Source organism: Notothenia rossii, assembly GCF_949606895.1.
Source record: "Notothenia rossii genome assembly, chromosome: 6".
Taxonomy (NCBI): Eukaryota; Metazoa; Chordata; class Actinopteri; order Perciformes; family Nototheniidae; genus Notothenia; species Notothenia rossii.
This window is the reverse complement of record NC_136909.1, coordinates 52,593,719-52,882,076: the sequence shown is the minus strand read 5'-3', so window position 1 is coordinate 52,882,076 and position 288,358 is coordinate 52,593,719. Positions and strand designations below refer to the sequence as shown.

General features: G+C 41.4%; 6 protein-coding genes and 3 long non-coding RNA genes across 28 annotated transcripts in view; 6 read left to right on the top strand and 3 right to left on the bottom strand.

Annotated features, from left to right (window-relative positions):
• Nucleotides 1-28,671: 28,671 nt before the first annotated feature.
• On the top strand, nucleotides 28,672-31,526 carry LOC307043168 (E3 SUMO-protein ligase ZBED1-like; the record flags this gene model as incomplete). The annotated part of the gene is made up of 2 exons (XM_079687453.1): nucleotides 28,672-29,593; nucleotides 30,259-31,526. 2 exons carry the CDS (start codon nucleotides 28,672-28,674, stop codon nucleotides 31,041-31,043), a joined length of 1,707 nt encoding a protein of 568 aa, XP_079543579.1. The 3' UTR covers nucleotides 31,044-31,526.
• Nucleotides 31,527-83,872: 52,346 nt separating this feature from the next.
• LOC307042444 (uncharacterized protein) lies at nucleotides 83,873-91,554 on the top strand. 5 transcript variants are annotated; one of them, XR_013809118.1, is made up of 6 exons: nucleotides 83,873-85,062; nucleotides 87,480-87,645; nucleotides 88,929-89,200; nucleotides 90,851-90,918; nucleotides 91,050-91,092; nucleotides 91,477-91,554. XR_013809118.1 is itself a non-coding variant. In XM_079686316.1 (3 exons), exons 1-3 carry the CDS (start codon nucleotides 84,850-84,852, stop codon nucleotides 89,114-89,116), a joined length of 567 nt encoding a protein of 188 aa, XP_079542442.1. In that variant the 5' UTR covers nucleotides 83,873-84,849; the 3' UTR covers nucleotides 89,117-89,785. The 5 variants fall into 5 exon arrangements, 1 of the variants encoding a protein (XP_079542442.1); XR_013809119.1 differs by having other exon boundaries at nucleotides 90,259-90,918; XR_013809120.1 differs by lacking the exon at nucleotides 91,477-91,554 and adding an exon at nucleotides 90,259-90,321 and having other exon boundaries at nucleotides 90,851-91,184.
• Nucleotides 91,555-95,332: 3,778 nt separating this feature from the next.
• On the bottom strand, nucleotides 95,333-118,815 carry LOC307043622 (uncharacterized protein). 5 transcript variants are annotated; one of them, XM_079688186.1, is made up of 16 exons: nucleotides 103,102-118,815; nucleotides 102,645-102,771; nucleotides 101,867-102,074; nucleotides 101,505-101,674; nucleotides 101,316-101,414; nucleotides 100,658-100,836; nucleotides 100,479-100,572; nucleotides 98,812-99,159; nucleotides 98,553-98,670; nucleotides 98,385-98,476; nucleotides 98,156-98,273; nucleotides 97,706-97,822; nucleotides 97,397-97,588; nucleotides 97,003-97,151; nucleotides 96,533-96,732; nucleotides 95,333-96,364 (listed from the first exon to the last, which is right to left on the bottom strand). In XM_079688186.1, exons 5-13 carry the CDS (start codon nucleotides 101,316-101,318, stop codon nucleotides 97,566-97,568), a joined length of 1,092 nt encoding a protein of 363 aa, XP_079544312.1. In that variant the 5' UTR covers nucleotides 101,319-101,414; nucleotides 101,505-101,674; nucleotides 101,867-102,074; nucleotides 102,645-102,771; nucleotides 103,102-118,815; the 3' UTR covers nucleotides 95,333-96,364; nucleotides 96,533-96,732; nucleotides 97,003-97,151; nucleotides 97,397-97,565. The 5 variants fall into 5 exon arrangements, with proteins under 5 accessions (XP_079544312.1, XP_079544314.1, XP_079544310.1 ...); XM_079688188.1 differs by adding an exon at nucleotides 100,925-101,157 and having other exon boundaries at nucleotides 101,505-102,074; nucleotides 103,102-118,811; XM_079688184.1 differs by lacking the exons at nucleotides 101,316-101,414; nucleotides 101,505-101,674; nucleotides 101,867-102,074; nucleotides 102,645-102,771; nucleotides 103,102-118,815 and having other exon boundaries at nucleotides 100,479-100,799.
• Nucleotides 118,816-126,005: 7,190 nt separating this feature from the next.
• Nucleotides 126,006-161,063, bottom strand: LOC307043167 (ras-related protein ORAB-1-like). Of its 2 annotated transcripts, XM_079687451.1 has the most exons (6): nucleotides 160,725-161,060; nucleotides 142,625-142,697; nucleotides 134,965-135,060; nucleotides 133,891-133,986; nucleotides 127,596-127,727; nucleotides 126,006-126,839 (listed from the first exon to the last, which is right to left on the bottom strand). In XM_079687451.1, exons 1-6 carry the CDS (start codon nucleotides 160,736-160,738, stop codon nucleotides 126,639-126,641), a joined length of 612 nt encoding a protein of 203 aa, XP_079543577.1. In that variant the 5' UTR covers nucleotides 160,739-161,060; the 3' UTR covers nucleotides 126,006-126,638. The 2 variants fall into 2 exon arrangements, with proteins under 2 accessions (XP_079543577.1, XP_079543578.1); XM_079687452.1 differs by lacking the exon at nucleotides 134,965-135,060 and having other exon boundaries at nucleotides 160,725-161,063.
• A 13,406-nt stretch (nucleotides 161,064-174,469) lies between these two features.
• On the top strand, nucleotides 174,470-178,647 carry LOC307045453. Of its 2 annotated transcripts, XR_013809921.1 has the most exons (8): nucleotides 174,470-174,707; nucleotides 175,403-175,472; nucleotides 175,554-175,668; nucleotides 175,846-175,944; nucleotides 176,459-176,570; nucleotides 176,753-176,920; nucleotides 177,058-177,212; nucleotides 178,478-178,647. It is a non-coding gene; the product is annotated as an uncharacterized lncRNA (long non-coding RNA). The 2 variants fall into 2 exon arrangements; XR_013809922.1 differs by having other exon boundaries at nucleotides 175,403-175,668.
• Nucleotides 178,648-199,575: 20,928 nt separating this feature from the next.
• LOC307045362 lies at nucleotides 199,576-204,907 on the top strand. The gene is made up of 4 exons (XR_013809894.1): nucleotides 199,576-199,648; nucleotides 199,874-199,988; nucleotides 200,252-200,344; nucleotides 200,605-204,907. It is a non-coding gene; the product is annotated as an uncharacterized lncRNA (long non-coding RNA).
• A 6,578-nt stretch (nucleotides 204,908-211,485) lies between these two features.
• On the top strand, nucleotides 211,486-214,262 carry LOC307045360. Of its 5 annotated transcripts, none has more exons than XR_013809890.1 (5): nucleotides 211,487-211,865; nucleotides 212,258-212,318; nucleotides 212,419-212,759; nucleotides 212,818-213,010; nucleotides 213,190-214,262. It is a non-coding gene; the product is annotated as an uncharacterized lncRNA (long non-coding RNA). The 5 variants fall into 5 exon arrangements; XR_013809891.1 differs by having other exon boundaries at nucleotides 211,488-211,865; nucleotides 212,401-212,759; XR_013809889.1 differs by having other exon boundaries at nucleotides 211,486-211,865; nucleotides 212,258-212,782.
• A 1,499-nt stretch (nucleotides 214,263-215,761) lies between these two features.
• Nucleotides 215,762-234,867, bottom strand: cep68 (centrosomal protein 68). 4 transcript variants are annotated; one of them, XM_079688961.1, is made up of 8 exons: nucleotides 234,786-234,867; nucleotides 223,396-223,641; nucleotides 222,153-222,956; nucleotides 218,358-218,487; nucleotides 218,086-218,219; nucleotides 217,830-217,961; nucleotides 217,442-217,529; nucleotides 215,762-217,354 (listed from the first exon to the last, which is right to left on the bottom strand). In XM_079688961.1, exons 2-8 carry the CDS (start codon nucleotides 223,582-223,584, stop codon nucleotides 217,200-217,202), a joined length of 1,632 nt encoding a protein of 543 aa, XP_079545087.1. In that variant the 5' UTR covers nucleotides 223,585-223,641; nucleotides 234,786-234,867; the 3' UTR covers nucleotides 215,762-217,199. The 4 variants fall into 4 exon arrangements, 3 of the variants coding, with proteins under 3 accessions (XP_079545087.1, XP_079545088.1, XP_079545089.1); XM_079688962.1 differs by having other exon boundaries at nucleotides 223,396-223,634; nucleotides 234,786-234,854; XR_013809495.1 differs by having other exon boundaries at nucleotides 217,320-217,354; nucleotides 217,442-217,522.
• A 49,620-nt stretch (nucleotides 234,868-284,487) lies between these two features.
• Nucleotides 284,488-288,358, top strand: part of hells (helicase, lymphoid specific) — a 29,742-nt gene continuing 25,871 nt past the window's right edge. Inside the window, exons 1-11 of one of the 3 annotated variants that reach the window (XM_079689592.1) lie at nucleotides 284,488-284,557; nucleotides 285,073-285,170; nucleotides 285,595-285,713; nucleotides 285,861-285,983; nucleotides 286,075-286,107; nucleotides 286,205-286,232; nucleotides 286,806-286,864; nucleotides 286,955-286,996; nucleotides 287,133-287,360; nucleotides 287,794-287,976; nucleotides 288,125-288,268. In XM_079689592.1, coding sequence (XP_079545718.1) covers nucleotides 285,149-285,170; nucleotides 285,595-285,713; nucleotides 285,861-285,983; nucleotides 286,075-286,107; nucleotides 286,205-286,232; nucleotides 286,806-286,864; nucleotides 286,955-286,996; nucleotides 287,133-287,360; nucleotides 287,794-287,976; nucleotides 288,125-288,268 — 981 coding nt within the window. In that variant the 5' untranslated portion in view covers nucleotides 284,488-284,557; nucleotides 285,073-285,148. Of the gene's footprint in view, nucleotides 284,558-284,781; nucleotides 285,171-285,565; nucleotides 285,714-285,860; nucleotides 285,984-286,074; nucleotides 286,108-286,204; nucleotides 286,233-286,805; nucleotides 286,865-286,954; nucleotides 286,997-287,132; nucleotides 287,361-287,793; nucleotides 287,977-288,124; nucleotides 288,269-288,358 lie in introns of those variants that run through there. The other 2 variants (XM_079689591.1, XM_079689593.1) reach the window with 2 other exon arrangements.

The following is a 288,358-nucleotide window of genomic DNA, read 5'->3' as shown; positions in this document are numbered from 1 at the left end:
AAATGACATTCATTTTTTAAAATACGTTGTGTAGTAATATATATTTATTTATTGTTCTTCTTAAGAGAGCACCAGAATGTGTATTTGATGTTAGTATTTCAGAAAATATCCTGGGGGACAATCCCCCCAGACCCCCCTGCAGGGGTTGGGTTTTCAACTCTTTCACCTGTGGGGAAATTGCAGGATTGGCTCCAGGTTGCCCTTTTTATTTACTACAAGACAAATGTGCCTTTTTATTTCATACAGTTCAATTTGGATTGAGATAGGGAAATAATCTAAACCTCACGCGTGGCGTTTCACTGTCAAGGGAAGCGTGTATGTAATTACATTGCAAATACTGACTTGAGCCCCACCACTGTATGGGTTAGCCCTACCATAGATTACCCAACACAAATACTCTGGCGCCGCAACTGTTTGCGGTCTACTATGACAAAGAAGAGCCTATCAAGTTTGGCTGTACTCAGCATTGAATCAAAACGCACCATAGCTTTAAATCAGGGGTGGGGAACTTCCAGCCTCCGGGCCGTATACGGCCCGCGAGACCATTTGGTACGGCCCTCGAGGTAATTTATAAACACACGCAAAAAAGAAAAAAATTGAAGAAATATAGACCGCAAAAAAAGAAAAAAAGCGAGTGCCTGTTTTTCCTGGCCAAGATTAGGGTCCTTGAACACAACACGAGCCTGACGTGTCTGACAGGGGTGCAGTTTTGACAGAGAGCACCGGAACGCCAGAACGCCGCTCCGGCACTTGAGAAATTGCAGTACCCATAAGGAGCCGTACACAATACATGCCAGGGCCGTGGGAAGTAGGGGTGCTGAGGGTGCTGCAGCACCCCCTGGTGGAGGACAGGGGATCTGCACTTTCACAAGATTAAATACAAATATAATTTTAAAAAAATGAATTTTCAGCCTTGACGTAACAACATTCATAATTAAGTAAAGATAACACCCTTTTCACCCCGGTTACATTTTCCATTTGCCCCGTACGATGGGCGCTTTAAGTGATGAAAGTGGGGGATGATGGCTTATCAGGCGCCCGCAGCTCACAGCCAGCGAGAGAGAAAGAGAGAGAGACAGAGGGGGGGGGGGGGGGGGGGTGCACCTGTACCGGCGGGGAATGTTGTTAGCTTCTGCTGCGCTAACGGATATAAGAAGCTCTTTCTACAATAATGTGGAGGGAGAGTTCTGTCCTGTCAGACTGAGAGGCTCAGTGAGGTAAAGGACTGAGTGTTTAGATAGTTCACTTTAGTCTAAGTTATCTCAGTGGGTCTCAAACGTTTTGATCACAATTTATGTAAACAAATATTTCCAAGGCACTCCTTTATAATTATTAGGATAAAAAAAACAGGTTTGAAATCATTCCAATGTATACTATAGGACAGTAAACCAAAAATATCGTTTAAAACTGGAGAGATTTAAAAATATGCATAAATAAATAAATGTTAACTGATAAGATATAAGATATATATATTGGCTATGGTAGGTTATCGGTTATGTTCACATACTTATTTGATTATTAAAATGCAAACCGATCTTTTTCATATGGGTGTTTAGAGTTGTATCCCCTAGATCAGTCTCTAGTAATTGGGTGCTCAAAGTGCACCAGATTGAAGCATTTTACTTTAAAATGTTAAAAACAATCTTCCCGGGGGGGCACCCCCGGACCCCCCTAGAGGATGTGAAGTCCACCCCAAAATTAAAACATGTTCAATGTTCATGCAATACTAAATAGTATACATCTGAAGCCTTTTTATATAAGCTGTCCACCATGTCAATATGTTTCTCTGTTTGTAGTGTCTTTTGTAGAGGTTTTTCATTGCCAGCTAAAATCTTGCCTATAGGGCATCAAATTGGTCAAAACCGGCCCTGGTGTCATCCCCACAGCACCCCCCATTTGAAACGTGTTCCCACGGCTATGATACATGCCGCAGTTTTTGCGTGGCTGTGTCTTTAGTTGAAAGCCCAGTGGGCGATCTGTTCATCCGTCATACTGATCATACAGTCAATAACTTTGTTGTTATTAGCATCTGGTTAGCTGGCTATGCTAACGAATATAAGAAGCTTTTTCTCCAACCAGTGAGGTAAAGGCACATCTTTATCATCATCTTTATTTATTTTATCTTTATATATCTGTTGTTATTTAGTTTTACTTGCTTGTAAGCGCTTTGAGCACCAGGAAAAGCGCTTTATAAATGTAATTATTATTATTATTATTGATATGATCATTATAGTTATAAAAAAAATAAGAGAATAAAGTAAACAGGTATAAAATACTGTATGACAGTAAAACAAAGTTGTTATTAATAAAGAAGAATACAGTTTGAAAGGGGAGTGATTTGTAAAATATCCATAAAGAAAAATAAAATCTGCTTACAGTTCTGTTTCATATGGATGTTGAGAGATGTATCCATAGATCTCTTCATGTTGCTCTCAAAGTGCACCAGATTGATGCTTTTAACTTAAACATTTAAAAACAAATCTTCCCGGGGGAGCATGCCCCCCGGACCCCCCTAGAGGGTGTGAGGTACCCCCCCACTTAAATCGTGTCCACATGGATATGAAACTAAATACATTTGCACACATCTTGTGTCCATATCTTTCTGTTGTGGTGGTCATGCCACACCGTGCACGTGCATGCATGCGCGAGTCATGGTGAGATATCTGGATTAAGAGGTTGCTTTTTCTTTGCACAGCATGAAAGAAAGGCCCAATGAATGGGCTGTGTTTTTTTTTTTTTTTTAAGCAGAGGTCAATAATTTGTACGGCCCTCGGAGGATGTTGAAAAAATTGAAATGGCCCTTGAGAGGAAAAAGGTTCCCCACCCCTGCTTTAAATCTTAATAAGTTTGTGTGGCGTTTTGCTGATCAAGATGGTAATCGCCACATTCAGCTGTTAGAGGCATGCCAACTTGATGCTCTGCTCACGGATGAGTCGATGAGAATAATAAACTATGTAAGATGATGACCTTACATGTGTAAATATATGTTCCTTCTGTGTGGGGGTCTGCCCCCAAAAAACAGTTTCAAGTCCTGAGAAAGTCAATTAAGACGGTGTGTAAAACTTCACTGCCCAGCCAAAAAGTAACCACTTTGATTTAACTAGGGCAGTAGGTACGGGCATTCCACTGGATAATAACTGCAGCGATGTATGTTTTAGCTGAATACAGTTTTTTTTTTTAACCCTAACTGATGCAGTTAGTCATTTCTTTAATGTTTGTTCTTTCTGATGTAAAGTCAAGGTTGTAACTGTTTGCAATGAAGTTGTGGGGCGCTGAACTGTTCCTTTGATTCTTTTGAATTATGATAGTAATTACTGGTCTTTCAAATTTGAAGGAGGGTGAGCAAGCATCTTGAGGAACGTTCATCATTAACTCCTCCAAAAAAATATAGTTTATTTAATAATAACACTGAATATGTGAATCATAACAGTGATTGATAGCTGATAGGAATAATATGATTGTTAATATTATCATATTCATACAGACACACATCGATGAGACAGTTAATTAATGTATTTTTTGCAGCAGTCTGCATATTTGGTACCCCTGCTGGTCTAAGAGTTAAACCAACTCATTCAGTTAAAATTCATTAAATTGCGTGTGCCACCTTATATATTTATATTTAAGGCTTTACTGATGTGCTACAATAATCTCACCTAATGTTATTTTGTTAAAATATCAATATTGTGGATTTCCAAGTTAACATTGATTGATATGACTGCGATTAAATCAGAATATACTTCTGCCAGGGGATGCCACCCCTCAAATTCTCCTGCCACCCTCTTGCCACCCCATGAATATTTGTCTAGATCCGCCCCTGCCAGATACATATAGTTAGCTACATTGTAGCATGTTGTAAATAGTACCAATGCATTCCCCATCCTTGAAAATGTAGGATTAGGCACCAGAATCAAGATCCTAGGTGGTCTAGATCCTAAACTACTGGTAAAATAACAACCAATGGACAAATTTGCGATGGCCCTATAGCCAAAAATCTTCCTTAGGGCATGTTCTAACAGTGTGCCAAATTTCCTGCTTTTATCATCAAAAGCACAATACTTTCAGATATTTCACATATCGTAGGATATGAGACTGAGACTGGACCGCTGGTGAACAGCTGTTAGAACGGCCGTTCACATGTTCAGAGCAGAGCTCCATGTCAGAGCGGCAGAGCGTGATGTGAACTGAAAAGTTTTTCTGTGGCAATATTATTTAAGGAATCGTTGAGCTAGCTAATGTTAAATATGTTCGTTATTCTCGCGTCCAGGAGAGAAGCTTTAAAATGAGACTAAATGGAGTCTCTGAGAAGATTCAAATGGGATACTTTAATTAAAAAAGGCACGGTAGTGTTACAGACAGAATATTGTTCAGGCAGAAAACAGCTGTGATCTGGCTCTCATGAGCAAGAGAAGAGAGAGAATCCCTCGTCCGGTGTCGGTACCAGATGTGTTCGGGGTACCATATGTGTTCGGGGGCCGTCTCTTACCAATGACGTCACGCATTGTATGCATTGTGATTGGCTGTACGGTAATTTACCCAGGGGTGCTCGGGGGCAAATCACATCTACAGATCATGACGAACCGAATTGAATTATTCCTATGCTCCTAGCGTGTGAAAATGTTTGTGAAAAACATGTTAAAAAAACATGAAAACTGTTGGAGATTTGGAGGATGTTGAAAACCAACCTCGTCTCCGTGTGTCGTTTGATAAGCTGGGTGAATTCGGGAGAAGGAAGGGATTAAGAAACACCAGAATACAAGTTAAACAATAATCTTGCTTTAATGATATACAGTAACAACCCAAAATACACATACAAACACAAAGACAAAGGAAGTACTTCCTGCTCTTCCTCCAATCTCACGGATCTGGTCAGTTTGAAGAAAAGAAGAGGCTGGTCTAAAGAAAACATCGGCTTATATCCAAAACCCCCAGGAGGAGCTATGCGGCTGCCCCCCCCCCCCCCCCCCCCCCCCCGAGGGGTCCTCCACTTAGAAAAGACAGCCAATCAGCGCGAGCCAGAGGCGACCCTTACATTCGAGATAACAAACCCCTCCTTGCAAGTTTCACATACTTTTGGCATTTTATAAAGATAGTTTTAAGATATAGTTTTTTATAGTTGGATTATACAAATAACACATGTGAGTTACCTTAACCTCAAACAATAATAACAAGAGGAAAACATCAGCTCTGATCCCAAGCAGTAAAAAGTACCGCACACTCATTTAGCCTGCAGCTCTTCCAGACACTAGAGCTATTGTTCTTTAAGAATATTCCCTGCAGAATCTTTATTTCAAATAAAAGGTTTCACATTGCATATTTCCAGCTTCCTTTACACATACTGTTATTATTAATACAAAGTAATCAACCACACAAATCTATTTAAAACAAGTAGATTTCCCTGATCATTTGACATGCTGCTTCCATTTCCCATAGAGTAATAAAACATGTTTAAGCTAATTTCTCCACACTGTTTGTAGCCCTCCAGTACCCACATATAAAAGAATAAAAGCAGAGGAATCAAATAAAACACTAATACAGGAATAGTTGATAAATGATTATACAGGACATCTGATCACAGTAAGAAATACACACACATATTCTCTAGGAAGTGACCCTTGTTATAGGTCCGAATGTCCTGTCCCCTGAAAGTCATGAGTTTTGGTTGATTAACAGAAGTTTAATTGTTCTTGTGGCTTAATGGCTTCCCTGAACTTCCCTTCACCCCAAAGTCAGCTTGCTAGGAATGAATACATTTTATTGATAAGCTCAAAAGGACGTTTATCTTGGTTACTGCTGGGTGACCCAAGTCTCCAGGCCTGCAGGATGTGTAGGAGATAAACATTAATTCTACAAGACTTTAACTACATTATCTGAAAATGTATCTGGGACTTCCCCTGTTAATTGCAAGCACTATTGATAATTAACAGAGAGACCCTAGGGGCCTCTTCTTGGTATCTGCTAGGCAGAAGTCACTCAATGCAGAAATCACAAGTTTAACACATATTCTATATAAGGTGACATTAAAATGAATATACCAGATTGAACTTTCCTGCCATAACACGTTACTTTAATACTTCAAATAACTCAAATAATACTTCAATTCCCCCTTTTGGTCTCCCTTCACGAGACCAACACACATAAAACATTTGAAACAAAAGTACTGTCATTCTTTGATACTGTGTCTGTCCCCCTTCATTAAACCTTTGGGAACAGAAAACAACCTCCAATGACAGTTAAGAAAGACCAAACTATGTTAAAAAATTGTGTCCTTGTTTGCCGAATCATCATACTCGTCCTCTCCCTCCGCATATGCCAACAAGGGCATTTGGTACAGTGGGGGAGGAGCAGCTTTTCCTTCAATGGTGGAAATGATAAGTTTGACACACAAGGAGCGGATGCAAGGCACACAACAACAACCACATGTTATTAAAATGGCCATAAAAGTAGCTACAGAAATACAAAGAGACATTATTAAACCTTTCCATTGACCAAACATGTTAGCAAACCACTCCTCTAAGAAATTGTGTACCCCCGATTGTTCATGCATAGTTTTAGATAGGGTGCGAAGGCCTTCTAAAGCCCTTGTGACGGAACCGTCCGGAGCCGTGTTATTGGGAATAAATGTGCAGCACATCTCCCCAAACATTGCACAAACTCCACCCTTCTCTGCAAGAAGCATATCCAACGCCATCCTATTTTGCACAGCCATAAGGGACGTTGGACCCAATTGTTCAGCCAGGCCCTCTACCGCGTCCCTAGTGAGATTGGCCAATCGGAGTATGTTGTAATGTACATAGTTGATCCTTTCTACATTTTTGATAGGGGTCACAGGGAAGAAGGCAGAGATAATTGGCAAACTTTCAAACCCTGCAGCTATTTGATCAGCTAGTTTGTAGTCGTTAGGGACCCCTCGTGGGATTCCGATGGAATCGATGTAGGTGGGAGAGTCGACAGACAAATCGAAGGAGCCCGGGGCGTGGCGTTTGGACAGCGCGTGTCTCCTACGTCGAGTGATTAGGTTGGTATTAAGTGTGTCTTTAGGGTCCGTGAGCCCCAGTTTTTTGCCTAATAACATTAGGGGTGCCTGGAGGCGCACCATAGCACACAATCCTACAGATAGTTCGGGAATACGGGTGAACAGGCGGTGACCCCCACAATAATAGTAGAGCCCAGCTCTGGCCCAATGTCCTATATTAGTGCTAGACATGGTGAGGTTACACCAATCCGTAGAGACATTTCCTAGGTCAAAACGTGGGGACTTTTCAACCATGGAAAAACATGTGTACCCACCGGCGCCTATGTCAGGCGTAAATGGGCCTGTCCTAGTGTCATTATCAATTGGAGGGAAAAGTTTGGCTAGGGTGGTACAGTTAGGAGGGCTGGCCATCCTAGTCAGTTGTAACATACAGTTGTACCCCCAGGTATCTGTGGGAAACAGGGGCGCAGGGTCAGTGACTAATTGCGGGCGGGCCGTAGCACAGGCTAGGCAATCCCCTGCCATTTGTTCTTGGGCTGTTTGGGCAACCCATTTTAACCATAGGTTGTCATCTGTGTATCCTGTGGCCATTTGGATGACGTCTAGAGGTTGAAGTTGGCTATAATCCCCCGTGCATTTATCCGTACATGTAATTTTAGACAGGTATTTAATATTAGATGCTGCACGAGGAAGGTTTCGTTCCACCTTTGGTTTAACTTTAATTTCGAAGAGGCCTTGTGGCGAACCCCCCCCTGCATGTACCGCGAGGACATAAAGTCCAGCGTCGGAGAGCACTACATTTTTTTGCGTTATGCGTACTGGATTACAAAACCTGACAACGCATGGGACGTTTGGGTTTCTCCTAATCACTTTCATTCTATGTTTGAGGGATCTAACAATTTCCGCCGATCGGTAAGGTGGCATGTATCCCCAGTCATCAGGACCCGAATTTGCTAGGACACCGGACCAGGACTCGCAGGTGCACCCGTATGTGTATGTGACGGACACAGCAGGGTCGCCTTTGGTCCTGTATGTACTGCCTCTGTAAATGTAAGGAGCACCTTTAACCGTATCTGTGACGGTTTTGTTACATACCGCAGGGGCTAAGCAGACATATTTGGCTAGGTAGGAATAGGTACGGTCGAGGCTTCTGCAGGGGGCAATTTTGCACAGGTCGAGTTGTATTATTCCATCACTACCTGCATGGAGAGTGAAGGTTTGTCTAGGAGACATTGGGGTAACTACTGTCTCATAATGGCCCCGTTTGACTCTAGTTACGGATTCATTTGGCGGAGGAGTGGAGTCTGGGTGGTCAATGGAATCACATAAGATTAAAATAATGGTAACAATCACAGTAGAAACCAGGGCTAATCCTGCCAACCATTTCCAGTTACCATACATAGTTATACTGTGAGCTCCAACCCTTCTAGTGTCAGTATACGTCTATTCTAACCCCCAAGTTATTAAAAAATGCTGTGAACCACTGGGTCACTCAACCATGATTTTAAAGGTTACAATGTACATACAGCAGGGCGAACAAGTAGATTATTACTCCTAACACTAGTAGTGACCAACAAGTTATCAGGAAATTCAGGGCTCCTTCAGACATTTTCTATTCTTCTCTGAGAGGTTTTGGTCCCTGTGTCAGTATTACATGAGGTAAAAAGAAAGACAAATCCCTTAAATATAGATTTTTTAGAAAACAACTCCCTAAATTTGGGTTTATAAATGGGGTCTTCTTATAGGTTAATAAATGACTTTAACCTGTGGATTAAGATACCACTTCCCTCAAAAATGAGTTATTAAAATAACTTTACACTGTGGGTTAAGATACCACTTCCCTCAAAAAATGGGTTATTAAAAGAACTTTAAACTGTGGGTTAAGATACCACTTCCCTCAAAAAATGGGTTAGTAAATGAGGTGCTATGTGTAGCTTATAGCAACCTGATCAGAGGGGAGCAGGTTCCTCTGTCTTCCCGTGAAGTCCTGTGTCTTCGTGCTCCGGCCTGCTGATGGCGACTTCTGGGCTGTCGGTTGTAGGGATGTCCTTGTTGTCCTTCTCCTCCAGTCCGCTGATGCCTGCTTCCAAGTCGTCTGCTGTAGGGATGTCCGCAAGGTCCTTCTCCTCCAGTCCGCTGATGCCTGCTTCCAAGTCGTCTGCTGTAGGGATGTCCGCGTTGATGATAGCCAGGTCCGTCCGGATGTCGTCGAGGGTCCTTCCAGGTGATTTCCCCGCTGAACACTGGCTCCAGTGGTACCAGATGTCCCCCTTTCCTTCTAGGCGGACAGCATGGGATGTCCGCTGGGTCACTCTGTAGGGGCCGGTGAACCTGGGGTTGAGCCACTTGGGCCGGATGACCTTCAGCCAGACGAACTCCGCTGTGTTGGCCTCGTGTTTTTCGGGTCCCCCTTTGGCATCAGCAACCTGTGTGGAAAATCCTGACACCAATCCCTTAAGCTGCTGGAAATAAGGTTTCGGACTCAGGACCTCTACTTCCTTTCCTACACTCAAGGCTCCTGGGCCAGGAAACTGATGGCCATGTGTCAGCTCAAATGGGGAGAAGCCTGTCCCTTTGTTTATAGAGCTCCTAATTGACATGAGAGCCAGAGGCAAGGCCTCTAACCATTTCATGCCTGTCTCCTCACATGCTTTGCTGAGTTTCTGTTTGATGTTCTGGTTCATCCTTTCTACCTTTCCCTGAGATTGGGGGTGATAGACAGCTCCAAAACTGTGTCTTAGTCCTAAAGACTGTTCTACTGTGCGTAGGTCGTGGTTCTTGAAATGGCTGCCATTGTCTGACCTCACTTTCCTAGGAAACCCATGTAGTGGAATGTAATGAGTGACTAAGAACTTGATCACTGAGTCTGCATCTTCTCTCCTGCATGGCATAGCTTCTGGCCAACCTGTGTATGCATCGACTACAACTAGTAAGTATCTGAACCCTCTTACTTTGTCAATCATGTCAGTGTAGTCAATTATGATTTCTTCTCCTGCCATCTTAGGTAAAGGAAACTTTCCCTGGTGCGGTTTTACAGTGGCTCTGATGTTATGGGTTAAGCAAATTACACATTCCTCTAGGTAATTAGCTATCATGTCAGGTAGGTAGGGGTGCCACCAGTGAGTCAGGTGTCTGTTCATTTGAGTTTTGCCGCAATGTGTTGGGCCGTGTGCTTCTTTAAGCATTGATCTTATCCATCCTGGGGGTATCACTGGTCTCCCATCTGGGGAGTACCATATCCCGTCTTTGTTGGTAGCTCCTCTGTCTAACCATACTGTCTTGTCTTGAGGAGACCCTGTTGCTTGAGCTTCTTTAAGAGTATCATCTGTTACTGCGGGCAGTAAGTCAGCAGATTTTAAGACCAGCATTTGAAACTGGGGCATATACCCTGCTCTGGCTTTAGCTGCCTTGTCTGCTGCATTGTTACCCCAAGCCAAATAGTTGTCCACCGTGCTGTGACCTTTACATTTAAGTAAAGCTAGTTTGTTGGGTAACATTACTGCTTCTGCAAGCCTTTTGATCTGTTTCTCGTGTTTGATGGGAGTATTGGTGGATGTTACAAATCCTGCTCGCATCCATTGGCGCATCTCCACATGTATGACACCATGAACATATGCTGAATCTGTATAGATGTTTACATCTTTTCCCTTTGATAGCTCTAATGCTGCAATGACTCCCATTACTTCTGCCAACTGTGCTGAGACTTTCCCTGTTACTTCTCCTGTTGATCTTTCTTCAAACTTTCCCTCAGCTTTTTGACTCACGACTGCGTAGGCCGCTTGGAGCCCTTTGGTGGGGTGTCTAAAACAACAGCCGTCTGTGAACAGGTTTTCTGCATGTGGCATAGGCTCGTCTCTGAGATCTATTCTTAGCTTCACATCCTGGATGATTCTTTCCTCACACCTATGGGGTTCTCCGCTGCCAATGGTGTCTGCGCTGTTAACTCCTTCATGTGTGTAGGTGATGTGTGCTTGCGTCAGAGTTTTCTCTAACCTGGTCTGTCTTGTGGAAGTCATTGTGAATGCACTTGAGTTCACAAAAGAGACAATGCTATGTGTTGTCAGTACTGTCAAAGGGTGTCTCATCACAATGTGTGAAATTTTGTTTAAGATACGTGCTGTACCTGCTGCATGTCTTGTGCATGGAGGTTCCCTGTTCTCCACTCTGTCCAGTGTGACACTAATGTACATCAGTATTGACCTACATCCCCCCTTTTTCTGAAATAGAACACCATTTACTGTGTTCTCATTTTCAGAAACATCAAGGAAAAATGGCAATGCATAGGATGCAGAGGCGAGAGAGGTGACCTGGGACATGAATTGTTTGAGAGAAATGAACGCAGCTTCTGCAGCTTGTGTCCAGTCCAGTGTGACAGTGAGATTGCGCATGCCTTTCTCATTGATCAGTGTCCTCAGTACAGCTGTTCTTGGGTTATACTCTGGGATATAGTGTCTGCTGTAGCCTGTGAGACCCAGAAAAGATAACATGTCTTTGACTGTCCTGGGTTTTGGGTGATGCAATATAACCTCCTGATGTGTTGCTGACATGCCCGTACCTGCTGGAGAGATAACTCTGCCCAAAAATGTCACCTCTTTACGGGTGCATTGTAGCTTTTTCTTGGAGACCTTGAACCCTGTTGCATGGAGGCGAACCAGTAGGTTCCTGGTGGCCTCTAAACAAGAGGCTGCGGAGGGTGCTGCAATGAGAAGGTCATCTACATACTGGATCAACACCACCCCCTCTGGTAATGAAACGCCATCTAGCTGTTCCCTGAGTATTTTGTTAAATATTCCTGGAGACAGACTGAAGCCTTGGGGCAGTCTCGTGTACTGTAGTTTCTCCCCTCCCATTGTAAATGAAAAAATAGGCCTCATCTTCTCCGCCAGGGGTATGCAGAAGAAAGCGTTGGCCAGATCAATACAGGTGAACCAGGTATGTTCAGGTGTGATATTACAAATAGCCGTGTATGGGTTAGGCACTGGTACCAGAGCTGTAGTTGTAATAGGATTAATGGTCCTTAAATCATGAGCCATTCTGTACTCCCCGCTAGGTTTTGATACCGGGAGTATTGGAGTGTTCCACTCGCTTTGTGAGGGTTCCAACACCCCTGCTCTCTTCAGACCCTCAACTGCCTTGCTGATTCCCCCTTTGGCCTGTGGTTTAACAGGGTACTGTGGTTGATATACAGGCATAGTGCTACTCACTTCAAATGTTATTGGTGCAGCCTTTGAGCAGAAACCTACGTCATGAGAGTCAGATGCCCACAGGTCAGGTGGGAGGTCACGCAACATGTCTTCAGTAAATGAATGGTCAGTCTTTTCTCTACCGTGATGTCTCTCCACTTCGTGTCTCTCCATGAAGATGCATTCTTGTGTGCAGATTTTTAGAGCATAAGCCTTGTGTGAGGGAGAGTATGTGAGTGCTGCTATTTGTGTTGGTTCCCAATCCTCGACTTCTAGCAGTGTCTTTACCATAGGACCAAGTTCCCTGGCTTCATAGCCCCTCCTGATAGCTAATGAAATGTGTGGTGTGGCCTCAGCTGACATACGGTACCAATAGAGTTGCTCATCAGTGAGTTCAACAGATGCAGCCACCCCCGCTTGACCCATAAATAAATTGGTTGTGGCTACGTCCCAAATGGACATAGCCACCTCTGCGTCATACGCATATGCATAACTTTGGTCGTCCATTCTATCATAATTCAGCGTCAGATGGGGAGGATCTGGAGGGGAACCATAAGGCCTGAGGAGGTTAATCCACGGCTTCCATTGTTGAAAAATGGAAAATAGTCCTGGTGTGTTGTCTTGGGGCCGGTCGAGCAACCCCCAGTATATAGTGGCCTGCTGAGTTGCTTCTGCTGCAGTGGATTGGGCCAACATCATTTCAGAAGCTGACTTTATGGTTGACAGTGAACAATTGAGGCGAGTGCCATTTGGGAATGATATTATTAGTCCGTCGGGGGAACAGAGGATCGAGGCGTTAGCTTTGATAAGAACATCCCGCCCCATGAGGTTAGCCGGACTTTGGGGTGCCAAAATGTACTGATGAAGAAATAGCTGGCCCGCTATTCTGGTGGGTAATGGCGTAGTGAGCGGCACCTGCTCTATTGCTCCCGAAAACCCTATGACTGAGACCGTATTACTGGACTTGGATGTGTTAAAAACGGGGGAGTTGATAGTTGAATATCGAGCTCCTGAATCAACAAGGAACGGTAATTTCGCGTGTTTTACAGTCATGTCCATGTAAGGGTCCGCCAGGCCCGTACATTCAGGGTTCCCTGGGCGACCTCATTGTGGTGGGTAATAGTCTTGTTCGTACTGGACAAACTGGCCATAGGGAGCAGCCATCACATTTGGTGCAACGTGACCCTGGCCTTGGTGTTGGGCCTGTGGGGCTGCCTCATGGGGTTTCTGGACATACTGCATGTCTGCTCTGTTCCCTTGTCCATGCCCTCTCTGTCCCCCTTGTCCCCGCCCTTCCTGTGGAGGGGTTCCCGTCGGGCACATCTTGTACCAGTGGCCGGTCTGTCCACAGATGAAACACCCCCTCTGTTGATATTGGTACATTCCTGGAGCTGTTTGAAACCCTCCTCTACCCCTAGGCCTGCCTCTGAACCCGCCCCTCTGTTGCTGAAAACCATTATTGTAGCCGTATTGGGGCTGGTTATAGAATGGACCTTGGTTGGGAAAACCCCCATTTGGGTTTTGCGGCCCCGGTGCCTGGTCTGCCGGCGCCACAGGATGAACAATCAGCTGTTTGGCACTTTTCTTCTCATTTTGAACTGTTTTACGGGCTATTTCTAGCTGAGCACGGAGTAGTTGCACTCTTAACTCTTCTTCCTCAGTTTTATTCTTTGTAAGTTGTTTGTTAAATTTTCCTACATAATGGCCCAGATGACGCTCCCATGTCTGCGTGTTTAGTAGATCAACTTCTGGGTTGTCCTCCATAAGAGCTTTAATCTCGGCAGGTACTGCTGCTAATATGGCTTTACGGAACATCTGCATATGTTGGTCACTATTTTCTGGACTACAGTCAGTAGCTACTATGTATTGTTGGCGTGACCTGAGCAACATGGTTGCTGCGGCCTCCCCAGGTGTGAACGTGAAAGACAATGAGCCGTAACCTCCTCCCGTCTGTGGGAAATGTGCTCTCATTGCCAAGCTCAGCAAGCTGTGTATGTTGTTGGAAGAGATAGGCTGGTTATCGTTCATTGTTACTGTTCCTGATCTTTCCTCAACTCTCTTTACGTCATGGCTGGAAGTCTGTTGTGCTAATATCCTCCTGAAATCACCAAGGCAGATTGTTTGTCCTACTGACATATCAGCAAACTTTCTCATCCAATGTCTCCCTCCCTCAGTAGGTAGCGGCATTTTGTCAACCAGTGCATGCACATCTCCTAGTGAGAAAGGGTGGTAAGCGGTATTCCCATTGGGGAGTGCCACCAAAGGAGCCTGTAATACTGGAACCATAAAGGGAAGAGGTGTGTTGTCCTCTGAGGTGTGTTGGGATCTCAAAGTCATACGGGGAAGTGCAAGGACCTGTGTAGCAGTCAGTTCAGAGATTGTTCCTGTCATACTTATGTACTTAACCTTGCTCTTGCGCACCCTGCCGTTGACATCTCCCTGTTTTGCTCCAGAGGAACACTCACCCCTCTCATCCCCCGATGCCCCTCCCTTGCTGGTGTAGTAATGGCCTGTTTGTGCCTGCCGTTCTTGGAACGGCAGGTCCCTCAAACTGCCCTCGCCCTCGGAAGAACTTTCACTGTACCCTTCCCCACCTGCTTGTTGTTGGCTACCGCCCCCCTGCTCTTTATTCATGCTGTCCTGGAGTACTTGTTCTATTTCTTCCTTCTCTCTTCTCAATGATTCTTCCGCTTCCTGACAATGGACCCCCTCCCTATCCTGATGGTCCGCACCACCATAAGCTCTTTCCCTGTCCTCATATTTTTCTACAATGGCGATCAATTCTTCCGGTGTGGGGCTGCTCTCGCCCTTTTTAATGGAGGTCTTCCTTAAAGGAGTTAGCGAAACATCACCCACTATTTTAAAGTTACCCCCCCTTACACCTGCTTGTTCTTGGGCTGACTCAGAGCCCACTCTTTCCAGTGGCATTTGTAGACTATACCTGGGGGGTGCGTTCGGGACAGGGGAAGGGTAAGGAGGCGGTTGTGTAGATACACTGGATAAATCCGGATAAATCAGGGGGGATTGAATGGAGACATCCTGATCCCCTATATTTCCTGTCTGAGACCCCTCTCCTGAACTAGCCGTTCTTGCAGTGCACCCGTTATTTACAGCACTGCTGAGATTTCGTCTCCTCCTGTCTGAGGCCGAGGTGTCCTTTTGAGTCATATCCCTATAAAATGCGATACGTTCTGCAACATATTGATGTATGTCGTCATCTGTGGGTGGTGGTGTCAGCACGCATGCCTCCCTACTGTCCTGGGGGAACAGGAGAGTGCCAACGTCACTAGAGCGTTGAAACTCCCCCCCCTGTGTTTGGGCTGCTACCATGACTGGGGGATTGTTGACTGGGGGGCGAACCACAATCATCCCCTTCCTGACAAGTGCTGCGTTGTGGCAAATCCTCCTTAATTTATCAACCGCCTCTCTCTCTCCCTTTAGTTTCTGACGGGCAAAAAATCCGGGCTTCTGCTCGTTTAGGTTACCCAGTTCCTTTACCAGCTGTCGTTCATACTGATTCAGAGCTGAGCCTAAATTTCCTAGAGTGTCATCCCCTCCCACTCTATCTTCTTTTATCATTTTATCATGGAGGAACCTAAGGTCGGCACAAGCCGTCTTCTTGTCTCCCTGTTTTGTTCCACTTAGAATCAATCCCTCAATCTGTCCCCATTGTTCTCGGAAACTCCCGGGAATTGGGACGTCTAAATCACTTTTGTTGAACTGCCCTTCCATATTGACTTCGCGTGTATTTATCTGACTAGGTTAATATGTGTTCACTAGTAATTTGTGATATACAGGACAATGCTCGTCGTCACTCCTAATGTAGTTATTGTATTTATTTAGCTTCCCTGCCTTTGTCTAGACGTGTAAATAGTTGGAGTGTACAAACACCTGTATTTGAACTCCACCTTGAGGGATAAATGTAATAACAGAAAAGTACCAATAAAGCGCTTCTATAGGAGCAGCGGACTGGCTTATTGAAAGCCAGTTGAGTAGCACTCGAAATGTTTTGGCACCTATAAACCCTGATCGTAATTTAATGATCCTGTCTTCTTTGATTGTATGTTCCTGGTGAAACGCAGTTATTGTGAGTTGTTTTGGATTAAAGCGTCTTCCAGGTGTAATGCAATATTGCAAGAGATACTACAAAATACGTCCAGCAGATGGAGCCAACAAACTATACCATTAAGCAATACTCGAACCGCTAGTCTGTCCTTTCTGTGCCACACCCTGTTTGCCACCAGATGGCGGCACCCGACCAGGAATGAGCTCCACCTCACTGAGGGGAGAAATGATTTTGGAAGCAGCAGGCTCAAACTTTGCTTCTTTATCTGACCAGTAAATATTCACAGAAAAATTCCCCGTACAGTCTATTCAGCCTTTATTGTCCGATGTTTATTTCAACAAGTTTAGCAAGCCTCTCAGCGCGCTTCGACACCGTCTTTCAACGATGTGACGCTGACATGGAGTAGTCCCCAGGCTTCACAGAACTCTTTATCGTGACGTTTGGCTTCATAGATTCAACCCTCACAGAACAAAGGATTAATGAGGTCCGGTCACTCCAAAATTGGTTTTTGAAGGTTGCGTTACTCTCCTTTGGATCACTTATAACATAAATAACTAGTCCCCCGCCCCGTCGAGCTGTGGATTCGTTATTTTGAGTCAGTCTTATATGGAGACTTAATACAACCTACTGACTACTCTAGACAGTTTAACTGTGGGGACTCAATACCGCCACTTCCAAGCCCGGGACTTCAATACCCTTCTGGCCTGTCGGAACTTGATATCCGATTTTAACTGTGGGGACTCTTATACCTCCACTTCCAAGCCAGGGACTTTAATACCCTTCTGGCCTGTCGGAACTTGATATCCGATTTTAACAACTAAAACACGCATTTGCATTGTTACTATAAAAAACACTGTAAACTTCGTCTGACAACCCTAAAATTTGGAATATGGTCAAATCACAGGTTTCGAATTAAATCGTGTCTGCTCACCTGGTAGCCTATTGTACAGAGCTCTGTTTGTAGTTGTCAGAAGAGGCCGAGATGTTTAGCCCTGGACTATTCCGTCCGCTTGCTGCTGGTGGTCTCTTCCCCGAAAACACCCCACTCAGAAACGTCGGGTTCACCATTTGTTGGAGATTTGGAGGATGTTGAAAACCAACCTCGTCTCCGCGTGTCGTTTGATAAGCTGGGTGAATTCGGGAAAAGGAAGGGATTAAGAAACACCAGAATGCAAGTTAAACAATAATCTTGCTTTAATGATATACAGCAACAACCCAAAATACACATACAAACACAAAGACAAAGGAAGTACTTCCTGCTCTATCTCTGTCCTACCCTCCTGGTCAGCCTGAAGAAAAAGAAGAGGCTGGTCTAAAGAAAACATCGGCTTATATCCAAAACCCCAGGAGGAGCTATGCGGCTGCCCCCCCCCCCCCCCCCCCCCCGAGGGGTCCTCCACTTAGAAAAGACAGCCAATCAGCGCGAGCCAGAGGCGACCCTTACATTCGAGATAACAAACCCCTCCTTGCAAGTTTCACATACTTTTGGCATTTTATAAAGATAGTTTTAAGATATAGTTTTTTATAGTTGGATTATACAAATAACACATGTGAGTTACCTTAACCTCAAACAATAATAACAAGAGGAAAACATCAGCTCTGATCCCAAGCATTAAAAAGTACCGCACACTCATTTAGCCTGCAGCTCTTCCAGACACTAGAGCTATTGTTCTTTAAGAATATTCCCTGCAGAATCTTTATTTCAAATAAAAGGTTTCACATTGCATATTTCCAGCTTCCTTTACACATACTGTTATTATTAATACAAAGTAATCAACCACACACATCTATTTAAAACAAGTAGATTTCCCTGATCATTTGACATGCTGCTTCCATTTCCCATAGAGTAATAAAACATGTTTAAGCTAATTTCTCCACACTTTTTGTAGCCCTCCAGTACCCACATATGAAAGAATAAAAGCAGAGGAATCAAATAAAACACTAATGCAGGAATAGTTGATAAATGATTATACAGGACATCTGATCACAGTAAGAAATACACACACATATTCTCTAGGAAGTGACCCTTGTTATAGGTCCGAATGTCCTGTCCCCTGAAAGTCATGAGTTTTGGTTGATTAACAGAAGTTTAATTGTTCTTGTGGCTTAATGGCTTCCCTGAACTTCCCTTCACCCCAAAGTCAGCTTGCTAGGAATGAATACATTTTATTGATAAGCTCAAAAGGACGTTTATCTTGGTTACTGCTGGGTGACCCAAGTCTCCAGGCCTGCAGGATGTGTAGGAGATAAACATTAATTCTACAAGACTTTAACTACATTATCTGAAAATGTATCTGGGACTTCCCCTGTTAATTGCAAGCACTATTGATAATTAACAGAGAGACCCTAGGGGCCTCTTCTTGGTATCTGCTAGGCAGAAGTCACTCAATGCAGAAATCACAAGTTTAACACATATTCTATATAAGGTGACATTAAAATGAATATACCAGATTGAACTTTCCTGCCATAACACGTTACTTTAATACTTCAAATAACTCAAATAATACTTCAAAACGGAGCAATGGCTGTACGCCATTGGCTGTACGCCATTGGCTGTACGGCAACTCAAGAGGACCATCATACACGGTCAAATTCCGAACATTTAAACATAGCCTACACTTCATTCTTTACTTTGTCCGTTATTATATGTAGAAGATGAACTACCTCTCTGAAAGGTCCCAATGTGTTCATTTTGATGGGCTGTCTTCTGAGTGGTTAAACATCACTAAAGATTTTCTGACTTCTGACTGCTTTGGATATATAATTACACCACAATAAGGTTTTACTATCACAGTGCACTGAGATTTGTGACAAACTGTAAAGCACTTACGCATCACTGTACACTGTAAACGAAGGCGGTTTTGCCATCACTTACTGTACTGAGGCTCAGTCACTGGTACATTTTCATTTACAAAGCCATGTTGGATAAAGTACCATCTTATATCTGCTCCCTGATCTAAGTACTTATTGCCTGAGATCTCATGCTGTGGTTTTATTAAATGTGCCAAGTGCTAGGACTGTCTTAGGGAAGAAAGCTTTTAGATGTGCAGCTCCACTAACTTGGAACAGTCTGCAAAAAGAATGTAAAATTACCAAGCTGGTACCACTACATGTTTTTAAAGCTCGGTTGGATGCTCCACAGTCAGATGCTGTTGGTACCTGTACATGTGGATAGATATGTAAATTGTAATCCCTGTATTTTTTGCTGTCTGATGTCCTTTTGTTGTTCTGTTGTTTAAGTTTTTATGTCTTCATGTGGAACCTACTGCTGCAGGTCTCCCTTGAAAAATAGATCATTGATCTCAATGGGATTTTACCTGGATAAATAAAGGTTTTGAATTGAATGTCGAGCATTAACTGCAAGTCACTCAAATGCATAAACTGGAGAATAATTATGTTACAAGTGTTACAGAAAACATATCCAAGTGTAACAAACATCCAGTATTAACCTTACTGTTTTTTTACTAACAGTAACCAACTAATAATTTTCATGAAGTGCATATTTATTCCAAACTCACAATATATATATATATATATATATATATATATATATATATATATTATTTATATATATATATATATATTATATATATATATATGTAATAAAACATAATGCACAATGGTACACAGTATCCAAACTCTTTAGGCACTGGTCAGAGGCATTCATGTAAAGCAGATCACCAGAATCCAATACTGGTAAAAACGTTGCAGAGATCAAATGTTTCCTTGTCTGAAAGGAGAAACCTAATTTTAAAACAACATTTTCAGTGTGTGACTTGAAAGATAAGTTCTGATCAATAATAAAACCTAGATATGTGTATGTAGTGACCCTTTCAATGTCAATGTCAGTCCCTTGAACAGTACAAATGTTGGGGAGAAAAGAAGTTAACTTTTTGCGATTTGAGAATATCATGAGTTTGGAGTTGTCTGCATTTAATACTAACTTGAGTTGAGATAAATGGGATGGAATAACATCAAAGGCAGACTGGAGGAAATCAAGACTTGCTCTATAGAAGAGGATGAACAATAAATAACAGTATCATCTGCATAGAAATAGAAAGCAGCATTTGAAAGATTATTAGAGATTATTTACATACAGTATATGGTGAAATTATTGGTCCTAATATGGAACCTTGGCACACACCCTTTCAAATCAAATCAATCAAATCAAGTTTTATTTATATAGCACATTTATAAACGATTTTTGGTCGAGCCAAAGTGCTGTACAAATAATAAAAATACCCTACAGTAAAGACATTTTACAGCTAATACAACAGCAGTTTGTTCAGAATATCAGTATGAGAAGAAAACGACACCCTTTGTCCTTAGACCCTCACATCGTACAAGGAAAAACTTCAAGAGAAAACCCACAGTTTAAAGGGAAAAATGGGAGAAACCTCGGGGAGAGCAACAGAAGAGGGATCCCTCTCCCAGGACGGACAGACGTGCAATAGATGCCGTGTGTAAATCGAAGAGATAATACATTTGCAACATAGGTAGACCGTATGTTAGGAAATGCATGCTTCTATAATAATAGGATGAATCCACGAAGATGTCAACAATCCTGTGGGAGCCTTCAGGGAGGCAGCACGACGAGACCCAGGCAGGACCGCAGAGACAGGTTCAGCCACGACCCGAAGTCCACGACTTAATCCAGAACTCAGGATAGAGGATCCAGGATGCGGGACCACAGCAAGAGGATCAGCCTCGACTCAAGATCACATCAAGACACAAAAGAAGAACATTTTGGCTGGGTTAATCGGAACATGAGAATACACAGATTCAGACAGACAGAAGGAAGAACAAGCACTCCCTTTGGAGTGATTTTTTTTAAATATTGAAGTTAAATGCATCAATCTGGTGCACTTTGAGAGCAAAATGAAGAGATATATGGATACCTCTCAACATCCATATGAAACAACTGTAAACAGATTTACTTTGTCTTTATGGATTCGATTGTGGACTTGATTGTGATTGCTGCACATTATCCCTTACTTAATAAATACTTTTTTTGATAATCTATTATATAGAAAAGTATATCATATTGATACATAATATATAATTTATTGATATATATAATATAATCAAATATAACAATCAAAACGAAATAAGTAGTATTAAGTATTAGGGCTAAGAAAATATTGTACATGTGAAATAGTTGTATGTATTGATTTAAATTGACATGCATACGCTAAGAAAAATAGTCTGTTGTTACTGTTTGAACTAACGTACCAACGGCACTGAACCTATTACATATTACCTACCATATTACGTTATATACTTCTTACCTTCGATTTCTCTTGTTCTTCTCCTCATTTGTCTTTGTTTTTCTTCAAGTTTTATTGTATTTCTTCAAGTTTTTATCTTGTTGGTCGAATGCACTTAAGCGTCAGCTAAATACAATGTAATGTAATGATCAAAAAACCCCTCTATACTAGTCTAGACAGCGTGGGTAAATTACCGTATAGCCAATCACAATGCGTGACGTCATTACGTCGTGACGTCGTGACGTCACTGGTAAGAGACAAAAGACGGACCCCGAACACATATGGTAACCCGAACACATCTGGTACCGACACCGGTGCTGTTATATATCCTCTGCTGGCTCCTCCCCGCCAGCCGGCTCGCCTCGTCTCTAATGTCCGTTGTTGCATTTAAACAGAGGATTGGTATTTTTCACATTCAATATATGCTTAACACGCCTTTTCTCCTCATATTCTCTTTCATCACTTTTCATGTAACACATTCTAAACGCTGTAATCAATACTCTAAAATATACAGAAAATACTTCACGTCTGGTTTGGTTTCCGGTCATTCCGGATGTTCTCACATGCTACTCTCGTCTGTAAACAATAATGTATTCAAATAAACTGTACCTTCATTTAATATTCAGCATGGTAGTATCTCGACATCTATACTTGTAGTATTAAATCAGCAGGTTTCGGTTTGCACCACTCCATGTCATTTCGCTACTAAATTCACCTCTTTAGGAAATCGTATATTAGCCACATGCTAAATGCTAACCGGAGATGAAGGATTTTCAGAATAAAAGCTTAACTGGTTGTGCACGAGAATTTCAGGTTTTTTCAGTATAAATCAGCATTTTAACTGATGGCATGTTTAAACTAAATTATGCCATAAAACATTGATTTTAATTTCTAACAGTCTCTCCTTACACACCTAAAAGGTGTGTATAATACTGAAATCAATGAGTTCTTCATCTGAACTTCGCATAGTACATAACTCATATTACAAACATACAATCTAAATGGAATGGTTCAATAGGCTTAACTTTACAAAAATAGAAAATAAATTATTTGCCTGTGCTCAAACATAAAAGTGTTCCCTTGTGTATAACTTCTAGTGTTTACATTCAATATCATTCTTCAAAATAGCAGCAATGGCTTGTTATCAGAACATTTCTTCCTCCCTCCTTTCACAGAAACCGTTCTCATAACACACTCAGTGTTAAGGCACTTGTTTTTACAAAGTGAAAAGAAACAAACCATTTTAGAATAGCAATGATTTATACAACATGAAATCTACCATATTAGAATAGTATAAAATAATAAAGTCAAATGAAATGGACTATATTAGAATCGTGTAAAATTAATTGGAATAATAAAAATATACTATCTTGGAATAGTATGAAGTAAATTGAAATGGATTCACTCCATTTCAGCATTTTAATTTTGCTCACTTCTTCACATGATTTCATCATTTAAAGAATCACATCGGCTGGACATTCATTGATCAATCTCATCTCCGAACATCCATATCATTTAAACTAACTCATCATTGTCATCAACATCTGTATACGGGGTGGGTCGTCTTGTTCTGCTAGCATTTGTAACTGTCTCCTCATGAGAAATTTACCCTCCCTCCTTTCATACCATTTAAGGTATGAAAGTAATATGTTCTCTAGAAGGGGCCATCGTGATCAATCGGTACGTTCTACTCTGGGGTACGGCATTCTAGATAGTCATTTCTGGAAGAAGATTTTGGTCAGTTACAACAGTTGTAGAATTTCATCACTTAAATGTTCCTACTAAGTACCTTTGGGTGGTCTGTTCTAATGCAGTGATAAAGTCCCTGAAATGGTGTGAGAACCGGTGGAATATCAATAATGCATTATACTAATTTATTTTCAATTATGGTCTACTTAAATAGCTATGCTAACACCTTTAACAGTGTGTGGAACCTTGGGTGCCGAGCATGTGATAATTACTCCCTCCTTTAACAAGGACTTTAAAACAGAAGTTATTTCATTAATGGTTAGCAGTTCAATTCAGGAATTTACACTTATGGCAGATATGTTTCTCCTTTAAATAAAATCTCTAAATGTCAGGTCATCACTGATTGAATGGATGACCTTTAGGAGCTGGTGGCGCTTGTCTTTTAAAACTCATACTCTGGTGCCGTGCGCTCCCTCTGAAGCTGCAAGTAAGATTTAAAACATCTGCAGGGTGGGTCGAGCGACCCCTTCTCCGTGAATGATATTTGTTTTAAAATATGCACCATCACAATGAGTGATCCAAGTCCCCGCATGTATTACTCCCAATTATATTAGTTTCTTTTTTAACTAAAATGTGCAATCTCTCTTTGCCCAGTGTCTTTTTAAAACTCTACATCTTGGACGAAAAACAAATGTTATTTCCACCTTAATCTTCCCTCCTGAGGTAATAACCATGCTACAATGGAGAAATCAATACTCTAGATTGGAATACTATCTTTGGCTTGGTACTACAGATGGAGCACTTCATTTCAGACTCCAGCTTACAGCTTCCTGCCTACGACCTGCCAAAGACCAGGATAGAGGAATGTTAAGCCCTCCCACTATTTTCCAAGAGGGCGTTGCCAGATTTTCAATTTCAGGTTTTAACCAGGAGATGGCGCTTCATTCACAAATACAGAAAGGCAAGTTTCATGGACTTTCAGTTGTGTTTTGAAGAGCATTTGAAGACATCAATATTTTAGATCAACTAAAGTATATCTAATCTTGTAATTCAATAATATATAGTCTTTATATATTAAATAATCATAATTATAATGTAAATGTTTACATTACACTTCTTTATTTGTTATGCTCATACTTTTACCTTTACAATCGTTTGCTTTAATATGCAGTATATTTTTGTATATTTTTGTGTTTGCTTCCTCCTGCTCCCTTTCGGACACAAACTGTATGATTTATTATTATTATTAATATGAAGATATTATTAAGAAAAGATAAGATGTTACTTTATTGATTGAATATTTTAGTTTAGAATGTGCTGTCCCACTGTAATTCAGAAGGCTCACAGGTCACATTCCGACCATTATTTAAAATAATAGGTGCTTTCACACCGTCTACAGTTTGATTTGTATAGAGGGAGCTCTGTCAGTTTTCGAATTACCCATTTGCTTTCGGGGAGCCCTATTTTTCAGAGCACATCCTGCTACTAAATATGTCACACGCACGCTCTGTTGACTGGCGCAGCAGCGTGGATGCGATCAATTGCTATAAAAACACTCTTCTACTAATACAGACTGTGTCACTATGCCGGCGGATGTGGCCGTTGTTGAAGCCTCTTCAGGCTCCGCATCGGCAGGCCTCTCCCTTGGTGTGGAGCTGTCAAGCTCGAACCTAACGCCGCTTACAGCCGGCCAACTAAAAGTTGTTTTCCGTTCACGTTGTCATTTTTAGACTCCTTCGCTTCTTTGCTTGTGAATCCAAAAGCTGTGACGCTTGGCTGTTTTCGTTTTGTCATATTTTTTATTACAAAGCCAGAGTTAAAAAAATATCAATATGAACATTTCAAATACCGCGCCGGCATCAATGCCATAACCATAGCAACGTAAGTAAGAATGCAGCGCCACCACGTACAGATGGCAACACCCAGACATATTCACAAATATAAAACAAATATTCAGAAACTGTAATGAACAATAACTATTATTTATTTCAAGAACTGTTATTTACAGAAACTCAACATTTCTAATCTGTGTGACACAAATATGCACGATTGTTTTGGGCTCCCTCTATTTATCTCAAAGTCAGCCTTCAGGGGAGCTCCCTCCCTCTTCGGGGGAGCCAAGCTCCCCCTAGCTCCCCCCCATTTCGAACAGTGTCTGTGGCTGAATGGCCAGCGATTAGGTGCGGCGCATTTACCATAGGTGATCAGACCTAACTGCCTGCCGTCAGATTTCATTTAAAAAACAGATCTGATTTTAAGACTATTTCTGCGCTCATAAAGAATGATAAAAATAAGAATAATGCGTATTGAACTGGTTTAATTAATTAATGAGTTTATTTAACACTAGAACCGCCAATCGGGTCAATTTGTGTGATGTGTGTTGTGTGCAATGTAACTTTTTTTCAATAAAATATTAAAATCTCCCAGTCCGTGACTTTTCCTGAAAGTGTGTTATGTAGCACCCTATGTTGTTAAAAATTGCATTCTAATAGCGGGATTTGACGGGTTTAGGTAGGCCTCTACAAAAACCTCTGGCGGTTCTAGTGTTAAGGTAATTTGGTACAGTAGAAGCCCTTTTTTATCAGTAACGAATTTAGCAGTTGAACATAAAAGTCAACTAACTGAGGGTCACTTGCAATGACAGTGTTGTGTCTAACTGTAAGCTTGTCACTCAGAGTAACCTACCGTTAATTTAGCTGCTGGAGAAGAAAGATCAAGGGGGGAGGGGGGGAGAGAGCTGTGGTTGATGGGCCATTAGTTGTGTAAATACACAGCTGAGAGCTGCCGTTTCATTCAGACTGTTTAAAAAACGGTAACAACGGACTATTTGTCTTAGCGGAAGCATGTCAATTTAAATCAATACATACAACTATTTTTTAAATCAATAAAAACATTTTCTAAATCCATAAAAGCATTTAAATTAATATTGGGAGTCATGTCGTTACTTTGTTGAGAATGTGGCCGTGTAATAAGCGGGATAATTTGCAGCGACTTGTTCTTTATGGGGAAAATAACACCCGTCATGTGTGTGTAGAGGTGTGTGTGGTTAAAACACTTTCATGAAGTGAAGGAATTTCCTTCTATAAAACAGCTGTGGGCAGCAGTGAGTGTCACGGACATGAATTCATAGATCAAGGCAGACTGGTGCACACACTCTCCTGTCCTGCCAGGCGACACGCCCGTTCTAAGCCGTGTCCCTCACTCCTCACATCCCAAGCATCCCCAAAAAATGTATTATGTTGTTACATCTCAGATGTTATGTTTCTTTTGTGCTCTGTCTATGTTCAGTGATGCAAACTTGTGACCTTTCGGCGAAATTCGCCGTTTTGAATCCAAAATAAGTCGTTTGTGTGATTCATGTAGATCTGCAATAAAAATATTTTTGGGGTATGGGACCCGGAGTAATCTGCGGCCGTGAGCTGTTATGTGCCATCATGACACGCATGGTGTTCTTTTTTTATATATTATAATGAAGTACGAGCTGTGTGCTCGAGTCTTCCTGCCTGTCGGCTCTGCTCATGGATGTATAATAAGGCTCTGCTGCTCCGAGATGATGGTCTAGTTTCAGCAGCTACATTACCTACGGGTGCGTTCGTTAATATTAACTTTGCGTCCGGAGTCACTGTGGCACTGTTAAATATGTTCTTTATTCTCGCGTCCAGGAGAGAAGCTTTAAAATGAGACTAAATGGAGTCTCTGAAAAGATTCAAATGGGATACTTTAATCAAAAAAGGCGTGGTAGTGTTACAGACAGAATATTGTTCCGGCAGAAAACAGCTGTGCTCTGGTTCTCCTGAGCAAGAAGAAGACAGCGGATCTCTCCTCCGGCGCTGCTATATATATCCTCTGCTGGCTCCTCCCCGCCAGCCGGCTCACCTCGTCTCCAATGTCCGTTATTGCATTTAAACAGAGGATAGGTTCTTTTCACATTCAATATATGCTTAACACGCCGTTTCTCCTCATATTCTCTTTCATCACTTTTCATTTAACACATTCTAAACGCTGTAATCAATACTCTAAACAATACTTCTCGGCTCGTTTGGTTTCCGGTCATTCCGGATGTTGTCACATGCTACTCTCGTCTGTAAACAATAATGTATTCAAATAAACTGTACTTTCATTTAATATTCAACATGGTAGTATCTCGACATCTATCGTTGTAGTGTTAAATCAGTAGGCTTCGGTTTTCACCACTCCAAGTCATTTCGCTTCTCAATTCACCTCTTTAGGAAATCGTATATTAGCCACATGCTAAATGCTAACCGTAGATGAAGGACTTTCAGAATAAAAGCTTAACTGCTTTGTGCACAAGAATTTCTGTTTTTTCAGTATAAAAGAGCGTTTAAACTGACGGTATGTTTAAGCTACATTATAGCATCAAAACATTGATTTTAATTTCTAACAGTCCCTCCTTACACACCTAAAAGGTGTGTATAATACTGAAATCAATGAGTTCTTCATCTGAACTTCGCATAGTACATATCTCATATTACAAACATACAATCTAAATGGAATGGTTCAATAGGCTTAACTTTACAAAAATACAAAATAAATTCTTGTCTGTGTTCAAACATAAAAGTTTTCCCTTGTGCATAACTTCTAGTGTTTACATTCAATATCATTCTTCAAAATAGCAGCAATGGCTTGGTATCAGAACATTTCTTCCTCCCTCCTTTCACAGAAACCGTTCTCATACCACGCTCAGTGTTAAGGCACTTGTTTTTACAAAGTGAAAAGAAACAAACCATTTTAGAATAGCAATGATTTATACAACATGAAATCTACCATATTAGAATAGTATAAAATAATAAAGTCAAATAAAATGGACTATCTTAGAATAGTGTAAAATTAATTGGAATAATAAAAATATTAAAAATATACTATCTTGGAATAGTATGAAGTAAATTGAAATGGATTCACTCCATTTTAATTTTTCTCACTTCTTCACATGATTTCATCATTTAAAGAATCACATCGGCTGGACATTCATTGATCAATCTCATCTCCGAACATCCATATCATTTAAACTAACTCATCATTGTCATCCACATCTGTATACGGGGTGGGTCGTCTTGTTCTGCTAGCATTTGTAACCGTCTCCTCCTGAGAAATTTACCCTCCCTCCTTTCATACCATTTAAGGTATGAAAGTAATATGTTCTCTAGAAGGGGCCGTTGTGCGTTCTACTCTGGGGTACGGCATTCTAGACAGTCATTTCTGGGAGAAGATTTTGGTCAGTTACAACAGTTGTAGAGTTTCATCACTTAAAAGTTCCTACTCAGTACCTTTGGGTGGTCTGTTCTAGGGCTGGGCGATATATCGATATTTAAGATATATCGATATATTTAAAAATAAGATATGGAATTAGACCATATCGCATATATCGATATAGTTCAAATTTGCGCTGTAATACTTGCTTCAGGCAAGCCGTTCCGTTGATAGGAACTCTCTGCACTGCTTCCCGCGCCCCAGCTCCGCCCCTCCCCTTTCATGCACAGAGGGGGAGGGGGAGGGACACTCCGGCACTCTTTAACAAACATGGAGAAGGCAACAACGTCTGCAGAGCGTACGGAGGATAGCCCCTTGGTTGGTAAAAGAAAAAGCAGTGGCTCAATCATTTGGAGATGGTTCGGATACAAATTGTCAGACGAGCAACAAAACCAAGCTATATGTAGGGAGTGCCATAAGCACATTGCAGCCAGTGGTGGAAGCACTACGAATCTTTTTTATCACTTAAAAACGTGGCACAAAGTGCAATATGAAGAGTGTGTGAAACTGCGCGCTGCAGAAGCCACAGGCACAAGCCGTCCCCAACCCGATAAAGCTCCAGCCCCAAAACAAAGCTCACTGCAAGCTTCATTTTCCCGCTGTGTGCCGTATGAGAGGAAAAGCGACAAGTGGCGTTCAATAACAAAGGCGGTGTCCTTTCACATTGCCAAAGACATGGTCCCTGTTGCAACAGTGGAACAGGTCGGGTTCAAAGAGCTAATTAAAAAGCTGGACCCGCGATACGAGCTTCCCAGTCGCAACTATTTTGCACGAGAAGCACTGCCGCAAATGTATAATGAAGTCAGACAGAACGTTGAAGGCCGGCTCGCTAACGTCACCCATTTTGCGCTGACCAGCGATATGTGGTCAAGCAGGACGTGTGAGCCTTATATGAGCGTGACAGTTCACTTCATGCAAGACTGGGAGATGAAAACAGCTTGTCTCCAAACAAGTTATTTTCCCGACGATCACACCGGTGAGAATATAGCTGAGGCCCTGCAGGACTCAATCGCAAGCTGGAAACTTCAAGAAAAGCATCTGGTTGCTATAACAACCGACAACGGGAGCAACATCGTGAAAGCAGTTCAGCTGAACAAGTGGCTGAGGATGCAGTGCTTCGGTCACAGACTACACTTGGCTATCGGTGAGTGCAATGGAGTATATTTTCCCTTAAACAAAAAAATATTGAAATGTTAGTTTTTCCTCATTTTCCTTTGTGTGTCTGTCTGCAACTTTGTGTTTTATGCTGCTGTCTTGGTCAATGGCCAGGTCTCCGTTAAAAAAAATCATTCAGGCTAGGTTAAATAAATTAATAATAACTTAAAGTGCTAAAAGTAAGATCACTTACAATAGGCCTACAGGTAGATTTCAGAACCATATTTATTAGATTATTGGATAAGAATGAGGGATGCATTAATGTGTTTACCACTTTAATGTTACAGCTGGTAAAGGTGAGGTAATATGACTTTAAAATGCTGGTTAGCCTGTTGATATCATCAAGGTAATATTTAGCTATTATGATTTCTCTGGCCTGAAAGAGCACACTGCAAAGTGACTAAACGTAGGCCTAAACATTGTGGAGTTTTAGTGGAGTAGAAATATGAAGCAGCATTAAAATATAGCATAAATAACAACAACAAGAACAAAACATGAGTAAATGCACATGCAGTATAATCTAATTTATAAATTATACAAAAATAATAATACATACAAATCACTTACAGGATTAAAATTCAGAAAGTAACTGATTATAGGCTAATATTTGATATTTATGCCCATTTGATTAATAGTTCTTTATGATTTTGACAGGACATGGCTTGAATGACAAGCGCGTCACCCGGGCCATTTCTCTGTGCAAGAGAATTGTAAGCTGTTTTTCGTACAGCTGGAAGAAAAGGAGACAGCTTGCTGAAGTCCAGATTCAGCTGGGTCTGCCAAGTCACCAACTCATAACCGAGTCTGCCACACGCTGGGGATCAAAGCAGCAGATGATCCAGAGAGTCCTGGAGCAGGAGGGCGCACTGGCAAAAGTCCTGTCTGGTGACAACAAGACCAGGCATCTTATCCTTACCTGGCAGGACTTAGAGGTCCTAGAAGCAGTCCAAAAGGTCCTGAAACCTCTCCAGCACTTTACCGATGCTTTATCAGGTGAGGAATACGTCACTCTATCCTACGTGAAACCTGTGCTGCACCTTTTTAAAGAAAGTCTCCTGGCATGTGAAGAGGGTGACAGTGAGCTTTGCAAATCAATCAAGACCAGCATTGTTGAGTACCTCAACAGCAAGTATTCTGACCCAGCCACTACTGACCTATTGGAGATGGCTTCATTTGTGGATCCACGGTTCAGGGCCACCTACATCCCGAGTGAAAAAGTCGATGCATTGAAGCACAGAGCTGTCTTGGAGGTGGAGACACTACTGGCTGATCAGAGCAGCGGTCACCTGACGCCTGACCTACATGTGCCCACTGTGCCTGAGCCTGCAGATGGAGAAGCAGCAGGTGCACCAAAAGCTAAGAGGACACTGGCAAGCTTCTTCAAGCAGCGCACAGCCACCACCACTGCACCAACCAAGAGGGGCGCTATTGAAAATTAACTGTCAAGTTACTTGCAGTCAGCAAGTGTGGAGAGTGACACTGATCCACTCAAGTGGTGGAAGGAACATGCAGTTGTCTTTCCAGCTCTGAGCCACCTGGCTAAAAAGTATCTCTTGGTACCAGCTACCAGTTCACCCTCCGAAAGGGTTTTTAGCTGCAGTGGGAATATTGTGACCTCCCACAGAGCATCTCTGAAGCCGGATGCCGTGGACAGGCTAGTGTTTCTTGCACAAAACCTTTAGGCCTAAATGAAGGAGGACACGCTTGTCTTCTAATGTCTACCTCAAGACAGCACTACTGTTATCGAAGTCAAAAAAATAACATGTTTACTGAGTTTACAGTCTTTTTCTTGTGCAACTGGTTGAGAGAGTTCAGATAAGCTATTAAGTAAAAAAAAAAACAGGTAATCTCAAGCTGATGTTTAAACAAGTTTTTCTTAAACCGAGCACTTTATTTTGTTATCTCTTTATATATAAATGCTGCCCTCAGAAAAAGATTTACCTATTTTATTTTATAGGCTAATTTTATTTAAGATATTTTATTTATTTAAAAGTGCACCTTACGGAGCTTTGTTATACAGTGTTTATGTTTACATTTTATAGTGAGTTTTCAATAAAACTACTCGTATTTGGCTTTGACTTTGACTGAGCATTTCATTTCACAGCTCTCACTTTGCGGAAAAAATATCGGGATATATATCGTATATCGATATTCAACCTAAATATATCGGGATATGACTTTTGGTCCATATCGCCCAGCCCTAGTCTGTTCTAATGCAGTGATAAAGTCCCTGAAATGGTGTGAAAACCGGTGGAATATCAATAACTCATTATACCAATTTATTTTCAATTATGGTCTACTTAAATAACTATGCTAACCCCTTTTACAGTGTGTGGAACCTTGGGTGCCCGAGCATGTGATAATTACTCCCTCCTTTAACAAGGATTTTAAAAACAGAAGTCATTTCATTAATGGTTTGTAGTTTAATTCAGGAATTTACACCTATGGCAGATATGTTTCTCCTTTAAATAACATCTCTAAACGTCAGGTCATCTGGTGAATGGATGACCTTTAGGAGCTGGTGGCGCTTGTCTTTTAAAACTCATACTCTGGTGCAGTGCGCTCCCTCTGAAGCTGCAAGTAAGATTTAAAACATCTGCAGGGTGGGTTGAGCGACCCCTTCTCCCTAAACGATGTTTGTTGTAACAAATATGCACCATCACAGTGAGTGATCCAAGGCCCCGCATGTATTACTCCCAACTACATTAGTTTTTTTTTTTAAATTAAACTTTGCTTTCGCTCTTTGCCCAGTGTCATTTTAAAACTCAACATCTTGGACGAAAAACAAATGTTATTTCCACCTTAATCTTCCCTCCTGAGGTAATAACCATGCTACAATGGAGAAATCAATACTCTAGATTGGAATACCATCTTTGGCTTGGTACTAGCTCTACCTTTAACATTTTCCATACAAATAAAGATTTGTCTGCTTTTATAGAGTGGTTACTAAAACCATCCCTTTAAACTGTAGGTCTATACTGTAACAAGTTCAATCTTCCCCAAATTCACACATGAATAAAAAACTCTTAAAGAATAATTTGTTCATATGATGAAAAGATTGAATAATATGTTCTACCCTCAGTGTGTTTTTAGGGTTATTTAATAGTTTCCTCTTTTTTCTTTATAAATTCACCAATTGATTAATTCATGGCTAATAAACCTTTTTCTTTACGTATTTCTCGTTGGTGAATAAGTGTGTTTATGTGTAAACTCACTCACTCCCGTTTTCCTTCTCTCCCCCTCTGGTTGTCAAGCCACGACCCCCTCACATTCTGCCGGACCATGCCAACTCCTCCGTTCTTTCCTCTCCTCCGTCCACCTTCTCCTCAGTCCATCTGCTCTTGGATCCTTCCGCTGTAACTCTTTTCAGTGTCCCATCTGCTTTGCTTTTCATCTCCTCCTTTACAGTCTCTACTTTGTTGCATGGAGGGCGTATTCTGCTCTCATGTCCCACACTCTGCTCTTGTGCCCAAATCTTGTGGCTCAGCTTGGAACTTCATGTCCTGTGGGGGACCGATGAGAGTGTGCCTTTTTATGTCACCTGGTTTTGGTTCTTGGTGCCTCAGGTGGAGATAGTTCTGGATGCAGCGTTGGAGTTGTTGGTTCAGCTCTGGTTCTCTGTCTGTTCGATGGAGGAGGAGGAGTCTTCCGTGGTGAGGTCTTTTGTCTGCTTGGACGATGGGGTCGTAGCGTTCTGACAGGCGGAGAGAGAGAGAGAGAGAGATCTCGGGACGCATTATCTATAGTTAATTCTAACACACTGAGGTAAAATAAATCCAACCTTTTCCACTCTATTTTCCTAATCTTACTATCCATCTTAGTTGTTAAATGTCATCTAAACACAATTCATGTCTACTAATAATTTTACCATATCCCTAAACATTGCCTTCACCCACTGTAACATGTTTATTCCAATTAACTCTTTCAGGAAACCATTTTCTTCTATAAATTTAAATACCTAGATGTTTCAAGCACCACATATTTCACACACTATAAAAGAACGTCTCCATATTTTCTCCATCACTTTAAATCTCACTGTTATTTAGAACCGTAGTAACTTTTGTGACTGGACATATCTGCAATGTCGCCACTATCTGCTGGGGAATCTTGTTCATAGAGTTTGTACGTACAAAGCTGTACTTGTGGGTTAGTAGCCTGTGTCTAACAATCATTTTCAATAATTGTGCTCAGGTCACCGATCGGTTGTTCATAGCTTAACAGGGGGTGTTTCTGGTACAGACTAAAACATGGATCCAGTGTATTTAGAGATTCCCCTAATCTGTAAATCCCCATCACTTACATATCCCAATCACTTAAACCCATCTCATCATTTGATACAAGAACTGCATATAAGGGGGTGAATCATCTTGATTATAACCGCCTCTTGTTTGGGACCGAGTATTTCTAACTCCTCCTCTTGTTGCTCAGCTGATCTTTTGGCTCTGGGGATAAGTGAAAGTCTCTGAAACACAGCTGGAGTCTTGTTAGTGATGTGGGCATTCTATGAGTGAACTAATGGATCCATGTCTTACATAATATTGTACTCCCCTTCCAACCAGAAAGGTGCCAAGTGTAATGAGCACAATCAACAATGCTATTCTGACTCTTATCCCTAGGGGACCCCACAATTGGTTTGGCTTTGTTCTCATCATCTCTATTTTAAACCTGGTTGTGTCCGTTACAGAATTTAAATAATGAGTACAAAAATAACATAACAAATTGGACTCTTTTTACAGATGTAAAACAAAAAATAGGTATTCACATTAATGTACAATCTATAAAAATCTATAGACAATTTGTCTTTTGAGCTGTTTCTATCTTTATCTTATTTCTATTTATTGTTTTGTTCCAGCTCTGCCAAATCAGTCCTAACTCCCAATAATGTTCTGGAAGTTGCCAGTGAAGGGTGACAATGTGTGAGGTGGTGTCAATTTGCTCCTTTTTCTTTACCTTTAAACCGGAGCGCGTGTGAAGTTTGTTACAACCTTTCACGCTTCCGTCCACCGGGGATGAGCCCACTGTCTTTTGTGAACCTTCACCCTCACTCATTCACCTGGCCGAACAGGAGTCTCTTCTGGTGTCTCGTCTGGTATCTCTGTAGTTTTCCTAGCCTGCTGTGTAGACAAAACTTGCATAATATTACTCAGAGTTCTGACATATTCATCCACTTCTATTTGTCTAATATCTCAAACTGGACCACTCCCTCCTTGGAGAAGGCCCGAGCTTCGGCATACCTCTTGTTGACTACATGTTATTATTTATTAACTACAACGTCTCTGAAATCAACATATCTGTATAATCATGACACTCCCTCCTTTGAGCATAAAATGCTCAATTAATATTGCAATGATTACCCTATTCTGTACAGGACATGTAAAACTTATAACGTTGCATTAAATAAATATAACTTCTCCGTGTACCCACAAGGGGTACAAAAATATCGTATGATTTATGGTTTTCTGATGGTATAAATGCATATTCACTATAAAAAAAATCAGCAATTAGCACTTCTAATTGTTTACTTGTTTCAATAATGGCTTTTGTAATGGTATTATGCGTCATCGTTGCTGCGAAAAACAATACCTCTGGTGTCGCTAATGCGTCTCGATAACTCTAGGATTAGAGGATTGGTTGACACTGCTGAACTAACATATGATAAAATAATATTTCTCCAAACTGGAGGGAAAATATGAACTATTCTCTCAGAGAGTGACCTGCATGAAGGGCTGGTGCCCCTCACTCAAATGAGATATTGCCTTACGCACAACACCACAAATCAGTAAAGTTACTCAAGAATAAATAAATAAAGACTGATTCTTGAAACTGTTGTAAAAACCCTACAACTTCTTCATCCAAGCTCTCAATCAGTGTTATGTTATTTAATCTGCGGCTCATGCCTTAAAACAGACACTTCAGACCGATTATAAAATTGTGTTTATGAGAAAAATGTAATCTGACTCCATAAATCAAATAATTGTTTGATTAAAAACTGCACTTCTGGCTAACAATAAATGAAGTTCCCCTTTAAACACAGCCCCGGTCTTCTGACGGGGTCCATCTATGTACTGGCTGGAAAATGTTGGGCCAGTCTCCGTCGCTCCGTCACTGTTCTCCCGTTAACAGTCACTCTCTAGTTCAGCTGGGTTCTTGTTGACTTCTTCACTGGTTTGAGACAAGCGACCCTATCGGACACCTCCCTTTGTAGCCAGACTTCACCACAGCAGAATCGAGTTTCTGTTTTCAGGTCTGGACAGCTTCACGTCAGGTGTATCGCCGCCCCTTGCATATTTTGGGTGGAAGCCCGTCTTCTTGGCCTCACTAGTTGTGTGGACACAATAGTTTTCTGTGTGGGGGAACAACATCACTCGTAATGTATTTTCCTTCTCATAATTACAAAAATAGTCTACTAAATGTTCTACTCTGCTACTTCTAATCTGTGGATGCTCTTTGTAAATGCAATATTCTACTCACTATCTTTTAAATAACATTCAACCTCTCCCTCCTGTGGTGACATATGTGGCTCTATGTAGCTGGATTTCCAAATACTCGTTCTCCAGTGGAGTCCTCCCACACTCCTTCACATCTCTTCAGGAAGGCATACATGTCTTCCCCCGGTTCTTTTCTCAGGCTGTTGAGGGCATGTAAACTCTGTGTTGTTGGGTAGATGTGACGAATAGCAGCCCAATAATTCGACCTGATGTAGTTGAATGGAGTGTCATCTGGGTCATTTGTGCAATTGGCCTCGGAATCTATTGCTCTCACTTCAAGTCGTCTTTCAATCCGTCCGAGCAGGGCCCTCATGTCTCCCAAGCACAGGTGGTCCTGGGCTGTGTATCTCTTCAGATCATTCGCCCACTTCTGACCTCCTTTCGTGAGTGGAGGTAGCTTTGACACTAATGCTTCCATGTCCCTGTGAGTCCATGATTTGTATCGAAATCCTCCTCTTCCAGCCGCTATCAATGGCATGGAGGTATATGCACCGGTTCTTCGTTCTTCTTGTTCTCTCTGTTGTCTATCTGCAACAATGTCATTATGGGCTTCAACTGCCTTTCGTCTCTCTTCCATTCCTCTGTTGAGTTCCTTTTTCATTATTCTGCCGAGTTCTTCCACATGTAAGCTGTTTGTCAATCCTTGGCTGGCATCTTCCAGATGGAATACCAGACTTGCAACCATAGCTTTTCTTTTTTCAGCTCTGTTCATAGCAATGTTTACAGGTCCATACCAAGAGGGTTGTCCGGCTTTGATCCATGCGTTTTCCTGTTGTAGATATTCAGCATTCTCATGTTCAACTACAGCTTTTTCCGTTGGTCCAGGTTGATCATCTGCTGGAATCAATCCTCTCGTTTGCCACTGTTCTAACAGTTTCTCCATTTGGTTCCATGTCCTCTGTCTTTTACTTGAAACTGTTAAAGCATCGGATCTGATTTTTACCCTTTCCTTGATATCTGCAGTTGAGCCTGGCCCTGCGTCTAGTCTCAACTTAGTTTGTTTTGGTGACATGTTCTCTAATTATTTATGAACTTATCAAAGATGAAGCACTAATCTTCTGACTAGTACCTTCGTTGCTGTTCGTCCGAACTTTAATTTTTTTTTTTTTTTTTTTTTTTTTTTTTTTTTTGCTCAAAGTTTTATTATTTTTATAGATTTTTTTTTTTTTTTTTTTTAAGTTTAAGGTAAAATATTAATAAAGTTAATTAATATATAAAAAATATGCAAAATTAAAATATGAAATGTTAAAATAAAGTTGTACCGTGTATGGTTTTGACTTTGAAATATGAATTTGGTTCAAAATCACAATGTTATGGTGTTTCCGCTATTTGGGTAATAATTCTGTACTACCACCAGAGTGCGCTATTTTAAATTCCAGCTTAATCCACTAGGGAATAGCTGTTTCAAAACTGACTCGTTTTTAACAAAGGAGAAACTTAGTTTCCTCAAAAATATCTTTAAAATAGGAATTTACACTATGGTTAAACAACACAACACATAACCGCCAAAACACATTTGCAAAGAAGAATATTCACAATGTTATGGTGTTTCCGCTATTTGGGTAATAATTCTGTACTACCACCAGAGTGCGCTATTTTAAATTCCAGCTTAATCCACTAGGGAATAGCTGTTTCAAAACTGACTCGTTTTTAACAAAGGAGAAACTTAGTTTCCTCAAAAATATCTTTAAAATAGGAATTTACACTATGGTTAAACAACACAACACATAACCGCCAAAACACATTTGCAAAGAAGAATATTCACAAAACCGCCAATACACATTTACCAGCAGAAGTACTTCCAATAGTTCTAACTCTAACAAGAAGTATGATGTTCTTTAGAAGATGGAATGCCTAGCCTCAGTGTGTTAAAGCAAACAGAGTACTTCAATTAGCATTTCATGAAATGGTGACTGCCGTGTGGCTCACCGTGAACATGAGGTCAAGACAAAATGGCAACTGGTTTTCCAACCTTTGACCTGAAGAACAAAGGGATTTGAGAAAACACCTGGAGTTGAAATTGGTGAGGTGATATTTTGTCTAGTAAATTCTACACACAACACTGTAGTTTAAAATAACATTTCCATTTAGTTTACAATGATAAATGGGCCTCATACCCTTACGTCATAGCCCTCTACCCATGTACGTAAATGTTTTGACTTTAAGAGCCAGTATGGTCATCTCTTCTGTTTAAACACGCTATTTATGGGACAAATAGGACGCTAAGCAAACACAATTAGAAGAATATCGTCTAACGCACGAATGTCGCACTTCCTGCCGTAATCCACAACGCAATGTCTTGAAAAACAGAATGGTGTAACCACTGAGAGCTTCAAACTACTCAGGCCTTTTCCTTGAAATAGGACTTTTTTAAAACAGCCTCACGCTGTTGTTACACAAAACACTCACTCCAATAACCTTAGCTTCAAACTTTGGCTGTGTCTTTGCCTCAAGCAGTCCCGACTGCTTAATGGCCTAAAACCATTCACGTAAAACGTAAAACGCCACAAAAGACACATATAGTGATTGGCCTCTAGCCGACATGTACTAACAGACAAACGAATAGCATGCAGGGTTAAATAGAAAAAAAGAAATTGAACTCACCCTGCCTGCAACAAAGCAACGCCACGTGGTATGCTACCAATATTTATCAATTTAGGCTTGTTTTAACTTAAATTGCACAGCTATTTTCAGGATCTGCTGGCCGCCGTCAAACACACAGAACTAACATTGTCCTACATTAACTATTGAAGAATTCGATATAACAGGTTTCTCCATACCTAGTTGATTTGAGCTCTCTGTGTGCTGAACGGATGCCAGCGGGTCCAGCAAGCAGCCTGCTGTAGTCTCTCCCGGTTTTGCGAGATCCTGGCTAGCTCGCCAATTGTTAAATATGTTCTTTATTCTCGCGTCCAGGAGAGAAGCTTTAAAATGAGACTAAATGGAGTCTCTGAAAAGATTCAAATGGGATACTTTAATTAAAAAAGGCGCGGTAGTGTTACAGACAGAATATTGTTCCGGCAGAAAACAGCTTTGCTCTGGTTCTCCTGAGCAAGAAGAAGACAGCGGATCTCTCCTCCGGCGCTGCTATATATATCCTCTGCTGGCTCCTCCCCGCCAGCCGGCTCACCTCGTCTCCAATGTCCGTTATTGCATTTAAACAGAGGATAGGTTCTTTTCACATTCAATATATGCTTAACACGCCGTTTCTCCTCATATTCTCTTTCATCACTTTTCATTTAACACATTCTAAACGCTGTAATCAATACTCTAAACAATACTTCTCGGCTCGTTTGGTTTCCGGTCATTCCGGATGTTGTCACATGCTACTCTCGTCTGTAAACAATAATGTATTCAAATAAACTGTACTTTCATTTAATATTCAACATGGTAGTATCTCGACATCTATCGTTGTAGTGTTAAATCAGTAGGCTTCGGTTTTCACCACTCCAAGTCATTTCGCTTCTCAATTCACCTCTTTAGGAAATCGTATATTAGCCACATGCTAAATGCTAACCGTAGATGAAGGACTTTCAGAATAAAAGCTTAACTGCTTTGTGCACAAGAATTTCTGGTTTTTCAGTATAAAAGAGCGTTTAAACTGACGGTATGTTTAAGCTACATTATAGCATCAAAACATTGATTTTAATTTCTAACAGCACAGACTGGACCGCTGGTGAACAGCTGTTAGAACGGGCCGTTCAGGTGTTCAGAGCAGAGTTCCCTGTCGGAGCGGCAGAGCGTGATGTGAACTGAAAAGTTTTTCTGTGGCAATATTATTTAAGGAATCGTTGAGCTAGCTAGCTAGCATACATTGTCACTATCTGCTAACGTTAGCTTTAGCCTTCTATTTCTAATAGTTTTTTTCATAGGCTATAAACAGGGGTGGTATAAGTATATATATATTGTACTTGAGTAAAAGTAGAAGTACTCAGATCTTGTACTTGAGTAAAAGTAGAAGTACTCAGATCTTGTACTTGAGTAAAAGTAGAAGCACACAGATCTTGTACTTAAGTAAAAGTAGAAGTACTCAGGTCTTGTACTTGAGTAAAAGTAGAAGTACTCAGATCTTGTACTTGAGTAAAAGTAATAGTCCCAGAGTGTAGGAATACTCTGTTACAGTAAAAGTCCTGCATTCAAAATGTTCCTCAAGTAAAAGTAGAAAAGTATTATCATCAAAATATAGTGAAAGTAGTGACAGTAAAAGTAGTCATTGTGCAGATTGGTCCATTTCAGAATAATAGATATGATATGTTTTATTATGATTGATCATCAAAGTGTTCTCAAAGCTGGTAAAGGTGCAGCTAGTTTGAATGACTTTGTATACTGCAGGGTAGCTTGTGGATTTACTCCAGGTGGAACTAAAGTCGGAATTAACACTTGATTATATTTCACATCATTCATCCACATCTGTAAAGTAACTAAAGGTATTACATACATGGAGTGGAGGAAAAGTACAGCATGTACCTCTGAACTGTAGTGGAGTAGAAGAACAAAGTAGCAAAACATTGAAATACTTAAATAAAGTACAAGTATCTCAAAATTGTGCCCATGTATAGTACTTGTTGAGTTTATGAACTAAGTTACTTTACACCATGTGACTATAAAGATAAAAATACTTAAACCTTGCACAGAGGCATGAAAATACATTTTCAAAATGCTCAACAGTGCTGCCAAAATTATAAACTGACTGCTACACAATTTAAAATAAATGCTTTTATATATTTCTATTAGATGTGACTCTTTTGCATTTCTGTTATTATTAACAGTGCTGCTTTAGTTGTTCTGACTGCTAAAATCCTCTGTTATTCCGTGGGGTGGGGGAGCCGGGGGCTCGGATCCTTGTCACCTTTTTCATACCTGATGAGTTTGCATCCCTGTATGTTAAAAAGCCTCAGTCACCTTAATTCATGTAATAAAAACATCTCAGGTCAGTAACACTCAAAGCTAAATGTGCAATACCATGTTCAGCTATGTTACTATTTATAATGTTATTGTTGTTACATCAGAAGATGTACATATTGGAATGATTTCTTAATTTACAGTAGGCTATTTTTTACAATGTGTGTTGGAAGGATTTATTAAATTACAATGAATATTGTCATTGTTGAAGGCTTTTAGAGAAGGGTGAACTATAAGCCTGAATTACATAACATTTTATACCAAAAAACATAAAAGCCACAATAAATAAATCACAATTATTCTAGTTATTTTTACCTCCCGTATTGCTTTCAACCCACTAGCTTTTATGATGTTGTTGCGTCACTAAAGCTGTAAGCTTGTCACATAAAGTCTATGGTCACTCGGAGTAACCTACTGTTAATTTAGCTGCTGGAGAAGAAAGATCAGGGGGGGAGGGGGAGAGAGAGCTGTGGTTGATGGGCCATTAGTTGTGTAAATACACAGCTGAGAGCTGCCGTTTCATTCAGACTGTTTAAAAAACGGTAACACCGGACTATTTTCCTTAGCGGATGCATGTCAATTTAAATCAATACATACAACTATTTTTTAAATCAATAAAAACTTTTTCTAAATCCATAAAAGTATTTCAATTAATATTGGGAGTCATGTCGTTACTTTGTTGAGAATGTGGCGATGTAATAAGTGGGATAATTTGCAGCGACTTGTTCCTTATGGGGAAAATAGCACCCTTCATCCAGATGAGGATCCCTCCGCTACGCTTTGGGATCCTGAACGACCGACGAAGCTCCATTAAAATATACATATTTTTGGTGAATTACTGAGTTTAGGCACGTTAATAACGTTTTAATTAAGTTGAATACAGTATATTCATATGTGTCAGTGACTACATGTCAATTCGGCAAACATAAATGATCGTGGTGAAGATGATGATTAAATTAGGATTAAAAATCGAGAGCCGGGCTGCATTTCCTCCCGTTCGTTTTTTTCGAATAACAAAATTATTTTGTTAAATAACAACATGGTGATGTTTAGTAAATGATTACATGTCTCTTATTTAGCACAGAGTATGATATCCGTGACATATGGATCTTAACAAAGTTCCGCTGTACATCCAGCGTACTGTATCTGACTTTATTTCACATGAGCTCCAGTGTGGAACCCCACTGCACCCCCTGGTGGATCAATGATCCATTGCAGCTGGCTTCATTATAATTACATTTATCTATCACGGGGGCGGTCTCAAGTCAAGCTGGAGGTTTTCCCTTGAGCGAGGGCAGATCACGTACCAATCACGGCCCTCGCGTTTCAAACTGTCTGAAATGAATCGCTACATCTGTAGCTCTACCTTTAACATTTTCCATACAAATAAAGATTTGTCTGCTTTAATAGATTGGTTACTAAAACCATCGGTTTAAACTGTAGGTCTATACTGTAACAAATTAAATCTTCCCCAAATTCACACATGAATAAAAAACTCTTAAAGAATAATTTGTTCATATGATGAAAAGATTGAATAATATGTTCTACCGTCAGTGTGTTTTTAGGGTTATATAAATTTACCAATTGATTCATTCATGGCTAATAAATCTTTTTCTTTACGTATTTCTCGTTGGTGAATAAGTGTGTTTATGTGTAAACTCACTCACTCCCGTTTTCCTTCTCTCCCCCTCTGGTTGTCAAACCACGACCCCCTCACGTTCTGCCGGACCATGCCAACTCCTCCGTCCTGTCCTCTCCTCCGTCCACCTTCTCATTAGTCCATCCGCTCTTGGATCCTTCCGCTGTAACTCTTTTCAGTGTCCCATCTGCTTTGCATTTCATCTCCTCCTTTACAGTCTCTACTGGTTGCATGGAGGGCGTATTCCGCTCCCATTTCCCACACTCTGCTCTTGTGCCCAAATCTTGTGGCTCAGCTTGGAACTTCATGTCCTGTGGGGGACCGATGAGAGTGTGCCTTTTTATGTCACCTGTAGTTCTGGATGCCTCAGGTGGAGATGGTTCAGCTCTGCTTCTCTGTCTGTTCGATGGAGGAGGAGGAGTCTTCCGTGGTGAGGTCTTTTATCTGCTTGGACGATGGGGTTGTAGTGGTCTGACAGGCGGATAGATAGATAGAGAGAGAGAGAGATCTCGGGAGGCATTACGTATAGTTAAATTCTAACACACCGAGGTAAAATAAATCCAACCTTTTCCTCTCTATTTTCCTAATCTTACTATCCATCTTAGTTGTTAAATTCATGTCTACTAATAATTTTACCATATCCCTAAACATTGCTTTCACCCACTGTAACATGTTTACTCCAATTAACTCTTTCAGGAAACCATTTTCTTCTATACATTTAAATACCTACATGTTTCAAGCAGCACATATTTCACACACTATAAAAGAACGTCTCCATATTTTCTCCATCACTTTAATCCCACTGTTATTTAGAACCTTAGTAACTTTTGTGACTGGACATATCTGCAATGTCGCCACTATCTGCTGGGGAATCTTGTTCATAGAGTTTGTATATACAAAGCTGTACTTGTGGGTTAGTAGCCTGTGTCTAACAATCATTTTCAATAATTGTGCTCAGATAGGTCACCGGTCGGTTGTTCATAGCTTAACAGGGGGTGTTTCTGGTACAGACTAAAACATGGATCCAGTGTATTTAGAGATTCCCCTAATCTGTAAATCCCCATCACTTACATATCCCGATCACCTAAACATCTCATCATTTGATACAAGAACTACATATAGGGGGGGGTGAATAATCTTGATTATAACCGCCTCACCTTTGGGAACGAGTATTTCTAACTCCTCCTCTTGTTGCTCAGCTGATCTTTTGGCTCTGGGGATAAGTGAAAGTCTCTGAAACACAGCTGGAGTCTTGTTAGTGATGTGGGCATTATTTATGAGTGAACTAATGGTTCCATGTTTTACTTGATATTGTACTCCCCTTCCAACCAGAAAGGTGCCAAGTGCAATGAGCACAATCAACAATGCTATTCTGCCTCTTATCCCTAGGGGACCCCACAATCGGTTTGGCTTTGTTCTTGTCATCGTCTCTATTTTATCCCTGGTTGTGTCCGTTACAGAATTTAAATAATGAGTACAAAAATAACATATACAACAAATTTGACTCTTTTTCAGATGTAAAACAAAAAATAGGTTTTCACATTAATGTACAATCTATAAAAATCTATAGACAATTGGTCTTTTTAGCTGTTTCTATCTTTATCTTATTTCTATTTATTGTTTTGTTCCAGCTCTGCCAAATCAGTCCTAACTCCCAATAATGTTCTGGAAGTTGCCAGTGAAGGTTGACAATATGTGAGGTGGTGTCAATTTGCTCCTTTTTCTTTACCTTTAAACCGGAGCGTGTGTGAAGTTTGTTACAACTTTTCACGCTTCCGTCCACCAGGGATGAGCCCACTGTCTTTTGTGAACTTTCACCCTCACCCATTCACCTGGCCGAACGGGAGTCTCTTCTGGTGTCTCGTCTGGTATCTCTGTAGTTTTCCTAGCCTGCTGTGTAGACAAAACTTGCATAATATTACTCAGAGTTCTGACATATTCATCCACTTCTATTCGTCTAATATCTAAAACTGGACCACTCCCTCCTTGGAGAAGGCCCAAGCTTCGGCATACCTCTTGTTGTTATGAGACCTATTGTTGACTACATGTTATTATTTATTAACTACAACGTCACTGAAATCAACATATCTGTATAATCATGACACTCACTCCTTTGAGCATAAAATGCTCAATTAATATTGCAATGATTACCCTATTATGAACAGGACATGTAAAACCCATAACGTTGCATTAAATAAATATAACTTCTCCGTGTACCCACAAGGCGTACAAAAATATCGTATGATGTATGGCTTTCTGATGGCATAAATGCATATTCACAAAAAAATTACCATTAGCACTTCTAATAGTTTACTTGTTTCAAGAATGGCTTTTGTCATTGTATTATGCATTTGTTGCTACGAAAAACAATAGCCCTGATGTCGCTAATGCGTCTCAATAATTCTAGGATTAGAGGATTTGTTGACACTGTTGAACCAACATATGATAAAATAATATTTCTCCAAACTGGAGGGAAAATATGAACTATTCTCACAGAGGGTGACCTGCATGAAGGGCTGGTGCCCCTCACTCAAATGAGATATTGCCTTACGCACTACACTATAAATCAGTAAAGTTACTCAAGAATAAATAAATAAAGACTGATTCTTGAAACTGTTGTAAAAACCCAACAAGTTCTTCATCCAAGCTCTCAATCAGTGTTATGTTATTTAATCTGCAGCTCATGCCTTAAAACAGATACTTCAGACCGATTATAAAATTGTGTTTATGAGAAAAATGTAATCTGACTCCATAAATCAAATAATTATTATTTGATTAAAAGCTGCACTTCTGGCTAAGAATAAATGAAGTTCCCCTTTAAACCCATCCCCGGTTTTCTGACGGGGTCTATCTATGTACTGGCTGGAAAATGTTGGGCCAGTCTCTGTCGCTCCGTCACTGTTCTCCCGCTAACAGTCAATCTCTAGTTCAGCTGGGTTCTTGTTGACTTCTTCACTGGTTTGAGACAAGCGACCCTATTGGAACACCTCCCTTTGTAGCCAGACTCCACCACAGCAGAATCGAGTTTCTGTTTTCAGGTCTGGACAGCTCCACGTCAGGTGTATCGCCGCCCCTTGCATATTTTGGGTGGAAGCCCGTCTTCTTGACCTCACTAGCTGTGTGGACACAATAGTTTTCTGTGTGGGGGAACAACATCACTCATAATGTATTTTCCTTCTCATAATTACAAAAATAGTCTGCTAAATGTTCTACTATGTCTTAATCTTCTACTACTCTGTGGATGCTTTATGTGTAAATGCAATATTCTACTCACTATCTTTTAAATAACATTCAACCTCTCCCTCCTGTGGTGACATATGTGGCTCTATGTAGCTGGATTTCAAAATACTCTAGTGCTGAAGATGCATCACCTGATGGTCTGGTCCTCTAAGCTTCCTCATTGTTGTGGTTGATACCAGGCTGTCAGTGGCATTTGGTTCAAGTTTGGAAATCCTGTACGTCTTTGACATCTCCGGGACCCCCTGCCTCCGTCGTCATCATGGAAACTGCATGGTGGGCCGTTGTTTGGTGCATGTGGTGGGTATTTCATTTGTTGTTGTGGACAATCTCTAGCCCAATGGCCCAGCTGATTGCATATGTAGCATCCCTCAAACCGGAGAACTTTTCCTCTGCCTCCTCGGAAACCTCCTGGTTGTTGGTTCTCCATCTGATTCTCTGGCACTATCTGAGATTCAACTGTTTGAGATGTCTGCCCTGCCCTGGTTCTTCCTGAGCTTGAATTGTTGGAGGAATCTGCACTGCCTTCTCTGATGTAGCTGCCATTTGCCTTGCCGCTTTCTTGTTTTTATTAGCTTCGGTATCTTTCTCAGCTATTTGTATCTTCAAGAGTCTTAGTTGTAATGTTTTAATTTTTAGTCTTTTTCCCACTGGGTTGCTTGGTATTTCATATCGTGGTAAATGAGATGTTGTCTCCATTCTTCAATGGGTATAGCGTCTAATGCCACCACATCTCCCAGGCTTGCCTGCACTGATTGGGGAAGGGCGTTAATGACCGCGTTCTTCCACAGCATTACGACAGACGGTGAAACGTCATGTCGTTCTCCAGTGCAGTCTTCCCACACTCCTTCACATCTCTTCAGGAAGACATACATGTCTTCCCCCGGTTCTTTTCTCAGGCTGTTGAGGGCATGTAAACTCCGTGTTGTTGGGTAGATTTGACGAATGGCAGCCCAATACCTCGACCTGACTTTGTTGAAGGAAATGTAATCTGGAGAGTTGGTGCATTTGGCCTTGGAATCCACTGCTCTTGCCTCTAGTCTTCCTTCTATCCGTCCAAGCAGTGCCCTCATGTCTCCCAAGCACAGGTGGTCTTGGACTGTGTATTTCTCCAGATCATTCACCCACTTCTGACCTCCTTGTGTAAGTGGAGGTAGTTTTGCCACTAATGCTTCCATGTCTCTGTGAGTCCATGATTGGTATTTCAATCCTCCTTCTCCAGCCGCTATCACCGGTAGCATGAGTGTTGAGCAGTTCTTGAGTCTTCCAGCTTCAGTTACGGTTGTGGTGTCTGGAGAACCTTCGCCTTCTCTTCTCTTGAGTTGTGCTTCCATACTTTTGCTGAGTTCTTCCATCTTTCTGTTGAGCTCCTCTTCCATTCTTCTGCCTAGTTATTCCAATCTTCTGTTGAGCTCACCAGAAAGGAGTCTTACCTCATACTCCAAGTCTTTGGCACGTGTAGCTGTGGGGAGACCGTTCAACTCCAATACTCCTAAAACACCTAGAGTTGGAGCTTGTATTGGGGGTTGAAAGAAACTATATTCGTCTGTCATGTAGGGAGGAGGCGCATCTGTCAGGCTTGGAAGGAGCTTTGAAGGTTGGATTACTGGAGCTTCTTCTGTCTTTTCTTTCTTATCTTCCTTTGCTGTGAGCTCTGCTCTTTGAGCCACATACATGCTGTTCGTTGATTCTTGGCCGACATATTTTAGATGGAGTACCAGACTTGTAACTCTAGATTTTCTTTTTTCAGCTCTGTTCATAGCGCTTTTAGCAGGTCCATACCAAGGAGGGTTGTCCGGCTTTGATCCATGCGTGTTGCTGTTGCAAGTATTCTCCATTCTCATAGTCAACTACAGCTTTTCTATGGGCTTTCGTTGGTCCAGGCTGATCATCTGCTGGAAACAGTCCTCTCGTTTGCCACTGTTCCAATAGTTTCTCCATGTGGTTCCATGTCTTTTGTCTAAGATTTGGAACTGTTATAGCATCTGATCTGATTTTTATCCTTCCCTTGATATCTGCTGTTGAGCCTGGCTCTGCGTCTAGTCTCAACTTAGTTTGTTTTGGTGACATGTTCTCTAATTATTTATTAACTTATCAAAGATGAAGCACTCATCTTCTGACTAGCACCTTCGTTGCTGTTCGTCCGAACTTTAAATCTGTTTTTTATTTTTTTATTTTAGTTGCTCAAGGTTTTATTAAAAAAAGTGCTGATCGTTTCACCACAGAGGAAAAGCAATTCACAAATTGGAGTAGGCCTACCCATAAGGAGCTGTACAAATGCCGCAGTTTTTGCGTGGCTGTGTCTTTAGTTGAAAGCCCAGTGGTGATCTGCTCATCGAAATAATATGCTACAAAGGGGCAGACTGGCCATCTGTGTGTTGAACTTTCCTGTCGGCTCCCAGACCGTAGTCGAGGAGGGCAGCAGCAACAAGCTTCAGGTTCAATAACCCACTTTAGCTTAAATGACTGGAGAGAGGCGAGCTCTTCTTGGGAGGCCGTTGCATTTATTTAGCTGTTCTTCTGTTTCACAAAATACATCACAGACAGACCTCTGTTTTTCTGCTGCTTCGTTTCACTTCCAGAAACATACACACGTTCCCTCACTGTCGCTCTGCCATCCACACACATGCACAAGCCACACCCCTCTCTCTCTCTCTTAAAAGGGACAGCGATCTCATCTCACTCTGCATGACCCTTAAGTTATATCATAACATGTGTGTTCTGGAGAATCACAGAACGGACGATTGTCCTTATTATTATGCCGTTTAAACCAATTATTTAAATGTTATAAATGTTTAAGTTTCGTTGACAGGTCCACACACTGCTTCCCCGCAGCGAGGCTCCCCCCGCCCTCCGGCTGATAGTTCACGAGCGTCAAGCTCCTCAACCCCCCCCCCCCCGTTGATAATTCTCGATCGTCGGCACGCTGATAACAATTTTTTTTTTAAATGAAAAAAAGGTTGCCGACCCCTGGTATAGAGGGACCTCTGTGGCTGAATGGCCAGATTAGGTGTGGTGCATTTATCATAGGTGATCAGAGCTAACTGCCTGCAGATTTCATTTAAAAAACAGATCTGATTTGAAGACTACTTCAGCGCTCATAAAGAATGATAAGAATAAGAATAATGCGTATTGAACTGGTTTCATTAATTATTGAGTTTATTTAACACTAGAACCGCCAATCGGGTCAATTTGTGTGATGTGTGTTGTGTGTGTGCAATGTAACTTTTTTTCAATAAAATATTAAAATCTCCCAGTCCGTGACTTTTCCTGAAAGTGTGTTATGTAGCACCCTATGTTGCTAAAAATTGCATTCTAATAGCGGGATTTGACAGGTTTAGGTAGGCCTATACAAAAACCTCTGGCGTTTCTAGTGTTAAGGTATTTAGGTACAGTAGAAGCCCTTTTTTATCAGTAACGAATTTAGCAGTTGAACATAAAAGTAAACTAACTGAGGGTCACTTGCAATGACAGTGTTGTGTCTAACTGTAAGCTTGTCACTCAGAGTAACCTACAGTTAATTTAGCTGCTGGAGAAGTAAGATCAGGGGGGTAGGGGGGAGAGAGCTGTGGTTGATGGGCCATTAGTTGTGTAAATACACAGCTGAGAGCTGCCGTTTCATTCAGACTGTTTAAAAAACGGTAACGGACTATTTTTCTTAGCGGATGCATGTCAATTTCAATCAATATATAAAACTATTTTTTAAATCAATACAACTATTTTTTAAATCAATAAAAACATTTTCTAAATCCATAAAAGCATTTAAATTAATATTGGGAGTCATGTCGTTACTTTGTTGAGAATGTGGCCATGTAATAAGCGGGATAATTTGCAGCGACTTGTTCCTTATGGGGAAAATAACACCCGTCATGTGTGTGTAGAGGTGTGTGTGGTTAAAACACTTTCATGAAGTGAAGGAGGTTTTCCTTCTATAAAACAGCTGTGGGCAGCAGTGAGTGTCAGGGACATGAATTCATAGATCAAGGCAGACTGGTGCACACACTCTCCTGTCCTGCCAGGCGACACGCCCGTTCTAAGCCGTGTCCCTCACTCCTCACATCCCAAACTGCATCCCCACAAGTGTATTATGTTGTTACATCGTTTCAGATGTTATGTTTCTTTTGTGCTCTGTCTATGTTCAGTGATGCAAACTTGTCACCTTTCGGCGAAATTCGCCGTTTTGAATCCAAAATAGGTCGTTTGTGTGATTCATGTAGATCTGCAATAAAAATATTTTTGGTGTATGGGGGGGTCTGGGACCCGGAGTAATCTGCGGCCGTGAGCTGTTATGTGCCATCATGACACGCATGGTGTTCTTTTTTATATATATTATAATGAAGTGCGAGCTGTGTGCTCGAGTCTTCCTGCTTGTCGGCTCTGCTCCTCCGAGATGATGGTCTAGCTTCAGCAGCTACATTACCTACGGGTGCGTTCGTTAATATTAACTGTACGTCCGGAGTCACTGTGGCACAGACTGGACCGCTGGTGAACAGCTGTTAGAACGGGCCGTTCAGGTGTTCAGAGCAGAGCTCCCTGTTGGAGCGGCAGAGCGTGATGTGAACTGAAAAGTTTTAATGTGGCAATATCATTTAAGGAATCGTTGAGCTAGCTAGCTAGCATACATTGGCACTATCTGCTAACGTTAGCTTTAGCCTTCTATTTCTAATAGTTTTTTTCATAGGCTATAAACAGAGGTGGTGTAAGTATATATATATATTGTACTTGAGTAAAAGTAGAAGTACTCAGATCTTGTACTTGAGTAAAAGTAGAAGCACATAGATCTTGTACTTGAGTAAAAGTAGAAGCACTCAGTTCTTGTACTTGAGTAAAAGTAGAAACACAGATCTTGTACTTGAGTAAAAGTAGAAGTACTCAGATCTTGTAATAGAGTAAAAGTAAAAGTACTCAGATCTTGTAATAGAGTAAAAGTAAAAGTACTCAGATCTTGTACTTGAGTAAAAGTAGAAGTACCAGAGTGTAGGAATACTCTGTTACAGTAAAAGTCCTGCATTCAAAATGTTCCTCAAGTAAAAGTAGAAAAGTATTCTCATCAAAATATAGTGAAAGTAGCGACAGTAAAAGTAGTCATTGTGCAGATTGGTCCATTTCAGAATAATATATATGATATGTTTTATAATGATAGATCATGAAAGTGTTCTCAAAGCTGGTAAAGGTGCAGCTAGTTTGAATGACTTTGTATTCTGCAGGGTAGCTTGTGGATTTGCTCCAGGTGGAACTAAAGTCTGATTTAACACTTGATTATATTTCACATCATTCATCCACATCTGTAAAGTAACTAAAGGTATTAAATACATGTAGTGGAGTAGAAGTACACCATGTACCTCTGAACTGTAGTGGGGTAGAAGAACAATGTAGCAAAACATTGAAATACTTAAATAAAGTACAAGTATCTCAAAATTGTGCCCAAGTATAGTACTTGTTGAGTTTATGAACTTAGTTACTTAACACCATGTGGCTATAAAGATAGAAAGACTAAGCCTTGCATAGAGGCATGAAAATACATTTTCAAAATGCTCAACAGTGCTGCCAAAATTATAAACTGACTGCTGCACAATTTAAAATAAATGCTTTTATATATTTCTATTAGATGTGACTCTTTGGCGTTTCTGTTATTATTAACAGTGCTGCTTTAGTTGTTCTGCTAATATCCTCTGTTATTCCTCATTTTAAAGCAGATATTCTGTGGGTTGGGGGAGCCGGGGGCTCGGATCCTTGTCACCTTTTTCATACCTGATGAGTTTGCATCCCTGTATGTTAAAAAGCCTCAGTCACCTTAATTCATGTAATAAAAACATCTCAGGTCAGTAACACTCAAAGCTAAATGTGCAATACCATGTTCAGCTATGTTACTATTTATAATGTTATTGTTGTTACATCAGAAGATGTACATATTGGAATGATTTCTTAACTTACAGTAGGCTATTTTTTACAATGTGTGTTGGAAGGATTTATTAAATTACTATGAATATTGTCTTTGTTGAAGGCTTTTAGAGAAGGGTGAACTATAAGCCTGAATTACATAACATTTTATACCTAAAAACATAAAAGCCACAATAAATGAATCACAATTATTCTAGTTATTTTTACCTCCCGTATTGCTTTCAACCCACCAGCTTTTATGGTGTTGCTACGTCACTAACTGTAAGCTTGTCACATACAGTCTATGGTCACTCAGAGTAACCTACATTTAATTTAGCTGCTGGAGAAGAAAGATCAGGGGGGGAGGGGGGGGGGGGAGAGCTGTGGTTGATGGGCCATTAGTTGTGTAAATACACAGCTGAGAGCTGCCGTTTCATTCAGACTGTTTAAAAAATGGTAACAACAGACTATTTTTCTTAGCATGTCAATTTAAATGAATACATACAACTATTTTTTAAATCAATAAAAACATTTTCTAAATCCATAAAAGCATTTCAATTAATACTGGGAGTCATGTCGTTACTTTGTTGAGAATGTGGCCATGTAATAAGCGGGATATTTTGCGGCGACTTGTTCCTTATGGGGAAAATAGCACCCGTCATGCAGATCAGGATCCCTCCGCCACGCTTTGGGATCCTGATCTGCCGACGAGGCTCCATTAAAATAATTATTCTTTAGTGAATTACTGAGTTTAGGCACGTTAATAACGTTTTAATGAAGTTGAATACAGTATATTCATATGTGTCAGTGATTTCATGTCAATTCGGCGAACATAAACATAAATGATCGTGGTGAAGATGATGATTAAATTAGGATTACAAATCGAGAGCCGGGCTGCATTTCCTCCTGTTCATTTTTTTCGACTAAACAACATTATTTTGTTAAATAACAACATGGTGATGTTTTGTAAATGATTACATATCTCTTATTTAGCACAGAGTATGATATCCGTGACATATGGATCTTAACAAAGTTCCTCTCTACATCCAGCGTACTGTATCTGACTTTATTTCACATGAGCTCCAGTGTGGAACCCCACTGCACCCCCTGGTGGATCAATGATCCATTGCAGCTGGCTTCATTATAATTACATTTATCTATCACGGGGGCGGTCTCAAGTCAAGCTGGAGGTTTTCCCTTGAGCGAGGGCAGATCACGTACCAATCACGGCCCTCGCGTTTCAAACTGTCTGAAATGAATCGCTACATCTGTATGTAAAGTTTCTTCTCTTATAATTAGAAACCACTTGCAATTCTATCTTGGCGATCAAGCATGTGTTTATTTATAACACTTAAAATTATACTTCACAATGTTATGGTGTTTCTTGTATTTGTGTAATAATTCTGTACTAACACCAGAGTGCGCAATTTTAATTCCCAGCTTAATCCACTAGGGAATAGCTGTTGCAAAACTGATTTGTTTTTAACAAGGAGAAACTTATTTTCCTTAAAAATATCTTTAAAATAGGAAGAACATTACACTATGATTAAACAACACAGCACATAACCGCCAAAACACATTTGCAAACAAGAATATTCACAAAACCGCCAATACACACTTGCAAACAAGAATATCCCAAAACCAGCCAATACACTTTTACCAGCAGAAGTACTTCCAATAGTTCTAACTCTAACAAGAAGTATGATTTTCTTTACAAGATGGAATGCCTAGCCTCAGTGTGTTAAAGCAAACAGAGTACTTCAATTAGCATTTCATGAAATGGCAACTGCCGTGTGGTTCACTGTGAACATGAGATCAAGACAAGATGACAACTGGTTTTCCAACCTTTGACCTGAAGACCAAAGGGATTTGAAAAAAAACACCTTGTGTGGTTCTCACAGTGGAGTTGAAATAATGGCGGGGTGATATTTTCTCTAGTAAATTCAACACACAACACTGTAGTTTAAAATAACATTTCTATTTAGTTTACAATGATAAATGGGCCTCATACCCTTACGTCATAGCCCTCTACCCATGTATGTAAATGTTTTGACTTTAAGAGCCAGTATGGTCATCTCTTCTGTTTAAACACGCTATTATGGGACAAAATGGGACGCCATCCAAACACTATCAGAAGAATATCGTCTATCTAACGCACGAATGTCGCTTTTTCTCGTCGTAACCCACCACGCAATGGCTTTTTGAAAACAGAAAAAAGTAACCACTGAAAGCTTCAAACTCCTCAGGCCGTTTCCTTGAAAAAGGACTTTTTTAAAACAGCCTCACACTGTTGTTAACACAAAACACTCACTCCAATAACCTTAGCTTCCAACTTTGGCTGTGTCTTTGCCTCAAGCAGTCTCGACTGCTTAATGGCCTAAAACCATTCACGTTAACTTAAAACGCAACAAAAGACACCTATAGAAGTGATTGGCCTCTAGCCGACATGTAATAACAGACAAACGAATAGCATGCAGGGTTAAATAGAACAAAATAAATTGAACTCACCCTGCCTGTGACAAAGCAACGCCACGTGTGGTAGGATACCAATGTTTAACAATTTAGGCTTGTTTTAACTTAAATTTAGGCAGTCTTTGTCAGGAGTCCAACTTACCAGACAGACACACACTCTTATTGTTCACTATGTAATCTATTGAAGATTTTGAATAAACAGGTACTTCTTTACCTTTCTGTATGGGCCCGAGTGTATGTCTGCCAGCATTGTTCAAGCTCCTTTGAAAACTGCAGCTGCTCTCCTGGTGAAACGAGATCACGTCGGCCGGGTCTCCAATTGTTAAATATGTTCGTTATTCTCGCGTCCAGGAGACAAGCTTTAAAATGAGACAAAATGGAGTCTCTGAGAAGATTCAAATGGGATACTTTAATTAAAAAAGGCGCGGTAGTGTTACAGACAGAATATTGTTCAGGCAGAAAACAGCTGTGATCTGGCTCTCATGAGCAAGAGAAGAGAGAGAATCCCTCGTCCGGTGCTGTTATATATATTGTCTGCTGGCTCCTCCCCGCCAGCCGGCTCGCCTCGTCTCTAATGTCCGTTGTTGCATTTAAACAGAGGATTGGTATTTTTTACATTCAATATATGCTTAAAGAGCATCTTGCAGGTTTTTATTTTTTCTACATTTATGCTTAAACTTGCTTGAAAATTACAATAAAAAAAGTGAATGCAGGATTTGATATGTTTTACGAGACAGAAGTGCAGGAATTCAGAGGGAAAGGAGCAATTTTGAGCTCTGCTCCTAAAAATTGCTTTTTTTTAAGGTCATACGTCAAACGCGTCATATTACATCACACAGGGGACACATCTTCACTCTCTGACCGCGGGTATAGTAGAGTTGCGTTGAGTAGAGCGGTTGTGTTTTAAGGAGCTGGTATTTTTCGGTAGTTTTACATTGTATTTCACCATTTGTAATCATGGTGCAGTATTTTGTTTGTGCAGGTTGCACAAACACCAGCCCGTCAGGACATCGAGTCCACAGTAAAAAGGACCGGAGCTAGCGTTTGTTCCTGGGTGCGTTGTGCATCCACCTCCCTGCATACTCTCCACAGCTTTATCAGGAAACCGTATTACTTCTCTCTCCCCCCCCCCCATTCGCTGCTCTCTCTCTCTCCCCTCCGGTACACGGCACCGTAAGACATAGTGTGGAGTTCCATTAGGTAACGCTGTGGTGGCTGTACTGCTCCAGCCGTCTCCTTTGTGTTTGTTTGTTTCCCCCTGTCTGTGTTGTTTGTGTGTCTTCTGATGATGCTGCTGAAGCTGCTGCCTCCCTGAACATGGAGCGGATCTTCAATCCCTCCTTTATTCCAGGCGTATTCGCGTAGAACCGGTCTGCAGTGCTTACGTCGTGACACATAAACCTAGCGAGAATCGACCTGCTTTCTGGATCTTGGTGATGCTTGATATTGTCAGCCAGGGCAGTGCGCAAGATGGTGAAGGTGACGGCTGTTTCTAGCCCAGCATCAGCCCAAGCCCTCTTCAAGTGAGCGTTCAGGTTCTTGGAGGCGTGCTTCCCCGTTGTGAAAAGGAAGAATTCACTGTGAGGACCCGACAAGCCCTCTTTTATCCCCATCCACCGCATGACCCAGCTAAACTCCTTTACTGTAAGCACCAGCTGTGCTTCGCCAAATGTCTTGGCAGTCTTGTGATCCTGCACGTGGATGATGTAGCCCTCAGCAGTGCCCCTTCTGTCCGCCTCAAAGACCTCCGTGTTGGTCATGTTTGCGTACACACCCGGACGGTGGCCATACAGGAGGCTCCAATGGAGGGTTAGATAGCCATATAGCAGGTACTGGGTGATTGAGGTCGGATTGCTAGCCATCAGGTCAAGGAAATCAGGGATGCGCTTCTCAGCGGTCGCCATGGCGGCGAGAAGCTCCGCCTGGCTCGGCAGACGATCCAGCTTGTTCCTCTTCACCTTAAACTGGTGGACAGTGACAGACTTTTTTAAATCGTTCATGTTGGCTGTCACCTCTCTGATGATGTGGGTCATATCAGACTGGGTGAGCCTGCACCCACGGAGCTTTGACGCAGACAAGTACCTCAGGAAATGGTTCACAGTCTTCAAGAACAACAGCGATGTTGTGACTGCCCGACCCGATTTTGAAATATACTCGCTCCAGCCACGGACCCTCTTTGTGTCTTTTAGAAACAGCCAGTCTGACAGCCGGTCAACACCATGGGCCATGAATACTAGGAAGTTCTTTATCCGGCTGACATTGGAGATACAATTCTCTTTCCGCTTTACTGTCGGTGCGACACCCTCACAATGACCTCTGTATGTCTGAATGAACGTCTCCATGCTTTTAGGCAACGTGATTTCACGCATAGTATTCCCCCGTCCAGTGCTTGAATTGGAATAAAAAAGGTGCCAGTACTCTAAATCAGCAACAAGTATTTCGCACAAAGTCATAGTATATCCTATAATGCTGGTGGGTTTGTCTCTTTACTGTATATTTTAGAAAGGCTCACTGTACTTAAACAAAATTACTCAGGGTGCATCTGAGATTAGAGGGGGTGCAGTGGTAAAGTGCTATTTTTATAAGTGGGGAGTGGACCTGACACCCTCTAGTCTAGGGGGGTCCGGGGGCATGCTCCCCCGGGAACATTTTTTTTTAAATATTGAAGTTAGATGCATCAATCTGGTGCACTTTGAGAGCAAAATGAAGAGATATATGGATACCTCTCAACATCCATAATGAAACAACTGTAAACAGATTTACTTTTTCTTTATGGATATAAAAGAAAGTAAAGCTTGACTCCTACTTGCTGGTTAAATGACTCCTCGTCCCTGAGGCCACTACCAGTTTTTTGTGCCATTTTGCTGGATTTATTTGTCAATAGCGTTGCTGCACAAAGTGATAGCCCTCTAGTTTAAATCTACTACCCAAAAAGAAACATATGGAGATGGGTTACTATTTAAAAAAAATTGCAAATCTATTTGGGAACAGTGGGGCCGGGCCTCAAATCCTATAGGGGGGTCCGGGGGCATGCTCCCCCGGTAAGATTTTGTTTTAAATGTTGGACTTAAATGCATCAATCTGGTGCATTTTGAGGGGGAAATAAAGAGACTACACCCATATGAAACAAAAATGTATACATTGAAATAATCATAAAATCATAAGTACATGGCCATAACCAATAACATACAATATCCAATATGAAAAAACATTGAAACTTGTTTATTTATTTATTTGTTTTTGGTTCATTTATAGTTGTGAGTGTGTCTGGGCTCCTGAATCGGCCTCTCCTGTCTCCCTCCTCTCCCCCCTGCTCCTCTTTGAGGCAACAGCAAAGACTAGTTTTAGCTCTCAACAAGTGTATCTTACCTTTTTTCACCTAGTTAACATTTTTTTTGTATTATTCATGCATATTTTACTCATCACTACCCCCTCAAATGGAAATATGTGTTTACATAAATGGTGACCGAACCGTTTGAGACCCACTGAGATAACTTAAACTAAGTTAACTATCTAAAGACTCAGAGAGTAATTTACCTCACCAGAGCTGTAGTTAACAGCCTCTCAGTCTGACAGCAAAGGACTCTCCCTCCACCTTGTTGTTGAAAAAGCTCCTTATATCCGTTAGCGCAGCTAGCTAGCACCAGATGCTAACAACAATACACGTAACCGGTGCGCACGCTTTCTCGCTCGCTCGCGCCACACATACACCAACACACACCCTCCCGAGCTTGAATGACACACAGAGACCAATCGAGGGCATTAGTATGATCTGTATGAAAGTGGCAATGTCGGCAGGCCACGTCATGTAGACAGCCAGTCACCCTCTGTGAGGCAGAGTCAGACCCACATTTGCGCTGAGTTGCGTTTACAATATATACGTATATTGCCGGCGGCTGAGTACCGGCATTTTACTGAGTACCGGCACCTTGCCGGTACTCAGTAAGAAGTGCCGGTACCACATGGGTAAAAATCAGAAGTGCCGGTACTGCGTACCGGTGAGTACGGGCCCAATTCAAGCACTGCCCCCGTCCCTTCCCAGTGGACCAGTGATTTCGGGGAGAGGGCCAGTCCTTAGCCAGATTAGCTTTCAGCTTATTGGAGACAGACGCACGGGTCTTCTGGCATACAGGGGTCTCACTACCGGAGGCTTCTGGCGACCACATGACAGTCTTCACCGGGGTCTTGCTTCCGGAGGCTTCGGGGGACCGCATCACAGACTTGAGAGGGGTCTCACTACCGGAGGCTTCTACGGACCGCATGACAGTCTTCACCGGGGTCTCACTACCGGAGGCTTCTGGGGACCACATCACAGACTTGAGAGGGGTCTCACTACCGGAGGCTTCTACGGACCGCATGACAGTCTTCACCGGGGTCCTGCTTCCGGAGGCTTCTGGGGACCGCATCACAGACTTGAGAGGGGTCTATCTACAGGAGGCTTCTGGGGACCGCATCACAGACTTGAGAGGGGTCTCACTACCGGAGGCTTCTACGGACCGCATGACAGTCTTCACCGGGGTCTTGCTTCCGGAGGCTTCTGGGGACCGCATCACAGACTTGAGAGAGTTTCTCACTACCGGAGGCTTCTACGGACCGCATGACAGTCTTCACCGGGGTCTTGCTTCCGGAGGCTTCTGGGGACCGCATCACAGACTTGAGAGGGGTCTATCTACAGGAGGCTTCTGGGGACCGCATCACAGACTTGAGAGGGGTCTCACTACCGGAGGCTTCTACGGACCGCATGACAGTCTTCACCGGGGTCTTGCTTCCGGAGGCTTCTGGGGACCGCATCACAGACTTGAGAGAGTTTCTCACTACCGGAGGCTTCTACGGACCGCATGACAGTCTTCACCGGGGTCTTGCTTCCGGAGGCTTCTGGGGACCGCATCACAGACTTGAGAGGGGTCTATCTACAGGAGGCTTCTGGGGACCGCATCACAGACTTGAGAGGGGTCTCACTACCGGAGGCTTCTACGGACCGCATGACAGTCTTCACCGGGGTCTTGCTTCCGGAGGCTTCTGGGGACCGCATCACAGACTTGAGAGAGTTTCTCACTACCGGAGGCTTCTACGGACCGCATGACAGTCTTCACCGGGGTCTTGCTTCCGGAGGCTTCTGGGGACCGCATCACAGACTTGAGAGGTGTCTCACTACAGGAGGCTTCTGGGGACCGCATCACAGACTTGAGAGGGGTCTCACTACCGGAGGCTTCTAGGGACCGCATGACAGTCTTCACCGGGGTCTCACTACCGGAGGCTTCTGGGGACCGCATCACAGTCTTCACCAGGGTCTTGAGAGGGGTATTGCTGCCGGAGGCTACTGTGTTCATGCCGGGTGTACTTGAGATTGCTAGGCCCTTAAATCGTATACATTCTTCGTCTTCCTCAAGCAGAGCAGCAGTGGCACTCTGCTTCCTGGGTTTTAGCGCCTGTTTCAGCCTGGAGCGCTGGGTCTTCACCTCATCAATGAGGGCATCCTTCTGAGCCCTCAATGCCACATTTTCCAGCCTCAGCTGCCTGCAGTCCTCTTCGTCACACTCGGTATGTGGGGAGAAGGGTGGAGGGTGCACCGGGTATTCCTCCTCATTGTCTATATCCAATGATGTAGCCATTCCAATGATGGGATTAGTCTCTCGGAGGTCATGGAGCAACTTCATGGCCACACTATGCTTCAGCCTTGCCATGACCTGATGTGCCTCATCTCGGGAGAACTCAGGGTGGTCACGAGTTACATGACGGTGTAGTCTCTTCCCAGCATACGAACACCCTGTGATGGGACAGGGTTTGGTCCGAACATTTATTCTGCCACTGGCCATTTTAAGAATGATGCCTCTTTCCTCCAGGTTCCACACTGCATGTTTGTGCTTAAGGTGCTTATTCAAAGCCAGATAGCAGAGTCTGCACACTGGGTATTCGGACAACATCCTTCCTAAAACACACACAATGAATTGTATTTAAATGGTTTTCTGTTTCTCCGTTTATATGCGTTAGCTAACCGGTGATTGCAACCATGGGTCTGAGGCTTCAATGCAGGGAACACGGACCAAGGGGAGGACTTAGGTTACCACCTGGTTAAAATGGTCCCACCTCCGCACCAACGCGGGATTGTTCCGATACATTGATTGTTTTTTGTTTCATGGTTCTGCCACGAGCTCACAAGACAGTTTTGGGTACGAAAACGTGGGGATAACAGTACCTCCGGGCGCTCCATCCCGCTCCGGCCTTCGCCACAGCGGGGGGAGGCATTGAACCCCTCGCACCTGCCCCCGGAGGAGGCAGGGGAGTCAGGTACCCGGAGGTGCAAGGTGGACGGCCAGGTCGAGGCCGCCACACCGCACTGGAGTCAGGGTTACGAGTTTTTCGAGCCAGGTCCCGGTGAAACGCAGTATGGAGCACCCGACAGGAGCCTCCAGCAGACCCCCCCCCCCGCGTGGTTCCCTCGTCCCTTGGAAGAGGCAGAGAGGTGGGTGTTTTTCATCTGCTGGCGGACTGCCGGGCAAAACGTGCTGCTCGGGAGCCAGGCTCAGAGTTAGTGGCAGTGAGAGCCCGTGCACCTGCCTTTTACAGCAGGCACGCGCTAGTATCGGGGTGGGGAGAGAAGGTAGAAGCAGAGGCTGCAGAAACAGCCAGAGCCTTCCCCTCTAACACACCCCTCATTCGGTCCATAAGCACTGGGCAGAGTCCCCTGTCAACTCTCCTTATATTCCTCCGGAGACCAGTTGGGACATGGCAGCATCCCACTTCTCCTGGTACACCATATCGTTAAATGAGCTCAGTAATGTACTGCACAACATCACATGGGTAAATGAGCTACGTAATGCCCTGCAAAATCACATTTGGTTTATTTCCAAAAAGCCTGGAAAAAACACATATATCCGTCATGTCCTGTAAAATATCATTCTTTGTTTATTTCCATCCTTCAGGCAAATACAGATATCTTTCTCCGCTCCAGGAGCACAGTCGAACCCGCAGTTTGGAGGAACCGACCGCCAAGCACCGGAACCTGGACCCGGGTAGGAGGCCCTCCGATGGCGGGTGAAATGTTCTGATACCGCAGCTGGCTGGACACTAGCCGTAGAGGAACACCTGGGCGGGACCAGGCATGTCCCTCTTTGCAGACAAGCATATATGCGCTACGGCATTCGCCGCACTTGAGTCATGGTGCTCAGAGTTAGTGTGGTACCCGGAGGCGCATGGTGGATGGCCAGGGCGAGGCCATCACATCGCACTTGAGTCATGGTGCTCAGAGTTAGTGTGCTACCCGGAGGTGCACGGTGGACATACGCAGGGCTGGTGAGCATGGCGCGGAGCACCCGGCAGGAGCCTCCAGCAGGTGTAAGCTGCTGGCGGACTGTCGGGGAGAACGCAAGGTGCACCCAGCAGGAGCCTCAAGGTCTGCTGGCGGACTGTCGAGGAGCACGGTATGGAGCACCCGGCAGGAGCCTCCAGGTCTGCTGGCGGACTGTCGGGGAGGACCTCGCGTTCTGAGAACGCTTGATGTACCCGGCAGGAGCCTCCAGGTCTGCTGGCGGACTGTCGGGGAGAATGCTTGATGCTCCCGGCAGGAGCCTCCAGGTCTGCTGGCGGACTGTCGGGGAAAACGCTTGGTGCACCCGGCAGGAGCCTCCATGTTTGCTGGCGGACTGTCGGGGAGAATGCGCTGCACTTGCTTAAATGGTTCCACCTCCGCGGGGCTGGTGATGGCAACATTGGGTCCGATGCTTCAATACACTGTCACAAAAGAGGAACACCCGGGCGGGACCAGGCATTTCCCTCTTTGCAGACAAGCATATATGTGGTTGTTACGCAGGATCAAACAGGTAGCCTGTGATGAAGTAGGGTCGACCCTATATCATGTGAAGCCACCGAGCCGTGGTCCCCGAGGGAACCGGTGCCCAGAGCAAGGCCAATTGCTGAATGCCGCAGCCGACTAAGGCCGCTATGCAACAGTGGAGGATTAGAGAAACAGGTGTTTGCCTGGCATTCCGCGGCGAATTGGGGAGGTGGAACTTCCACCCCGCTGTGGAACCCGTGGTGGGACCCCTGAGTCAGACGGTTCGTCTTGGAAACGCTTCATATCGGTCGGCCCGGGAGGTAAGAGACACGCAGGGTAACGGACACGCAGGGTTACCCCCACGCAGCACACGCAGCACACGGAGGAGGCAGGGGAGTCAGGTACCAGGAGGCGCATGGCCGCCACACCGCACTGGAGTCAGGGTTTCGAGTTTTTCGAGCCAGAAAAATGTATCTGAAAATAGTGTCTCATAATGCGGGTAGAGTCCCCTGACAACCCCCCTTGCATTCCTCCACTGTCACAAAAGTAAGAGTTTACTTGCGGAGTTAAATGGTCCCACCCCGCCACACCGCACTTGAGTCATGGTGCTCAGAGTTAGTGGCAGTGTATCTCCTCCTATTTCCGTGAAAAAACTTTACTTTTGGGAGAACCTTAGAAAACGGGTGATAGTATTAAAATGTATCCGAAAATTGTGTCTCATAATTCCTTGAAAACGCCTGAATTCCTCCAGAGACCAGTTTCTCAAACTCAAAGTTTTGCAACCATGAGTGTGGTTGCTCCACAAGTCATATCCAAGCCAAACTGCACTCGAAGCAGTATGTATAAAAATAATGTGTCCCCCTGACAACTGCCCAAACTCAAAGTTTTGCAACCATGACAAAGTGTGGTAGCTCCACAAGTGGTATCCGAGCCAAACTGAACTCGAAGCAGCATGTATACAAATAATCTGTCCCCTGGCAACTGCCCTTGCATTTCTCCACTGTCACAAAGTAAGACTTTACTTTTGGGAGAACTGTAGAAAACGGGTGAAAGTGTTGAAATGTATCTGAAAATTGTGTCTTATAATTCCTTGACAACTGCCCTTGCATTTGTCCAGAGTTTGGGAAGAACCATGCTGGGGGGTCTCCGGGCAACAAAATGTATCCGAGCCAGAGTGCACATGGAGCGGATGAATTCCTCCATGAAGTTTGATTATTTTAAGATATAATTGACCATTTTCTTTGATTTTGTCTTCTTTCCACGGGTGGGGGCGTTTTGCAGGCCGCCTATGAGCTCCCAAATTCGGCCTGGAACTTCCAGGATTTGTGGGATAAGCTCCATAAACTGACAAAGTCATCCAAAAATGTCACTTTTATAGCCCAAAGATATATAATACAAATAAATTAAAATAGTAAAAGGTACAATTGTGCTCCGCATTACCCGGAATTTGATTTATATAGCCACATAAAAGTGAGTAAAAATCATTTTCGTGGGAAAAAGTGTTAACACGCCTGATTAAAGCATATGCAGGACCCCAGTGAGCTCCAGACTATGTGCATTGTGTTAAGGAACCATATTAATGATAACATCAATCATTTAAATGCAAAGATAATGATTAAAAGTCATTTTTAGGGGGAAAACTGTGGATCTGTCCATTTCGTTAACAATCTGATAGCCAAATGGACAAGCCTGATTAAAGCATATGCAGGACCCCAGTGAGAGCTCCAGACTATGTGCATTGTGTTAAGGAACCATATTAATGATAACATCCATCATTTAAATGCAAAGATAATGATTTTAAATAATTTTTAGGGGGAAAACTGTGGATCTGTCCATTTCGTTAACAATCTGATAGCCAAATGGACAAGCCTGATTAAAGCATATGCAGGACCCCAGTGAGCTCCAGACTATGTGCATTGTGTTAGGGAACCCAATGAATGGTGTACATGAGTGTATACATGTTTTAAATAGTAGGATACCTCCAGGGCGCATCACCACATTTTACAAGCCAGGGAAGGTGCATGGATCCTGGGTAAACATTGATTAAGTGTTTTTAAATGTGTGGAACAGTGTTTTGTCACTTTCAAAACTCTCCTGTCATTGACCGGAGAAATTGGGTTGATGTTATATTCAATCTGGCCATTAATATTCCAGTGAGACGAAGTACGTACATTGACCGGAGTGATCTCATGTTAATTTTGTCCAAAAACCGGAGCATTCCCTGACCCCTCTCAGAGTCTAACCTTCATTGGGGTGGCTCTGGACACAGTCACTATGCGGGCCTGTCCATCTGCTCAGCGCATGGACGACATCCTCCAGCTTCTTCCCCTCTTCAAAAGGGGCAGGTCTCTGGCATATATCCTGTTTCTCCACCTCTTGGGCAAGCTGACAGCTACCTCAACTGTCGTTCCCTTGGGCTTGTTGTCACTGCGCCCCCTGCAGAGATGGCTGAACGGTCTCCACTTAGACCCCAAGTTGCACAGGCACAGAAAAATCAGGGTGTCACAACAGTGCCTCTCCACTCTATCCCCATGGAGGGAGAGGTCGTATATGTCGAGGGGCGTGGCCATGGGCTCCGTCCCTTTCCGCAGAGAGACCGTTACGACGGATGCCAGCCTCTCGGGATGGGTTGCGTGTGGCAAAACAGGACAGCCCGAGCAGTGGTCTGCTCAGGACTGCACAGAACACATCAACGTGCTAGAGCTGCGAGCTGTGCACCTAGCACTCAGGCACTTCCTGCCATACCTGAGGGGGAGGCCTGTGCAGCTCCTTGCCAGGCCAGCCTACGGTCAATGTATCTGCCCAGAGAGCAGAACCAAGTTGCCGACTTCCTCTCCCGTCACAAGCCTCCACCAGGGGAGTGGCGGCTTCATCCAGAGGTGGTGGCCAGCATCTGGGGTCTCTTCGGCAGGGCAGAGGTAGATCTCTTTACCTCGAAGATGTGGACCCACTGCCCCCTATGGTTCTCCTTGATGGAGAAGACCAGCCCTTTGGGTCAGGATGCCCTGGCTCATTCATGGCCAGGGTGTCTTCTCTATGCCTATCCACCCCTTCTTCTGATCCTACCAACACTCCTCGAAGTGCTTCATCAGGGCCACAGGCTTCTTCTGGTGGCCCCCTTCTGGCCAGCCAGGACTTGGTTCTCCCTGCTGCACAGACTCTGTTGCGGGACACCTTGGCGTCTCCCCAACAGGAAGGACCTCTTGTCTCAGCTGGAGGGTCGGATGTGGCACCCCACACAGCTGTGTGTCTGGCCACTGGAGGGCCCGACCCACTGCTGAGCGACTGCATAGAGCCTGTCAGGAGGACTATTCTCAATGCTAGGGCACCATCTACTCCTAAGCAGTACGAAAACAGGTGGAAACTGTTCTCTGACTGGTGCCAAGGGCGAAATGAGGACCCAGTACATTGCCTTGAGTTCCTGCAGTCCCCCCTGGACGACGGCCGGTGTCCCGCTACCATCAGGGTGTATGTGGCTGCTATACCAGCTCAACACGCAAGGGTTGAAAACAAAACAGTGGGGAGCCATTGGCTGGTATCCCTCTATTTAAGGGGAAGCTATGAGACTTCGCCCCCCGAACATCCCAAGGGCTCCTACATGGGATCTGCCCTTGGTGCTGGATGCCCTATGCTCGCCTCCCTTTGAACCCTTGTTACAGCCAGAACTGAGGTGGCTCTCAGCTAAGACTGCTTTCCTTCTTGCCATCACCTCAGCAAAGCGTGTAAGCGAGCTTCAGGGCTTGTCCGTGAACAGCTCGTGTCTGAGGTGGAACTCAGATGGCTCAGGTGTCGCCTTATGGCTGAACAGAGCGTTCCTCCCTAAGGTGCTGGCACGCTCTCATTTTAATCGGCCTATCCAGCTGGCACGGTTTGATCCCCCATCAGGAGAGGGGGAAGAGAGGTCAAGACTCCTATGCCCGGTGCGGGCCCTTAGAGCTTATGTCCAGACTACCGCAGGCATACGTCAGTCTGAACAGCTCTTTCTGTGTTACGGTGGTCCTAGAAGGGGCTGTGCGCTCAAAAACAGCGCTTGTCCCACTGGATCGAGGACGTCATTGCCCAGGCATACAAGGCGAATGACCGGCCCTTGCCATCCAGAGTAATGTGCCACTCTACCAGGAGTGTCTCCACGTCATGGGCGACCTTGAGAGGTGTGCCCCTGGAAGACATATGTGCTGCGGCCACATGGGCATCTCCGAGCACATTCGCCAGATACTACAGGGTGAATGTTGCCGCCCCTCACCCGCTGGGTGTGGTCCTCCTGCAGAGTACACCTAGGCCATCCCTATAGGGTAAATATTCAGACTTCCTCGTGACTCTGTTGGTATAGGTCATCCAGTGCTAAGCACCGCCTCTGGCATTCAGTAAGGATGAAATAGAACGATAGTTACGTATGCAACTACGGTTCTATGAATCCTGGATGACCGCCAGAGTTCTTGGTCACTCGGAATCTCGTGTTTCCTCGAGAAGATTCCATAGGACTGAACTCGTTGACAACACCGGAACTTATGCCTTCCGGGGTCATACGAGGTCACACGTAACTTTGTTGATATACATATTCGACCTGCGCATGCGCGAGACAGAAGATATTCAGTGCTAAGCACCGCCTCTGGCGGTCATCCAGGATTCATAGAACCGTAGTTACACACGTAACTATCGGTTTATTTTGCTGTTCTGTTCTCCCTGTCTCATGTTTTCCTCCTTGTTTCTTGTCTGGTCCTTCTCCCTGTGGTTTCCTTCCTGTCATTAGTTTCCCTGGTGTGTCTGGTTGTCTAATTGTGTTCACCTGTTGCCATTGTGTTTCTGCCTCCCCTGCCCAGCTGTTTCTTGTCCCGTGATTACCCCTCTCTGTATTTAGTCTTGTCTCTTCCTGTGTTCCCCTGTCGGTTCATTGTTTGTCTTCCCTTCACGTCACGTTTCATGTGTGTCTCTCCGGTCTTCCTCCATGTTTCTCACGGTCAGTTTTTGTGTGTTTTATGTGCTACCATTTCGAGTTATGCCTTGTTTTGTTTATCAGCTTTTAAATCAAGCTTGCTTTTTGTTTTGACCTTTTTCCGTTTTTGTAGTCTGCATTTGGGTCCTACCTTTTCCACAAACCTTAACAATTTGTTGTTAAATATTTATTTAAATGAATGAATCTTTCTCTTGTTAGTCAAGGAATTCAATGTATGATGGTTGGTCCTGCTGTTGTGTTCCGTTTTGGTTTAAAATGTAGCCTACATTTAAATAAAAATATAATTATAGTAATATGAAAGCCTTTACTCTTAAAATGTGTGTCCTGTAGATCCCCACATTCATCACAAACCCACATTCAGGATTGTGAATTTTAAATAATTTAACTCCTGAATATTTTAACACAAAACAATACAAATAATTGTTATTTATCAAGATCTAGCCATTTATTAAATAGCTTTCTTAATAGCAGTGGCGGCGCCAGGGTATGGCTGGGGTAGGCTACAGCCATACCAAGAAATGGCTTAGCCCCACCATGAAAAATGATTTCATTTAATTTCAAACCTTTATTTAACGAGATTGGTCCCATTGAGATCATAGATCTCTTTTTCAAGGGAGACCTGCAGCATATAGGTTCCACATGAAACATAAAACAATAAAGGACATTATACATTATATTTACAGGATACATTTACATAGTTATAGACATTTACAAGTGTCCATAGTATCAACAAGCATTTCATTTAGCCTAGCTTTAAAAACATGCAGAGGAATGAGACTGCTCAGTTTCAATTCTTGCTGAAGATTGTTCCAAGCAAGTGGAGCTGAGCACATAAAAGCTGTCTTACCTAAGACAGTCCTTGCTCTTGGCACATCTAACAATATATCTCAGACAATAGCTGCTTGCAACTCTCTGTGTTATCAGAGAGCAGATATAATACGGGAGTTTACCCAACAAAGCTTTATAAATAAACGTGTACCAATGACTGAGCCTCTTTACAGTAAGTGATGGCAAACTTGCCTTAGTGATGTGTAAGTGCTTTACAATTTGTGACAAATCTCAGTGCGCTGTGATACGCAGAATCTAACTTGTTCAGGCAATAGGCAGGTGCATTCATATACAACAAATCACCATAGTCCAGCACAGGTAAAAAGGTCACAGTGACTAGCCTTTTCCTGGCCTCAAGCGAGAAACAGGACTTCTTTCTGAAAAAGAAACCTAGTCTAACCCTCAACTTTTTAAGCAGGTTATTGACATGAAGTTTAAAAGTAAGACAATCATCAAGCCAGATACCAAGGTATTTGTAACAGGTAACCACTTCAAGTACTTGTCCTTGCAGAGTAACAATATCTAAAACAGGCTCTGGTGTCTTTTTAGCTTTTGAAAATAGCATTACCTTGGTTTTATCAACATTTAAAAGAAGCTTAAGCTCAGAGAGCTTGAATGAAATTAATAATGTTAAAACAGCCTGTAATTTAACACCAGCCTGCACAGTACATGCAGGAGGGACCTGCACAGTACATCACAGTATCGTCCGCATAAAAATGTAAAGTAGCTTCATCTACATTTTCACCTAAACTGTTGATATATATGGAGAATAAAAGTGGACCTAAAACAGAACCTTGAGGAACACCATTAGCAATGTTTAACCACTCAGAAGACAGCCCATCAAAGTGAACACATTGGGACCTTTCAGAGAGGTAGTTCACAAACCACCTCACTGCATGGCTGGATATGCCAATACTTAGTAGCCTCTGCTTTAAGATGCGATGATCGACGGTGTCAAGCGCTTTGGAAAGGTCAATAAATAGAGCTGCACAACTCTGCTTATTATCTAAAATACTCGTAATGTCATTCACCACTTTCATTGTTGCAGTGATGCTGCTATGTTGCTTTCTGAAGCCTGACTGATGTTTAGACAGGAAATCATTTTTACATAAAAACTCCTTTACCTGTTCACTCACTAGGCGTTCGAGCACCTTCACCAGAACTGACTATTTTGAGATTGGCCTGTTATTTAAAATAGTTGCCTCCCCTCCTTTTAGCAAAGGCAAGACATAAGCTGACTTCCATACTTTTGGAATTGCATTTGTGCTGAGGGAGAGGTTAAAAAGAGTAGTAAGAGGAAGAGCAATAACATTTGCAGTTATCTTTAAAAAGAAAGGTTCTACGTTGTCCGGGCCAGCCGGTTTCTTAGGATCTAGCTTAGATAAGGCTTCATGAACAACATTGACAGTAAAAGGAGTAAAACTGAAAGGGTTTTCCAAACCACAATGTTCAGAGTCACGGATTGGGGTGTTCACAGCAGCAGAGTTAGTCACAGAATCAAACATAGAAGCGCAGGACACAAAATGCTCATTAAAGCAATTTAACATGGTAGCCCTGTCCGATATACAGGACTGTCTCAGAAAATTAGAATATTGTGATAAAGTTCTTTATTTTCTGTAATGCAATTAAAAAAACAAAAATGTCATACATTCTGGATTCATTACAAATCAACTGAAATATTGCAAGCCTTTTATTATTTTAATATTGCTGATTATGGCATACAGCTTAAGAAAACTCAAAAATCCTATCTCAAAAAATTAGAATAGTTCCTCAGACCAAGTAAAAAAAAAAGATTTATAACAGCAAAACACAATCAAACATTTGAAAATGTCCATTAATGCACTCAGTACTTGGTTGGGAATCCTTTTGCACGGATTACTGCATCAATGCGGCGTGGCATGGAGGCAATCAGCCTGTGGCATTGCTGAGGTGTTATGGATGCCCAAGATGCTTCAATAGCGGCCTTTAGCTCATTAGCATTGTTGGGTCTGGTGTCTTTCAGCTTCTTCTTCACAATACCCCACATATTCTCTATGGGGTTCAGGTCAGGGGAATTTGCAGGCCAATCGAGGACAGTAATGCCATGGTCAGTACACCAGTTACTGGTGGTTTTGGCACTGTGGGCAGGTGCCAGATCATGCTGGAAAATGAATTCCTCATCTCCATAGAGCTTTTCAGCAGACGGAAGCATGTAGTGCTCTAAAATCTCTTGGTACACAGCTGCATTTACTCTGGGCTTGATGAAACACAGTGGACCGACACCAGCAGCTGACCTGGCTCCCCAAACCATCGCTGACTGTGGGAACATCACACTGGATTTCAAGCAACTTGGATTTTGCTCCTCTCCAGCCTTTCTCCAGACTCTGGCGCCTTGACTTCCAAATGAAATACAAAACTTGCTTTCGTCTGAAAAGAGGACTTTGGACCACTGTGCAACTGTCCAGTGCTTCTTTTCCTTAGCCCAAGTCAGACGCCTCTTCCGTTGTCTTGAGTTCAGAAGTGGCTTGACCATGGGAATACGGCTATTGTAGCCCATTTCCCGGACACGTCTGTGAACAGTGACTTTTGATACCTGGACTCCAGCTTCAGTCCACTGTCTTTGAAGCTCCCCCAAATTCTGGAAGCGACTCTTCTTCACAATGCTGTTAAGGCTGCGGTCATCTCTCTTGGTTGTGCAGCGTTTCCTGCCACATTTCCCCCTTCCAACAGACTTTTTGTGGATGTGCTTTGAAACTGCACTCTGTGAACAGCTTGCTCTTTGAGAAATTTCTTTTTGTGTCTTACCCTCCTGATGGAGGGTGTCAATGACGGTCCTCTGGACAGCAGTCAGATCAGCAGTCTTCCCCATACTTGTGATTTAGTTTACTGAACCAAGCTGAGTGTTTTTCAAGGCTCAGGAAACCCTTGCAGGTGTTTCGAGTTAATTAGACGATTCAAGTGATTCGTTGAACACCCTACTAGTATACTTTTTCATGATATTCTAATATTTAGAGATAGGATATTTGAGTTTTCTTAAGCTGTATGCCATAATCAGCAATATTAAAATAATAAAAGGCTTGCAATATTTCAGTTGATTTGTAATGAATCCAGAATGTATGACATTTTTGTTTTTTTAATTGCATTACAGAAAATAAAGAACTTTATCACAATATTCTAATTTTCTGAGACAGTCCTGTAGAGCCAGATGCTGTGGTAAGGCACGGAGGTAGCTCATTACAGATTTCAACGGTGGATATCGATTTTATGGTTTTCCAAAATGTACTAGGATTATTTAGGTTTTCTGTGGTAACTGACAAATAGTACTTCGACTTTGCACTTTTGACATTTGAAGTGAAGCTATTCCTTAGCTGCCTAAAATGCAGCCATTCTACTTCTGAGCCTGATTGCCTAGCCTTTGCCCAGGCCTTGTTTCTCTCATGAAGGAGACTGGACAGTTCAGCAGAAAACCAAGGATTGTCTCGTCCCTTTACTCTAAATTTACGGAGGGGTGCATGTCTATCAATGATCTCCATAAAATCAAGATAAAAATAAGACCATGCAGTTTCTACATCAGCACACAGATCGATTTTTTTATGTCTCTCTTAATAATAATACGAGGTTTAACCTTTTGAACCTTAGTGTCCCTAATTGTGGCTACAACACAGTGATCACTCAGATCATTCGCAAATACTCCCACAGATAAGTATTTATAGGGAGCATTAGTTAAAATGAGATCAATTAGGGAGGATTTATTTGTGGACTTAATGTTAGGGCGAGTAGGAATGTCAACAATCTGAGTAACATTCAAAGAGATACAAAGGTTTTTTAAATCCTCTGACAATGCAGTTAACCAGTCCCAGTTAAAATCTCCAAGTAGCACTATTTCCTTGTAGTCTAGTTGCGATAAAAGATTTGCTAGATGTTAAAGTAAGCAAAATAAGGTCTGCCAACTCGCGCGGAGTAAATTGCACAGACAGCAGTTAGTAAGATTGATTTCAGTAGTGTAAACTGTGTTCGTTATTCTCCCGTCCAGGAGAGAAGCTATAAAAGGAGACTAAATGGAGTCTCTGTGAAAGTTCAATTGGGTACTTTAATCAAAAAAGGCGCGGGTTGGTCACAAGCATGATATTGTTCAATCAGACAAACAGCTGTGATCCGCTCCTCGTTAGGGAAGAGAAGAGGCCGATCTCTCCTCCGGTGCTGTTATATATCCTCTGCTGGCTCCTCCCCGCCAGCCGGCTCGCCTCGTCTCCAATGTCCGTTGTTGAATTTAAACAGAGGATTGTTCTTTTCACATTCAATATATGCTTAACACGCCTTTTCTCCTCATATTCTCTTTCATCACTTTTCATGTAACACATTCTAACTGACTGTAATCAATACTCTAAAAAATACTTCTCGGCTCGTTTGGTTTCCGGTCATTCCGGATGTTGTCACATGCTACTCTCGTCTATAAACAATAATGTATTCAAATAAACTGTACCTTCATTTAATATTCAGCATGGTAGTATCTCGACATCTATAGTTGTAGTGTTAAATCAGTAGTCTCGGTTTGCACCACTCCATATAATTTCGCTACTAAATTCACCTCTTTAGGAAATTGTAAATTTACCACATGCTAACTGCCAACCGGAGATGAAAGAGTTTCAGAATAAAGCTTAACAGCTGGTTGTGCACAAGAATTTCAGTTTTTTTCAGCGTAAAACTGCATTAAAACTGACGGCAAGTTTAAACTACATTTCCCAATTAAAACATTGATTTTAATTTCTAACAGTCCCTCCTTACACACCAAAAAGGTGTGTATAATACTGAAATCAATGAGTTCTTCATCTGAACTTTGCATATTACATATCTCATTATAACAAACATACAATCAAAATTGAATGGTTCAATAGGCTTAACTTTACAAAAATACAAAATAAATTCTTGTCTGTGTTCAAACATAAAAGTTTTCCCTTGTGCATAACTTCTAGTGTTTACATTCAATATCATTCTTCACAATAGCAGCAATGGCTTGGAATCAGAACATTTCTTCCTCCCTCCTTTCACAGAAACCGGTCTCTCATCAGTGTTAATGCACTTGTTTTTACAAAGTGAAAAGAAACAAAACATTTTAGAATAGCAATGATTTTTACAACATGAGATCCACCATATTAGAAAAGTATAAAGTAATAAAGAATAAAATAAAATATCTTGGATTGGCAAAGTAAATTGAAAAATAAAAATAAACTATCTTGGAATAGTGTAAAGTAAATTGAAATGGATTCACTCCATTTTAGCATTTTATTTTGCTCACTTCTTCACATGATTTCATAATTTAAAGAATCACATCAGCTGGACATTCATTGATCAATCTCATCTCCGAACATCCATATCATTTAAACTAACTCATCATTGTCATCAACATCTGTATACGGGGTGGGTGGTCTTGTTCTGCTAGCATTTGTAACTGTCTCCTCATGAGAAATTTAACCTCCCTCCTTTCATACCATTTAAGGTATGAAAGTAATATGTTCTCTAGAAGGGGCCGTCGTGATCAATCGGTGCGTTCTACTCTGGGGTACGGCATTCTAGACAGTCATTTCTGGGAGAAGATTTTGGTCAGTTACAACAGTTGTAGAATTTCATCACTTAAAAGTTCCTACTCAGTACCTTTGGGTGGTCTGTTCTAATGCAGTGATAAAGTCCCTGAAATGGTGTGAGAACTGGTGGAATATCAATAACTCATTATACTAATTTATTTTCAATTCTGGTCTACTTGAAGAACTATGCTAACCCCTTTAACAGTGTGTGGAACCTTGGGTGCCCGAGCATGTGATAATTACTCCCTCCTTTAACAAGGACTTTAAAACAGAAGTCATTTCATTAATGGTTTGCGGTTCAATTCAGGAATTTACACTTATGGCAGATATGTTTCTCCTTTAAATAACATCTCTAAATGTCAGGTCATCACTGATTGAATGGATGACCTTTAGGAGCTGGTGGCACTTGTCTTTTAAAACTCATACTCTGGTGCTGTGCGCTCCCTCTGAAGCTGCAAGTAAGATTTAAAACATCTGCAGGGTGGGTCGAGCGACCCTTTCTCCCTGAACGATATTTGTTGTAAAATATGCACCATCACAATGAGTGATCCAAGGCCCCGCATGTATTACTCCCAATTATATTAGTTTTTTTTAAATTAAAATGTGCAATCTCTCTTTGCCCAGTGTCTTTTTAAAACTCTACATCTTGGACAAAAAACAAATGTTATTTCCACCTTAATCTTCCCTCCTGAGGTAATAACCATGCTACAATGGAGAAATCAATACTCTAGATTGGAATACTATCTTTGGCTTGGTACTAGCTCTACCTTTAACATTTTCCATACAAATAAAGATGTGTCTGCTTTTATAGAGTGGTTACTAAAACCATCCCTTTAAACTGTAGGTCTATACTGTAACAAATTAAATCTTCCCCAAATTCACACATGAATAAAAAAACTCTTAAAGAATAATTTGTTCATATGATGAAAAGATTGAATAATATGTTCTACCCTCAGTGTGTTTTTAGGGTTATTTAATAGTTTCCTCTTTCTTTCTTTATAAATTCACCAATTGATTAATTCATGGCTAATAAATCTTTTTCTTTACGTATTTCTCGTTGGTGAATAAGTGTGTTTATGTGTAAACTCACTCACTCCCGTTTACCTTCTCTCCCCCTCTGGTTGTCAAGCCACGACCCCCTCACGTTCTGCCGGACCATGCCAACTCCTCCGACCTGTGTTCTCCTCCGTCCACCTTCTCCTCAGTCCACCTTCTCCTCAGTCCATCTGCTCTTGGATCCTTCCGCTGTAACTCTTTCGAGTGGCCCAACTGCTTTGCTTTTCATCTCCTCCTTTACAGTCTCTACTTTGTTGCATGGAGGGCGTATTCTGCTCTCATGTCCCACACTCTGCTCTTGTGTCCAAATCTTGTGGCTCAGCTTGGAACTTCATGTCCTGTGGGGGACCGATGAGAGTGTGCCTTTTTATGTCACCTGTAGTTCTGGATTCCTCAGGTGGAGATGGTTCTGGATAAAGTCTTGTCATTGTTGGTTCAGCTCTGGTTCTCTGTAGTTTTCCTAGCCTGCTGTGTAGACAAAACTTGCATAATATTACTCAGAGTTCTGACATATTCATCCACTTCTATTTGTCTAATATCTAAAACTGGACCACTCCCTTCTTGGAGAAGGCCCAAGCTTCGGCATACCTCTTGTTGTTATGAGACCTATTGTTGACTACATTTTATTATTTATGAACTACAACGTCACTGAAATCAACATATCTGTATAATCATGACACTCCCTCCTTTGAGCATAAAATGCTCAATTAATATTGCAATGATTACCGTATTATGAACAGGACATGTAAAACCCATAACGTTGCATTAAATAAATATAAATTCTCCGTGTACCCACAAGGCGTACAAAAATATCATATGATGTATGGCTTTCTGATGGCATAGATGCATATTCACAAAACATTTTCCATTAGGACTTCTAATAGTTTACTTGTTTCAATAATGGCTTTTGTCATGGTATTATGCATCATCGTTGCTGCGAAAAACAATGCCCCTGGTGTCGCTAATGCGTCTCAATAATTCTAGGATTAGAGGATTGGTTGACACTGCTGAACTAACATATGATAAAATAATCTTTCTCCAAACTGGAGGGAAAATATGAACTATTCTCACAGAGAGTGACCTGCATGAAGGGCTGGTGCCCCTCACTCAAATTAGATATTGCCTTACGCACTACACTATAAATCAGTAAAGTTACTCAAGAATAAATAAATAAAGACTGATTCTTGAAACTGTTGTAAAAACCCTACAACTTCTTCATCCAAGCTCTTAATCAGTGTTATGTTATTTAATCTGCGGCTCATGCCTTAAAACAGATACTTCAGACCGATTATAAAATTGTGTTTATGAGAAAAATGTAATCTGACTCCATAAATCACATAATTGTTTGATTAAAAACTGCACTTCTGGCTAAGAATAAATGAACTTCCCCTTTAAACACAGACCCGGTCTTCTGACGGGGTCTATCTATGTACTGGCTGGAAAATGTTGGGCCAGTCTCTGTCGCTCCGTCACAGTTCTCCCGCTAACAGTCACTCTCTAGTTCTGCTGGGTTCTTGTTGACTTCTTCACTGGTTTGAGACAAGCGACCCTATCGGACACCTCCCTTTGTAGCCAGACTTCACCACAGCAGAATCGAGTTTCTGTTTTCAGGTCTGGACAGCTTCACGTCAGGTGTATCGCCGCCCCTTGCATATTTTGGGTGGAAGCCCGTCTTCTTGACCTCACTAGTTGTGTGGACACAATAGTTTTCTGTGTGGAGGAACAACACCACTCGTAATGTATTTTCCTTCTCATAATTACAAAAATAGTCTGCTAAATGTTCTACTCTGCTACTTTTAATTGGTGGATGCTTTATGTGTAAATGCAATATTCTACTCACTATCTTTTAAATAACATTCAACCTCTCCCTCCTGTGGTGACATATGTGGCTCTATGTAACTGGATTTCAAAATACTCTAGTGCTGAAGATGCATCACCTGATGGTCCGGTCCTCTAAGCTTCCTCATTGGTGTGGATGATACCAGGCTCTCAGTGGCATTTGGTTCATGTTTGGAAATCCTGTACGTCTTTGACATCTCTGGGACCCCCTGCCTCCGTCGTCATCATGGAAACTGCATGGTGGGCCGTTGTTTGGTGCATGTGGTGGGTATTTCATTTGTTGTTGTGGACAATCTCTAGCCCAATGGCCCAGCTGAGTGCATATGTAGCATCCCTCGAACCGGAGAACTTTTCCTCTGCCTTTGCCTCCTCGGAAACCTCCTGGTTGTTGGTTCTCCATCTGATTCTCTGGCAGTATCTGAGATTCAACTGTTTGAGATGTCTGCCCTGCATTCTCTGGTTCTTCCTGAGCTTGAATTGTTGGAGGAATCTGCCCTGCCTTCTCTGATGTAGCTGCCATTTGCCTTGCCGCTTTCTTGTTTTTATTAGCTTCGGTATCTTTCTCAGCCATTTGTATCTTCAAGAGTCTTAGTTGTAATGTTTTAATTTCTTCGTCTTTTTCCTTCTGGGTTGCTTGGTATTTCATATCGTGGTAAATGAGATGTTGTCTCCATTCTTCAATTGGCATAGCGTCTAATGCCACCACATCTCCCAGGCTTGCCTGCACTGATTGGGGAAGGGCGTTAAGGACCGCGTTCTTCCACAGCATTACGACAGACGGTGAAACGTCATGTCGTTCTCCAGTGCAGTCCTCCCACACTCCTTCACATCTCTTCAGGAAGGCATACATGTCTTCCCCCGGTTCTTTTCTCAGGTAGTTGACGGCATGTAAACTCCGTGTTGTTGGGTAGATTTGACGAATGGCAGCCCAATACCTCGACCTGACTTTGTTGAAGAAAATGTAATCTGGAGAGTTGGTGCATTTGGCCTTGGAATCCACTGCTCTTGCCTCTAGTCTTCCTTCTATCCGTCCAATCAGTGCCCTCATGTCTCCCAAGCACAGGTGGTCTTGGACTGTTTATTTCTCCAGATCATTCACCCACTTCTGACCTCCTTGTGTAAGTGGAGGTAGTTTTGCCGCTAATGCTTCCATGTCTCTGTGAGTCCATGATTGGTATTTCAATCCCCCTTCTCCAGCCGCTATCAGCGGTAGCATGAGTGTTGAGCAGTTCTTGAGTCTTCCAGCTTCAGTTACGGTTGGGGTGTCTGGAGAACCTTCGCCTTCTCTTCTCTTGAGTTGTGCTTCCATACTTTTGCTGAGGTCTTCCATCTTTCTGTTGAGCTCCTCTTCCATTCTTTTTTTTTTTTTTTTTTCACTTACATTTTTATTGACATTTTTATAAACATACAAAACCACATATAGTTCAGTATACACTTCAATTAGAAACCCATTGAAGAAGAAAAAAGAAAATACAAATTATAATAAAAACAAGCAAACAGTGACATGGAAGCTTTCTATCCTATTTTAATGCAACATCATGGTCTGGTTCCAACTCTCAATTTGTGGTGTCGTTCATTTTTCTTTTATATTCAACCCATTTTTCCCATTTGGACTCAAATTTCCCTTCCTGGACCCTCAATATGTGTGTGAATCTCTCCATATCAAATATTTCCTGTACTACTCCCAGCCATTGCTCCTTTGTAGGTGGATCTGCTTTGTACCATGCTCTGGAAATTGTTTTCTTGCTTGCAGCCAGCAGCACCTTAATCAGGTATCTGTCCCCACCCTGTGTGTTTTCCTGCACCAGATTCCCCAAGTATAACATCAGGCCGGTCTTAGGAACCTCATAACCTAATATCCCCTTCAATACTCCCCATACTTCCTCCCAGTATCCCTTCATCTTTTGGCATTTAAAAAAAACGTGTGTGTGGTCTGCCCCCACCTCGCCGCATTGCCTCCAACATGCGTTCTGTTCCGGGGCATACCTCCCTTTTATCTTTGGGGTCATGAAGTATCTGATTATGTTTTTCCACCCAAATTCCCTCCATACCCTTGACCCAGTAGTTGAATGCTGCACTCTACATACATTATACCATTCTTCCTCTGTCATATCAATCCCGAGTTCTTTCTCCCACTTTTCTTTTATATATAGAGTTGAATTCCCCCTACTCTCCAACAGAGCTTGATATAGAGCTGAAATCACCCTGCCTTTCTTCCCTTCATATGCTTCAATCATTACCTTAATTACCCCATTTTGTTTAGTGTTTTTATCCATTTTTATTTATTTTATATAATAGTCTCTCACTAGTATCTAAAATGGTCACCCCTTTCCAGAACGAACTTATCTCTTAGATATTGAAAACTCTGCATTTCCTCTTTTTCCACCATCCTACATATTGCTGTGATGCCCCCTCAGGCCCATCGTTTAAAACATGCATCTTCTTTTCCTGGCTGGAATTTATTATCATTTGTTATCCATCTCAAAATCTTTGTCTGTTTTCCTATTTTGTATTTCTTTATTACCGTGTTCCAAGTGTTTAAAGTACATTTTGTGATTGGGTCTAATACGTTTTCTTTTGTCCTGAATAATTCTTTATCCCCGAGTAGTTTTTGAATCTGGTAGTTTTCCCCATTTGTTTCGATGTCCTTACATTTAGCTACGTATTCCATATTACACCAGCATGCCACTGTTCTGATTTGTGCTGCATAATAATAATCCTGGAAACTCGGCACTGCCAATCCTCCTCTCCCTTTGGGTAGCTGCAGTGTCGCAAGCCTAATCCTGGGCCTTTCACCCCCCCAAATAAACCTTGAAATCCATTTATCCCATTCCATAAATTAACTTTGTGGAATAGATATAGGTAGTGATTGGTAAAGGTACAGTAGCCTAGGCAGTATATTTATTTTAACTATTTCAATCCTTGAACTAAGGTCTAAGGTCTGTATTGTCCACCTACATAAATCCCTCTTGATATTCTGATTGATCTGTGTATAATTTGCATTGTATAATTTGTCTAACCCTTTTGTGATGTTAACCCCTAAATATTTAATTGTATCCATGTTCCATCTAATTCTGTCTTTGTCTTTGATCTCTGGTGTTGGTGTGTAGTTTAGTGCTAAAATCTGTTTCTTTGTCACGTTTAGTTTGTACCCTGAGTATTGTCCATATTCCTCCAGTAAATCCATCAGTATCGGGAAGCCCACGTCTGGTTGCCCCATGTATGCTATCAAGTCGTCCGCAAATAGTCCCAATTTGTGTTCTAAACCTCCTGCCTCAACCCCCTTTATATTCTGGTTCTTCCTAATTGCTTGGGCCAATGGTTCGATGAAGATATCAAAAAGTGTTGGGGAGAGACAGCAGCCCTGTCTTGTCGACCTCTCTAATTTAATCCGATCCGTCAGACTACCGTTCACTTTCACTCTAGCTGTTGGTTCATGATACAATGATTTTATACATTTGATTGACTTTTCATTAAATCCAAACTTTTCTAAGACATTATACAAATAGACCCAGTTCACACTATCAAAAGCTTTTTCTGCATCTATACTCACTAAAATTGCACTGTCTCCCCTCCTTTGGGCCTCCTCCACTATATGAATTGTTTTCCTTATATTATCTTGTGTCTGTCTCCCTCTAATAAAACCAGTCTGGTCCTCATCTATAATGTCGGGCATGAATGTCTCAAATCTTTTCGAAATTATGGATGTATACATCTTGTAGTCTACATTAAGTATGGATATTGGTCTAAAGCTACTACATAATTCTTTATCCTTGCCTTCCTTGGGAATTGTAGTAATGATAGCCTCTTTCCATGACGGGGGAGTTTTGTTCTCTTTCATAGTATATTTAAATGATGCCAACAGTAAGGGGCTTAATTCCGATTTGAATATCTTATAAAATTCGGATGGCAGCCCGTCGCTGCCTGGTGACTTACTATTTTTCATTCTACTAATTGCATCCCCCATCTCTTTTTCTGTAATATCTGAGTTCAATAACCTATTCTGTTCTTCTCCTATCGATGGTAGGTCCAGCCCCTCTAAAAATGCCTTCATACTCTCTTCCTTTTGCTGCAGTTGGTTGTGCGTATAGTGTCCTATAATAATCCTCAAATGCTCTCTCTATTTCCTCCGGCTCTCTAAGTAACTCATTGGTTTTAGGATTCCTAATCTTATGTATAGTGTTTAATGTTTGTTGTGCCCTTATCTTTCTAGCCAATCATTTATTTGCTTTGGGCCCCCCTTCATAATATGCCTGCTTTACAAACCTAGCTTTCTTCTCCACCTCTATTAATAATGTATTTTCTATCTTCCCTCTAATGTCCTTAACCTTCCTTAGTGTCTCTGGGTCATTTGTATTTTTATGTTGCCTCTCTAATTCTTTTAGTTGCCCAGTTACATTTTGATAGAGTTCCAGTCTGGTTCTTTTAAGGTGGGCTGTTTGTGCTATTAGTTTCCCCCTTAATACTGCCTTTAGTGCATCCCACAGAATAGTTGGGTCTACTTCCCCGTTATCATTTTCCTCCTTATATCTGATTATCTCTCTCTTTATTTCTTCCACTAACCCCTTATTGTTTAATAGACCCACAGTCAATCTCCAGACAGTGTTCTTCCTCCTACCATTTAGATTCAATGTTAGATATATTGCACTATGGTCAGACAGGTCTGTAACACCTATTCTACAGTCTTCTACCCTATATTTATCTCCCTTTGACATAAAAAAGTAATCTATCCTAGAGTAGACTGAGTGTGGGTGTGAGTAGTGTGTGTAGTCTCTATCTAGTGTGTGTATATCTCTCCATATATCTGTGATTCCTAGTTCCCTCAGTTGTATGTTCATGTATCTGACAATGTACGTCCTAGCCTTCCTTGTACTTGTTGTATCCAAATCATAGTTTAGTACCACATTGAAGTCCCCCCGCAAATCAGGATTCCTTCCATTTCCACAGCTATGATATCAAACAATTCCTTAAAAAAAGTCTTATCGCTGTCCGGTGGGGCGTAAACATTAATTAGTGTAACCATTTGTCCTTCCATTTTCCCCTTGATCACCACACACCTCCCCTCTCTGTCATATATTTCTTTGTTTATTTCAAATTTTACTGAGTTCCCAATTAGTGTAGCCACCCCTCTCCTACCTTGCTTAAATGAACTATAAAATGTGTTGTTATATCCATACCTTTTCAGTTTTTCATGTTCTTGTACTGATAGGTGAGTTTCTTGCAATAAGATAACCTGCATCTCCTCCTTTCTAAATTTGGTTAATACTTTCCCCCTTTTAATCGGATTGTTCAAACCATTGACATTTAACGACACCATTTTGATTCCCCTACGTTGCATTATATTTCCCTTCAAAGCATCTTTTCGTTCCCTCCATGTCACAAAACACAATATAGTAGCAGCAACCGCTAAGCTAAACAAATACAAATTAAACATCAGAACTTGGTCTTCCAAGGTTTTCGTGGTTTTTAAAAATATCCCCCTTTCCCCCGCTGGTGGGTGGAAGGTAAGGCCTCTCCTAGTGAGAGGGCCCCCCCTAGTGGCGGAGATCTCTCCTGTGGCTAATCTCCCAAGCTCACTATAATTGTCCAGCGTGTGGTTTAAACTCCGGAGCTCCCGGCCGGAACTTTGTGAACATTTTTGATATAGTCTTTATACCCCTGGTCTCTGTATTGGTGATGGAGGTGATTCTATGTTTCTAGTGAATTAGTACTTCTTTAAATTAGTCCGAATCAAATCGTAAAATGTTATAGATAAATAATTCCCCAGCCTGCATACATGTCCATACAGGTTCCTTTTATAAAAACAAATAACAATCTTACTTACTCACCCACTGCAGTGTTTCAAAGTGGCACAAAATAAAAGGCTATAGCATTTATAAGTAACTTGGTTAAATCTGTTTGTGTCTGTGCTGTCTTTTTCTGATCGCCGTGGCCCGTCACCTCATCCTTCTGTCTTTTCAATGCCGTATCTTGTTCCCTCATAGACTACTCATCAACACCCTCGATACGGTGCCGGTCTTCCCTCACTCCCATCTCGTTGTTGTCTCCCCGCTCTCGTCTCCGAAGTCTGGTCCACTTGCGCGCTGCCTCCAGTCTCTGCAGCAGCGTAGGTCTCTCTACTCCCGGGTCCGGCACCTGCCAGCCTCTCTGCTGCATCGCCCTAGCCGCGTCCTGAGCACTCTTATACACTATCGTTCCTTCGTTCCAGTGAACCCTCAGTGTGTCCATTGGAGATTGAAAACGAATCCCTTTATCTTTGAGAATTCTCTTGAGCCCCGCATATTTCCGACGTTTAACCGCCACCTCAGAAGAATAATCGTGGTCGAATGTCACTCTCCGTCCCTTCACTTCCATCGCCGTTCTCCAGGCCGTCTTAATGACGTTCTCCTTGACCTCGAACCTCAAGAAGTTGACAATAATGGCTCTTGGGGGTTTGTCAGGTTGTGGTTTTGAAGCATATTTAAACAACATACATGTTTACTCAATAGAAATATTGAATACCCTATTCCCAACTTAATCGACTATCAAATGTGTTGTACTCTGACTCATAATAAATTGAAATTGATTGGCACAACAACATTTTAGATCCACACTGTTCAACCCAGTCTCACGGCATTTCGTGTTCACCAACACGATTTTTAATCTATTGATTCGTGTTCACCAACACGATTTTCCCCTTTTTTTCGTGTTGTACAGCACGATTTTGAAAGCAATGTATTTCTATTGGTAGTCTTTCCCCTTTTTTTTCGTGTTGCACAGCACGATTTAAAAAGCAATGTATGCCTATAGTCTCACGGCATTACGTGTTATAGGAAGACCGGAAGCTGTGTGGTTCATAAAAACATGTTCTTACCCAATATCAAGCCACGATTATTGCTTTTATTTAAAATCGTATCATTTCGGACTTTTGTTGCTGTCTGTGAGGAAAATAAATGGGGCTCATTTTTCCTTCTAATTTGTTATTCTTTTCAAAAATAACACACTGTTATTTAGTCAACAATAACACACAATTATCCTTGTTTTTATTTATTTGTTTAATTCTTTATATATACAGTCTATGGTTTAATTCTATAATCTCAGGCTTTTTTGCCGTCCTTCAGGAACTGAATTTCAAAATAAAAATAACCGGAAACAGACGTAGGCCTATAAGGGACATTTCGAGCATCATCGAGTTTAGGATGGCCGAAGACACTACACTACCCATAATCCCCAGCTATCGTTTAGGACTACAGTCCCCGTGATTAAACTTCAAGTCGGGATTGGATGTTGGAGTGGCAGTGTGCCAAGGTTACGGAATCGAAACTGGATCGAACGCCGTCCCCCCCCAACAATTAGAAGTTGCCAGTATTAAACACCAATTATTAACCAATTCAAATGAACCGTTAAACATCTCTCTGACACAGTTTAAACGCATTTCAAGTGGAAGAATTGTTCGTGTCTCCTCTTCGTGTCTCGGGAAGCTGGAAGCTGTATTATTTTCAAAAAAAAAAAAAAAAAAAATACATTTATAACCATAAAACCATACTTTACACAACATTGAGTCAAACTTATCCTTGTTTTAATCCTTGTTTTATTTATGTTAAATTGTTGTTGTCGGTTAATTTTCCATTTTATTTATTTTGGTTTAAGATATCATTATTTTTTATTTATTATTATCATGTTAGATGTTTAAACTTTTCTGAATTTTATAAGGCAATATATACTGTTTTGTTTTTGTCCGTAACCTACTTAGGTTATTAAGGGTTATCGTGTCAAAATATAGGAAATGTATTAATATTTTATTGTATAATCGGTACAGGAAATTACATCATTCAGAGCACCACCTATTGGCCAAAGACGCTGCCACCGGCATTGCGATCCATCCTCTGACAAAGTAAGTTGGGTCACTAAAGTCTGATACATGTTTTGCTTAGATTTAATAAGTGGGGCTTTTTTTTAAGCCTTTACTCGCATGGTTCATCATACATACTGAACTGTTCTAAGTCTGAGAAATGCTTTCGCCATAATCAGCAAAGCAACATTAATGTGAAATTATTCTTGTGGGCGGCTAGCTAGCTAGCTCACGTTCAACATAAGCTTAAACTAATTTAGCTACATTTATATCAGCTCATAAGTGGTGTGTGAAAAATATTTGTCTTAATTTGTATACGTCGGTGTTAAAGTGTGAGTTATACGTTATCTTAATCGCTTTTGTTTTACACATGACAGTACTAACGCTGGCCGACATTTTAATATATGTTTGGGGAGTGGGGCATAGTCCAGGTCGATGTGCTTGTTACGCGTATGAAACAGGAAACACGTAAATGAACTCAGTCTGTCTAAAGTAGTTAAACCGTGACAATGTGCATTTAAAAAAGCTAGTTTCACTACATAATTCACTTTTTCTGTTTCTCCTGCATCTCCTGTAACCACACCACAAACCCATACACCTATCTACACCATCATAAAACCAACGGCACTTTTAAGAGCCAAACTCAACCTATCTCCCTATCTAGCTCTCTTCTATCATCTATTTCTTTATTCACCCTTCTATCTATGCTGTGTACTTCTCTACTTTCCTGTGTTTGTCAGTCTGTCTGTCAGTCTGTTTGTTTGTTTGTAATCCCGTGTTAATCATGCCAGGTGGTTCTACAAAAAAGACATGTCCCTTCTGTCAGAACATTTTATTTTGTGCACAGAAGATCTGTGGACATTCCCTTAAGGAGCAGCCAAAAAAGCCGCGCCTTGAGAAGAAGCTCAAGAGGTTTGATGAGAAGCGAGGGGGTTGGGTGTCAGGGCGGAAGAAGAACCACAACATTGCTTCCATCAAGGATGAAGCCATTGTCTTGGTATGTACACTTTTTACTGTATGTTAAGGCCCGGACACACCAAGCTGACACCAAAGAACTGACACAGACGGACCCTGACTGTTTGCCAATATATTGGGCCAGGATCAAGTTGAATGTTGTTTTTATATACATTTATTTCTTAATGATGTTTGTATCTTATTAACCAATATACACTTTGATATCAACTTGAAATAAAGATATTATTGCAAAGGTATTATTTAATATTCTCTTTTCTTTCAATTTTAAAACTACTCTTATCTTAACTTTCACAGCCAAGGGACACTATTTTAATTTAACTACACATTTAAATAAACAGAGCACTTCCTTCACTTCCATGTTGTGTTCCATTCTTGCTTATGTACACACTTTTAGACCTTAAAGGTAGGGTATGTAAGTTTGACAAACCAGCTCGAGATCGCTAGAATTTGAAAATACACAACCGGAGAAAATCTGCCACTTCCTTATAGAGCCCCTCCTCCAACACACACGAACGCACACATGACCAATGAGGGCACGAGATAAGTTTGTGCACAGATGGAAGGCTGACAGGCAGGTAGGCCATCCAGTTACTTTAGCCGGGCCGGCTCAGATGATTGGTCGTGCTTTTTACAGTATTACAGCTTCCACAGATGAAATTCTTTTATGGATTTTTGTCAAAGGACTTAAGATATTCATTGCTATCGGGATGTTAAGAGCATTCCATGGAATATAACAAAGTGTATCTCGAGCCGGTTTTTCAAACTTACCTACCCCACCTTTAATAAGACAACATAATTGTATGTTACTACTCTATATTACTCTTACGACTGCAGCCACAACATACAGGAACGTTTTACATCGTAGCACGCAATTTCAATTTCAACAGTGTCAAGCTATGCTTGAATTGTGTTACATTTTTAATTATGCAATAGTCATTGTAAGTGTTAACTGTTAATTGTTGAGTGGTCACACCTTTGTATCTTATTGTACTTTAACTTTAAAGACCCAGTGAAGTGCATGTTTTTGCACCAAAATGAAATGGCAGTTTCATTCCTTACATATCATTATGCCTGTTCATGGCAAAAATATTTTTTAATAATTCATAATTAATGAATTATTAATTTTGCCGTCTGAGCCTAACGGAAGTTGCAGACGATAGTGGCTGTGACGTCACAAGATGTACCGAGTTGCGATTGTAAACATGGCGGAGACTTTGGAAAGTGATACTAGTGTGAGAGAAATGATTGATTTGGACAGCTTTTCGGACAGGATAGATGAGGAAAGTGATCAATCTGGTGCACTTTGAGGGCAACATTAAGAGATTTATGGATACAGCTCTCAACACTCATATGAAACATATATTTCAATAATCAAAAAACATTGGAAGGATTTCTTAACCTATTTTATACAACTAATATTTCATAGATGGAAATATTTGTTTACATAGATGACCAAACCCACTGAGATAACTTAGGCTACAGTTTACCTCCCTGAGCTGACGTTATCTCTCTCAGTCCCACAGGAGAGCACTCTCCCTCTCCTTATTGTTGAAACAGCTAATCTCCGTTAGCTCCAAGCTAGCACCAGATGCTAACGAAAACCCTGTAACTCTCTCAGTCTCTCTTTCTCTCTCTCTCTCGAATCGACCAGTGGCCTTTATTTATCATGATCAATCAAAGAATTTACGAAACAATGACACCAGCCAGGCTCACCTTCATCTTTTGGGAACAGAAACATCGCCACTTCGGCAGACTTGACATTACTACAGCCAGCGGCAATGCATCGTTTCACCTGTGTTTTTCATCCCTCTTTCTTCACTGTCGCCTCCATTGTCAGGTTTTCTCGATTGGCAATCACTTCCAGTCGACTCCGACACACTTTCCAGGAAAATACTAGGTCAAAAACGTTGAGAAATTCGACTTTGAAAAAGAGAAAAAATGAACGGTGGTGAATGTAAACAGTGCGGCGGCGTCCATCTCGTGACGTCACGCAGTAGATCGCAAGCCACGCCCACGAAGGCGAAGGTCGACTGCGGATTTCCCCGGCAAATTCAAAACTTGTCAAATTCGTTGCTATTCTAACATCTTTTGATATGGGTTCCAATGGACAATTTTGGTCATTACTATACGTATTAGCATAACAGATCATGCACAGGTGCACACTTCACAGGGTCTTTAAGATTATTAGGGTTTGAACTGGGACTGAGGATACTGATTTATTTGTATTTTGTGTTTGTCTATAAAATATTTTCTGCTTCTACTGTGTAACCCTTCCTGGTAAATACATGATTCTGCAAAAGCTTAACTCAGCATCTAGGTTTATGAATGGCATACAACTAGATGCTGTCATCAATAATGTTATAGTTGTATTTATATAGTTGTTGTTGATGTTTCCTTTCCATTTCTTTAAACAGTAAATATATTATTTTGTCATTATAGCTTGAGAAACTCCATGCCATTGGCTTTAAACCAGTGCTGCTTCTTGGCAAGGAGACCAGGAAGAAGGACGTCAAATGTGAAATCCTAACCCCTCGCTGCACACTGACCGCCTATGCCCAGGATTACCTTGACAAGATATGCACTTTTTATGAGTACCTTTGTGAAGGTGAGATGCTTGCACTATATCTTCACAGTTCACAGTATTGTGTACACAAAATGTTTGTATCAATGGAGAGCTTAACATTTCCTTATAACCAACACAGTTATATGGAATGAGTTTGGATCAACTCATTTAATAAAGTCAGTTAAGTTAACAACAACTTACAGCGACTGTTTTCAATCCATCCAAATCTTGTGGGAAAACAACTTGATCCAGTATTTATCCTTTGATACAGCCAGAAAGCAGTCATTCGAGCCATTTATTTGGGTTTGGCAAACTATATTTTTGTGAGACAACTAACACACATCCTTTCTACCTCTTAACTGTCACTATTTTTAGCTGCAAAGTATAACAAAAGTTGAAAGTAATTGCAAAATATTTAGGGATATGGACAACGTTTGATTGTTTATTATTTTAGCAAACTACATACAATAAATACATTTTTAAACACTGAGTATGTAGCCTAATGAGACATGGCTTACTCTGCAGAGGGGACTTGTGGACATTTAACTGTTATTTATCAGGAAATAGTTAGGCAAGTTTACGTGAATTTGAAAAACCATTTTGGGGTATTGTGCTACCACTTGCGCATTCATTGTATACAAATTGAAAGTTGTTAATGTCAAGGTAGTTAGGTTTGATGACTGAAATGTATGTTTAGGCTTGAGCCATCCCTTAAGCAATTTCCTTTTAGCAAACCGTTCCTAAACGGTTTCCTTTATCAACGCCCAAAAGGGAGAAATATTTTGAGGTTAATGGTAAGAGCACAATACATGAAGACGATCCCAGTTGACCACATACTCAGTTTGGCAGTTCTGTATTAAGGTCATGTTTCTCGGGTTGTAAACAAAAGCAGTTATCCAGTGCATCCAGAGGTCCCTTTACATTCAAAGCGACTTGCTACTTATTTGATTGCACTTATGCAAAACACGTTTGCGTCAATCTCATAAATTCTGAACCAAATGTGTGGATGTAAATAATGTAAGGGAACATACATGCACACGTCTATATGTTGTCTACCGACAAATTGACATGTCACATCACATGGAATGTAGACACAAATCGGAAGAATAATATCGCAAAAACAAAACCATAAATGGTTGACTGGATAAATACCACTATTTCTCTGCTATTAACTTTGACTGCACACAGTCCTATGACATGACGAGTATATTTTTGACCCTTTCTGGAAACATACCTTAAGCACGCTGTATTTCTTATTTCTAGATATATGAGTTAACCTCTTTGTCTTAAGCAAGTCAAGACCAACATTTGTTTAACTTGCACAGGTTGGACACAGGACTCCACTGGCCAGGGGGTTGCGGAAGATCCTGAGGAAGAGACAGTCACGCTGAACCTCACACCCTGTGACCCATCTGAACCAGAGAACAACTGGCAGGAGGCAGGGAGCACAGAGAGCCAGGAGCCAGAGACAAGCACCGTGCAGGTGGAGGTGCTGAAGACCCCCCCCCCGTGAAGCAGTGCACCATTATAGGGGTGGGGCAGGAGGAGCAGCCCCAGCGGGATGATGTGAGACAGGCTACCACCACGGAGGGGCCAGGTAATAAAATAGATAGATAGAATCGGAGGGATGAAACCCTCTTTAATGGTCACACATGCAGAGCACACAGCACACACAGTGACATTTGTTCTCTGAGATTTGCAGATTTTATATTTATAAAAGACTGTTTTCCGATATTTTCCTAAAAGATTATTGTAGGTAATTTGTTTACAAGTCATGCTTCTACAATATCTCAAAACACCTAATTGCAATTCTTGCATTTTTGGGAATAATGATTGTTCCAATAGGTAAATAATAATAACAACAATAGCTTAATCTAAATAACAATTTCACCGACAACTTCATAAATATGAAAGGAAAATGGGATACTTGGGTATGTGTATATCCTTAGGTACTCGGATATAAATAAATATTAAACGTTTAGAAAAATACAGTCTTTCATTCCTGAACAGACATGTGGTTACTATATGGTTATACCTTTTTCACACAAAAATGCAAAGCAACAGCAGGCTTACTTTACATTTGATAAATCACAAAATAAAACTCCTATGTGATTTGGTTTACACACAGAAAGGGTCTTACATTGTAGCGTTGGGCAGTAGGTCGATTAAATCAAAATGATTTGGCTCATGTCCATATATTGTACGAGAGGTTGATATCATTAATATTGTGGTCTACCTAAAGCAATCCCTGACCATAGGGGTAAACTTCGAAGCAACTCATGCAACAACGTCATGCAGCATATTTAAAATTTATACTCAAGAACTGCATTTAGATACGACACTGTCCCATAATGAACATACGGGGAATAAACTTAGGTTTTTGAATCAAAGTTAAATTCATTTAACGTTACAGCACAACATGTTAATATTGATCAAACTATTCCTTACACATAAAGTATGGAGTCAATTATATAGGCAAGACAACAAAACACCTAGACTTCATAGATCAACCTCAATTAAATCGCAATAACAAAAAAATATCTGTACCTATTGCATCATGTGATGCTGCATTTGTGGGATGTATTTTGAAACTTGAGTTTAAGCTTAACTTGGTATACTGTATGTATATAGTAATATTTCTTCTTCAACCCACAGCTGTCAGGACAGGGTCCGTGAGGGACACAGTACTTGGTCCTAGACGCAAATAGAAAAAGTCAGGTATATTAACAGTATTAAGTATTTTGACTGATTATAAACATTTGCATGAGTTGAATTGATTGGTATTCTAATAAATCTATCGACATGTACTTTAGCAAAGTGCATGTAAACGCAGTGATTGATGCTTCTTCAGTGAGTTAACAATGCTATATTGTGACTAATAACTATAACTGATACATTATCCAAAAATCCAAAGGGCTTTAATTGTCTAATTAGACTAAAATACATACAGTCATAGTTGATAAGGTGGTGATGAGAATGCTAGGCAGTAAAGGAAGCAGCAGTGCAGTATTTTCTTGGGTCATCTCAGGCTCAGCAGTGGTATAGCCATTCAAACAAGCATCCCATGTTAGGACTGAGAGCTGCTTGGTTCCATTTCAATGATGTATACAGTAACTTTTGACCAGTGATAACATTGTGGTCACTTTTCATCGTGCAAGTCTGGTTGCTACTTAAGTGTTCATAGTTGTATTTATTTTATTTCTAATATGACTAATACTGTATGTGGAACCTGCTTTGATGTTCACAGATTGCTCCTGCCACACTCGCCTAGAAACTTTCCCCATCAGGAGTGTAATAAAAGAAAGAATGAGAAAGGTTAGACGGGAATAAAAGTAATGCATAGGGTGTGCTTTATGATTTACAAACTTCCAACACAATTGTTTGCTAAATAGCTAATATGCGTTTGGTCTTTCCGAAATTAGAGATTTGTTTTCTTCTCTTGATAGGGAAAAGCAGAAATGTTGGGGAGTGGGAGCCCTGTCCAGTATGGTATATATCTTCCAGTTACTTGGCTTCATGTCATCTGATAGTCCCATGTTGGAGAACAAACACATAATATTTAACAAATGCAAAACATCCAAATCTACCACCAGTCCTTTTATATATTTCACTGCTGTTATTCTGAAGCAGCTGAAGTAGTGTAGGAACAAATGATTGTTTAACTTCATTGTTGTTAATGTATATGTGTTTTTGTTTGTTTTTATTGTTTGTTAGAACATTTGTTTTAATTTCTATGTTCACTTTTTCTAAATGGTAAATGAAACATTTACTTATATAAATTGAGTTATAAGATGTTTGCTTCACACATGGTTTATGCTTTTCGGAAAGACGAAACCAGTAACTGTAACTAACATTATTCCATTCTGTTTTCAGTGGCAAGGAGTGGGCAAATTCCTGGCAGCCGAAGAATTCTCCGGGATAATGCATAAAAATAAAATCTGTTATTTGAACACCAGTTTTGTTTTTGCACGTTTGTTCTCTTGTTTATATGCTCCATTTGAGTCATATTTAATAAGTTTCTATTAGAAATAAGATGAAAACCTCCACCAAAATGCATTTGACTTTTTAGGAAATTACAGTTGAAATACTACATGATTTCATTGTCAGTGATAGGAACACCATGACCTATTTTAAGCATATTCACGTGTGAAATCTGGTACTTTGCCATCCACTGCCTTATCTAATTTGTTTAACTTCCGAAGTATAACGCTTTGGAGGTAGGCTTGCATATAAAGCGTCTTTGGGTTTCAGAAAAGCGCTCTAAAAATAAAATGTATTATTATTATATCATTTAATTATAGGCCTAATTAAAATGATCCTGATCTGGATCACTGGTTTTGCTACTACATTTGAAAGTTTTTGGGGACAAATGCTTGACATATTAAAATGGTAGTGATTACTTAGAATTTTCTTTTTCACTTATTGAAAACCACAACTTGAGTATCAGGATGGTCTTTATCTGGAAAGTTATCCACATCTCATCACCACGTTGTCACGGCAACCCTTTGTCACGTCACTGATACGGTACCCGAACTCAGATCGCCACCCAAACGATACTGCCGTTGCTAAGGAGGCAAAAGTGCAAATTTGTATTTTATATTTTTTTAAACACAGGGTTTGGTTTCTGATCGCGCCCGATTGACGGATTTCTGAAAGGGAATGGAGCCTATACGGCCGTCAACGCAAGACAAGTCGAACGAGTCCACGCCATGGTCCACGCACACACGCCGGAAGAACTACAAATATGCCAGCTCTGTGTACTTCGTAACGATTGTTTGGCGCGTATCTAATGGGAATTGTAGTTTGTAGCACTGCTCTCGTATCGTTTCAATGGGTTAACTTTCTATTCTTCTGTGTTTTTGTATGTTTTGAGCTGAGGTGCCAACTCAACATACAATGTTGATGAAATGAATGAAATTTGGTGATGATTCATGGTTTTTGTGTTAATGTAATAGCAGTTAAAACAGGACCGGTCAAATTTGACCGCGAACACCAAAGTAAGGGGGGGAAACGAATACAATAGGAGGGTTTTAATGTAACCATTGCTTATGACATTGATGATATTTTAAATCAAAAAAAATATTCTTTAAAATGTGGAAGCTCTGGATGCCAAACAAATGAATAGTTGATATTTTTTTAGGGCCACAACTTTGGCACTAGAGCACCTAGTGTTATCAAACGCATTTCAATGGTGAAACTATCCAAACATATTGTATATGACAACATTTTCCACTACGATGAAAGGCGTGTAAACCAAAAAAACCTTATTCTGGTTCCATCATGGGTAACCCCACCCATCCTCTCCACCTGCAGCTGGACAGACAGATAAACCCCCCACCTGGACAGACAGGAGCTCCTTCTCCAACAGACTGCTGCAGCTCCGCTGTCACAGGAACCAATACAGGAAAACATTCCTGCCCACTGCAATAACTCTGTACACAACACGTTCTCACTCCCAACCGGTCACATGTTGACGGACGGTCAACTCCTTGCAGTATCAATACTAATTCGGCTGACTTTTATATTTGATCCAATCGGTATATTGGTATATTTACACCATAACGGTGCACAGCTGATAGAAAGGGACACCTAGTGGTTAAAGCACGTTATTGAAATGTATTATTTTTATTATTAGATATTAATAGGAGACACAGACAGACAAACTAATAAGGCTTTATTTAAACATTAAAGAATACTTTAGGTTAAGGTCTTATTTTGAATAAGAAAAAAGCTTTGGGGGTATACATATTAAGCCTGACAAAGTACTAATATATTGCTTTCCTGCAATGTTAACTACTGTATGTTTAAGCACTTATTTTAACTGATATTATACATACTCTTATAAGATGTATGTAGATAGTATAAGAAAGGTGTAGAATATGACAGTTTAATGGTGGAGGTATACACACATATTGATAGATGTATTGTAATGCACTGTTGAGGAACGTGCGACCCAAGTTGTTCATCTCCGACCTTGTCAGGTATTGAACATTCAATAAATAAAGAACACAGAATTATTAAATATAAAACACAGAATTTGTGTGATTATACTAAATGATTTACAAATAAACACCACTGCATATTTACAACTGTTAAACATGCTGATGTAACGCAAATGTTTCCAACTTGGGATCAATAAAGTATATCTTATCCTAAGATGATCTATGGCTACTGCCATATTTGCAAAATTTGCCTCTGAACCTTGACAAGTGCATGTTTCAGGCTTATCAATTTACAACAGGAGGGGTCACAGACATAAGACGAGCTGTTAAATAAAGCTCTTCTGACCTTAGCTGACAGCTAAGATCAGAAGAGCTTTATTATTTATATTATATTTTATATATATATATATATATTATTTATATTATATTTATATTTATATTTATTATTTTATTATTTATTAATCCTGCCCATTATGGGCACAAGCAATTTTCCCCCATTTATTAATTATATGTTTTAAATGTGAGTGTTTCCTATCACCTAAACCTCCAGGGATGTACACAGCTTAATACTGGCAACTTCTTATTATGGGAAATATGAAAACGTCTTTTAAAACTACAATTCCCAGCAGAGACGTGCCATAGAACATGTTGCGAAACACACAATAGTGTGTAGTTACTACACAGTTACTACATTTGTAGTTCTGGGGACGGGGTGGGGGAGGGGGTGGACCCGTTCAAATCCAGTTTTGGAAAGTCTGCCGTGGTTCCATCCCATTTCAAAGTGCTGTCCGACGCTCGGCGTAACCCTCGGCGCACACTCAAACATCCAATCAGAGCTTGAGGACTATCACGGAGTTTGTCCATGGATGGGTTTGTCAAGCGAAGCGGAGAGAATACTTACTTCCGGGTGTAAAATTCTCTAAAGCAAATGAGCTGCTCCGACCCTCAGTCCCGACGGACTCCAACTTGTGTTTATTAATCAAACAAATAAATACACACAAGGATACTTATGTGTTGTTGAGTAAATAACAGTGTGTGGTTTGGAAAAGAATACAAAATTAGAAGGAAAAAACGATGAAACAATACAGATTTCAGTATTCTGAGCCCCTACTGTCTCCATAACTGACGGCAACAAAAGTCCTACATTATTCAATTAAAATAAAGAAGTAAAAACAATAAGTGTGGCTTGATACTGAGAAAGAAAAAGGTTGATAAACGCTGTGAGAATGGATCTGCGGAGAGCATTTCGCCGCGATCCCAACGTGTCTATTACCAACGTTCAGGGAGCTCTATGCAAGTCGGTGACGGGGAGGGGCCCTGACCGTCCGTCAACATGTGACGGGTTGGGAGTGAGAACGTGTTGCTGTACAACAAATCACCTCTGGCTGGAAGAGAACTCTCTGCTCCATAGTTTCTCTCTTCACTGTACATTTGACATATTCAGTGTAATATTTAATATTCCATCTGTCACATAGTTATGTAAATATAATACCTTGAATATCTTGTTATTGCTCATTTGTAAATTCAATATGTATATTTTCTTCTTTATTTCTTTCTATTTGTATTGTATAATGCCATGTGTTTTAATGCTGCTGCAACGCAAAGATTTCCCAAATTGGGATCAATAAAGTTCTATCTTATCTTAAACCAACAACCAGTGTTCCGGATGAGGATCATCTCTTTACAAAAATATTCAAGTGCTAACCCATATTGTTACTTCTAAATGAATTTATTTCCAAACGCATTATAATGCAGTGTGATGTAAACAACAAAAAGTACCACAGACGTATGCTTTTTTATATTTATTCATCAACCAACCACATCAATAACATTGTTTTTAAAACAATAAAATGGTCCTCTCTGGCAATGGTTTACTTATGTGTTTCACCACAATACAGGTTAAAGGCCACCATAAGGGTGTATGTCTTGACTCTAGACCGTTGGGGTTAGTCTAACATGAAAAGCATGGACAACAGAACATAAAATCAAGTTATGCAAACGGTTATAACATACAGTATTAAGAAATCATACAACACAACAATTTTTTTATGATTTAAATATGTATATTAAACATGTACATTCTATGTGTAAATCAAATATAACTATTTATAACAATGTATTATTTGGTTTTGAGAACAAAATGAGGTGATTCACCAAATAAATTATTTTTTGTTTATCTCAATGTCCCTAATTATACATCCTAAAAGACTGTGCATTGTACATGTTGATTGAAGTACTTCAATCAATCAGGTTAATAGCTGGAGACCAAAAAGTAAATATAACTGACAAAGCAATTAAAGCAAGTAACGCAAAAGAAACAAAAATGAACAATTAGAGGAAAGCTGTTATTGGCCTGCGGTGTAACAGGTGCAGTCATATAAAGTTAATGACAGGTAAATCCTATAAGAGATCGAGAATAATAATGCATAGGCATCCCGTTCTGGGAGAAAAAGGGAAAGACCTCCTGCTCTTGGACAATGATGTGCTCACCAAGTTGTATGGTAACCAGCAAGATATACTTGGAGATTTAGGAATTTACATTCTAGTGTTTCAAAAAGGATCAAAAGTGAATGGTTCATTGCTCAGGATGCATTCCAGGGACGCTGAGCATTTTCTTCAATACAATTTAAGTTGTGTACAAGTGAAATGTTTGGCCTGATGCTGCGGCATAGGGAAAAGTCATATGGTCAACATATTCAAGGGTGATCTTCCATTGAGGAGTATGAATACAATCTCTAAATATAAAGTCAGTAAAGTATTTACATTTCTGATAGCACATCAAGTCTTGGCGGACATTCGTGCTTGAGAGCAGCAGCAATCTGGGGAAATACAGAGAAACAAAAAAGAGGGGCAGATCAGAAACCAAATTTGAGGTTTTTGAATACACAATGTATGTTTAGCATTAATGAATACAAAAGTAACAGCAACATGTCTAGGTTGAGGCTAAATCAACAAAGATACTGTACATTAATTCATAATTAAATTACCTAAATTATGTTTCCTTCTTCATCTTCACTGGTGTCTGGACTGCTTAGGCCACTTTGACTTTCCTCTTCATGTTGAAGGAAACAAGCATCAGGACCTAAAGCAGTCTTGTACTGCTGCAGTACCACCTGCAACCTCTCCAACGCCTCAGCATGCTTCCTTCTTAGGGTGCACCCAAGTCCTCCATTCCCCTTGTCTACATCTGAAAATACACAACATATATTTATATGGACATACTATAAATAAGATTACTTCACGAGGCCAGAGCACTTCAATGGAGTATATTCTCTCCCATGTACATATAAAGATGATTGTCACTATCAAGGGACTTCATTATGTAAAATGGCCGGGTCGAATGGGCAAAGGCCATTATACTCCATCCAATTTCTGTGACCAAGAATGATTTGGGCTGACTTTTTTCCCTTTAAAACTCATACTTAACAAGGTAGGTTAAGTTTTGCTTTCAACTTACCTTCCTCAGCCACCTTATTTTTTAGAGCAACTGCCATGTTCTGCAACCATGTGCAATGCTGTGCTATCTCCCACAATAGGATGCCTTTCTCCTCTTGCAGTCAGTAAGCATGACTTGATCAAGTATCTTTTTCTTGGCTGTAAAGTTAGCTAAAATCCAATCACAGTTATGTATATACATGAATCACATTTTCATTATAGCATAACAATAGGTTTAAAACTCCAAACATGTACTTTCAAAATAATCAAATGTATACACAATAAGAAAACTTAAGATATACCCTTAAACTAAATGAACGTTCTAACACTCTACATGATATGTGCATAACTCAGCAAGGTATACCTTCATATAACAGAACTTCAAATGAATTATTATGAAATATCTAAAAACTGACCCATGCCATGAACTTCCCACGGCCACAGCGCGGACATGATGCTCCCTCCAGAGAGGGAATGCTCCACCGCAGCAACATCTATGCCTATGGCAGAGTCGTGTACCAGCTGGTTGTACTTCAGTACCTCCTGATTAAGGCGCTTTTTGTCGTCTGCAAGCTTCCTTCGAAGTCAATGGCGGAGCTTGCTGCTGTCTGAAAAAGACATGAAGTAGTGGGATAGGGATATGTGACAAACTATATTTGCAAGTGCAAAAAATATATATAATTCAGTAGGTTGAATCTGCAACCTAAAACATTATATTGTTATACCATTCTGTCGGTAAAGGGATTGCTTCCGCTGCCTCACACTTAGGTAAAGCCCCTCAATGCTTTGCGGCAGTGCTGTTTGAAGGATGTCTTCAGAAGTACCCGATGTTTCTGATGTTCCTGAAGAAATAATATTGGCAGTAAAATGTACTGTTACACAACACGTAACGGTTTTGAGAAACAAAGTTGTGCAACATATTTAACACCTTTTAACACAAATTGATGGTACAACTATGGAAACTGGAACATATCAGAGATAAACATGGACACATAGTTGGCTTGCTATTGTTTGAAGATTATGTCCCTGTCTACTGAAATCCAGTGAGGGTACGATTACGTGGCATGAAATATCAGCCTTATTGCCTTAAAATTGGCTGCTCTTTAGGATCAAATCTGTAAATTCAAACAGTCATGGACAATGATATGTAGCTGGTGTTATCTCGTCGTGCTTACCAGATGCCCATTCCTTCACGTCGGAAATCCACGTCGACTCCATGTCATCTGAGACACAATGTAGCTCCGTCTTGAGTTCCTCAAGACTTGCAGTCTCTTCCAGGAGCCTCTTACTAGTCTGATAAACAGTAGACGCTGGACATTTATCAAGATTAAAACTTGCTATGATTAACAACAAGCCATGTGCAAATGACAAAGGACACAACAACACCTTTAATAGGAGGCTCACCTTCACATGTCTTGTGGAAAGTGCCTGATGAAGGGAGTCACCTTTTTTCCTGTTCCATCCCATTGCATGCACTGTGAGCATGTCCAGTCGTGCTTTTGAAAGCAATAATGAGGTTATGATGTGTCATCTAAAAAAGTATGCAATAATAGGGCAAAACCTTCCACTCACCTGCTTTGGACATGTATTTTGTTGTCAGGGCACAACGGGACAGGTAACTGTTGACCTGCTCCACCTCTTCCCCAGCGGTCATCCCTGCTCCCTCCTGGTTCTTCCCACTCCATATAATCTGATGGTAAAAGGTTGCTGGAATTGTTGTGCAAAGAGGCTTCATACTACTATACTAAACAGTATAGCTTAGATATTTACTACTTCAGTATTATAAATATAAAAAATATAAGTGTACGTGATTCAAAAATATTTCACATACCTCACATTTTTTGGTAGCATGGGCTCGAGCATGCATTACACTGAGGAATGGCTTCATGGTGGTCAGCTCCTGGAGAGCAGGAAGGACACTTGCAGCTTTCTCCATGTAGGGCCAGTACTTGCAAGCCACATCCATGGCGAAGAACTTGGCTTTGGCTGGCATGAGTTCCTTTTGAAGATACAGGGGGTAGGCGAATATCTCCCCCCTGTACATATTTAAGGCCTTCAAAAGAAACCCATGGCGACATACAGCCACCTCCATCCCTTGTTCATCCAGCTTCGAAGCCCTCCTTGACATCTCCCTCGCTGCTGTCCACTGGGAGTCCCCACATGTGCCTCTTCCCTGGGTCTAAGACACACATTACCTCATGACAAATAAGTTAAAAGCAATGGAATCACGATCTACAACATTTGTTCTAATTATCTGATTTTGGAGTAGATGGTAAGGAGAAGTAGCTGAATTTGAAGAAAGTCAGGGTCGGATATAAATGGCTATTTTTGTGATATACCTATAATTAAGCAATATATCACGGCCTGAAGTGAGCTATTGCTTTTATAAAACGGTTACCAAGTGTGGCAATATGAAAGAAAAATACACACTCTAATTTAAATAGTTTTTATTAGTAAATAATGATGTTCAAAATAAAATAGTCTCTCCTTTGCCTTCTGCAGAAAACATAGTGCAAGGTGGTTGCTATGCAACAACACTAACAGCAAGCGAACATATTAGACAGAGAGCGTTGATCCATTATTTGGCTGTTTATTTACATTAATTTGTATGTTGCTGTTTATTGTGCAGCCACTGAAAACCTGTCCAGCATCAGTAGCATGGCTTACGTGGTCACTTGTATAGGTTGAGGTTGTTAGAGGCTGTTGCTTGACGTGGCGAGAATATTGCTCCACTTTCTCCGGTCCCCGAGATTGGGCTTCCAGTAGCTCTGGAGAGAGCTTTCGCACCTGTGGCCACTAACGGTCATAATTTCTCTGCTTTGTTTCAAGACCCGCATCAGAAAGCTTTTGAATGGTGCTACTTTTCCAGTTGGTCTACCTGCTCTTCACGTAGCTCTGCATGTCGTAGTTTAGGTGCTTTTTTTTCTGGAGATAGGAACTGCTCAATCCACTCCTACATACTATAGTAAGACCCCCCCGGAGGTCGAAGTTAATCTTAAATGTTTCCATTTTATGCTTTGTAAGTTTGTTTCGTAACGGAAGAAATTTAAATATATTGCTATCGACCAATCAGGTCGATAGCGTTTTTGCGGACCTCTTTGATTACAGATTTGAAAACATCGTTGCTTGCTTTAAAAGTAGCACAATTCATTATGTTAAACCTTCAAAAGTATCTAGATATCCCTGCCCTAATGCCAAAGGAACTGCACACTGAATATGTTTTGCCGTTTGATGTCTATGTCTGGACCGCTGCGTCAAAAAGGAGGGTTTCTGCCCAGCTTCTGCCCCGTTACTTCTCCGCTGCTTTCTTGCTCCAGTTTGCTTTTCAGACCAACGGTATACTGTTTTTCTCAGACGCGGAGGGATACTGACTTGTTGTGAAAAGTAACTTACAATTCTACCCGTGGTATACGCTCAGTATATCACTGCTAAGAACCAATCAGATTGCTTGATTTGACTTGTCCGTTTTATAAGGTAAAATAACGAATAAAAACTTGCATTTTTCAGTGATCTCTTTATTTTGTCGACAAATGCTGCCACCGCGCTGTCTTCTGCTACAAAGAGCCCATTAAAAAAGGCGCTGCCATCAGAACTGAGGAAAAAAAGATTAGCAAATATATCCATGAAATATAAACAGTAATCAAAAAAGTTAAATAACAACATTGTAAAAACAGCACCTTCCACTTCGCCGAAAGCGATACAGCTTCCTGTTTCCATCGGCAGAAACAGCCAACATCTCTGGCGTGCAGGCAGGGCAGATGAAAGGAGCACCACAGCAGAGCTGGTCTTCCTCATACGAGGCATAGGAGAACTCCAGAAAGCTGCGCTGCAGTGCATCTCCGTTGACAGGTCCAGACTGGAAGATAATTACATATATTGCTGTGATTTTGTCTATTTACGGAAATGTTATAATGTATAATATGGTAAAGAATAGTTACACTTACTCTTCCTCCACACTTTGTGCGATGCTCCAGCAGCTTTGCAAAGGCCTGTCTGGAGAATCCCGGAGAGATGACCTTGAGTTCTTCAAAGGAGCTCAGGAGGTCCAAGGTGTAAAGTGTGGAAATACTGACCGAAGCTGGCCAGTATCCACTCTTAAGGAGGACTTTCAAGTCGGGGGTCCACTACTGCTGGCAAGTTTGACAGACATATAGTGGCAGATGCAAGTCATAACGCCCTTGGAACAAGTAAATAAACATAATTAAGACACATTTTACAACAGTTCCATCTACAAATAGTCAAAGATGAACATATATTACATGAAGGTTTTACTCCAAGTGGAAGCACAATGCCTCAGCCCACAACAGTAAACATATAACAACAATTCAATATTACCATTGATGGTAATTAAAATCACTGGTTTGCCTGGTACCACAGTGAAGTTTGTGCCTTTACAGGAGCAGTTGGGTGCCTTCACAGTTAGCAATATGCAAGCTGTCAAAAAAAAAAGAAAAGCACTAATTACCATTATATGCTGGCCGAAGAGACATGTGAACATCAAAATGCAAGTTTGAGAGAGCATACCTTGGTCATGGGTGTCATATCCACCTTCCACTCTAACAACACACGTTGTTGGACTAATTGGTTTAAAAAACCCATTCATTAAACTGTCCCTGTTGTGGAGTGGCTGGTTCTTGTGTTGAAGTACATCACAGTCTCCACAGAACCACTCCTCGGGGAGACACTCTCTACACCTTGGGAGGAAATACAAAATGATTCTAATATCCTAGAACTACTTTCATTTTCATGTGGGTTTTCTCTAGGTATCCAGTTTTCTAACATCCCAAAAGTCATGCATGTTAGGTGAAATAGCAGGGCACTGAGCATTAATACTGAAAAATTACAATTAGGTAAAGTAATTTAAATAAAGGTAAATGTTATCTGACCTAATAACAGCCGGCTCGTGGCAGAGGCCACACAGGGGATGACCAACAGCCTCTTTTTCTAGAAGGCATTGTAGATGGTGTGGTCTTGCTTCTTTCCAGCGCTCTGAGGCTTTCTGCTGTCGAAAAGACCAGGATGAGGCAGAGCTTTTTTGAGGCTCAGGAGGAGGACATGAGGAAAGAATGTCAGAGAGTCTCTGCATATTCTTTTCTGTGAACAGAATGGGAAACTTTAACTGTAAATGACTAAATTTAAGATGAACACAAAAAATCAAGGATCATTTCTTTGCTCAGTATGGAACTGGCCAATATCTTTACTGAATTACATTCCTTGTTCGAGTCCTGAACTGTCAGTTGTGTATAAGGTTATTTTCTCTCACTAACACAATTTATTTAAAAATGTATTTTAGTTTTAAACTTAAAGCCATTTTTGTGATTTACAAAATTCGTGTTGTGCTGAAGGTTCAGTACGCAGAACCTCCACACCGGAAGACTGGAAGCCCTCAGTCGGGGGGGATGTGACTGTAGAATATCACACAGAGGGTTAACAACAGATAACTGATGATTTGTTTTATCTACCTATTGTTTAAAAGCTTTTGAAATTAATTAAAGCATAGTTCTTATGACACCACAGTGGGAATGTCTCCGACTGTAGTGTCACTATGCGTTTATATATTGGAATAATTGTAGACCCTCAACAAGCAATTAGTGTGTTTTAATTCGATTTTCCAACCATTTACTTAGTAAATTCATAAAAATGTAAAATAATTGGGATTTCAACCTGTAGCTGAGCCTTGGCGTCGCCCTCCACGCCTCCCTCTCGGCTTGCCACGTCCTACACAGCCCCTTTTAGGGGACTGTAAAGTGTCTCCTACAGAGCGTGCCCGTTTCCTCTCCTCAGCTGCTTTCTGTGACCAAGTAACAACTCATGTAAGGTTGATGTTGCTGATAAACTGATACCATATGACAGTGGACAAATAAAAGTAAATTCATTCACTTGAAGAACATTTTTGCTTCAAGTTTTTCCTACCATATACAACTAATGCAGTAAAACAAGTTGAACAAGCTTTATTTAGTAAGCCTCTGCCCCCCATGTTGTAATGATGAACCGTTTTGCAAAGACCCTATACATTGATCCAAAATCCAGTTACTCTTGGCCTGTTCAGCATTTTTTGGATAACAGATAGTGCCAAATTCAAGTGGGAAATGAATGAGGTCATATGGGTTAAAACACCAACCTTAGCTTCAGCTAGCATGTGTTCATGCTTCAGCTCAAGAGCGATGCGTTTCCCTTCTTTGGATGTGGGATTATTGGGGTCTGGGTTGTGTTTTGTTGCCATTTGTTAACTGTGTTCGTTATTCTCCCGACCAGGAGAGAAGCTTTAAAAGGAGACTAAATGGAGTCTCTGTGAAAGTTCAATTGGGTACTTTAATTAAAAAAGGCGCGGGTTGGTCACAAGCATGATATTGTTCAGTCAGACAAACAGCTGTGATCCGCTCCTCGATAGGGAAGAGAAGCGCCTGGATCTCTCCTCCGGTGCTGTTATATAGAGAGGCGAAGTCCCTCCCTTTCCGGGGGAGCTCATGGGACCCCGGAAGCGGAAAATTATACATTGAATTCAATGGAGAGAGAAAACGTATCTTTTGATCCCGTTTGAATTGTGCCACGAACTACACATATGATGTTTGTCGATTTAAAAGAACATTTTGCAAGTCAAAAAAATAAAAATGTGTCGTAAAACTGTGAAGTAACACATTATTTTTGTGTTAAGCCGCTCAGTGAACTACATGTCTCTGGTCCCGCACAATACGCGTCACCAACACAAAGATGGCCGTCACGTTGGCACATTTCACCTCATTTTTTCAGAATGAGAATAAAAGTATAAAACGAGGTGAAAATCACTATAAGTCTGGGCATGTTGAGAGCTGTACATACACGAAAGGGGAGTTAGTCCGTTCTGTAAGAGCCAGCATGCGGGACCGGCTTTACAAGGTTTCGGTGAGTAACATAAGTGCAATGTTTAACGTTAATGTCAGTCAATAAGGAGGAGAATGAAAAAGAAGATGATGAACCACAGACCCGGCATATAATGACTGCAGTGTGCAGGGCTGTGTTAATTTATGTTACTGTTATCAATAGCATTAGTTGACTGAGAAAACCGTCAAGAAAAAAAGTTTAGCGATGTTACGAGTCGACTAGTATAATATGCCCACGGCTGTGATTGACAACCTGGACAGCCAGTCAGAAGCTAGAGTGCCAACCTAGAGAGCCAATCAGAACCTAGAACGGGTGTACTGTATACGGGTGTGTATGCTGTGGATAACATTAGTGTTCACAAGAACAAGGTACACTCCCTTGTTTTGTTTTAGTTGCTCTTCAGATTGAAGCGGCCAGTTTTATATCGACTATATGTGTGATCTCCTTTTTACATCTCGTTGTGTCATTTGAGTTTATTTGCTGTGTGTAGATTCAAGGATTTTGGTTATCTTGTCAATTTGTTTGGTTATCTAGGCACAGCTGTGTGTGACTCCCTCTGGTACACTGGTATGTGTTTTCCTAATGTAGAGAGCATTGATTAATTCATAAACTACACACTGAGTCTAGATCCTGACCAAATCCTTTTTTTTTTATCAAATGTTTTTCAAAAATGTAATACACATTTTAAAAAATACAATGTACAATCACAACCAATACAACACAAATTACAAAAAATACAGAAAAAACAAACAATAACAACAATCAGACAAGAGGACAAAACTGTGGAAAAATAAACCCTCCCAACCCCAGATCCGGACCATCCTTGTATTGCTCATTCAATCTATTATAGCATGTTAACAAACATGGTACTTACTTTATTTGTACAGATCTACATGGGAGAGGATGGCGCGATGCAGAGCGCTGTCTGTGGTTGTGCACGGGGGATGTACAAATGCAGCCACGCTGCAGCATTGGCAATATTTGCCATGTTGCAGATCAGCTCCACAGAAGTTGAGTGCCAGTGGAGGAAGCCTGGCACTTCAAAAGTAGTCCAGCCGGTGTCTCAACTCTACCAACAACAAGAGGAGACCTACAACCCACTGGCCAGAGACATCGCCACTGAGGAAGTAGACTGGTTCAGGTCTGCACTGAGGGGCGCAGCGTGGCATGGCATGGCTTTTGTCACCTGAGCCAGAGCTGCAGCCTCAACATCAGGCCATTTTCAAAGTGCCGGAGCTGGTGAAGGAGCATGGGGGTCGGGGGCTTGAGGCAATTCTTGCCTCAATGCGACTGAGCAGAGACCAGCAAGCTGCCATCCAGACAGCCACCGTAGGACAGCGGACAAATCCTCAGTGGCAGTTACACAGGTAGGGCAGGTTGACAGCCAGCAATTTTGGTGCTGTGCTGAGGTCGGGACTTTCATCCACTCCATGCGCGTCCCTCATGAAGAGGGTGCTTGGGGGGTACAATTTAGACGGAGTCATGGCTGTCAACTGGGGAGTTGTAAACGAGGTGTATTTGGCCAGTGTGTTTGGCCTTTTAAGTGTGACACATATGTAGTGATAAATGCTTCACTTGACCACTGTTCCTAAATAAAAAAAGTTTTCTGCATCGTCAGTCATTTTTTCCAAATAATTACCAATATTTCACAAATTCTTCATGTAAACTTAAGAGCACAGCTGTATGTTGAGTGTCAGCTTTGCTTGGTTCATCTTACTGGGGGCAGCTACATGGATGTTGGTGCAGTCCACAATCATTTTGCAGTTGAAGGCAGAATGAATTTATTATTGACTCAGAATGAAGCACAACTTCATGTCATACAATACATTGACTTTATTTGTAATTGTGTAAAAAAATAAAGCATTGATTAGCAAGCAGGACCTGCAGGAACAGAGAACGGTGATGGATGGAGCTGGGAAGAGAGAAGAATAAAGAAAACAGATCAACTTTATTATCGGATATTAAAAATTCAATTTCAAAACAAGTTGCCGCTCCTACAGTTTTCTAGTATGTAAAGATGATTTCACATGACCTATGCAAAATATCACACTCAATACATGTGTGTCTCTGGGGGGTGCATTGTGCCTTTGATGTATATAAATAATATACCATAACCAAATACTATTACGTACAGTGGAAATCAGGTTGCCAGAGCAGGTCAGTCCAGTGTGCATGTTCCTCAGGGTCTCAGCAGTTACAGGTGAGGTAAAGAAAATAAAAGAGAAAAAGGTCAGTAACAACACTTTAAAAAAACACTGAATAATTATCTCTTTTAATAATTTTCTCTCAGTAATCACTCAACTACTGTCTTTCCAACAAACAGATTGACTCACTCTCACTATCATCACAATGAAACACGTCCAGAAGAATGTCATGCAAAGCTGCCTGCCTGCCTGCCTTCCTTCGACTCTCCCTGAACTGCTTCCTTAGCACCCGGTGGAGGGCGCAGTAGGCTACTCTTCAAATGTTTCACGAAATACTTACCATGATGACTACTCTTACTGTTTAACATTTTGGTGTAGGCCCTACTTCATGTAATAAAATAATAACTTCATGGTAAGGCTACTAAAAATGACAAGGCTTAGTAATGTAATGCTAACTAACGTGCTCGCTACTCGTCGCTACTAGCTAGGTAGCTAACTTGACTATGTTCCATGCACAACATGTATATTACCTATGATATTACCTGATATGTCTGATCCAGCGACTCCTGGTCCTTTCATCGGACGGGAAGCGATAGAACGAGCAAGTGGTATGATCACTTTTGTGATTACAACATGGTACAAAGCACACGGGCATCTTGTAAAAGTGAATTTATTGGAGCAATCTCTTATATTTATTGGAGGGAATAAATCAGTTATGAAATCTTCTTCTTCGCTTTAATTACAAGTCTCAACCACTTGGAGCATTATCGCCTGTGACATCACATATGGGATTTGGGATTTGTAGTCTTTGTAGTCGCGTATTTTTCATAATCTTATATTTCAACAGTTTTACGACAAAATGTGACTTTTTTGACATGGAAAGGATTGTTTAAGATTGACAAACATCATATGTGTAGTTCGTGGCACAATTCAAACGGGATCAAAAGATACGTTTTCTCTCTCCATTGAATTCAATGTATAATTTTTCGCTTCCGGGGTCCCATGGACCGGAAGTAGATGGGCGTGACTTCGCCTCTCTATATCCTCTGCTGGCTCCTCCCCGCCAGCCGGCTCGCCTCGTCTCCAATGTCCGTTATTGCATTTAAACAGAGGATAGGTTCTTTTCACATTCAATATATGCTTAACACGCCGTTTCTCCTCATATTCTCTTTCATCACTTTTCATTTAACACATTCTAAACGCTGTAATCAATACTCTAAACAATACTTCTCGGCTCGTTTGGTTTCCGGTCATTCCGGATGTTGTCACATGCTACTCTCGTCTGTAAACAATAATGTATTCAAATAAACTGTACCTTCATTTAATATTCAGCATGGTAGTATCTCAACATCTATAGTAGTGTTAAATCAGTAGGCTTCGGTTTGCACCACTCCATATCATTTCGCTACTAAATTCACCTATTCAGGAAATCGTATATTAGCCACATGCTAAATGCTAACCGTAGATGAAGGATTTTCAGAATAAAAGCTTAACTGCTTGTGCATAAGAATTTCTGTTTTTTCAGTATAAAAGAGCATTAAAACTGACGGCATGTTTAAACTACATTTCTCCATTAAAACATTGATTTTAATTTCTAACACATTGCAACACAGCCAGCCAGCCAGCCAGCCAGACAGACACAACAGATATGCAACAGCTGCTGTATGAGACAAACAGAGATAGAGAGACAGATTGTAAGATTGAGATGGATAGATGAAGAAATAGATAATGAATGATAGAAAAAGATAGATAGTTAACTATAAGAAAGGTAGGTAGATAGACAGAGAGATAGGTTGAGTTTGGCCTACGGACAAAAACAAAAAAGTATATATTGCCTTATAAAATGCAGAAAAGTTTAAACATCCAACATGATAATAATAAATAAAAAATAATGATATCTTAAACCAAAATAAATAAAATGGAAAATTAACTGACAACAACAATTTAACATAAATAAAACAAGGATTAAAACAAGGATAAGTTTGACTCAATGTTGTGTAAAGTACCCGTTATGGTTAAAAAATATATTTTTTTATTTTTTGAAAATAATACAGCTTCCAGCTTCCCGAGACACGAAGAGGAGGCACTTCCACTTGAAATACGTTTAAACATTGTCAGAGAGATGTTTAATCGGTTCATTTTAATTGGTTAATAATTGGTGTTTAATACTGGCAACTTCTAATTGTTGGGGGGGGGGGGCGGCGTTCGATCCAGTTTCGATTCCGTAACCTTGGCGCACTGCCACTCCAACATCCAATCCCGATTTGAAGTTTATTCACGGGGACTGTAGTCCTAAACGATAGTTTGGGATTATGGGTAGTGTAGTGTCCCTTATAGGCCTACGTCTGTTTCCGTTTATTTTTATTTTGAAATTCAGTTCCTGAAGGACGGCAAAAAAGCTTGAGATTATAGAATTAAACAAATAAATAAAAACAAGGTTAATTGTGTGTTATTGTTGACTAAATAACAGTGTGTTATTTTGAAAAGAATAAGAAATTAGAAGGAAAAATGAGCCCCATTTATTTTCCTCACAGACAGTAACAAAAGTCCGAAATGATACAATTTTAAATAAAAGCAATAATCGTGGCTTGATATTGAGTAAGAACATGTTTTTATGAACCACACAGCTTCCGGTCTTCCTATAACACGTAATGCCGTGAGACTACCAACAGAAATACTTTGCTTTTAAAATCGTGCTGTGCAACACGAAAAAAAGTTTTTGATTATGCGTGCTAAAATCCTTGATTATGCGATTAAACATGTGGGGTTTTTATATGATTTTATGCGGTGAAATTGTGGGAAGTTGCGAAATGGTGCGAAATATGCGGCGAAAAAGAATAACAATTTTTTTAAATATTTGGCTGTCTTAGTTATTCTCTCTCACACACAACCTGCCACTAACGTTAAACCCCTTTACTATTCAATTAAACACATTCAATGTTTATTTATTGTAAAAGCAATTGGCCTATTACACACACACACACACACACACACACACACACACACACACACACACACACACACACACACACACACACACACACACACACACACACACACACACACACACACACACACACACACACACACACACACACACACACACACACACACACACACACACACACACACACACACACACACACACACACACACACACACACACACACTGAAGTATTATTTGAGTTATTTGAAGTATTAAAGTAACGTGTTATGGCAGGAAAGTTCAACAACACGCAAGGATGCTGCTTTCTGGCACTCAGGTTCGCACTCTGATAGTTCCTTCACTGACATTGAAAGTTGTGTTCTGTTCACAAAGGTATACTGTTGGGGAGCAGACACAGTGGCAAGGAAGGACAGTAGTTGTGTTTCAAATGTCTTATGTGTGTTGGTCTCGTGAAGGGAGACCAAAAGGGGGAATTGAAGTATTATTTGAGTTATTTGAAGTATTAAAGTAACGTGTTATGGCAGGAAAGTTCAATCTGGTATATTCATTTTAATGTCACCTTATATAGAATATGTGTTAAACTTGTGATTTCTGCATTGAGTGACTTCTGCCTAGCAGATACCAAGAAGAGGCCCCTAGGGTCTCTCTGTTAATTATCAATAGTGCTTGCAATTAACAGGGGAAGTCCCAGATACATTTTCAGATAATGTAGTTAAAGTCTTGTAGAATTAACGTTTATCTCCTACACATCCTGCAGGCCTGGAGACTTGGGTCACCCAGCAGTAACCAAGATAAACGTCCTTTTGAGCTTATCAATAAAATGTATTCATTCCTAGTAAGCTGACTTTGGGGTGAAGGGAAGTTCAGGGAAGCCACAAGAACAATGAAACTTCTGTTAATCAACCAAAACTCATGACTTTCAGGGGACAGGACATTCGGACCTATAACAAGGGTCACTTCCTAGAGAATATGTGTGTGTATTTCTTACTGTGATCAGATGTCCTGTATAATCATTTATCAACTATTCCTGTATTAGTGTTTTATTTGATTCCTCTGCTTTTATTCTTTCATATGTGGGTACTGGAGGGCTACAAACAGTGTGGAGAAATTAGCTTGAACATGTTTTATTACTCTATGGGAAATGGAAGCAGCATGTCAAATGATCAGGGAAATCTACTTGTTTTAAATATATGTGTGTGGTTGATTACTTTGTATTAATAATAACAGTATGTGTAAAGGAAGCTGGAAATATGCAATGTGAAACCTTTTATTTGAAATAAAGTTTCTGCAGGGAATATTCTTAAAGAACAATAGCTCAAGTGTCTGGAAGAGCTGCAGGCTAAATGAGTGTGCGGTACTTTTTACTGCTTGAGATCAGAGCTGATGTTTTCCTATTGTTATTATTGTTTGAGGTTAAGGTAACTCACATGTGTTATTTGTATAATCCAACTATAAAAAACTATATCTTAAAACTATCTTTATAAAATGCCAAAAGTATGTGAAACTTGCAAGGAGCGGTTTGTTATCTCGAATGTAAGGGTCGCCTCTGGCTCGCGCTGATTGGCTGTCTTTTCTAAGTGGAGGACCCCTCGGGGGGGGGGGGGGGGGGCAGCCGCATAGCTCCTCCTGGGGTTTTGGATATAAGCCGATGTTTTCTTTAGACCAGCCTCTTCTTTTTCTTCAGGCTGACCAGGAGGGTAGGACAGAAGTAGAGCAGGAAGTACTTCCTTTGTCTTTGTGTTTGTATGTGTATTTTGGGTTGTTACTGTATATCATTAAAGCAAGATTATTGTTTAACTTGTATTCTGGTGTTTCTTAATCCCTTCCTTTTCCCGAATTCACCCAGCTTATCAAACGACACGCGGAGACGAGGTTGGTTTTCAACATCCTCCAAATCTCCAACAAATGGTGACCCGACGTTTCTGAGTGGGGTGTTTTCGGGGAAGAGACCACCAGCAGCAAGCGGACGGAATAGTCCAGGGCTAAACATCTCGGCTTCTTCTGACAACTAACAACAGAGCTCTGACAATAACAGGTAAACAGATGCCAGTTTAATTCGAAATCTGTGATTTGACCATATTCCAAATTTTAGGGTTGTCAGACGAAGTTTACAGTGTTTTTTTTTTATAGTAACAATGCAAATGCGTGTTTTACTTGTTAAAACCGGATATTGAGTTCCGGCAGGCCAGAAGGGTATTAAAGTCCCTGGCTTGGAAGTGGAGGTATAAGAGTCCCCACAGTTAAAATCGGATATCAAGTTCCGACAGGCCAGAAGGGTATTGAAGTCCCGGGCTTGAAAGTGGCGGTATTGAGTCCCCACAGTTAACCTGTCTAGAGTAGTCAGTAGGTTGTATTAAGTCTCCATATAAGACTGACTCAAAATAACGAATCCACAGCTCGACGGGGCGGGGGACTAGTTATTTATGTTATAAGTGATCCAAAGGAGAGTAACGCAACCTTCAAAAAGCAATTTTGAATTGACCGGACCTCATTAATCCTTTGTTCTGTGGGGTTGAATCTATCAAGCCAAACGTCACGATAAAGAGTTCTGCAAAGCCTGAGTTTTCGGCTCCATGTCAGCGTCACATCGTTGAAAGACGGTGTTGAAGCGCGCTGAGAGGCTTGCTAAACTTGTTGGAATAAACATCGGACAATAAAAGCTGAATAGACTGTACGGGGAATTTTTTCTGTGAATATTTACTGGTAACAAGGACAGTAAGTCAGATCAATAGATATGAAGTCTGTGAATATTTACTGGTAACAAGGACAGTAAGTCAGATCAATAGATATGAAGTCTGTGAATATTTACTGGTAACAAGGACAGTAAGTCAGATCAATAGATATGAAGTCTGTGAATATTTACTGGTAACAGAAACAGCCGAAGTCAGATGAATAGATACGAAGTCATAATGAAAGGAGAATTTTAACGAGAGGAGCGTGAGTTAAGAGCTTACGAGGACAGTGGGTTCAAGCAGAAAAATTGAATAAAAGGATAGCAGAAGTGTTAATTGTTGAAAGAAGCCCCCCTTTTCCAAAGGAGAGGCTGAGAGCCACAGCAGGGGAGAGAGAAGGGGGTGTCAGTATTTGTCTGTGAGAGTTCCCCCCACCCTTTTTCCTCTCGAGAGCAGCAGCGGCCCGGAGGGTGTCTGCTTGCTTTTGTCTCTAGTGATCTGAAGTTGGACTGAAATACATAGAAAATGAACAGATCAAGGTGTGATTTGAAGTGGTAGATATATTGAAATTAATAAACAATGATTTGCTGTTATTTAAATATGGTCTTTGAGAACTGATTGATACCGTTGCATTGCGTTGTGAATTTCATGGTATTTGTCATTAACTAAGGATTGTACTTAATTATACTTCAAGGAAAATTATGTTACATACAGTAACCTTAGGGGAAAGTAAAAAGAGATTTACTGAGAATATGAAGTACATTAAAGTTAAGGTTATTCAAATTAAATATGATAGGTGGATTTTTCCATCTAGAATACGACATAGAAAGAGGAACATTTGTTAGACATGAAATAACGAACTCATTGGAAGAAATATATATATTGTGAGGTTATTTAGGAGTTGTTATCATATACAGTTACTCTCAGTTGATGGTTGTTTAAAGTAGATAGGAAACGGAAAACGTAAACGATTCACCACAATGGTGTTTTTTAGTTTATGAAGAAGAAGTAGACAGTAAAAATAAGGTTTTTGTAAATGTGTCAGTCAGAGGGAATCTGTTCATGTTTAAGCATGACAGAGGTCCTGCACGAGGTTTTGCTCCAGCCATCTCACACAGTTTCACAAAGGGGTGATTTGTGAGGGGCTGGAGCGGAGGCAGCTGCAGGGCGCAGTGAGACAGAAAGACAGGAGAAATGAGACGGTTTGAAGAAGTATAGAGAGAGTACAGGTTATATAGAGTTACTACTATTCTGGAAAATGTCATATTGTTTTGTGAGTAACATGAAATAAGAATATATTTACTAGATATAAGAACAACAGGCTTATCTAGGTTAACAGAACATTGCTATTAACCAGTTTCAGCTGCAACTATCCTATCTTTGTTCTAAAGAGAACGTACGTTGCATTTACAATTAATATTAAGAAATGTTCACAATTGATACCATTAAAGACCGTTTGGGATTAATAGGACGAGTTTGTCATAAACATTCGTGCTTAGATGGAATAAAAGTGTTGAGAGATGTTCTCAAAAATGGGAGTTTTCACAATGCTTTTAGTTTTTATTGAAACAATTAAGTAATAAGGACAGAAAAATGTTCCGTGATGATTTATTTAGGTTTCAGCTTTAGTAATAATGAAGATTACATTTTGTAATAATTCCTTTAAGTGTTCCAAAATATATTCATTAACTGTAGTCAGATTACTTGTTTTAAATATATAGCGCTGGATACAGTTAGTTTTGTATTCTGTTACAAATCTAACCATGCTTGTAACACACAACTTAGATAAACAATTTGAAAAGAATAGAATAAGCAAGAAGATTAAAGATTAATCTATAGTGGTTAAGAAAAGTTTTTGTTTTGCCTATTAACTGAGAACTGAAGTGATGAAGAATAGGAAGACTGTTACCATTAATGGGTTTAACATTCACATGTTTCAGCATTCCTGACCATATAGACACTCAGCTGTTTTATTTTGTCACCCGCTGGGGGAGAGATTTACATTGAGTTTTTCTCAGTAGCTGATTTGCTGTGATTACAGCAGCATTGGATAGTTGTGCGCCACCTTTGGGTTGTACTCTGAATCAGGGTGTTGGTGAAAAGTTGCTCATCGCAAACAGAAGAACTGTGCAAAGAACACATCTCAGAGGAGGGTTTCACAGTTTGCTTGTGCCTCGTTGTCAAGGCAACAGTGGTGTGAAGAGGTACTGCAGTTTTGGGGGATTTCTGCGGCACAGAGGACAACGTGTGTCTGCTGATTGTATCACATTGATCCAGAGGTCCCTTCCCCCTCAGGACATCCCAATGCCAGAGAGAGTTTCCTTGGAGCCCACTGACCAGGGCCGGTTCTAGCTTTTTGGGGGCCCTGCCACTGACTACAGCTGAAGAGGACAATGAATCATTGACTGTTCTCAATATGACAAGATCAAGAGACAGGCTGGTCTCAGTCTGTTCAGACTCTGAAGAAATCATGCAATGATTTTACAGCATAACTGTGCAAGAGTTTATCAGAAGGTGGTGTAGAACGATATGCTTAGTGTTTAGGAAGGGAGGCTGATTGTTTAATGATGGTCTGGAATGCTGAAAGGGTTAAGGTTTAATATCCTTGTTTGGCAAACAAGACATCTGATTATTATGTCACACATGATAATCTTGACATAGTGACTAGCTATGGGTAAACGTGTGGACGTTATACCATTATTATCATGAACTAAAAATAAATAAGGAAATAGTATCTGGTTAATGATGAATGGATTTCATATCCTAGAGAGGATTAGTTATATTGTGAATACTTCACAAGGTATTTACTAATGTATTTTGAAGAACACACAAGAACACAGGTCCAGTTTTGTTTTGTTTCTAGATTAAATTTTCCATTACCAAAACTGTTCAGCTTAGGTCTAGCTTTAGACTTTGATAGTAAAAGAGTATTTAGGCTTATTTTTGTATATCTGACATTTTTTAAATATGTTGGCAATTCACTAGATAGAAAGATGGCATTACTCTCTATTTGTTAAGAACATTTCTGAAGATTAAATATTTTTTTTCATTCCTAATATTCCTATTTAGGATGTAATTTGAGAGTAACAAGGCTGATGCTGAAATTGGAAAATATGTTAGTGGTTTGCATGATGTAAACAAAAAAAAGGTTTTGTGTGTTCAACCTCCAGTTAGATCTGAAACAGTAATAATGATTGATTTGGCCAAAGCTTAGTTTAACATCCTGATGTAACATTATGAGGTATGTTCACTTCTAAGGGTAAACAAATTGATAAAATGGATTATTATTATTATTGATTAATTTGAAATATTAATTCGAAAGGCCGTTTTCTGCAGGTTCACTTAAGAATGCCTTGCATGAACATTTGTCAGGTATTGTGTTTCCTAGGGGCGGTATATTAATAAAGTGTATTGATCATTTGTTTGTTAAAAATCTGAAGAAAATGGTGCTGCGAACACGAGAAAAACTTTGTTGCATTGGTTGACATCAACACAATGATGTCACTAGTACAACTCCAGCTAGTAGAATATTAAAGTCTCTGCAGAGCACGACACATGGCCAATGAAACTGAGACCAAATGACCTTTGACCCTGACTGACAGTGTGACTTGAGAAAAGCACTATCAATGACAGACTCTGGGGCTGACCGAACTTGACTTTACAACCTGACAGAGTGAGTGTGAATGTATTTCTGCATGTGATCAGTGCAACTGCTTGATTCTAAAACAATAACTAACCGAGCATGTCTTTGGACTAACATATTATTTTGGAGCTCCAAGGGAAACACAGGTTTCCTAAAAATTCTGCAAAAGGGGGAAACCACATGTGACCCGTTTCTAATTCCCACAGGAGTTGGCGGTTTGCAAATGTAAAACTCAAACTAAAATCTAAAGATTCTGTTTCTTTTAGGACTGCCAGCTGGAAATGAACACTTATTTTCCCTTGAGTGTTTACTGTGAAAAATGATGGATGTACTTTTGTGAATGATGTTTGGTATTTTCTTATAACCACTGGTTACCTGAAGGTTTTCTTCCCATACAGCAGTTTGTTACACATGTGTACATGGGTAAAAAGGGGGAGTGTGGGATTTTTTCATTTAGGGACTGGAAGAAACCTGCCGCCCCAACTCAGATGTTCAATCTGACCATTGATTGACAGTTTTAGATTTAACCTGCTCCATATCTGGGGATAAGATAATGTTTGATTAATGTTGACATGTTTCTAATATTGATTGAGTTATAACAGGTAACACAGATGCAGAATCAGTGGCCAAGGGGCTACTGAGAGAGGTAATTCCAGAATGAGAATGAGAAGGTGAATGGTGATAATGAAAACAATTTTGTAATATTTCAACAGGTATTAAAGTAACTGAGGTTTGAAATGTAGAAAGAACATTTTACAGCTAAGTTAAAACATAGTAATGTAATGAGATAGAATTTAATTTAGACAACATCTTGTAACTAGCCTGGTAAAGAAGTAAAAGCCATAGACTTTTTGGTTTAGATCATTATTGGGATGTACATTTAATTTAAATTCATAATGGAAAGACAGTTGATGACAGTATGTTGGATTTCTGTATTCATTTTTCAGCTTGATAATATCCAAGCAGTGACAGGTAGAAGCAGTCTCGCCTGGAAATTATTCACTTTGTCAGTATCATGATTTTAGTTGTTTTTAATCCATAACATTAGTGTGTTCCATTACCAGAGACATTAGCAGTTAATATTATATTTAGATTTTAAATAGGATCTCAAGGATTTCATTTAAAATAACACAGATGCTTGTCAGAAATTCAGAGCTATTGAGATATGTTATTTAGTTCAACTGAAGATGTTGGGGTTTATTTTGTTGACACAGGCCAAGTATTAGAATTCTGAAGCGGCCTACCAGTGGTGGGTCAAACCCCTGAGGGCCCAGAAGCCCTGAGCGTAGACTTGAGGGGTGGGTATCAGATTTCTCCACACAGGTTGCTGACGCCAAAAGGGGGACCCGAGGAGCAGGAGGCCGACACAGCGGAGTTCGTCTGGCTGAAGGTCAAGAGGCCTACGTGGCTCAACTCCAGGTTCTCCGGCCTCTACAGAGTGACCCAGAGGACATCTCATGCAGTCCGCCGAGGAGCAAAGGGGGACATCTGGTACTACTGGAGCCAGTGTGCGGCGAGGAAATCACCGGCTAGGACCATGGAGGACATCAGGACGGACCTGGCTATCGTCAACGAGGACATCACTACAGCAGACGACTTGGAAGCTTCCATCAGCGGACTGGAGGAAAAGGACTTCGCGGACATCCCGACAGCAGACGACTCGGAAGCTGGCGTCAGCGGGCTGGGGGACTTCTCGAGGCAGCAGAGGAGTCTACTTCTCTCTGATCAGATTCATCAGTTCAACCTTTGATGGAAAGGCCGCATCTCCCCCTCCCTATCAGCTGCCCTTGTTGGCGTTTTCCGCTGAGGGGGGGGGGGGGCCCTGAGGATTCAACAACACGCAAGGATGCTGCTTTCTGGCACTCAGGTTCGCACTCTGATAGTTCCTTCACTGACATTGAAAGTTGTGTTCTGTTCACAAAGGTATACTGTTGGGGAGCAGACACAGTGGCAAGGAAGGACAGTAGTTGTGTTTCAAATGTCTTATGTGTGTTGGTCTCGTGAAGGGAGACCAAAAGGGGGAATTGAAGTATTATTTGAGTTATTTGAAGTATTAAAGTAACGTGTTATGGCAGGAAAGTTCAATCTGGTATATTCATTTTAATGTCACCTTATATAGAATATGTGTTAAACTTGTGATTTCTGCATTGAGTGACTTCTGCCTAGCAGATACCAAGAAGAGGCCCCTAGGGTCTCTCTGTTAATTATCAATAGTGCTTGCAATTAACAGGGGAAGTCCCAGATACATTTTCAGATAATGTAGTTAAAGTCTTGTAGAATTAACGTTTATCTCCTACACATCCTGCAGGCCTGGAGACTTGGGTCACCCAGCAGTAACCAAGATAAACGTCCTTTTGAGCTTATCAATAAAATGTATTCATTCCTAGTAAGCTGACTTTGGGGTGAAGGGAAGTTCAGGGAAGCCATTAAGCCACAAGAACAATTAAACTTCTGTTAATCAACCAAAACTCATGACTTTCAGGGGACAGGACATTCGGACCTATAACAAGGGTCACTTCCTAGAGAATATGTGTGTGTATTTCTTACTGTGATCAGATGTCCTGTATAATCATTTATCAACTATTCCTGTATTAGTGTTTTATTTGATTCCTCTGCTTTTATTCTTTCATATGTGGGTACTGGAGGGCTACAAACAGTGTGGAGAAATTAGCTTAAACATGTTTTATTACTCTATGGGAAATGGAAGCAGCATGTCAAATGATCAGGGAAATCTACTTGTTTTAAATATATGTGTGTGGTTGATTACTTTGTATTAATAATAGCAGTATGTGTAAAGGAAGCTGGAAATATGCAATGTGAAACCTTTTATTTGAAATAAAGTTTCTGCAGGGAATATTCTTAAAGAACAATAGCTCAAGTGTCTGGAAGAGCTGCAGGCTAAATGAGTGTGCGGTACTTTTTACTGCTTGAGATCAGAGCTGATGTTTTCCTCTTGTTATTATTGTTTGAGGTTAAGGTAACTCACATGTGTTATTTGTATAATCCAACTATAAAAAACTATATCTTAAAACTATCTTTATAAAATGCCAAAAGTATGTGAAACTTGCAAGGAGCGGTTTGTTATCTCGAATGTAAGGGTCGCCTCTGGCTCGCGCTGATTGGCTGTCTTTTCTAAGTGGAGGACCCCTCGGGGGGGGGGGGGGGGGCAGCCGCATAGCTCCTCCTGGGGTTTTGGATATAAGCCGATGTTTTCTTTAGACCAGCCTCTTCTTTTTCTTCAGGCTGACCAGGAGGGTAGGACAGAAGTAGAGCAGGAAGTACTTCCTTTGTCTTTGTGTTTGTATGTGTATTTTGGGTTGTTACTGTATATCATTAAAGCAAGATTATTGTTTAACTTGTATTCTGGTGTTTCTTAATCCCTTCCTTTTCCCGAATTCACCCAGCTTATCAAACGACACGCGGAGACGAGGTTGGTTTTCAACATCCTCCAAATCTCCAACAACACACACACACACACACACACACACACACACACACACACACACACACACACACACACACTATTTAACTCCTTCAGCCTATTTTCAGCTGCAGAAACCATTCAACTAAATTATTCAGCTATTTCAGGACATCAAGGCTATACATGTTGTTGTTTATACCTTTTTTTAAACCTTTTCTTTTAAATATTAAGCTTTTTCTGCATTTTTGTAGCTAAAAGCAGCTACCATTCAGCTAATAACATATTCAGCTTTTTCAGCTAAATTCAGCCATAAATGTTCACAGTTTACAGCATTCGCACACATTTACTGCAGGAAATGCATTTTCTAGTTTCAGGCTGATATTTCCTCACGGTAGCAGCCGTCCTTTAGTTAAACTGCCAAAAAGGCCACATTATTAACCGAAAGTACACAAATTATACTTCAGATACTCAACTTCCTTGACATGCTTCACGTTTTGAAATGTCACATCTGTTACGGTTCTTCCACAAAACGTTCACATGTAAGAGGTTTCTCGCTCATTCAGAACAATGGAAACCTCTGATCTCTGCACACCTCGTTAGCTCAAATATAAACACCTGTGTCATGGAACACGATGATGTCATAACTCCAACTGACATGCTCAGAGCAGCAGACTTCAGATAAAGGTTAATGGTCCTGCCCTCAACAGCTCTACGTCAATTATATTTATGGGGTGTCATCATCATATGCCGAAGGTCAAGAGAAGAGAGAGAAGATATGAGATAAAAAGTCATAATTATGAGATAAGAAAGTCGAAATTACGAGATAAAAAGTCATTAGATAAAAAAGTCGAAATTATGAGATAAAAAGTCATAATGAGATAAAAAGTCATAATGATGATAAAAAGTCGAAATAATGAGATAAAAAGTCATAATTATGAGATAAGAAAGTCGAAATAATGATAAAAAGTCATAATTATGAGATAAGAAGTGCGCATGCACTTGCAGTGCCATTGTTCACGCCACTAATGACAATAGTGTAGGTAGGCACACTGCTGCTGTGAGTTGCTAGCCTAACTCTAGCCGGGGAACGTTACCACAAAACTATAGGCATATATATTATAGTTCATAATAGGTAATGTCAAAGCTATGAACTGCATTGTTGTAGTTTAGCTGCAATATAGGCTATACAGTAACATCTAACATTTACAAAAGTCACCTGTAATAGTTACCTTATTTAGGACTAGATGCCGTTTCGGTGTTTCCCCTATATACAAATAGTGGCGGCGCAGCGCCGCTGCTGAAATATGAGCGCCGCTGCTAGGGGGCGCCAGCAAGGTACCAAAAAAAATGAAAACAATAATAATAATTGTCTTTTTTACTTTTTTTTTTTTTCTTAAAATAATAATAAGTGGCGACCCTTTTTCATTTTTGATTGTTTGTAATGTGGATTTGTAGTATTTGTGTTACTGTATGGTGTAAGGTGTATTTTTGCTAAATCTTGAGACATTGCCACTGTATGTACTAGGCAGGGCCAATTTCTGGCATAATACACAGGCAGTCGACTGCCCAGGGCGCCAGATCTGGGGGGCGCAGCTCTGGGAGGGAAAAAAACATTTTTGACCGTTGGCGCTCATCCAAATGTTCGGCCGAGATGTAACAACATTCATAATTAAGTAAATGTAACATCCTTTTCACTCCGGTTACACGTTTAATTTGCCCTGTACGGTGGGACCTGTAAGTGATGAAAGTGGGGGATGTTGGCTTATCAGGCGCCCGCAGCTCACAGCCAAAGTGCGAGCGTGGTAGCGAGAGAGCGAGCAAGGGAGAGGGCGCACCAGTACCGGCGCTGTTGTTATTAGAATCTGGTGCTAGCTGCGCTAACGGATATAAGAAGTAGATGTTTCTACAACCAGGGTGGAGGAGAGCTCTCCTGTCAGACTGAGAGGCTCAGTGAGGTAAAGGACTCTCTGAGTATTTAGATAGTTAATTTTAGTCTAAGTTATCTCAGTGGGTCTCAAACGTTTTGACCACAAATTATGTAAACACATATTTCCAAGGCACTCCTTTATAATTATTAGGATAAATAAAAACGGGTTTGAAATCATTCCAATGTATACTGTAGGACAGTAAACCAAAAATATCGTTCAAAGTTGGAGAGATACAAAAATATGCATCAATAAATAAATGTTAACTAGGTAAAATAAGATATGAATGAACAACAAAAATAAAATAAGCTACATTTATTTGTTATTGGCTATGGTAGGTTATTGGTTATGTTCACATACTTATTTGATTATTAAAATGTAAACCGATCTTTTTCATATGGGCGTTTTAGAGTTGTACCCCCTAGATCAGGTCTCTAAATTGTGTGCTCAAAGTGCACCAGATTGAAGCATTTTACTGTAAAATGTTAAAAATAAAATCTTCCCGGGGGAGCATACCCCCGGACCCCCCTAGAGGATGTGACGTCCACCCCCCAATTCAAAAATGTTTATACAATACTGAATACATTTGAAGCCATTTTGACATCTATTACCTATGTCAATAAGTTTCTGTTTTTGCAGTGTATTTGTCTTTTGTAGAGATTTTCATTTATTCTTTACATATAAAATGTCGGCTAAAATCTCACCTAGGGCAGCAAATTGTCTAGAACCGGCCCTGGTACTAGGCCTCAAGAGCCTTTCTTGTGCTGACACATAGAAAGAAATTGGCGGGGCGCACTTCGCACGCGCAAAAAAATTCCACGCACTCCGCGCTCACATTATGCTGGGCCCACGTGCCTTAGCACCGCTGCTATGACTCCATCCTAGGGGAAACACTGCGTTTGCATGATGGAGAGCAGCAAGGTGATGAAGGGACCTTTGAAGACAGCGCCACTGCAGAGTATGCGCACTTCTTACCTCATAATTATGACTTGTTATCTCATAATTATGACTTTATCTCATGACTTTTTTTATCTCATGACTTTTTATCTCATAATGACTTTTTATCTCATTATTTCGACTTTGTTATCTAATTATGACTTTTTATCTCATTATTTCGACTTTTTATCTCATGACTTTTTATCTCATGACTTTATCTCATTATGACTTTTTATCTCAATTTCAACTTTTTTATCTCATAATTATGACTTTATCTCATGACTTTTCATGGGGATTTTATTTGTTTCAAGTGGCGGAAATGGGCTTCCATAATTGGTTATGTTCACATACTTATTTGATTAATAAAATGCAAACCGATCTTTTTCACATGGGTGTTTTAGAGTTGTACCCCCTAGATCAGTCTCTAGTAATTGGGCGCTCCAAGTGCACTAGATTGAAGCATTTTACTTAAAATGTAAAAAGAAAAATCTTCGCGGGGGGGCTCCCTCGGACCCCCCTAGAGGATGTGAAGTCCACCCCCCAATTAAAACATGTTCATGCAATACTAAATACATTTGAAGCCTTGTAAGCTGTCCACCATGTCAATATGTTTCTCTGTTTGTAGTGTATTAGTCAGAGGTTTTTCATTGCCAGCTAAAATCTTGCCGGGCAGCAAATTGGTCAGAACCGGCCCTGGTGTCATCCCCACAGCACCCCCCATTTGAAACATGTTCCCACGGCTATGCGGCCTATAGCATGTGATCTACATGACTGAGAGCTGCCTCAGCACAGAGCACATGGCTTGCACTGAGTCATGCTCAGCACAGAAACACTTACCTTACTTCTTCAAATCGCTAGTGCAAGTTCACGTGTTACCAGACACTCGATAGATTACCATTATCATTTGTGGCTAGTACGTGAAACAATTTACTAGCCACTTGCACATTTTAGCATTTGGCTAGTTTCTAATGCTTTGCACTGCTGGGCATAAACAGCGGATGACTGCTGCAGCTGTACGTGAGCGTGTAGCAGTAGGAAACTCTGACACAAGCACCATTACTAACATCGGCAAAAGCGAATTTTCACTAGGCTAGATACATTCAATCAGCTCATTCTAGCTTAGTTTAGATTGTCCCTGACAATAGAGTCTCTTTAATATGTCCTGCACATTAATATCCTGTAGCCTGAATGTTACACATAGCTATCCACTAATAGGTGTTAACATGAATATCCCACCATATCCATAGTAATGTTAAAAGTATCTCAGACTGGCAAAAGTAGATATGAAGGCTAATGTCAGCTGATGTTAGCCGCTAACTTAGTAAGCTGCTAATATGAAGTTCTTTTCACACGGTAGTTTGTTATCACAGAGCTAAGCTCTCACACAGTGGTCTTCAGGCTGATACTTACTATTCGGGATTCATTGTGGAAGCGGTGTATAGTGTATCCCTGTCTGGAGATAAACAGCTAGCTCACACTGCTCCAGAAACACAGCCGGCTAATTGTTTCCTGTTAAAAATCCAAAATGGCTGCAACTCCAACCAGCTGATGAGCCGAGTACTGAATATCACAGATCCGTCAGGTGGTTTTAAGTAGTGATATTACGTATTGCGCCGAGGCTGCTCGAGTCAACTGGGGGAAAAGTGAGGCCTTAGCAGTAGGAGAGGGCAGTATTGACAGCTTGTTGTTACCTGGGGGCCTTGGTTGGAAAAGGGCAGGGGTAAAGTACCTGGGTATTTATCTTGGTGATGACACGTTTTGTTGGCGGTTAAAGAAGTGGAAGTGGATCCTGCCCAAACTTTCTTTTAAAGGGCGTATCCTTATTTTAAACAACCTTGTTTCCTCCATGCTGGCTCACCGGCTGGCATGCACCGACCCACCCGTAAACCTGCTGTCCAGGGTGCAGGCTCTCATGGTGGACTTCTTCTGGGACCGCATGCACTGGGTCCCTCAGAGCGTCCTGTTCCTGCCAAAGGAGGAGGGGGGACATGGCCTGGTTCACCTGGCAAGCAGAGGGGCTGCTTTCAGGCTCCGGTTCGTCCAGAGGTTCCTGACTGGACCTGCTGACCTGGTCTGGAGACCCGTAGCTCGGGCCTTATTGGAACGCTGTGGTGGGCTGGGTCTGGCTGAGTCGCTGTTCCTAATGGACCTAAAAGGATTACACCTCAACAATCTCTCGGGTTTCTATGGAGGTCTCTTCAAGGTGTGGGGACTACTCAAAAAAGAGAGACCAGAGTGCTGTGGCTCACTGTTCTGGCTCCTCAGAGAGCCGGTGGTCCGTGGATTTCGGTTTGTGTGTGGGGTAGGACCTTCTCTACAACAGAGACTCTGTGAGGAAAGGATCCTCACGCTGGGCCAGGTGGTGGAGGTGTGTGGCCTCCGTCTGGACAACGCTGCAGGCCTGTCCTCACGTCTGAGCCTCAGGTCAGTCCGGGTGGTCAGCCTCCTGCTGCAGAGCTGGAAACAGCAGCTCAGCCAATCAGAGCTGGCGCTGATCGCTGCTCACTGTAACGGACTGAAGTCTCCAAATGACAATGACTCTTTTCCAGAGATGCAATGTTTTCCTGAACTCAGTTGTGAGGGTTTTTTGTTAAAGTTGGACAATGTTACTGATTTTAAGTTTAGCACCATGTCCAACAAAACATTTTATTATTTGGTGACAAAGGTGCTGAATCAGAGCAGACTCCAGGAGCGAGTGGACACCCGGTGGAGAGCCAATCTGGGCCTGACTGAGGCTCAGAGGCCTGAGTAGAGAGCGCTCTACAAGCCTCCGCTGACTAAGAGGGGTGGGGACCTCCAGTGGAGGATTCTCCACGCTGCGGTAGCTGTAAATGCGTTTGTTTCAGTTATCAACCCTACAGTGTCTGACGCCTGTCCTTTCTGTGTACAGAGGGAAACCATTTTTCATTGTTTTACGGAATGTGGTCGACTCCTTTGTCCTTTTCTCAGATATTGATTTTGTTTAATGTGGTTTTTTCTAACACAATGTTCATTTTGGGTTGTAGGTATAGTCAGAAGCAAAAGTGCAAAAGTCAGCTTTTGAATTTTTTGTTGGGGCAGGCTAAAATGGCCATCTACCTCAGCAGGAGGAATAAAGTTGCGGAATCATTGGATACCGATGCAGTTTCGATTTTGAAGCGGATGGTTAAAGCAAGACTGAAAGCGGACTACGGTTACTTTTGCTTGACAAAAAATGTGGGAGAATTTGAGGCCATGTGGTGCCTTAAAAATGCTTTGTGTTCTGTGGAGAATGAGGATCTTATTTTCAGTCGTTGTCTGAACTGACAATGTGTGTCTGTGTACACACACACACACACACACACACACACACACACACACACACACACACACACACACACACACACACACACACACACACACACACACACACACACACACACACACACACACACACACACACACACACACACACACACACACACACACACACACACACACACACACACACCATCTGACCAGCTTCAATCTTGTAGGCTACTCACTTCGTTTCTTGTAGCCCTCGAAAGGGTTTGAGGTTGATGCCTCGGTGAACGTTGTTTGGCTTTCTTGTCCGCAGCAACAGAAAGCATTTTCGAATGTTTGAATGAATCAAAGTGGGTCGTCACCGTCGATTTTCTCTTATGCTCCAACACACAGTTGCACGGTGTGCAGAATAGTTTAACCCCACTTTTTGCCCGGTCTTTAGTAGAAATGTTCGTCTGTAAATGAGATGGATTAGATTTTTTCATCTTGGTGTTTTTTCTATCGTGTGAGCTCCACACGTTCACTCTATACAGTGTTGTTTACATTCTGTGATGCGCGAGCTGATGACGTCACGTCAAGACGAGTCAACTTTTTTTCCCCTCAACTTTGTGTGGAAAAATGCGGGGATTATACGGCTTTTTGATAAATATGCGGCCTTTTAAAAATCTGCGCCATTTTGCTGATTATGCGGGAAATTCTGCGATCGCAGAATCGCGTTTTTCTGGAGGGTCTATTAACCACATTAACTTGATTTACATGTTGTATACATAATCTAAATAGAAGTAGCTTGAACCTAAAGCTTTGATAAAAATGTAGTTGAAGGTACAATATTCGACTGTAGCTGTGAATGATGCTTTAGAGAAAAGCTGGTGTTCAGAAGCTGGACCACTGTGAGCTTAAGATTCTCATGTATGTCCACAAAAACACATCCTTGGCCATGTTGTGGTGACCTGACCCTGATTTAGAGCCACACATTAAAGCACCGTTTCAAATTATTTTTCATACAGGAAACACTATACCAAGAGTTCCTTTCAAATTGAATTCATTTGGCTTTATCATGAAAACAAGAGAACATTGTATTTTATATATGCCTACAACCATTTGCAAACAGACCCTGTGTAATTGGCAAAACATGTGCCAAAAGAATGTAGAATAAATAATTCTAACAGGTTTTCTATACACCTGACCAGAAATTGCAGACAGGTCCTCACATTTCATATAGTTTGGTAGTACAATATTTATTTGAGTTGAGTTAAAAGTTGAGCTACAAACTTCAGGTTGTCTTTAGCCACCAAAATTAAGATTCAATAATGCAACAAACACTACACGACTGGCAAATCCGTTCAAATACATATGTATACAGACATATATGTATATATGTACACACACACACTGCTGCACTACACTTCAGATGGTGGACAGTGAGACGCTGCTGTGCAGACTGAAGGACACTTTGAAAGACACAGCAACATAATCATAGAAAAAAAAGGAAAGCTAATTAGCAAAGTGATTCATTACCATCCGTATGAGGAATGCAGATAAACACACTGTTCTCATAAGCCTGCATGAAGGGGGCCAAACAAAAAAGTAGTCTCTGAGTGGGGGGGGGGGGGGGGGGACAGGACAGTGTGACAATAAGAATGATGCTTTATTTATTGTTGGTAGTGTGGCTCTACTATGCACAGTACAAATATGGGAAACTTCCTCTTGTTCTGCTTACAGAGACATGTCAATCGTCCCTGTCCTGTCTATTGGAGGGGGGGGGGAGACACAGTGGAGTTTGAGGACATGGCAGACAGTCTGACAGGCCTGCAGATAAAGGAGGACAAGGGGGGAGCCAAGAGCTCAGCAGCATCCTCCTGACGATGGTTTGACAGTAGTGCCGGGGGTAAGCTTTACGTTTGGTTTGTCCCCTCCTCCGGCTGTGGCCCCGGGGCCCATCCTCTTCTTGATTTCAGCAGCCATGGTCATGAAGGCCTGCTCCACATTGGTGGCGTTCTTGGCGCTAGTTTCCAAAAAGGGGATGCCCAAAGAGTCTGCAAACTCCTGCACATAGCAGAGGAGCACAGAGCACAGATTGTAGATATAAATTAGGCTTTTACTTTACATTATATGATTAGTGAACAGTAATAACACATTTAAACACTACATGACCCTGCCTGATAGCAAAAACAGGTAGGAACACCTAAGCTTTAGACTCAGCCTTTAGACTTGGCCTATAGTTCACCCTGTGTTAGCTCTGACTGTTAGCGATGCTTGCTAGTGTAAACACAGACCGCGACAAATAGCGACATTTCTGATAGGGCCGTGGGTGTAAAGCCAGCCCAACATTTTGTAATGTTGTCATGACCAGATCAAATCTGGATCAGCTCCGTTGTACCACGTTTTTAGAGATGTGAGTAAGTAGGAAAAGAGAGAGGGTTTTATTTTCTGACACTTTGTGAGTCTCCCACACACTGGGGACACTATGTATAAAAGACATCAAAAAGTGCATATTGCATGATAGGGGACCTTTAAGCTCATTGTGTTTGTCTTTAACTGTGACGTACATGACTATCAGGTCACATTTCATGAGAACTTCATGCATAAAACCAGGAAATTCCAAGGGGTTCCTGTACTTTTTTTTGCCAATGTATGTATCCCCTTTGGCTGAAGTAGAGAGCAGCGTGTACTTCCAAACCCTCTGCTCTGCCCCTCTTCTTGGCTAACTTAAATAAGACATCTTCCAAAATGTCAAACTAAAGCAGAGACACAGACTCACTACAAGAGAGGAGAGTGAAGGTTTCTATACACCAGCTTTACCTTGGCTGTTGTGTAGTCCACCACCTTCTTTGTCGTCAGGTCACACTTATTCCCAACCAATAGCTTGTTGACATTTTCACTGGCATAGCGATCGATCTCCTGCAGCCACTGTTTGACGTTGTTGAAGGACTCCTAAAAAAGGGATCAGTTAAACATTGAAACTGAGCAACCAGATGTGGCAGGACTGTTTGTGGCTCTATGAGCCATCACAAGGCTGCATTGTGTGGACAGTAATAACAACCTTTGTGCAGAATGAGGATAGGATCAATGTTTTGAGGGAAGTGAACACAAGCTTAATCCTCAAATAGGAAGATGAAGAACACAGTCTCTTCTTAAAGACAATTCAGCTTTTCACTCTGTTAGTAGTGGAGGAAATAATTATTTGATCCCTTGCAAATTGGGTACAGATGTAACACCTCATTTCAGACAGTTTGAAACGCGAGGGCCGTGGCCGGCACGGGGTCTGCCCTCGCTCAAAGGAAAACCTCCAGCGTGACTTGAGACCGCCCCCTTGATAGATAAATGTAATTATAATGAAGCCAGCTGCAATGGATCATTGATCCACCAGGGGGTGCAGTGGGGTTCCACACTGGAGCTCATGTGAAATCAACTCTGATACAGTACGGTAGATGTATGTCTGGTACTACTGTATAGCGGATCATTGTTAAGATCCATATGTCACGGATAGGATCATACTCTGTGCTAAATAAGAGACATGTAATCATTTACAAAACATCTCCATGTTTTTATTTAACAAAATAATGTTGTTAAGTCCACAACTACTGTACAAAAAACATCAGGAAGCCCGCCGGCTCCAACAACGAATGGGAGGAAATGCAGCCCGGCTCTCGATTTTTAATCCTAATTTAATCATCATCTTCACCACGATCATTTATGTTTATGTTCGCCGAATGGACATGAAAGCACTGACAAATATGAAGATACTGTATTCAACTTCATTAAAACGTTATTAACGTGCCTAAACTCAGTAATTCACTAAAAATATTTATATTTTAAATGGAGCCTCGTCGGGATCCTGATCTGCCTGAAGGGTGTTATTTTCCGGTGTTATTGTTACCGTTTTTTAAACTGTCAACTGAATGAAACGGCAGCTCTCAGCTGTGTGTTTACACACCTAATGGTCAATCAGCCACAGCCACTATCCATATTCATAATAATATTGATATATTCAACAACCATTTTTAATGTAAAAGGTTCATAAAATAAAAACACAACACTGTCATTGCAAGTGACACTCAGTTGACTTTTATGTTTTGTGTTCAGTGAAGTGTTTTATTATTTTCGGGGCGGAGAGACTTTACTTCCTCTTAAGGCCCGTCCACACAGCGGCGTGCGTGGAAAGCTTCACCATTCACTTTGAATGGGGTGACGTCACTTTCGCCGAAATGCATTGTGGGAAGCGACGCAGAGCTTTGCTGGCGTGGCTCGCTGCAAAAGTTGAGCAATGTTCAACTTTTGAAGCCTCGGCAGAAGCGTCAGCCAATCGAATCATATGCCAGTACAAGCTCTAGCTAATCAAACCGCTGCTTGTGTGTCAGGGGCGGGAGATTCATGTGATTGGTTGTTGGTCGAGTTTCAGACACGCCCGCCGGCAAGCTTCAACGCACGCCGCTGTGTGGACGGGCCATTAGTGAGTTTATTTAAGGTAATTAGCCTATAGAAGCCCTATTTTATCAGTATGTCTGCACAGCATTTACAATAGTAAAACTACATCCAAAAACAGAATTGTCCCCAGTGTTTCTTTAATAGTTTGTAACATTAGAACCATTTTTCATACTTTTGAAATATATTTGTATTAACTTTATATCATCGTATCTCCGTGTTTCCTGGGTCTTTTTGCATGAAACAAAGACTGGCATATAGTTTCAAGCCAGTACTTGTGCGGACTGTTGTTTTTATGCGGCACCGGCTTAAACAGGTCATGTGATCTGATCACGCCGGCATTATTCTTATCATTCTTTATGAGCGCAGTAATGGTAAGGTAGCCTATCTAATTATTTATTTATAAAGTGGAGACAAGGCAGAAATCCTACAATGAAGTGGGACACTGTTCTCCGTGAGATCCAGAAGCTAAAACTAAGTTTTATTCAAATTCCAATTATTGACGGGAAGAGCAGTGTAAATGGGTGGCATATATGCATTTGAAAAGAAATGGTAATCACACAGTTATCATACAATAGGCTTAAACAAATATAGCTCTACACCCCTGGCCGAAATGTCCTTAAAATGAAGTCTGAGTTCGACATTTTAATTATTGTCCTGCCAACACTGGCAGGACAGAAGGCGACACGCCCGTTCTAAGCCGTGTCCCTCACTCATCACATCCCAAGCTGCATCCCCAAAAAGTGTATTATGTTGTTACATCGTTTCAGATGTTATGTTTCAGTTGTGCTCTTGATAAGCCATTAAAACAGTAAAAACACGTTCAGTTTCCTTTTTTTTGTCTCCTGACACCAAAACATACCCATCTGTGATGGAAAAAGAAAGTAATCCAAAAGTAATCTAAATGCGTACCTTTTTTAAGACACGTAGGCCTAACTGTATTCGGATTACTTTCAGAGCCATGTATTCAGTAATCAATAACTGATTACATTTACAAAGTAACCCTCCCAACCCTACACTAGGAGTTTCACCAACTAATCGACTAGTCGACTACCTTTACCACCAGTCGGCGCTGTAGGCCCTAGTCGACTAGTCGTGAAAAAAATTGAGGTAAACGAGGTGCTGCAAAATGCTACAAAATACGTCCGACATTCTTATGTATGGCAGTACTTCAACGAAGATGTAACCAACTCCACAGTGAAGTGTCAGTTGTGTACAGCTGTACTGAAGTACAATACAAATGCATCTGCTATGTGCAACCATCTGAAGATAAAACACCCGCTGCCGACAGCTAGCACTGGCAGTAATGCTAGCACCAGTGAGCAACGGACCGGCGTCAGCACTGAACAGAGGCAAACGAACAGCAAGAAAACACGGGTCAACATTGATGCGGATGATGAGCTACGGGATTACTGCCAGCGGACACCGCATATCCCCACAATGGATAATCCACTGGAGTGGTGGGCAGAAAACGTGCACCGCTTCCCCCGCTTTCGAGGAGCTACCTGGCTATTCCAGCCACAAGCACCCCGAGTGAGAGGGTTTTTTCCCTGGCAGGCAACACTGTCACCCGAAAGCGGTCAAGCCTCCTTCCCTTACATGTCGATGCGTTGGTGTTCAAACCAAAAATATGGAAAGGTGGACGTTATCGTGGAGGACAGCAAATAAAGTGTTGCGCAATGCGCTGTTGCGCACTGGATTTACGTGGCATTTATGTAAACAAGAGATCTTTGGTGTCGATTTTGGTGAGTCCAGTTACTGTTTGTTATTTACTCAGCCATGTAACACAAATTAAAATGCAGTGTTTAATGTTACTTTATGAGTTCCAATATAAAATACAGTTGTACACCTCTCTTTGTGTGTCTTTATTATGACGCAGTCGACTAGTCGACTGCTATTTTGAAAAACGTGTCGACTAGTAAATATTGGTAGTTGTGAAACCCCTACCCTACACTACACATTTTTCTTGGATATTTTAACACCATAGTCCCTAATATATTTGTAGAGAGGCAGGAAATTGAATTAAATCGGAAATTATTTTAATTGTGTTTCGTGTCTTCCCCCACTTCTCAAACCAAAATTACACCCTTGGATTTTAAACAAAGTCACGTGACAACAACAATATTAGAAAAAATATATAGGCTATTTGTATTTATTTTAGGTTCTTAAAATCAGACCTGTTTTTTAAATGAAATCTGACGGCAGGCAGGCAGCTCTGATCACCTAATGATAAATGCACCACACCTAATCGCCGGCCATTCAGCCACAGCTCCCTTTATACAAATCAAACTGTAGACGGTGTGAAAGCGCCTATTGTTTGAAATAATGGTCGGAATTTGAGCCTTCTTAATTCTCAATTATCATATTAATAATAAATCATACAGTATGTGTCCGAAAGTGAGCAGGAGGAAGCAAACACCCAAAAACATATTACAAAAAATATACCGCATATTAAAGCAAACTATTGTAAAGGTAAAAGTATGAGCATAACAAATAAATAAGTGTAAATATTTAATATATAAAGACTATATATTATTGAATTACTTTATTTGATCTAAAATATTGATGTTTTTTCGTTATACTGTAGTAGCCTGTGAAAACCATAACAAATATGTGTTCAAATGCTCTTTATTCACAAATACAGAAAGACAAGTTTCATGGACTTTCAGTACTTCAGTTGTGTTTTGGTGAAGCACCATCTCATGGTTAAATCCTGAAATTGAAAATCTGGCATCGCCCTCTTGGAATATAGTGGGAGGGCTTAGCATTCCCAGCCGCTGGGATCCGTTGGGTCTTTGGCAGGAACCTGTTGGCTGGAGTCTTTTCTAGAGTGCTACATCTGTAAGTTTGCCCACTTCGAAGAAATGACCAGTCTATATTTGTAATGGTAGGTTTATTTTAACAGTGAGAGTAAGAATATCTAAAAGAAAATCCACATTTATACATTACGGTATATAAAAGGTACAAATTGATTTACATTTAACCATGGGAAATAAATATTTGACCCCTTTGTAAACATGTGTCCAGTACTTGGTGGAGAAACTCTTGTTGGACGCACAGAGGTCAGACGCTTCTTGTAGTTGGTCACCAGGTTTGTGCACATCTCAGGAAGGATTTTGGTCCACTCCTCTCTGAAGATCCTCTCCAAATCCAGAAGGTTTTGAGGCTGATGCTTGGCATCTGGAAGCTTCAGCTCCCTCCACAGATTTTCTATGGGATTAAGGTCTGGAGACTGGCTAGGCCCCTCCATCACCTCAATGTGCTTCTTCTTTAGCCACTCCTGTGTTGCCTTGGCCGTATGTCCAGGGTCATTGTCCTGCTGGAAGACCCATCCATGACCCATTTTCAGTGTCCTGGCTGAGGGAAGGAGGCTATCTGCCAAGATTTTACGTTACATGGCCCTGTACATCCTCTCCTCGATGCGCAAGTCCTCCTGTCCCCTTAGCAGAGAAACACCACCAAAGCATATGTTTCCACCTCCATGCTTAACGGTGGGGATGGTGTTCTTGGGGTTATAGTCAGCCTTTCTCTTCCTCCAAACAAGGCGTGTCGACTTGATGCCAAAGATCTCGATGTTGGTCTCATCTGACCACATCACCTCCTCCCAAGCCTTCTCTGAATCATTCAGATGTTCATTGTCAAACTTCAGACGGGCCTTTCATGTTCTTCTTGAGCAGGGGGCCTTCAGGCGCTGCAGGATTTGATCCATTATAGTGTAGTGTGTTACCAATCGTTTTCTTGGTGACTGTGGTCACAGCTGCCTTGAGATCATTAAAAGGTTCCTCCTTTGTAGTTCTTGGCTGATCCCTGACCTTTCTCATAATCATCACTGTATGTATGGATGTTTTCATTTTGCATGGCAGATATGTGATGGCTGATAATTGAATACATACACGGACTAGATGGATAGAGTATGAGTAGTTGGCGTCAGGGCTCGGGCTTAAGGACGTCCTGTCGTTCCGGGGCCGAAAAAAATTGTGTCGGGGAGGATACAAAATAATTTTGGGACGAATTTGGGAAGAGAGTAAATAAAAATACCTTGCTAACTCTACAACAAACGGCGATGAAAATGAAACCGACTACACGTTTTGTGGAGCACACAGTTATTAAACCTCCTTGTCAACATAAACACGAGCCCTGGTATTAAACGGGCCCCGGGCCGGAAATATTAAAGACAGTGGTAACGTTAAGCTCCGACGTTAAGACTTTTTATCGGTACTGGAGACATTTAAAAAATATATGTCATATGTATTATTGCTACATAAACATTATATCGCTGTTTTAGTTTTGCCAACTAATATGCAATAAGACTACAACATGCGTCTCTTCTCTCCCGTCTGTGTGCGAGAGGGCGGGGCAGTTTGTGTTGGATTTTTTTGTTGATTGGATGAGACTTGATTGGATTCAATATTAGAGTAATTTTATCATTTGTTTAAATATATTTGGCCTTTGTTTATGTGATTGACTGATTTATTCAAATAAAAAGGTTGATGAATTATCATCTAATGATTTGTATGATGTTTTATTTATGTTAAAAGGTCACTTTGAATGATTTTAACTAATAATAATGTAGAAAAACTAATATTTTAAATATTAGATTAGATTGTATTTCGGGATGGTTCCGGGAGGATGGTGAAAAAAGTTAGTCGAGAGCCCTGGTCGGCGTACTGACCTGGTCTGTGACATCGTACACTACGATGATCCCATGAGCCCCTCTGTAGTAGCTGGAGGTAATGGTGCGAAACCTTTCCTGACCCGCCGTGTCCCACTTTAAAAGGAAAACATAAGTACAGCTTTGACAGGAGACAAAGACCAAAGCAATACAATTGTTCTCACTACCCAGCATTTTCATTTTTTGTTTAATATTCATCATCTTATCGGTAAAAGAGGATCTCTGCTGCTCCTGGCACATTTAGCTTCTCCACTTGAAGCCCATATATAGCAACTCAACGTAGCATTCATAGTTCATCTCATGTATTCACTCTTTAAAATGCATTGCTACAACAACTCCTGCACATACATACTGTGCTGCTGCCAAATACTCACTAAAACACTTGATGTGGATCATCTAACGCAGGGGGGTCAAACTCAAATACACAGTGGGCCAAAATTCAAAAATGGGTACTAGTCGAGGGCCGGACTGGTTCAATGCAAAACATACTGAAATGAACTTATTGCACATAATAAACCTGGAAATAACAAAGTTTAAATGATTGCCACCATTAAATAATCAGTTGCATTCATTTCTTATGGCTCGATCTGCAGTCCCCCCCCCCCCCCCCCCCCCCGAGTAATTTCTTATGATTATTAATTTTTCCACAGGGCAACAACAACAACTCGAACAAAAAAAATGTCCCTCAAAGAAAAAAAAAAACCAGCCCTATTCTCGCAGGAAAAAAAGTGCATTAGGAAAGATCCATTGAAACTCAGTGTGCTGCTCTGTGATGCTAGTTCAAGCCATCTGATCTTGGGTGCAAGGTCATCAATGTTTGGGGTCAGGCTCTGAGCTGAGGAAATCCTCAGGTTTGAGTTGAAGGTGTGCGTGCGTGCGTACCAAGGCAAGGGCAAGATCTAATAGTAATTCAAAATCATCCTGCGGGCAAAAATTAAATCCACCAAGGGCCTGATTTGGCCCCCGGGCCTTGAGTTTGACACATGTGATCTAATGCCCATGTCCTAACAATGATTCTCATCTCTGAGCGACTCATGGAAGAACAAAGAGAAGAGAGATCAGCAGGATACTTACAATCTGAAGTTTAATGGTCTTTCCATCTAGTTCTATGGTTCGTATTTTGAAGTCCACACCAATAGTGCTAATGTAACTCTCTGTGTATGTGTCATCCTGCAGAGAGAAACAGTCAGAGTTAGATGGTGCACGCACACACACACGGGCTGCACAATGTACAGAAAATCTATTGTTTTTGCAATATCAACATTTGCAGTATACGCAAAAGGTTGCTGGAACTGCGATCCATTATAGCCTATTTCATGTGCTATGGATTCATGCTCTGCATGTTAAAATATGTGGCAAATCAGATGAAGGCCTCCTGCTCTTGATGTCAAGATGCAAAGGTGTGTTGTCATAACATATACACAACTATGGTGCAGTTAGGTCATGTATGAAAAACTTAGAAGGTTCCTTTGGTGTTTTTTATTAATATTGCACTTTTTATATTTTTATTTATAGTAATAAATAACACCAAATAAAAATATAAAAAGTGGAAGCTCAGGTGTGGGATGAAACTGTCCCTCAGTCTTGTGGTTTTTGTCCTGATGCTGCGGTACCGCCTGCCAGACGGCAGCAGATAGAACACGTAGCCTGCCTGCATGATCCGAGACTTGCAGTGGCAGCGTGCAGTCGGCCACTGTTTACCTTCATTATATCTGTTCAAAACTACAGGTGCTGCCACGGTATAACCATCCCTAACTCTACACACATCAGTGGACTGTACGACGAAGCCAGTTCAACAGACCCTGAATATCTTTGAGTTATCTGGCTTAGCTAACCCTAACAAACGAGATCTCGCTAAGCGATCCTACGACGCTGGTTATCAACTCGGTAAATCAACCCAGGGTTTCTCTGTCTGGCTGAGAGCACGTTCACATGAAAGGGGCAGGGTTAGCAACATTTTACCAATCACAAACATGGAGAAGCGTACTGACAGCGTTGCGTCATACTTCATGAATGAATAGTAAACTATGATGATAAAAGCAACATAATTGCACCTGCAAGGTACAGGAAGAACAGCTGGTAAAAAATGTACGTAATGTTAGTTTGATCCGGTAATATAAGTAAGATTTCTTAACGCTAATGTAACAATAGTCAGATTTCTCTGAAGACGGGAGGAGATATTATATTAATTTTCATGTGCACATAGTCTGATTTTTGCCGGACCTTTTTCCTGCATACAGCAGCTGTATTTATTTTATCCTGTAATATGACTCGATAGCTTTAAACTCCCCACACTGAGCTCTGATTGGTCAGCAGGCGGTGCTTTCACTGAGTTGATCTCTTATAACCTGCTACGGAGCTCCTCATTCACTTCATCTGCTAAACTCTCTCTGGTCCAGATGACTGTCCTTCCTCTATTCGACTACGGCGATACCATCTACCACTCGGCGTGTAAAGGAGCTCTTGATCATTTAGACGTTCTGTATCACTCCGCCATCCGCTTCGCCACCAATGCCCCCTACAGGACACATCACTGTGACCTGTACCCTCTGGCTAACTGGCCCTCTCTTGAGACCAGAGGCCTGTACTACGAAGCTGGTTCAACCTAACCTGGATATGTTTGAGTTAGCCGGTTGGCCTAATCCAAAAACATACGCGCTCTCGCTAAACTGTACTACGGTTTATCAAGTGGATCGCTCAAGCCAGCCGTGTCCTATTTAGTTAAGTGCGCGTTCACATGAAAGGGGTGGTATTTGGAGCATTCGACCAATCACAAACATGGAGAAGCATACTGACAGCGCCGCGTCATACTTCCTGAATGATATTATTAGACATATGAAGAAGCTAAACTTTAAACATCCATGACTTATACACTTTATCCAGGATAAAAGCCACATAGCTGCACCTGCAAGGTGAATACAGCTGGTAAAAGAAAAAGTTTTTGAATGCGTACATTAACAGGTTTATGATATCACTGCCCCGTCTAAGACACGAGTGGATCTGACTTTAATTACATTTGTCTCAAGTGTTTCGTCAACTTAATGTGTTGCTTAAAATAATACTTCTGCATACAGTAGCCTATGTGACACTGTGAGTGTTGCACGGCCAGATACGGCTCAGCTGATGCCGCGGACTGTAGGCTACTTAATGTTACTCTGATCCGGTTACTTATGTTGTGGCAGATATTTAAGTAAGCGTTCTTAATGCTAATGTTATAATAGTCAGATTGCTCTGAAGATGGGTGGTGATATTCTATTAAATGTTCACGTTCACACAGTCGGTGATTTTTGCCGGCCGTCTTTCCTGCAACGATAGCTTTTCTGCATTTCCTTTCTCCTGTAATATGACTTGATCGTTTTAAACTCTGCACACTGAGCTCTGATTGGTCAGCAGGCAATGCTTTCACTGAGTTCAGCTCTTAGCCTGCAACCTAACCTGCTCCTTGGCTCCATGTGTTTGTGTTGTCTCCTGGGTTCTGTAGTGCCCGGAGTCTGTTTTTTTATTTATTTTTCTCCCAAACCCCATCCTCTCAGAAAGCCTTTGCCTCCTGTCAGGTCATCATTGTAAATAAGTATTTGTTCTCAATTGATTTTCCTGGATAAATAAAAGGTACTACTACTACTACTACTACTACTACTACTACTACTACGTGTTTAGCATAAGTTACCATGGAGATCTACCCCGGTAAGAAGTGAACCAGCGTCATAGGACCGGAAACCCAGAGTTAACCCTGAAGTTACCTCTCTAACCCAGAGTTAATCCTGAAGTTACCTCTCTAACCGCAAATCCTGCTTCGTAGTACAGGCCACAGATGCTCGGATATTTTCTGATGAAGGAGACGTCCGGTCACCCTGGTTGTGATCTGAACAATTTGTGCGTGTACAATGACAACAGTGGACTTGAGCAAGTACAAAAACCTGTCTGTATGGCCCCTTAGGTGAACTGCAAATATTGTTTTTCCTAAAAAAAAAAAAGGATTGAGGTTCCGGTTTGCTCAGGCAGCACAACACAAGGTAACACAGCGAGCAGCAGACGTGTGACAATGCTGAATCCTAAATCATGATATTATCGGATATACCTGACAAATAAGAACTACATGTTTTTAGCGCTTTCGTCCTCTGTGAGTGTGCAACTTAAATGACATAAATTAATGCGTGCCGACTATTCTGTGATTATTTAGAACAGCTGGCCAGTCCAACCCTGCCCCAACAACTTTCAGTTGTATTCAAGTCACATTTGTTTAAAATGAAATAATTTCTCTTGTTTTCAGATATATTTATAGATGTATTTCAATAATCCAGGAAGTATGTATCTTTCTGTTTATAGTACCAGAAATGGTTGTCGTTTTGTCTTAGTGATCATAAAGTAATAAACAATAAAATCATGTTGTTGGAATGTAAATAATTCATTTCATTTTTTTCTGCATAGGCTTATCACTACGTGATTTGTGTGAACCAAGCGGAAAACTCTGGGGCAGAGCCGGGAAGCCCATAAGGAAGTGCCACAAACTGCAGTTCATCTATTGGCCGGTAGAAGCAGGCTGCAGAAAATATCAATTTCCATAGACCCCCATGCTAAAATGCCCAACTTTACAGCAGAAATAAACATGTTTCTACCCCTGGATGCGATACAAGTTATTCTGGATATAGTTAGAATCAACCTTCATGACAATGAATTGGAGAGTGAATTTTTTTATAACGCACCCCTTTTAGTTATATTAGGTCTTAAAGTTTTTGCATAAATTAGGGCGTGGTCACTTTGAAGGACAGGTCTCTACGGTGACTGCTGCTTCTAGCTTTCTGTCCCTCTACTAGCTCTGTTAGCTCTGTTAGCTCCAGGATGCTACAGGGGCTCAGATGCGAGGCTGATCCGGGGAACACAACTTGAACTCGGACGCGTTTGTTGTGTTGGTGCCTGGTGGAGTATTCTTCATTTAAATATCGGACTTATCTTATGCCGCCTCGGCTCCGCCTCTTTGCCCTTAATTGGATCAGGCTGGAGCGTGCTGCAGTTAGACTCCGACATCACTGTCAAGACGGCGGCGGCCGACTCCACCTACTAAGGACTTCTCAGCAACTCTGACTGACGTCCATTTATATACACAGTCTATGGTGTGAACCCAAAGCAGAAACAATATATATTTAAAGAGCCTGTGACAGCATCCCAACAACTGTTGTGCAATGAAATATTGGACTACTAGTCATCTCGAACCGTTAGTTTAAAAAAGAAGGTGCGATACCGTTCCGATAAATATCAATAATTTGGAACATCGCGGGGAAATTCCTTCGACTCATTTTGAGGTTTTGGGGGAAGCCGGAAGTGACGTCAATGCGGGAACGCTTCACTGTGCGGCGAGAGAGCCAAACACGGACAAAGTGTGTTGTCATGCGTAGAAATTGTGAATTACTGAGTTTAGGCACGTTAATAACGTTTTAATGAAGTTGACTACAGTATATTCATATTTGTCAGTGCTTTCATGTCAATTCGGCGAACATAAACATAAATGATCGTGGTGAAGATGATGATTAAATTAGGATTAAAAATCGGTAGTGAGAGCTGCTGAATTTCCTCCAGTCGGATGTGATATAAAAACAAATCGATTATTTTTGTAGTTGTAAACTCAAGTTGATTACACTACATGCAGTGGCGTAGCGGAGGCCCCCGCACCCCCCGCAGTGCGGGGGAGCCCCGGACCTTAGGGGGCCCCGCCCCCACTGTAGGCTATCCTTTTAGATTTCGTAAAGCGGTAACAGGGCGCAGAGGGCGGGGGCCCCCCCCTCCCTGCTATGTTGCTAGGCACCCCGTCCCCGTCATGTGTACGCTGCCTGTAGTAGTACAACAGTGTATCATTATAATTATTTGCTGACCTGCGATAGGGCTAGCCGGCTGATAACTAATGTTCATTGGCAGGCTGGGCAGCGTTCAAAACAAAGCGGGAAGCATTGCTCATATAAATAACGTTAATTAGTTGCGTTGCCGGTAAACATGAAAAACGAAGCGCCACTACCCAAGCGGTGCTCAGAAAAGCAAAATGAGAGCGAAAGCCGAACAGGAGAGGGCAAAACTACCTACAATAACGTCATTGTTCCGGCAGGCAGCAAAGGTAGACGTAGACTCTAACGTTACTGCAGATAGACCGCTAGCAACCCCCCCCGGCCCCCGGCCCCCAGCTCCGAGTCCAGGCAGACAGCCCAGCAGCCCCGTTACAGCCGAGCCAGCTAGTCGTGGCTTCCGCTTCGAGACAGGTTAGACGTTAGAATAATAGAAAGTTTTATTCGCCATAACCAGTAAGAGTATGCTACAGGTTACATTGGAATTGGAATCTAATCCGTTCATTTTTGCAGGTCAGCAAGAAGTCAGCTGTGCCCCCTCCGAGGCCAGTTCAGACATAGCCAAGGTTGCCCAGCCAGCTAGCCGTGCCCCGACAGTGACAGCAGCTCCCACCCACCCTAGGGACACGTTGGCCAGCGACAACTCTGTGACTGAATACCCTACTGATAGGGCGAAATTCCCTGTAGATTTAGAAGACGATGATGTTAAACGGTACATTCTGAATAACGGGCCATGCAAGCCTGAAGGGCCATTCAAAAGGGATGGGAAGGGAAGGTGCTTTTCAAAAGAGTTCTATAACAAAACATCTAAAATTGGATGTAGAATTCCGCACAAGTGGCTATGTTACTCGCCATCTATGGACCGGGTGTACTGTGAGCAGTGCTGGCTGTTCGGTGACAGACCGTCTGCCCATCACCTCCACCAAGCGTGGAGAATAGGAATAAATGATTGGCAGGGTCTCTCTAAAAAGATTAAGGAACACAAATTCTCTCGCTCTCATTTGGCAGCATGTGTCGTGTATGATACGTGGAAAAATAATCTGACCATTGATGCGCAAATATCATCTGAGTTTAAGAGAGAGGTGGGGTTTTGGACCGAGGTCCTAACCAGAATAACTGATGTTGCACTAACACTGGCCTCTCGCAACTCTGCTTTCCGGGGTCACAGAGACAAAATAGGTGATATAGATAATGGTAATTTCTTATCTACCATAGAACTTATGGCGCGTTATGATCCAGTTCTGCAAAGGCTTATTGAAAGCAAAAAGAAGGTGCACTAACTAAGTCCTCAAACTCAAAACGAAATAATTTCATTGCTATCGAAAAAAGTGCAGGACACAATCATTACAGACATACAGAATGCAGAATTCTACTCGATTATAATGGATACTACCCAGGACATTTCAAAAGTAGACCAACTGAGTCAAGTGTTCAGATATGTTACTATAGCAAATGATGAAAATGGAAACCCTACAGAGGTGAAAATAAACAAAAGTTTTTTGGGCTTCCATGCAGTCACAGACCAAACTGCTGCAGGTCTAGAGAGAGAAATTCTCGAATCGATGGAGAGAAAGGGGATACTACTTGGGAAGTGCTGCGCGAAAATTGAGAGTGGAACAATCAAAGACCTTGCACAAACCCTGCTAATTGAAAATCAGTCCAATTTGCCAAGTATCCCCGATTATGCCACAGCACTGAAATTGTTTTTAACAATACCCGTGACTGTTGCCAGTGCTGAGAGATCTTTCTCAAAACTTAAATTAATAAAAGACATATTTGAGGAGCACAATGTCGCAAGAGAGACTGTCTGGGTTCAGTCCTTAGTATTGAGAGCCGACGCGCGCGCAGTATAGATTTAAAGACTGTTATACAGGACTTTGCGCAGAAGAATGCCAGGAGACGCGCTCGTATAAAATAATAGGCCTACAAAGCAGCTCCTGATTGCATCCTCTATGTAGCCTATAGGATGTGTTTTATTTGTTTGTTTTTTGTAGGCTACTTTTCTTTTATACAGAATGTTATGTGCACGCAATGACGTCACACATCATTTGGCGGGACTTGAAGAATCCCCGAGAAGATCCAGAAAATTGTCAACATTGAAGGGCAGATTAATGGTTATCAAAGTACAAATATCCAAAATCAGTTCAGTAACGGTTTTCAAGGGGACAATATTTACTCAAATTGATGGGCCTGGATGATGGGGGAAACTCGTGTCACAGGCTCTTTAAGTGTTTGTTGAATATTGCTATGACGATATCACTTGCAATATTTAAACAATGTTATTGCATGTTTTCTGATATGGTGCAGCCCCAACACATACACACACACTCAAATAAGTGGCCAAGGTGTGGATAAAGTGAAAGAGCAGCAGGATACACAGTGGACGAACTACTTAAGGGCAAGTTCATGTTTTAGTTTGCACATCATCATATCAATTACTCTTATTACGTTAATGAGAATCACAGTTAAAGGGACAGTGTGTAGGACAGGGAGACAACTAGAGTTACAGTTGCAACAGATTCAGTTATCCATGTTTTACAAGCCTGTCACAACTATGGTGGCCTTAAGGTAATGTAAAACACAAAATGCCCCTCTATAAAGAAACATGGCAGTGAACCATGGAGAACTGGAAAGGCCCCCATCCTTATGTACATTTATATATGAAGATATGACAAGACCAGTTTCAGGTAATTATACAAAGATGAAAACATAGTTATGAATATAACATTACAGCCTCCTGAATTCTGCACACTGTCCTCTTTTTATATATTGTTGTCAAACTGAAAACAGCTTTCGACAGTAGCATATAGTAAATGCATTTTTTAAAATACTGTAAGACTATAAATGGAAAATGCATTTTTTTAAAAACAAAAAAAAGTTTGTGGCATTTTGGTGAAACTTACTGCAAATCGAAGAAGAAGGCAAGACTTTCCAACACCAGAGTCACCAATCAGGAGCAGCTTAAATAAATAGTCACTGTGAGGAAAGGTAAAAAATAACTTTAGTCAAAGGATATCCAGAAATTGAAGTGAGTGAAAAACAGATTTTTCCCAGGAATTTCAAACTAAAAACACAGAATACCGTGAAATGTGGATGCAAGTTATACAAGTCAGTGATTTCCATATGATTAAAAGCACTTCAAATTGTCTATCCCAACTGAAAAATAACATATGGCAACATGTTTTGCTGTCATTAACAGCCCTCTTCCACACCACAGTCCATACAAATACAATATAAAACTAATATGAAAAAACTTGACGATTGGGAAAGCTAAGATGGCATTTTATTTGAATGCGATAAGAAACCTTTCTCTTAATATCAGACCAGGGGCCTCATTTATAAAGCCTTGCGAAGGATTCATGTGGGAAGGTTGCTTACGTAGGACAAAGCAAATAAATACGCAGACATTTTCCGATTTATAAAACACTGTGTACCGGATTTATAAAAGGGAAACCGGCGTACAGATGTAGCACCGAATTTCAGACTCCAGCTTACAGCTTCCTGCCTACGACCTGCCTAAGACCAGTATTGAGGAATGTCAAGCCCTCCCACTATTTTCCAAGAGGGCGTTGCCAGATTTTCAATTTCAGGTTTTAACCAGGAGATGGCGCTTCATTCACAAATACAGAAAGACACGTTTCATGGACTTTCAGTTGTGTTTTGAAGAGCATTTGAACACATAAATATTTTTAGATCAACTAAAGTATATCTAATCTTGTAATTCAATAATATATAGTCTTTATATATTAAATAATCATAATTATAATGTAAATGTTTACATTACACTTCTTTATTTGTTATGCTCATACTTTTAACTTTACAATCGTTTGCTTTAATATGCAGTATATTTTTTGTATATTTTTACGTTTGCTTCCTCCTGCTCCCTTTCGGACACATACTGTATGATTTATTATTATTATTAATATGAAGATATTAAGATAAGATGTTACTTTATTGATTGAACATTTTAGTTTAGAATGTGCTGTCCCACGGTAATTCAGAAGGCTCACAGGTCACATTCCGACCATTATTTAAAACAATAGGTGCTTTCACACCGTCTACAGTTTGATTTGTATAGAGAGACCTCTGTGGCTGAATGGCCAGATTAGGTTTGGCGCATTTATCATAGTTGATCAGAGCTAACTGCCTGCCGTCAGATTTCATTTAAAAAACAGATCTGATTTTAAGACTACTTCTGCGCTCATAAAGAATGATAAGAATAAGAATAATGCGTATTGAACTGGTTTCATTAGTGAGTTTATTTAACACTAGAACCGCCAATCGGGTCAATTTGTGTGATGTGTGTTGTGTGTGTGCAATGTGACTTTTTTTCAATAAAATATTAAAATCTCCCAGTCTGTGAATTTTCCTGAAAGTGTGTTATGTAGCACCCTATGTTGTTAAAAATTGCATTCTAATAGCGGGATTTGACAGGTTTAGGTAGGCCTATACAAAAACCTCTGGCGGTTCTAGTGTTAAGATAATTAGGTACAGTAGAAGCCCTTTTTTATCAGTAACGAATTTAGCAGTTGAACATAAAAGTCAACTAACTGAGGGTCACTTGCAATGACAGTGTTGTGTCTAACTGTAAGCTTGTCACTCAGAGTAACCTACAGTTAATTTAGCTGCTGGAGAAGAAAGATCAGGGGGGGAAGGGGGGAGAGAGCTGTGGCTGATGGGCCATTAGTTGTGTAAATACACAGCTGAGAGCTGCCGTTTCATTCAGACTGTTTAAAAAACGGTAACGGACTATTTTTCTTAGCCGATGCATGTCAATTTAAATCAATACAACTATTTTTTAAATCAATAAAAACATTTTCTAAATCCATAAAAGCATTTAAATTAATATTGGGAGTCATTTCGTTACTTTGTTGAGAATGTGGCCATGTAATAAGCGGGATAATTTGCAGCGACTTGTTCCTTATGGGGAAAATAACACCCGTCATGTGTGTGTAGAGGTGTGTGTGGTTAAAACACTTTCATGAAGTGAAGGAGGTTTTCCTTCTATAAAACAGCTGTGGGCAGCAGTGAGTGTCACGGACATGAATTCATAGATCAAGGCAGACTGGTGCACACACTCTCCTGTCCTGCCAGGCGACACGCCCGTTCTAAGCCGTGTCCCTCACTCCTCACATCCCAAGCTGCATCCCCACAAGTGTATTATGTTGTTACATCGTTTCAGATGTTATGTTTCTTTTGTGCTCTGTCTATGTTCAGTGATGCAAACTTGTCACCTTTCGGCGAAATTCGCCGTTTTGAATCCAAAATAGGTCGTTTGTGTGATTCATGTAGATCTGCAATAAAAATATTTTTGGGGTATGGGGGGGTCTGGGACCCGGAGTAATCTGTGGCCGTGAGCTGTTATGTGCATGACACGCATGGTGTTCTTTTTTTATTATAATGAAGTGCGAGCTGTGTGCTCGAGTCTTCCTGCCTGTCGGCTCTGCTCATGGTGGATGTATAATAAGGCTCTGCTGCTCCGAGATGATGGTCTAGCTTCAGCAGTTACATTACCTACGGGTGCCTTCGTTAATATTAACTGCGCGTCCGGAGTCACTGTGGCACAGACTGGACCGCTGGTGAACAGCTGTTAGAATGGGCCGTTCAGGTGTTCAGAGCAGAGATCCCTGTCGGAGCGGCAGAGCGTGATGTGAACTAAAAAGTTTTTCTGTGGCAATATTATTTAAGGAATCGTTGAGCTAGCTAGCTAGCATACATTGTCACTATCTGCTAACGTTAGCTTTAGCCTTCTATTTCTAATTTCTTTTTTCATAGGCTATAAACAGAGGTGGTATAAGTATATATATATTGTACTTGAGTAAAAGTAGAAGTACTCAGATCTTGTACTTGAGTAAAAGTAGAAGCACTCAGGTCTTGTACTTGAGTAAAAGTAGAAGCACTCAGGTCTTGTACTTGAGTAAAAGTAGAAGCACACAGATCTTGTACTTGAGTAAAAGGAGAAGTACTCAGATCTTGTACTTGAGTAAAAGTAGAAGTACTCAGATCTTGTACTTGAGTAAAAGTAGAAGTACCAGAGTGTAGGAATACTCTGTTACAGTAAAAGTCCTGCATTCAAAATGTTCCTCAAGTAAAAGTAGAAAAGTATTCTCATCAAAATATAGTGAAAGTAGCGACAGTAAAAGTAGTCATTGAGCAGATTGGTCCATTTCAGAATAATATATATGATATGTTTTATAATGATTGATCATGAAAGTGTTCTCAAAGCTGGTAAAGGTGCAGCTAGTTTGAATGACTTTGTATACTGCAGGGTAGCTTGTGGATTTACTCCAGGTGGAACTAAAGTCTGATTTAACACTTGATTATATTTCACATCATTCATCCACATCTGTAAAGTAACTAAAGGTATTAAATACATGTAGTGGAGTAGAAGTACACCATGTACCTCTGAACTGTAGTGGGGTAGAATAACAAAGTAGCAAAACATTGAAATACTTAAATAAAGTACAAGTATCTCAAAATTGTGCCCAAGTATAGTACTTGTTGAGTTTATGAACTTAGTTACTTAACACCATGTGGCTATAAAGATAGAAAGACTAAGCCTTGCACAGAGGCATGAAAATACATTTTCAAAATGCTCAACAGTGCTGCCAAAATTATAAACTGACTGCTACACAATTTAAAATAAATGCTTTTATATATTTCTATTAGATGTGACTCTAAGAGAGGGGAGAGAGCTGTGGTTGATGGGCCATTAGTTGTGTAAATACACAGCTGAGAGCTGCCGTTTCATTCAGACTGTTTAAAAAACGGTAACAACGGACTATTTTTCTTAGCCGATGCATGTCAACTTAAAATCAATAAAACTATTTTTTAAATCAATAAAAACATTTTCTAAATCCATAAAAGCATTTCAATTAATATTGGGAGTCATGTCGTTACTTTGTTGAGAATGTGGCCATGTAATAAGCGGGATAATTTGCAGCGACTTCTTCCTTATGGGGAAAATAGCACCCGTCATGCAGATCAGGATCCCTCCGCCACGCTTTGGGATCCTGGATCTGCCGACGAGGCTCCATTAAAATATAAATATTTTTTGTGAATTACTGAGTTTAGGCACGTTAATAACGTTTTAATGAAGTTGAATACAGTATATTCATATGTGTCAGTGATTTCATGTCAATTCGGCGAACATAAACATAAATGATCGTGGTGAAGAAGATGATTAAATTAGAATTAAAAATCAAGAGCCGGGCTGCATTTCCTCCCGTTCGTTTTTTTCGACTAAACAACATTATTTTGTTAAATAACAACATGGTGATGTTTTGTAAATGATTACATGTCTCTTATTTAGCACAGAGTATGATATCCGTGACATATGGATCTTAACAAAGTTCCGCTGTACAACCAGCGTACTGTATCTGACTTTATTTCACATGAGCTCCAGTGTGGAACCCCACTGCACCCCCTAGTGGATCAATGATCCATTGCAGCTGGCTTCATTATAATTACATTTATCTATCACGGGGGCGGTCTTAAGTCAAGCTGGAGGTTTTCCCTTGAGCGAGGGCAGATCACGTACCAATCACGGCCCTCGCGTTTCAAACTGTCTGAAATGAATCGCTACATCTGTAGGACGTGCCGCACACACGTCCTACGCCCGTTTCCCTTTATAAATCGCAATCAACTCGAAATGCGGCGCAGCTTTTGCGGGCTTCACGTAACCTATAAATAGTCAAACAAATGCCCAGTATTAATATGTATTCAGACTGACTGCATGAAGAAGGAGTGGAGTCAATTCATGTTTGTTTTTTTTATTTGGTGGTTTGTTTTCCAGCTGTCAATCAGCTGTGCGCAGTGTCTCCACTGCAGCCTGTGCGTCTCAACCTCCCCGCAGCAACTCTATCCACCAGTTAAATGAAATAACACAAATGTGTTGTGTTATATCAGCTGCCAAATCTACCAAATATATGGTGTCTTAGTTTCCATATCTCCTGTGTTTTATGAGCGACTTATTAAGTCTTAGCAAACGGCATAAAACATGATAGTATAAACCATGCTTGTATCTATACAACCTATAGAAATGCAAAACGGCCTCAGTTTAGACCAGGGGTCGGCAACCTGCATGCAGCTCTTTAAGCCCTCTACTCTGGCTCCCTTGAGCTTAGACAACAATAAGAAGGAAATAAAATAAAAATATTTGTAGGACTATTTATATATTTTTGCACGGTTGAAAATGTTTCGTATCTGGTATTTTGAGGTGATACTGTGACACATAATTATTATTAATTTTAACGGTTTTAATTAGGTCAACTAAAATATGCGTCATATCCTGCTGAAGTCCGGCACCAGCGCCTTTCCTTGCAGGCAAATAACCTGACCCCCGGTTCGATGAGCGAAGTAAGGATAAATCAAAGAAAAATAAAAGTATCGGAGGAACACAGAGGGTTTAATTCTGCGTGGACAGAGTTATATGTTTTCACAGCAAACAATGCTGGCTTACCGGTATATTTGGAGAGAAGTTGTCAAAGGTGCTGCAGTCTTTAAGTATTGGAGGAAAAACAGGAAAGAGGAAGACAGCTGACGATCTTCAATCATAATTCAATCAGTTAACTATTTTTAGGGTGCAGCTATATGTTTTATTTATTTCAAAGTGGGCCCATTTTAAATTATATTCATTTTCTTCAAATGTGCAGAGGACTCCCCAAGTGCTGTGTTGATTTATTTTAAAGTAGGCCTGTGTATTTTTTTTATTCTCCTTATAAGAGTTATTTGTTTATTATTAGAGGTTAACAGTTTTCTATAATGTAATAAATAATAAATGCAAAAAACTGTAGTTTTTGTGTATGATGTAACAATATATACAACTTATAAGCTATCAAGCTATCAAATATGTTTTGCAGCTCCGACAAAAAAAAAAATTGGTTGAAAAGGGGGCAAACTGGCTTTTGTTCAAAAAGGTTGCAGACCCCTGGTTTAGACGTAATTCTGTCCTTCTGCTTACCGCATCATTTATGAGAATACATTTCATAATATTAAGACAACATATTCGAGGTGGTTTTCAATAATATATCTGTATATATTTATTTCTCCAAGTTACGTTTTTGTGTGCACTGAGGAGTCTCAAACAGGCTTTTGTTTATTCATTTTAAAATTGGCTTCTAGGGGTGTAACGGAATACGTACCCGTACCGAAATTATTCGGTAAACGTTAAACTTAAATTGAGAACGTGAACAACTTTTTGGAAGTAATCTCAGGTGCTGCGTTTCAGCATTCAGATTCATTTGCTCACATTGGGTTCAACGCGTCAGAGCGACCAAGTGATTTCATTGGACGAGAGGCATACTATGAGAGCTGGTCACAGGGATGCGTTCAAATTTAGTCAGTAATTTGAGGAACTGTCGAAATGTCAAACGCAGATAAAGTTGAGCTTGAAAATCCTCCAGCATCATTGAAGTGTCCGGTTTGGGAACGTTTTGGTTTCACAGTTACGTACAAGGATGACGGACAAAGACAGGTGGACCGAACCAAAGCTGTTTGTCGGCATTGTTCAACTACAATTGGTTACGCGGCTGGCAATACATCAAATTTGCACACTCATTTGAAAAGGCATCACCCGAACGTGAATATCACCGGTACCAAAAGAAAAAAGACTGACGAGCAAACCCAACTCCCACTAGCATTTAGGCCTCCACCACTCGCAAAAAGTTCAGACCGAGCCAAAGCTATTACAAACGCCAAATATCCTTATGTTGCCATGTTAGCAAAGCGCTATCTGGCTGTATCTGCTACCTCTGTCCCTAGCGAGAGGGTGTTCTCCATAGCAGGAGACATTGTTAGTGCCATCTCAGCATCATTTCACCAGATCTGCACTGCCTGCCCTATATGACAAATGCTGTGGCGAAGTTGAAAAAGATGTGGCTTCAGCTGAATACTTTGCAGTTTAATTTAGTGGGAATGCTGATACAGCATTCCAACAGCATCCCCCCAGACCCCCCTTGAGGAGGTGAGGTCCGCCCCACAATAGCACTTTACCCCTGCCTATATGCCGTGAGCTGATTATGGAGCCTTCATTGTAACAGTAATTCAGATGCAATCAGCCTATATACAGTGATGCAAACACAGGTATGGTGAAAAAAGAGAGAACTATTCGAAGCAGGAAAAAAAAGAGCGTAATATACCATCTGACAAAGGCCTGTGCAAAAATGCTTCAATTAACTGGCTATTCTTTATAATACACTCAGATCAATAGGAGACAGAGATGTTAAGTTATAAATCAAGGGTATTTTATTATTATTTACAGCAGGGGTGGGGAACCTTTTTCCTTTCAATGTTTACAACATCCTCCGAGGGCCGTACAAATTATTGAACTCAACCTCTGCTTAAAAAAACTAAAATCACAGCCAATTCATTTGGCCTTTCTTTCATGCTGTGCAAAGAAAAAGCAACCTCTTAATCCAGATATCTTGCCATGATTTGCGCATGCATGTGCACAGTGTGGCATGACCACCAAAACAGAAAGATATAGACACAAGATGTGTGCAAATGTATTTAGTATCCATGTGAACATGATTTAAGTGGGGGGGACCTAACCTCCTCTAGGGGGGTCTGGGGGCATGCTCCCCTGGGAATATATTTTTTTAAATATGGAAGTTAAAAGCATCAATCTGGTGCACTTTGAGAGCAACATGAGGAGATCTATGGGTACATCTTTCAACACCCATTTGAAACAGAACTGTAAGCAGATTTTTCTTTTTGGATATTTTACAAATCACTCCCCTTTTAAACTCTATTCTTGTTATTTTTAACAACTTTTTTGTTACTGTCATATAGTATTTTATACCCGTTTTTCATTTCATCTCTAATGTCTCATTAATAACAATGATCATATCAAGGTGTGCCTTAACCTCACTGAGCTGAGGTTATTTGAGCCTCTCAGGAGAGAGCTCTCTTCCACCTGGTTCTAGAAAAGCTCTTTAAATTCGTTAGCTCAGCTAGCTAACCAGATGCTAATAACAAATCGCCACTGTGCTTACAACTAAAGACACAGCCACGCAAACACCGCGGCATGTACGGCTCCTTATGGGTACTGCAATATTTGAAGAGCTGGAGCAGCGTTCCGGTGCTCTCCGTAAGCACTCCAGTCTAGTCTACACTCCTTTCAGACGAGAAATAACCACGTGAAGACACGTTACGCTCGTGTTGTGTTCAAGGAACCTGTCCTTGGCCAGGAAAAACAGGCACTCGCTTGTTTAATTATTTTGCGATCTAGATTTCTTCTTCTTTTTTGAAGTGAGAAGTTGTCCGTCAGTCGGACGGACTAACGGACAGACTGACGGACCCCCCCCCCCAAAACAAAAACTCTTCGGTTCTCCACGAATTACACAAGTCACCCAAAGCAGCGTTAAAAAAGCGGGAGGCGCCGAAAAGCGACTAATTTGCATCACTGTATATAAAAGGCCTCAAATTGGAAGCATTGTCTGGGCCGTCTTTTTCACTCAATTCTGCAATAGGTAGATCTCGCCTTTCACATAGGCCGAGGTCGGTGATCTTGGGCTTAAAAGGTTGGTGACCACTGCTTTAGACAAACTGCTCCCATATCCACATTTTACACACAAACCCCAAAAAAACAAACATATTTCAGTTCATTGGGGTTCCCTGATGCTCACGGTCTGGTAATTTTTTTTATAAGACCCATAGTTTTTGAACAGGTGGCAAAATTGTCAGATATAATCCCCAATGCATTCTTATGGGACTCAGTGCTGCAGTTGGTTGTCATGGTGTTGCTGGGCAGATCACACACACACGTGAGTGACATCATCCAATCAGAGCAGACACCATGGAAACCTTTGATCTCTGGGTTTACACACACAGGTGTTTGTAATCTCTCTCTCTCTCTCTCTCTCTCTCTCTCTCTCTCTCTCTCTCTCTCTCTCTCTCTCTCTCTCTCTCTCTCTCTCTCTCTCTCTCTCTCTCTCTCTCTCTCTCTCTCTCTCTCTCTCTCTCTCCTCTCTCTCTCTCTCTCTCTCTCTCTCTCTCTCTCTCTCTCTCTCTCTCTCTCTCTCTCTCTCTCTCTCTCTCTCTCTCTCTCTCTCTCTCTCTCTCTCTCACAGGTGCTTATGGTCCTGAAGAAGGGGAACTTAATCTGAGTCTCAAGTTTAAAATTGATGATTTTTTTTTTTTTTTTTTTGTATACTGTCCATGTTACGTCTGACATTTTGAGATGTTATGGTTGTGGAGCGGCAGGACACCTGATCCGCAGCGTGCCCGGAGAGGGCGGGTGACCGCGCCCCGTGGTGTCCGCGGCAGAGCCGCTACCGGTTGCCTTGTCCACGGCCGGGCCGCCGGTGCTGGGGTCCGGGCCGCCGGTGCTGGGGTCCGGGCCCGCGCCCGCAGCGGAGCCGATGCAGGTCCTTTTGTCCACGGCCGGGCCGCCAGTGCTGGGGTCCGCGCCCGCTGCGGAGCCGCTGCCGGTTGCTTTGTCCACGGCCGGGCCCGCGCCCGCGGCGGAAACTCCGGTGGTGGAACCGCGGGTCAGTCGGTCCGTGGCAGAGCCAACAGTTTCACGCGTGGGAAGCACACAGGCAGCCGGTACACACAGTATCACACACACAGACACTCAGGTCACACAGAAAGCAGATAGTGATCACACTGCAGCCAGAGTGCTGAGTCTGTTCTAGAGGATGTGGTAATGGATGAGGATTTGCTAAGGTTACCTGTTAAAAGGAAAAACAAACAAGTGAGCAAAGGAAGTGTGGCTCAAAAAGGGAAGGTGTCAAAGAAGGAGTTGCTGTGTTCCTCCTCTCAGCCAGAGGGAGTCTCAGAGGACTCAGAGGACAGTGACAGTGAGTCATTCTTTGACATCGTTGAGGTAGCAAAGGGAGAAGAGTACTCTTTCCAGAGGATCAGATCCTTTCTGGCGGAAACTAAGGGGTGGAGGGGGGTGAAATTAGATTATTTTTTTACTGATTTGCAGATCTTTCACAATTCTGCCAGGGTTCTCATGCGGCGCAAAGAAGCCTTAGGGGAACCTTTCTTCAGCGGCCCAGAGAAGGCTTGGTTAAAGAAGATACTTCAGAGGATTAGAGAGGAAACTGCAAAGAAAGATTAATAAGTACATCTTGGTTTTATTTTTATTTATTTATTTTTCTTCAGCCAGATTGTTGATTTTGTTAGGATGCAACTATAATTTCATAATGAGTGACATAAAGATGGGCTCTTTAAACACTAACGGTGCTCGAGGGGATGCTAAGAGAGCACTTTTATTTACTTTATTAGGAAACAAGAGTTTAAATGTGACGTTTCTCCAGGAAACTCACAGTACTGCTGAGAACGAGAGTGACTGGAGGAGGGAATGGGGGGGGAGGGCTTCTTCAGCCATAAGCGCAGCAATAGTAGAGGGGTTGCCATTCTCTTTGCGAGGGGCTTTACACCCTTCTCCTGTTCGGTCGATGAGGTCATCCCAGGACACTTGCTCAAAATAAATGCTGAATTTGAAAAAGTTAAAATATGTTTCATAAATATTTGTGCTCCCAGTGTGGGCGCAGAGAGGCTTTTGTTTTTTGAGAAACTGAAACACACTCTTAGCACCTGTGATACTCCTCACTATCTGTTCCTGGGGGGTGACTTCAACTGCACAGAGAACCCTGTGCTGGATAGGAACCACCAGGAACCGCATGCTGCCTCGAAGAGTGCCTTAATAAGATTAACAGAAAGCTTTGAGATGTGTGATGTTTGGAGGCACTTCCACCCGGGCCAGCGGCAGTACACGTGGGTGCACTCCAGGGATAACCTGTTGTCTCTAACTAGGCTGGATCGTGTCTATGTTTTTAATCATCACATTAATGTAAGCAGAAGCTGCTCCATCAGTCCAGTGGGAATCTCTAACCATTCCCTCGTACAAGTCTCAGTTTTTATTAATCATGTCAAGTGTAATAGTGCATATTGGCACTTTAATGCTTCTCTGTTGGCTGACAACCATTTTAAAAATGTTTTTAAATTATTTTGGGAAAATTACTGTTTATCTTAGAGTGAGTACAATTCTCTTCAGCAATGGTGGGATGTAGGTAAAGTGAAGATCAAGCAGCTTTGCCTACAGTACACTTTCAATGTTCTTCTGGGACCGCATGCACTGGGTCCCTCAGAGCGTCCTGTTCCTGCCAAAGGAGGAGGGGGGACATGGCCTGGTTCACCTGGCAAGCAGAGGGGCTGCTTTCAGGCTCCGGTTCGTCCAGAGGCTCCTGACTGGACCTGCTGACCTGGTCTGGAGACCCGTAGCTCGGGCCTTATTGGAACGCTGTGGTGGGCTGGGTCTGGCTGAGTCGCTGTTCCTAATGGACCTAAAAAGGATTACGCCTCAACAATCTCTCGGGTTTCTATGGAGGTCTCTTCAAGGTGCGGGGACTACTCAAAAAAGAGAGACCAGAGTGCTGTGGCTCACTGTTCTGGCTCCTCAGAGAGCCGGTGGTCCGTGGATTTCGGTTTGTGTGTGGGGTAGGACCTTCTCTACAACAGAGACTCTGTGAGGAAAGGATCCTCACGCAGGGCCAGGTGGTGGAGGTGTGTGGCCTCCGTCTGGACAACGCTGCAGGCCTGTCCTCACGTCTGAGCCTCAGGTCAGTCCGGGTGGTCAGCCTCCTGCTGCAGAGCTGGAAACAGCAGCTCAGCCAATCAGAGCTGGCGCTGATCGCTGCTCACTGTAACGGACTGAAGTCTCCAAATGACAATGACTCTTTTCCAGAGATGCAATGTTTTCCTGAACTCAGTTGTGAGGGATTTTTGTTAAAGTTGGACAATGTTACTGATTTTAAGTTTAGCACCATGTCCAACAAAACATTTTATTATTTGGTGACAAAGGTGCTGAATCAGAGCAGACTCCAGGAGCGAGTGGACACCCGGTGGAGAGCCCATCTGGGCCTGACTGAGAATCAGAGGCCTGAGCGGAGAGCGCTCTACAAGCCTCCGCTGACTAAGAGGGGTGGGGACCTCCAGTGGAGGATTCTCCACGCTGCGGTAGCTGTAAATGCGTTTGTTTCAGTTATCAACCCTACAGTGTCTGACGCCTGTCCTTTCTGTGTACAGAGGGAAACCATTTTTCATTGTTTTACGGAATGTGGTCGACTCCTTTGTCCTTTTCTCAGATATTGATTTTGTTTAATGTGGTTTTTTCTAACACAATGTTCATTTTGGGTTGTAGGTACAGTCAGAAGCAAAAGTGCAAAAGTCAGCTTTTGAATTTTTTGTTGGGGCAGGCTAAAATGGCCATCTACCTCAGCAGGAGGAATAAAGTTGCGGAATCATTGGATACCGATGCAGTTTCGATTTTGAAGCGGATGGTTAAAGCAAGACTGAAAGCGGACTACGGTTACTTTTGCTTGACAAAAAATGTGGGAGAATTTGAGGCCATGTGGTGCCTTAAAAATGCTTTGTGTTCTGTGGAGAATGAGGATCTTATTTTCAGTCGTTGTCTGAACTGACAATGTGTACACACACACACACACACACACACACACACACACACACACACACACACACACACACACACACACACACACACACACACACACACACACACACACACACACACACACACACACACACACACACACACACACACACACACACACACACACACACACACACACACACACACACACACACACACACACACACACACACACACACACACACACACACACACACACAATTTAACTCCTTCAGCTGCAGAAACCATTCAACTAAATTATTCAGCTATTTCAGGACATCAAGGCTATACATGTTGTTGTTTATACCTTTTTTAAAAACCTTTTCTTTTAAATATTAAGCTTTTTCTGCATTTTTGTAGCTAAAAGCAGCTACCATTCAGCTAATAACATATTCAGCTTTTTCAGCTAAATTCAGCCATAAATGTTCACAGTTTACAGCATTCGCACACATTTTCTGCAGGAAATGCATTTTCTAGTTTCAGGCTGATATTTCCTCACGGTAGCAGCCGTCCTTTAGTTAAACTGCCAAAAAGGCCACATTATTAACCGAAAGTACACAAATTATACTTCAGATACTCAACTTCCTTGACATGCTTCACGTTTTGAAATGTCACATCTGTTACGGTTCTTCCACAAAACGTTCACATGTAAGAGGTTTTTCGCTCATTCAGAACAATGGAAACCTCTGATCTCTGCACACCTCGTTAGCTCAAATATAAACACCTGTGTCATGGAACACGATGATGTCATAACTCCAACTGACATGCTCAGAGCAGCAGACTTCAGATAAAGGTTAATGGTCCTGCCCTCAACAGCTCTACGTCAATTATATTTATGGGGCGTCATCATCATATACCGAAGGTCAAGAGAAGAGAGAGAAGATGTGAGATAAAAAGTCATAATTATGAGATAAGAAAGTCGAAATTACGAGATAAAAAGTCATTAGATAAAAAAGTCGAAATTATGAGATAAAAAGTCATAATGAGATAAAAAGTCATAATGATGATAAAAAGTCGAAATAATGAGATAAAAAGTCATAATTATGAGATAAGAAAGTCGAAATAATGATAAAAAGTCATAATTATGAGATAAGAAGTGCGCATGCACTTGCAGTGCACTTGTTCACGCCACTAATGACAATAGTGTAGGTAGGCACACTGCTGCTGTGAGTTGCTAGCCTAACTCTAGCCGGGGAACGTTACCACAAAACTATAGGCATATATATTATAGTTCATAATAGGTAATGTCAAAGCTATGAACTGCATTGTTGTAGTTTAGCTGCAATATAGGCTATATGTAACATCTAACATTTACAAAAGTCACCTGTAATAGTTACCTTATTTAGGACTAGATGCCGTTTCGGTGTTTCCCCTATATACAAATAGTGGCGGCGCAGCGCCGCTGCTGAAATATGAGCGCCGCTGCTAGGGGGCGCCAGCAAGGTACCAAAAAAAATGAAAACAATAATACTTTTTTTTTTTACCTTTTTTTTTTTTTCTTAAAATAATAATAAGTGGCGACCCTTTTTCATTTTTGATTGTTTGTAATGTGGATTTGTAGTATTTGTGTTACTGTATGGTGTAAGGTGTATTTTTGCTAAATCTTGAGACATTGCCACTGTATGTACTAGGCAGGGCCAATTTCTGGCATAATACACAGGCAGTCGCCCAGGGCGCCAGATCCGGGGGGCGCTGCTCTGGGAGGGAAAAAACATTTTTGACCGTTGGCGCTCATCCAAATGTTCGGCCTAGATGTAACAACATTCATAATTAAGTAAATGTAACATCCTTTTCATTCCGGTTACACGTTTAATTTGCCCTGTACGGTGGGACCTGTAAGTGATGAAAGTGGGGGATGTTGGCTTATCAGGCGCCCGCAGCTCACAGCCAAAGTGCGAGCGTGGTAGCGAGAGAGCGAGCAAGGGAGAGGGCGCACCAGTACCGGCGCTGTTGTTATTAGAATCTGGTGCTAGCTGCGCTAACGGATATAAGAAGTAGATGTTTCTACAACCAGGGTGGAGGAGAGCTCTCCTGTCAGACTGAGAGGCTCAGTGAGGTAAAGGACTCTCTGAGTATTTAGATAGTTAATTTTAGTCTAAGTTATCTCAGTGGGTCTCAAACGTTTTGACCACAAATTATGTAAACACATATTTCCAAGGCACTCCTTTATAATTATTAGGATAAATGAAAACGGGTTTGAAATCATTCCAATGTATACTATAGGACAGTAAACCAAAAATATCGTTTAAAGTTGGAGAGATACAAAAATATGCATAAATAAATAAATGTTAACTAGGTAAAATAAGATATGAATGAACAACAAAAATAAAATAAGCTACATTTATTTGTTATTGGCTATGGTAGGTTATTGGTTATGTTCACATACTTATTTGATTATTAAAATGTAAACCGATCTTTTTCATATGGGCGTTTTAGAGTTGTACCCCCTAGATCAGGGGCCGTATTCACAAAGCATTTTATCTTACCGCTAGGAGTGCTCCTAACTCGCGCTAAAACATTTTACGTAGGAGTTTTTTCTTAAAAGTTATTCACAAAGCCGCTGAGACCTACTCATACTAAGGATAAATCACTAAGAGTGAACTAAGAGTGACGCGCCGTTGCTATGGATGACGTCGATTCTCGTGCATGAGTTTAGAAGCGGTCAGTACGGTGATTGGTTGTTCAGAGTAGGCGGTCTCGGTGAAACTCATCCGCAACATCCCACAAACGAGCCCACTAAATCACCGAAAAACAAGGAAATAGCCTAGGCTAGAAATGTATTCCTATCAAATAGTTATGGACATTGCAGTTAGCAGAATACACGCATGATGACAAGTTTGTGCAGACCACCATAATGACGTTGTATATGCACGTTAAAGAGAGAGAGCAAACAATAAAAATACGTAAATTGCATTAAATCGAGGAGGCAATCAAAAGCACCCTGCAAACTATTATCCAATGAGCATATTTCCAGCACTTAAACACTTTCAATAACAGCCCATACCGCCGTTAAAGCCCCCCTATCATGATGAATGAAAACAATCTTCGTGTTGATAGAATGTATTTTCTTTCTATTGACGAACACGTCCTCATCTTTTGATGGCGCAATTATTTTTATGTGCGTCCCGTCAATAGCACCGACCACACCGGGCATAACTGCATTGCCATGAAGTTGGCTTTGATTCTGTGTAGTTGTTGATTGTCCAAAGGAAACCGGATAAACTGTTGGATGATATGTGGTCTAGAGAGCGCGTTGATGGTTTGGTTTATGGCACGGCTGACTGATGGTTGCGATATTCCTAAATCGTTGGCATTGCAAAGTTGCATTTTCCCTGTTGCTAAATATCGTAGTGTTGCCAAACATTTTATTTCCGGACTAATCGGGTTATTCCTGTTAGTCGGGGATGTTATTGCATCCCGCACTAATTCCACAACAAGTTTGATACCCTCACGATTTAGCCTATATCTCTTGATCAATTCACAGTCTTCCATTGTCTCCAAAACATTTCGTCTCTCAGCCATTTTCAGATTCTTTGTGAATAGGTCTTATTGAGTTAGGAGTCCTCTCGAGGACTTTTAAGCTCTCCCAGACTTAGGTGCTACTTTTAGCCCTAAAATCCTTTGTGAATACGGCCCCAGGTCTCTAGTAATTATGTGCTCAAAGTGCACCAGATTGAAGCATTTTACTGTAAAATTTTCAAAATAAAATCTTCCCGGGGGAGCATACCCCCGGACCCCCTTAGAGGATGTGATGTCCACCCCCCAATTCAAACATGTTTATACAATACTGAATACATTTGAAGCCATTTTGACGTCTATTACCTATGTCAATAAGTTTCTGTTTTTGCAGTGTATTTGTCTTTTGTAGAGATTTTTCATTTATTCTTTACATATAAAATGTCGGCTAAAATCTCACCTAGGGCAGCAAATTGTCTAGAACCGGCCCAGGTACTAGGCCTCAAGAGCCTTTCTTGTGCTGACACATAGAAAGAAATTGGCGGGGCGCACTTCGCACGCGCAAAAAAATTCCACGCACTCCACGCTCACATTATGCTGGGCCCACTTGCCTTAGCACCGCTGCTATGACTCCATCCTAGGGGAAACACTGCGTTTGCATGATGGAGAGCAGCAAGGTGATGAAGGGACCTTTGAAGACAGCGCCACTGCAGAGCATGCGCACTTCTTACCTCATAATTATGACTTTTTATCTCATAATTATGACTTTATCTCATGACTTTTTTTATCTCATTATGACTTTTTATCTCATTATTTCGACTTTCTTATCTCCTAATTATGACCTTTTATCTCATGATGACTTTTTATCTCATTATTTTGACTTTCTTATCTCATTATGACTTTTTATCTCATTATGACTTTTTATCTCATAAAGACTTTTTATCTCATTATGACTTTTTATCTCAATTTCAACTTTCTTATCTCATAATTATGACTTTATCTCATGACTTTTCATGGGGATTTTATTTGTTTCAAGTGGCGGAAATGGGTTAATAAAATGCAAACCGATCTTTTTCACATGGGTGTTTTAGAGTTGTACCCCCTAGATCAGTCTCTAGTAATTGGGCGCTCAAAGTGCATAGATTGAAGCATTTTACTTAAAATGTAAAAAAAAAAATCTTCGCGGGGGGGGGGGGGCTCCCTCGGACCCCCCTAGAGGATGTGAAGTCCACCCCCCAATTAAAACATGTTCATGCAATACTAAATACATTTGAAGCCTTGTAAGCTGTCCACCATGTCAATATGTTTCTCTGTTTGTAGTGTATTAGTCAGAGGTTTTTCATTGCCAGCTAAAATCTTGTCGGGCAGCAAATTGTTCAGAACCGGCCCTGGTGTCATCCCCACAGCACCCCCCATTTGAAACATGTTCCCACGGCTATGCGGCCTATAGCATGTGATCTACATGACTGAGAGCTGCCTCAGCACAGAGCACATGACTTGCACTGAGTCATGCTCAGCACAGAAACACTTACCTTACTTCTTCAAATCGCTAGTGCAAGTTCACGTGTTACCAGACACTCGATAGATTACCATTATCATTTGTGGCTAGTACGTGAAACAATTTACTAGCCACTTGCACATTTTAGCATTTGGCTAGTTTCTAATGCTTTGCACTGCTGGGCATAAACAGCGTATGACTGCTGCAGCTGTACGTGAGCGTGTAGCAGTAGGAAACTCTGACACAAGCACCATTACTAACATCGGCAAAAGCGAATTTTCACTAGGCTAGATACATTCAATCAGCTCATTCTAGCTTAGTTTAGATTGTCCCTGACAATAGAGTCTCTTCAATATGTCCTGCGCATTAATATCCTGTAGCCTGAACGTTACACATAGCTATCCACTAATAGGTGTTAACATGAATATCCCACCATATCCATAGTAATGTTAAAAGTATCTCAGACTGGCAAAAGTAGATATGAAGGCTAATGTCAGCTGATGTTAGCCGCTAACTTAGTAAACTGCTAATATGAAGTTCTTTTCACACGGTAGTTTGTTATCACAGAGCTAAGCTCTCACACAGTGGTCTTCAGGCTGATACTTACTATTCGGGATTCATTGTGGATGCGGTGTATAGTGTATCCCTGTCTGCAGATAAACAGCTAGCTCACACTGCTCCAGAAACACAGCCGGCTAGTTGTTTCTTGTTAAAGATCCAAAATGGCTGCAACTCCAACCAGCTGATGAGCCGAGTACTGAATATCACAGATCCGTCAGGTGGTTTTAAGTAGTGATATTACGTATTGCGCCGAGGCTTCGGAGCGTGTGTCGAGTAATCCCCGAAGCTTTTTGTGAAGCATGTATCGAGGCTTGTATCGTTTTGGGCCAGTGACGTCATCGATGACAAACGAAGCCTCGCTGCCTGTCGATACCGTCGATACCACGTGACTGCTTCAGGAAGCGATTCAGATCGGTTGACCCGTTGAACCACAACGCTCATAATACCCATGGTGACATAATAATAACCATATTACCCCTCCTGTACCCGGGCCCGCTGGTGACACAATGGAATTACAAGAGCTCAGAGCTCAGACCCTCACTTATATAGAGGTCGGAACATGTCATAAGTATAAATAGATACAAGCATACATAAATGTAAGAATAAAAACATGAATAAATAAATGAATAAATACAGGAATAAATATCTTATAGTGTTTTCAGGGATATTCAGCATGTGTGCTGTGGCTCAGCTGGAAAGCAGTTGACTCACGACCGTAGGGTCCCTGGTTAAACGACTCGTCAATACGTCTTTTTTGTTGTTAATAAAAGCTACAGCTAAATGAGATAATGTAGTTAATAAATGTATTCTTTGATATGGTTTAGCCTTTAGGGTTACAGGCTACAACATGGTTAAGTTTATGAATATTACTAAGGAATACAAATCCCTCTTTGCAATGTTTACCAGCCTCCTTAGGCTTTTCAATCACAATCAACTGGAATAAAAACAATATTGTTAACATAAACATTTTATGTTCGTTGTTCAGAGTTATTCTAAGGCTTTACTCATTGGGAACTCGGTATGAGATAGAGCACACTGTTGAGATGTCCAATCTGCCTGTTTTACAAACTTTGACCAACAGGGGGTTTGTGTTCAAATGAAGCCCATGATGAAGCCTCATGAGATGAACCCTTTTGCGAACCAATTGGCTGGAAAGCTTCAAAGCTTCATAAGGCTTCATCTCGCCATCACTAGTTTTAAGATGCCTTGTGTGTCTGGGGCTTTTAACTTGGTGTACAGCCGTACATGGAACGGTAACCAACTGTCTGTGTGTTGTTACCGCAATAGAGCTGTTACCGGGAGAGATCACGTCATTAGTGAAACATGGCAAAGAACAGACACCAGCGGTGTCTGACTGAAAGATATACACAACTTCCGGTCACGTGACGTCACTGTATTCTAGCGCCGCCATTTTGGTGTCCGGTCACAGCAAGTCATTACAACAACAGAGAACACAGAGGAAGCAACAATGAAAGACACATCGTGAATAATAAAGTGTGTGGATATGCCTGGGATTTGTTGTGCTGTGGGCTGTGACAATAGTCGCCAGAGGAACCCAGGACTACAGTTTGTATCGATCCCCAAAGACTTTGACCGTCGTAATAAATGGCTGGCTGCCATCAGAAGGGATCACTGGCAGCCGACATCTAACTGCAGATTGTGTAGTCAACACTTTGTTTCCAGTAAACTCTTAACTTATTGTTATCTTTTAGCTTCTTTTGTCAGAAATAAGTTTTCTGAATACTTCAACATAGATAATTCAGTTGCCGAATAATAATTACCGTTAGCAGTGTAATGGGAACATAGCACGAGTCAAATATTCCCAGTTTTGAAAGGACTGCATTAGTTTTGCTTTGTGTTCCTTTACGCTTGAAACCGACTGCATTTGAATAAAAGACACATTTCTGGCAGAAAACTGAGAAAGAAATAGCCGTTCTCAATATTATTGAATGCATGCCTTAAATTACTTGTGTATTATATTACATGTATTATTGCTACTTTTACTTAAGTTAAGGATCGTAATACTTGTCATTATCTTATTAGGCGGCCTTATACACACATTAATATTCTACCATGTTTGCCTCTGTCTGCTTAGGAAGAAAAAATGACAACCCCATGAGTCCTGACTACATCCCCAGCCTGTTTGCGCACACGTCAGCTGGACAGCGGCAGAGAAGCATCTATGCCACCAGCAGATTTGAGCATACTCAGCAGATGAAAAAGAAACGGACTGAGACTTTGGTTCCTGATAGTGGCCATGAGAATGTGGCACCTTCCAGCACCAGTTGCGGCTTTAACACCAGCACTTTTCCCGCTCTAGCTCCGTGCTAGAGCTTTTCTGGTTCAGCTCCGGTTTCCCTTTTCTGCTCCCGCTCTGTTCACACCGCCCAGAGCCCGACTGTTGCAGCCGCTGCTGCGTCATGACGTCACCGTTTACATCGCTGATTTGCTCCCCAATGGCGCTCACAACAACAACAACGGGGGACTGCGTCGGGTCGATGATCGTGTTGCTTTTAATCATACGAAGTCAGATTAAATAAAATAACGACTTCTCCATGCTTATACTTTTCTCTTGAGTGCTGTGGTTCATTGTTTATTAATGTGTTTCAGCGGCATTTACCGACCGCTGCAGTGCTGCTCGTCCACTGGAGTTTATTCTCCCGTTAGCTCCGGGTTAGCTAATACTTTAGAGCGGCCTCTCTAAAGTATTCATTGTCTGACTGTCACACAAGCAGTTGACACATATCCCCAATTCCCCTTAAGTGGATGTGTGTCAGTCTGAATTGACGCTGTTTGGCATCACAACGCTGTTATTAAAGTGTCTCTGGTATAAAATGGGTGATGTTAGCATAGCAACCGAAGGTAAACTGACTTGCTATTGCAATCCTATTGTGGCATAAGCCATTTTCAACAGGCACATTTTACCGGCGTATTTTTCATTATGATTCTACTTGTGATAGTCGGACAAGACAACCTGTGCAGCCCATGTATTGATTCCATCCGATAGCTGCTATAATACAAAACAAAACGTCTGCCTGCTCTCCACAATGATCAATAACAGCAAACGGATGGTCAAAGTAAGGTGCAAATAAACAGAATCACACGAAGCCTGGTTAGTGTTGCCTGACTTTATAAAGTGTGTTTCTTTTTATAAGTGTGTGGTTGCCTTCTAGTAACTTTGCTCAGCACTACTGCTTGTAGGCAGGCATGACGAGACTCTTCAGTCAACCCATGTTCAGGGGAGGTGGGTTTAGTTTCCTGCACGCCTCGACGTAAGCGAGACGTAAGCTCCGAAGCTCTTGCCTCTAGACCGACAATCTTTTGGAGCTGAAAACCGGATTCCGGAGCTAAGAGGCGGCGCCGCTGCGGTGTGAACAGGGAAAAACTGTACTTTTCAGGCTCCAGCTCCGAGCCGGAGCTGAAAATGCGTTTTGTGTGAAAGGGGCAAGTAATGCCACTGGGCTTGACATTAGCTTAGTTGAACAGGTAGAATGTGTGAAAGATGACCAGTTACTCTCAAGCCATTCTTAGCTCAGGTATTGTGGAAATATGCTCAAATGCAGCCTGCCAAGCTACAGTCAAGGCATTGACAAACGATTGTGCACGATTAAGAGCTGAGGCTATTGTCTGAAGGACAAAGTTAATGTGCTGTCTTTCAATGAAGAAGCCTTCAAAGGAAATGATGAGATGGTACAGGAACTAAAAGGCCTACCTAGCTATGCTAAAATGATGGTTGTTTTTGGCTTCCTGTCTTGGTTTGTGAAACCCGGTCCACGACTGACTCCCTTTCATAGCTTTTTATTAACACTGATGAGAATGAGGCTTAAAGAGCCTGTGACACGAGTTTCCCCCATCATCCAAACCCATCAATTTGAGTAAATATTGTCCCCTTGAAAACCGTTACTGAACTGATTTTGGATATTTGTACTTTGATAACCATTAATCTGCCCTTCAATGTTGACCATTTTCTAGATCTTCTCTGGGATTCTTCAAGTCCCGCCAAATTATGTGTGACGTCATTGCGGGCACAGCGCTCCAGCTGCACCGTTCAGGATCCCAGCATCTGCATGTAAATGCACGATGGGGCACACAGCAGCAAGCTCAGACAGCGATGACAGTTTAATTTTGAACGTGTCTGAGAGCTCATATGAGGCTGAAGGATCGGTTTATGTTGTATCTGTTAGAAGTTTAGGAATTAGGTGCGTCAATATGGGCGATCATACGGTCATGTAGCCAGTGGTGGACTGGGACTAAAAATCAGCCCGGAACTCTCGACCGGCCCACTTCGGTACCACTAGTAAATTGTCAACGGGGGGAGTGGGGGATGTGCTAGTGACTTATCCGACCGACCCACTTCGGTACCGGCCCATCGGGATTCGTCCCGATGGCCAGTCCGCCACTGCACCCAGCCCAGCCCAGCCCACGTAAACTGTCAACGGGGGGAGCCTCGCTGCGGGGAAACGGTGGACCTAGTGTCCCAATCGGAGTGGGAATAATAATAATAATAATCCGTGCATTTTATCCATTCATTTCCCCAACATTGTGGTAAAAAAAACACACGTTTAATCCATGTTGGTGTACTGCTACAACCAGTGGTGTAGTGGGGATGTTTTTACTGGGTGGACGGGAGACACTATGGACGCGCTCGTGAACTGTCAACGGGGGGGGGGGGGCTTGGGGACCTCTGTGTCGCCTGTCAGCGCAACTTACATGATGCCGTTTAGACAATATAATAATAAAGGGCGTTGCCGGCTGTCAGCGAACCGATCCGGCCTTACTGCGCGACTATCACTCAAATGCGGGACATAGTCTCAATGTGTGGGACGCGGGAAAAATAATAAAAATGCTGTGTGTGCAGTCCCTCACAGTGCGGGACACCTGGTCACCCTATACACACAGTTCTGCCCCTCACACACACACGCTTCAAATCAAGTTGCATAAATGCTTGAGCTACGTTTTTATTATAATTACTGTGAAATCTGCCTATTATGTTTTCGTCATTATTACAACAAACACACACTTGCAACTGATAACACTGGCAATGATTTTAGATGTATTAGACTATTAAAAAAGAAATCATGCTTCAAATAAGTGGGGGTACGGTGTACCCCCGCGTCCAACGCCCACTACACCACTGATTGCAACTACAAAAACCTAAGGTTTGTTTTCTCATCAGGAAATGCAGACCGGCTCAAACAAAAGATTTTTAAATCATCATCCTCACGATCATTTAATGTATCATATGTTCGCTGAATTGACATAAAAGCACTAATAAATGTAGTTTCATCCACTTGAGTTTACAACTACAAAAATAATCGATTTGTTTTTATATCACATCCGACGGGAGGAAATTCAGCAGCTCTCACTACCGATTTTTAATCCTAATTTAATCATCATCTTCACCACGATCATTTATGTTTATGTTCGCCGAATTGACATGAAAGCACTGACAAATATGAATATACTGTAGTCAACTTCATTAAACGTTATTAACGTGCCTAAACTCAGTAATTCACCATTTCTACACATGACAACACACTTTGTCCGTGTTTGGCTCTCTCGCCGCACAGTGAAGCGTTCCCGCATTGACATCACTTCCGGCTTCCCCCAAAACCTCAAAATGAGTCGAAGGAATTTTCCCGCGATGTTCGAAATTATTGATATATATCGGAACGGTATCGCTTTTTCTTTTTTAAACTGACGGTTCGAGATTACTAGTAGTCCACTATTTCATTGCACAACAGTTGTTGGGTTCGTGTCACAGGCTCTTTAACTTACCTTTATATGTTTTTGTTTATCTTTTTCATATGTCTAAGAGCAGTGTTGTCAGAATGTTCAACAATACTTTAGATGTCATGTATGTCAGACTGTCACCACTTATATTTTGGCCCTCAAACGATCAAATTCAGGTTAGTCTGCCCATGTGTTTCAGGGATAATTTTAGCAACTGCACTTCCATCATTGACTGTTTTGAAATGTTTGTAGAGAAGCCAAATAATTTAAGGGCACGTGCACAAACATACTCCTATTACAAGCACCACAACAATGTAAAATATCTAATTTCTATAACACTACAGGGTGTTACATCATTTGTGTCAAAGTGCTGGGGGGGACGCACAAGCGACAAGTACATTACAGAAAACTGCTCATATCTTGAGAAATTATCACCAGGAGATGTTGTTCTTGCTGATAGAGGCTTCAATGTGAAAGACACTGTGGGACTGTATAATGCACAGTTGAAAATACCAGCATTCACCAAAGGCAAGCAGCAGCTGCATCCACTGGAACTTGAATCCACATGGGGACTCGCTGCCGTCAGGATCCATGTGGAAAGAGTCATTGGCCTGGTCAGGAACAAATACACCATCCTTCAGAGCACCATCGCGCTGTCTCTTTGCCAAGCAGCCACTCAAGGACAACCTACTTCCCTTGACAAGATGGTAACAGTTTGCTGTGCTCTTTGTAATGTCTGCCCATCTGTGGTACCCACAGAATAGATAGATACTATTTGTAAGTCGCTTTTGATAAAAGCGTCAGCTAAATGAAACAAAATGCTTATTGTGTATTCCCTTTTCTATGTTGGTTGGATCTTCTCTCTATTATCTTTACAATTAATACATTAAAATGTCCAGTTTTTAACTAATAAACATCAGTTTTTCCAAGTATTTGTTCCATGAATTTTTTTTAAATACTCCTACTTATACTACAATGCATTTCTAAAATGCCAGGCTCATGGCAAGCACAGGTCATGACACCATCTGGGGATGCACCAATCCATAACAGCTCTGGGTTGAGGATGAGCCCTGGTGCTGCAAAATTGATGTCTTCATGGTGATCTTGCATAGCCACCAGGTAAGACTTTTTGGCGGTGTCCTCGTTTTGCAAACCCCATCTGAGGAAAATAACATGTTATTTTGGAATAAAACTCATCACTTTCAAAAGTCCCTAAAACACTGTTATTAGAATGTAAATATCTTGTTTTACCCTCATAATATCTAGTTACTCAATTATTTTATTTATTCATGATGAAGTAGTGGAAAGAATGTATGATTTAGTCTTGCAGCCTAAATGTATATATATACCTGGTCGCTTCAGTGGAAAACTGAGAGGAGCGAGGATAGCAAACTCTTTTAATCAAAGACGAAGAGCTCTCTGTCTTGGCTGCCTTATGGAAGGATGACGCAGTAACTCTCCCTGCTCTCTGCTCAAACCAGACTCTCGACCTACTCTGTTTCCTGGTCTTCTCCTCAACTAACAAACACTCAAAAAGAATAGAACTATCAAAAGAGCTGTAATTATCAGAAAGCAGTGAAGTTATTCTTAATGAATATAGCGATGTTTAGGATTTAGCATTCTGACATGCTTTTATTTTACCGTAAGCCATTTCTATTTCTTACCTGCTCTGGTGTGAGATTCATCTCCTCAAAGACTTTGGCACCCTCCTCTAGCAGTGCAGGCAAATCCAGTACAAGTCTGCTGCTTTGATACAGACTGGTAAGGGGTGTTGGCAGATCGAGTTGTACAGTCTTTGGCTTGTATCTGTGGGAATGGCCTTCAATGACCGACAGGATAGCACTTTTCTTGGGCTTTGTCTCTTGTTCTTCACTTTGGTGGAGTTGTTCACAGAATAACTTTAAATCATCAGCAGATGGTCTCATGTGCTGAAACAGTTCTTCGGTTTGAACTTGTTCTTTATTGGCGAATATGTTAGACACCTCATCGTACTTCACCATTTTAGTGCTAGGCTGTGTCCATGTGCATGGCTTCTCTGTGCATGTCTGGTTTTCTCTCTTCTCAACAGCAGCCAAAACTGTAAGGGATTAGTTTTGTATCATAAAGATAAAGCAACACTTTCTCAGAATAAAGCAAAACTATGAGTTTAAAAGAAAAAAAAACTGAGTCAAGCAAAATAAAATAAATGTAAAAAATAAAACTATAAGTTGCAAACAAATCATTTGTGTAATCATGTAAACTATAAGTCTTTTTTCTTTGTTTTAACATAGGTTTTTGTTTGCAGTTCTTGTTTCTTCTTTCTCAATGATCACACTTTTGCTCTCGCTGCAGCTCTTCTCTTTTGTGCTCCCTCATTTTTTGTTTGAGATTCTGACACAAACGTCCCAGGTGGGCGGGACTTTCAGGGGTGTGTCCCCATTGGCAACTCCGTTTTTGAGTGACAGCCCACTAAACCACAGACCATACAGTGCAACTCATGCAGCAAACTCCGGAGTCCACTCGGCCACGTTACGGCTCTTCTACACTACAGGCATCAAAAAATCTTGAAGCTGGGCGTGTCTGAAGCTTGGCGATTTTTTGCGAGCAACGCCACCAACAACCAATCACATGAATCTCCCGCCCCCGACATACAAAGCAATAGCAATGTTAAAACTAAGTAAACTGGATATAAACTTTCCAAACAGGCGAAAAACCTACCAGTTTCACCCACTGTCTCTGCCACCTCCCTCCATGCCTGGTTCCTCCGGCTTGTATCCCGGTCAATAGTTCTGGTCGTAAAGAACCGGGTGATTTGCTACCGTAATATCTCGTTTGGGATATGAGGAAATGAACTGCGGTCTGGCTCTCCCAGCTTGCACGCGGTTTGATTGGCTGCGCTTGCACTGGCGGGATTTGCATAAACGGGATTTGATTGGCTGATGCTAAGCATCGAGCATCAAAAGTTGAACATTGTTCAACTTTTGATGCCGATAGATGCTCGTGATGCTTGCAAAGCCATGCCATGCTCCCCACAATGCAGTTCGGCGAAGATTAAAAATCTTCTACGTCACCCCATTCAAGTGAATGGGCGAAGCGTTGAGAGCATTTTTTGATGCCTGTAGTGTAGACGAGCCGTTACGGTACGTCTACACTACAGGCATCAAAAAATGCTTTCAACACTTCGCCCATTCACTTGAATGGGGTGACGTAGAAGATTTTTAATCTTCGCCGAACTGCATTGTGGGGAGCATGGCATGGCTTTGCAAGCATCACGAGCATCTATCGGCATCAAAAGTTGAACAATGTTCAACTTTTGAGGCTCGATGCTTGGCATCAGCCAATCAAATTCCGTTTATGCAAATCCCGCCAGTGCAAGCGCAGCCAATCAAACCGCGTGCAAGCTGGGAGAGCCAGACCGCAGTTCATTTCCTCATATTCAAAACAAGATATTAAGGTAGCAAATCACCCGGTTCTTTACGACCGGAACTATTTACCGGGATACAAACCGGAGGAACCAGGCATGGAGGGAGGTGGCAGAGACAGTGGGTGAAACTGATAGTTTTTTCGCCTGTTTGGAGAGTTTATATCTAGTTTACTTCGTTTTAACATTGCTATTGCTTTGTATGTCGGGGGCGGGAGATTCATGTGATTGGTTGCTCGCAAAAAATCGCCAAGCTTCAGACACGCCCAGCTTCAAGATTTTTTCATGCCTGTAGTGTAGACGGGCCGTTAGTGTTGGTGCCTCCTGGGGAGTTTTCATGAACATATCGGACTTCTCGTTACGGCCCGTCTACACTACAGGCATCAAAAAATCTTGAAGCTGGGCGTGTCTGAAGCTTGGCGATTTTTTGCGAGCAACGCGACCAACAACCAATCACATGAATCTCCCGCCCCCGACATACAAAGCAATAGCAATGTTAAAACGAAGTAAACTGGATATAAACTCTCCAAACAGGCGAAAAACCTACCAGTTTCACCAACTGTTTCTGCCACCCCCCTCCATGCCTGGTTCCTCCGGTTTGTATCCCGCCCGGTAAATAGTTCTGGTTGTAAAGAACCGGGTGATTTGCTTCCGTAATATCTCGTTTGGAATAGGAGGAAATGAACTGCGGTCTGACTCTCCCAGCTTGCACGCGGTTTGATTGGCTAGCGCTTGCACTGGCGGGATTTGCATAAACGGGATTTGATTGGCTGATGCCAAGCATCGAGCCTCCTTTTGATGCCGATAGATGCTCGTGATGCTTGCAAAGCGGTTATGGCTAGAAAGGATCCGTCTAATGTAAATATGACGTCATGTTCTCGTTCTAACTCTCGTTGTAATCGGAGCGGCTCGGTTGTAATCGGAGCGGCTCGGAAGCGCAGTCACGTGGCTGAATGTTTACGTTTGGGATGGCGAGAAACTAAACTATATTAAGTATGTAAATACTTGTTAGCGGTCTTGCTGTTGAAAGAAGAATGACAACACTGTAGATCAGCAACACTATGGTTTATTTTGTATTCACAGGCAAGTCAACGTTGTTGCAGTAAAAGTCCCAAGATAGCTCCTGCTGCAATAAAATGTATGTTGCATGTTACTGCTGTAGATGTGTTTACCTCTTTTATATCCCGTTGGGTAGTTTAATCTGCAGCAATGCATCATATTCTATAATATCATCATATATGTGTAGCTTTGTCTCTGTCGTATCTTTCAAAAGTAAAGTGAAACAGCTGTTTTCAGCTTTGTGATGATGCATTTTCCAGCTGATCCAAGAGGCTTTTTAAACACCTTACTTGGCTTAAGAGGGAGGGGAATTTTCTCAACACATAAAGGAACACTTTATCCTTCAGTTTATCACAAACATTACATCAACACATTTGGAGATCCTAATTTGAATCCAGTCTGTAATTTGATATTAAGGTTTTAATAATGAAATGAGGTCATGAATCGAGTTCAAGGTTAAGATCATCTTTATTATCCTATGTACAAAAATTAACATACAACATTAATATAACAGTAACGAATAAAACAAAATAACATTATGCAACTCTGATCTTCTTGCTGATACTTTTCAAAGTTACTTTTACATTTGCTCTACTTCTCCTGCTACTGTTTGCTCTGCTTTCAACTTCTCTTTCAACTCTGCTCTTTACTCTGCTTTCCCTGTTTCCTCTGTTCTCCTCTCCTCATGTTCTCCTCAGACTATCCTCCTTTTGCTGTATCCTCTCCTCTCCTGTTCTCCTCTCCTCATACTCTCCTCCTTTCGCTGTCTCCTCTCCTCTGTTCTCCTCATCTCCTCTCCTCCTCAGACTCTCCTCCTTTTGCTGTTAGATATTTAGACTGTAATGACAGCTTATGATATACTTTTTATAACTACATCCTTTCTAGCCATAACCTTGCAAAGCCATGCCATGCTCCCCACAATGCAGTTCGGTGAAGATTAAAAATCTTCTACGTCACCCCATTCAATTGAATGGGCGAAGCGTTGAAAGCATTTTTCGATGCCTGTAGTGTAGACGGGCCGTATGGATTGCTGTGCATTAGCCTTGTGATGTGTAGTTTATACTTTATTCCAACTTTAAATATTTTAATACCTGAACACACTGCTGCTGTTAAATAATTTCCCAATTTGGGATTGAGAAAGTGTCTGTCTATTTATTTTATAGATTAAGAAAAAACACATCTATGTATTTTCAAGCTAAAGGTGATACACAATATAAACTGTATACTATTATTTTTCAAAGACATGTTTCAAAAGCATATATTGCTATGTTTAGGAGGACAACCAATTAAAGACTGCTTTAATTTAACAAATTCTACAATATAAAAGTGGCAGATTTGCTTTATTAAACAGAGCAGACCTAGGTTGCATACCAACACATGCTCACATCTTAATATGTTGGTCTGAAGAGCTGAAGCATTCATACACAATGGATACAAATTGTGTTGTCTCATTCTATATCCTGTGACAAAATGATATACATTTAGCATTACAAATTCGACATACTATTCCTGAGGAAGACATGAATAATCAACAGATTTGAATGGAATCTCTCACATTTTCATGTAGAATAAAGACAAAAGAGTGATTATGCAAATTACATTTATTGAAATTTGAACTAGAAGATGAAGTCACAAAGAATGTTTTAAATAAAAGGACATAAAACAAAAAGGTGGATAATAATAAAATCTATTAAATGTATATGTAAAGACATTTGGTCAAATGAAATAACACTGAGCAAGTGATAACAGTAACGCCAGTGTGGATGAAGCTGACTATGGAATGCCATTTAAGCCAAAATTAAATAAATACATAAATAATTAAATAAATACATATATATATTAGGGCCGGGACTCGATTAAAAAAATTAATCTAATTAATTACAGGCTTTGTAATTAATTAATCGCAATTAATCGCATTTTTAATCACATATAAATATTTGACCTGAGAACAGTGAGAAGCAATTTTTTTCACATGGATTTTAGTATACCATTGAATAATGACTGAATACATAAGCTTAAGCAACAAAACATTGTTTATTTTTTTCAAGGATGTACTTAACCAAGACCAACAGAAAAGTGCAATTTTTGCCATAAAGTGTAGCAATAGCATATTTAGGAATATAGTACATTTCAGAGATTCAGGTAGCCTATAGGTAGGTAGACCTTCTGTAAACTATAACACTTTGTTTTTTAAGTATAACACAATACTTTCAAGTATATTCAGAACATTGGAAACCCTGACTATTAGAAAACATCTCTCTGTTGCTTCAGAGGCCATAACAGACTTTGTTGATTTAAAAAATCTAATCAATGTCAGTCCAACTCTCTCAATAACCTTGGCCAAAACAATAAACAGTTCAACATAAAGTGCCAGTTGCACCAACAACATAATAAATAGTTCAACATAAAGTGTACTGTACCATTTAAAATAAAATAAAAAAGTGCCAGTGATTGACCTCAATCCCTCCTATTCTTCCAATATCCTGATGAAAAATAAAATCTCTCTGTTGCATAGGCCACTGTTTGATCAACGCGAATTGGGTGTGGGTCCTTGTACTCCGAGTTGGGCTAACGTACGCGCTAGCTTCCACGCTAGCTGCTATATGTTTTGCATTGAGGTGATACTTGAGGCTTGATGTGCTGCGATGATATGCGAATTCCTTTTTGCATAATATGCCAACAACTGTGCTCTTATTGACGCTTCCATCCGTCCGTTTTTTAAAACAAAATGTCCCATCCACGGGGCCAACCAAAGCGGTCTCATCAGCTTCTTCGTTCATGTTTGACTATTGTTCACTGTGGTTTGTTGTTGTTTGAAGTCATGAACGTTAGTTGGTGCTCCAGTATAATCGGTACCCCTGAAACTCATCCAGTGAGAAACGTTCCGCGGTGCAAAAATAAGTGCGATTAAAATGCGTCAATTTTTTTTAACGCGTTAATTTTTGTGTAATTAATTAATCTTAATTAACGCGTTAAAGTCCCGGCCCTAATAAATATATAAATATGCCTATGAAAATAAATTCTGAAATAAATAAATGAGGCAATAAATATGTATACATTTACATTTAAATACACATTTATTTATTTCATGGGACTTTTATTTCATAATGACACATTTATTTATTTCAAGAGACTTTTATTTCATAATGACACATTTATTTATTTCAAGAGACTTGTATTTCATAATGACACATTTATTTATTTCAAGAGACTCGTATTTCATAATGACATATTTATTTATTTCAGATGACTTGTATTTCATAATGACGCATTTATTTATTTCAAGAGACTTTTATTTCATAATGACACATTTATTTATTTCAAGAGACTTGTATTTCATAATGACACATTTATTTATTTCAAGAGACTCGTATTTCATAATGACATATTTATTTATTTCAGATTACTTGTATTTCATAATGACACATTTATTTATTTCAAGAGACTTGTATTTCATAATGACACATTTATTTATTTCAAGAGACTCGTATTTCATAATGACATATTTATTTATTTCAGGTGACTTGTATTTCATGATGAGACATTTCCATTCCTTATATGCAAATGAACGGGGCGTGGTTAGCTCACAGATCCAGACCAAAGCAACAGCACCACAACACTGACTCAATAGCTTTTGTTTCACACTCCAGTACTCTTAAGTGGTATGCAAACTGCCAATAAACCAAACCGGTTCAAGAAGCATTCTTGTGCTTTTCTGGTGCTTAACTGGTTCTTCTCTGGTCTTATCTGGTCCGCCCAATGCTGCTCTTCTGAGAGCAACCGCTCTGACAGCTCTCTCTAGTCTCTACTGGGAAACAGCTAAAAGTCCTTCTGGAGGTAAGCAACGCTACATAATTACACCCAGTCTGAGAGTGAAATATGTCTCGAAGGTGCGTTTTGCTTTCTTACAACGTTAAGTTAATGTTAACCTAACCTTAAGTTTGCTAGGAGGCTATTGTTACGAGCTAGCTGTCTTAGCTAACAACAGTTAGCAGCTAACGATTTCTGCAGTTTGTGTTGCCCCTGAAAAACGTGATGTAGTTATTTAAGGGTATGTTAAATTAACGTTATTTTACAAGTTGAGAGAGTTAAATTGTGTTTACAATCGTCAATGTAATGCACGTTAGAGGTTTTTAGTTGGACATGAAGTTAGCTAACATTAGCTAACTCTACCAGGTTAGCATGTTAAGCTGTACTTTCTGTGGCAGCTAGCTTAATACAAAGAGGGGTTTTGTGCTTCATTGCAAACTTTTCTTTGTTAATCTACCTGAAACTGTAGGGACAGTTTGTTTCTACTCAACTATACAGACCATTGTTGAGGAGATGCAAAACATACTGTACATGAGTTGGGTCCAACATATACCTTGAGTAATGTTACTTTGCTGCTAAAAATGAAACATCATTATCAGATGAGGACATCACCAAAGTGTGTGAGTCTGTCAGGGGATTTGATATGTTCTCTGCATGTCATACACACTGCCCTGGTATTACTTATCTTGTAAAATGTAAGTCTCGCTCTTGTCATCATTCAGGCTTTGCATTTGAACTCCTATGAGTGGTTGCGGACTTGAAGGGAACGCCTTCCTGACATCCAGGAAAAAGGTGAGATTCTAATACATTTGAATGCCAAAAGCAAGTTATTGTTTTTAACTTTTTGAATATGATTGTTTTGGGGCATTTCAGTTTTATTGGACAGAGGCAGTAGATATCTACTGGAAACAGTGGAGAGGGAGGAGATGATATGCAGCAAAAGGCCCGGCCGGATGGTTGCTGCTCCGTGTGGAACGTGTTCTATCAGGTAAAGCACTTTGGTACCCAGTTATTTATGGTATTGAGTTTGAATTTAGCCTTTGGAATGTATATTCCAACAGTGCATTGTAAAGACTGAAAGATGTAAAGCTTGACATTATTTGGTCTTTTACTTAAGCGGATGTTTGTCCTCCTGTCTTCTCTTATTTCCTTATCTTTTTTTCAGGTGTAACATCTAACAATGGCTGTACATGACAGAGACCTCCTCCACCTCTTTGCTGTCTTACTAGTCAATCCTTCTGATCAGGTCCTTTCCTAAATAGTGGTAAGTTTTACAGTTCAGTGTACGTTAATTTAGCAACTTAATGCTTTACCGCTGTTGAATAAATCCTATATTGCTAGTCATTTTATTAAAACTACGATTTGTAAACATTTTGATTCCAATTACAATAATATTTTTGTTATAATTGTAAAACATATCTTAACATCCATCAGCAATCAATACAACAAATCATCAAACACTAAATAGAAGAAATCTGGACCTATTTCTTTTTATACAGCAGCATGTTTTGGGACTGCTCATTGATGTCATCAAGAGCCATTGAGTCTCCCTTTTGTAATCGGCCTCTTAGAATGTTTATAATTTCTTTGTATCTTAACATTCCTATAATAATTAGTTTTTTTATTGTTGATATTGTTTTGTTCTTTATTTTTGTTGTGAGAATCACTTTGCAATTATTGTGTTAGTGCTATATAAGTAGTTATACTAATATTATTGTTGTTACCATCATTACTATTATTAATAATGTCTTCTTTGTTTTCTTTATTTATCGCTGCAGAAAGGATCATGCCAGCCCACATCAAACACCTGATCAAGAAGTTGTGAACCTCACTGCTGCGGACACCTGTGTGATATTCGACTCTGACTGGAACCCTCAAAATGACCTGCAGGTACGATATATATATCTGCTCTGTCTGTCCCAAAGATAGTTCAATAGGGCTACAACAACAACAGTCTTTCCGTTTATTCCCTCGGTTCTTTAAGTGTATATTTTCCCATTTAATGCTTAAAGACGTTGAACAGCAGCTGCACATGATGCTCTTTTGACCCCTCTTTTAATTTCTTATTTCAGGCTCAAGCTCGGTGTCATCGTTTTGGCCAGTCTAAGGCGGTGAAGGTGTACCGTCTGATCACTAGAAACTATGAGAGGGAAATACTGGACAAAGCTAGTCTGAAGCTCGGGCTGCACCGTGCCGTCCTGCAGAGCACAAGTGGGAACAAAGAAGGCAACAACAACGGGGTGAGAAAAAGAAAATCTGTCATATTTCTTGATGCCAAGTCATTTTTGGGTCAGTCGCTGTTGCAGTACGCTTAGTTTATTTTCAAAAAGAGTTTTCTAAATCCACTTGTGTAAATGTCTCTCTGCGTCGCCTTTAGCCGGTCCAGCAGTTCTCCAAGAAGGAGATCGAGGACCTGCTGAGGAAAGGAGCCTACGCCGCCATCATGGACGAGAACGACGAAGGAAATCGCTTCTGCTAGGAGGACATCGACCAGATCCTGCAGCGAAGAGCCACCATCATCACCATCACCAGGTAAGTTCTTAGCAGCACTAGCCACTTGCTCTTTTTGAGACACCAAGTACTTGGTTATTTGAAATGTAATATTGATGATGTAATAATTAAAACTAGGGATGGGTACCGAGCCCCAGTATTAACGGGGCCCCGGGGCTGAATTATTAAAGACCGTGGTACCGTTAACGTCCAACGTTATCAATCTTTTTATCGGTACTGGAGACATTTAAAAAATAGATGTCATATGTATTATATCTACATAAACATTATATCGCAGTCTTACTGTCGCCAACTCCGTTTCTAATATGCAATAAGACTACAAAGTGCGTCTATGGTTTATTTTCGATCTTTCCAATCCAGACGAGAGATCTCTCTCCCCTGTCGGTGTGCGAGGGGGTGGGGCAGTTTACACACAGAACCTGCTACATGCATACACACACACACACACACACACACACACACACACACACACACACACACACACACACACACACACACACACACACACACACACACACACACACACACACACACACACACACACATTCGTGCGCACACAAACACATGGCGGAGAGAACTAAGCGCCCCGAGGGTAGTTATGTTACCCGTCTTGAGCATGGATGTATAATAAGAACTGGATACAGCGTGGGAGGCGGGGTCTCGTTCTTTCCTATGAGAGCTGCTCATTGGCGCATAAAGTCAAAATGGCCCAACTTTTGAGAGAGCGAAATGTCACAGATTACCCGTCATGCCTGGCTGTCAGAGCAGAAGAACCCGTTTGTGCGCTCACAGAGCATGCGCCGCTTAAGCCTCGCCCCCCGAGCACACACTCTCGGCTCACTAGAAAGAATGGAGAGAGAGAATAAATCTAGATTCGGCTTTTAGTGCATTTTACAACTTTAAGGACTTAATGATTCTAGGGCTATACAATAGTTCATACTGGGTAGTTTATTTAGTTTCAAAAAAATTATCCACCGATATACAGACGTCTCTTTCCCAATGTTAGTCAAGGGGGAAAAAGCATTTCTGGGCCGGTCGACGTCACAGACTGATAAGGAAATTGTAGTACCGCCGTTTGGACACAACGAATATTTTCCTCAGAGTCCGGCGCACTTCCTGGGGGCTTGGTCTTGAGGTGGAAAATGCTCGTTGCCAAAAGTGCAATAAGAATTTAGCATGTAAGGGCGGTAACACGAGCTATTTGTCTAAACATTTAGCAAAAGTGTACCACATTCAGACGGAGGAATGCACCGGGTTGTTAAAACATTGTTGTTTCTTATTTTCAGTTTGCTTCAAGCAGTGGCTGTACGAGAAAGACGTGGAGGACCAAGAAATGCTGGCCAGATTGGCAAAGACCGGAAGATACATAACAGAGAAGATAATGGATATTAACAAGAAAAAGAAAAAGAATGTTTATAATTTCTTTGTTGATGTTTACATTTTGAATTATAATATACATATACACACATATATATATATATATATATATATATATATATATATATATATATATATATATATATATATATATATATATATATATACATTTTTAAATATAAATGCATCTATTTTAGATGATATATTTATTTAGATGTAGGTTTTTTTTGTAATATTATTGTATTAAGTATAATTTATTAAATAAAAATACTGTTATGAACACTATACAATGTCTTTATTTTGATAGTTACCAGAATACATTGTATATTTAATACTAACATAAGCTGGTGATAGATAAATGCTGGTCTCCTGGTATGCCAGCAGACAAATATTTATAAAGAAAGAAACAGAAGGGAGGAAATGATGATAGCTACACTCAGAATAAATCACACAGCATTGAATGGTACGCTGCATGTCATGGGGAAAAGTAACAGTGACAAGTGTAGGAACTGTGGAGTTAAAGAAAATGTGGAACATCTATAAAGCTGAAAGAGAGAAACTAAAGGATAACGTTTTAGAGGCAGAGAGGGAATGGAGTGTGGTTGGTATTTTGGGAACCAAAGGAGAGGGAGAAAGAGCTACCAGAAAGGCACTGTTTACCTTTAGTGAAACTGGGGTAGGTACAATTATCTAACTTTAGGTCAGGAAAGATCCTAGATTGTTGTTTTTTTTGTTTTATTTATTATGTTTTTTATTTATGTATTTTTGGATTAGATCATAGATACGTCCATGAGTTAAGAGATGGAATTATATGATGATCCACACTCATGTACAGTAGGTGGCGGTATGCACCTTAAAGTTGTTTGCGTTCTGCCAAAAAATCGAGAGAAGAAGAAGTCAACTGGTTTGCCAACGGAAAATTTACACCGAAGAAGAAGAAGCGAACATTTCTGGCGGGTGAAATTTAGAGTATCAGATTACATGCGATGTCTGACTCTGAGAATTTAGTAGTTTGCCTTATAATCCTTCTCCTCCATTTTCTTCCTCTTCTCGAGTAGTCAGTGTGGTGCTCTTGTTTTGGTCTGGGTCTTGAAGGATTATTTGAATTATTTGAAGGATTAAAGTAACGTGTTATGGCAGGAAAGTTAAATCTGGTATATTCATTTTAATGTCACCTTATATATATTCATGTGTGTTAAATTTGAAGGGACAAAGTATCTTTTCCCTCCCCCAATATATTGAGGTGAAGTACTTGTGTTTAGAGAAGAGATGGGAGCATGGGACACCCTTATTTGGGAATAGGGCCAAGACTCTGGAATGTTTCCCTCGTAAAAGAAGGGTGTGCGTTACACAATCTTGTAGCAGATGTGTGTGTGTTTTCATTGCAGTAAAATATATGTGCTACAGGATTACTGGTCAACTATACCTCTGTTCTTATTCTTTCATGTGTGGGTACTAAATGGCTACAAACATTGTGGAGAAATTAGCTTAAACATCTTTCATTACTCTATATGAAATGGAAGCAGTTTTTTATGACAGGGACGAGAGAGTTGGGGGAGGGAGCGCATTCCGAGGAGTTTCAGCATGTCAATTGTCAGGGGAATCGACTTGTTTTCAATAGAGGTGTGTGGTTGGTTACTTTGTGTTAATAATAGCAGTATGTGTAAAGGAAGCTGGAAATATACAATGTGAAACCTTTTACTTGAAGTAAAGATGTGAACAATAGCTCAAACAAATGGAAGGGCCATAGGTAAGCCTGTGTGAAGTTTGACTATTTGAAAAGCATCTCTAATACTGCTTAAGAGCATAGGTAATGTGTTCCTCGTTGTTATTGATATGAAAGTAATTAACATATATTACGTATATTTAGCCAACTATAACAACTATATCTTAAAACATACTTTTAACTTGTGTGTGGCAGTCAGGAGGCGGGAAGATGGACACAGGGACAAAGGGCCATAAACGGGATGTGTGTGTGCTGGCTACAAGCTGCTGTGTCGCACTGATTGGGTGCGACAGGCCATGTGTTGGTCTCTGCCAATAAGATGACCTCTGGGGGAAAGCACGTACACCTCCTCCTCCTGTGTTTTAGTATGAAAGACTGTGTTTTCCTTTGGTTCGCGCTCTTGTTTTTCACCGGCCGTTCCTGAGACCTGTCTCACACGGTGGTAGAACCTGAGCCCGGAGTACTCTGCAGAGTGCTTCGTGATTTCTTTGTATTTGTATTTTGTATCGTTACTGTTTATCATTAAAGCAAGATTATTGTTTAACTTGTATTCTGGTGTTTCTTAATCCCTTCCTTTTCCCGAATTCACCCAGCTTATGAAACGACACGCGGAGACGAGGTTGGTTTTCAACATCCTCCAAATCTCCAACAAATGGTGACCCCGACGTTTCTGAGTGGGGTGTTTTCGGGGAAGAGACCACCAGCGGCAAGCGGACGAATGGTCCGGAGAAGAGGCCTAGAATAATCTCTGACAACTAAAACGAGGATCCTTCAATTGAAAGGTGAGCAGACAAGCCTGTTTCTATCGAAGGTCTGTAATTGGCTAAACTAAATTTTAGAGTTGTCAGAGACATATTCCGGTGTCATAGTTGTTGCGGTGGAATATACAAATACATATTTTAGATAGGTAGGAAAGTTATATAACATAAAAGTGAATCAACGAGGTATGTAAGACGAAGGTGAAAGGCCCCGTACTTTTTTCAGAAAGGAGACGGCTGAAGACTCGTTGGGGGACGTCCAGTGACCGTTTTCAGACGGCATCCAGGAGACGGATCTGAATAACAATTCTTAGGTTCATAGGAATCGAAGTTGAGTTATAAGTAAAATCCAAAGGAGAGTAACGCAACCTTCAAAAAGCAATTTTGAAGTGACCGGACCTCATTAATCCTTTGTTCTGTGGGGGTTGAATCTATAAAGCCAAGCGTCACATCGTTGAAAGACGGTGTTGAAGCGCGCTGAGAGGCTTGCTAAACTTGTTGGAATAAACATCGGACAATAAAAGCTGAATAGACTGTACGGGGAAACATTTTTCTGTGAATATTTACTGGTAACAGAAACAGCCGAAGTCAGATGAATAGATACGAAGTCATAATGAAGGGAGAATTTTAACGAGAGGAGCGTGAGTTAAGAGCTTACGAGGACAGTGGGTTCAAGCAGAAAAATTGAATAAAAAGATAGCAGAAGTGCTAATTGTTGAAAGAAGCCCCCCTTTTCCAAAGGAGAGGCTGAGAGCTACAGCAGGGGAGAGAGAAGGGGGTGTCAGTATTTGTCTGTGAGAGTTCCCCCCACCCTTTTTCCTCTCGAGAGCAGCAGCAGCAGCCCGGAGGGTGTCTGCTTGCTTTTTTCTCTAGTGATCTGAAGTTGGAGTGAAATACATAGAAAATTAACAGATCAAGGTGTGATTTGAAGTGGTAGATATATTGAAATAAATAAGAAACAATGATTTGCTGCTATTTAAATATAGTCTTTGAGAACTGATTGATACCGTTGCATTGCGTTGTGAATTTCATGGTATTTGTCATTAACTAAGGATTGTACTTAATTATATTCCAAGGGGAAAATTATATTAAATACAGGAACAAAAGAGTAGAAAGTAAAGAGAAGGTTTTTGTAAGTTTGTCAGAGGGAATCTATTAATGTTTAAGCATGACAGAGGTCCTGCACGAGGTTTTGCTCCAGCCATCTCACACGGTTACACAAAGGGGTGATTTATGAGAAACTTGTGGTCAGGAGAAATGAGATGTTTTGGAAAGTAGACAGAGAGAGAGAGAAAAGTAAGGTTGTTGCTAAAATATAGAGAGTAAAAGTTATATAAAGTTAACTACTATTCGGGAGAATGTCATATTGTTGAATGAGTAACCTAAAATAAGTGAAGATGGTGAAATAGTTTGATTAAGGATACAACCGGTAACTACTGATTAAATACACAGTGATGGTGTACATGAACATTGAGAGTAGATTAAGTTGTTTTGTTCTTCATGCTTTTCACCAGAAGTCATTTGAATTGTTATTATTTTTAAGTAGTGTTGTTTTGTGTTATATTTCTAGACTATAATGTACCCACATGCATGTGGTTTCTTTGTCCCAGTTCATTTTAAAGTCAGCCGCCTCATGGCTAAATCTATTTGACCCCATGAGGTCAAGAGTCATTCTGTTAGACCACCATCTTGTGAAAAACAAATCATTGTTCTTTTGTCACATTTTGAATTAGAAAAGAGTTCATTTTGCTAGATCAATTTATCTATAAATGTTGTAGTGGGAGTTTTGTGTTTGCTAACATTTTTAGGAACGACAACACTAGGAGATGAGTAAACTCAAGAATCCGTGGAGTGTAAATACATTGAGAAAAACACATTTTTATACTCTAACTTTTTGCACATCATAGACAAGGAATTTAGACAGTATAAATAAATATTCACCAAAAGTAATAAGTAAAATGGAAAGTAGACATGGGCCTACACTTGAGTCAAATTATATTACTGTGATCTGATCAGTGTGCTCTGCAGGTTTACTATTGTTCTAAGTAACAGTGGGATTTAAAATATTGGAGAAAGTATGGAGATGTTCTTTCGTAGTGTGTGAAATATGTAATGCTTGAAACAGGTATTTCAATTTATGGAAGAAAATGGTTTCCTGAAAGAGTCAGGTTGGGTAGATATGTAACAATGGATGAAACAATTTATAGAGGGAGTTTTTGTAATATCATTAGTAGACATTAATGGTGTTGTTTAGATGGCATTTAGCAACTAAGACAGATAGTATGATTAGAAAGAGACAGAGTGGAAAGGGTTGGATTGATTTAATCTCAGTGTGCTAGATTTCTTATGGATAATGCGTCCCGGGACCTGGACTCCCCCTCTGAGTTAGAAAGGCTACGACCCCGTCCCTCCAAGCAGACAAAAGACCCAACCCAAAAGGAGGCTCCTCCTTCTCCATCAAACAGACAGAGAACCGGAGCTGAACCGTCTCCACCTGAGGCATCCAGAACCAAACCGCTTGCTGACATACAGAAATACTCTCATCAGTCCCTCAGACAGGGCATGAAGCTGAGCCACGAGATTTGGCACAGGAGCAGAGTGGGGGACATGAGAGCAGAATCCGCCCTCCATGAAGCAGCAGAGAGGCTGTAAAGGGGAGATGAAATGCAAAGCAGTGCAAAGAACAGTGGCATGATGGGGGCTGCAGATGTGACTGGGCTAAAGGCTGCCTAAAACAGTTACAGCGGATGGATTCAAGAGCTGATGGACTGAAGAGAAGACAGAATCAGAGGAGTTGGCATAGTCGATTTGAAGTGAGGAGGTCGGGGTCACGGCTTGAGACAACCAGGGGAGGAGAAAAGGAAAACGGGAATGAGTGAGTTTACACATAAACACACTTATTCACAAAACGCGCATAGAAGACACCACATTTAAAGAACTTGAATTGACTTGATAAATAAGTAAAGATAAAAAGAGGTATTAACCATGAATTAATCTATTGGTAAATTCAAAATAGCAGTAAAGAGGAAACTATTAATGTAAAATGAGAAAATCATCCTAAAAACACACTGAGGGTTAAAGGGGGAGACATGAGGGAAATATGCACTACACTTTAAGCAGGGGGTGTTTTGGAGTAGCACAGTGTAGAACCATATTCTTCAATCTTTCCATCATATTAATAAATTATTCTTCAAGAGATTTTTATTCATGTGTGAATAAAGCAGTGATCTCATTTGTTACAATATTGATTTCACCATTGTGGCATAGTTATTACCATAGGAGGGCTTTAGGATGGAAACTGTTTTTAATCCTTGGTAAAGTAAAGGGTGATGGTTGCATGTTCGGACACCCAAGGTTCCACACACTGCTAAAGAGTTTAACATTGTTTTTAAGTAGACCAGAATTGAAGATAAATGAGTATAATGAGCTATGAAATGCAGAGCTACACAGATCCTAGTAATGTTTTGACTTAAGATAATAGTTATGTACACAAGTTTCTGAATTAGATTTCTTAGACATTTTAATACTACTTAGTTGTAAATAAATTGCAGTAGTAGTAGTACTATTATGAAGTGAGTTTTGTACCAAGTTGCAGGAAATGTGGGAAGCAGCCGTCCCGATGACAAGTTAGAGATATCTGACTTAAGGTGGTAATCGTGAATTGATAAATGATGGCGCTCCATATATGACTGATTTTTGTAGACAAAGGATACTGGCCTATGCTGAAATATCAAAGTCTCTGCAGAGCACGACACATGGCCAATGAAATTGAGACCAAAGGACCTTTGACCCTGACTGACAGTGTGACTTGAGAACATCACTATCAATGACTGACTCTGGGGCTGACCAGACTTGACTTTACAACCTGACAGTGTGGGTGTGAATGAATTTCTGCATGTGATCAGTGTAACTGCATGATTCTAAAACAATAACTAACCGAGCATGTCTTTGGACTAATACATTATTTTGGAGCTCCATGGGAAACACAGGTTTCCTACAATTCCACGCATTTGGAAAAACGCACATGTGACCCGTTTCTAATTCCCACAGGAGTTGGCGGTTTGCAAATGTAAAACTCAAACTAAAATCTAAAGATTCTGTTTCTTTTAGGACTGCCAGCTGGAAATGAACACTTATTTTCCCTGGAGTGTTTACTGTGAAAAATGATGGATATACTTTTGTGAATGATGTTTGGTATTTTCTTATAACCACTGGTTACCTGAAGGTTTTCTTCCCATACAGAAGTTTGTTACACATGTTTACATGTGTAAAAAGGGGGAGTGTGGGATATTTTCATTTAGGGACTGGAAGAAACCTGCCGCCCCAACTCAGATGTTCAATCTGACCATTGATTGACAGTTTTAGATTTAACCTGCTCCATATCTGGGGATAAGATACTGTTTGATGAATGTTGACATGTTTCTAATATTGATTGAGTTATAACAGGTAACACAGATGCAGAATCAGTGGCCAAGGGGCTACTGAGAGAGGTAATTCCAGAATGAGAATGAGAAGGTGAACTGTGATAATGAAAACAATTTTGTAATATTTCAACAGGTATTAAAGTAACTGAGGTTTGAACTGTAGAAAGAACATATTACAGCTAAGTTAAAACATAGTAATGTAATGAGATAGAATTTAATTTAGACAACATCTTGTAACTAGCCTGGTAAAGAAGTAAAAGCCATAGACTGTTTAGATCATTATGGGGATGTACATTTAATTTAAAGTCATAATAGAAAGACATTTGATGACAGTATGTTGGATTTCTGTATTCATTTTTCAGCTTGATAATATCCAAGCAGTGACAGGTAGAAGCAGTCTCGCCTGGAAATTATTCACTTTGTCAGTATCATGATTTTAGTTGTTTTTAATCCATAACATTAGTGTGTTCCTTTACCAGAGACATTAGCAGTTCATACTATATTTAGATTTTAAATGGGATCTCAAGGATTTCATTTATAATAACACAGATGCTTGTCAGGAATTCAGAGCTATTGAGATATGTTATTTAGTTCACCTGAAGATGTTGGGGTTTATTTTGTTGACACAGGCCAAGTATTAGAATTCTGAAGTGGCCTACCAGCGGTGGGTCAAACACCTGAGGGCCCAGAAGCACTGAGCGTAGACTTGAGGGGTGGGTATCAGATTTCTCCACACAGGTTGCTGACGCCAAAAGGGGGACCCGAGCAGCAGGAGGCCGACACAGCGGAGTTCGTCTGGCTGAAGGTCGTCAGGCCTACGTGACTCAACCCCAGGTTCTCCGGCCTCTACAGAGTGACCCAGAGGACATCTCATGCCGTCCGCCGAGGAGCAAAGGGGGACATCTGGTACTACTGGAGCCAGTGTGCGGCGAGGAACACTCCGGCTAGGACCTTGGAGGACATCAGGATGGACCTGGCTATCGTCAACGCGGACATCCCTACAGCAGACGACTCGGAAGCAGGCATCAGCGGACTGGAGGAGAAGGACCTCGCGGACATCCCTACAGCAGACGACTTGGAAGGAGGCGTTAGCGGGCTGGGGGACTTCTCGAGGCAGCAGAGGAGTCTACTTCTCTCTGATCAGATTCATCAGTTCCACCTTTGAAGGAAAGGCCGCATCTCCCCCTCCCTATCAGCTGCCCTTGTTGGCGTATTCCGCTGAGGGGGGGGGGGGGGGGGGGGCCCTGATGATTCAACAACACGCAAGGATGCTGCTTTCTGGCACTCAGGCTCTCACTCTGATAGTTTCTTCACTGTCATTGGAGGTTGTTTTCTGTTCCCAAAGGTTTAATGAAGGGGGACAGACACAGTATCAAAGAATGACAGTAGTTTGTTTCAAATGTCGTATGTGTGTTGGTCTCGTGAAGCGAGACCAAAAAGGGGGAATTGAAGGATTATTTGAATTATTTGAAGTATTAAAGTAACGTGGTATGGCAGGAAAGTTCAATCTGGTATATTCCTTTTAATGTCACCTTATATATATTCATGTGTGTTAAATTTGAAGGGACAAAGTATCTTTTCCCTCCCCCAATATATTGAGGTGAAGTCCTTGTGTTTAGAGAGAGATGGGAGCAGGGGACACCCTTATTTGGAGATAGTGCCAAAACTCTGGAATGTTTCCCTCGTAAAAGAAGGGTGTGCGTTACACATTCTTGTAGCAGATGTGTGTGTGTTTTCATTGCAGTAAATATAAGTGCTACATGATTACTGGTCAACTATACCTCTGTTCTTATTCTTTCATGTGTGGGTACTAAATGGCTACAAACATTGTGGAGAAATTAGCTTAAACATCTTTTATTACTCTATATGAAATGGAAGCAGTTTTTTATGACAGGGACGAGAGAGTTGGGGGAGGGGACACATTCCGAAGAGTTTCAGCATGTCAATTATCAGGGGAATCGACTTGTTTTCAATAGATGTGTGTGGTTAGTTACTTTGTATTAATAATAACAGTATGTGTAAAGGAAGCTGGAAATATGCAATGTGAAACCTTTTATTTGAAGTAAAGATGTGAACAATAGCTCAAACAAATGGAAAGGCTGTAAGACAAATTAGTGTGTTCTCTATATTAGGGCTGTGTGAAGTTTGACTATTTGAAAAGCATCTCTAATACTGCTTAAGAGCATAGGTAATGTGTTCCTCGTTATTATTGATATGAAAGTAATTAACATGTATTACGTATATTTAGCCAACTATAACAACTATATCTTAAAACATACTTTTAACTTGTGTGTGGTAACCTGAAGGGGGGAAGATGGACTCAGGGACAAAGGGCCATAAAGGAGGTGTGTGCTGGCTACAAGATGTGAACCAGGTTTCTTCTGCTGTGTCGCACTGATTGGGTGCGACAGGCCATGTGTTGGTCTCTGCCAATAAGATGACCTCTGGGGGAAAGCACGTACACCTCCTCCTCCTGTGTTTTAGTATGAAAGACTGTGTTTTCCTTTGGTTCGCGCTCTTGTTTTTCACCGGCCGTTCCTGAGACCTGTCTCACACGGTGGTAGAACCTGAGCCCGGAGTACTCTGCAGAGTGCTTCGTGATTTCTTTGTATTTGTATTTTGTATCGTTACTGTTTATCATTAAAGCAAGATTATTGTTTAACTTGTATTCTGGTGTTTCTTAATCCCTTCCTTTTCCCGAATTCACCCAGCTTATCAAACGACACGCGGAGACGAGGTTGGTTTTAAACATCCTCCAAATCTCCAACAAAACTAAGAGCACCATATGTGGTAAATTGTACAGCTAATATAACACAACACATTAGTTGTATTTCCTTTAACTGACGGATGTAGAGTTGCTGCGGAGGGGGGGGGGGGGGGGTTGAGATGCACAGGCTGCAGTGGAGACGCTGCACACAGCTGATCGACAGCTGGGACACAAACCACCAAATACAAAAACATAATTCAGATCTAGTCGTCATGACTCCACTCCGGAGGGATTCCCCGATCATTTCTTACAGTTTCTCATCAATGGGGGGTCTCCTGTCCCCAGTATAAACACACTGCCTGAGGAAGGCTATATGTAATTTTTTGTCATTAACCTTTTTCGGACCACTTATTTATTTATTTTGGTGACGATCCGACCTCCATGCTGCTACTCTGGTTCAAACTGCATCCACCAAAAATATTATTTATCTCGACCTCCACAAAATAATCAAAATCTGACACGGTGTGAGATGTTTTTTTTAGCTGTTCTGTCGTCATTTCCTGCGATCTTCTCCATGCAGTCAGTCAAAATGAATGAATGAAAGGCCGTTTCTTTGACTATTTATAGGCAAATATGGGCGTTACGTGAAGCCCGCAAAAGCTGCACCGCATTTCGAGTCGGTTGTGATTTATAAAGGGAAACCGGCGTAGGAAGTGCCATACGCACTTTCCTCGCTGGTACCCAATGTTTGGTGAATCGGAAAGTGGCGGAAAATGTATGGACCTATTTTTCGGATTTCTACTACATAAGCAACCTTCCCACGTGAATCCTACGCACAGCGTTATAAATGAGGCCCCTGGGCTTAGTTGCTTTGCACTTGTCTGCCACATGGCCAAACCTTTGGCATTTAAAGCAACGCAGAGGTTTAGGGATGAATTCTCTAACTGGAAAGCTCATGCAACCGATCATTATCTTCTGTTGAATTGTTTCTTCAAACTGAAGAAGAACAGACAAACTATCCACTATCTTACCCTGATACCTAGTAGGAAGACGCTTAACTACAGACACTTTTCCCCCTTTAATTTCTTTCTTGAGTTCTTCTATGCCGATTTCTATGGGAACTCCACTGATAACTCCAAGTATTTTCCGATTTGCTCCAGGAACATGGCATTTAATTCGAACTTCATTCAGGGTCTTCATTTTCAGTAACTTTTCCTGTTCTTTTGCATTCATCAATTCAACCAACATCCGTCCTTTGTTCTGAAATCTTGCTTGCTTTATCGATCCAATTTCTTTGTGAATCGCTTTAGTCAGGGCCACTGGATGTAGCTTAGCTGCGGATTGCTCACCAAACTCCACAATCACTTTCCATTCTTCATTCTCAATCCTTTTCTTTACTTTCTTCAATTCATTCTGCGAATCAGATTCACTAAGACTGTCACTTGACATGTTTATCTTCTTTCTTGAAGTCTTTTTCCTTACTTCATTCCATCCTCCTTCTCCTTCAGATGCACTTTCCATATCCTCCTCTCCAGGGACCTCATTTATAAAGGGATATATGCTCAAAAAATGGCGTACGGCAGTTTCTACTGTTGAGGCAGAATCTCTGCTCCGCGCGTTCCTCTATGATTTTGTTTTAAAAGAAGGAAAAGTCAAAGCACCAGGATAAGGGTTAAACAATAATCTGCTTTAATGGTAGAAACATACAATACATCACCCAATCACCTAATCACCTAATCACGAAGCACTCTGCAGAGTACTCCGGGCTCAGGTTCTACCACCGTGTGAGACACGTCTCAGGAACGGCAAGTCAAAAACAAGAGCGCCGATCTTCAAAATGATCACAACATTTATACACAGGTGGGGAGGAGTTTTGTCGCTTGCTCCTTCCCAGCTATTTGTTATTGGCGAGTTCACTTCTGAGCGAGCTAGCCAGTGAGTTGGCAGTGTTCCATTGGTCGGTTTCACTTCTGGGCGGGACCCCAGGTAGTGAGTCCGCAGTTGTTGATTCCATCTGTTGCTTCACATTGTATGTGTGTGTGTGTGTGTGTGTGTGTGTGTGTGTTTGTCCCTCTGCCCTTAGGCAGATCCCCCAATCAATGGTTTGGAGTCATGACAGAGGACTCTTTGACAGGACACATACTCATTCCCCCTAAACATCTTCAACACACACACACATCCTATCATGTATCTTATCACACAACAGTCACATGTTTTTCTTTATGAAAGCCATATTTGTAAATATCCAAACGTCATCGTCTCATGACATCTTTAGGATTAGGTAAATAACAAAGCTTAACTGTTCCCATGGCCTAAGGCCTTCCCTGAACTTCCCTTCACCTCAAAGTCAGCTTACTTTAGAATCAGAAGGACCATTGTCTCTCTAACTTGTGTGTGACCCAATCATCTCCTGATCTGATAAGAGTCTTGCAGGAAACGCACGTACATTTCAACACCCCAACATCCTTATCGTTTCTTAACTAATGTATGCTGGACATGAATCACTAATGAACAGGACTTTAACTGCATTATATTTGAGGAAAATGTCCTTTAGCTTAATCAATAATAGTTTTAGCACTTAACATAGGAAGCCGGAGACTCAGGGCCTCTTCAGAGGTCTGGGAACTGCAAAGCAGATGTCAAAGGTCATTTGTGTTATTCTCAACCACAGATAGCCAAAAAACCACCCTTTTGATTACACATAAAAGTGGAAGAAAAGACTATTGCGCTATATTTAAAAGAGGAAAAATGTACTTTGTCCCTTCAAATTTAACACACACGAATATATGAGGTGACATTCAAATAAATATATCACAAATCCCCCTTTTGGTCTCGCCCCATAAGACATTTGAAAAATAACTACTGTCATTCTTTGCTACTGTGTCTGTCCCCCAACCTTAAACCTTTGGGAACAGAACACAACTTTCAATGTCAGTGAAGGAACTATCAGAGTGCGAACCTGAGTGCCAGACAGCAGTGTCCTTGTGTGTTGTTGAATCATCAGGGCCCCCCTCCCCCTCAAAGGAATATGCCAACAAGGGCAGCTGATAGGGAGGGGGAGATGCGGCCTTTGCTTCAAAGGTGGAACTGATGAATCTGATCAGAGAGAAGTAGACTCCTTTGCTGCCTCTTGAAGTCCCCCAGCGTGCTGAAAGCCGCTTCCGAGTTGTCTGCTGTAGGGATGTCCGCGAGATCCTTCTTCTCCAGTCCGCTGATGACAGCTTCCGAGTCGTCAGCAGTAGGGATGTCCTCGTCGACGATAGCCAGGTCCGTCCTGATGTGTCTGGGTCCTTCCAGGTGATTTCCTCGCCGCACACTGGCTCCAGTAGTACCCGATGTCCCCCTTTTCTCCTAGGCGGACGGCATGAGATGTCCTCTGGGTCACTCTGAAGAGGCCGGAGAACCTGGGGTTGAGCCACCTAGACTTGATGACCTTAAGCCAGACGAACTCTGCTGTTTCGGCCTCCTGCTCCTCGGGTCCCCCTTTGGCGTCAGGAACCTGTGTGGAGAAATCTGATACCCACCCCTCAAGTCTACGCTCAGGGCTCCTGGGCCCTCAGGTGTTTGACCCACCACTGGTAGGATGCTTGGAGCCTGTTGGTGGGGTGTCTTAAAACAACAGCTGTCTGTGAACAGGTTTTCTAAATTAGTTGTAGACCTCCTATCTGCCAGTGGAGCTTCAGAATTGTAATACTTGGCCTGTGTCAACAAAATAAACCCCAACATCTTCAAGTGAACTAAATAACATATTTCAATAGCTCTGAATTTCTGACAAGCATCTGCGTTATTTTAAAATGAAATCCTATTTAAAATATAAATATAATATGAACTGCTAATGTCTTTGATAAAGAAACACACTAATGTTATGGATTCAAAAACAACTAATTTCATGATACAGTCAAAGTGAATAATTTCCTGGTGACACTGCTTCTACCTGTCAGTGCTTAGATACTCTATCTAGTGCAGGGGTACTCAAATACAAATGTTAAAGGTCCAAAAAAAAGTTTTTAATAAGACAAAGGTCCGATTATTACGGTCATTCAACATTTAAAAAAATTGCAACAAGATTCTTAACACGAGGTTGCAAAAACAAAAATAATCTGTATGCAGCAGTTTTCATTGTTATTGCGTCTGTGCTTGATCCCTCAGAGTCGCAGAGCTGCACAGTTATGAATAAAGGCAGCCGCACCCTCTTTCATCCAGCATTCCCATCATTCCTTTATAAGTGTCTTGCCCCCTTGTGTGTCCACTGAGGTTCGTCAGGCCCAACACATCTTCAACAAACTCCCCCTTTGCCTCATCATAAAAACTCACAAACACCAGCAACTGAGCATTGTCAGTGGTGCCAGTGGACTCATCCACAGCTCAGGAAATGCACTGTGCATTTTGTATTCCATCACAAAGCTGATTAATCAAATCACCAGCCAGTATGTATGTTCTTCTGGTTGCTGTGGAATCTGAGAGGGGGATTTGCTTTATTTGACCTGTTATTTCCTCTTTTTGTTTGCCTTCAAACATGGTCTCCATCACTTCAGTCATGCATTATTTTATACTTCAGTTATTATCCAGTGGAAAGTCCTTACCTACTGGCCTAGTGGTCACTTTTTTTTGACTGGGCAGTGTAGTTTTACACACCGTCTTATTTGACTTTCTCAGGACTTAGAACAGTTTTTGGGGGAAAGACCCCCACAAAGAAAAAACACAGTTTTGTATGCTCATCCTGTGAACAGAGCATCATGTCTATTACAGCTGAATGCGGCGATTACCATTTTGTTCAGCAAAACGCCTCCAAAGATCCAAAGCTTTAGTGCGTTTTGATTCAATGCTGAGTACAGCCAAACTTGACAGTCTCTTCTCTGTCATTGTAGACCGCAAATAACTCATTCCTTCAGTACTTGGGTCCGAATCAGTCTATGGTCCGAATGCTTCTCGTTTTGCGCCGTACCGTTCAAATGAAATCGCCGCCAATCATATTTCAACGCTCGCGCCATGGGTTGACGTGCGTTACAAGACGTGTGTCTTGTGCTGCATTCACTTGCACTCGGACATTAGAGACGTTCTCTCATAAATGTCTGATGAGCCACAACTTTTCTTTCAAAACAAAGCTGCCAACTGGGGTGGCAGCTGGGGTGGCAAGGCCTATTTTTAGGGTGGCAGTTGCCACGCCATGCCACCCCGGGGTCCCAGGTAGGTGAAACTAGGCTGCTAGCTACAGTACAGATGCAACTAGATGAGCTGTTAACTCTCGCTCTGACTTATTTTTTTTTAAACACACATTTTTCCCACCCGCATTCCGTGAAGACCCGCCCTACTGTGCCTCTGATTCGCAGACTGTTGGTGGGGGGGAAAAAACGCTGATGGGATGCTGAATGTGATTGGACCAATGCGTTGACAGACACACACAGACACACACAGACAGACAGACAGACAGATAGAGCGCTGTTTGTACACAACGGAGAATTTTGACTCGTTGCGTTGTCTCAAAAATAACACAGATAATACAGATAATACATATGAAAAGTATAATTTCGCTCAGAGTCCAGAGACAGTTGTCGTTCGGTCCGGATCCGGACCGGAGTCCGGACTTTGAGGATGCCTGATCTAGTGAATAGCCAACATATTAAAAAAATTTCAGATATACAAAAATAAGCCTTAATACTCTTTTACTATCAAAGTCTAAAGCTAGACCTAAGCTGAACAGTTTTGGTAATGGACAATTTAATCTAAAAAACAAACAAAACTGGACTTGTGTTCTTGTTATGTGTTCTTCAAAATACATTAGTAAATACCTTGTGAAGTATTCACAATATAACTAATCCTCTCTAGGATATGAAATCCATTAATCTTTAACCAGATACTATTTCCCTATTTATATTTAGTTCATGATAATAATGGTATAAAGTCCACACGTTTACCCATAGCTAGTCACTATGTCAAGATTATCATGTGTGACATAATAATCAGATGTCTTGTTTGCCAAACAAGGATATTAAACTTTAATCTTTTCAGTATTCCAGACCATCATTAAACAATCAGCCTCCATTCCTAAACACTAAGCATATCGTTCTACACCACCTTCTGGTAAACTCTTGCACAGTTATGCTGTAAAATCATTGCATGATTTATTCAGAGTCTGAACAGACTGAGACCAGCCTGTCTCAAGATCTTGTCATATTGAGAACAGTCAATGATTCATTGTCCTCTTCAGCTGTAGTCAGTGGCAGGGCCCCCAAAAAGCTAGAACCGGCCCAGGTCAATGGGTTTCAAGGAAACTCTCTCTGGCATTGGTATGTCCTGAGGGGGAAGGGACCTCTGGATCAATGTGATACAATCAGCAGACACACGTTGTCCTCTGTACAGCAGAAATCCCCCAAAACTGCAGTACCTCTTCACACCACTGTTGCCTTGACAACGAGGCACAAGCAAACTGTCCATACCTCCTCAGAGATGCGTTCTTTGCACAGTTCTTCTGTTTGCAATGAGCAACATTTCACCTAAGGCCTTCCCTGAACCTGCAGTTCAGGGAAGACCTTAGGGCATGGGAACAGTTAACTTCTGTTGGTTGACTGATTCTGTGGCCGTCATGGGACGATGACGTTTGGATATTTACAAATATGGCTTTCATAAAGAAAAACAGGTGACTGTTGTGTGATAAGATACGTGTGTGTGTGTGTGTGTTGAAGATGTTTAGGGGGAATGAGTATGTGTCCTGTCAAAGAGTCCTCTGTCATGACTCCAAATCATTGATTTGGACACACACACACACACACACACACACACACACACACACACACACACACACACACACACACACACACACACACACACACACACACACACACACACACACACACACACACACACACACACACACACACACACACACACACACACACACACACACACACACACACACACACACACACACACACACACACACACACACACACACACACACACACACACACACACTTCCTGGGGGTCCGCCCAGAAGTGAAATCGACCAATGGAACACTGCCAACTCACTGGCTAGCTCGCTCAGAAGTGAACTCGCCAATAAAAAATAGCTAGGGAAGAGCAAGCGATAAAACTCCTCCCCACCTGTGTATAAATGTTGTGATGATTTTGTTGATCGTCGCTCTTGTTTCTGACTGGCTGTCGTGGTACGTATATCACATGGTGGTAGAACCTGAGCCCGGAGTACTCTGCAGAGTGCTTCATGATTAGGTGAATAGGAGATTGGGTGATGTATTGTATGTTTTTACCATTAAAACAGACTATTGTTTAACCCTTATCCTGGTGCTATGACTTTTCCTTCTTTTAAAACAAACTCATAGAGGAACGCAGAGCAGAGGTTCTGCCCCAACAAAAGTCAGTCAAAATGAATGAATGAATGGGCGTTTCTTTGACTATTTATAGGCAAATATGGGCGTTACGTGAAGCCCGCAAAAGCTGCACCGCATTTCGAGTCGATTGTGATTTATAAAGGGAAACCGGCGTAGGACGTGCCATACGCACTTCCTTCGCCGGTACGCAATGTTTGGTGAATCGGAAAATGTCGGAAGATTTCTTTTCCCATTTTTTGGATTTCTACTACGTAAGGAACCTTCCCACGTGAATCCTACGCACGGCGTTATAAATGAGGCCCCTGGACTCAAAGACGCCATTCCACCAGCTGCTCTCAATCTCGCACTCACGTCAACGTTCACTCCAATCTCCGTCTACTATCGGGAGACCTTCCTCTGTTTTCGATCCCCCCCCACGGCTCCTTCGTAGATGCATTTCCGGGAACAGAGATGTTTCAAAGAGTCGTGACGCACGGCCGGACTTATCTCAGCCAATGACAGCTCTGCATGCATCCCCTGGATATTATTTTATTAACTGCTTTCCTCGCGACGCGATGTTTACAGCTGTGAGGTCCGTTCAGAAAGCAGAGCAGTGTGTAAAATATATATCACTCAGTATAACAGACCTACTCTCTTTATTTGCTTTAGTTTAGTACATATCTACAAACAAAGAGTCAATATTTTTCTAAAACCATTTAGTGCTTCACGTAATAAAATACACAACGGCTGTAGCCTGATTATATGCTTTAGGGGTTGGTCGAATAATTGATTATTATTCGCCAGGGCTGCCGAATAATCGATTTTGATCATGGTCAGTTTCTGGCAACCCTAGTCTTTACACATCATAACAATTGAACAGTTTTAAAGTTTCTCTTTCTTTCCCTCTTATATTGCAGTCCCTCACTCACTTTGTTTAAATTCAGTGCGAGAATTGATCTTGAGCTTGTCCTGCCAGGAGTTTGTAAATCTGGGCTGAAATGGTGTCAAAAAAACTAAATTCACAGCCCATTCATTTGGCCTTTCTTTCATTCTGTGCAAAGAAAAAGCAACCTCTTAATCCAGATATCTTACCATGACTCACGTATGCATGCATGTGCACGGTGTGGCATGACAAACCAAAACAGAAATATATGGACACAAGATGTGTGCAAATGTATTTAGTATCTGAAGGATTATTTTAATTATTTGAAGGATTAAAGTAACGTGTTATGGCAGGAAAGTTACATCTGGTATATTCATTTTAATGTCACCTTATATATATTCATGTGTGTTAAATTTGAAGGGACAAAGTATATTTTCCCTCCCCAATATATTGAGGTGAAGTCTTTGTGTTTAGAGAGGGATGCAAGCAGGGGACATCCTAATTTGGGGATAGCTCCAAAACTCTGGAATGTTTCCCTCATAAAAGAAGAGTGTGCGTTACACATGCTTGGGGCAAATATGTGTGTTTTCATTGCAGTAAATATATGTGCTACATGATTACTGTTCAACTATACCTCTGTTCTTATTCTTTCATGTGTGGGTACTAAATGGCTACAAACATTGTGGAGAAATTAGCTTAAACATGTTTTATTACTCTATGAAATGGAAGCAGCTTTTATGATAGGGACGAGAGAGCATTTTCAGCATGTCAATTATCAGGGAAATCTACTTGTTTTCAATAGATGTGTGTGGTTAGTTACTTTGTATTAATAATAACAGTATGTGTAAAGGAAGCTGGAAATATGCAATGTGAAACCTTTTATTTGAAGTAAAGATGTGAACAATAGCTCAAACAAATGGAAAGGCGGTAGGACAAATGAGTGTGTTCTCTATATTAGGCCTGTGTGAAGTTTGACTATTTGAAAAGCATCTCTAATACTGCTTAAGAGCATAGGTAATGTGTTCCTCGTTATTATTGATATGAAAGTGATTTACATGTATTACGTATATTTAGCCAACTATAACAACTATATCTTAAAACATACTTTTAACTTGTGTGTGGCAGCCTGAGGCGGGAAGATGGACACAGGGACAAAGGGCCATAAAGGGGATGTGTGTGTGCTGGCTACAAGATGTGAAATAAGATAAGGAAACTTGTTGTTGAGAGCAAGTTCGTACCAGACACCAAAAGGTGTCTGGTCTTCGTCAAACTGAAAGAGACTTTTTGTTTCCGGGTTTCTTCTGCTGTGTCGCACTGATTGGGTGCGACAGGCCATGTGTTGGTCTCTCCCAATAAGATGACCTCTGGGGGAAAGCACGCACACACCTCCTCCTGTGTTTTAGTATGAAAGCCTGTGTTTTCCTTTGATTCGCGCTCTTGTTTTTGACCGGCCGTTCCTGAGACCTGTCTCACACGTGGTAGAACCTGAGCCCGGAGTACTCTGCAGAGTGCTTCGTGATTCCTTTGTATTTGTATTGTTACCTTGTATCATTAAAACAAGATTATTGTTTCACTTGCATTCTGGTGTTTCTTAATCCCTTCCTTTTTACGAATTTACCCAGCTTATCAAACGACACGCGGAGACGAGGTTGGTTTTAAACATCCTCCAAATCTCCAACATATCCTATCCATGTGAACATGATTTAAGTGGAGGAGGGGGACCTAACCTCCTCTAGGGGGGTCCGGGGGCATGCTCCCCCGGGAATAATATTGAAGTTAAAAGCATCAATCTGGTGCACTTTGAGAGCAACATGAAGAGATCTATGGATTCATCTTTCAACACCCATTTGAAACAGAACTGTAAGCAGATTTTTCTTTTTGGATATTTTACAAATCACTCCCCTTTTAAACTCTATTCTTGTTATTTTTAACAACTTTTTTGTCACTGTCATATAGTATTTTATACCTGTTTTTCATTTAGTCTTATTAATAACTATCATGATCATATTTAGGTGTGCCTTAACCTCACTGAGCTGAGGTTATTTGATCCTCTCCGGAGAGAGCTCTCTTCCACCTGGTTGTAGAAAAGCTCTTTAAATTCGTTAGCATAGCTAGCTAACCAGATGCTAATAACAACAGATCGCCACTGTGCTTACAACTAAAGACACAGCCACGCAAACACTGCGGCATGTGTACGGCTCCTTATTAGAGTTGGGTATAACGCGTTACTGTAATAATATTACTTTTGTCGGTAACGGAGTAGTGTAACGCGTTACTTTTATAATTCAGTAATCACACTACAGTTACTAACATTGCCCCGACACGCGTTACTTCGTTACTTTTATAAAATAATCACACTCACTGACAGACAAGAGGGGTTTCCGCCACCGCAGGTTTGTATACATGTCGGCCTACGTAATCTGCGCGATTTGCCCGTCCACATCTCCACGTGCAGTGCTGCATAAACATGGCTGAGTCTTTTCGTCTGTTAACTTCCTCAACGGGGCCGCTCGCTCTCTTTTCTTGATTGCCCTCTCACGGGTGAACAGTTCAATGTCCCGCTTCATTGTAGGAATTCTGCCATGTCTCTACCACTTTAGTTTGACCATCTCTGTTCCTAAGTTATGGAAAACTAAATAAATAAGTAATTAGATACCTTACCGTTACGGCGCTCATAAAGAATGATAAGAATAAGAATAACGCGTCTTGAACTGGTTTCATTAATTAGTGTCTTTACGTTTCACAGACTGTTAGCTTGTTGTGGTAGGTTGGTAGCCTATTTTATTAAAGAGCATATCAAAAGAAAGACTTGTGTTATGTCTTCCTTAATGCAATAGTAATTGGGGGTGCAAGTGGAGTCTTGCAGAGGCAAAACTGTGGCGCGTTTACACTTTAGATGCGCCGCAGTCTGCGTGATCTGCCTGTACGGAGGGCAGACGCGGAGGTGGGGGGTGGCGGAATCCTGGCCACCCTATTGGCCACCCCAAACACCCTCAACCACACCCACATCACAGCTGTCCGTAGCCGCTGTCACTAGTTTTCCCCGTAGCCGGGCCGGCCCGTCAATGCCTTCACTAGTTTTCCCCGTGCGGTGCGGAACCATTCCTGTAATATACCAGAGCACTGCCGGAACACTTTCGCTGCATCACATCCAACCTGCACACTGCGCAGTGTGCGCACCTTACTGCTCCAGGTCAGGACAACAGGTGCCGTTCTCAAGGCGCACATGCCATCTTCGGCTGGCAAGTTAACCACAGGTAAGCTATAATATTAATATCAGAGGCCAGATTGCTTTGTGACTGGTTTTGTAACATTGATTATCCCACCCTTAACTGTATATATTAATTGAGTCACCTTTGCTAGTGCTAGGACTTGTTATAATGATGGTGGTAAGATTGATATATTCTGCATTTTGCGTATTGAGTCAGAAAATCATAATAAAGAGAAAGAGAGCTGACATAGCATCCTTCTTCAATAAGAAGAAACCAGCTGAGGCACAGGAGAATGAAAGACAGGGTCAGATGGAGAAAGGACAGACAGACAGAGAGAGCAAGGGAGAGGAGTCGCCAGTGAGACCTGGCCCAAGTGGACCTCCAGGTATACAGACTCTCCCTCATACACCTGGCTACTGTGTTACCTTCATTGATATTGTCCACTAGTGTGTTCTATCTATATTCACATCATGTTGAAAATGCATTTTCAAAGCTTTAAGTAAATAGTTTCACCACCTTAAAGTCTGACACAGATTATTTTGTAGTTGTTTTTGCCAAGTCCCCAACTCAAATACTGTAGAATTGTCATTATATAACCTGTTGAAAAATGATTTAATCACCTTCAAATCTGATGCTTTTTATTTGTAGATGTTTCCAATAGACCTGTACAAGCACCGCATACAGATTCAGAGAGCGAGAGAGATGAGCCCCCACGTACCAGTGGCCCAAGTGGACCTCCAGGTATACAGACTCTTTCACAAATGCTGAATATTTGAATTGTACTTTAGTTTTGTCCAATCTGATAATGAATGGATAAGTCTGATTAACACCACTCATATAAACACCTCTATCGGAGTAAAGTAAGGTGACAGTAGATGTAAGGGCCTGGATCATATATTAGATGTAGAATGAGAAAATGGTTAAACTGATTGGCCCAACCTTGATTGTTATTAATCTCTGCTGTAATTGAATAATTGAAGTTGCTTTTTTTTTTTAAACAGACATTTCCAAATCAAGAGCCGATCAACCAGTCCAGCCACACCCGAAACTCTTTCCCAGGACACTCCAGGGCGACAGACGAAGAAACTTTCAAGCCTCGTGGTACAATGTTCACTCATGGCTAGAGTATTCTCAGATCCAGGACTCTGCACACTGTTTTGCTTGCAGGCATTTTGGCCTCCCAAACACAGATTCAGTGTTTACTTCAGCCTTGGGATTTAAGAACTGGAAAAAGGCAAAATTCAGAGATGGAGGGTTCACTAAACATGTAAAGGGAGAGGCTCACACAAATGCAATGGTGGCTTGGAAGGAATATGAGAGAGGAGACAAAGTGAATGCATCTTTAATGAGTACCCTGACTAAAGAACATATTAAGCAGATACAAGAAAATCGTACTTATATAAAAAGTGTAGCGGAAGTTTTACTGTTAACAGCAACCCAAAACATTTCACAAAGGGGTCATAGGGAGACAAGAGATGCAGACAACAGGGGAAACTTCTTGGCTAGATGTGATTGCTAACCATGACGCAGTTATCACAAATAAACTTACAGGGCCTCGCAATGCAAAATACACTAGCCACCAAATTCAGAATGAGATTTTGGATACATTAGCTGAAATGGTACGCTCCTCCATCATTAACGAGGTCAAGGAAAGTGAGGTATTTTCCCTAATGGCAGATGAAACTAAAGATACAAAAAAAAAGGAACAGATCTCTTTAGTGCTGAAATATTATTATAAAGGAGCTGTAAAAGAGAGCTTCTTGCACTTTGAGCCTGCAGACCGCCTTGATGCTGCAGGACTGACAGAAAAAATAATCGAGGTCCTTGAGAGATATGGCCTGGAGTACAAAAGTAACCTGGTTGGGCAAGCATACGACGGTGCTTCTTTCATGAGTGGCAAGCACTCCGGTGTTCAAGCTCGAATTAAGGAGGTGGCAAAGCAGGCGTTTTATGTCCATTGTAATGCACATAGCCTTAATCTGGTTCTAGTTGACACAGTTAAAGCAGTCCCACAAGCTGAATGCTTTTTTGCGTTTTTGCAAAGACTTTATGTCTTTGTGTCTGGCTCTTATGTTCACACGAGGTGGCTTAACATTCAGAAAGAAATGTATGCCGGAGCTCCGAAAGAGCTCCAACGGTTGAGTGAAACAAGGCGGGCTTGCCGGCATATAGCTTGCCGTACCGTCTTAGATAGACTACCTGCTATTATTTGTGTGCTTGAGGAAATAGCTGCAGAACACAGCGGAGATAGAAGTGTTGATGCACGTGGCCTGCTCGCTCAAATTGACCTGCAGTTTATTGGCCTTTTAGTGACATGCACTAAGGTTTTTGGAGATGCAAGATATCTCTCTGACCTTCTACAGTCTCCCACTCTTGATTTTTGTTCAGCTGTGGATCTAGTTGAAGCCCTCGTGAAACGTTTTCAAGACTACAGGGATGAAACCTACTTTGAAGGACTCTGGAAAGAAGTCTTAAATACAAGTGCAAAATGCAATGTTGAGACAGACCCTATTCCAAAAAGAAAGACAAAACAGAGCAGAATGCTAGATGGACATACTGTCATTTCCTCAGTGGGTGCGCGTTCTGAGCAGACCAAGGACCAAGGACTTTTCGTGCCAGAATATTCTACCTTGTGCTTGATAATATGCTCGGTGTGCTAAATAGACGATTCTCAAATCCAAATTTTGAAATAATGATGGGGATCCAAGCCTTGAATCCTTCAAGCGTTACATTTTGCGAAGAGCAGGCTCTATTTGCATTTGCTTCTATTTATGAATGCAACATAGATGACCTCGGACATGAGGTACACCAAATGAAAAAAATCCTATCGAGGAAAGTAACATCTGGCATGCAGAAGCCCTCTAGCATAGTAGAGCTCACAAAAATCATTGAACCCTTTAAAGAGGTATTCCATGAGCTCTTCCGCTTGTGCAAAATTGCCATTGCCATACCTGTGAGTACTGCTTCCTGTGAACGCAGCTTTTCTACACTCAAGTTGGTAAAGATATACTTGAGATCTACCATGGATGATGATAGACTTAGCAATCTGGGGGTTTTAAGTGTGGAGTCCAGACGAGCAAAGTCCCTGGACTTAGAGGAATTTGTGAATCGCTTTGCTGCAAACCACAACAATCGCAGAATACAGCTGTTGTAAGCTGAATGTGAGGAGAAGGAGCAGTGGCTGTTCAGGTGTCAAAAAATGACCACTGATTCAGCTCTCCAAAGTCTCCGGTCTGTCTCCATCGATATATTAATTTAGGTGAAACAACAAGTGGATCACATCCAGGGTATTCCACTGTTTCTATAAATGTCTTATATGTCAAATGTAAATTAAATGCCTTAATTGTTAATGTTAGACCCTCTTGCACTTAATGTTCATATACAAGTGCATTGAGTTAATTATTTATTCCCTCAGTTAAATGGGAGGGATTGTACTCACATAAATAATTATTTAAGGTCACACACTCATCAAGGATGTGTGGTAATGGAAGATTATGGCACATCATCTTTTCTTAAAAAGGTGCTAGTTTATTTTAGCAAGGAAAAACAATCAAAATCCCACATTTATAAATACAAACTTTAAAGATTCAAGATTTTTTTTTCAAAGCTGCTTTAGTGTTATGTTGGGTGTTCTTCATGCTGGCTTACTTTCACACTGTCGTTGCTAACGAGACAGAACCGTTGTTAATCTCTTCAGAAACTCCCTTGCCATTTGAAATGTCTGCCTTATTAAAAACCAAATTAGCCAAGGTTACAGCATCTTGCACGACATGACCGTCATATAATACTCTGTATTATGATCAGTTCCTATGTGCCTGGACTGAGTATGACAGAAAAAGGCATGTTGACAGAAACAGAAAACAGTTGTTACAATATGTGTTACTGTTTTAATGTTGATTCAACACAAATATTTGACAAGCTCATTTACAATGTTATACGGGAACGTGATGTTCATATTAGCCAACAGTGTACGCTGTTCAGTAAAATTGCTGCCAAGAGCCAGTGTTCAGAAGGGTTCATTTGTTGGACTACTTAGACTACTTGTTTTTAGGGATACTTGTGTACAATATAATGCTAGATTTGAAGGCACAATGATTAGTATGTTTATACTTAAACATTCCCCCCCTCTCAATTATCAGTTATAACACTTAAGTGTGTGGCAGTGTGTGTACCTGCAATGCAGACCTCTGCCTGTTTTCCTTATTTGGCTGTGTTCAGGACTGTTATGGTAATTTAAGTGAAACAAGTGAATCACATCCAGGGTATTCCACTGTCTCTATAAATGTCTTGTATGTAAAATGTAAATGAAATGCCTTAATTGTTAAAGTTGCGACCCTCTTGCACTTAATGTTCATGAAAAAGTAAGATGTATGTCTTAACCAATAATTTAATTTTAAAAACTCTTTTTTAAGTGATGTGTCTCTGTCACTGAGAGAATGAGCTCATAGTGCTGCTGATCACCATAAGCTAAACAGTCTGTATATTGCACTACATTTGTATAATGTAAGCTTTGTTGTTACTTTGCCTGCGAGAAGAAGAACAAAATAGTTAGATATACTGGATATTATTTGATCTATTCCACCACTTAATCCCAAATAATGTAGAGGTGTGTTGTAGGTGCCTTAAATAGCCCCTTATTTTATAGTGAGATGTATTTGATCACTGGTCCCATCCTGGCCACCACACTGAAAATTTCCTGGCTCCGCCACTGACGGATGGGTGGGCCGGCCCTGCGAGTAAAGTAACGAGTAAAGTAACGAGTAAAGTAACGAGTCAAATAACGAGTTACTTTATTTAGACAGTAACGAAGTAGTGTAATATATTACTTTTTAAAAAAGTAATATGTAATGTAATATATTACTTTTTTTTAGTAACGACCCCATCTCTGCTCCTTATGGGTACTGCAATATTTAAAGGGCTGGAGCGGCGTTCCGGTGCTCTCTGTCAGCACTCCTTTCAGACGAGACATATACCACGTGAAGACACGTTACACTCACAAGGAACTTGTCCTTGGCCAGGAAAAACAGGTACTCGCTTGTTTAATTATGTTTGCGGTCTAGATTTCTTCATCTTTTTTGAAGTGAGAAGTTGTCCTTCAGTCGGACTGACGGACGGACTCCCCACTCCCAAAAGGAAAACTCTTCGGTTCTCCACAAATTACACAAGTCACCCAAATCAGCGTTGAAAAAGCGGGAGGCGCCGAAAAATCCCCTATTAATGTATTGATTATAGCTCCGGGTCGCGTCTATCGTTATTCCAAACCAGTTTAGATTTAACCACGCCCACTTCCGCGTTACGCAAGGATCGACGTAGCTCTACGCGATAGCGTCATAGACGCGCGCGAAATCTGAATCTGACAAGCAAAATACCCTCCTTATAAACGCTGCATATTATACAATATAATAGTGCTTCTTTGTCAATATGACTGACGAACGCTGAAAGCCATATCGAAGAGTCCTGAGATTGTATTACTGGTGTTTTATCATCTCAGCTGGTGTAAATGCAGAATATTGAATATAACCTTGACTATTACTGTGTACTTCATTTATCTGACAGCATTATTTAATGATACTATTTTATATATATATATATACACACATGTATTCATTTATAAACATATATATATAAACACACACTTATATGTACTCACAAATGTATTTATTCATTTATACACACAGATGTATTCATTCATTTATATACACACAGCATTATTTAATGATACTGTTATATATATATATATATATATATATATATACACACACATTTATTCATTTATAAACATATATATATAAACACAAACTATTTTATATATATATATATATATACACACATTTATTCATTTATAAACATATATATATAAACACACACTATTTTATATATATATATATACACACATTTATTCATTTATAAACATATATATATATATATATAAACACACACTTATATGTACTCACACATGTATTTATTCATTTATACACACAGATGTATTCATTCATTTATATACACACAGCATTATTTAATGATACTGTTATATATATATATATACACCCACATTTATTCATTTATAAACATATATATATATAAACACACACTGTTTTATATATATATATACACACATTTATTCATTTATAAACATATATATATAAACACACACTATTTTATATATATATATATATATACACACATTTATTCATTTATAAACATATATATATATATATATATATATATATATATATATATGAACACACACTTATAAGTACTCACACATGTATTTATTAATGTACACACACAGATGTAATCATTCATTTATACACACACACTCACATATATACACTTTATATTAATTCATTTGTACACACACACATACACATATATATATATAAACAAAACAACACAATATAATAAAAACAGTTGCAATAATAACATAATATGGTATGATCAATTCTACCCTTTTGTTTTTGCTCCCATATTTCAATTAAAAGATATTTTTCAAAATCAATATTGGTGGGGGCTCTTTTGCAAAGATAATCAATAACACCACCTGATAGTTGTTGCAGATTATACATACTTGTTACTTACACACATGTGCGATGGTCCCAAAAAAGCCAAAATCTGCACTGTAAAAAAATATATACATTTATTAGGCACTGTGAATAAGAGACTGTGTAATAATCATGCCTTTTAATTGGTGTATATGTCTCAACAGGTGAAGGCTGGGACAGTGGGAGGGGTGAGGTAGGAACAGGGGACTGCTGAATGCTGAAGTCCCAGGATACAATCCCAAGTTGACTGCATGATCCACTTACCTGTTTGCATCAACTGCAGGAGGTCAAGCAGGGGTCATCTGATGTCCTTTAGGTTGGATCAACACCAGCCTCTGGAAAGATTTCATGACTGCAGAGGGCAGTGGACCTTTAGTCATTTAATACTGTGATGTAGGGTAATGGATTTGTATTAACAGGGAGGTTACATGGGATAAAACAGAGGGATGGGGGTGAAGAGGAGTCAGAGCGTGTAGAGGGGCACTGAGTGTCCTGCCTCTAAACAGAGGGATGGGGGTGATGTTTGCTAATGTATCCCTCTTATATCCATCAGGAATTAATATTAAATGATTAATTAACATTACCTCAGCACTGCATAAGTGTGTTCGTCAGTCATATTGACAAAGAAGCACTATTATATTGTATATTATGCAGCGTTTATAAGGAGGGTATTTTGCTTGTCAGATTCAGATTTCGCGCGTATTTTGCTTGTCAGATTCAGATTTTGCGTGCGTCTATGACGCTATCGCGTAGAGCTACGTCGATCCTTGCGTAATGCGGAAGTGGGCGTGGTTAAATCTAAACTGGGTTGGAATAACGATAGACGCCTCCGGGTCCGTATAGGTCGGCGTCTGGGTCCGGATCCGGACCGCGGTCCGCCTGTTGCCGACCCCTGCTTTAGGAGCTGTAGGTGCGTGCTGTGGTACAGTGTGTAGGTGTGTGTGTTTCAGTGTGAAAAACGTGGATGACCTTAAATTTTTTGATGTTAAACACGACCAAAACTGAAGTTATTGTACTTGGCCCGAAGAATCTACGAGACAAATTATCTAAAGATATATTAACTATGGATGGCATTAATTTGGCCTCCAGTGAGACTGTAAGGAATCTTGGTGTTATATTTGATCAGGATTTATCCTTTAACACCCACATAAAATCAATTTCAAGGACCGCCTACTTCCATCTACGTAACATTGCAAAAATCAGGCATATCTTGCCTCAAAACGATGCAGAGAAACTAGTCCATGCATTTGTTACTTCAAGGCTGGATTATTGTAACTCCTTATTATCAGGGTGTACCAAGAAGTCAGTCAAGTCGCTTCAGCTGATTCAAAATGCTGCAGCTCGTGTACTAACCAGAGTTAGGAAAAGGGACCACATTACTCCTGTTCTGGCTGCCTTACACTGGCTCCCTATAGAACACAGGATAGAATTTAAAATTCTTCTTCTCACCTACAAAGCCCTTAATGGGCAGGCGCCATCTTACCTTAAAGAACTCATTATACCCTATTGTCCTACTAGGGCATTGCGTTCCAAGAATGCAGGGTTGTTGGTTGTTCCTAGAGTCTCCAAAAGTACAATGGGAGCCAGAGCCTTTTCTTATCAAGCTCCACTTTTGTGGAATCAGCTTCCAGTTTGTGTTCGGACGGCAGACACCCTATCCGTTTTTAAGAGTGCGCTTAAGACCTTCCTTTTTGATAAAGCTTATAGTTAGGGCTGATTAGATTCAGCCCCTAGTTTTGCTGATATAGGCTTAGTTTGTCGGGGGACATCTTACTTCTTCCTTCTCTCTGTCTATACCTGTGTACTCTCATGTTCCGATTAACCCAGCTTCCCCAAATTTCTTTCTTTTTGGTGTCTATATACGCCGGGATCCGGAGTCATGGATGATCCTGCGGTCCTGTGTCATGGATTGCGAGTCCTGGATCTTGAGTCGTGGCTGTGGTCCTGGATCATAAGTCCTGGATGGATATACTCGTAGATTCATCTTCCTATTATACAAACATGCATTTCCAAACATTTGGACTACCTATGTTGCAAATGTATTATCTTTTCAATTTATACACGGCATCTATTGCACGTCTGTCCGTCCTGGGAGAGGGATCCCTCCTCTGTTGCTCTCCCTGAGGTTTTTCCCATTTTTCCCTTTAAACTGTGGGTTTTCTCTGGAAGTTTTTCCTTGTACGATGTGAGGGTCTAAGGACAATCAATCAATCAATGTTTATTTATATAGCCCAATATCACAAATGTTACATTTGTCTCAGTGGACTTCACAGTTTGTACAGAATATCAGTATGACAATACGACACCCTCTGTCCATAAAATCATTACTACTGAGTGCTATGGGAATAGAAGGCTCAGTCGAGCTGTGGCTCTCTGTCAGCCTGGCTACAGTGCTGAAAAGAAATCTTGCATTATTCTTATTCTCATCTATTAATGAAGAGTAGTATGCTGCTCTCGCTTTACGCAGTGCTTTCTTATATTCATTGAGAGTAATATGCCAAATTAAACGAGATTCTTCAAGTTTAGTGGAACGCCATATCCTTTCAAGTTGTCTCGACTTTTGCTTTATTTTGCGGGTTTCGGCATTATGCCATGGAGCTAATCTATGTTGTTTTATTTTCTTCTTTTTCAAAGGAGCAACAGAGTCTAATTTTATTCGCAGAGCATCTGTAGCACTATCAACAACATGATCAATTTGGGGTGGTGTACATTTTGTATAAGTTTCCTCCACATGCAGACATGCTATCGAGTTAAGTATTGGTGGAATCTCTTCCTTAAATTTGGCTATAGCACTAACAGATAAGTTTCTGCTGCAGGAGCTTTTGGCTAATGCTTTGTAGTCTAGTAACAGTACTTCAAAAGTTACTAAGAAATGGTCGGATAAAGCAGGATTATGCGGTTCGACTAATAGTTGCTCAATTTCAATACCATAAGTCAGAACAAGGTCAAGAGTGTGATTATAGCAGTGGGTTGGTTTATTTACACTCTGACAGAAACCAACAGAATCTAATATAGAGTTAAATGCAACAGTAACGCTATTTTTATCATCGTCAACATGAATATTAAAGTCACCTACGATAATTACTTTATCTGTTTTAAGTACCAAAGCTGATAAAAACTCAGAGAATTCTGATAAGAATTCTGAATAAGGACCTGGTGCACGGTACACTGTAACAAATAAGATTGGCTGCAAAGTTTTCCAGGTCGGATGCGTAAGACTGAAAATGAGGCTTTCAAAGGAGGTATAATTTAATTTTTGTTTAGTATTGATAAGTAAACTTGAGTCAAAGATTGCTGCAACTCCACCTCCTCGGCCCGTGCCTCGGGCAATATGAGTATTGATATGGCTGGGTGGAGTGGCCTCATTTATGCTGACATATTCTTCATGTCTCAACCAAGTTTCAGTGAGACAGCATTATAATCTGATATTAAATCATTTACCAGTATTGCTTTAGATGCTAGAGATCTTATGTTTAAGAGACCACATTTAATCTTCCTGTTTTGTTGCACTGTAGTAGTTGTTACATTTACTTTTATTAGGTTATTATGTATGACACCTCTATTAGGTTTTACCTTAAATTGTCCTTGGGCAGACACACACACCGTTAATATTGGGTATTTTATTGGGGTCGGGATTCCTATGGATGATTGCCTAGGAGAGAGCGCAGAGAAGCGTGTAAGACTGCGACCCTGCCTCCTGGTCTCAACTCCAGTTTGTCATGGATTAAGTCCACAGAGCCCTGAAATGTTTGCCGAAATGAGATTTGCACCTTCCAAAGTAGGATGAATGCCGTCTCTCTTAATCAGACCAGGTTTTCCCCAGAAGGCTGTCCAATTATTCACGAAGCCCACATTGTTTGCTGGGCACCACCAAGACAACCAGCGCTCAAATGATGACATGCGGCTATACATGTCATCATTGATCAGATTGGGGAGGGGACCAGAGAAGATTACGGTGTCCGACATTGTTTTAGCATAACTACACACCGACGCCACATTAAGTTTGGTGCATTCTGATTGGCGTAAACGAACATCATTACCACCGACGTGAATAACAATCCTACTGTATTTACGTTTATTTTTAGCCAGCAGTCTAAGATGCGCCTCAACGTCGCCCGCTCTGGCCCCCGGAATGCATGTGACTGTGGACGCTTCGGTCTCTAAATTCACGTGTCTCATAATAGAGCTACCAATAACCAGAGTTGGCTTCTCAGCGGGTGTCTCGCTGAGTGGGGAATATCTGTTAGATACGTGAACGGGTTGGTGGGGACCTGCGGGTTTCGCGTTATGCCCCTTCTGAACAGTCACCCATTCTCCCTGCTGCTCGGGAGTTGCCGGGGGACGTCTAAGAGGAGCTACCTTTTGCCGGTCCGCACCAGCTAACATGGGCTTTACTGTAGCTGAGTTATTTTCTAAGATGCGGAGCCGGGCTTCTATGGCTATGATTCCCGCCTCCAACCTAACAACTATACTACATTTAACACATGTATCGGTACCAGTAAAGGAGGTAGGGGAGTAACCAAACATGAGACAGTTAGAGCAGGAAATAGCACCCGAGGGTGGGGAAAGAGCCATGGCTAGCTATCAAGCTAAAGTAGCTACCGTTAGCAAACCCGAAAAGAGTGTAGGCAACTGTGGAGTTACAGTCGCTAAGAGAAGGAGAGTTTGTGAGTGCTTAAGCTGTAGTAACGTGTGATTACAACGTCAGGCAGTTGCCGTGATCAAGAGTTTTAAAACGATCGATTAAGTTAAGATAATAAGCTATCAGCAACAGAACAGGCACACGGGATACCCGGAGATGACAACAACAACCGGAAGTTACAACATGCTTACCGCAATAGTGGTCCGTGTCAGTGTGACAGAGGGTGTCGTATTGTCATACTGATATTCACAGTTTGTATATTCTGTACAAACTGTGAAGTCCACTAAGACAAATGTAACATTTGTGATATTGGGCTATATGAATAAACATTGATTGATTGATTGATTGAGTGTGTAGGTGTGTGTGTTGACCAGTGAGTAGACGCGGCGGACAGACAGGTCTCAGCTGGTTTGGTGTCCTATGCTTACTTTTAATACTTGTAAATAAAAATGTTGGCCCGTAATTTCAATTTCCCATTGTAGCGACCAGAGAGAGGGGAGGGGGGGGAGGGAAATATCCAGTCTCTGATAGTGTTACGTTATTATGAGAGTGCTCGGTTTGATTCTGAAATTGTATATTTTTATATAAATATATGTGTTTGTGTAAGTATGTAACTGTGTGTGTGTGTGTGTGTGTGTGTGTGTGTGTGTGTGTGTGTGTGTGTGTCCGCATCTGTAGCCTGTTATTGTCTCATTATGCCGCACTGTGAATGAATTAAAAGTAAAATATATAAGTTGTCATGAACACATCTGTCCATCAGACAGAGGGCTGCTGTGCCTCCTGTCATCATTAATGGACGTCTCTTTAAAATGACCGCTCAAAGGAGAGGAGTTCTCATTTCTCTAACCGCCTGCTGCTTCCCCTCCTCTCTCCTCGGCTCCTCCGCTCGCATCTCCTGTGGGAAGGACCAGCGCCGTATAGACTGAGAGTTACGTCATCTCCGTTCACTCCAATGGACCACTTTTTTACAGCAATGGCGGATCGTGGAGCCTCTCAATCGTTCCCCGGAAGTTAGCGCCAAGGCTAGCAGAGCTGTAGAGTTGCAGCATAATAGACCGTTCGTGACGGACTTTTAAAGGTAAGAAGAAGTTTAAAGATTTATATTGCGGATATTATCAGTACATCTGATTCAAATTAACATGTGTATTAAAGGATGTCAGTGGATTATCCCTAAATTAGTAGATTTAGGGAACGTTTACAGATAACAGATAAAGCTAGGATTCCGGATCAAGTTAGCAACACACGTTGAACAGCCTTTTAATTGTAAATTCCGTTCTCTTAATGTCATTTCGTCCAACGTTGTTGAATTAGAGAAGAGGGTCTTCTAAAAGGGATTGTATGCAGGGGTGGAGGGAGTTAAATATTAGATAAATATAAAGTTTGGTACGTGTAAGAGTGAGTGTTTTTTAGCAGAGCCATATTGTGTCCTTGTGATTATGTTGATTATTACCTGTCTGTATAATGTTGCAGCTCAGCTGATTTTGGATTGATGGCAAAGGGAGAGGTACTTAAGTGAGAGTGAAAACACAAGGTAAGTTTAATACTACTGTTTTATATAAGTAAGCATACTAAACATGTATTCTATCACTGTATTATATAAGTAATCTTGTTAGTAACCTACTGTATGGCAGGTGGAGGGGCAGTGATGTTACAGGTGGAGGAGCAAAACTGCAAGACTGCAAACTCACAAGACAGAGAAATCAAAGTTTGTTCTCCAGAGAAGAGGTTGATTTCACTTCATTTATTTCATATTTTCTAAAGATGTGGAAATGGCAACAAAAAAAAACTTGAGAGCTGCAACCAAGACAACTGTAACAACATGAGTAGAGAGCCACCAAGGTTTTTCAAGTCCATCTCTTACTCCATTTTGCCAACCCAAACTTCCAGGTACATGACGGGACACCTTGCTTGTTTTTGTTGTTTGCGCTCCTCTGGCTGGGTGCTGGCAGGTGGAGGGCAGTGATGTTGGCAGGTGGAGGGGCATTGATGTTACGGGTGGAGGGGCATTGATGTTAGCTGGGTGCTGGCAGGTGGAGGGGCATTGATGTTAGCTGTTACACACCAGGCTCAAACTTAACACATTGCATCCTTCTTTGCAGTGTCCTTAATCCTGGAAGGGGAATCTGCAATTCCTGCAGAGTTTTGTAACCCGTTGGTCTGCACGCAAAGCGAATTTTTAAAGCCTTCTTAATTGTCTCATTGCTCCATTTCATCCCCTTTGTGGTGAGTCTGCCTAATGCTTTAAGTTGGTATTTTTAAAACGTTTTCTTATATTTGTTGTCCCTAATTTTCATTGTTTTCTTGAGAGCTGCATTTTCCTTCCTGATTTTTCTTAGTGCAGACTTTGCTTTTTTGGTGATTCCTTCTTGGCTCTTTAATTTTCTCTTTAATTTTTTTAATAGATCTGTTTGACTGGCTGCTGGTTCCCTCGTATGCCGACTGGCTGCTGGTTCCCTCGTATGCTGACTGGCTGCTGGTTCCCTTGTATGCTGACTGGCTGCTGGTTCCCTTGTATGCTGACTGGCTGCTGGTTCCCTCGTATGCTGACTGGCTGCTGGCTGAGTGGGTGGTGTCCACCCTCCCTGTCTCTCCTCACTAGCCATGTCCTCTCTTTCTTCACCCTCACTTTCCTTTCTCTCAGTCTCCTCATCCCTTCTTCCCGCAATCTTTGAGACTAATGTAAGAAGAAGACATGGCACTGTAGATTGTCGAACATTTAAAATATTATACCACTTAAAAATAAGAAATATGACTTTTGTTACTAAGAGTTCATACTTATTATACCTGTGTCACCTTTCACACTATAGCTGTGATCATGAGCTATGGGCTTTGTAGATACAGGTCCCGGGGTGAATCGTGGTGCAGGGGCCCTTCTCTTTTTGACCACAGGGCGATGCACGAAGATGGTGGGTATAGCCTCTGCTCTCAGCCTAGTCTTGCCCTTTTTTGTCTTGACAAACTGGTCTGCATCAAAATGTGCCTGCGGACTGACTTGAGGTTACTTCACACACAGAACAACTCAGTTTTGTCTGCCCACATACATATTCCATAGTGGTTGAATACACAGTATTAGGAAACACTTTATACTTACTGGACATGTTATACTCATTACATACTGTATATAAAATATGACCAAGAATGTGAGACAACTTTATAGAAATTCATATCACATCTGTTACTGATGCCATTTGTCATACTTTGTTAAACTCACAAATAATAAAGTTCCATAACTTCAGTTGGGAACAAAGACCACACCTTATCTCCCCAAGGCAATTTCCCATCCAATAGGTGTGCTATATAGGTGTGTATAACCCTTTCTCCTGTCTGTTACTCCCTCTTTCAGCACAAGAACCAGAGGGGGATTCAATGGAGCCTGAATACCTGCATTGAGACCCTCACCCTGCACCCTGAGTCTCAGCTCTGTGTTTTTCAAGCCTTTCCCTGTTTTTTTGTATTAAACAAAACATTAAACTTTCCCAATGGTGTGGTTTTCGTTTTGTGAAAAATTGCAAATGCAGTGTTTGTATATAATATCCTCACATATTTTGTTGCTGTTGGTCGTGAAATTGCTCCTGCTGACTTGAGCCAGCCATTTTTTCCTCCGCTGTGTGTCAGTGGGGAAGCCGTACATTCGTACTCCTTTCTCGGAGCGATTTGAGCATCCCCAGGCAGCACAGCAAACCATGGTGGCGACTAGGAGGCAGCACAGCAAACCATGGTGGCGACTAGGAGGCAGCACAGCAAACCAGGACAACGCACAGACAAACTGCATGATATGCTATTCAATGTTTATTGAATTCCATGTATTTGCAATGGATGTTCCTAAAACAACACATTTAACATCATCATCATCATCATGCTGCTGCTGCTGCTGCTGCTGCTAGTCCTTTGATAGTCACCTGTTTGTCTCCTGTCCTTTCTGAAAGCCATAAAGATGACATTAGTCATTTAGATAACTTGTGTCCTCAATTACCATGGGATTACTGAAACTACCATGAATTTAAGAAAATGGTAGAAATTAATCTAATCTGAATTTTGAAGCATTCCTTTAGATCCCCTCCCTCTAAATATATCAAACATTAGAAAGTGATGCTCCTGACTACCATACAAGTTTAAGAAGATAATATTGGTTTGAAAGAATTCAAAGCTATAAACAGCAACAGGCTCTTTAACCAAGGCACTGTTAGCCTAACATGTAAACTAGTTGTTCACACTAATCCTAATATTATCACTTAATATTAGCAAATTCTATTTTATTTTTAAAAACATATTGATGTAAATACATACACATATCGATTTGTTTTATAAATATTGCAAATCAAAACCTTTATTCACTAATAATTACCAAAAATCGTAGTTCTATCTCCTGTTATCAATGCATTCACATTGCCTGCCATAAACTTCCGGGGAACGATCCTCGTCTGCATGAACCACGTGACGATAACCGTTTTTGGACTTCCGCTGTCGTAACTCTTCTATCTATATGGCGCCGGGCAGGACTAAGTCTTGAGGATAGGAGTCGAGGAGAGGAATTAATGAAATGAGAAAGGGCCCATGTTCAGCATAAACCAAAACAGACAACGATGTTATTACCATTTCCGGTCCTTCAGTTTGCATCTAGTTCCCTGCAGGCTTCACTTCCCTGTTCATTACATCCCATAGATGTATGTTTATTTATCACTGAACATAAATTACCACAATAAATGTGATCAATGTAATAGTTAATAAATAAATAATTCTAATAAATTATCTTCAAATATTAGTGTCAGTATTATTGTAATAGCTGTCATAGTGCAACTCATTTAATGTCTGTTTTATTATGAATTTACATGTTTTAGCCCTGTAGCCTGAAGTAAATATTTGACACACACATGTAACTGTGTGAGACGTAGAGGGTCTTCCTCATTAAACATGTATTTTACAATTTAAAGAAGGTTTTGTGGAGAAAAGACAATAACATCCAGCAGCAGTATGGAAACTCCAACAATTGTTTATTTTTGAAGGACAAATACAAAATAATGTACCTCTGTGGTGAATATCAATTATAACAAAAACACTTAATTGTGTGCAACAACCTCTTTCCCTTTTTTTTTTTTTAAACCTCCGGTTGGGGTGCAGAGGCCCCTCCACTGACTCTCCAGCAATTGAGTCTTTTGGCCCAGCTAGGAGAGGAAATGAGCAGTATTTATGATAATGTATTATATTAAAAGGTGGTGCTTGGTTCTGAAATGAAGGAATTGAGTCCTGCACGTTGGGACAGATATGTCACATTTGACTGCTAGTGTTTTAATCAATATTGTGAAATTAAGAATAATTTAAAAACATTCCATGACTTATTACACGTAGACCACAGAAAAAAGTTACGAATGTAACACTTTTATTCAAATTCTTTGAGAAGGTTTTGAGTAGTGACAACAAAACACAAATGTTGTTACCCTTTATAACCGTAACTGAGCCATTTCAATTGAAGTGTTCTGTTTGGGTTCAATTCTGCACAATTGTATGTAATTCAATGTGTGCCATAGGGTATCGCTGTCCTTTTACCTAGGGCAAAGGTATTTAAGGGATGCGTTGTCACAGGAATGGGTGTGTCCGACCTCGGAAGGGCAAATGGTAGCTGTTGTTCTTGCCACCCAAAAATAACAAGGGAATTATTATGACCTAGTCTTTTAAATGTCATCTTACGGCTTTGACTGTTACTCTCTTATTCACAACATACGCTTACATACCGTTGCCCTCTTCTTCTGTCCTTCCTGGTAGATCATTTGTCGATACTGTGGGCACCAAAAACTAAATCCCATTCATGTCTATTATAATATGATAATTCATATTATATATTGTGGTGGAGGCTGTGTTCCTGGATAGAACAGAGCGTTTGATTCAGGCTTAAACGTGATTATTTAACATTAGAACACACTGAAAAGAGTATAAACAGACCATACGGCTGTGGGAAATGTTGGACAAGCTGATAATAAAACATTACAAAGTCAATTGATCATACACACAGCTTTGCTTCTCCAAAACTAAAAATCAGGTCTGACTCAGCAGTAATTAGGTGTTAGAAAGTGTTACTTTGAATTAGTAAACATTGAACTCATACACTGGATAGATTCCATTATGTTGTTTTGTCTTTGAATGATTATTAAATCTCAAAACAGTTGAAAAAGGTCAATTACATTTACATTACAAGCGAAAAATCAATACCATGGTGAACATCTATATGATTAAGAAAAAACATAATAGAATATTGTTTGTATGAAATATTCAATGTGATCAGTTGGGTTGAGACACTCTTTTTCACATACCAAGCCGATACACAAGATGCCAACATGTTCAAATGAGAGCTGTGCTTTATACAGTATGTGAATTGTTGGAACAAAGTTAGATAGTAGAAAAATAAGTGTAACAAATCCTATGACAGAGAGGAGGCAGCCTCCTCTACTCTGGTCTGGGTGTTCTGATGGCTAAGGCTTTCCATGGCAGACAGGATGGAGCAGAGGAGGGGCTGTGTGCGGCTCTCAAGAGCTCCACAGTGACTCTTTATCAGCTGCAGGGTGTCTCTTAAAACTGGAAACAGAGAGACTTAGTGAGTGATGAAATGCTGAGAGGAACTGTGAGTTCAGAGTGCTGCATGGTACCAGCTGACAGACGTACATGGAGACATGTGGTCAATGCAGCGGAGGAGGAGCTGACCGCTGAGCAGCACGCTGGAGGTCAGGGGCTGCTGGACCCTCACTGCTCTCTGAAACACACACACACACACACACACACACACACACACACACACACACACACACACACACACACACACACACACACACACACACACACACACACACACACACACACACACACACACACACACACACACACACACACACACACACACACACACACACACACACACACACACACACACACACACACACACACACACACAAAGTGCAAAGAGCCGAGTCAAAGAGAAGATCTGTTCTTCCCCAAAGATATTTGCCCACCTATGCAGACAGCCACAGAAGTGTGCATTGTGGAGCAGGCTCACCTGGTACTCAGCAAGAGAGGACTTGACACCGGCAATATCCACAGTGGGCACAATCTGCAGCTCCATCTGCTCTGACACTGCATGAAATGCATGCAGCTGCTGAATGAGCTGCTCCAGCTGCGAGCAGAAGACCTGAAACATAAAAAATGGATAAACACAATTCGATTTCGAAGCCACTCAAAACACTGAATCCAAACACCAAGGCAATGTTTTCAGGAATACTGCAGTGGCACTCTTAAACAGCCAGTGTCTCTACCTGGATGTGCTGCATCAGGGAGTCACTGTGCTGCTCCTGCTTCTCCTGGCTGCCAGGCAGCCCCCTGATACTGGGTGGACAGGCTCCCCCACCCCCCCCTACAGGCTCTAACCAGGCTCCAGAAGGGTTCCTCACTGTTGCAGAGTGTGGGGGGGGGGGGGGGGGGGGGGGGGGGCTTAATGACTCAGAAAACAGCTATTTTCAACTAAAACTTTATTTTGATCTGAACTACCGAGACAGACAGACAGACGGACAGATAGACAGCAGACTACCTGAGGGTCTCTTCTCCTTTTCTTCTTCTGGTGTGTCCTGCAGCGCTTCCTGTGTCTCAGGCTGGGGGACGGAGGAGAGGTTGGAGCCCCCCCACTGCACAGACTCCCAGCTGGCTGTGACCTCCCTCACCTTCACACACCAGCAACACATTTCATCTTTAGCTGATAACTGCAGATTAAAGCTGGAAAACTCCACTTCATTTGAAAGAGCTGTAACTTATTAGATCAGGGGCCGTATTCACAAAGCATTTTATCTTACCACTAGGAGTGCTCCTAACTTGCGCTAAAAAAAATTACGTAGGAGTTTTTTCTTAAAAGTTATTCACAAAGCCGCTGAGACCTACTCATACTAAGGATAAATCACTAAGAGTGAACTAAGAGTGACGCGCCGTTGCTATGGATTACGTTGATTCTCGTGCATGAGTTTAGAAGCGGTCAGTACGGTGATTGGTTGTTCAGAGTAGGCGGTCTCGGTGAAACTCATCCGCAACATCCCACAAACGAGCCCACTAAATCACCGAAAAACAAGGAAATAGCCTAGGCTAGAAATGTATTCCTATCAAATAGTTATGGACAGTGCAGTTAGCAGAATACACGCATGATGACAAGTTTGTGCAGACCACGATAATGACGTTGTATATGCACGTTAAAGAGAGAGAGCAAACAATAAAAATACGTAAATTGCATTAAATCAAGGAGGCAATTAAAAGCACCTGCAAACTATTATCCAATGAGCATATTTCCAGCACTTAAACACTTTCAATAACAGCCCATACCGCCATTCAAGTCCCCCTATCATGATGAATGAAAACAATCTGCGTGTTGATGGAATGTACTTTCTTTCTATTGACGAACACGTCCTCATCTTTTGATGGCGCAATAATTTTTATGTGCGTCCCGTCAATAGCACCGACCACACCGGGCATAACTGCAATTGCCATGAAGTTGGCTTTGATCCTGTGTAGTTGTTGATTGTCCAAAGGAAACCGGATAAACTGTTGGATGATATGTGGTCTAGAGAGCGCGTTGATGGTTTGGTTTATGGCACGGCTGACTGATGGTTGCGATATTCCTAAATCGTCGGCATTGCAAAGTTGCATTTTCCCACATTGCTAAATATCGTAGTGTTGCCAAACATTTTATTTCCGGACTAACCGGGTTATTCCTGTTAGTCAGGGATGTTATTGCATCCCGCACTAATTCCACAACAAGTTTGATACCCTCACGATTTAGCCTATATCTCTTGATCAATTCACAGTCTTCCATTGTCTCCAAAACATGTTGTCTCGCAGCCATTTTCCGATTCTTTGTGAATAGGTCTTACTGAGTTAGGAGTCCTCTCGAGGACTTTTAAGCTCTCCTAAATTTAGGTGCTACTTTTAGGCCTAAAATACTTTGTGAATTGCTCTTAGTGAATAAAATTAGGAGTCCTACATTTAAGACTGACACGCCCATTATGTTTAGGAGTTTCTACTAAATTCGCCAGTTAGGAGCTACTTTTAGCCCTAAGATCCTTTGTGAATACGGCCCCTGATGTATAAACAATGAGTCTCTAAAATAGTCAAAAGTTGGTATCTGATCAAAAAAGATGTAGCCGTATTAGCTCTGTATGTGATGAGAGTTTCATGCGGTTCAATTGTTTTTCCCGAGGTGTATTTAAAACTCAATGTTGGCTAATGTTATCTTTATTCTACTGGATATATAGCCTGCATATTAGTTGGCCAGAAAGACCATTTAAAAACATCCTGCAATCTCTGAATAAGGTGCAGAGTCTGCACCTTATGAAAGGAGCATTTGACTATGGCCATGTTCAGAGGCCTTAACAAAGATTTACCCTCCAGTCATCCATGATCACAGTATTATTTGCTGTTGCAATATAGGACTGTTGTTACATATTTATACTCTTACTATATTTATTTTATTTTATTTAAAATGTTGGTTTTAGCTCAACTTATTCTATTACATTAATATAGTTAATTAGTTCTGCATAACTTGCACATTGGTCACAATTGTATATCTATTCTGTTTCTTCTTTTTCGCACAATTTTTTTTGTTCAATTGTTTATGTCTTATATACAGTGGAGGAAATAAGTATTTGATCCCTTGCATTTTTTTAAAATTTTGCCCACTTACAAACAAATTAACGATCTATCATTTTAATGGTAGGTTTATTTTAACAGTGAGGGTAAGCATATCAAAAAGAAAATCCAGAAATTGACATTATATAAAAGATAAAAATTGATTTGCATTTAACTGTGGGAAATAAGTATTTGATCCCCTTGCAACAAACAAGAATTCTGGCTCTCACAGACCGGTAGCATAACTCCTCTTCATTTAAGAAAGTACTCCTAATATCAACTTGTTGCCTGTATAAAAGACACCTATCCACAGAATCAATCAATCAGATTCCAACCTCTCCACCATGGGCAAGACAATAGAGCTGTCTAAGGACCTCAGGGACAAGATTGTAGACCTGCACAAGGCTGGGATTGGCTACAAGACCATCAAAAAGTAGCTTGGTGAGGAGGAGACAACTGTTGGTGTGATTATTCGGAAATAGAAGAAACACAAAATGAGCATCAATCAACAATCAATCGCCCTCGGTCTAGGGCTCCACATAGGATCACCCCCCCCCCCCCCCGTGGTCTATTTATGATCATGAGAAAGGTGAGGGATCAGCCAAGAACTATACGGAGGAACTTGTTAATGATCTCAAGGCAGCTGGGACCACAGTCACCAAGAAAACTATTGGTAACACACTACACCATAATGGATCAAACCCTGCACCGACTGGAGGCCCCCTGCTCAAGAAGAACATGAAAGGCCCGTCTGAAGATTGACAATGAACATCTGAAGGATTCAGAGAAGGCTTGGGAGGAGGTGATGTGGTCAGATGAGAACAACATCGAGATCTTTGGCATCGACATGCGGTGTTTGGAGGAAGAGAAAGGCTGAACACCATCCCCAACGTCAAGCATGGAGTTGGAAACATTATGCTTCGAGGGTGTTTCCCTGCTAAGGGGACAGGAGGACTTCCTGCATCGAGGAGAGTATGTGCGGGGCTGTATACCGTGAAATCTTGACAGATAGCCTCCTTCACTCTGCCATGACACTGGAAATGGGTCATGGAGGGGTCTTCCAGCAGGACAATGACCCTGAACAAGGCAACACAGGAGTGGCTAAAGAAGAAGCACATTGAGGTGATGGAGGGGCCTAGCCAGTCTCCAGACCTTAATCCCATAGAAAATCTGTGGAGGGAGCTGAAGCTTCCAGATGCCAAGCATCAGCCTCAAAACCTTCTGGATTTTGAGAGGATCTTCAGAGAGAAGTGGACCAAAATCCTTCCTGAGATGTGCACAAATCTGGAGACCAACTACAAGACGCGTCTGACCTCTGTGCGTCCAACAAGGGTTTCTCCACCAAGTACTAACACATGTTTACAAGGGGGTCAAATATTTATTTCCCATGGTTAAATGCAAATCTTGTCAATGTCTCGATTTTCTTTTTAATATTCTTTCTCTCATTAGTAAAATAAACCTACCATTACAATTATAGACTCTTAATTTCTTTGTAAGTGGGCAAACTTACAAAATCTGCAAAGGATCAAATAATTATTTCCTCATCTGTATATATAATGTTCCATTGTTAGTGGAGCCTGGACTTCAGATTTTCATTGCCATAACTAAACTGTAGCTACTGTGCGTATGATAATAAAGCCTTTGAATCTAGAATCTTGAATATGAGGAAGCAGCCGTTTGAACCAGATGCAGGTCAGTGGTCTCAGAGTGTGCCCACCTGTCTGGGCAACAGCTGCAGCCCCTCCAGCTGCTCTGGAAGAGGACAGAAGACCTCGTCCAGCTCCTCAAATGCACACCTGGACAGTGCACATTGCTGATGGGGACTGCAGTACAAGTCTGCAAGGGAGAGTGTGGTACCAGAGGCTTTGAGCCCCTGTAGGCTAGGATACCTGTGCCCCCCACTGACAGACATACTGTCAGAGCTACATAGGAGGTCCTGCTCTATCCCTGAGTCCTGCGGGTTGAGAGTGTGTTCCTGCTGCTCAGGGCTGTCCCCCGCACAGAGCGGCTGTCCCGCTCTCAGAGGGTAGCTGTAGTCCAACAGCGCTTGGTACTCCCTATTAGGATCCCAGCTCGTGGTCTGTCTGTCCGGAGATAGAGGCAGAGCTGGGGGGATGGCACAGGCCCAGTACTCGGCCTGAAAGGGAGACACAGGATGTCCTCCATAAGGGCACAGTTTGCCCCCCCCCCGACGACTCCTCCTGGAGTCCCCTGAGCGAGGGCTGTATGTTGGATGCAGGACGGCAGAGGTCAGCTGCAGGCGCACTGGGTGGTTCAGTCTCTGGACTTTCATGTTGGAGCTGGAGAGGCTCTGCTGAGCGGATCTGCTGCCAGGGAGAGTGGACAGCCGGTCCCTGAGATCTGAAAAAACCATGGGTGAGGCAAGGTCTCTCCTCCAGGGTGAAGGAGGAGACATGTCCCTGTAAGAGAGGCTGTCTGGGCTGAGCTCCTCCTTCACTCTGCTGCAGGAGGTCCTGTCAGTGAGCTGTTCTTCAGGTCTGCTGACAGCCAACGGGTTCTCCTAAAAGGCACAGACAGCCGTCATATGTTACAGGGAAGGCTTTAATGCAGTCACTCCGTTAGAGAAGTTCTGCAACAGCTGTATTCACACTCTTCACACTTTTGAACTGGCTTTGCCTCACAGTGAATCCTCAATGTTATCATTCATTAAAGACGGTTAAGTGTCTAATATTAACAGACGATATTACAATGTATGGGACACTGGGAATAAAATCATAAGAAAACTCTCAGCCCTCTGTATAAAGCTCAAAGTACAGTGTATATACAACAAGTCTGTGTATTTAAAACTCTTCATTTGACCTGACCATTGGTAGGGAAATTGTAGGTATGACTTTTAGATATATACAGGAGATCACATGACATGTATAGTCCTCATAATAAGCATAGGTCTTTAGCTAGATGCAGCTTCACTAAAGGGATAGATGAAGTGTGTACTCTACCTTGTCTGAGTGCTTCTTTAGGATGGACGCATGTTGATGCGCAGAGAACAGGGGCGTCCTCCTGACATACTGTCTGTCTGCAGCCACAGTAACACGTGTGTGTGGTGAAGAAGGACTGGAGCCTTTCCTGCTCTGTTCATACTCTGGGAGAAGCACCCCCCACCTCTGGCTGCACCCATTAGCTTCCATTGGACAGAGGAACTGTGGGAAGGTACTGTCAACTGAGGTAATAAATCCACCTAAAACCTTAAAAAAAAGTTTTGATTTGTTGCTTTATTTTGTAGTTGAATGCACCTTGAAGGAACAGCCGATTTGTGTCCAGTTGCAGGGCGGAGTCCAGAAGGAGCACTGTGACTCAGGAGGGAAGATGTTAGCACATCTGCCAACATCTTCCTCCTATGCTCCTTGTTACACACATATCTATAACGACAACCCCACAGCCAACATATCTCCTCCTAACAGAATATTCAAAGACAACATGCTTCACACACACACACACACACACACACACACACACACACACACACACACACACACACACACACACACACACACACACACACACACACACACACACACACACACACACACACACACACACACACACACACACACACACACACACACACACACACACACACACACACACACACACACACACACACAGAGTGTGAGCTCTCCTCCTGGACACTGCCTACTGTCCTTCAGTTAATAACTAAACCCTTCATTCTCCAATGTTCTTATTATGCATGTGTAAAGGCTAATATGACACAGTTATTTAACTATAGTTAAGTCTGATCACAGAAATGAAAGGACCAGAAGCTATAGGAACAGAGAGGAAGTCAAGAGAACAGGAATCTGTAGCACAGTGGCTAAATTAGCTCCAGATTGGATTAAGCACAAAGCTCTAACAAAGGGCAGCCAGATGAAAGCAACCGAGTCTTTCTCCTCATGAGTAATTAAGCTTATATGTAACGTTAAACTTTTTGTCTTTGGAGAGTTTTCTATCTCCATACCATACAGAAAAGAATGTATGTGCATTTTTTAAAAACAATTCTGTATTTATGTGTTAGAGCGTTATGCCAAAGGTCCATGAAATCACACAAGCTTCATAGTGCGATTTTAATATCAAGATAACAGTGTGTAGTTCTTGATAAATTTGTGTTTTGTAATATCAAACTTGGTGTGAAGCAGACAATGTGCTTATGGTTTAGCACATCTGCTCAAAACATGAGTCTACATGAGTCAGTGGTTTCAATAATCATGCAAAAAGCTAGAAGTATAGTGTCTATATTTTTTCTAATGATAAGAAATGATCTGATAACTGATGCTGAATTATGTAGAGGCAGTGTTAACCACATGCTTGATTTTTAGTACATTAAGCCTATTCTACGGTGGCCCTGAAGTGCAAATCCACAGCATTTCAGAAAACACCACAGCATTTCAGAAAACGCAACAGAATTTCAGAAAACGCAACAGCATTTCAGAAAACGCAACATCATTTCAGAAAACACCACAGCATTTCAGAAAACACAACAGCATTTCAGAAAACACCACAGCATTTCAGAAAACGCAACAGCATTTCAGAAAACACCACAGCATTTCAGAAAACACCACAGCATTTCAGAAAACGCCACAGCATTACCGAAAACACTACAGCATTTCAGAAAACACTGCAGCATTTCAGAAAACGCATTTTAAAAGCTTTTCGCCTGCCGTCTTGTCTGCAGACTTGTCAAGGCGTTAATTCATGGTTTTTACTAACCGTTATCAGTATTTAGTTACTTCGGCATCACTTTGAAACGTGTTTTACAATTAAATCACGGTCAAATATGTTCATTTTGTTGTAGTTGGTATCTCCCATAGGATTTACATGGAGATACGTCCCGCCCCCTCTCCAGCGCGTCTTGTTTGAATGACAGGAGCAAACACAGCTGACAGCTGCGGTGAAACTCGAGCGATTAGAGCAATGCGAATATTGGGTAGTCTACCATAGTATTTACATGGAGATAAGCCCCTTAAAAACCATGAATTAATAAAGCATTAATTCTGTGTTTACTCCTGTCATTCAAACAAGACGCTGGAGAGGGGGCGGGGCGTATCTCCATGTAAATTGGAATCGGATCGATCAGGCTAAACTAACCTGTAGCTGCTCCGTTCACACTCCCAACAACGTCATACAGACATAAACAAAGCAGCAACTGTATTCGCCATGACATAGACAGTCTGTGTTTTGTATATGTTTAACTTTGGTCCAGTTTCTGAACAGATATGAGGAGCTGTGAGCTCTGAGTTTGTGCTAACAGCTAACGGCTGATGTGTTGGGCCAATCACGAAGCGTCATTTCTTGACTGGCAGCAAAAACAACCAATCACAGCAGAGCTTCTCTGGCTGGCTCTGTCCAATCACAAACAAGAAGTGTTCTCCCTAAGGAATACCCTTTCCGTCCAATGTGAAATGCTGTGGTGTTTTCTGAAATGCTGTGGCGTTTTGTGAAATGCTGTGGCGTTTTGTGAAATGCTGTTGCGTCTTGCACTTCAGGGCCACCATACTATTCACCAACTCACCTGTTCCTGGATCATGTTTTTAATGCTGCAACATTCTATGGGCGAAGAAAACTGCTCCACAGAAGTATTAATATTAAATATTGTTTTGTGTGAACTATTGGGTGGTTTGTTAAGAATTACTCAACTGTTTTGACAAGGAAAAATAGCATTTTCGAAAAACCTGCAAGTGCTAACTCTGAAAATGTTTACTGAATTGTGCTAAATGTTCATGAACCTTAAACATACTGTCCTTGATCAGGGGTTTAGGCTGATACAATTAGAAGATTACTTTCATAATTTATAGGAAATTTCTATTTTAAAAGAAAATACTATATTTTAAGTATCGATCGGCATAATTCTCAATAAGCATGTTTAATAATATTTATGATACAATATCAAAAGACATCCCAGGCACAGGCATTCTAGGTAGAGGACCTTAAGGGACGAGGACGATGGTCTGAAGCGGTTTTATGAGGTTACAGTCCTTACAGTCTGTCTTTTCTGTACAGCAGAGCACTGTTGAATATGAACTGCTACCATCTAATCGGAGATACAGGGTCCCACGATTCAATAAAGTCAGACTGAAGCACTCCTTAGTGCATCAGTCAATCCTCACAGTAAATACAGAGCTAAATCCCAGATCAAAAGCACGCTGAAGGCTCTTTGAGCACGTTTTCTCTCACTGATTGTGCTGTTATGTTAAATGTTTGTTGTTTCATGTATTGTGTCTGGATATTTGTCTGTTGATGTTGGATATGGAGCTGCTGTGACGCAAGTCAAATTTCAGACTTGATCTGACCAATAAAGTATTATCGTTATCGTAAATATTAATTGTATTATTTTTTACTGTTATAACATATCTGAAATTAGCTAAATCCCGAGTCTCATGGTTGACCAAATGGTTACAGTTAAATATCTCTTAGAGCTAGCTTCCTCCTCCACTCACACTATGATTTCATGGACCATGGCATTACGCCCTCACACATACAAATACAGAATCTGTTTATTAAAAATGCATAGTTTGTTCTGTGTTTATCGTAGGGAGACTCTACAAAGACAAAACCTGTATGCACGTAAGGTTAATCACTCACTGTAGTCATTTTAAAAATATAACTTTTGAAGAACAACTTGAAACATGTATTTATGTGTGTGCAGGGAATCGTATGTCCAATTCTACATTAAAGCTATTTAATTCTATTGGCGTTTACTTGAAATATTAAAGAGCATCTTGCAGGTTTTTATTTTTTTTACATTTATGCTTAAACTTGCTTGAAAATTACAATTAAAAAAGTGAATGCAGGATTTGATATGTTTTACGAGACATAAGGGCAGGAATTCAGAGGGAAAGGAGCAATTTTGAGCTCTGCTCTTAAGAACGGCTTTTTTTTAAGGTCATACGTCAAACGCGTCATATTGCATCACACAGGGGACACATCTCCACTCTCTGACTGCGGGTATAGTAGAGTTGCGTTGAGTAGAGCGGTTGTGTTTTAAGGAGCTGGTATTTTTCGGTAGTTTTACATTGTATTTCACCATTTGTAATCATGGTGCAGTATTTTGTTTGTGCAGGTTGCACAAATACCAGCCTGTCAGGACATCGAGTCCACAGTAAAAAGGACCGGAGCTAGCGTTCGTTCCTGGGTGCGTTGTGCATCCACCTCCCTGCAGCACATACTCTCCACAGCTTTATCAGGAAACCGTATTACTTCTCTCTCCCCCCCCCTTCGCTACTCTCTCTCTCTCCCCTCCGGTACACGGCACCGTAAGACATAGTGTGGAGTTGCATTAGGTAACGCTGTGGTGGCTGTACTGCTCCAGCCGTCTCCTTTGTGTTTGTTTGTTTCCCCCTGTCTGTGTTGTTTGTGTGTGCGTGGTGGCTGTCACTCCTGGCTCCCGGCTCAACCTCCGCTCACCTGCTGCAATCAGCTGTGCACCCTCCCCGACTACACACCTGCTTTCCATCAAGCCATTTACAACGACATATCAACGGAGGCTCCACAACCTTTCTCCGCCAGATCGTCAAGTATCAGCCGTATCTCGCGTCTCTCCTCCGGTACACAGCACCGTAGTGTGGAGTTGCATTAGGTAACGCGAGATACGGCTGATACTTGCACATTAGTTTCTGTTATGGATCAGTATCAACAGTCCTGCCAGTAACGTTACTATATTATCAATGCTACTTTAGTTATAGCCTGATATATGATAGCTAACTTTACAATGTTGTTATGTGACGTTAGCTAACATTCTGTAGCTAACGCCGGTCACTCACCAAGATAGCTGCCCAGTTCTCCACTGGTTCTCCTCACACCACAGCTCAATTTCTCTCCGATGGCCATTATTTCTTCTAATCCTTGGCTGCTCCTGGTCTCTTGGACGCCTAGCAGGCTCATAATTATAAGGTTGTGGTCCGTCATATGCATTCGAATATTCATGTTCAACTTCTTCTGTGTCTTCTGTGTCGAAACTAGCATTGGGATCCATGTTTATTAATACGTTACACCGGCCGCTCTCCCCCTTGTGTTCCCCTTGTTACGTCACACGCGGGAGGTCACGTGCCGAGGCTTTTTTATGCGGAAGTGAACATTTCTTACAAAAACGACGCCACATGTCACTGTACTGTATATTTCTGTATATTTTTTTGAAAATCTAGTGTATTCATCATTTTCCTACACATTTATTCACAGGTGTCTTTAACCTGGAAGTTGCTCTTTAACATTGGTCTGTCATCAAACTCAGTGGCGAGCCATGACTTTTTATAGAAACAGAAACTGAACAGGCAGATTCGAAGGATTTATTTCTTGGGAAATGTTATTTTAAATACAATTAAATCAAGTTATTTTGGTAAAGCTAATGAAAAATATAACTAAAGGATTTTTTTTTTAAAGAAAATGTTTTTAAAATGTTTTTTAGAATATCTTAGGCCCTTAGAGAGGGCCTAGAGGGCCCTGACGGCTCGCCACTGATCAAACTAACAACACGTACACGGACCTGAGGTTACCTACTGTAACCCCAGCTTCTATGAGTAAATGGCGCAGCCCTCTAAGGCTATCGCTATTGGGTAATCCCCCTGCGCCCCCGCGCAGCACTGAAACATTTGTAGTCCACGCCCACCCGCAAGGTGGGCCCCACCCGCAAGGTGGGCCCCACCCTCGGGCCTCCTTCCGGTATAAATAGGAAGGTGGCCCGGCAATCTGCTCCCATACAACATAACTTTTCTTCAGCTATTCGTAGAGCCAGTGGGGCCCCGCACTTAGAGGGCTGCGCCATTTACTCATAGAAGCTGGGGTTACAGTAGGTAACCTCAGTTCTATTTCGTATATGGCTTCGCCCTCTAAGGCTATCGCTATTGGGTTAAGGGCGAAGCATGATGTAGTCTGCGCCCCACTGGGTCCGCCCGGCACTAGAAGCACAGACATACCTGCTCAATAACACCCCCCTGCCTGATGTGCCATGCGTAATGGCTCATCACCGTACCTGAAACATAGCAAAACATGCCTATCTTCCCGACGGGGTGAAGGCTGGGAACAATACATACCGGCCGCTGTGAGAAAGTAGAGACGAAAGTCCCACCTCGTCCTGCGATCGTAGTGGGGGTACAGCAGCTCTCTGCGTGTCAGACAGGTAGGAGAGCGCCCAGCTGGATCCCTGACGTCACTCACTCTGACCAGGCACTCCGTACAAAGTGTGTCAGAGGAAAAAGGAACATCCCTCCTATAAGAGGGGAAAAGGGCCGCTCTCCGCGTGCCGAGAGGCAGAAGAGAGGCGCACAGCTGGCTCCCTGACGTCACTCACTCCGACAGGACACCCAGTACAGGGTGTGTCAGAGAGGAATGGGAGACATCCCTCAAATAAAATTGAATAAACGAGCAGGGGGAAGACCAAGATGCAGCCGTGCAAATATCTTCCACTCCACATTCCTCCGTGCAAAGCCGTGGAGGAGGAAATTCCTCTGGTGGAGTGCGCATTGACGTTCTCCGGGAGCTCCACCCCAGAGGAGACATGCCTGTGACACAGCCTCACACAACCTGTGTGACAGCCGCTGTGCAGACAGAGGTTGCCCGATCGAGCGCTCTCTATAGTGCACAAACAGGCGCTGAGAATGGCGCAAGGCCACTAGCAAGACAGCGCGCGCACAGGACAGAGGAGATTTAGAAAAATAGCGGGGGTAAAAACCACGCAAGACACTGTTCCTGGGATGACAGGAGTGTTTCTTGTATCCCATGGAACTGCTGGGGGGAGAGGCTTCTCTGTGAAGTGCCGTAATGGTCTTTCATGGTGATGAGCCACGCCATCGCCGCCGCTGCCCGTGAGGCAAAAGGGCTGCGAGGGAGTTTCCACACGCTGCCTTTCACTCCGTCTCTCCTCATGAGGCGCGTACACGCCCAGGGGGTGAGAGGTGTGTGCATGCTGTCCACACGAGGCGTTATAATGGTGCTCGTGGTTATTATGACCGTGTGTAGGAGGCATATCTGGGACAGAGGAATGCCGCGAGTTCTGCAGTTTATAAACCAATAGGTTAAAATAGCAGGCTTCTGCAGCGAATGAGTGTCCCCCTGTTGGAAGAGACTCAGGGGGATCATCACGTGACCAGCTGACGCCAACGCCGAGCAGCTGCGTCACGGAGAGGGCTGTGTGGGTTGTGGCACGCCGGAGGAGAGCTGTCAGTTCTTCCCCTCGCTGCCGCGAGAGTCGCGCTCTCATGCTGGCTGAGTTTAAATCCACTCCCAGATAAACGATTGTCTGAGAGGGAAGAGGACAGCTCTTCTTCCAATTTATTATGAAACCCAGGCTTTGACAGATGCGATACGAGATGTACCGTCTGTGTAGTGGCTCCAGCCTTCTTTACACAAATGCGAGGAGCCAGGAAATATCTGAACGGCAGACGATTGTCTGGTCTGATATTCCCTGAATGGAAAACGCAGGAATTTCCTGTGTTTCGGGATGATGGGTACGTGGAAGTATGCATCCTTCAGGTGGAAGTGAACCAGTCGTCCTGGTGAAAACATTCCAGCACCTGTTTGATCATCGGCATGTGGAATACTGACAGATCGAGGATGTCTCATTCCCCCAGTCTTTTTCGGGATTAGAAAAATAACGGGAGTGAAAACCCCTGATTTTCCTCCCTTTGAGGAACCCTGGAAATATCCTCTTTCAACAGTAGTTCCAGCAGCTTGGATTGGAGCGCAAGACATAGCTTCTGGGAGGACAGGAGTGTTTCCTGTATCCCATTGAACTGTGGGGGGGGGGAGAGGCGAACTGCAGGACGTATCCTCTGCTGATCAGCCTGCTCATCCATCTGTACACGCGCTGCCACTCTGAGAAACACTCTAAGAGCGGACGCACATGCTCGAGATGTTCTGTGGTCGTCATGGCAACGAGCCACGCTAGGGAGTCTCCACACGCTGCGTTTCACTCCGGCTCTCATCATGAGGCGTGTACACGCTCAGGGGATGAATGGAGGTGTGTGCAGTGCTGTCCACACGAGGCGTTAAAACAGCGCTCATGGGTTTATTATGACCGTGTGTAGGAGGCGTATCTCGGACAGAGGAATGCCGCGAGCTCTGCAGGTTATTAACCGAGGTTAAAACCGGCAGGCTTCTGCAGCGAGCCCTGCTGTCTACTTAATCAACAGATTAGTGGCAGCCGGCTTAATTAGCGAGCTCTGCAGGTTATTAACCGATAGGTTAAAACCAGCAGGCTTCTTGCAGCGAGACCTGGCGCCGAGGCGCTGCGGGCGCTGCCGCTGGGGGCACTCAGCCTGAAATACTACTCAGTCCCCCGTTCTGGCTTCTCGGTGATGCCATTGCCCTCGCCGCCACTGTGAGGCGAAAGGGCTGCGAGGAAGCCTCCACACGCTGCGTTTCACTCCGACTCTCATCATGAGGCGCGTACACGATCAGGGGATGGATGGAGGTGTGTGCAGTGCTGCCCACATGAGGCGTTATAACAGCGCTCATGGGTTTATTAAGGCCGTGTGTACGAGGCGTATTTCGGACAGAGGAATGCCGCGAGCTCTGCAGGTTATTAACCGAGGTTAAAACGGGCAGGCTTCTGCAGCGAGCCCTGCTGGTAATCAACAGATTAGTGGCAGCTGGCTTAATTAGCGAGCTCTGCAGTTAATTAACCGATAGGTTAAAACCAGCAGGATTCTGCAGCGAGCCCTGGCGTCGTGGCGCTGCGGGCGCTTCCGCTGGGGGCACTCAGCCCGGAATACGGCTCATTCCCCCGTTCTGGCTTCTATGTGATGTGCTGTAATGGTCGTCATGGTGACGAGCCCCGCCATTGCCCTCGCCTCCGCTGCCCGTGAGGCGAAAGGGCTGCGAGGAAACCTCCACACGCTGCGTTTCACTCCGGCTGTCATCATGAGGCGTGTACACGCTCAGGGGATGAGTGGAGGTGTGTGCAGTGCTGTCCCCATGAGGCGTTAAACCGGCGCTCATGGGTTATTATGACCGTGTGTAGGAGGCGTATCTCGGACAGGGGAATGCCGCGAGCTCTGCAGGTTTATTAACCGATAGGTTAAAACCAGCAGGCTTCTGCAGGGAGCCCTGTCTACTTAATCAACAGATTAGTGGCAGCCGGCTTAATTACCGGCTCCGCTTCCTCGGAGGCTCTCGCGGAGCAGACCAGGAGCGGGGGAGCTTCACTCCCCTTTGACTCGCCGCCGGGAGACCCTGTCTCTGGGGTGGCGGGGGAGCGGAGACATGGGACGGAGCCCCTGCAGCCGCCGGGGCGGTTGCTGTGGGCGTCTCTCCGCTTGCGGCCTCCTGTGGCCGGCGTGGACGCCGCGGCTGCTGCGGGCGTTGGTGCCGCTGTGGCAGATCAGCCGACTGGAGCCAGCTGTACATGCTGGCGAATGCCGTCCACCTGTTCCGCGGCCGTCTTCATGGACTCCACCATGGCGTGGAACTGGGGTCCGAACAGCCCGTCCGGGCTGATTGGAGTGTCCAGTAGCACTTTTCTGGCCGTCTCCGTAACAGACGCCGCCGCGCTGTGGTGACGGAGAGGGGGAAAGCATGTTCGGCCGCCAAGCTGGCACCCTGCTCCGACTCTGTCTCCCCCGTCCGGGGGAGAGGAGGGAGGGGAGAACCGAACGGTGAACCGTGGAGGGAGGCGGGGCATTGCCCTCGCCGCCGCTGCCCGTGAGGCGAAAGGGCTGCGAGGAAACCTCCACACGCTGCGTTTCACTCCGGCTGTCATCATGAGGCGTGTACACGCTCAGGGGATGAGTGGAGGTGTGTGCAGTGCTGTCCACATGAGGCGTTATACCGGCGCTCATGGGTTATGACCTTGTGTAGGAGGCGTATCTCGGACAGAGGAATGCCGCGAGCAGGCTTCTGCAGGGAGCCCTACTGTCTACTTAATCAACAGATTAGTGGCAGCCGGCTTAATTACCGGCTCCACTTCCTCGGAGGCTCTCGCGGAGCCGACCAGGAGCGGGGGAGCCTCACTTCCATTTGACTCGCCGCCGGGAGACCCTGTCTCTGGGGTGGCGGGGGAGCAGAGACGTGGGACGGAGCCCCTGCAGCCGCCGGGGCGGTTGCTGTGGGCGTCTCTCCGCTTGCGGCCTCCTGTGGCCGGCGTGGATGCCGCGGCTGCTGCGGGCGTTGGTGCCGCTGTGGCAGCTCAGCCGACTGGAGCCAGCTGTACATGCTGGCGAATGCCGTCCACCTGTTCCGCGGCCGTCTGCATGGACTTCACCATGGCGTGGAACTCGGGTCCGAACAGCCCGTCCGGGCTGATTGGAGCGTCCAGTAGCACTTTTCTGGCCGTCTCCGTAACAGACGCCGCCGCGCTGTGGTGACGGAGAGGGGGAAAGCATGTTCGGCCGCCAAGCTGGCACCCTGCTCCGACTCTGTCTCCCCCGTCCGGGGGAGAGGAGGGAGGGGAGAACCGAACGGTGAACCGTGGAGGGAGGCGGGGCAGGAGTTGCTTCGGACTCCTGCCCGGCACTCTGCCCCAGGGACATGAGGCCCCGTCCGCGGGCTCGTAAGCCTGGACGGGCCAATCGTCCTCCTCGGCCACAACAGCAAGAGTGTCCGCTCTCCGCTTCCTGTGGCCCGAGGGGAGACGAGCGCAGTGCACGCTACCTGCTGGTTTAGAGCCGCGTACGCGTGCTCTGACCCCCGGCAGGATTCGCATACTGCTTTTATCTCTGCAGGTCATAACTCATTATGAACCCAGAGCCACATGAGGGACAACCACGGACGCAGTTGTTGCTCATGATGATTCTCAATTGCTGTGCTTCAGTAACTGTGCTGGTTTGCTGAAAAAAAGAGGGAGCAGATTGCCGGGCCACCTTCCTATTTATACCGGAAGGAGGCCCGAGGGTGGGGCCCACCTTGCGGGTGGGCGTGGACTACAAGTGTTTCAGTGCTGCGCGGGGGCGCAGGGGGATTACCCAATAGCAATAGCCTTAGAGGGCGAAGCCATATACGAAATAGAACTACAGCACTGTATACAGCCCACAATCACATAATCACCTGAAGCCATGAGGAGGAAACCATGACAACAATCAGCCGCCCAAACACAAAACAAGCGGAAACGACCGGAAGCGACACATCACTGCTGGCTCTGTGACGGCATGGAAATGAAAATGTGCAACACGAAGTTATTAAGCGGAAAGTAAAACACCGTTGCATGCTGACATTAAGCCATTAAACACGTGCTTCCTGCTTCCGTTAAGTTGAAGTATTCATACCAGAAGGTCTTTCTCACACACACACACACACACACACACACACACACACACACACACACACACACACACACACACACACACACACACACACACACACACACACACACACACACACACACACACACACGCACACACACACTCACCACATCCAACTGTAACGGCAGCTCAGTTGTTGAAGACTCGCCATCTTTACTTCAGCTCCGCCCTCCGCCTCCTGGTTATGGCTAGACAGGATCCGTCTTGTGTAAAACTCTCACGAGAGTTTGCAAGTCACGTGACTGAATGTTTACTTTTGGCAAGCAGCCTTTCAGTTACGATCGTTAACATCAGTGGGCCACAGCAAATGATGGTGAGAAGCTAAACTATCTATTAATGATGTAAATTACAGAGAGTGTGATTATTGAAATAGGGTGTTAGCGGTCTTGCTGTTCAAAGAAGAATGACAACACTGTAGATCACCAACACTATGGTTTATTTTTTATTCACAGGCAAGTCATCGTTGTCGCAGTAAAAGTCCCAAGATAGCTCCTGGTGCAATAAAATGTTCCCTTTCAGTGTTTTACTATTATGTCTGATGTTTCTCTATTAATATTGCTGCTGCATTAATGTTTATGTTGCATGTTACTGCTGTAGATGTGTTTCCGAGCCGCTCCGATTACAACGAGAGTTACAACGAGAAGGTGACGTCATATACAAGACGGATCCTTTCTCCTCTTCTTCTTCTTCTCTCGGTTTTTGACGGATTGCAAACAACTTTAAGGTGCATACCGCCACCTACTGTACATGAGTGTGAATCATCATATCATTTCATCCTTCCACGGACGTATATATCTATGATCTAATGAAAAAAAATAAAAATAAACATAAAATAAATAAAACAAAAATCTATGCTATTTTCTGACCTAATGTTAAATTATTTTTCATACCCCAGTTTCATTCAGAAAAGGTAAAAAGTGCCTTTCTGGTAGCTCTTACTCCCTCTCCTTTTTTTCCCATGAATACCAACCACATTCCATTCCCTCTGCCTCTATAACTTTATCCTTTAGTTTTTCTCTTTCAGCTTTTTGGATGCCACAATGTAATAAGATATGTTCTACATTTTCATTAACTCCACAGTTCCTACACTTGTCACTGTTACTTTTCCCCATGAAATACAGCATACCATTCAATGCTTTGTGATTTATTCTGAGTGTAGCTATCATAATTTCCTCCCTTCTGATTCTTTCTTTATGAATATTAATTCTAATTCTCTTTTGAACTTTATGATACTCTTTGCCAGAGGTGGGGACTCAAGTCACATGACTTGACTCGAGTCGCATATTTTTTTACTTGAGACTTGCTTGACTAACATTGATAAAAGACTTGACTTGACTTTGACTTGGTATTCATGACTTGAGACTTGACTTAAGCTTGAGACAGATGACTTGAAAGGACTTGACTGTTTAAAATAAAAATATTTGCGTTTGTTTTTGTAGTGGGATATTACGTTTAGTTTTTTCGAAAAACGTGATTATTACGGCATGCGTGCAAACCTGACAACCCACTGGCAGGAGTGTCAGTTAACATGGCAGCGGCTAGCTTTACTCCAAAAATAGTTAAGTTTGGATTCAAGGATTATTTTGTCGATGACGCTAATAAGAAGAGAACAGCGGTATGCAGGGTCTGCAGCATAAAGATCAGTGACAGGACCACCACAACATCCAACTTAATTCGTCACTACAAAAAAAAAAACACAGAGAAAGGTAGGCTACGTGACTGTGTTGTGTCAGCTAGAAAGCTAACATTAAGTTTAAGCTACGTTAGCCTTGGTTTCAAATCGATTAAGCAAAGAGAAGACAAAACGGGGTAAATGAACACTAGAACCGCTAAGGGATTCATTTTGACTAACCCTGATACTGACGGGCTGTCAGGAGAGAGAGAGAGGAAAAGAGATGCCTCGTTTATTTCCCCTGTGTTATTATCAGAAGTTACTGGAAACTTTTGAATAATGTAGTTCATCTACTTTTAGTAGTTTGTTTAAATGTTTTAATTATGTTGTTTTTGTTTGTAGAAGTGCATCATTCCTTGATTTATTGTAAAATTAATCTGAACTTTTTGATCTGTTATGATGATAAACTGAAGCCATTTCTAAATTAACCCAATTAAATGATTTTTAAATCGTCCTGCTTAGTTTATAAGGAAATTATGAAGAGGAACAAATTAGATGGTTTGAAAATGATATCTATGTAGGTGCTGACGCTGTTGGCGGTTGTTTAGAGTTGGTGAGGTCCTGATAATTTATTCCGGGAAATTACTCTGACCTACTAATTGACCTAACCGAAGTTATTGAGTTTACTGGTTGGCTCAGATCCACCAACGTCAGCAAGATCTCACCTCTATTAACTCCCCGAAGAACCAGGTTCAATTAACTTCTGTTTCAATTCAGACAACTCTCTTAAATCTGTTTAAGCGATCCCGAAGGATTTTGATATCAGTAATGAGGTGTGGCCCTACCTAAGTGTGAGTGTGGCAGGGTGCAATCTTACCTTTGAAGCAGGAGAGGAGAGCGCAGATGTCTTTTAAGTTGTCCCAATCCAAAAGGTGGGATCAGTTTATTTGAAGAAAATTAGGTCCAAACTAATACAGGGTTTTTACCTTCTCTCTTTACAACATTATAATCATACTAAACATATCATGCTGGGGTCAGTTTCTAATCTAAAACCTTAATTCATAGTTCACACATTACAGTCTTCCGACGAAATTCAAAAAGATTTTCCTCGTGGTGGCGAAGGTTATCTAATTATTTCTAAAATCCTGACACATTTGAAAATGGGATTTAGGTACCATTAGCTCTAAGATCCTGACACATTTATAAAATGGGATTCAGGTACCACTAGCTCTAAGATCCTGACACATTTAAAAAAAAAATGGGATTCAGTTACCACTAGCTCTAAGATCGTGACACATTTAAAAATGGGATTCAGGTACCATTAGCTCTAAGATCCTGACACATTTAAAAAATGGGGTTCAGGTACCACTAGCTCTAAGATCCTGACACATTTTTAAAAAAATGGGATTCAGGTACCACTAGCTCTAATATCCTGACACATTTAAAAATGGGATTCAGGTACCATTAGCTCTAAGATCCTGACTCATTTAAAATTGGGATTCAGGTACCATTAGCTCTAAGATCCTGACACATTTAAAAAATGGGATTCAGGTACCATTAGCTCTAAGATCCTGACACATTTAAAAATGGGATTCGGGTACCACTAGCTCTAAGATCCTGACACATTTAAAAATGGGATTCAGGTACCACTAGCTCAGCATTCAATACCCAGAGATTTAAGCAATAGTTACCCAGGTCGAGAGAACCAAAAACCCAGCTCTGAGGGACAGAGCCTTCCGGGAGAGAGTATACCGGGGGAACCCCCCTCTCTCTCGTTCTCTCCCAAAAAGTCAGTCTCTTTATGCTCAAAAAAACGGATAGAAAACCCCAAAAACACCTCCTCCATACCCAACCAATGAAAACAACTGGGCATGGCCACTGATGTACAGGACTGGACATATTCTATTGGCTATGGCATAAGACACACCTTCCCATGTTTGTGTAAAAAGGACATGACCAGACATGGCTATGACATAACCACCTTTTTGAGGCCTCAATGTATTTCTCCTTAAGTCCGGAGCCCCCCCTCCCTGTGTACTGCTGTGAGAGGAGAGGGAAGAAACTGCCTACTCTCTTATCAGAGAGTAAGGCATAAATCCTTATAGGCCTTACACTCAATTTAACAAACCACTTGTGTTTTGTTTATACTGTAAATATAGAAAAACCTAAAATATGAAGCATTATCATTGTGGGTTATACAATAATATAATTGCTTTTTTTAAATTATAACTAACTTTCGTTTTAAGTATTCAACATACTATGAAGATCTCAACACCCTCTTTTTAAAACGCAAAGTTATCAAAACAGCAACAACTAAAATTGTAAGCATACATACATATTAAAAAACCATCAAGAAGCATTCTCATTATGGGTTTATACAAGAATAGGATTGATCATATTTGATTTATAATTAACTTTCGTTTCAAGTATTCACTTGATACTATGATCTCAACACCCACTTTTCAAAACGCAAAGTTATTAAAACAGCAACAGATAAAATCGTAAAAACACCTACATATTACATACGTAAAACTTCAAGCATCAATATCATGAAAAGTTCTTCACTGCATCAGTCTCGCAGGAGCGGTGGCCCATCTGTTGTTCCAGTGTAGACTCCTAAATCCATGTTGCTATCTGATGTAAATCCTTTGCCCTGACCATGGAGGAGTTGAGGTTCCTCCCTGGATGACACCTCCAAACGAAAGCCAGATAACTCGGTCGACAGTTATGGATATTTTAGACCTCGTCAATAATTGCTCATGACTTTGTGACAAGGTCAATGAGGCCCCACACAATGATAGCACAAACGAGGAACCAGAGGCATATGAAACAGCTTAGCTGGCACTCGCTCATGACATCCTGTGTGTGCAGTGTGAGATTAGGTGTATGTGGTGCGAGTGTGGTGCTGGTGGTGACTTGGCACGTCACTTGTTGTTGTCTGTTTCTCCTGGCCTGTGACTACGACCTTGCAGTGGCTGGCGTGGACCCACGTGGCTCTCTCTGCGACCTTGACCGCTGTCTGGGTGACGAGAAGCACCCGGCAGGGACCTTGCCAACGGTTGGATTTCCAGCTCTTGCTCCGGAAGTCCTTGACCAGCATGAAGTCGCCGGGTTGGAGATGGTGAAGTGGACCAGTGGCAGGGGTAGGTAGGGCTGCTGCTACCTGGCGTCTGATATCTGACCATGCAGTTATCAGGTAGTCGTCGTCCTTTTTGTGAAATCCACTGCGATCTGAGTGGCTCAGCGGGTAGAGATGCAGCCTGTCCCACATAGCTGGAAGAAACTTCATCCTCCACTGGCAGGGCTACAGGTGACTCAGCCGCTGATCCATGCTGCACAGGTTTCATGGGTCCAGGAGTTGGCTTCACTTGAGGCACTGTGACTGAAGTTGTCCCGCTAGGCAGGTTCAAATCCTTTTGGTAGATTGCTGAGGTATAAATCTCAACAATATAGCTAAGATCAAGTATAAATTATTTCTCTGATTCATTAAGAGTTGTTTCAGTTAAAAAAATTAATTAAAAAAATAAAAACTTCCCCAAGGATTTTTTCACAGGGTCATGTATTCCATATACTCAGTTGGCCTCTAACGGCAGAAAGTACGGGCCATAATTTACTCTTATCAGTTTAACGACCTGACAGCCCTACACCTCCATGCTGTGTGAAAACCAGCAAAAAAGAAGGATGATGTGCTCAAAAAAAATCTAATTTAAATGAATACTGTTGTAGGGTGTAGGCATATAACAATAAAAAATAACTGAAAAGAAAACTAATGTAAAATTAAAAACAATGAGAAAAATAATATAACGGTTCTTTTTCCATTTCCTCTTTGATACTGAGGTATTCTCCATTCAGGCTCTAATGATCCATATGCTAATAGACAGAGTTTCGTTTTGCCATCTTTCTTTGCATAATTCACTAAAGATTCTAACAGTTGTAATACTAAATCGTCTGCAATTGAAATATTGCTTGTTTCTCAGATTTCAATTCCCTCTTTTGCTCTATAAAATATCCCTTGGTACAGAATTGACCAAGACAAATTCTAAATTATTGCGGGAAGATCCCACAAAAAGTCATCCTCTCCTGTGGAAGAAAGCACATTAACTGCCACGTGTGTGTGCAAAACATGTCATGTGATGTGAGACTGATAGCATCAACAGTGGATTGGGTAGGCCGCAGACATATTCCTATCTGGATTCTAAAATCAGTTGGCTCGGGTGAACCGGTCCTCTCTTCTGGAGTGAAACTATGTTCCCAGAGATTGACTTCACTGTATCCAAACCTTCTAATTTAGTTTTAAGCTAACCCTTCTCTGGACTTCGCCCCTTTCTAGTCAACCATACACAATTTCTGAACTTAAACGGAAAAGGTGTGATAGTTAGATATGACCTGACCTTTGCCCTAGGTAGCTTTTCCATACATATAGGAATATATTCAGCCTTTTCAAATTGATTGGAATGTCCAAATTTGTTTTACAGTTTTTTATACTCCACTCTTTGGCTGCTCTAACACCTGATACTTATATGGTAAAGACCAGATAGGTGTGATTCTCTTTATCCTGCAAGAGTGGCAACACTTTCTCATTTTTAAAGTGAGTTGCATTATCCATTCTTATTCTCTCAGTTTTTAGAAAAATTAATGATATACTCTGCCAATTTTGCAGACACTGTGTTCCCTGTTGCTCGGCTCAGAGGATAAACATGTTTATGACTCCCTCCATTATCACAGATCACAAGGAAATACTTGTTCCCACTGGGAGTGCGGGTCAGAAAAGGACCTGCTATATCAGCACTAAAACTGATTAGTGGTTCTTCCTCTATTATTTTAAGATGTTCAGGATGAACTTTCTTGAACCCATCCACCTCTGTACATTGAAGACATGTTGATCGTGTGTGTTGTAGGTGCAATTGCAGTTTCTGTATGAGGATCTCATTGTTGAGATAATATTTTCTCATCCGAACTAGGCCCACATGGCCTAAACTGCTGTGTAATTCACACACAACCTGAGGAGCTTCTTCAGGGGGTACGTGAATGCTTCCACCCTTTTTCCATATACTAGAGAATATGGCAGTCAGGTGGTTAACTCTTCCCCTGCTTTGAGCAAGGTAAAACTTCTCTATTACCCTGATAGTCGAATTCGATCTTATCTACATGGCTATGGACATGATTCCACTCTAGGTCCATGCCCGCCCTTAACTCTGCAATAAGACCCTCACTAGATGGGCATGTGTCAGTGCTTCACCTTTTACATTTATGAACTGCCTTTGTTCCCAATTATTAAGCTCTTCTTTACCCGCTTTGTAACAATAATCACTATCAGTAACAATACGGATGTGTGTTATTTTACCTTTTTTAGCAAAAAGAAGTCCCTCATCAATAGCATTTGCCTCAGCAGTTTGTGCTGTACCTGATATTGCACCCTTTTGCTTGCAAAGTACTTCACCTGAATTAATTTTCATTATAAAGGCCCAAGTGGCTACTTGGTCACCTTTTCGCAAACTCCCATCTGTAAACAGTGTTATCAATGGAGTAGCGGTTTTCTGTAAAGGTTTCATTGTTTCCCTTTGTGGCTTACTTCCTGAGGGTATCTACACTCCACATCTGGATCAGACATCATCATTTTCCCTTTTCCCCATCTACTCATCATTGCTTTTGCTCCCTGAACAGTTTGCTTAGTAGCTTCAGATATTGAAAAATAAGGAGTGTATATGCACATTTTGGTACCTTGAGACATTTCCCTCAGATGCTTCTCTTCAGGAGAGAATTTTTCCTCTGTTCCTGATCAAGTCATGGACATGAATAACACAGATTTTCTATCACCCTGGTTCCTTATCTCCACACCTCCTCCTAAATCATTCGTGGCTAGATGAACTTCCCAAACTTTCTCCCTATCTCGCATTGTTAGTTTCTGAGAATGGGTCTCAACATACTCTTTTTTTTTAAATGTTATATTGATATTTTTGTTCTGGTGTTAAGATAATTGTTTGAATCTCCCTCTTTTCTTAACAACTGGAGCTATGTCTATTTTAGATCTGACTTGGTTAAGAGTTGATTTGTTCATTGGTGAGAGGAACTCTTCCCTTTGTACTGGGGTGGGGGTGGGTAGCCTGCTTTGGGAGAGTTCCTTACAATCTCCAGATCTTCCTCTCTGTGCTAAGGCCATACAACTTTTAATTGGTCGCTCTGTGGTCTGTTCAGATTTTCTTCCCCTCCAGAGGTCTTTCTGCAGCACCTCAGGAGCAGAGAAAGGGGAGATATTTTCCAAAAGTGTAATCTCCTTCATGAGCAAAATAGCACCACATTTAACTCTCCCTGACTTGTTTGTAAAGTGTTCTTTAAGGCCTGTATTGAGACCTCTGTTGTGTAACCGAAAATCCCATTTCCAAAAAGGGTCAAGAGCACATAGTTTGGTTGATTTTGGTAAAGTATTTGAGCTTTAGCTTCGCGAAAAACCTCCTCATATTGGTTTTGAAGATATTCTTGGAGTTTGGTTTCTTCTGTTAGTTCCCACATAGGTTTAAATGGTACATGCAAAACAACAGGTATGTGTGGGTCTTCACCTCCTAGAGTGACAACCACATTGCCTACCGACAGTTTAATGGTCCTTATCATATTATCACTCTGTGCTTGCATGCTAGGACCTATTCTCTTTGCCAGAGCTGCTGCTACTCCTCCTGCATGTTGCTCCATCTTAGCTGGGTTCACTAACATGGTTTGTTGATCCAGTTTAAGATATTCAATATTTGCCATTATTATTTCCAACATTCCTTTTCCCTGAATATCAGGTCTAACAATGTGTTTTCTTCTAGGAGTATATGGGATACTCATAAATGGCATTTGTGAGCTTTTATCCCTGTAGGGTGGAGGTAGGGTCTCAGACATTATACCACCTGCTTGTTGCTCTCTGTCCAAACGGTAGTCTGACAGGAAAGTATTTTGGTCGCGGTACGCCCGTGGGTCTGGGCTAATCCGACCAGGGCGGGCAGAAGCTCCGGATTTTGCTTCTGTGTATCCCTCCCTGTGTGGTTGGCTCTGAGTCATTGAAAAACTGCTTTCTAACCTCATCCGCCATTTATTGTTTTTACATTTTTTATTTTATTTAAGGGTTTAAGTTCACTCTTTTATACACATGTAAGTTCCTAGGCTATTACTCACACCGGGTGTACAGTCCAACTATACCGTCACTTGGTTCTAGGTTACTCTTTCTGGATTCAGCTAGTGCATGCGGATACCTCAACTAAGAGTGTTATGTATCGAGCTTCGAGCTGTTCCAACAGCGTACCCTTTAGACCTATGTTTATCTTTATTAAATCTCCTATTAACTCTTCACCACGTTATGTTTTACCGCAAAAGTTCTAACCGCAGCTCTTTGTCAAGTCCTACCTATAAGTTTCAAAGTAATTGGACAGGTACTGAGCAGTGCTCCTAAGGCTGACTTCACTACTAGCCACCAAACCTGTTTTAAAGGGACCAAAGGGGTTTCCCAATTTGGCTAGGGGAAGAAGAACCTACTTTAGCTTCTTTAACAGACAGCAAATTCGATATAATATAACCCTCAGTCCGGTGCAATAGTATCAACTTAAATTACTACACTTTTAGGCTTAAATATATATTCTACTGTAGGATTTGGGTACGTATTTTAACAAGTCTTTCAGCCTGTATTTCGCTGATTTGTACTCATCGACTTTTTTCACTAGGCCGTTTTGGTTCTTGTAGTTTGACTCTGTAAAAGTATGACTTTTCAAAGAGCCCCACGTTGGGCGCCATGTTTAGAGTTGGTGAGGTCCTGATAATCTATTCCGGGAAATTACTCTGACCTACTAATTGACCTAACCGAAGTTATTGAGTCTATGTAAGTTTACTGGTTGGCTCAGATCCACCAACGTCAGCAAGATCTCACCTCTATTAACTCCCCGAAGAACCAGGTTCAATTAACTTCTGTTTCAATTCAGACAACTCTCTTAAATCTGTTTAAGCGATCCCGAAGGATTTTGATATCAGTAATGAGGTGTGGCCCTACCTAAGTGTGAGTGTGGCAGGGTGCAATCTTACCTTTGAAGCAGGAGAGGAGAGCGCAGATGTCTTTTAAGTTGTCCCAATCCAAAAGGTGGGATCAGTTTATTTGAAGAAAATTAGGTCCAAACTAATACAGGGTTTTTACCTTCTCTCTTTACAACATTATAATCATACTAAACATATCATGCTGGGGTCATTTTCTAATCTAAAACCTTAATTCATAGTTCACACATTACAGTCTTCCGACGAAATTCAAAAAGATTTTCCTCGTGGTGGCGAAGGTTATCTAATTAGTTCTAAAATCCTGACACATTTAAAAAATGGGATTCAGGTACCACTAGCTCTAAGATCCTGACACATTTAAAAATGGGATTCAGGTACCATTAGCTCTAAGATCCTGACACAGTTAAAAATGGGATTCAGGTACCATTAGCTCTAAGATCCTGACACATTTAAAAATGGGATTCAGGTACCACTAGCTCTAAGATCCTGACACATTTAAAAATGGGATTCAGGTACCACTAGCTCAGCATTCAATACCCAGAGATTTAAGCAATCGTTACCCAGGTCGAGAGAACCCTACAGAGAGCAAAAACCCAGCTCTGAGGGACAGAGCCTACCGGGAGAGAGTATACTAGGGGAACCCCCCTCTCTCTCGTTCTCTCCCAAAAAGCCAGTCTCTTTATGCTAAAAAAAACGGATAGAAAACCCCAAAAACACCTCCTCCATACCCAACCAATGAAAACAACTGGGCATGGCCACTGATGTACAGGACTGGACATATTCTATTGGCTATGCCATAAGACACACCTTCCCATGTTTGTGTAAAAAAGGACATGACCAGACATATTCTATGGCTATGACATAACCACCTTTTTGAGGCCTCAATGTATTTCTCCTTAAGTCCGAGGCCCCCCCTCCCTGTGTAAATATCCAAACGCCATCGTCCCATGACATCTTTAGGATTAGGTAAATAACAAAGCTTAACTGTTCCCATGGCCTAAGGCCTTCCCTGACCTTCTTCTCACCTAAAAGTCAGCTATCTGGAATGAATACAGACATTAATGAGAACAAAAGACTATGGCCTCGGTAACTGTTTCACTCAATTCTCAAGGCCTCTTTTGGGGTCTGGAGGAGATAAATCATTAATTCTACAAGACTTTAACTGTCTTATATCTGAAAATGTATCTGGGAATTCCCCTGTTAATTGCAAAAACCGTGGATGATTAACAGAGAGACCCTAACACTCTCCTGATATTCTGGGAACTGCAAAGCAGATGTCAAAGGTCATTTGTATTATACCTACTCACAAATAGCCAAAAAAACACCCTTTTGATTACACATAAAAGTGGAAGAAAAGACTATTGCGCTATATTTAAAAGAGGAAAAATGTACTTTGTCCCTTCAAATTTAACACACACAAATATATATAAGGTGACATTAAAATAAATATATCACAATGGCTATTAAGCTAACGTTAATAGCCATGTTAGTTCATGTCAATGAGCAAGACCTGACGTGGTTGATTCACGACACCCTTGCCAGCAAATAAATAAAACGATATCACAAAAAATACTTACTTGGGGTCCTTCACTTTGCTCCATGTTGGACAGCGATCCTCCAGACTGTTGTTCTGCTCCACCACGGTGTGCTACTGCTTGGTTCGACCCGACGTGAAGCGGAGTGTCGACAACCCCATATTGTATAGATCGATATTCATATATCACGGCCTGAAGTGAGCTATTGCATTTATAAAACGGTTACCACGTGTGGCTGGCAATGTGAAAGAAAAATACACACTCCAATTTAAATAGTTTTTATTATTAAATAATGATGTTCAAAATAAAATAGTCCCTCCGTTGCCTTCTGCACAAAACATAGTGCGAGGCGGTTGCTATGCAACAACAGCTAGAGAACATATTAGACAGACAGCATTGTCGTCGTTTAGGTACTTTTTTTTTCTGGAGATAGGCACTTCTCAATCCACTCCTCCATAGTAAGGCCACCCCGGAGGTCGAAGTTAACCTTAAATGTTTCCATCTTAAGCTTTGTTAGTTAGCCTAGTTAGTTAGTTTCGTAACGGACGTAATGTAACAGTTGTAACGGTTCTCAGACGCGGAGGGATACTGACTTGTGAAAAGTAACTACAATTATTCCCTGGATATACGCTCATTATATTACGGCTAAGAAACATCAGATTGCTTGATTTGACTTGTCCGTTTTATAAACATATACTAACTGTGCTTACCCCCCCCCCCCAAAAAAAGAAGTTGTACAGTGAAGTACATGTTATGTTATAAAGCCGTGGAGGGCGGGAGTTTATAAACCAAAGAGTAACCGCCCTTACGGGACGCTGTAATAGCTAAAGCGAACACACCCGTAAGGACACCTGACCTCCTATTGGTTGAGGGATTTTGACAGGATTGTTGCACAAAAGTTTCGAGCGCGCACAGAATAAATCTGAGAGCAGAAAAAAGTTTTGAGCGCGCACAGAATAAATCTGAGAGCAGAAAACATCTGTAAGCAGCAATATATCTGAGTGCAAGCGTACAGTTTGAGCACAAGCAGAGCAAATCTAAGTGCAAGCGGGCACTATTTGAGTGCGAGGACAGGGTTTGAGGGAAATAAATCAATAAAGTACAGACGCGAGGGCCCGCTCATCACTGCGCGCACATGTGCGACCACAGTTTTAATTAGGGCCCGAGCACGGAGCGCTAGGACCCAACGGCGTCCTAGCACGAAATGCGAGGAACCTATTGTTATTGGAGGAATTCTTCTGCTGGCGTTTCCTGTTTTTGAGGTCTTTAGGATGCTTCAAAAGTTGTATAGTTTTGCACGGATTCCAGAATCAGTTAAAAATACAATATTCTGGACTCAATGTGTTCAAATTGTCCAACATGCTCTCTAGCGCTACCTATGGCCATTTCTATTTTTTGAAAGATGTACAAAGTCGCAACGTAACTCAGAATGACCTGAAATGTTGCACACTTATTTGGGTGGACCTGCTCTACATATAATCTCCTTGAACCCCTAAGCTTTTTTTAATTAGCATAATAAAAAAAACTTTTAAATATTCACATACATTTCTAATTTTTGTTTTTCAACACCAAACTTGGAATACAGCATCACTGGACGGTCAGACACATTATCGTAGGAAATGAGCATGTTACGTCGATAAATGTGGCCGTCATTGCTCTAAATGTGTTCGCAAAAAGGCGGGGCTTAGATAGAAATGCTCATAACTCATCAACAATGTATCCAAAAAACACACATTTTGGTGATAAGGTTCAATCTGTATTGGGGAATAGGCACAAAAACTAATTTTCATTTTGGACTATAGGGGGCGCCAAAAAAATGACAAATGTATAACTCAAGAACTGATGGACGAAATAAAAAAATATATTTTTAGACATACTCTGGGGATGAGTATGAGCTTATATTTAAACTGTCGCAACGAATGACAAATGTGGGCGTGGCCTGTACTTTTTTTATGACAATGTTTTAAAATGTGTTTCGGAACACAAAACTTGGGACAAACCTCAAAGCCAACAACCTTTTCGAGAATGTAAAAAACAAACGTATTTAAAAAAAAAAAATGCTCACTAGCGCCCCCTATTGTGTGGTAGTCACATATAGTTTCTCAGAACTTCACGAATTTTGGCACAGACATTCCGCATGGAATTGCGGACATATTTCTAATTTGCTTTCATTAGCCCCGCCTCCCAGGAAGTCTGCCATTTTGAAAAATGTGCATTTTCCAGTCATTTTAACCACATTCTTGCGAACTAGTCCTAGGCGAATGATCGGAAAAGTTCCAATCCAGGACATGTTCAGCCCATATCCAATGTGATCCTAAATTGCGAAGGAATAATTGATCGCTCAAACGATGACCTCGTAAGCGAACGGAGAATTTTCCATTTTTGACGATTTACATGTCGCAAATTACTCCAAACTACTCAGATATAGTTTCCCCGATATCTACAAAACTCGGTATACACATAGCTCTTATGATTGCGGACATATTTCAAATTAGGTTTTATTAGCCCCGCCCTCCAGAAAGTCGGCCATTTCGAAAAATGTAAGTTTTTCATGCATTTTAAGGACATTTCTGCGAACTCCTCCCAGGGGAATGATCGGAAAAATTCCAATCCAGGACAAGTTCAGCCCATATCCAATGTGATACTAAATTGCGAACGAATAGTCCATCGCTCAAACGATGAGCTCGTAAGTGGACGGAGAATTTTCCATTTTTGTTGATTTACATGTCACAAATTACTCCAAATTACTCCAAACTACTCGCATATAGTTTTTCCAATATTCACGAAACGCTGTATACACATTGCTCTTATGATTGCGGACATATTTCAAATATTTTAATGTTGTTGTAGTTGAGTTTACCACAGTATTTACATGGAGATAAGCCCCGCCCCCTCTCCAGCACGTCCTGTTTGAATGACAGGAGTACAACGACTGACAGCCACGGTGAAACTCCAGCTATATAGAGCAATGTGAATATTTTGCAGGTCTCCCCTGAAAAAGAGATCTATGATCTCAAGGGACAATGAGGTTAAATAAAGGTTTGTAATTTGCATCGCGTCAGATACCAAACCATCAGAGTGTGATTCAGAAATGTGACTTTTTCACCCTTTACGTCACAAACAAAGATGGTGGATGACATTAGATCTATAAAACACATGGAACGATAATCAATGGGCCAGAATGAAGAAGCTGCTGACCTCTCTCTCCCTGCCAACGTGCAGGCGACAACACGGGTGACGCAGCTCATTCTCTTGTACGCTTCTGCTGCACTGAGAACGAACTTAAAAGCTTACATATTATACTCGACAAAAAACAACAACGAAGACCTCAGACGACCACCAGGGACCACCGGATTCGTGCTCTGGACTGTATTTACAGGGTAAAAACGTGAGTCACTCTCTATAAGCATTGTATTGTAGTGTGTGGATTTGCTAGCTCCGCTTTGCTAACAGAGTCCCTAGCATACTAACGGTGCACACTAGTACTTAACACTATCATCAATATAGACACTACGTTATACAGTGTTACATTAAGTAATGTCGACATAATTCGGTATATATGGTTGAATATGGTTGTTTGCACCCTTCAAAACACAATATACACACGTTTATTCAAGTTTCGTTTATGTATTGCAACACGTGTGTTCCAACCCAGTCTCACGGCATTTCGTGTTCACCAACACGATTTTTAATCTATTGATTCGTGTTCACCAACACGATTTTCCCCTTTTTTTCGTGTTGCACAGCACGATTTTAAAAGCAATGTATTTCTATTGGTCGTCTTTTGTTAGAAATTAAAATCAATGTTTTGATGGTATAATGAAGCTTAAACATACCGTCAGTTCTCGTGCACAACCAGTTCTTTAAGACCCTGTGAAGTGTGCACCTGTGCATGATCTGTTATGCTAATACGTATAGTAATGACCAAAATTGTCCATTGGAACCCATATCAAAAGATGTTGGAATAGCAACGAATTTCTCGAGTTTTGAATTTGCCGGGGAAATCTGCAGTCGACCTTCGCCTTCGTGGGCGTGGCTTGCGATCTACTGCGTGACTTCACGAGATGGACGCCGCCGCACTGTTTACATTCACCACCGTTCATTTTTTCTCTTTTTCAAAGTCGAATTTCTCAACGTTTTTGAGCTAGTATTTTCCCGGAGATTAGCTGTTTCAACAATAAGGAGAGGGAGAGTGCTCTCCTGTGGGACTGAGAGAGATAACGTCAGCTCAGGGAGGTAAACTGTAGCCTAAGTTATCTCAGTGGGTTTGGTCATCTATGTAAACAAATATTTCCATCTATGTTATATTATATTAGTTGTATAAAATAGGTTAAGAAATCCTTCCAATGTTTTTTGATTATTGAAATATATGTTTCATATGAGTGTTGAGAGCTGTATCCATAAATCTCTTAATGTTGTCCTCAAAGTGCACCAAATTGATCACTTTCCTCATCTATCCTGTCCGAAAAGCTGTCCAAATCAATCATTTCTCTCACACTAGTATCACTTTCCAAAGTCTCCGCCATGTTTACAATCGCAACTGGGTACATCTTGTGACGTCACAGCCACTATCGTCTGCAACTTCCGTTAGGCTCAGACGGCAAAATTAATAATTCATTAATTATGAATTATTAAAAGTTATTTTAGCCATGAACAGGCACAATGACATGTAAGGCATGAAACTGCCATTTCATTTTGGTGCAAAAACATGCACTTCACTGGGTCTTTAAGCTTTTATTCTGAAAATCCTTCATCTCCGGTTAGCATTTAGCATGTGGCTAATATGCGATTTCCTAAAGAGGTGAATTTAGTAGCGAAATGACATGGAGTGGTGCAAACCGAAACCTACTGATTTAACACTACAACTGTAGATGTCGAAATACTACCATGCTGAATATTAAATGAAGGTACAGTTTATTTGAATACATTATTGTTTACAGACGAGAGTAGCATGTGACAACATCCGGAACTCCACCGGAAACCAAAAGGCCGTGAAGTATTTCCAGTATTTTTAAAGTATGAATTACATCGTTTAGAATGTGTTAAATGAAAAGTGATGAAAGAGAATATGAGGAGAAAAGGCGTGTTAAGTATATATTGAATGTGAAAAGTACCAATCCTCTATTCAAATGCAACAACGGACATTAGAGACGAGGCGAGCCGGCTTGCGGGGAGGAGCCAGCAGAGGATATATATAACAGCACCGGACGAGGGGTTCGCTCTCTTCTCTTGCTCACAAGAGCCGGATAACAGCTGTTTTCTGCCTGAACAATATTCTGTCTGTAACACTACTGCGCCTTTTTTAATTAAAGTATCCCATTTGAATCTTCTCAGAGACTCCATTTAGTCTCATTTTAAAGCTTCTCTCCTGGACGCGAGAATAACGAACATATTTAACACTTTCCCCTTTTTTTTCGTGTTGCACAGCACGATTTTAAAAGCAATGTATTTCTGTTGGTAGTCTCACGGCATTACGTGTTATAGGAAGACCGGAAGCTGTGTGGTTCATAAAAACATGTTCTTACTCAATATCAAGCCACGATTATTGCTTTTATTTAAAATCGTATCATTTCGGACTTTTGTTGCTGTCTGTGAGGAAAATAAATGGGGCTCATTTTTCCTTCTAATTTCTTATTCTTTTCAAAATAACACACTGTTATTTAGTCAACAATAACACACAATTATCCTTTTTTAAATGTATTTGTTTAATTCTATAATCTCTGGCTCTTTTGCCGTCCTTCAGTAACTGAATTTCAAAATAAAGATAACCGGAAACAGACGTAGGCCTATAAGGGACATTTCGAGCATCATCGAGTTTGGGATGGCCGAAGACACTACACTACCCATAATCCCCAGCTATCGTTTAGGACTACAGTACCCGTGATTAAACTTCAAGTCGGGATTGGATGTTGGAGTGGCAGTGCGCCAAGGTTACGGAATTGAAACTGGATCGAACGCCGCCCCCCCCAACAATTAGAAGTTGCCAGTATTAAACACCAATTATTAACCAATTTAAAATGAACCGATTAAACATCTCTCTGACACAGTTTAAACGCATTTCAAGTGGAAGAATTGTTCGTGTCTCCTCTTCGTGTCTCGGGAAGCTTGAAGCTGTATTATTTTCAAAAGATAAAAAAATATATTTTTTAACCATAACGGGTACTTTACACAACATTGAGTCAAACTTATCCTTGTTTTAATCCTTGTTTTATTTATGTTAAATTGTTGTTGTCGGTTAATTTTCCATTTTTATTTATTTTGGTTTAAGATATCATTATTTTTTATTTATTATTATCATGTTAGATGTTTAAACTTTTCTGCATTTTATAAGGCAATATATACTTTTTTGTTTTTGTCCGTAGGCTACTTAGGTTATTAAAGAGTTATCGTGTCAAAATATAGGAAATGTATTAATATTTTATTGTATAATCGGTACAGGAAATTACATCATTCAGAGCACCACCTATTGGCCAAAGACGCTTCCACCGGCATAGAGAGCCGCAGTGACGTGTCCTTAAACCCGGAAGTAAACTTCTTCCGGTTCCTTCGTCTAAAACGCAATGCAATTTCTCCATAGGATTTTGGAAAATAGCTCGAAATAAGGTCTGTGGTTGACACATATTTAAGAGATGGATCACGTTTTGTTCAGCCGGATAATATCCACATGTCAACCCTACTTTTATAATTTTTGAATAATAAATCTAGTCGGCAGAAGCAAAATGCTAACGTTATGCTATAAACGAACTACAAGCCAGTACAGCAGCAGGGTCGCACGACTTCAACGTCACGCCAATTTAAGATCGTTTCAACTGACTTGCACTGAAACTGCACTTTGAAAACTTTAAATATATTAACATTTTAAACTGTATACCCCGGTTATCTAGGCCCGTTTTGTTTAATTTATACCACGTTTATCTAGGCCCTTTTTGTTTTATATATACATGTCACACTGTGGGAAACGATATTTCGATATTTCTGGATGTATAACACATGTAGAATTTTTGACAATAAAGCTGAATTTGACTTTCGCGTGCTTGCATATTTGAACAAAGCTTTTCATTTTAGCCACACTGAATTTAACTAGAAGTCATGGCTGTGTCAATTACCAGTGTGATATCGTTTTACAAAGATGACAAGAAGAGTGTAGATAGAGGAGAGAACCACTACAAGTCAGGACACGTTACAGTGCAGCCTAGATGAAGGTGTGCTTACCGGTGTTGTCAGGGCTAGCATGAGGGACAAGGTTTATAGTGTCGGTGAGTAGTGATAGCAAGAGTACCGTTAACCTTTTAAGACCGAGTTAATTTATTCACATTAATTCCCATCAACAAATCAATTGTATGTGTCACATGAAATCTTTATTAGGCAAGGCAAGTTTATTTATATAGCACTTTTCAACACAAGGCAATTCAAAGTGCTTTACAAAAAATGAAAGACATTAAGAAAATGGCATTTAAAATCAGTCATTAAAAAGAAAAGCTAATAAAATAAACATTAAAAGAAAAAATACATGGATAAAAGTTACAGTGCAGTCTAAGATATTAATAGTTCAATTAAGAGCAGCGACAAAAAGAAAAGTCTTCAGCCTGGATTTAAAAGTAGTAAGTTGCAGCGGACCTGCAGGTTTCTGGGAGTTTGTTCCAGATATTTGGAGCATAATAACTGTACGCTGCTTTACCATGTTTAGTTCTGACTCTGGGGACAGAAAGCTGACCAGTCCCTGAAGACCGGAGAGATCTGGATGGTTCATAATTTAGCAGGAGGTCAGAAATGCATTTTGGTCCTAAACCATTCAGTGCTTTATAAACAGCAGCAGTATTTTGAAATCTATTCTATTCTCTCTATTCTTAACTCACGCTCCTCTCGTTCAAATTCTCCCTTCATTATGACTTCGTATCTATTCATCTGACTTACTGTCTTTGTTACCAGTAAATATTCACAGACAAAATTCCCCGTACAGTCTATTCAGCTTTTATTGTCCGATGTTTATTCCAACAAGTTTAGCGAGCTTCTCAGCGCGCTTCAACACCGTCTTTCAACGATGTGACGCTGACATGGAGTCGTAACCCAGGCTTACAGAACTCTTTATCGTGACGTTTGGCTTTATAGATTCAACCCCCACAGAACAAAGGATTAATGAGGTCCGGTCACTTCAAAATTGCTTTTTGAAGTTTGCGTTACTCTCCTTTGGATTTACTTATAACTCAACTTCGATTCCTATGAACCTAAGAATAGTTATTCAGATTTGTTCCGGATGCCGTCTGAAAACAGCCACTGTACATCCCCCAACGAGTATTCAGACGTCTCCTTTCTGAAAAAAGTACGGGGCCTTTCACCCTCGTCTTACATACCTCGTTGATTCACTTTTATGTTATATAACTTTCCTACCTATCTAAAATATTATTTTTTTATATTCCACCGCAACAACTATGACATCGGAATATGTCTCTGACAACTCTAAAATTTAGTTTAGCCAATTACAGACCTTCGATAGAAACAGGCTCGTCTGCTCACCTTTCAATTGTAGGATCCTCGTTTTAGTTGTCAGAGATTATTCTAGGCCTCTTCTCCGGACCATTCGTCCGCTGGCTGCTGATTTTTCCTCTCAAAAACCCTACTCATGACGTCACCACGTCATGACGTCATCACGTCGGGGAAACAGCTAATATAGACTTCAATGAGGATTGGTTAAATCAATATGAGCAAGACCTTGACGAAGAGCATACTGTTGATGACGTACAGCCTGATGAGATGTCTTGAAGAGGAAACTTTACATGATCGCCAGACACATGGCATGTTCATGGATACATGCCTTCAGCCAGTGGACCTAGGTCAGGACATTTTAGACCATTACGATACAACCCTTAACATTGCACCTGCTGAGGGTAACAATCCAGTTCTACTTCTTTGTGATGAAACCAATGAGGCCAAAAGTTTCCCTGGCCTTTTCCCATTGGGAAGTCCGACATATCACGATTTCAGAACCAAAAAGGTGACTTTGGCCAGTTACTTTAAGAACCGAATCATGCATGCGGATGGCAGGTTTGCACGTAATTCAGAGTATATATTCTATGCTCAGTACATGACTGAAGTACAGAAGGTGTCGTCATGCCTTTCCATCGCTTTACGGAAAGGACATTCATCGAGAAATACAGGTAAGATTTCAGTGAACAAGGTAAACAACACTGATTCTCTGAAAAGACTTCTTCACTCTAATGAAGGATACCGATTTCTGAAGCCAATTCGTGGCACACCTACTTTTTGGGCTGGAGCCCAAAATGATTTGTTCGCAATGGTCAGGCAGATTGGGTTGCCCACTTTCTTCTGTTCCTTTTCAGCTGGTGACATGAGGTGGGACAATCTATTGACCAGCATGATGCTTCAAGAGGGTAGGTGTGACAATGTGGAGGATTTGGACTGGAATGACAAATGTGGTCTTTTGCGTCGCAGTCCTGTAACGGCTGCACGCATGTTTCAACACAGATGGGTTACCTTTTTGAAAGATGTCATACGATCACCAAGTCAGCCAATTGGGAAAGTGGTAGATTACTTCTATCGTGTTGAGTTTCAACAGAGAGGGAGTCCTCATATATGGTAGATGCAATTTTCTGGATTGAAGACAGCCCACAAATTGATCGAGAGACTGATGAGGAGGTGGTGCAGTTTGTAGACAAGTACATTTCTTGTGAACTTCCAGAAGATGATGAGTTAATTGAGGAAATGGTGTCAACTGTGCAAACGCATAGTAAAAGACATTCAAAATCGTGTAGAAAGAAAAACACAGTGTGTCGTTTCAACTTCCCACAACCACCAAGTGAACGGTCCTTTGTTTCCAGAATAGGTCAAACGGATACGTCGTGTTCACAGCAGGAAGGCGTCGGCAACCAAATGACCGAAGAACAGGCGCGTCAGATCATGTCCACGGTCAAAGAGGCAGCCACTGATGACACGGCTACTTTCAACATCCTCCTGACTGCTTTTCTGTTTTTGTTTTGTTTTTGTTTTTGTTTGTGTTTTTGTTCTTGTTTTGTTTGTCGACCTTACTCGTAATGTCTAGAAAAGCACTATATAAATCCCATTTATTATTATTATTATTACTTTCAAAACAGTGTCAGAGCTGTTTGGAAGTCTGGGTATTAACCAGGAGCAGTTTGAATCTGCATTTGAATGCATTGGTAAGAAAACCCAGGTTGTACTGAAGCGCCAACCTACAGACGTATGGGTGAATCCATACAATAAACCTTTACTTAGCGCTTGGAAATGCTAACATGGACATTCAGTTTGTAGCAAATGCATATGCCTGCATTGTCTACATTATTTCACACATCGCAAAAGCTGAACGTGATATGGGATTACTGCTCAGCAATGCTCAATGAGAAGCGACAAAGGAGGGAAACACGGATGCCAAAAAGTCCTTGCGAAAGTTAGGCAGCGTTTATCTGCATAATCGTGATGTTTCCGCACAGGAAGTCGTTTACAGATTGACCCAGATGCATTTAAAAAAGTTTTCCCGAATGGTTTACTACATTCCCACAGGGGATAACGCAACGCGTATGAGCCTGCCCCTAAAGGAACTAAAACGTAGGGCAGATTCAAACAATCTCACATACAACAACATGTGGATGACCAGTTCTGTGGATAGGTATTTAGCTAGACCAAATGAAGACATATTTCATCAGATGTGTTTAGCTAAATTTGTGTCGGAATACAGAGTTCTGTCGAAAAACGAGTCTTCTGTGAATAGAGTGAAACAAGGCAAGGGCCTAGGATTCGTCCTGAAAAGAACTAGGGGAAACGCTGCAGTGGTGCGCTATGTGCAGTTTTCACATGACACAGATCCCGAGAAGTACTTGAGGAACATCTTGCAGCTTTTCCTGCCTTACCGTGTGACTGAAGACTTAAAACCTGAAGGGTTTCAGACTTTCGAACAGTTCTACCATAACGGTCAATGGTTGCTAGACACTGTGGTTCACAGTGTTAAAACTAATGTTGATGTAAACAGGCGAACATTTTAAAAATAATCTGAAGTGATAGAACATTCTGACAATGTTTCAGGACACACAGGTGCTCTTGGAGATGCCTGGTGTGAAATGTGTCCAGGGCAACAGTTGGAACGCTTGGAATGTGAACAGGAAGTGAGGGAACGAGTGCCAGCTCCCAATGAACATACAGATTCCATTCAGGACTTGGCCGATGCTGGTGCAGGGGGAAATCGTTTTGATGCACATGGTAACATTATGTGTAGATCTGATGCACTTAATCTTTTCAGATCTCTGAATGTCAAACAGAGAGATGTTTTATCTAGTTAGACAATGGTGCATTGAAAAGGTAAATAGCAAGAACCAAAAACCCTTCAATGTGTTTGTTACAGGTGGTGCTGGGAATTGGAAATCGCACCTCATTAAAGCAATCCACTATGAAGCATCTAGGTTGCTGTCACAAGTTGCAAGTTCACCTGATAAAGTGTCTGTGTTGTTAACTGCCCCTACTGGCATTGCTGCTTATAGTTTAGGAGCCAGCACAATACATAGCACATTTTCTATAGGGTTGAATGTCAAACCTCCCTACATGCCGTTAGGAGAGGAAAGGGTCAGTACCTTACGTGCTGAATTGAGCGATCTGCAGATCCTGGTGATTGATGAGATTTCAATGATGAATCCTAACTTGCTAACCTATGTTCATGGTAGACTTAGGCAAATTAAGCAAGTTAGTGATCACTCACCATTTGGAAAAGACAGCGTCATAGCTGTCAGCGACTTTTTCCAACTCAAGCCAGTTCAAATCAAATCCTTGTATTTGGAGGACATGCTATGTGATTTCTGGACTGAAAAATTCTCGATTGCTCATTTAAACACATTACATTACATTACATTGCATTTAGCTGACGCTTTTATCCAAAGCGACTTACAATAAGTGCATTCGACCAGGAAGATACAACCTTGAAGAAAACAGAATCATATAAGTACATCAGGTTTCATAGAGTCAAACATTTCAAGTGCTACTCAACTGGCTTTAGATAAGCCAGCCCTTTATTAGTATATAAGTGCTTTGTTAGCAATTCAATCGCTCGAAGTGGAGTCTAAAGAGATGAGTTTTCAGTCTGCGCCGGAAGATGTGTAAGCTTTCTGCTGTCCTGATTTCAATTGGGAGCTCATTCCACCATTTTGGAGCCAGGATAGCAAACCCACGTGTTCTTGCGGATGGGAACTTGGGTCCCCCTCGCAGTGGGGTGCAGCGAGCTGTTTGGCTGATGCAGAGCGGAGTGCACGTGCTGGGGTTTACGGTTTAACCATGTCCTGGATGTAGGAAGGGCCAGATCCATTCGCAGCATGGTACGCAAGTACCAGTGTCTTGAAGTGGATTCTAGCAGTTACAGGAAGCCAGTGAAGGGAGCGGAGGAGCGGCGTGGTGTGGGAGAATTTTGGAAGGTTGAAGACCAGACGAGCCGCTGCATTCTGGATGAGCTGCAGAGGTCGGATGGCACATGCAGGTAGACCAGCCAGGAGGGAGTTGCAGTAGTCTAGGCGTGAGATGACGAGAGCCTGGAACAGAACCTGCACTGATTTCTGGGTCAGCTGGGGACGTATCCTCCTGATGTTGTAAAGCGTGTATCTGCAGCAGCGGGTTGTAACAGCAATGTTTGCAGTGAAGGACAGTTTGTTAGTTGGGTGTCGTCAGCGTAGCAGTGGTATGAATCACACCCAGATTCCTTGCAGTCTGAGTCGGGGAAACAACAGAGGTGCCGATGTTGATTGTTAGGTCAAGAGTGGGACAATTTTTTCCCAGAAGGAAAAGCAGTTCAGTCTTGTCAAGGTTGAGCTTGAGGTGATGAGCAGACATCCACCGAGAGATGTCTGCTAGGCAAGCAGAGATGCGTGCGACGACCTGGGTCTCTGAGCGGGGAAAGGACAGAATTAGTTGGGTGTCGTCAGCGTAGCAGTGGTATGAAAAACCATGCGGGCTAATGACAGACCCGAGCGAGTTTGTGTACAAGGAGAAGAGGAGGGGACCAAGAACAGAGCCCTGAGGGACCCCTGTAGTTAATTGACAAGGGTCGGACTCGGACCCTCTCCAAGTAACCCTGTAGGTGCGGTCTTTGAGTATGAGGTGAGGAAGGAAAGTGCAATGCCTGAAACTCCAAGTTCTTGGAGAGTGCGAAGGAGGATCTGATGGTTCACCGTGTCGAATGCAGCAGACAGGTCCAGAAGGATGATGACAGAGGAGAGGGAGGCTGCTTTAGCAGTGTGCAGTTCCACAGAGACAGCAAGGAGAGCAGATTCTGTTGAGTGACATGCCTTGAAACCAGAATGGTGCGGATCCAGAAGGTTGTTCTGATGGAGATAACAGGAGAGTTGTTTAAAGACAGCGCGTTCAAGTGTTTTAGACAGGAACGTGAGGAGAGAGACAGGCCTGTAGTTTATAACATCAGACGGGTTGAGAGTGGGTTTCTTTAGGAGAGGGTTTACTCTTGCCTCCTTGAGACTATTTGGAAAGTGACCAGAAGTTAGAGAAGTGTTGATGAAATGGGTGCACCATTGTACGTCAACAGGACACTGTCTTTGCAGAACTGTCTTTGCAGAACTGTTGAACAGGTTGCGTACACGAGCTAAGACCACGGCGCTAGTTGCCAGTGACATAGCTATCTGGAAAAAGTGGGAAACCGGGGAAAGCACTTCAGCGTTGCATATTTTAGCAACAAATGCACAAGTTAATGACCACAATATCAGACAGTTGTCAGCATAATGTCCGGAGAACCTTTGTGTGGAGGCACTGGATTATGAGAAAAATCCACAATCCGGCCGCATGGATTTGAAAAGAGGGCACTTCAGAAATGTGTACAAATCCTATTTACCTGAAAGGTTACCGTTAGGAAAGGGTGCACGAGTGATGTTGATAAAAAAATATTGATGTGTCTGATGGCTTGATAAAAGGAGTCTGTGGGAATGTCGTAGACATTGTCAACAATATCAAGAACACATTTTTGAGCACTGTGTTTGTGAAATTCGATGACGAAAAAGTGGGTACTAATAGAAGGAAGCGTTTACCTTCAACTAGTGAAAACCCTTTGGCTACTCCCATAAACAGGGATGATGAAAGGATACGCAAGGGAAAATTGCATAAACAGTTTCCTTTGAAACTAGCATGGGCTTGCACAATCCACAAGGTGCAAGGGTTTACTGTTGACAAAGCACTAGTTTCGCTTAACAGAATCTTTGAGTCAGGCCAGGCATATGTTGCTTTAAGCCGTGTCAGAAGCTTAAATGGGTTGACAATTCAGGACTTTAAAGACAGCGCCATAAGACAATATTCAAGATTCCCTTGGTGGCATGCCACCATTTGTATCCTGTGCTACTACACACTCCCAGGGAACACACTCATTCTCCATATTCTCAATGAATGTACAAAGTTTAGACAGACATTTACCTGATCTGACGGTGGCAATTCAGCCATTTGATTATAGTTGTGTGGCTGTAACAGAAACATGGTTAACTGAAACTGTTGCAAATGACACTGCACGGATTGAAAACTATACGTTTCACAGTGTGCCACGTTGCAAGGCATACAACTCAACTGACGCTGTTTTGAAAACAATTAAAGATCAACAACAAGGGGGAGTTGGTATATATTGTCAAGACCAGTTAGAGTACACCATTTTGGATATGCCAAATGTGAATTTATAATGTATTGCCTCACATTTCACCAGGGGAAATGTGATTGTTGTGGTTGTTTACCGCCCACAAACATATTCATTGCCTCTGTTCAAAGAAAACATGAAGGTGTTGACCAGTTTCTTAAATACTAGGTCAGACAACGTTGTCATTTTGGGAGACTTCAACCATGATCAGCTCAAGTCATTGTCAATGTCATCCTTCATGGAACAACTAGGTTACTTGCAGTTGGTATCCGAGCCCACAACAGAAAAGGGAACATTGATCGATCATGTATATGACAAAAACACAAGTCAGTATCTCACAGAAATTAAGGTTATCCCGATGTATTTCAGTACTCATGAGGCAGTTCAATGTTTATTAACAAAGAAGACCTGAGCCTCAACTGTTTCATTGTGTAACTGACAAAGGACACGAGCGGTAGTTTTGGTTGTGTGTAGACGGCGGAAGCAGGGAGAGGCATTCACGTGCCTTGATCCCTGCCGAGTCAACGCACGACTGTTGTTTGGTGTCAGTGCCACAGCAACTATTTAGGAGCAATGCGCTCATGCTGAAAATGTAATTTTGGTTGTGTGTGGACGGCGGAAGCAGGGAGAGGCATTCACGTGCCTTGATTCCTTCCGAGTCAATGCACGACTGTTGTTTGGTGTCTGTGCCACAGCAACGTTTTGCAGCAATCTCAAGGTATAGATAATTTTGGTTGTGTGTAGACGGCGGAAGCAGGGAGAGGCATTCACGTGCCTTGGTTCCTGCCGAGTCAACGCACGACTGTTGTTTGGTGTCAGTGCCACAGCAACTATTTAGGAGCAATGCGCTCATGGTGAAAATGTAATTTTGGTTGTGTGTAGACGGCGGAAGCAGGGAGAGGCATTAACGGGCCTTGATCCCTGCCGAGTCAACGCACGACTGTTGTTTGGTGTCTGTGCCACAGCAACGTTTAGCAGCAATCTCAAGGTATAGATAATTTTGGTTGTGTGTAGACGGCGGAAGCAGGGAGAGGCATTCACGTGCCTTGATCCCTGCCGAGTCAACGCACGACTGTTGTTTGGTGTCTGTGCCACAGCAACTATTTAGGAGCAATCTCAAGGTATAGGTAATTTTGGTTGTGTGTAGACGGCGGAAGCAGGGAGAGGCATTTACGTGTCTTGATCCCTGCCGAGTCAACGCATGACTGTTGTTTGGTGTCAGTGCCACAGCATTATATTCATCTTTTATAAAAACAAAAACACATATAAGCTATTCTGCCCCAAAAGATATTGTGACAACTTGTCTGAGGTTATCCACACTAACCAACATAACCACATCTTCAATTAGATTAATCTGCAGTCGCATAACATTTATCAAAAGCACAAACATTCTGTTTAATTAAAAGCATTTATTAACTCACACATCAGTTTAAGATTTCTTTGTCACGTTTGTAAATTAAAGTGTTATTAATTCTTGTTTTCTTCCCATAAGTTCCCTAACCCCCTTTTTCATACCAAAGAATTGATGGACCCTTCTTTCATGCTGAGGACCAAACCCACTGCCATAACAACAGGAGGTTTTTACTTTATTTGCATGCTGTTGAAGTGTATATCTGTTGTCTGTCTGTCCTGCAATACAGTAAGATAAATATTGAAAGATTACATTTTCAGGCATATATTTCATTTTCCAAATTTTTCCAAATGTATAACTCCATTTAGTGGCATTGACAACAAAACAAATGTATTGCAGGTTTTGCTTTTTGTTAAAGTTTAGGCAACAACAAAAAGCAAAAAACCACTGGTATGGACTCTCATTTGAGACGGGGTTCGATTCCCTGTGGTGGTTTGATTTATTGTTGTGGTGTAGACAGTTAATTAAAGATCCATAAAGATATAACTGCACAGTTCAATAATCCCTAATTGTTGACATGATGTGTTTAAGTCCTCTAAGATCAACAAACGACATATCGCTACCTGGTTGATGCAGGAAAAATGGTACCAAAACAACTGGCGCACATGCCTAAGATTTCCTGGTCAGAAACAAAGGAACGCAAAGTCAGGTAAACAATTTAGAGTGATGACAAACGGCTCATTTCGGAGGACTGGGGGGGTGGGGGGGCAGCGACCCTCCCCGACAGGCGCATGGACGCGAGGGCCCGCTCATCACTGCGCGCACATGTGCGACCGCAGTTTTAATTCTTATTTATTTTTCTGCTACTCTTTCCTGTTTTTGAGGCCTTTAGGATGCTTAAAAAGTTGTATAATTTTGCACGTACACCAGGACCGGTAAACAATTTGATATTCTGGAGTCAATGGGTTAAATATTCCAACCTGCTCACTAGCGCCACCTATCAAAATCCCATTTCGGAATACATTTACAAAGTCGCACTGTAACTCCGAATGACCTGACATTTTGCGCACATATCCGGGTGGACTTGCTCTACAAATATTCCTCGTGGAACCCTAAGCTCCGCCTAAATTTTTTTAATTAAAATTAGCATAATGTTCAAAACAGTGAAATATTAACCTAAATTTCAATTTTCAGTTTTTCAACACCAAAATTCGTATACAGCATCGGTGGAGGGTCAGACACATTACCAAAGCAAATGATCATGTTCAGACGATAAATATTGCCGCCATGAATCGAAACGTACTCGCAAAAAGGCGGGGCTTAGAAAGAAATGTCCATAACTCATCAACAATGTATCCAAACATCACAGATTTTGGTGGATACGTTCAGTCTGTCTTGGGAAATAGGTACACCAAAGCATTTTAATTTTGGACTATAGGGGGTGCCAAAAACACCACCAATGTATAACTCAAGAGCGGATGGACTAATCTTTTTTTTTTTTCTTTCACATACTCTCGGGGTGACTACAAACTCAGATTTAAAGTGTCCCAAAAAAAAATCAGAATGTGGGCGTGGCCTATATTTAAATTGCGATAGCACAAAATGAGCTTCGGACGCAAAACTTGGGAGACACGTCAGAGCCCCCGACCTTTTCGAGAATGTAAAAAGAACACGTAATTTTTCAAAATAACTTCTCACTATCGCCCCCTATTGTGTGGTAGTCACATATAGTTTCTCAGAACTTCACGAATTTTGGCACAGACATTCCTCATGGAGTTGCGGACATATATGTATATGGCTTCCATTAGCCCCGCCCCCCAGGAAGTTGGCCATTTTGAAGAATGTGTGTTTTTCATGCATTTCAAGCACATTCTTGCAAACTGCTCCTAGGGGAATAATCGGAAAGATTCCAATCCAGCACAAGTTCAGCCCCTATCCAATATGATGCCAAATTGAGAAGAACATTTTTGATATCTCAATCGGGGAGGTCGTAAGCGAACAGCGAATACACAATTTTTGACGATTTACATTTCTCCAAACTACTCGTATAAAGTTTTTCCGATATTCACAAAATGCTGTATCCACATTGCTATTATGATTGCACACATATTTCAAATTGCTTTTCATTAGCCCCGCCCCCCAGAAAGTTGGCCATTTAGAAATATTTGTGTTTTTCATGCATTTTAAGCACATTTTTGCTAATTCCTCATAGGGAAAAGATCGGAAAGATTCCAATCAAGGACAACTTAAGCGCATATCCAATGTGATGCTATATTGAAAAGGAATAATTGTTCGCTCGAATGGGGAGCTCGTAAGCTAACGGAGAATGTACAGTGTTTGACGATTACATCAATCCAAACTACTACATTTCCATTTTTGGAAACATTTACAAAGTCACACCATTAATTCTGAATGACCTGAAATGTTGCACACGTATTCGGGTGGACCTACTCTACATATTATCTCCTTGAACCCCTAAGCTCCGCCTACTTCATTTGTTTTAAATTAGCATAATGTTAAAAACAGTGAAATATTACCTTACATTTCCATGTTTTCTTTTTCAACACCAAACTTAGTATACAGCATCGGTGGAGGGTCAGACACATTACCTTAGAAAATGAGCATGTTCAGTCGATAAATATGGCGGTCATTAATCTTAACCTGTTTGCAAAAAGGCGGTGCTTACAAAGAAATGCTCATAACTGGTTAGGGTTAGGGTTTAGGGCTAGGGTTACCCCTAACCCCCACACACACACACCACCTCTGCTGGTGGCAAATTCAATTACAACAGACACTCCACAACACACACCTACTCACTGTACAACACACACAAACAGCTCATAAAGCATATCATGTATATCAGGCTGGAGCAATTGTATATTTTATTATGTGAAGCACTATATGGTTTCATGAATAATATCTACTCTTTACTTGTAGATATCTACTAAAGAATACAAATAAAGTGTGTAATGTAGGCCTGTTACATATATTATTGTTGTTCTCATTGTAAACATTGGGTCTGAATGAAAGCAGTTGTATCAACAACAAAAATAGCCTAACATCCAGGGGAGATGTGATTAATGAGTAAACAAACGGTAAAGGGCAGAAAGTCTGATCATCTTAAATAACTTATAATCACAACGGGAACAGTTTGCAGAGCTGTGCTTCGTTGACATAAGTCCAGCCATGGACTTGATGGAAATTATGGAAAAAATTCCAATCCACGACAACTTAAGCGCATATCCAATGTCATGATACATTGCGAAGGAATAGTCCTTCACTCGAACGGGGAGCTCGTAGGTTAACGGAGAATGTACAATTTTTGACCATTTATGTCAGATACTACCTTAAGCTACTGAGACCCACCTGTATGCCTGCCACATCAACACACACACACACACACACACACACACACACACACACACACCCCCCCACACACACACACACACACACACACACACACACACACACACACACACACACACACACACACACACACACTCCCACACACACACACACACACACACACACACACACACACACACACACACACACACACACACACACACACACACACACACACACAACCACACCTACACTTTGTACAACTAACACAAAGAGCTCCTAAAGCATTTACTAAATATCAGGGTACAGCCCTTGTATATTTTATTATGTGAAGCACTATACGGTTTCATGAAAAATATCTACTGTTTATTTGTAGATATCTCCTAAAGCCTAAAAATAAAGTGTGAAATGTAGGCCTTTCACATATATTATTGAGCGATATATATTATACACACTGTTCTGCTTTCTGCACTGACCTCAGCAGCTGTTCTCGCTGTAAACATCGACTCACAATGAAAGCAGTTGTATTAAAAAAGAAATAGCCTAACATCCAGGGGAGATGTGATAAGTGAGTAAACAAACGGTAAAGGGCAAAAAGTCTGATGCACATTTGATCATCTTAAATAACTTATAATCACAACGGGAACAGTTTTCAGAGCTGTGCTTCGTTGACATAAGTCCAGCCATGCGTCACGCCTCTTTTAAACATCACTGTTGGCTGAAATCGACTCCGGATAATACATCAGTGTACCCTCGGTTATAGCTCCTCCAGAGAGACTCCTCTCTCCTCTCTCCTCTACTTCAGTGTACCCTCGGTCATAGCTCCTCCAGAGAGACTCCTCTCTCCTTTCTCCTCTAAATCATTGTATCCTCGGTTACGGCTCCTCCAGACAGCCTCCTGGATAATCGATCCTCGATGAGCCTTTAGAGACATTTGTTTTCCTTCGAGACGGCGCGCCGACATCCGTTTTCTGGTCGCTGCCGGAGGACCTGGGAGTCTGGGACGCGAAAATGTGAGAAATGACGAACGGCTCATTTCTGAGGACTCGCGCGCGTCTGCTTGATGCCGGGACGACCGGCCGCCCTCCCCGACAGACGCACGGACGCGAGGGCCCGCTCATCACTGCGCGCACATGTGCGACCGCAGTTTTGATTAGAACCTATTGTTATTGGTGGAATTATTATTTTTCTGCTGGCGTTTCCTGTTTTTGAGGCCTTTAGGACACTGACAAATTTGTATCATTTTGCACGGACGCCAGGACTGGTGAAAAATACAATATTCTGGAGTCAATGGATTAAATATTCCAACGTGCTCGCTAGCGCCATTTATGAAATACCCATTTCGGAATAAATTTACAAAGTCGCTGAAATTTTGTACACATATCCGGGTGGACCTGTTCTACAAATAATCCTCTTGGAACCCTAAGCTCCGTCTACATTTTCTTTAATTTAAATTAGCATAATGTTCAAAACAGTTAAATATTCACTTAAAATTCAATTTTCAGTTTTTCAACACCAAACTTTGTATACAGCATCGGTGGAGGGACAGACACATTACCGTATAAAATGAGCATGTTAGGACGATGAATATTGCCGCCGTCAATCAAAACGTACTCGCAAAAAGGCGGGGCTTAGAAATAAATGCTCATCAACAATGTATGCAAACATCACAGATTTTGGTAGATAGGTTCAGTCTGTCTTGGGGAATAGGCTCCCCAAAGCATTTTCATTTTGGACGATAAGGGGCGCCAAAAACACCACCAATTTATAACTCAAGAGCGGATGGACTAATTTATTTTAAAAAATGTACACATACTCTCGGGGTGACTACAAACTCAGATTGAAAGTGTCGCAACAAATTCAGAAAGTGGGCGTGTCCTATACATTTTTTTAAAATTGCGATAGCATCAAATGAGCTTCGGAAGCAAAACTTGGGACACTCGTCAGAGCCCACGACCTTTTCGAGAATTGAAAAAAAAAACGTAATTTTTCTACAAAACTGCTCACTAGCGCCCCCTATTGTGTGGTAGTCACATATAGTTTCTCAGAACTTCATGAATTTTGGCACAGACATTTCTCATGGAATTGCGGACATATTTGTAAATAGATTCTATTAGCCCCGCCCCCCAGAAAGTCGGCCATTTTGAAAGATGTGCGTTTTTCATGCATTTTGAGCACATTCTTGCGAACTCCTCCTAGGGTAATGATCGGAAAAATTCCAAACCAGAACACGTTCAGCCCCTATCCAATATGATGCTCAATTGAGAAGAACATTTTTGATAACTCAGTCGTGGAGGTCGTAAGCTAACAGCGAATACACAATTTTTGACGATTTACTTGTCGCAAATTACTCCAACTACTCGGATATAGTTATTCCGATATTCACGAAACGCTGCATACATATTGCTATTATAATTGCACACATATTTCAAATGGCCTTCCATTAGCCCCGCCCCCAGAACGTCGGCTATTTTGAAAGATGTGCGTTTTTCAGCCATTTTAAGCACATTCTTGCGAACTCCTCCTAGGGGAAAGATCGGAAAAATTCCAGTCCAGCACAAGTTCAGCCCCTTTCCAATATTATGCTAAATTGCGAAGAAATGTTTTGATAGCTCAATCGTGGAGGTCGTAAGCTAACAGCGAATACACCATTTTTGACAATTTATATGTCGCAAATTACTCCAAACTACTCGCATATAATTTTTCCGATATTCACGAAACGCTGTATACACATTGCTGTTATGATTGCGGACATATTTCAAATTGCCTTCCATTAGCCCCGCCCCCGAGAAAGTCGGCCATTTTCAAATATTTGCGATTTTCATGCATTTTAAGCACATTTTTGCGTACTCCTCCTAGGGAAATGTTCGTAAAAATTCAAATCCAGGACAAGTTAAGCGCATATTCAATGTCATGCTACATTGGGAAAGAACAGTCCTTCGCTCAAACGGGGAGCTCGTAGGCTAACGGAGAATATACAATTTTTGACCATTTATATGTCAGATAACCTACTGACACCTGTCTGTCTGCCTGCCACATCAACTCTCACACACACACACACACACACACACACACACACACACACACACACACACACACACACACACACACACACACACACATACACACACACACACACACACACACACACACACACACACACACACACACACACACACACACACAAACAAACACTCAGCTACTGTTAGTCCAACAACGCCCTTTGCTGGCGGCATATTCATTACAACAGACACCTATACACTCCCTAACCCTAAGCCTAACCCTACTGTTTATTTGTAGATATCTCCTAAAGCCTACAAATAAAGTGTGAAATGTAGGCCTGTTACATATATTGTTGAACGATATATATTATACACTGGTCTGCTTTCTGCACTGACCTCAGCAGCTGTTCTCACTGTAAACATCGCCTCACAATGAAAGCAGTTGTCTTAAACAATAAATAGTCTAACATCCAGGGGATATGTGATTCGTGAGTAAACAAACAGGTGTTTGATGTGGGTGTCAAAGGTCAGATGTCGGTCAAATCTTACACCCAGGTTGGTAACTGATGTGGAGAGGGGTATGTTTTGTCCAGAAAAGGTAATGTGGGTTATGGGGGATGACTGGACCTGGTTTGGTGTGCCAACCAAAATAGCTTCTGTTTTGGAGCTATTTAGTTGCAGGAAATGTTCTCGCATCCAGGCCTTTATCTCCTCAATGCAGGTGTTAAGGAATGTTGATGGGAGCGGTGACGATGATGGTGACAGTGAGGAAGCATGTGGGATAGAGTCTGTCTTTATATATAGCTGCGTGTCATCAGCGTAGCAATGGAATGATATTCCATGCTTGCTGATGACACGGCCAAGGGGCAGAGTGTACAGGGTGAACAGAGTGGGCCCAAGGACCGACCCTTGAGGGACACCACAGGTGACAGGGTGTGTCTGGGACCTCGCACCTCCCAAGGAGACGTACTCTGTTCTTCCAGACAGGTACGACTGGAACCAGCTCAGGGCAGAGTCAGAGAGTTCGATGGTGTGTTCGAGGCGCTGAAGGAGAATGTTATGGTCGACAGTGTTGAATGCTGCAGTCAGATCCAGGAGGATGAGGAGAGATGGGGATCCAGTATCAACCGCCATCAACAGGTCGTTTGTGACACTGACCAGAGCTGTTTCAGTGCTGTGGGCGGAACGGAAACCGGACTGGAATTTTTCAAAGAGGCCGTTTAATTGTAGATGGTCCTGAAGCTGGGCGGCACTACTTTTCCAGCACCTTGGCTAGAAATGGGAGGTTGGAGATGGGCCTGTAGTTGGCAAGGATATCTGGGTCTAGGGTGGGTTTTTTGAGAAGGGGTCTGATGACGGCAGTTTTGCAACTTTTGTCCTGAAGAAAGTAACACAATTATTGCACTGCTCTTCTGTAGTGTCGATGTGTGAGGGAGTTTGTGGCTTGAGGAGATGATCAACAGTAGAGAAAAGCTGCTTGGAGTTTCCAGGATTTGTACTGATGATGTCGGAGTAGAATTGTGACCGTGCTATTTTGAGTGACTTTGAGTAGGTTTTTTGATGTTCCTGATAGGCTAACCTGTGAACAGTGAGTCCAGCTCGCGCGAGATGCCGCTCGAGTACACGCCCAGCTGCCTTCATGCTATGGAACTCTGAAGTGAACCAAGGGGCTGAGCGGGAGAAGCTGACTGTTCGTGATTTCAGTGGGGCGTGGAGATCCAGGACAGTACTCAGGGTTTTGTTGTAGTATTCCACTGATTCACTGACTGTAGTGAAGTTTGCAGAGGGGGGGATTTGCTGCAGGTACAGAGTCATGATGTCTGTGTCGATGTGTTTCAAATTTCTGAAATAGATTTGACGTTTGGGCTTGATGTGGTGAGACAATTTGAACTCCATTGAAACAACCTTGTGATCCGACACTCCCAGATCGTACACCAACAGATTTGTGATGGGGGCCGAGTCAGTGATAACCAGGTCAAGCGTGTGCCCCCTGGTGTGTGTGGGGACATCAACATGCTGTTTGAGGTTGAGAACATCCAGTACTTGCAAGAAGTCAGCTGCAGGTTGGCGGGAGGGGGTGTCATCATGGATGTTCAAATCCCCCAGTATGACAGTATTTGTAGAAGTGGTACAGACTGAAGAGAGAAGTTAATTTATCTCTGAGATGAAGGCTGGGTTTGGTTTGGGTGGCCGGTAGATGAGAATAATAGTCATGGGGAAAGGGGGTTTGCATTTGAATGCGAGGCATTCAAAGGAGGATAGGTCAGGAAGAGACAAGGGGGTCAGTTTCAGGTCACTGCGGTGTATTACGGCTAAGCCTCCACCGCGACCATCTTATAAGGGTATAATAAATATGTATAATATCGGTTAAAATAAGTGCTTCAACATAGTTAACATTGCAGGAAAGTTGATTGTCCAACCCAGTCTCATAAAAAAACGTGTAAAACTACGTTGGTCCACAACTTGGGACGTAGTATTTCTACAAAAACGCCTCTGAAATGGTAAGATCCCTACGTTTTTTTTCACCATTCATTCCAATGGCTAGCGTCTATGTCACGTGATCTTCAAATTTCTCCCTGCAGAAAAAAAAACATGGCCGAACTTCGTTTTATTCTCGGTGGAAAATGCCTATTTTAAGGTTAGTTTGGCCATTAAAATGCGTTTTGATATAATTTGATGTGAGAAATATGAGTTGTTATTTCAGATTATGTGCGCAGTGGATGTACATGATCTTTAGTTTGCTAGTTATTACGAAGATTACTTCAGGAAATTGTGTCCATACAACGTTTTCATTGTTACCAAGGTGGTTGCTAGGGGCGCTGCTATCGATATTATTTCTGTTATGTTGTGTAACTGTTTAATGGTGTTATCGTTATTGCTACCCCCTTCCCCGTCAATGTATATTGTTGATCCACAGCGCAAACGTATTAGTTTAACAAAATCGCATCTAAAATTGTGGCATAGATACGTTTTTTTACGTTATTTAACAAAGCACTTTGGCAAGTTGCCACCTACGTTTTAAAAAGCTTAATAAGCAACGTAACTTTCATGATATCATTTCTCCGTCATAAACGGTTTTTTCCGTGAATGGCCGACTGTTGTGTAACGGCAAATGATGCGGCTGCAAGGCATTGTGGGGCAGCATTTTCTCCTCTCCTTTCGGCGAGGGAGGTTCAGTAGTTCCTAAGCTAAAGGAGGTTATACAGATGGAGCGATTCATTTCGGACAGTTTGAAACGCGAGGGCCGTGATTGGTACGTGATCTGCCCTCGCTCAAGGGAAAACCTCCAGCTTGACTTGAGACCGCCCCCGTGATAGATAAATGTATTTATAATGAAGCCAGCTGCAATGGATCATTGATCCGCCAGGAGGTGCAGTGGGGTTCCACACTGGAGCTCATGTGAAATAAAGTCAGATACAATACGCTGGATGTACAGCGGAACTTTGTTAAGATCCATATGTCACGGATATCATACTCTGTGCTAAATAAGAGACATGTAATCATTTACAAAACATCAACATGTTGTTATTTAACAAAATAATTTTGTTATTCGAAAAAAACGAACGGGAGGAAATGCAGCCCGGCTCTCGATTTTTAATCCTAATTTAATCATCATCTTCACCACGATCATTTATGTTTATGTTCGCCGAATTGACATGAAATCACTGACACATATGAATATACTGTATTCAACTTCATTAAAACGTTATTAACGTGCCTAAACTCAGTAATTCACCAAAAATATGTATATTTTAATGGAGTTTCGTCGGTCGATCAGGATCCCAAAGTGTAGCGGAGGGATCCTCATCTGGATGAAGGGTGTTATTATCCCCATAAAGAACAAGTCGCTGCAAATTATCCCGCTTATTTCATGGCCACATTCTCAACAAAGTAACGACATGACTCCCAATATTAATTGAAATGCTTTTATGGATTTAGAAAATGTTTTTATTGATTTAAAAAATAGTTGTATGTATTGATTTAAATTCACATGCATCCGCTAAGAAAAATAGTCCGTTGTTACAGTTTTTTAAACAGTCTGAATGAAACGGCAGCTCTCAGCTGTGTATTTACACAACTAATGGCCCATCAACCACAGCTCTCTCCCCCCCTCCCCCCCTGATCTTTCTTCTCCAGCATCTAAATTAACAGTAGGTTACTCTGAGTGACCATAGACTGTATGTGACAAGCTTACAGTTAGTGACGTAACAACACCATAAAAGCTGGTGGGTTGAAAGCAATACGGGAGGTAAAAATAACTACAATAATTGTGACTTATTTATTGTGGCTTTTATGTTTTTAGGTATAACATTTTATGTCATTCAGGCTTATAGTTCACCCTTCTCTAAAAGCCTTCAACAATGACAATATTCATTGTAATTTAATAAATCCTTCCAACACACATTGTAAAAAATAGCCTACTGTAAGTTAAGAAATCATTTCAATATGTACATCTTCTGATGTAACAACAATAACATTATAAATAGTAACATAGCTGAACATGGTATTGCACATTTAGCTTTGAGTATTACTGACCTGAGATGTTTTTATTACATGAATTAAGGTGACTGAGGCTTTTTAACATACAGGGATGCAAACTCATCAGGTATGAAAAAGGTGACAAGGATCCGAGCCCCCGGCTCCCCCACCCCACGGAATGACAGAGGATTTTAGCAGTCAGAACAACTAAAGCAGCAGTGTTAATAATAACAGAAACGCCAAAGAGTCACATAATAGAAATATATAAAAGCATTTATTTCAAATTGTGGAGCAGTCAGTTTATAATTTTGGCAGCACTGTTGAGCATTTTGAAAATGTATTTTCAGGCCTCTGTGCAAGGCTTAAGTCTTTTTATCTTTATAGCCACATGGTGTAAAGTAACTAAGTTCATAAACTCAACAAGTACTATACTTGGGCACAATTTTGAGATACTTGTACTTTATTTAAGTATTTCAATGTTTTGCTACTTTGTTCTTCTACTCCACTACAGTTCAGAGGTACATGGTGTACTTTGACTCCACTACATGTATTTAATACCTTTAGTTACTTCACAGATCTGGATTAATTAAGTGAAATATAATCAAGTGTTAAATCAGACTTTAGTTCCACCTGGAGTAAATCCACAAGCTACCCTGCAGTATACAAAGTCATTCAAACTAGCTGCACCTTTAGCAGCTTTGAGAACACTTTCATGATCAATCATTATAAAATATATCATATCTATTGTTCTGAAATGGACCAATCTGCACAATGACTACTTTTACTGTCGCTACTTTCACTATATTTTGATGATAATACTTTTCTACTTTTACTTGAGGAACATTTTGAATGCAGGACTTTTACTGTAACAGAGTATTCCTACACTCTGGGACTATTACTTTTACTCAAGTACAAGATCTGAGTACTTCTACTTTTACTCAAGTACAATATATATACTTATACCACCTCTGTTTATAGCCTATGAAAAAAACTATTAGAAATAGAAGGCTAAAGCTAACGTTAGCAGATAGTGACAATGTATGCTAGCTAGCTAGCTCAACGATTCCTTAAATAATATTGCCACAGAAAAACTTTTCAGTTCACATCACGCTCTGCCGCTCCGACAGGGAGCTCTGCTCTGAACACCTGAACGGCCCGTTCTAACAGCTGTTCAGCGGTCCAGTTCAGTCCAGCGCACAGTTAATATTAACGAACGCACCCGTAGGTAATGTAGCTGCTGCTAGACCATCATCGCCGAGCAGCAGAGCCTTATTATACATCCATGAGCAGAGCCGACAGGCAGGAAGACTCGTGCACACAGCTCGTACTTCATTATAATATATAAAAAAAGAACACCATGCGTGTCATGATGGCACATAACAGCTCACGGCCGCAGATTACTCCGGATCCCAGCCCCCCCCATACCCCAAAAATATTTGTATTGCAGATCTACATGAATTACACAAACGACTTATTTTGGATTCAAAACGGCGAATTTCGCCGAAAGGTGACAAGTTTGCATCACTGAACATAGACAGAGCACAACTGAAACATAACATCTGAAACGATGTAACAACATAATACACTTGTGGGGATGCTTGGGATGTGAGGAGTGAGGGACACGGCTTAGAACGGGCGTGTCGCCTGGCAGGACAGGAGAGTGTGTGCACCAGTCTGCCTTGATCTATAAATTCATGTCCGTGACACTCACTGCTGCCCACAGCTGTTTTATAGAAGGAAATTCCTTCACTTCATGAAAGTGTTTTAACCACACACACCTCTACTACACACACATGACGGGTGTTATTTTCCCCATAAGGAACAAGTCGCTGCAAATCATCCCGCTTATTACACGGCCAAATTCTCAACAAAGTAACGACATGACTCCCAATATTAATTGAAATGCTTTTATGGATTTAGAATTTTTTTTTATTGATTTAAAAAATAGTTGTATGAATTGATTTAAAAAATAGTTGTATGTATTGATTTAAATTGACATGCATCCGCTAAGAAAAATAGTCCGTTGTTACAGTTTTTTAAACAGTCTGAATGAAACGGCAGCTCTCAGCTGTGTATTTACACAACTAATGGCCCATCAACCACAGCTCTCTCCCCCCCTCCCCCCTTGATCTTTCTTCTCCAGCAGCTAAATTAACGGTAGGTTACTCTGAGTGACAAGCTTACAGTTAGACACAACACTGTCATTGCAAGTGACCCTCAGTTACTTGACTTTTATGTTCAACTGCTAAATTCGTTACTGATAAAAAAAGGGCTTCTACTGTACCTAATTACCTTAACACTAGAACCGCCAGAGGTTTTTGTATAGGCCTACCTAAACCCGTCAAATCCCGCTATTAGAATGCAATTTTTAACAACATAGGGTGCTACATAACACACTTTCAGGAAAAGTCAGGGACTGGGAGACTTTAATATTTTATTGAAAAAAAGTTACATTGCACACACACAACAACACATCACACAAATTGACCCGATTGGCGGTTCTAGTATTAAATAAACTCACTAATTAATGAAACCAGTTCAATACGCATTATTCTTATTCTTATCATTCTTTATGAGCGCAAAAATAGTCTTAAAATCAGATCTGTTTTTTAAATGAAATCTGACGGCAGGCAGTTAGCTCTGATCACCTATGACAAATGCGCCGCACCTAATCGCTGGCCATTCCGCCACAGACACTGTTCGAAATGGGGGGGAGCTAGGAGGAGCTTGGCTCCCCCGAAGAGGGAGGGAGCTCCCCTGAAGGCTGACTTTGAGATAAATAGGGGGAGCCCAAAACAGTCGTGCATATTTGTGTCACACAGATTAGAAATGTTGAGTTTCTGTAAATAACAGTTCTTGAAATAAATAATAGTTATTGTTCATTACAGTTTCTGAATATTGGTTTTATATTTGTGAATATGTCTGGGTGTTGCCATCTGTATGTGGCGGCGCTGCATTCTTACTTACGTTGCTATGATTATGGCGGTGATGCCGGCGCGGTATTTGAAATGTTCATATTGATATTTTTTTAACTCTGGCTGTGTAATAAAAAAATATGGCAAAACGAAAACAGCCAAGCGTCACAGCTTTTGGATTCACAAGCAAAGAAGCGAAGGAGTCTAAAAATGACAACGTGAACGGAAAACAACTTTTAGTTGGCCGGCTGTAAGCGGCGTTAGGGTCGAGTTTGACAGCTCCACACCGAGGGAGAGGCCTGCCGATGCGGAGCCTGAAGAGGCTTCAACAACGGCCACATCCGCCGGCATAGTGACACCGTCTGTATTAGTAGAAGAGTGTTTTTATAGCAATTGATCGCATCCACGCTGCTGCGCCAGTCAACAGAGCGTGCGTGTGACATATTTAGAAGCAGGATGTGCTCTGAAAATAGGGCTCCCCGAAAGCAAATGGGTAATTCGAAAACTGACAGAGCTCCCTCTATACAAATCAAACTGTAGAAGGTGTGAAAGCACCTATTGTTTTAAATAATGGTCGGAATGTGACCTGTGAGCCTTCTGAATTACCGTGGGACAGCACATTCTAAACTAAAATGTTCAATCAATAAAGTAACATCTTATCTTATCTTAATAATATCTTCATATTAATAATAATAATAAATCATACAGTATGTGTCCGAAAGGGAGCAGGAGGAAGCAAACACAAAAATATACTGCATATTAAAGCAAACGATTGTAAAGGTTAAAGTATGAGCATAACAAATAAAGAAGTGTAATGTAAACATTTACATTATAATTATGATTATTTAATATATAAAGACTATATATTATTGAATTACAAGATTAGATATACTTTAGTTGATCTAAAATATTGATGTGTTAAAATGCTCTTCAAAACACAACTGAAAGTCCATGAAACTTGTCTTTCTGTATTTGTGAATGAAGCGCCATCTCCTGGTTAAAACCTGAAATTGAAAATCTGGCAACGCCCTCTTGGAAAATAGTGGGAGGGCTTAACATTCCTCTATACTGGTCTTTGGCTGGTGGTAGGCAGGAAGCTGTAAGCTGGAGTCCGAAATTCAGTGCTCCATCTGTAAAGGAAGTTTGAAACCTCCTCTCCTATCATCTAGAGAATTCGAATGGCAATTATCATGGCCACTGAGGGACTGCCACTGAGGGACTTCCGGGTCATTTCACTCGGTTAGGAAGGTTCCTAAACTAAATGGACTATTCGACTTCAGCTCTGGTCCTTTCATCAGACGGGAAGCGATAGATCGAGCAAGACCCATTGCTGGTATGATTACAGCCTGGTACTAAGCACACAGGCATCTTGTTAAAGTGATCTTATCTTAGCTATCTCTTATATTTAGCGGATCACATCACTTACAACTCTGGGATTTGTAGTCTTTTAGTTGCGTATTTTTCATAGTCTTATATTTCAACAGTTTTACGACAAACTGTGACTTTTTGACATGGAAATTATTTTTTAAGATTGACAAACATCATATGTGTAATTTGTGGCACAATTTAAACGGGATCGAAAGATAAGTTTTCTCTCTCCATTGACTTCAATACATAATTTTTCCGAAATAAGGTCCCATGGACCGGAAGTAGATGGGCATATTTGCCAAACCTCCCGATTTTCGCGGGAGATTCCCGATTTCATTGCCTTCTCTCCTCTCACGACTCGTGAGTAAATCTGATACGTATGTGAGTCACGACCCTAACATAACGCTACAAATGTTACTTTTTCCACTTGGACGTCATTATTTGGTTTCCATGGTAGCGCGTCTCTTTAGTATCATCAAGGATGGTGCTACAGGCAGCAAGGCATTGCACTGACAACTACAATAAGCATGTGTAGATGCTTATTGTAGTTGTAAGTGCAATAAGCATGTGTAGATGGCCCATTCAATACAATGATTTAACATATATATCCTGTTGCAGTGTGCTTTTTATTTCTTTTTCATCTTTAAAAGTCAGTAGGATGCAGGAAAATGTCTCAACCCGAATTTTAGTGTTAGTTAATGCGATTAATCCGATTAAATATTGTAATCTATTGACAGCACTAGTAATAATAAAGTATTGTATTTGCAGCTGACACCCTCCAGCATAATATTTAATTGCTGAGACTTGTGTGGTCCTGTTGCCAAGCAGCCATGGGCAACATTGAGAGGGAAGGGCGTTACAAGGTTTGTAGAGAGGAAGCCTCCACACCCTCCATGGGCACCCAGCTCCGCAGCCGGCCCAGGACCTGGACCTGCGGCCACTGTCCGGAGATTTTCCAGGTCCTAGACCAAATAGTGTGTGTCTGTGAGGGGGTTGGATCCGTTCCACATTCCTATTACCCGTTTACATGATAAATACTTGGGATGCTCCTATCAGGGGTTTTGGGGCCAATTACTGATAGCCGATCATAGGGTGGGTGGGGGATCTTCCATTTAAAGTGTTATATTGTGAATTATGTAGCAGAGTTTCCGTTAGCCGGTAATTATTGGACTATGACCGGTAATGTATGCTGAAGACCGGCAAATCTAAATCTCATAATAAACGGAGCGCTCTCTCTCCTTCTCCAGTCAGGCAACCCGTCCTTATCCGTCTCGTACAACTCGCTAATCCAGTAATGAGTGACCCGACAGCGAAAAATAAACATATTTATAACTAGTTTAGGTTGTTCCAGAGGTAGATAAAATAGCTAAGTGTGTTAGGTCTAACTTGAAGTGTGTGTTTTGCTCCGCTCTCCAGTCCGTCACAGCGAGCGGAGCTGTGATCATGTAGCTGCGTGTTCTCCGTCAGCTGATCCTGATCTCTGATCTCTCTCTCTCTCTCTCTTTCTGCTTCAAACACGTTGCATATAGCTATTTTATTGTCTTTTTCGGACACCTTGAAAAACTGCCTGACCGGCGAAGCCATTTTGGCAAGCTTGTTTTGCCACGCACAGAGAGAAAAGTGTCATGTATTTTGCATCATCTGGTTGGCTCTCCTGATCGGCCTTTATAGAGAGCACCGATCAAACTATTAAGAGTGAATATTGGCCGATAATGATCGGCGGCTGATCGATCGGAGCATCCCTAATAAATACTAGTAACCTGGATAATCATATTCGGGTTTATCATAAACGGGATATGTTTTTTACATGTGCAAACACATAAATGGGATACTCCAATAACCCGATCATAGACGGATTACTCATGTCCATAACGCACTCTCTATTTGTCTCTCTCATTAGGATCATTTGTATGGGAAGAGTGGAGGATGGAGTCCTTCAGACTGATGGAGGGAATCTCTATATAGAGTTCTCAGAGAGAGATGTTTACATCAATTGTGATCAAACCGTTTGAGACCCACTGAGATAACTTAGACTAAAGTGAACTATAAACCCTTTACCTCACTGAGCCTCTCAGTCTGACAGGAGAGAACTCTCCCTCCACTTTAAATATCTTGGTGTATGGCTAGACTCTGAACTTTCATTTAAGCTACATATAAATCATGTAATACAAAAAGTCAAATATGGAATTGGTGTCTTACACTGCTCTCTCAGTGTCCGTAAGAGAATTGCTTCTCAACTTATTCTTCCGATTATGGACTATTGTGATGTTGTCTACCAAAATGCACATAAATCAGATCTTGCTCCACTCAACATAGCCTACAATAGACTATGCAGATGTGTTCTTGGTTGTCCTTTTCGTACACATCACTGCACAATGTATAACTAACTTAAATGGCCTTCATTAAATGTAAGAAGACACACACATTGGCTTCAGCTGATATTTAAATGTATTCATCTTAACTATCCCCTGTAGAGCCGATGAACGGGAGTCAGAGGCGGTGTATTCAGAATGGACTTCCACACCCTACTCGCCAAATCATCAAGTTAGACACTCTGTCCAGATTTATTTCTCTGTCCCCTCTGCAAAAAAATCTATTGACAGAAGAGCGTTCATGTTCAAAGCCCCAACAGACTGGAATACTTTACCTGCTGCTATTACTGTAGATCTCTTGCATCATGATTCATTGTGTATGTTTTGTTAAGGCAGAATCTCTGCTTCGCGCCGTTACTCTATGAGTTTGTTTTAAAAGACGGAAAAGTCAAAGCAGCCAGGATAAGGGTTAAACAATAATCTGCTTTAATGGCAAATACATACAATACATCACCCAATCACCTAATCACGAAGCACTCTGCAGAGTACTCCGGGCTCAGGTTCTACCACCGTGTGAGACACGTCTCAGGAACGGCAAGTCAAAAACAAGAGCGCCGATCTTCAAAATGATCACAACATTTATACACAGGTGGGGAGGAGTTTTATCGCTTGCTCTGCCCTAGCTCTTTGTTATTGGCGAGTTCACTTCTGAGCGAGCTAGCCAGTGAGTTGGTAGTGTTCCATTGGTCGGTTTCACTTCTGGGCGGGACCCCAGGTAGTAAGTCTGCAGTTGTTGATTCCATCTGTTGCTTCACAGTGTATGTGTGTGTGTGTGTGTGTGTGTGTGTGTGTGTGTGTGTGTGTGTGTGTGTGTGTGTGTGTGTGTGTGTGTGTGTGTGTGTGTGTGTGTGTGTGTGTGTGTGTGTGTGTGTGTGTGTGTGTGTGTGTGTGTGTGTGTGTGTGTGTGTGTGTTTGTCCCTCTGCCCTTAGGCAGATCCCCCAATCAATGATTTGGAGTCATGACAGAGGACTCTTTGACAGGACACATACTCATTCCCCCTAAACATCTTTAACACACAAACACATCCTATCATGTATCTTATCACACAACAGTCGCCTGTTTTTCTCTATGAAAACCATATTTGTAAATATCCAAACGCCATCGTCCCATGACAGTCACCGCATCAGTCAACCAACATAAGTTAATTGTTCTTGTGGCTTAATGGCTTCCCTGAACTTCCCTTCACCCCAAAGTCAGCTTACTAGGAATGAATACATTTTATTGATAAGCTCAAAAGGACGTTTATCTCGTTTACTGCTGGGTGACCCAAGTCTCAAGGCCTCTTTTGGGGTCTGGAGGAGATAAATCATTAATTCTACAAGACTTTAACTGCCTTATATCTGAAAATGTATCTGAGAATTCCCCTGTTAATTGCAAGGACTATTGATAATTAACAGAAAGACCCTAGGGGCCTCTTCTTGGTATCTGCTAGGCAGAAGTCACTCAATGCAGAAATCACAAGTTTAACACACATTCTATATAAGGTGACATTAAAATGAATATACCAGATTGAACTTTCCTGTAATAACACGTTACTTTAATACTTCAAATAATTCAAATAATACTTCAGTTTAAACATGCACTATCATATCACTTTCAACTGGCCTGCACTTGTTATTGATGAAACTGATATTGATGAAACTGTCAGAGGGCCTAGGAATAAAAGTCATGGCTCGCCACTGTATTTGATAAATAAATTCCCTCCACAAAACCTCATTTTAGAATAACAGTTTAGTAAATCTATCTGAAATGCTTATAAACACAGCGAAAAGAACACAAAAGAGTTCGCCCTGAGAAAAAATGAAAGATTAATCAAATAAGCCTTGCAAATTTAGACGGGCATGCATAACACCTCATATTACCGGTGTCGGTACCAGATGTGTTCGGGGTACCATATGTGTTCGGGATCCATCTCTTACCAGTGACGTCACGACGTCACGGCGTAATGATGTCAATGACGTCACGCATTGTGATTGGCTGTACGGTAATTTACCCACGCTGTCTAGAGTATATAGGGGTTTTTTGATCATTACATTACATTGCATTTAGCTGACGCTTAAGTGCATTCGACCAACAAGATAAAAACTTGAAGAAATACAATAAAACTTGAAGAAAAACAAAGACGAATGAGGAGAAGAACAAGAGAAATCGAAGGTAAGAAGTATATAACGTAATATGGTAGGTAATATGTAATATGTTCAGTGCCGTTGGTACGTTAGTTCAAACAGTAACAACGGACTATTTGTCTTAGCGTATGCATGTCAATTTAAATCAATACATATAACTATTTCACATGTACAATATTTTCTTAGCCCTAATACTTAATACTACTTATTTCGTTTTGATTGTTATATTTGATTATATTATATATTATCAATAAATTATATATTATATATCAATATGATATACTTTTCTATATAATAGATTATCAAAAAAAGTATTTATTAAGTAAGGGATAATGTGCAGCAATCACAATCAAGTCCACAATCGAATCCATAAAGACAAAGTAAATCTGTTTACAGTTGTTTCATATGGATGTTGAGAGGTATCCATATATCTCTTCATTTTGCTCTCAAAGTGCACCAGATTGATGCATTTAACTTCAATATTTAAAAAAAATCACTCCAAAGGGAGTGCTTGTTCTTCCTTCTGTCTATCTGAATCTGTGTATTCTCATGTTCCGATTAACCCAGCCAAAATGTTCTTCTTTTGTGTCTTGATGTGATCTTGAGTCGAGGCTGATCCTCTTGCTGTGGTCCCGCATCCTGGATCCTCTATCCTGAGTTCTGGATTAAGTCGTGGACTTCGGGTCGTGGCTGAACCTGTCTCTGCGGTCCTGCCTGGGTCTCGTCGTGCTGCCTCCCTGAAGGCTCCCACAGGATTGTTGACATCTTCGTGGATTCATCCTATTAATATAGACACATGCATTTCCTAACATTCGGTCTACCTATGTTGTAAAATGTATTATCTCTTCGATTTACACACGGCATCTATTGCACGTCTGTCCGTCCTGGGAGAGGGATCCCTCTTCTGTTGCTCTCCCCGAGGTTTCTCCCATTTTTCCCTTTAAACTGTGGGTTTTTTCTTGAAGTTTTTCCTTGTACGATGTGAGGGTCTAAGGACAGAGGGTGTCGTTTTCTTCTCATACTGATATTCTGAACAAACTGCTGTTGTATTAGCTGTAAAATGTCTTTACTGTAGGGTATTTTTATTATTTGTACAGCACTTTGGCTCGACCAAAAATCGTTTATAAATGTGCTATATAAATAAAACTTGATTTGATTGATTTGATTTGAAAGGGTGTGCGCCAAGGTTCCATATTAGGACCAATAATTTCACCATATACTGTATGTAAATAATCTCTAATAATTTTTCAAATGCTGCTTTCCATTTTTATGCAGATGATACTGTTATTTATTGTTCATCCTCTTCTATAGAGCAAAGTCTTGATTTCCTCCAGTCTGCCTTTGATGTTATTCCATCCCATTTATCTCAACTCAAGTTAGTATTAAATGCAGACAACTCCAAACTCATGATATTCTCAAATGGCAAAAAGTGAACTTCTTTTCTCCCCAACATTTGTACTGTTCAAGGGACTGACATTGACATTGAAAGGGTCACTACATACACATATCTAGGTTTTTATTATTGATCAGAACTTATCTTTCAAGTCACACACTGAAAATGTTGTTTTAAAATTAGGTTTCTCCTTTCAGACAAGGAAACATTTGATCTCTGCAACGTTTTTACCAGTATTGGATTCTGGTGATCTGCTTTACATGAATGCCTCTGACCAGTGCCTAAAGAGTTTGGATACTGTGTACCATTGTGCATTATGTTTTATTACATATATATATATATATATATATATATATATATATATATATATATATATATATATATATATATATATTGTGAGTTTGGAATAAATATGCACTTTATGAAAATTATTAGTTGGTTACTGTTAGTAAAAAACAGTAAAGTTAATACTGGATGTTTGTTACACTTGGATATGTTTTCTGTAACACTTGTAACATAATTATTCTCCAGTTTATGCATTTGAGTGACTTGCAGTTAATGCTCGACATTCAATTCAAAACCTTTATTTATCCAGGTAAAATCCCATTGAGATCAATGATCTATTTTTCAAGGGAGACCTGCAGCAGTAGGTTCCACATGAAGACATAAAAACATAAACAACAGAACAACCAAAGGACATTATACAGCAAAAATGACAGGGATTACAATTTACATATCTATCCACATGTACAGGTACCAACAGCATCTGACTGTGGAGCATCAGACCGAGCTTTAAAAACATGTAGTGGTACCAGCTTGGTAATTTTACATTCTTTTTGCAGACTGTTCCAAGTTAGTGGAGCTGCACATCTAAAAGCTTTCTTCCCTAAGACAGTCCTAGCGCTTGGCACATTTAATAAAACCCAAGCATGAGATCTCAGGCAATAAGTACTTTCAATTTGCAGAGAGTTCAGTGAGCAGATATAAGATGGTACTTTATCCAACATGGCTTTGTAAATGAAAATGTACCAGTGACTGAGCCTCAGTACAGTAAGTGATGGCAAAACCGCCTTGGTTTACAGTGTACAGTGGTGCGTAAGTGCTTTACAGTTTGTCACACATCTCAGTGCACTGTGATAGTAAAACCTTATTGTGGTGTAATTATATATCCAAAGCAGTCAGAAGTCAGAAGATCAGTAGTGATGTTTAACCACTCAGAAGACAGCCCATCAAAATGAACACATTGGGACCTTTCAGAGAGGTAGTTCATCTTCTACATATAATAACGGACAAAGTAAAGAATGAAGTGGAGGCGATGTTTAAATGTTCGGAATTTGACCGTGTATGATGGTCCTCTTGAGTTGCCGTACAGCCAATGGCGTACAGCCATTGCTCCGTTTTCATGTTTTTTTAACATGTTTTTCACAAACATTTTCACACGCTAGGAGCATAGGAATAATTCAATTCAGTTCGTCATGATCTGTAGATGTGATTTGCCCTCGAGCACCCCTGGGTAAATTACCGGACAGCCAATCACAATGCGTACAATGCGTGAAGTCATTGGTAAGAGACGGCCCCCGAACACATATGGTACCCCGAACACATCTGGTACCGACACCGGCATTTGTCTTTCGCGGGAAATATCAGATTAGGGCGGGTACATATTTCAGGTCAGAGGGGTTGTTGTCTTGTTAGTATTTCTTTTTGTGCATGGAATTCTATGTAGAAGGTAAATGTGACTTCACTCCTCATTTATAATCGTGTATCACTGCCTTTATCCAATTTTGATGATGGTATTAACTTATTAAATTCTACAATATCTGCACTTTAATCACATACCACCCTATTTGACAAGTAGTAGTTTCGTCCTAAGTGGCGCGAAATGTAGAAGCCCCGCCTATAATAAAGGTACAAAAGTGTGCAGCACTGCTGAAGAAAATGACGGAAGTAAAGATAGCGAGTAAAAGATAAATCTGCCCTCTCATTCCAGCTCTCCCTCGTAACGTTGGCCTAAGAAGTTTTATTGTGAAAGTTATTGACCGGATCTGAGTTCCTTGTTTATGGTTATTTACCGTCTTTGTGACACGCGCTGACATTAAGGCAAAAGACCAAAGCGTTACTAGTCTGGCATGAGATAACATTTCTGTGCTTTTTTGAGAACTGCATGTGCACAGTGACTGTCGAGGTCTCCACTCCTCTAAGAGCTGCCTGAGTTTTGATATTTGTTCTTCCTCTTACTGACAGCCCGAAGGAAGAAAGCCGAAGTGGGTCCCCTCACTGCCCTAAACCGGATGAGCCCGAAGAGCCGCTTGGCACCGCAATGGAGACTGGAGCCGCAAACGGTCAGTCACAAGGGAGTCACATCTGTGGTACCAAGGGGCTTTCTTTCCTTTCCTTATACAATTGAGATTAACTGCTTGAAAGTCGACATAATGAGGAAGTGATGCAGTTTGTCAAATGCAGTAACTAATGAAAGTTGATCAACTTTGCAAAGATATGATAGTTTTTCTGAAACAAGGACAACTTTTTAAATTTTGTAATGCTATTTTATTTCTATTTCTGAAATATTTTGGACTGTTTATTTCTTGTATCTTAATTTTTCTTATGTACATTGCCTTGTGCTTTTTATGCTGCTGCATCACAAACATTTCCCAAATTTGGATCACTATCTATCTATCTCTCTCTCTCTATCTCTATCTATCTATCTATCTATCTATCTATCTATCTATCTATCTAGTGTTCATTATCATTGCTCTTGCTTTGAAGATGTCAGTGTGAAATCTGAGAATATGACTTCTGGAGTGATCATCACAAAAGAAATGGAGAAAGAGGAGAAGCAGCTGATGGAGGAGGGGGAAAAGAAGGAAAAGAAAATGATGGAAGAGGTGTGTTTATTTCCTTAACAAACAACTTTAGTTGTGTTAGATAAAAACTGTTTGTAGAAGAACAAACAAAGTTGGTAAATGATGATCATAGAAAGGTACGGAGAAGAACTATTCAAACTACTTAATGTATGATTATTCCTTCACAAGGCCCGGGTATCACGGAAGACGGATCCTCATGACATGCGCTTCAAGAGACTGCAGCACTTGCTTCAGAAGAGCAACATCTACTCTAAATTCCTGCTGACTAAAATGGAGCAGCAGCAGAATGAGGTGCACTGTGTAAACAGCACATGTTAGACTCCTGCAGTAATTGTGTTTGCTTTGCTCTCTTTCACTGTGCTCTTTTGTTAACTCATTGCAGGAAAAGGTCAGGAAGGAGAAAACTGATAAAAAGGTAAAGGGGATATTTTCCTAATAACAACATTTAAGCTTAAAATAAAAAAAAACTTTTCAAATCTTCTTCATAGATATGTTTGTCTTTTTAAATTCAGAAGACAAACGGTGCAGAGCCTGAGAAAGGTGAGTGGATCTTTTGATATGTGCTCATATATATATTAGGGCTGTCAAACGATTACAATTTTTAATCAGATTAATCACAGCTAAAAAATTTATTAATCATGATTAATCACTAGGGGTGAACCGAATGGGAAATTCTAGTGGAGTAATTCGTGACCACAGAGTGTGAACGTTGTGATCAGCTGTTTTAGCGCAGTTCTCCAGTGAAGGGGGGGGAGTCTCCCTCCGCAGCAGGTTGGCGTAGTTTTGGCACAATTCCGTTGTGCAGACCGACGTTAACAGCAGCCCTGTCCGTGCACACGGAGACCAACTCTTGTCCGGTGATCTAACCGCCTGCCACTGGTGGGATGTATGGGGCGGGCCATTCTGCACATACGTTAAATATTTTAAGGCAATTAATAAAAAATGGTAGTTAACGCGATAATTTTGACAGCATTAATATATTTATATAGATATATATATATTATTATTGTATTCCAATAAACACTGATCTTAACAGTTTATTTGATATGGTTTTATAAACTTGAAATCCAGATATGTGTGACGTGTGTATGACAAAATGTTCTATTGTATTAGATAAAAAGAAGAGGAGGAGGGATGAAGACTACAAAATAGCAGATGTTATTTCAAAAGAAGTAAGGTCTTATTCCAGTAGTCTGTTCTGCACATTTCTTTAACGTATAATTATCTGCTCTCATTGGTTCTGCTTCATTTTTGTCCTGCAGGAAATCATATCGGAAGCTAAGAAAGCTAAAGTGGAGGATGCGGTAATGGTGGCCTTTAATTTGACTTTTCTGCTCTTGTCAAGTAATCCAACAAGTGTAAATTGGATATAGAAAAAAACTGATTAATTAAAGACAGCACATCCAGTCGTACATGTGTAAACCAAACATGTGATAACAGGACAAGAATCGGGTCCAGAGGAAACTACAAGCGGAGGATATTGAGAAGATGAGCGATTCAAACCAGGACATCAAGAACCGTCTGTCTGAGAGGGTGCGGGACAACACCCAGCATCTCCTGGATCATCACAGGAAGGTGAACGGCCAGCCGGTGCCCGCCCAGCAGCCACTGCTTTTCACCGGGGGGGTCATGAGGTCGTACCAGATCGAAGGCATCGAGTGGCTCAGGGTGGGTACTTGTCGAGGTGGCTTGTTTTTCCAGTTAGTATGTAAGACCTTTCTGATTGGTTTTGTTAGAACGAGTCCCACACTTGGTGAGAATGTGACCTGCCTTTTGTATTGCTTTCCTCATTGGCTAAGGTTAGCATGCTTAGCATACCAAGTGCCATGGTAAATGATATTCTTTTGGCAATCGTAGCAAAGAATACATTTCGGCTTGCCTGTAAAGTAAATTGCCTTCTGCATCAACTTTCCTTTCCTTGAGCGAGTTGGTAGTCTATTATTACCCCATCACTCATCTACAGTGCCGCTGCTGAAATAAAGAAGCTTCAGTTTGCATGTAACAAAACCAAGATGCATTTTAGGGACCCCGTACGTCTGTACAGCCTCATATCATTTTGTAATTAAGAGTAAAGCAGCGGTGTATGTGTTCCATGCATCAGATGCTGTGGGAGAACGGCATTAACGGGATATTGGCAGATGAGATGGGACTGGGGAAGACCATCCAGTGCATTGCTCACATCGCCATGATGATAGAAAAAAAAGTGACAGGCCCCTTCCTTGTGGTGGCCCCGCTCTCCACGCTTCCCAACTGGATCAACGAATTCAGGCGCTTCACCCCAGAGGTAGGAGGCCGCGTTGCTGAGAGGAAACTAAAGACCTTGACTGCTTCCTAAAACATAATTGAAATAGTTTTAGTTTGCAGCTAACCCCGATGTTAGATCTGACAGGATGATGTCTGTTAATAAGTGCTGTTGTTGGTGTTTTTGCCAGGTGTCTGTCCTGCTTTTCCACGGTCCCCAGCCGGGAAGGGCCCAGCTGCTTAAGCAGATCCGCAGGCCCCATGGGCCCCTTAGCGTTTGTCCTGTGGTTGTCACCTCCTTCGAGATTGCCATGATAGACAGAAAATACCTGCAGGTAGGATCGCTGTGAATAAACACTTTTTATATATGACAGAAACATGCATGTTTTATAGGGACATGATGTGCAATATTATAATCATAGTTT

Coding starts and splice junctions, on each gene's coding strand:
- LOC307043167 (XM_079687451.1), bottom strand. Junction 133,987..134,964: donor AGACCATTAAACTTCAGATT/GTAAGTATCCTG, acceptor TTCCTTTTAAAG/TGGGACACGGCGGGTCAGGA. Junction 127,728..133,890: donor TGTACGATGTCACAGACCAG/GTCAGTACGCCG, acceptor TCCCTTTTTTAG/GAGTCCTTCAACAACGTCAA.
- LOC307043622 (XM_079688184.1), bottom strand. CDS start 100,784: ATGCCTCGTATGAGGAAGACCAGCTCTGCTGTGGTGCTCCTTTCATCT. Junction 98,274..98,384: donor TTTCCACAAGACATGTGAAG/GTGAGCCTCCTA, acceptor ACTGTTTATCAG/ACTAGTAAGAGGCTCCTGGA. Junction 97,823..98,155: donor CGTGAAGGAATGGGCATCTG/GTAAGCACGACG, acceptor TTATTTCTTCAG/GAACATCAGAAACATCGGGT.
- cep68 (XM_079688961.1), bottom strand. CDS start 223,584: ATGGAAGCTAATGGGTGCAGCCAGAGGTGGGGGGTGCTTCTCCCAGAG. Junction 218,488..222,152: donor TGCAGCTGTTGCCCAGACAG/GTGGGCACACTC, acceptor TGGTGTGTGAAG/GTGAGGGAGGTCACAGCCAG. Junction 217,355..217,441: donor CATTGACCACATGTCTCCAT/GTACGTCTGTCA, acceptor CTCTGTTTCCAG/TTTTAAGAGACACCCTGCAG.
- LOC307042444 (XM_079686316.1), top strand. CDS start 84,850: ATGCCAGGTGGTTCTACAAAAAAGACATGTCCCTTCTGTCAGAACATT. Junction 85,063..87,479: donor AGGATGAAGCCATTGTCTTG/GTATGTACACTT, acceptor TTGTCATTATAG/CTTGAGAAACTCCATGCCAT. Junction 87,646..88,928: donor TTATGAGTACCTTTGTGAAG/GTGAGATGCTTG, acceptor TAACTTGCACAG/GTTGGACACAGGACTCCACT.